Source organism: Zootoca vivipara, chromosome 15 (genome assembly GCF_963506605.1).
Source record: "Zootoca vivipara chromosome 15, rZooViv1.1, whole genome shotgun sequence".
In the NCBI taxonomy this organism is placed as follows: Eukaryota; Metazoa; Chordata; class Lepidosauria; order Squamata; family Lacertidae; genus Zootoca; species Zootoca vivipara.
In genome coordinates this window covers 10,342,214-10,630,571 of record NC_083290.1, presented here as the reverse complement: position 1 = coordinate 10,630,571, position 288,358 = coordinate 10,342,214, and the positions used below count along the sequence as shown (strand labels likewise).

Here is a 288,358-nt window from a genome sequence, read left to right as displayed (position 1 = left end):
GAGAGTAAAAAACCTCCCCACACCTGGTCATGATGAAGCAACATGCCTGCTAAGACTTTGAAAGAGACTATGAATGAAATGAAAATGCTAATATTTTAATTTCCACTCTCCCAAGTGAAGCAATGCAGATTAGATGAGCAACTGTTTGAGTGGCAAGGTTTTCTTTATTGACTTTCCCTCTTTCTTTCTCTTTGCAGTTGACGGATCCCTTCAGACCAATGCTGAGGGTAAGAAGGCCACTAAGTCTTGGTTGACCTCTGTCTGTCTGTCTTTCCCATCATTCTTGACCACTGGTCCTGCTAGCTAGGGGTGATGGGAGTTGTAGTCCAAAACCCTGCCCTAGGTGCTGGGGAGTGACTGTTGCCTTCATATCTTGCTCCTTGGTTTCCAAGAGGCATCCTGTTGGCCACTGTGAAAGGCAATATGTAGGACTATAGATAGGCTTTTGGTCAAATCTGGTAGGACTTGTATTATGTCCAGCTTATAACAGCCTCATAAGGACAGGGGTTGCAAGTGGAAGATGAGAGTGAAACTTGGAATAAAGAGAGCTGCTTGGTTATTATGCCATTTTGAAGGTTGTATATCGAGTTCGAAAGAACTGATGACATACATACATACAAATATGCATACATAATTTTATTTGTATGCCACCTTTCCATTGTTAACACCATGCTCAAGGTGGCTTACAACATGAAAAAATGCATAGGTACAACATAACAAATGTAGTCATAAATAATAAATAAAACATCCAAAAATGCACAGTCAAATTGAACCATTTCCACATAAATCACAATAAGATCTAGAGATTAAAGATGCAAAAAATTAATATCAATATCAGCAACAACCCCCTTCCAACAATACCCCAACCAAAGGGTCTGTTCATCAGACTCAGCTTTTGTAGATGGAGTCAGTCAGGAATCTGCCCTCCCAGGCCAGGTGGGAAAAGGCCTGCAAGTCAGGAGGCAGGTCTTCCAGGACTCATAGCTAAGATTATGAGAACTTGAGCTTGCTTTTCTCAAGGGTACACTGAGTAGAATTGCAATGTCAGGATATGGAACATGAATGTGTCACCTTTCTGGAAAAGGCAGAAATGTGCAGAGGCACCCCATTCACAAAATTCACATTTTTGCCAAGTCCTTATAAAAGTGTGCTTATTGCATCCCCACAACAAAATGTTTAACTACTGTAGACTTGGAGTGTGTGCATTCAAACAACATTTGCCACATTGATACAGTAAAGTTGTCTCACTGGGACTTCGACTTGAGTGTATGTGCAACACTGTTTAGGATAGGGTTCCCTCCTATAAAACAAACATGAGGTGAATGCAGCCATAGAAGCACCAATCATATGCAGCATTCGGACTCATGAGAAAGTGAATTTTTACTGTGTCGTGTACGGGCATAATATAATCAAACCTGTCCTGGTGTTTCTTGGTTTGGTATGTGAAACATGGACCACTTATAAATTCCATCTCCAACTCCTCGAATGATTCCATCAACGGTGTCTCCGAAAAAATGTACACATCACTTGGGAAGACAGACAAACTAATATCAGTGTACTGGAAGAAGCAAAGATCACCAGTGTTGAAGCAATGATTCTTCAGCATCAACTTCGTTGGACTGGTCATGTTGTGCGGATGCCTGATTATTGCCTTCCAAAGCAACTACTCTATTCCGAACTTAAAAATGGAAAGTGTAATGCTGGTGGTCAACAAAAGAGGTTTAAAGAGTCGAATCTTTAAAAATGTACAGTAGTATAAACACTGACAACTGGGAAACACTGGCTTGTGAGCGCTCCAGTTGGAGAACAGCCTTTATCAAAGGTGTCATGGGCTTTGAAGACACTCAAACTCAGGACGCAAGGGAGAAACGTGCTAAGAGGAAGGCACGCTTGGAAAACTGTGTTTATGGAAGACAATCTTACTCGGCTATGAGTGATCGGCAAAGAAGAAAAGATAATATAATTAATCTCACTAGGTAGCCAGATTCTACTTTCCCACTTACCAGTAAATCAGTAGGAGCTTTACAGCAGGGATCTACTGTAGACCAGTGGGACTTCAGATGTTGTTGAACTTTGATCCTCATCCTCATTGACTACTGCTAGCTGGACCTAATGAGAGCTGGAATCCCACAACAGCTGGAGGATACAGATTTCTCATTCCTGGTTTGCAGAGTACCACTCTATGCTCACTTCTAATGTCTGAATTGTCTCCTTCACCAGCTCAGTCGGTTTCATTATTTTCTCAGTGCACAGCTTTGAAGGTGTATGACATAGCACCACTGAAGCAAAGCAGGTCATGGTCTGGCTAGGGCTTGGATTGGATGGCAACCATGAGAGCACCCTACATTTTACCATTTTAAGATTCATAATGGAAGAAAGGCAGGGCATTTAATGTAAAAAGTAATGACTGTTAAATGAGAAGAGGCTCAGATCTTACTGTTATGGCTAAGTGGTGTCATTTTTATAGCCTCTTGTGTTTTTGCTTCTTTTACAGAAACCAGGAAAATGGTGCGCTATGCACGTCCATATTGCTTGGCAAATATACCATCATCAACAGAAAGTGAAGGTGAGTCCCTTTGGGCAAGTGGAACCTTCTTAAGGGATTACAAAGGAGCATGTTTAGGGGGAGGGGCCAAAGCTACACAGCCAGAGCATGTGTTTTGTATAGAGAAGGCGCAATGTTCAGTTTGTGGCATATCAACTTAGAAAAATCACATAGCAGATGATGGAGAAGACCATTTGCTTCCCAACAGCCAGTGCTAGTTAGAGCAGAGTTAGGTAGTCTGACTTGGTCTAAGGTAACTCTTTATGTTCCTCTGTATTTTGCTCATTACTGATTTATTTATAAAAAATATTTGTATACTACTATTTAAAAAAATCAAGGCGGTTTACAACAAACATACATACAATAAAAGCCATGTAAAAAATTAAAATCAAAGGTCAACTGTTACCCATCAATATTTTCTTAATTCCACACATAAACCTGGTGGCATAGAAAAGTTTTCAGCAGATGTTTCAAGACTGAAACCAAAGCTATCTGCTTAATCTCTGTTGGCAGATCATTCCACTGGGCTGGGCCAATGTCTTGTTCATGATTGTGGTTTGTTTCCCGTTTGCTTTTCCTATTACAGAAACAGATGCAATCAGATCCCCACAAACTGGATTTTGGCCTGAAACCGGAATTCCTGAGTCGGCCACCAGGTCCTAGTCTCTTTGGGGCCATCCACCACCCCCATGACTTAGCTCGGCCCTCCACTCTCTTCTCTGCAGCCAGTGAGTATGCATATCACTGATCCGTTATTGAAGAACATAGTACAAGCCTGCTGGATCAGGCCAAAGACAATCACAAGAGCCCTCTGCCCTCATACAGTTTCCAGCAACTGGTATTCAGAAGCATTGCTGCCTTTACAGTGGAGGCAGAACATAGCCATCATAGCCTTTGTTAGTCTTGTCCTCCATGAATTTGTCTATTCCTATTTTAAAGCTGTCCAAGTTGGTAGTTGTCACTGCCTCCTTCGGGAGCAAACTCCATATGTGCTGTGTGAAGAAATTAAAGGTAGGAACAGGCAAGTAAAGCCAGTCTTCTCAGAGCAATTCTGAAGGAAAACCAAAAACATGCATAGGAATAATCTGTCCCGGTTATGAGTCCCTGGGGATGCCAGAAGCTGTCTTAGTCAGGAAGGTGGCAGGGAGGGTCAGGCTGGAATTTCAGGACCCTGGATAGCTCCGGACAGGCAAATCTTTCCAGTGATTCACCGCTCCCCTCCACTTCCATTTGGAATCAAGTGTGGGTGGGAGTGGGCCCACACCCTTAGTCACACCCTTTCTGCCTAGCCTCACCACCCTCTACGTGTGGGGAGCTGAAGGTCTGCTGCAAGGAGCCTTCCAGACTTGTGCAGACTCCCCATGCAATTTCAGAACCGTGCATAATCATGGCTTTAAAGCTGGTTGTCCCAGGATCTACAACGTGCAATGCGACTGTAGCATCCCTGGCAGAGGGCAGTCCAGCCTCTGCTTAAATACTTCCAGCAAGGGAGTCTCTCAAAAGCCTCCTGTAGAGAGATATGCTAGAAGTGTCCTAATGATACATCTGCATGGGATCAGGTGAGAAGACCAACACAGCATCTGGGTCACCCAAATTTGGAATGCAATCCTAGTTTTGCCAGCAACACCCATGTATAACGTCCAGTGAAAATAAACACGTTCGTCAGCAATTTTTCATCAGACTGTTTACTGGGCTACAAGGGAAGGTCTTGATATACAGTATACCCCTCAGTTCTAGAAGGTAGGACCTTCTTGCAGCAATGTGATGCGTTGGCGCTGTGTATCTTCTCTGAACCCACTATTCAAGTGTTGTTTTATTTTTGCTTTTGAATTTGTCCTGATAGGTGCTGCCCACCCAGCCGGACCCCCTTTTGGCCCTCACCCCCATCACAGCAACTTCCTCAACCCTGCTGCTCATTTAGGTAAGTAGGCATTACCAACTTGTAATGAGCTGCCAAGCAACTGTGCCAATGGGCCCATAACCCTTGAGAGCATTTTTTACATGATTTAGTGCAGAAGGAGCCAACACGATGCCCTCCGGATGTTGCTGCACATTAGCTATGCCGACTGGGACCAAAGGGAGCCAGAGTGCATCAGGACGCCACAACATGGGCTCCCTCTAAGACCCCACCTGCACTATATATTTGAAGCAGCATCATACCACTTTAAACAGGCATGCATTCCCCCCCCCCAAAGAAACCCGGGAGCTGTAGTTTAAGGGTGCTGAGAGCCGTTAGGAGACGCTTATTCCCTTCACAGAGCTACAACTCCCAAAGTGGTTTATCAATCTGACGCTTCAGGTTACAGACGCTTCAGGTTACAGACTCTGCTAACAAAGTTAAGAACTTTGCTTCAGGATGAGAACAGTAATCGTGTGGCGGCAGTGGGAGGCCCCATTAGCTAATGGGGTGGTACCTGAGGTTAAGAACAGTTTCAGGTTAAGAACGGACCTCCGGAACGAATTAAGTTCTTAACCAGAGGTACCACTGCAGCTCTTATAATTAGGAAATTTGCCTGAGTGTCCAGCTATTTCCCTGCAATCCTAGTCCTGGAAATTCTGCTTTGTCTTCTGCATTTCAGCCCTGCAGGTACACTTCATGGGGGCGGGGGCATCTAGCGACATTCACATATTCAGGAGTGCTATTATATTTATATTATTTTCACATCGTTCTTCAATTCACAGTCATTTGGGCAGCACCTTAAATAAGGGAGTGAAACAAAATGCACTTTAAAAAAAGGCGCCAAAAGAGCGGGGGGAATTACCCAGCGGGAGAAAAGAGGCAGATGGGAGGAAATCATTTTTTTAATAATTTTTTAAAAAATCAAATCTGAAAGGCCAAAGGTTCCCTGTGGGACTACAGTTGCCCTCTTTGGGGAAGAAAAAAATCCTGAGTTTTGCCAGTTGAATCAAAATAAACCTTTGCCTGGTTTAAACGATCCCTGGAATCCCCCCTTCCTCCCCCTGCTCTGTAATAAGGGCTGAAAGAGATTTTTGGGAGCATGTATGTGGAGGAGGAGAGAGAAGAAGGTTCTGTTGTGCAAGAGTAAGTCCTTGTGCTAATGGAATGAGAGCATTGGATACTGCCCCCGGGTTTATTCCTGACTGTAGCTTCTTGTTATGTGTGAACGAGGCCTTTGCTATTTAGTGAGAGTGCACACACATATTCCACTTTTGACATTTCAAAATCTGCAGTTCCTACTGGGAAACAAGCAGAGTGGAGCTCAAGGGATATAAGCATTATGAGACAATATTGGGTGGAAATGGGGAGAAGCCACTTCTTTCTTATATTGGGGGTCATGAGGCAGGACACTGGGATGAAAATTTAGCATCCACCCTAAAGGAATCACCTACCCAAATTATCCGTGGGTGACCCTGGGAAGAATACTGTATCCACCTAAATTTTACTTGGAATAGACCCAATGACATACATGTCAGTGGGTCTATTCTTGAGTCAAGCTAGCATTGGATAGATCAGGCTTCCTCAACCTCGGCCCTTCAGATGTTTTTGGCCTAGAACTCCCATGATCCCTGGCTAGCAGGACCAGTGGTCAGGGATGATGGGAATTGTAGTCTCAAAACATCTGGAGGGCCGAGGTTGAGGAAGCCTGGGTTGTTGTTTTTTTGTAACGCACATCTAGCCATAAATGCTCCATCATAGGTAACGCCCTTCCCATTAGTCTCTTTCCATTTGGTTTCAGAGACATTTAATCGGCCCACGACGTTCACCAGCCTTGCAGCCGTGAGCGGCAATGCCTTCGGGGGACTCGGGAACCCTGCCGTTAGTGAGTAAATTCTCCTAGCTGTGGCTGTGTTTGGTTTGCATTGTCATCAAGGATGCTAAACCATGGCCAATTGGTGTCCCCCCCCCCAAAAAGAGAGGACTGCCTTTGTTTCTCAAAACCCCTTGGGCCTCCTGAAACCCTCTTCTGTGGCCTAGTTCTCACAGGTATGGAGAACCTGAGTCTAGGGCAGGTATGAGGATCTTAATGGCCCTGCAGGCAGCGCTGGACTCCCAACATCCTTGACCAATCTCTTGACCATGCTGGGTGAGCTGGTAGGAGTTGGGAGTCCGAGAAGTTATAGAGGGACACAGGTTCCTCACTCCTGCAGCACTTCAGACTGTATGTGGAGGGCTCAACATGCATGCATGCTCCTGTACACATACGCAAAAAGTCCCCTGCACATAGAAAACCAGCATGTTGTCCTTTCACTTGATATACTAGCCTTCTGTATGCAAGGAGCATTCATTGTTGTGATGCCTTGCCTGCAGTCTGAAGTAGTGAAATCCCAAGTCGTATTGCTTATATAACAACAATAATAATAATAACTGAAACTGGATATACACATGAGAGTCATAAAATTTAAAAGAACTCACCCTGTGCATTGGGGGGAGCCATCATACCATGGAATCCCTTCATCAATAGTGTTGGCAAGCAGTGGTCCCCAATTCACATGGTGAGTTGTACTAAATGTTAACAGGGGTGGGCTGGGTTTGTTTATTTAAAGAAAACTCACCATAAAGAGAATTTTCAGAAGAGACGTTACCCAAGGCAGGCTCTTTTCAGACATTGAAATGCACAGTTGAGTCCAACCAAGGCCTACTCAGAGTTGACTCACTGACTTCAAGGACAGCCCCAAGTAGAGTGCATTGAAGTAGCCCAGGAAAGCTATTCTGATCTAAGATATACACCTCACTCAGTTTTGCATGCCAACCCCAGTCTACCAAAGGGCGATTTTTTCAAAGAAGGGGTAATCCAATTCTGGAGAAGAATTTGTGGACTTTGGATGCTCTTGGATTATTTTTGGTGAGCTGTTATATCTTGTTTTCAGGCCTGATCTAGTCAAATTTCACCTACATCCCCGGTCCCCAAAATATAAAGGTTCAAGTAATATAGCATATATAGCACTCCTGCTTTTATGAATGTTTTGTAAATCGTGGAAAGTTCTGGTACGTTCTCAAGCTACTAAAAGTAAAAAAGTGGTCATATTTAAAAGGGCTTTTATACAACGGGATTTGCTTGCAAATCACACTAACCAACAGAGAAATCCACAACTTTTGAAAAAATGGGCTTTCAAGTTTCTGAAAATTATGAGATGGAGACTGGAGGGTTGTTTCCAGTGTAGGCCTACTCCCTTGAGTTGGAAAACAAATTCTAGCAAGTGGTTGACCACATGGGTCTTGGATACAGTGTGGGCAAAAGAAACAGCTAGCTGAAAGAACCCAAAATCAAGGAATTAAATTAAATTAAATTGGCTCATCTTCAGCTCTGAAGAGACTCTGGATTTGGGTTTATACAAGGCCCCATCTGCACTACACATTTCAAGCAGTATCATACCACTTGAATCAACCATAGTCCCCCCCCCCAAAAAAAAATATCATGGGAACTTTAGTCTGTTAAGCATGCTGAGAGTTGTTAGGAGACTCCTATTCCCCCCACAGAACTGTATTTCCCAGAGTTCCCTAGGAAAGGGGAGTGATTTTCAACCATTCTGGAAATTGTAGCTCTATGAAGGGAATACAGTGGTACCTCATGTTGCATACGGGATCCATTCCAAAGCCCCGTACGCAACATGAGCAGTATGCAACATGAAGTGCCACGTCTCTGCATGTGCACGGCATGATTCGTCGCTTCTGTGCATGATGTCATTCGTCACGTCTGCGCATGCACAAACCGCCGAACCCGGAAGTAACCGTTTCGGTACTTCCGGGTTTGGCGCGTACGTATCCTGTGTCGTACGCAACCCGCAGCATTTGTAACATGAGGTATGACTGTAGAGGTCTCTTAACAGCTATCAGCACCCGTAATAGACTACAATTCCCAGTTTTCCTTGGGGGAAGCCATGTCTGGCCCAATCTTGTTCCTAGTTTTCCACTGCCTTGTTTTGTTTTGTTTTGCTTTGCTTTGCTTTGTTTTGTTGTCCTGATGGGCCTTTGCCTTGTATTACTGTGTTTGTGTCCTTATGACCATTATGCTTGCTTATTTCTTAATGTATTTATTCCTTTGGTTTTCTCTAGTTGTGTCAGCTGCTTGCTGTGAACAGAAAAGCCACAGTATAAGTGGTTTAAAACATAGCAGGGTTCTAGCCAATGTTAATCCAACTCAGAGTAGACCCATTGAAAATACTGAGTATTGCTAACTTGGATCTACTCTGAATGAAACTTAGTTGACTTGGCTGTGTCCACTGCAACTCATACAACAGAGCAGAACCATTGAAATTAACGACTAACCTAGCTCCATTCATTTCAGTGGAGCAGAAGTTAGTTGAGATAGCTCAGCTGGTAGAGCATGAGACTCTTAATCTCAGGGCCATGGGTTCAAGCCCTATGTTGGGTGGGTGAAAGATTCCTGCACTGCAGGAGGTTGGACGAGATGATCTTCATGGTCCCTTCCAACTCTACAATTCTGTGATTCTGAATACACCCCAAATATTCCAACTGTACCAAATTATCAGAGGCCATCTTTGGTTTCCAGTATTTGTGTCACTAGTAATAATAATAATAATAATAATAATAATAATAATAATAATAATAATAATAATAATTTATTATTTATACCCCGCCCATCTGGCCGGGTTCCCCCAGCCACTCTGGGCGGCTTCCAAAAAAACAGAAATTCTAAAATACAGAAATCCATCAAACATTAAAAGCTTCCCTAAACAGGGCTGCCTTGAGATGCCTTCTAAAGGTCTGGTAATTGTTCTCTTTGACCTCTAGTGGGAGGGCATTCCACAGGGTGGGTGCCACTGCCGAGAAGGCCCTCTGCCTGGTTCCCTGTAACTTGGCTTCTCGTAATGAGGGAACCGCCAGAAGGCCCTCGGAGCTGGACCTCAGTGTACGGGCAGAACGATGGGGGTGGAGACGCTCCTTCAGGTATACCGGACCGAGGCCATTTAGGGCTTTAAAGGTCAACACCAACACTTTGAATTGTGCTCGGAAACGTACTGGGAGCCAATGTAGGTCTTTTAGGACCGGTGTTATGTGATCTCGGCGGCCGCTCCCAGTCACCAGTCTAGCTGCCGCATTCTGGATTAGTTGTAGTTTCCGGGTCACCTTCAAAGGTAGCCCCACGTAGAGCGCATTGCAGTAGTCCAAGCGAGAGATAACTAGAGCATGCACCACTCTGGAGAGACAGTCACTGGGCAGGTAAGGACTCAGCCTGCGTACCAGATGGAGCTGATAAACAGCTGCCCTGGACACGGAGTTGACCTGTGCCTCCATGGACAGCTGTGAGTCTAAAATGACTAGTAAGTGAGGATGTCAGAGAATTCCAAGAAGAGCAAAAAATTGCTGGTATTCACTTGTCCAGTCCCAGTGGAATTAATGGACATGACTAGCTTCAAGTCAATTAAGTCCTGTGGGTCTGAGTAGAACTTGATTAGGTACAACCCAGTATGAAATCTGAAGACCGAGACGACCCAACTAGCCAATATGATGGAGTATCATTTCAAATACTGGGCAAATAAGGCATCCAGAATGGATACAGGGCCAATACCCATCTTACCTCCTTCAGGGTTAAAGGTAAAGGTAAAGGGACCCCTGACCATTAGGTCCAGTCATGACCGACTCTGGGGTTGCACGCTCATCTCGCATTATTGGCCGAGGGAGCCGGCGTATAGCTTCCAGGTCATGTGGCCAGCATGACAAAGCCGCTTCTGCCAAACCAGAGCAGCACATGGAAACGCCGTTTACCTTCCCGCTGTAGCGGTTCCTATTTATCTACAGTACTTGCATTTTGACGTGCTTTCAAACTGCTAGGTCGGCAGGAGCTGGGACCAAGCAACGGGAGCTCACCCCGTCACAGGGATTCGAACTGCCGACCTTCTGATCAGCAAGCCCTAGGCTCAGTGGTTTAACCACAGTGCCACCTGGGTCAGGGTATTCCAAAGCTGATGTGCCACCCTCAAAAAGGCAGTCTCTTTCACGGATGCATAATGCACAAATAAGATTGACTGGCTAGTTGCCTTCCGAATGTGAGGATTACCCAATGCTAATGCTTATCTGTTAATCTCCTTTCCTTTTTCCAGCTCCCCAATATATGTATTCATTTTAAACTCTGAGTGCTGTAAAAAAATTAAAAAAGCTTGGGTTTGATTGGTAAGTACCATCGACTGAGCATATCGCTTCTTCTTTTTTCTTTTCTTTCCCCCCTTCACCATTTCAGCGCCCAACACTATGTTCGGCCACAAGGATTGCCCCAGTATGCAGAGCTTTAGCAACCCACACGAGCCCTGGAACCGCCTGCACCGAACTCCTCCTTCGTTCCCGACCCCTCCGCCCTGGCTCAAGCCAGGTGAGCTGGAACGCAGTTCGTCTGCTGCAGCTCATGAGCGGGATAGAGATGTAGATAAAGGAGACTCTTCTCTTAGTAAAGATGACAAAGACAGGTATGAAAGAACACTTTTCTGAGCATCGTTGAGCGCAACGCCGGGGCAAGGAGCCAAGAGGCTTGTCATTCCTACTTATGCAGCTACCAGGTCTTGCCAGAAGTTGTTGGGCTCCCTAATCATCGGCCACGCTGACTGGCTGCAGAGCCCTCTTCAGACATAGAACGGAACTGCAGCCATAGTATTGGCCCCCTTGATTGGCAGGCTCTGCAAGAAAACTCTGGATCAGTAGAGGCTGGTCCAAGAGGGCAAATAGGGCACTGTCCCAACAAGCTCAGTCTGCTCTGAGCCAGCTCCAACCTGCCTGCCCATCTACTTATAACCAGCCCAGGTGGTGATACTGCCATTCTTTCATCATCACCTCTCGCATGGGCATGTTTTATAGAGATGCAGGAGAGGGCCTTCTCAGTGGCTGCTGCTTGTTGTAGATGAAGGCTGTTCCTTTAGGCTTTTTTGAGGCTTTAGAGAACCAACTTCTTTTTTTTAAATTATACTATCTGCTTTTTAATATATTTGATTTGGCATTGTTTTAATTCCATTATAGTTTAATTACTTTTATCTATTATCTCCTGGGGTGGTGGGAAAAGGTAGGAGATGATAGATGATAGAGTTAGTTAGTTAGTAGATAGATAGATGATAGATAGATAGATGATAGATAGATAGATATAGATAGATAGATAGATAGATAGATAGATAGATAGATAGATAGATAGATGATAGATAGATAGGTAGATAGATAGATAGATAGGTAGATAGATAGATAGATAGATAGATAGATAGATAGATAGATAGATAGAGAGATAGAGAGATAGAGAGATAGAGAGATATAGATGATAGATATATGACTACAACTCATTTGTAGAGCATCTGCTTTGCATGTAAAATGTCCCAAGTTCAGTCTCTAGCATCTCCACTGAGAAAGACACCCTATCTGAAAGCCTGGAGAGCTTTTTGCAGTCATTGTGTAGACAATACTGGGATAAATGGACCCACTGTATGGCTCAGTTGAAAGGCAGCTTTCTATGTTCAGTTAGTGTCCCACTGAAAACCTGTTACTGGGAGACATGTCAGATGGTTGACACCTGCCGGTTGAACTTGTGAGAAAGTATCTGGCTGGATACTTTTGAAAACAGGATCCTGGACTAGATAGAAATTTCATCTTACACAATAGGGCCCTTCTTATAGAAAATATTGTTGTTGTCCTGGGACACAACAAAGTGTGTGTTGCCATCCTAACTCACTGTAACTCATTTGAACTTCTGAGTTGTCAACTCTACTGAAATTAAAGAGACTTCAGTGTATAGTAGGTGTGGTGACAATTGATTCTTCAGATGTTGCTGAGCTATAGCTCGCATCAGCCCTAGCAAGCATGGCCAATGGCCATGGATGATGGAAGTTGTAGTTCAGCAATACCTGGAGGGCCAAAGGCTCTCCACACCTGGTGTATGCTTTTGAGCAATGAGTTGCAAGCTTTGGGTTTAGACCTCTACTTTCTGTAGTGTCCTACAACAGATAACTGTTGTGCTTTCCTTCATCTAGGGAGAGTATAGAGAAAAGACACTCCAGCCATCCTTCTCCTGCACCTGTCCATTCTGTGAGCTCCCTTGGACATGGCCGTAGCTCAGCTGAGCAGATAAGGAACCACCTGAACCCAGAGATACGGGAAAAAGAGAAACCCAAAGAGCGCGAGAGGGATCAGTCCGAACCTCGGAAAGATGTTAACGTTGATGAGCACAAGGCAAAGGACAACTATATTTCAGAAAAAGAAGGTCTAACCCATGAGAGCAGACCACTGGAAGAGTCTAAGCAATCATCTCGGGTACCTTCACCCTATACCAGGCCTGCTGTTGTGGAGAACACCAGACCTAACAGCACCTCTAGCCGAGATGCTGAGAAAAAGAGTGAGCCTGCGTATGAGAGTCTGAAGAAATCCAGCGAAGTTAAAGTGAAGGAGGAAAGGAAGGAGGATCATGACATCCCACCTGAAGCACCACAGACACACAGGCCGTCTGAACCACCACCACCACCACCAATGTCCACCTCCAATGTTCATCCAGGCCCTTTGGTGTCAATGCCCATGTCTGTGGGTGTCACCGGCATCCACCCCATGAACACTATCAGCGGTCTGGACAGGACTCGCATGATGACACCTTTTATGGGGATCAGCCCGATTCCAGGCAGCGAACGATTCCCTTACCCTTCCTTCCATTGGGACCCAATGAGGGATCCGTTGAGAGATCCCTACCGAGACTTGGATATCCACCGGAGAGACCCTTTGGGCAGAGAGTTTCTCCTGAGGAATGACCCGTTGCACCGTCTTTCTGCACCGAGGTTATATGACGCAGAGAGGTCGTTCAGGGACAGAGAGCCACATGACTACAGCCACCATCACCACCACCCACTTTCGGTCGACCCTCGCCGTGAGCATGAGAGGGGGGCCCACCTGGACGAGAGGGAGAGGTTGCACATGCTCAGAGAGGACTATGAGCACGTACGGCTCCACTCTGTTCACCATGCAGCTCTGGACGGCCACTTGCCTCACCCTAGCTTAATCACCCCAGGACTTCCAAGCATGCACTATCCCAGGGTCAGCCCCTCCTCAGGACTTCAGAATGGGATCCTCAATAAAAGCCCCCCGACGGCGGCTCTAAGTGCCCCTCCCCCTCTCATTTCTACCCTGGGACCTAGACCTAGCTCCCCACGCAGGACTACCCCTTTGTCGTCAGAAATGCGGGAGAGGCCACCCTCGCACACGCTCAAGGACATAGAAGCACGATAAGGCAAACAGAATCAGACCAGGGGAGGACATTTTGTTAAATGGAATGTCAGTGCAGATCTTCTTACTCAACAAATGTAGACTTTGGTTATGACCCAACTGTATAAAAATATATAGACTCCATTGTGCAAATATATTTGTTGTTTTTTAAAAAAAATGATGATGATGATGATGATGGGTTGTATATTATATGTTTTCAGAAACTTTAGACAAAAACGCTGATGCATTTTCTTTATGCCCCCTAATTCTTTTCTATTGTTTTGAACCCCCACCCCCAGCAGGAGTAAGATGCTGCAAGTCAGTATCTTGGCTCTAAAGGAGCAAAGTGCTCTCTCTTTTTTCTCTCCCCCCCCCCCATGCTAAAATGAAGAAAACTGTAGATCTTTCTTTTCCCTGCGAGATGTTTCCTCCCCCCCCCATATTACTTCATGGGTTGATGGGTCATTTATGCAAAATGGGTAAGATGAAAGCTTTACTTTGTAAATATGTAAATAGAAAGAAAGCTAAGTAACATAATACATTAATACTTCTTAAACTGTGCTCTTTGCAGACTTTTAACGGCGTGCAAGGCCACTGCTGAGTTGCCTGCAGCACTTCTATTGTTATAAGACAGCTAAATCCCTTCAGCTATGCAATGAATTCTAGGGCTTTTTCACAAAAGCCTCTTTTAAACTCAAAGGAGCCTTGTCAACAAACTCAACCACCCACTTAGAAGTCATACTTTCCCTGAACATAACTTTTCTCACCTGCTTGCCACCTTTTTTTTTTTTAATGAAAAAAGTAAGCCATCCAAACTTCAGCAAACAGAACTTTAGTATCCGCTGCTGCTGCTGCTGCTGCTGCTTGTTACCACTTTTGTCTTGTGCTTTTCAGTAAAGTGTTGTACAGTATTTGATCATGTCCGTCCTCCTTGTTGTAGCCCTACCGGGTTACTAGGGCTCACGTTTTGCAAATCAGGAACTTGAGTCTGAGGCAAGGACTTGCTCAAAGCAACTTAATGAAGAATCCTTAGCCAGGCCAGGCCTGAACTCATGTCTCCAAGAGCCAAAACCCAATTTCTGTCCATGTTTTTACATTTTTTTTCTCTTTCGCTAATGCCCCATATCTTGCCTGGGAAGTCTCAAAAATGATGGTGCCTGCTTGTGTAAGGGTGCTACATCATGGCTCAGCTATATGTGCAGTGATCTCTTAATTGAGGCCAGTGGGCAACTCCTCCAGTCCCTGATGTCACCTTCAAATTTTTGGTCCAACTATAGGGTTGCCATAACTCTGGGTCTAACATAACTCCATTCAGCAAATGAGGCATTTGACCTCATAGAGTGGTGCTGAGCAGTCACTACCTGTATATCCCACTGGCTGGTTTCTAATCACCGCCTGCTCTTTCCTGCCTGCCAGATGGATGAAGCCATTTCCCAAAGGTGCTAAATTGCTGAGCAACTCATGAGTTGCTGCGCAAGGGAGGGGGTGTACTTCTTAACCACCCCAGTTGAACTTGAAAGAGCGTTGAGACAGAGGGAATAGGAAATAGATGTCTCAGTTGCCCCAAGATATTGGGCCTTGTCCTGGTGACTCCATCCATTTTCTGATATTAGCCGCACCTAGACTATAGTGATGACAAAGCACACCCACATTGGATCTTGCTCCCCAAAATGTGATGGTTTTAACCAATGCTATTTTTTCTAGAAAAAGAGGTGCCGTAACTCACCATGAACACCTCCCTCATTCTCTTAGAATGGCAGTGGCACCCACTTGAGAGGTGCTGGAACTGAGTTCCTGTGAGTTCCCCCCATAAAAAGCCCTGGTTTTAACAGTGTCCCAGGAACAGGCTGTAAAGAAAATAAACAATGGAACTAATGTGTTCTTGTTTCCTTTTGTTATAGAGATACTTACCTTTACTTCTGGAAGCTCGTGGGCTTATTCTGCAGAGTGGCAGGCCATAAACAGGCATTGATCCAATTTATTTCTAAATGCAGGGTGTTATGAACCTGCCGCTTCTAGGGATATGCACAATATAATTTTTAACGCAGCTCTTCTTGGAAATGTCTGGTTATTCTGGATTTCATTGGTGTTGTGGGGACTGAGGGGGGGCAGCCATTCATGCCTCTTGTTTAGGGTTGGGTGCATATTTCCTCTCTTCCCATTTTCCCTGGTCAGCAGAAATCTGCTTTATTAAACAAGACATTTAGGCTGCAATGATATATATGCTTACATGGGAGTCCACCCCATTGAATTCAATGGGACTCACTTCTGAGTAGGCCTGTATGGATTGCAGTGGCTTTTCAGAAACAATTGCACTGTATGTTGATTCTTCTTTCTTGCACAATCAATTATTGGATTAGTTTACTCATTTCATTTTTTTAATTTTTTAATTTTTTGGTTGTAATTTCTGCCATTAGCTCAGCATGTTCTAACCACAGTGGCAATGGAATCACAAGATAAAAGATAAATATATATATTAATTTTAAAGAATGGAAATTGTTTTAGCCTTTTTGAAAACCTCTGTTTTCATAAGTTTTATTTTTTACGTTGTGTTCTGTTTCGAAATAATTTGGAGAGAATATGACTTTATCAGGAAGCTTACAATATCTTGTCTACTACTGGACTGTAAAAAAAAAAAATATGTATGGAATAAAAAAAAATAGTTCCATTGGTCTTCTAGTGTATTAAAGTGGTATCTCAAGTTGTTTTCCTGTTTGACAAAAAAGAAAAAGAGAAGTCTAATTACAGACAGCTGTTTCTAATGATCAGAATTCTATTTTAGTAGTCAACTAAAAAAGTTTTAGTTGTAAACTTCAGATTTTTGTGAACTCCAGATGTTGTGCAGTGTTTTATAAAGAACAAGACAAAACGGACAAAAAAAAAGACGTAAGAAAATCCTGGGGCGGGGGGATGTACACTGGCACTGTAGTGATAGCTTTCAGTATTGTAAAGAAATTGTTATATACAAATCTTTTTGCTGTTTCTCCTGTATGTAATAAAGTCCTTTCTAGATCCTATGTGAAAAGGAAACAAAAAATACAAAAAAACCCTGAAGCGACATTCAATCCACAGCATGTTCCCTCATGAGCGAAGACTTGTGTAATGTAAATCTGTGCCATGTTATTAAAAAATGTGAACTAAACTGGTAGGCGCTTCTTTGTTTGGAGTGACCCTCAAGAGGAGGCCTAGAAAGGTTGGTGGGAGCCCATAGGATCTACTGACTCCACCCATTCCCAGCTGTGGCTCCGCCCACTCCCAGTAGGCAGCTCCTGCCAAAATGTGACCATCAACAGAAGTGAAGTCTCCCACTCCTGCTAGAATGGGGAATAGTTGTTTTCTAACATTCCTTTCACTCTGCAATACCTGTTGTGTTGTGGAACGGGCTTCTTGACTAATATACCGGCATGTCATGCTTCAATGTCTTTCGCTCCAGTGCGTGTGGCGTGTCAAAACCCTGAACATCGGTAGGCAATGTTGCTACTTGCCCATCCCTTCCACACAGGCATTCCCCAATAAGTCAGCCATGAAAACGGCAGGAAAGAATTGTCTGCTGGCAGAGCACTCCCCTCCACTTCACTCCTGTGATTTCCCAAGTGAATGGGGCTGCCAACGAACTATTTCCAGAATCAACTCGACGTGGAAGCGAGTGCCAAACTTCCAATGTATCGTGCTAGATTTCCGGAAGTAGCTTCAATCGCTGTGTGACAGCCCAAATATAATGTGAAAGCAAACCGTGGAAGAATGGGGAAATGGAACAAATGGCTGCCGTACTCTTGTTTTCATAGCACATGCTTATATTCCGGGTGAGTGGTTTTTTTAATCAATTCTCCATTTTCATCTCAAGCTTTGGTGATGCTGAGGAAACGTCACATTCATCAGAGTAGCCGCCAGTTTGGTAAGTGATTGCTTCATGCATTCCTGCTGTTTCTCTTTGATCTCCGACATAAACAGACCTAGCCAAGGTTGCCGGTTCCTCAATGTTCATAGGGCCCCCGTGTGCTATGTCACGATGTTGAGTGGGCCCTCTCAATCCTCTGGAGAAGGTGGCGCCTCTAGCCCTGACTTTCCTCCAAATAATCTTCAGAAATGTAGTATGTGAAAGGTGCTGGCTTGTTATCCCAGAGCTCCAATTCCCAGAGTTCCCTGGGAAGAGGGAATGCTTGTTAAACCACTCTGAGGAACTGGAGCCATGTGAGGGGACGACAGAGGTCTCCTAACAACCATAGCTGTCAACTTCCCCCCCTTTTTTTAAAGGGAAATTCCCTTATTCTGAATAGGATTCATCACGAGAAACGGGAAAAGTTGACAGCTATGCCTAACAACATTCAGCAGGAAGGGCAGGATATAAATTTCATTAATTTAATCAGTGAATAAATAGTAAAGGAAGGGCATCTCCCAGGTTTCTTTGAGGAAAGCCAAGACTGGTCAACATGTAGAATCAGCGCAAAAACAAAAACAAAACTATGCCGTGATAAATCCCTGAAACGAGATACTGATAAAGTGAATAATACTAAAACTCAGCTAATGCTTCCTCAAAGAAACATAATAGGTTTAAATTTCCCAAAAGAAACTTTGATATAGAAAAGACATGAATTTCTCAAAGTAACGTCTAAATAACGTAAACCTTGAGGAGGTGCCGGCTAAGTGACTCGTTTCACTGGAAAATCTCTTATCTGTTTCCTCAGAAGGAAAATGTTTAGGGGCTGAGGTTTCCTTATAATCAAAAACTAAACAGGAGCTGTAAACTCTGAGGAGTTTAGTTTTCCTTCTGAGGAAACAGATAGAGATTTTCCAGTGAAACGAGTCACTTAGCTGGCACCATACTGCAGCCACTAGGGAACAGACTTTCTAAATTAAAGACATTTTCTGAAAGGGAGCAGTCTTTCTCTAAAATAAGCAAATGCAGTGGTACCTCGGTTTATGAACACAATTGGTTCCAGAAGTCTGTTCATAAACTGAAGTGTTCATAAACTGAAGTGAACTTTCCCATTGAAAGTAATGGAAAGTGAATTAATCCATTCCAGATGGGTCCGCGGCGTTCGTAAACTGAAAATTCGTAAACCGAGGTGTTCATAAACCGAGGTTCCACTGTAAATAAATGGCTTGGAAGGACAGTGAAATCTCAATTGCTAGTGCTCAGAGATACATCCGTGATATTACTAACCACTGCCGTAATTGTCAGCATTGAGCTTCATACTTCAACAAGCCACTGCAGCTGTACATTTGAATGCAGAGTTGACATATCAGGCTCAGATGACGTACCATCTCTCTCGTGTTTCTTCAGTATTCTTCTGACCACATTCTGCTTTCACAGAGTCCCATCAATATGTTGGTTGAAAGAGAAACAATGTGGTGCAGTGGTTAGAGTGTTGAACAAGGACTGGGGAGACCAAGTATCAAAGAAATTTAGCATGGAAAGAGACCTCAAAGGTCCAATACAGGTAGCCAATTGCTGCTCCAGAATCCCTGGCGGTTGGCTTAACAAAGGACAGCCCAGTAACTCCTGAAGTTCAAATCTCAACTCAGTCATGAAGCTCTCTTGGTGACCTTGGGCCAATCACTTAGCAGAATAGCAGCCGTATTCAATGTTCTCTGTTCACTGGTGCAAGAGCCCTTGTACTAGAAAATATAATAATAATAATAATAATAATAATAATAATAATAATAATAATAATAATAGTAGTAGTAGTAGTATTTTTTTATTTATACCCCGCCCTCCCCAGTCAAAACCGGGTTCAGGGCGGCTAACACCAATAAAATTACAATAAGACATAAAAGAAGAAAAGAAAACAATTAATTAAAATACAGATTAAAATACAATTTTAAAATTTAAAATGCAGCCTCATTTTAAGTAGCCCATAAATCAAAACCATGAGGGAGGAAAACATAGGGGTCAGACTGAATCCAACCCAAAGGCCAGGTGGAACAGCTCTGTCTTGCAGGCCTGCGGAAAGATGACAAAACCCGCAGGGCCCTGGTCTCCTGTGAAAGAGCGTTCCACCAAATTGGGGCCAATACTGAAAAGCGCCTGGCCCTAATTGAGGCCAATCTAGCCACCTTATGGCTCAGGATCTCCACAGTATTGTTGTTTGTGGACCTTGAGGTCCTCCGCGGGGCATACCAGGGTTTATAGGATGTGCAACAAAGAAATCTAACACAACTGTTGTGCTAGCAGAAACCTCTTGTACAACAACTGGTTCTTGTTGTGCAATCTGTTGAACAACAATATAGTTTGTGAGTGGAGCTCTATATCTGCAAGAACAGGATCTGCACAAACTTGGCAGCCTAATGAGCTCAGGGACTCACCCCCAGGAGGTCATGCCCTCATAGATTAGCTACTGAGACTAAAGGTCCCTGCCTCCCCACAGCCATCTATGTCTCCTCCTCTCCTGGTCCCCCCCCCCAAGCAAGCAGAGACTGCACCTGTCTTTGCTTCTCCTACTTCATGCCTCTCCTGATTTTGGGAGACAAATGGGGAGGGGAGCTGGCCACAGCAGACGGAGACTCCTATGCCTCTTCACAAGCCTGACCCATCCCTGTCTCTTGCCCTCTCTCCTCTCCTCCTTTGTTTAGATTGAGAGAAGGCATATAGAAAGATCACATCGCAACACTCCTTAATACCCATTGCAAGGGGTTAACTGTCCCTTTAGGAACTCAATGCTCCTTCCCGAAGAGGTGCAGCAAACAGATTTATTATTACATAATTATTATCATCACCATCATTACTATTTATTAATTACCCACCCTTAACCTTAGTATTCCAGGGTGGGGCATGTGTGAGAGAGTGAGAAATCCCTCAATAACCAATAAACTCTTTAACTACCTATATTCAAACGAATTGTTTAAAACAGTCTAAATGTTTACAACTGCCCTAGGACCCATGAAACCAAATTAAAACCCAGCCTCCTCTGACCCACTTATGCATTGAAAAGCATCTCATAGGCAAACACACACAATTAAACTGTTCATAAAGAAATGCCTAAAATAAAATAGGTGTGTTAAAGAATAATGATCTCAAGCTGATTTCTGAGGAGAATATTTAAAAAAGAGTGCCGCCTGTTGGCTTCTAATATCCCACCAAAGATTGCCAGGTGACTTTTAATTTATCACGAGCCACAGACCACCTGAATGTGGGACAACCACTTAAGGAACCTTAGGCAAGAGTTTCAGGTGAGCCAAACATTTAAGTTTTCCCTTGCTCTTCTGCACCCTCCTACAGTCATACCTCAGTTTAAGTATGCCCCGGTTTGAGTATTTTCAGTTTAAGTACTCCGCGGACCCGTCTGGAACAGATTAATCCACTTTCCATTATTTTCAATGGGAAAGTTCACTTCAGGTTAAGTACGCTTAAGTTTAAGTACTCCCCGGACCGTCTGGAACGGATTAATCCACTTTCCATTACTTTCAATGGGAAAGTTCGCTTCAGTTTATGAACGCTTCAGTTTATGAACAGACTTCCGGAACCAATTACACCCATGCTTCGGGTTAAGTACGCTTCAGGTTGAGTACTCCGCGGACCCATCTGGAACGGATTAATCCACTTTCCATTACTTTCAATGGGAAAGTTCGCTTCAGTTTATGAACGCTTCAGTTTATGAACAGACTTCGGGAACCAATTGTGTTCATAAACCGAGGTACCACTGTACTTTCAATGGGAAAGTTCGCTTCAGGTTAAGTACGCTTCAGGTTAAATACAGACTTCCGGAACCAATTGTGTTTGTAAACCGAGGTACCACTGTATTTCAATGCAAAGTTGCCTTCTACCGTCTCAGACCGTTTGTCCATCAGGCTTATCATAAGCTACACTCAGTTCCAGCAGCTCCTCAGGATGGATGGCTGCAACATTTCCCATCACCCATTCCTTCATAACCAGTGGTGGCTCGTGACGGTTAGGACTTGTACAGCAGACTGCAGGGAGTCCATTGGTAGGTGGAATCTGTGCCAGTTAATTCTAGTTTTGTCCCCATCGTCTCCATGGCTGAGTTCTGCAAGGGCAACATGGCAGACAAAGGAGGAGGAGGAAGTTTGCAGTCTGGAACAGTTGCAAGGGGGAAGGCTGGCTTGGGGGCAAACTGAAGTTGGTGGGGCAATTGCCTTAAAGGAGCAGCCTCCGTTACTAATGGCGATACGATACACGTATCTTTCAGCCACCATTTCTAAGGTAAGGGGAAGCACCCATTGTGACAAACTCTTTTATTTCTTTTTACAGATATGAGCTGCTATGCTTTAGTGAAGCCGCTAGATGGTGGTGGAGCAAAGATTTCAAATCCTAGCATGCAAGTTGTTTAATTTGAGAAGGGGGAAAGAGTGGAGTTATCCCCAGTGGGTTCAAGTGCAGTGCTCACTTACGCGAAATTGCAATACAAGTCTGATAGTTTGGGAAACACCGGTTGGAGGGTGAGGGTTCTAGAGTTGCTACCCTTTCTGTTTTAACAGGTGCAAAAGTGCAAGGACAAATATCTGCATCTCCACTTTAGGGAATAATTCTGTCCAGTGCTTTTAATGGTACAGATTTGGAGGCAAAGGCTCTCTCTGGAGCCAGTGTGGTGTACTGGTTAAGAGCGGTAGACTCCTAATCTGGGGAACCGGTTTCGTGTCTCCGCTCCTCCACATGCAGCTGCTGGGTGACCTTGGGCTAGTCACACTTCTCTGAAGTCTCTCAGCCCCACTCACCTCACAGAGTGTTTGTTGTGGGGGAGGAAGGGAAAGGAGAATGTTAGCTGCTTTGAGACTCCTTAGGGTAGTGATAAAGCGGGTTATCAAATCCAAACTCTTCTTCTCTCTTTCTCTCTCTCTCTCTTTCTTTCTCAGGACCGTCTCAAGCATGTCGGGTGCCCTGGCGCTGTGGTGCGGAGATCGCTCCGGCGACCCTGACCTGGTGGGTGGGCGCAGCATGGTTTCCACGCGGCTTTGCCGTGCGGCGGCACCCTGGCCCCCCGCGCCACCCAGCCTACCCCTAGAGCCGGCCCTGTTCTTTCTCTCTCTCTCTCTCCTGTTGATCTGTGCTTTGTGGGTGAGGTGCATTTAACCATCTCATTAATGCAAAAGGGGTTCATTGCATTGACATCAGTCCAGTTATTCTGGTGCACATAGAAACATTTTGATGTACACTCAATGTGGTATACAGTGGTACCTCGGTTTACAAACTTAATCCACTCCAGAAGTCAGTTCTTAAACTGAAACTGTTCTTAAACCAAGGCGCGCTTTCCCTAATGAGGCCTCTCGCCACCAGTGCCCTTCCACCGTTCGGATTCTGTTCTTAGACCGAGGTAAAGTTCACAAACCGGGACACTACTTCCGGTTTTGCAGAGTTTATAAACTGAATAGTTTGAAAACCGGACTGTTCTTCAACCGAGGTACCACTGTACTTTTAATATCCCAGGGCAGCATCTTAAACACATTTATTGTCCCTGTGCCTACAGTGCAAGCTTTAAGAGCAGTCATAGTCATGGCTTCCTCCCAAGAATCCTGGGAACTTTCATTCGCTGAGGGTGCCGAGAGTTCTTAGGTGACCCCTTTTCCTCTCACTGAGTTACAATTCTCAGAGTTGTTTATGAATCAATCTGTCTCACCAGGGAACTTTGGACTTTAGAGTTGAGCAGGATTTAATACTTATGTCGATATTTCGCCTCCTCTATCAGCATTGTGTGTGGGAGTCTTAAATGGGGAGGGAGTGTCTTAAGTGGGGAAGGAGTGGCATTTCATGATGGCTTTTATGCTGATTTATGTGCTGGCATAGTTGTTTGTATTGTGTTAATATGTTACTTTTATTCTAAAATTGTTGAACCACTGCAGTATCCATGCAGACAACAAAAAAAGTGATTTCAATACATGTTCAGAGAGCTGTTTTCAGTGCCTGAAGTGCTCTGTAGCCACTCTAAGGCACTCTGTATAAGTTCAGGGGCCTTGTGCTTCCTTTCTGATTACCTTACAAGAATTGAGAATTGAGCCTTGATGGGAGGTGATGGGGTGGGGAATAGAGGTGAACTCTTGCTTGGAGGGATATTGCTTTACAGAGGCATAGTTGAGGGGGACAGGGGGCCATGGCCCAAGGCACACATTTTTGAGGGGCACAATCCGGCACCCCTATGACAGGTATGGAGCCCTGGCAGCTGAGACATGGCAGCAGGTACATTGGTCTAGTGGGCAGGTGGATGGAGGCAGCTGGCAAGGAGCCTGTTGGAGGCGGGCTCTGTTAACCCTCAATGTGGGCTGTGTGCCCCCCACATGCCCCCACTCCAGCTTCACAATCCACTCGGGGGCATAAAATTTGCCCTACCCCGGGTGCCAGCAACCTACACTATGCCACTGTTACATCATAATGCCAGTGGTATTGGAATTATCACCGAAATCCTATGTGTACTTACTTAAGGCCTACTGAACGACGAGAGGCTATATTCTGTTTTCTGTTTTGAGCCACAATTGATCTGATGTTGGTATGGTTGTACATTTCTCTGTTTTATATTGATTGTTTTTTATAGTGTGTTTTTTAATGCCGTATGATGCTCCAAGAATATTGACATCCCAAAGGTCCCAGGTTCAATCTCTGGCATCTTCAGGTCAGGTAATGTTGGGAACGACCTCTGCCTGAGTCCTGAAAGAGTTGCTGCAAGTCGATGCAGGAAGTCAATGCAGGTCAGACTCAGTGGAGCCTGAGCCATTAGGGTGAATGGGAGATTGACCTATCAACCTCAGCCTGCCCTCAGCCAACAACCGCTTGTGAAAGAAACCCAAACTCTGCCTTTTCAGACTCCCTTTTTTTAAAAAAAAGAATTTGCATCTCTCACATCTATTTTATTGATGGTTAGGTTTGCACAGTGAAATGGTCGCCAGGTGGTGCTAGAGGCATGGAAATGGGTGCAGAGCCTAAGAGTCTTACCATAAGCACTCAATGAGCTTAATTCTGTGAGCTGCGTTGCTGTGAAGTTCCTCCTCTGTAACAGAGGTGAACCCACCACCAATTTATTCCCCAGCATGAATGGAGCAACTTGCCTATAAGAAGAGGTTACAGTATTTGGGGCTGTTTAGAATAGAGATAGGGACCCAGGTAGCACTGTGGTTAAACCACTGAGCTTAGGGCTTGCTGATCAGAAGGTCGGCGGTTCGAATCCCTGTGACGGGGTGAGCTCCCGTTGCTTGGTCCCAGCTCCTGCCAACCTAGCAGTTCGAAAGCACATCAAAATGCAAGTAGATAAATAGGAACCGCTAGAGCGGGAAGGTAAACGGCGTTTCCATGTGCTGCTCTGGTTTGCCAGAAGCGGCTTTGTCATGCTGGCCACATGACCTGGAAGCTATACGCCGGCTCCCTCGGCCAATAATGCGAGATGAGCGCGCAACCCCAGAGTCGGTCACGACTGCACCTAATGGTCAGGGATCCCTTTACCCTTTACCTTTAGTATAGAGATATGGAGAAAGCTAGAGGGTTCCAAAAAAAACCCCGTCTACTTCTGCTTTGTTGACTATGCAAAAGCCTTTGACTGTGTCGACCACAGCAAACTATGGCAAGTTCTTAAAGAAATGGGAGTGCCCGATCACCTCATCTTTCTCCTGAGAAATCTCTATGTGGGACAAGGAGCTACCGTTAGAACTGGATATGGAACAACTGATTGGTTCAAAATTGGGAAAGGAGTACGACAAGGGTTGTATATGGTCTCCCTGCTTATTTAACTTATATGCAGAATTCACCATGCGAAAGGCAGGACTAGATGAATCCCAAGCCGGAATTAAGATTGCTGGAAGAAATATCAACAACCTCAGATATGCAGATGACACAACCTTGATGACAGAAAGTGAGGAGGAATTAAAGAACCTTTTAATGAGGGTGAAAGAGGAGAGCGCAAAATATGGTCTGAAGCTCAACATCAAAAAAACCAAGATCATGGCCACTGGTCCCATCACCTCCTGGCAAATAGAAGGGGAAGAAAGGGAGGCAGTGAGAGATTTTACTTTCTTGGGCTCCTTGATCACTGCAGATGGTGGCAGCAGTCACGAAATTAAAAGACGCCTGCTTCTTGGGAGAAAAGCAATGACAAACCTAGACAGCATCTTAAAAAGCAGAGACATCACCTCGCCGACAAAGGTCTGTATAGTTAAAACTATGGTTTTCCCAGTAGTGATGTATGGAAGTGAGAGCTGGACCATAAAGAAGGCTGATCGCCGAATAATTGATGCTTTTGAATTGTGCTGGAGGAGACTCTTGAGAGTCCCATGGACTGCAAGAAGATCAAACCTATCCATTCTGAAGGAAATCAACCCCGAGTGCTCACTGGAAGGACAGATCGTGAAGCTGAGGCTCCAATACTTTGGCCACCTCATGAGAAGAGAAGACTCCCTGGAAAAGACCCTGATGTTGGGAAAGATGGAGGGCACAAGGAGAAGGGGAAACAGAGGATGAGATGGTTGGACAGTGTTCTCGAATCTACTAACATGAGTTTGACCAAACTGCGGGAGGCAGTGGAAGACAGGCATGCCTGGTGTGCTCTGGTCCATGGGGTCACGAAGAGTCGGACATGACTAAACGACTAAACAACAACAACAAAGTTTAGAGAAAAGGCTAACAAGAGACCTGTATGAAATCATGCATTGTGTCAAGTAATTGGCTACAGATAAGGCTTTCCTCCTTTTCTGTGCTAGAACTTGCAATGAAGTTAAATGTTGGGCGATTCAGGACAAAGGAAATGACTTTTTCACACAGTGCATAGCTTAACTATGAGATTTGCTTCCCCAGGAGGCAGGGGTGGCGCCGACTTGAATGGTTTTAAAAGAGGATTGGATAAATGCATGGAGAAGAAGACTATCCATGCCTACCAGCCATGATGGATAGGTTCTGTCTCCACATTTGGGGGCTGCATTCCAGTTGCTGGAAACTACAGAAGGGGAGACTGCTGTTGTGCTCAGGTGCTGCTTGTGGGCCTCTCACAGGCATCTGGTAAAACCACTGTGAGAACAGGATGATATGGGAGTCGGAAACCAAGGTAGGAGGCACCCTCATCGCTGTGACTCCTCCAAGGGATAAATCCCTTTGGTGTTTAGCCTTGGAATCCTGTCCATGACTACTTAAGTTAAATGTAATGACACTGAAATGCTTACAAAAGAGGACTAAGGCAGAATCTGATGCTTTAAAAGAAAACATTGCTGCGGGGCCAAAGGAATTTTAAAGTGACATCAGTCATTTGCTGTCTTTATGGCCTTCATTACCATCATCTTGAAGCCTCCTTTCAGGCTCTAACTCTTTACTCAAGGTGGGTGTGGCATTTTACCTCTGGGGTTGATTGGTGGGGGAGAGTGAAGAGCCAATGGGAGCTCAGTAGGCAGAGGCAGGGAGGATATGGGGGGGGGAGTCAGAAAGTTGGGGGAGAGAGGGTTAGAATAGAGCTAGAGAGGTGAGCTATTATGCTGAGTCTGAGAGAGAATTAAGAAGGGAATTTCAGAGTCTCAGGAGGACGTTGGGGGAACTAGTAGGAAAGGGTAAGTTTAAGCAAATGTACCTGCGAAACTGTGAAGAATTTATTTGCTTGTGAGATCACCTTAACTAAACTTAATTGATTGGTTTATCTTTCACCTGACTGGGATCCAATATATGTGTACCAGTACAGTTACTGGTTGGTGGCAGCAAATGAGTACAAAGGCGTGGGAGGCTCTGGGTCAATAGACCGTTGAACATCCGGGGGCCCTTTGCCAGTTTATCACGCCACAGTGGGTGTTGCCACAGCCTATCTACCAGGAAGAACCATTTGCAATTATTTGCCTTATAAACTTTGTTGGCTCAAGGCTGATCTGATGTGCACTTTGAGGGCGCAGTTGACGCAATCTGCTTCTGCATACATAGTAAAAAGATATCTGGTAGAAAATGGGAAAAGTTTTATACCAGTTCAGGTCTCATTAATAGTTTATTGTATCCACCAAAGGTCATAACAACTGGGCCCTCACGATACCAATAAAAATTGAATAAAGATACAAATAAAAGACCCACCCATGTGATGCTAACACAGTACTGGTCACAAATGCTATGCAAATGAACAAAGAACATTACCCTCCTATCTCTCTCCCCTCTCTTCCCCTCCAACTGCATGAGATCTTAAATGAAAGCATCTCATACAAAACGTAAACAAACTGAGAAAAAGGCTGTATAAAAAAAATAGACATGATATATGTACTTTTCCCCGTTTGTTTGTTTGTTTGGTAACACAAGGAAATGTCTAATAAAAGCTACTTTAAATATATATTTGTCAAACTGCAAACCATAACTTACACCACACCACAATTACATAATGCAAGGCATCAATGATTTAAAGAAAGGGAGTCAGGATTCATATGTATCATCTGCTAGCTCATCCCAAGCTCAACTGAAGACCTCTGAATCTCCAACACAATTTATTGCAATATTGTCTATCTCTCTCTTCCTAATCTTTCTTTCAGCCAGAGCATAAAGCGCCACTTAATGCGTCACAGACCTGTTACCTTCACACACAAGAAACTGAACCATTTCTACCATAGTAAGCCTGCTTCCAGGAATTATGGTAGCAAAGATTTCTGGAATTGATATATTGGATCACCATATGAAGGGCAGATTATCAAGAAATGCATGAAGTTTTTCACCTGAAGTTGGCACCATATGCAGATTTTATCTTTATATGGAACCTTATTGACACCAGAAGCTTTTTTATCCAAGACACCAGAAGCTTTTTTATTGGGTACTAGCTGATCCGGCCACGCGTTGCTGTGGTTCTTTCCTGTGTTCCCCCACCCCACCCTGTCCCGGTCCATGACGTATCCTGCCCCTCCTCCCTGCACCCCGGCTCATCCCTGTGTTTCGGTAGGATACCCTTCCCTCTGTTGTCCCTGGGGAGTGTTGGCCCCTCCCCCATGTATCTCCATACCTTGGCCCCCACCCTTGGAGAAGGAACTGTTAGGTTCTGGGTTCTATTTCCCAGCATGCACTTTTGTCTGAGCCCTCTGTTGTCCCTGGGGAGTGTTGGCCCCTACCCCTGGTATCTTCCTACATTGGCCCCCACCCATAGCTGCCAAGTCTCCCGTATTCCCCAGGAAACCCCCGTTTTTCCAGCTGTTCCCAGCCAAAAAAAATAGAATTTTTTGTTTCTTCACGGTTTATTGTGGTGCGGTGGCCATTTTTGAACTGGGCAGAGCATGCTCAGAAGCAACTTTTGATGCTGCTTTGCCCAGTTCCAAAATGGCTGCAGCGCGACTTCTGGTGCGGCGGCCATTTTGGAACAGGGCAGAGCAGCATCAAAAGTAGCTTCTGAGCATGCTCTGCCCAGTTCCAAAATGGCGGCAGAGCTACTTCCGGTCCATTCCCTTATTTCTCAGGCCCGAACTTGGCAGCTATGTTTGGAGAAGGAACTGTCAGTTTCTGGGTTCCAATTCCCAGTATTTACTTTTGTGTGAGCCCTCTGCTGTCCCCTCCCCCCTGTATCTCCATACATTGGCCCCTGTGCACGCATCGTGAACATTTCTATATATTTAGATTAAGGATCGGGGGTGATGATGCGCCCTGGGACCCAGAGAACTACTTTTAAAATCCTGACCGGGGTGGGGGGTCAAATAGCGAAGCCCCACAGCCCTGTAGCAACAGACAGGCCCAGACAGAAGGAGGGGGATCATATGGGCCACTTGGCGCGGGCCTCCGAATCCAAAGGGGGCCTCGGTCAGCATATTCACAATCAGTAAAATGAAAAAAGTAACAAAAGGGTTAAAAACAGGGTCACATTATCTACCTGGCCTCGGCCTCTGTCTGGCCCTGCAAGGGCCTGGCAACAGAAGGTGCGTTCTGAAGCAACCGAGTTGTTCAGTTCCATAAAAAACCCAGGAAGTGGCAAGGGGAAGGTAGGGGATTGTAAATCGAGGGGGTTGGAATTGGGCACTGCAAATATCTGAGGACTTAAACTGGTGAGAGAAAGTGCATGGTTGTTGTTTTTATATTTAAAAAAGTCGCAGAGGGTTGCATTCAGTCGTAGTATATGTGAAATGGAGGGTAATAGCCCACCTTCAGATCCCCCTGAGCCTCAGAGTCCCCCTGAGTCGAGGTGAGATAGTGTGGAGAAGGCAGGTTTCATCCCTGTGTCTCCCCCTCACCCTGTTCTGACCCATTACGTATCCCTGCCTTCTATTCATTGGACCTTGTTGCTGGAAAAGGCCTGTTTTCAGTTGAAACAAAATAAAAATATCCCTTCCAGCAGCACCTTAAAGACCAACTAAGGTGCTGCTGGAAGGAATTTTTTTATTTTGTTTTGACTACTTCAGACGTTGTGGCTAATCCCTGTGACTGCCCCCACGTGTCCCGATCCATGATCTATTCTGTTTGTCCTCCCCCCCCCTCCGTGACCAGTGTATCTCATGGCGTTTTGAAGGATGGTATTTATTTTTGTCTTGTGGTTATTTGGTGGGGGATTTGGGGGGGTAGTGGTGCTAAATTGTAAAGTAAAAACCCCTTGCCGTGCCCCCAAGTGTGTTGCTGTGGGTTATCCCCCTCCCCGGGTCTAGTGGAGGCCTGGCAGCCTGTCAGGGGCCTAAAACAAAGGTCTAGATAATGGCTTCCTTGGTATGTTCCAGTTGCTTGGTTGATGATGGTGTCATTCGGTTTGTGGGTGTGGCTTAGATTTCTCAGGAAGGGAGGGGGTGTACTATGGGAGGAATTCCACTTGAGGGCGCTGTTTGACTTGGTGGAAAAGCAGGTCTAAACCTGCCGAGGTGTGTGATTTGAGGTTTTTCTTGTCCCCTACAACCCTCAGGGAGTGGCCTGGATCGTTGTGTCAAAATTTCAGGACGATCGGTCAAGCGGTTACAGAGAACATAGCGGCCGACAATTTCAAGATTTTTACATTTTTTATATATATATAGATAGTGGGTGAAGAGATACCAAGGGAAGATAAAAGACCATTTATGTATGCAACATCTGCAGCAATAATTATTTTAGCCCCAAAATGGAAACAACAAGAAGTACCAATGGAAGAGGAGTGGCAGATGAAGATGATGGACTTGCAGAACTGGTGAAGCTTACAGAAAAAAAGTCCAAAACCAGTATGATCAAGTATTCCAAAAGGACTGGAGTAAATTTATACGATATCCGAAAGACCATTGTAAACAATTAACATCACTAGTAGGGTTATCTGAAGACTCGTAATGAGAAGTTTTCAGCCTTTCTATATTTATTTAAATTTTGAGCTGTTTTGTAATGAATTGGAAAATGTACAAAATGCAATGATATAAAGGTTAACTTTGAGAGCCATGAGGTGGCAGTGAAGGAAAGTCGATAGGCTCTAAAGAGCCAGGGAGGTAAAGTGGATAATAATGATGTGAATGTATATTATTAAATGGAAAATAAATAAAAATTATATATGTAACCACCATCCAAGACCGTTGTGGGCATCACTTGTAATCAGGGCTCCATAAAAGGCATTTTTAAGGCAGCAGGCATGCGTTTGGTGAAATAACTTGCTCTAAAATGCTCCATTTTCAGAAATCCCTTCTAGATTCTATCCAAAAGAGTCAATCCCGAAGTTCTTTCATTCATGGTCTGAGCAGAATTCAGCTCTGAGGAGTAAAAACTATTTATGAGGTTTTGTCGTATGGACGTCCATTGTTGGTTATTACCCCATTCCATATAACACAAAGCAGGAAAACATTCAGTTAGCTGAGTTTGCAATTCATTTTGATATAATTTTGCTGGGCACAGTCAGTCATTGTCTTAGTTCTTGGCCACCCCGATTCTGTATGTAAGAGAGCTCCAGAGATACGAAAAGAGAGGGAATAGAGTTTCTGAAGAAATTTATTCTGCCCTATTTCTGAGGCTTTGGTGGAATTACAATCTGAGCCCCAAATTTCCACAGCACAAAGCATTTGGGTAATCACCTTACTACCAAAAATCTTCAGGGCAGGTTCAGTCAGTAGACCTCCCTTATTATGATAAAATTTCATCAAAGCTCCTATTGTTTTCTGTGCTTTAGATTTCACTGCCTCCATATGCCATTTTCACAAAAAGGTTTCACTAAAGTGAACACGCAAGATATCTAAATGAGTTGGTTTGTTCTGTAACTTGCTGGTCTGGAAACCATTTATGCCTAGGGCTGTGCCAGGGAAAAACCACAATCTGAGTTTCAGAGTGGTTTATGGATAAACTTTCCTATTTGCAAGACATACGAAAGAAAATTTTGAGACTCAGACGGGAGAAGGAAAGAAGCACCAGTTCATCCGCCTACATCAAAATGACTACCTGCCTATCCCTAATCACTGGGAAAGGAGAGTTTGCTGAAGCCAGCTGTGGCTCCGATTCATTAATCTAAATGTTTAAAAGGGTGGGAGCCAATATACATCATAGTTTCACTCCTCTTGAAGCTTTAAAGCCTTCAGTCATACGTCCATTTAGAACAGGCATCCCCAAACTGCGGCCCTCCAGATGTTTTGGCCTACAACTCCCATGATTCTTAGCTAACAGGACCAGTGGTCAGGGATGATGGGAATTGTAGTCCAAAACATCTGGAGGGCCGAAGTCTGGGGATGTCTGATTTAGAACAACTCCAGCCCTCATTTCTGTATTGCTATGTAATTCTTGAATCGATAGCAAAAGTCTGCGGTCTGTGTTGGAAATTGATAATTCCTCCCACTGTTTCAATTCGTAGAGTCAAAAGCAGCAGAAAGATCAAGAAAGGCTGCACAGAGATTATTCTTAAAATTCTTAAGTGGTTTTTTTTAATGTGGTTTATTGTAAAGCATTGATCCATAGTGCTATATCCTCTCCTAGATTTTGCCTGTTCTTTGTTTGCGACCAGTCTAATAATTTTTGTAGAAGATGCTGAGCTTAAAGCTTGGAGGAAACATCTAGGAAGCTAATAGGCTAATAGTTATGAGGGTCGTTCCTGTCCCCCTTCTTAAAAAGGGGGGGAATGGTGCTCCTTTTCCATTTGGGGGGGGCACTTGTCCTGTACTATTTATGGCAGGAAGTAAGAAGGCCAGGATGGATGTCTACCAGTCTACAGAATATATTCATTATTTTGCTCTGAGTGTAGGAGAAACTGGCCAGTGCAAACAGGCACTGAGCAGGCAGAGCAACCACTATTCTCTGGTGGATCATGGATATTTATTGAGACCTAGAATCATAGAATCATAGAGTTGGAAGAGACCACCAGGGCCATCCAGTCCAACCCCCTGCCAAGCAGGAAACACTATCAAAGCATTCCTGACAGGTGGCTGTCAAGCCTCCACTTAAAGACCTCCAAAGAAGGAGACTCCACCACACTCCTTGGCAGCAAATTCCACTGTCAAACAGCTCTTACTGTCAGGAAGTTCTTCCTAATGAAAGTGGCAGGGACCCAGAGGTCCCTGCCATGCACATGTCCCTGTAAGTCCCATTGAACTCAGATGGGTGCATTTCTGGGTAGGCTGGCCTAGGATTTCACCACTACAAAAACACACAAAAGCAGACAAATGGCAGTGGCCAGTCTGTATAGAAAGCAAAGGTGGTCGAAGCCCATCTAAGCATTTTATCCTTGCGACAATCCTGTGGGTAGCATCACAGCCTTCAGGTCCTCTGCAGCTGGGGTGGTTGATATGCTAAATCCCCTCTTCCTCTTCTTGACTGTTCGTGCTGCTCTTTTGGTTTGAGAAATATTCAAATTTTAATGGTTCATTGAGTTGTTCTTGGTTTTTTTTCTGTATTTTGTGTTTTTATTTTGTGATTTTATGTTGTGAACTGCCCTGAGACTTGCGGGTATAGGGTGGTATGCAAATTTGATAAAAAATAAAAATACAATAATAATGTTAGGCTCAGAGACTGTGCCTTGCCCAAGGCTACCCAATAAGCAAAGTTTTGAGCCCTTGGCTCCCGGGTCCTAGTCCAACACTCTAAGCACGACACCACACTGGGTACATTTCTGGGTTTGTATGAGAACGTAGAAAAGGTTGCCTAGCTAGAACATCCATTAGCAGGCATTTAATCAAGTCTCTTATTTAAAAGACTTTGAGAATTTGTCCTAAGGCTTTTTTGGGGGGGAAGGGGGTGCTATTGTTGGCAAAAAACCCGTTTCAAGTTAATGTAATTTATATTGAAGATTGATGCTTTAGCTTTCAAGTGCTATGCAAACACACCTCATTCTGAGGTTGCCCCTGCTGGGATTCAACGTTGCCTCCATCCCAGCTTTCATATTTAATGGATACAGAACTGTAGTGCCAAAATGCTTTTTGATCAGCTGTTTGAACTGCAAATTTGAGGCATTTTTGGACAGAATTTGTGAAAGCGTTCTCGAGAGTAGGGGATGCTTTGGAGAATCTCCCCATCCAATTTCCTCCTTCAATGGATTTAAGGCAGGTTCATTGACCTACTGTATTTGTGAGCTGGTGGGCTCATTTGGAACATCGAGAAAGCGCTGTGGTCTCCAGTCACAAAATGGCTGCTATCATGTGTGTTAGGCCTGGACGATGTATGGATACATTGTCCAGGACTGATTTGAGGGCCAGTGTGTGACGGCACCTTCACCTCTTGGTATATCACAAATGGCGCCTTACCTTGCCTTCTTCAGCTGCCTCCTCCCTTCCTGCACAAATAGCGGCGGCAGTTTGGCTTCATCCTGATGCTTCATGACAAGGCCAATGTGCCTCCCTCCTCCCTCCATGCATTAAAAGGGAAAGGGAAACCTGAGTCCATTAGGTCCAGTCGCGACCGACTCTGGGGTTGCGGCGCTCATCTCGCTCTATTGGCTGAGGGAGCTGGCGTACAGCTTCCAGGTCATGTGGCCAGCATGACAAAGCCGCTTCTGGCGAAGCAGAGCAGTGCACAGAAATGTCATTTACCTTCCCGCTGTAGCGGTTCCTATTTATCTACTTGCACTTTGACGTGCTTTCGAACTGCTAGGTGGGTAGGAGCAGGGACCGAGCAATGGGAGCTCACCCCGTCACGGGGATTCGAACCGCCGACCTTCTGATCAGCAAGCCCTAGGCTCTGTGGTTTAACCCACAGTGCCACCCGCGTCCATTAAACTGTGGTTAATGCTGAACACTGGTTGGTGAAACAAGTCATCCTTATTGAGAGTATATGGGGGGGGGAATTGTAGGAGAGGGTAACAACAGTGGCCTTACTGTGGGAGTCTGCTATGATATCTGTTGGGGCTTAATCTCTGCCAGGAATATGACATCCAACAGATTCCTCAATAGCCTCACTGACAGTTTTGTTTCGCAGAAGGTGGAAGAAGCAACAAGGAGGTCAGCTATCTTTGACCTTATCCTCACCTACAAGGAGGAAGTGATCACCGCCCGCTTTTTTTGTGTGTCAGTGTGTTGTCCCCAAACATTCTGGTCCTCGGTAAGCAATTCTTCTTTATGTAACACGTTTTGGAAAGCAGTTTCCTTAACTTTTGTGTGTGCTCCTTTCCACTAATGTATGTGTTTAAGTTCACATTTTATTCTATTCTAAAAAAGCCAATGCAATTCTGGGCTGCATCAATAGGAGTATAGCATCTAGATCAAGGGAAGTAATAGTACCACTGTATTCTGCTCTGGTCAGACCTCACCTGGAGTACTGTGTCCAGTTCTGGGCACCACAGTTCAAGAAGGATACTGACAAGCTGGAACGTGTCCAGAAGAGGGCAACCAAAATGGTGAAATGCCTGGAAACGATGCCTTATGAGGAACGGCTTAGGGAGCTGGGTATGTTTAGCCTGGAGAAGAGAAGGTTAAGGGGTGATATGATAGCCATGTTCAAATATATAAAAGGAGGTCATATAGAGGAGGGAGAAAGGTTGTTTTCTGCTGCTCCAGAGAAGGAGACACGGAGCAATGGATTCAAGCTACAAGAAAGAAGATTCCACCTAAACATTAGGAAGAACTTCCTGACAGTAAGAGCTGTTCGACAGTGGAATTTACTACCAAGGAGTGTGGTAGATTCTCCTTCTTTGGAGGTCTTTAAGCAGAGGCTTGACAGCCATCTGTCAGGAATGCTTTGATGGTGTTTCCTGCTTGGCAGGGGGTTGGACTGGATGGCCCTTATGGTGTCTTCCAACTCTATGATTTTATGATTCTATTACATCTATTTTTATATAGCGGCGTAGCTAGCCGCCTGGCTGCCTGGGGCGGCAAACCCGAAGGCACCGCGCCGGGGGGTGGGGTGTCCATCGAGCACATGCATCACGCATCACGACACATGCGTCATGATGCACGATGCACACGTTGCGACGCACGATGCATGCATGCACAGGAGGCATACAATGCGGCGCCGCGGCAAACCTGTGGAGCAAGCTGTGGAATGAAGCAGTCTCGCTTGCATCGGTGTTTCTCCTCGATGGCGGTGGCCGCGGTGACCGTCGGAGGTGGTCAGACCCATCCAGCCTGCTGCCCCCCACCCAGCCGCCCCCTACCCTTCCCATTACTACGCCACTGTTTTTATACACACTACTTGACTGGAGAAATTCAGAGATGTGTGAATACTGAAGGATGGCTTTGTCTCAGCTCAAGGATTGTTTCAGGAAGTGTGAATGGGGTCAGTTTGTCTTAAAATTCAAACTGAATTGAATTTCTCCCGAGCCATCCTTCTGAGTGCATATCTAAGTACCTGTTTGCTTTCATGGGTATGCTATTCATCAAAGTTACGCTCCCCACCCACTCATATCGGTTTCACAGTCCACTCTCCTAATGCAATCTTATTCTCTCTTCCTCCCTCCCCAGGATGAAGTCCTATTTACACTTTTGCTCTGTGGTGTCTCTAGGCAACCACCCCACATTTCTCCCTTCCAGATGTCTCAACGTGCTTAACTACTTGAGGTAATTGGGTTGACAGAGCTCCTTACTGCTTGTTGCTGAAATAAACAGTGAAATAAATCTTGGGGCAGGCATATTGAATAGTCCGATCCTTATCATGGAATGAGCATAGAGGCACCTTTGGATGTAGCTGTTTCTCACCCCCCTACACACACACACACACACACACACACACACACACACACACACACACACACAATGTAAAAGATAATAAATCAAACGGGTATTCACGGAAGGCTGTAGGAAAGTAATTTTCTTTTATGACATGCAAATGTGTTCTGCGTTGTGTGAGGAAAGACAAATAATGATCCGGATCAGATGGCTGCCCTTTTTCTTTACCTCTTGTCTCATCCCTTAAATTGGCTTCCTTATTTTATTCATTGATACAGTGTACTAGTGTATTGCAGCCCGTTCAATAACGGGCGCTAGAACATCCTGGGACCTGTCCTTGCTGTCGGCGGCAGGGGGGCAGGAACGGAGGAGGAGAAAGCGCTGCTTTCTCCTCCGTTCCTCTCCCGTAGCCGCCGACAGAAAGGAGACATTCCAGGGTTCGGAGAAGCGCTTGCGCAGCGCTTCTCCGAACCCTGGGACCTGTCCTTGCTGTCGGCGGCAGGAGGACAGGAACGGAGGAGGAGAAAGCGCTGCTTTCTCCTCCTTCCTTCCTCTCCCGCAGCCGCCGACAGGAAGGGCGCGGCGGCGGTTGGAGGAGGCAGAGGGGGGGAGTGTGCGCGCATGCAGTCTCTGCTGTCCAATCCCTGTGTCCCTGGGCCACATGCGCAGTAACCCAGGGACACGCGGGACAACTTGGATGCAGAGACACTTGCATATTATTATATAGGATATGTGCACACACACACACACACACACACTTGTGTTTAGTATTTTAAGCGACTCTGTAGAGCTATGACTTCACAAAGTGGTGTACAATGGGAGAGAAGGGTTTTACAGTCATACCTCGGTTTAAAAACGCCTCGGTTTGAGTACTTTCAGTTTAAGTACTCCGCGGACCTGTCTGGAACGGATTAATCCACTTTCCATTACTTTCAATGGGAAAGTTCGCTTCAGGTTAAGTACGCTTCAGGTTAAGTACAGACTTATGGAACCAATTGTGTTTGTAAACCGAGGTACCACTGCATATGAAAATGAAGAACTGAAGCTCAGTGGCAGAGCATCTGCCTTGGATGTAGAAGGTCCCCAGGTTCAATCCCCAATGGCATCTACGTCCTCTTTGCCTGGAACCCTGGAGAGCCACTGCCAGTCAGTGTAGGAAATACTGAGCTAGATAGACCTAGCGGGTGATGCAGTACAAGGCACTTTGCTGCGTCCTTATGAGAAAAAGCAGACACAGCAGAACACATTGTAGAGATTAAATTGAGAGGCTGCTTTGGAGACACCAAGTATTTGTGGTATTAAAAGCAGCTGGGAAGAGGAAGGCCTCTAAGCCCTGCTTAAATCGTGCCAGAGATGAAGGGGGGAAGTGTAACTTTATTGGAGAGGAATTCCATAGTTCTGGAGCCGCCCACTGTGATGGCTCTGGCTCCTGTACATACTAACTCAGTGTGGAAGGGAAGGATCCCTGAAGGAGATCTCGGTGTATGGACAGAATAGAGTGAGATGGTCCTTCAAATAGCCTGAACCCAGTATCAGGTTTCTGTCCCTAAACACAACAACAGTGGTTCTCACTTGAGAGTATGGACAAGATTCAGGCTCATAACAGCAGAGGCTCAACCGTAAGCTGTAAGCCAAGCTTCCAGGATGCATGAGCAAGGCAAGTGGCTCATAATTGGAGCTATGAAGATGTCCCAAGAAGACAACATTCTTTATCGGTCTAACCCACTTGCCAGAAGAACTCAGAGGCGGCTAAAAATAAACGGAGGATTAAATTGGATTGCTTTATTGTAACTACCTGGACTAATTAAGAGAAGCAGCCTAAATGTGAGATCATCATCAACCCCCCCCCCCGAACCTCAGAGCATGGGAAGCCAACCAAAGACTTATAATTTGGCATAAAATTTGGATCGTTGGATTATTTTTATAATTTGGAATGTTATTGATGTGGTTTTTATTGGATTGTTAAAATGGAAAACCGAATAAATATTATTATAAAAAAGAAGAAGACAACATTCTTACAACTCCACATCTCCCTGGTGTGCTGTCTCCACCTGTACATGAAGGGATAGATTATCCAATTAGAGTTTACAAGTGTACAAATTGTGAGGCATATTTATGTATGCAACAACTGCAGGCAGGGCTGTCTTAAGCTTATCTGGCGCCTTGGCACAAGGACCCCTGCTGCGCCCCACCCCACCCCCATGTTTCTCTCTGGGCGGGCAGCAGAGAGAGAGAGTCCTCTTTTTAAAAAGTGGAAGGGCTGGTGGGGACGGAGAAGCTGGGGGGTGAGACCATTGGGAAAGAGCTGTGGCGCCGTGGTGCTGGGCGGTTCTTAAGCGAGCGGCTTCCCCATCGCGGGCGTGTCGGCTGGGCTTCTGGGGTGCGACGGCTTCTGCTCGCGGACCTCGAAATCGTTTGGGAGTGCATGGAGGAGCAGCACGAGGAGGAACGGCCACGGGCGGCGCCCAGGAGGAGCCTGCGCCATGCTTCCCTTCCTCGGCGCTGCTGCTGCGCTCAGGACAGGTGCAGGCTCCTCGCGGCGAGGAAGAGGTGGCAGCTCCAGTGCTCGCCCTCAGCGGCTGGCCATCTCCTGCCCTTACACGATGCAAGGGTCTGGCAAAGCACACACATCGCAGTGCGCCTTGGTGCTTAACCGTGCCCTGGGGGCCCCTTCGCTGAGGGGCTGACAGGAAAGGTGAGAGGCAGCCCTCCGGGTGGGCAGCGGCTGGAGGCCGGCTCCTCCAGTGGGACTGAGGCTCCGGGCACGGCGCAGCAGGGCAGCAAGCTGATGCGGGGAGGCATCGCGTCCAGCCTCTGTCTCTTCCATGGCACCCTCCAGAACTTGGTGCCGTGGTTCCCCACGCCACTAGCCTCTATGGCTAAGACGTCCCTGACTGCAGCCCAGGTTTCGTTAGCCCCAAAATGGAAAATGAGCAAGGTCCCAACCAAAGAAGAATGGCAACTTAAGTTGAATATGCACAACTTGCACACCCAACACCTAGATCAAGAGAACAAGAAGAACGTATGTCTAAAGAAGATTGGAAAACGTTTGTTGAATATATGGGATAGAATTGTGTACATCTGACAACGCTGACAGCATTAAGATAAATTCAAGTGAGGTTACAGGGAACCAGGCAGAGTAGTGGCGCTTGCCCTGTGGAAAGCCCTCCCAGCAGATATCAAGGCAATAAGCATCTATTTTACTATTAAAAGACAACTGAAGGCAACCCTGTTTAGGGAAGTTTTTAATGTTTGATGCTGTACTGTTATTAATATTCGGTTGGAAGCTGCCAGACAGATGGGCGGGGTATAAATAAATAATAATTATTAATATTATTACAGTGTAAATAAGTTTTGATGGATGCAATAATGGAAAATTGATTGGTATAGCTTTTGTAAAATATGCACAGATTTAAGATATGTAAAATGAACCATGGAAAGAGAAGAAGGGAAGTCATTGATATCTTAAGGATGTAAAATGTATTTGAAATTGCAAAACAAAAATTAATAATGATTTTTTAAAAACCACAAAATTGTGGGGCTGATTCCCTGAGTCAATCAACCACACAGTTGTGCATGCACAGAGATGCCATTTGGATTATTTCCCCCCACATGAACAGGCAGAAGTGTAAGAAGTGGGGACACAGCATACAACATGGGAGGAGGTAAGTTTTGTCTTCACATGTTGGGGTGACTATCTTCTGAAATAGCCCAATATCTCTCACCACCTCATATTTTAATTTCATGTGTAAAAAACCAGTAAATCTCCATGCAACCTGAAGACCACAGAGCATATAATGGTCTAGGCTATTGGCCTAGTCCAGCTTTTCCCAACCTGGTGCCCTCTAAACTTTTTGGATGATGGCTTCCATCACACCTGATCATTGGCCATGCTGGCTGAGGCTGATGGGAGCTGGAGTGCAAAATGAACGGAAGACATCAGGTAGGAGAAAGCTGGGTTAGGCATTTGATTCTCACACAAGCCCTGTTATAGGCTAAGTTCATTGTACATTTTAGGAGTGGGGCCGTAGTTCAACCTGTAGAACACACGTTTTGCTTCAATCTTTTTTTATATAGATAATTTTTTATTCAGTTTTCAATTTTAATATCTATTAAACAATATTTCAGTTACATTTTAAATATACTACATTTTCATTCCCTTCGTTTATGCTTCAACAACAACACAAAGATTTTTTACGTCTCACTCGTATTACACAATTTAAAAAAAATTGACTTCCACCCTACCTTTGCACGCCTTTTTAAGGTCTTATTTTAAACTTATGCAGTTTATCTTTCTTTACGTTTAGAGTCATAAGCCTGCTGTTGTCAATATCTTCACCATTATTCCAAATTTCCATATTCAAGCTTCTGCCATTTCAACTTATATATCCCATGAATTTGTCTACTTGTCTTATTTTGTCATACATTATAACCAATAAAGAAATTTATACTTAATTATGTGGTTGTTTTCATTCTGCCGGTTTGTTTACATTTTAACCACCCTGTCCACATATTTCACAAATTTTCCCAATTCTTTCTCATATGTTTCGTTGTCTTGTTGTCAAATTTTAGATGTTAGTCTAGCTATCTCCATATATTCAACCATCTTCTTACGCCAGTCTGTTATTGTTGGAATTTGATCTTGTTTCCAAACCTGGGCTAGGGTTATTCTTGCACCTGTTGTTGCGTAAAGAAATAGCTCTACGTCATTTTTTTCCACATCCTCCCCCACCATTCCTAACAGGAAGGCCTCTGGCTTTTTCTTTATTGTGTATCTTAGAATCTTTTTTATTTCGTTATATATGCTCTCCCAATAAACCTTCACCTTTTCGCAGTACCACCACATATGAATGAAATCTCCCTCTTTCGTTCCACATTTCCAACATTTTTTATCTCCGGTCCTAAACATTTTTGATAATTTCGTTGGAGTAATGTACCACCTGTACATCATCTTATAGATGTTTGATTTTAGTGATGTACAGGCTGTGAATTTCGTTCTTACATTCCACAATTTAAGCCATTCTGCATAGTCAATGTTATGTCCCAGGTCTATAGCCCATTTGATCATGACAGATTTCGTTTGTTCATCCTTTAATTTCCACTCCAAAAGATAGTCATAGATTTTAGACAGTTTTTTTGTATTGTTCTCTGTTACCAATTTCTCCAATACTGTCTTGGGTTATTCAAATCCTTTTGATCTCTTATCTTTTACAAATGCACTATAGATTTGTTGGTATTCCCACCAACCTTGCAGTTTATCTTTTAGCTCTTCATAAGTCTGCATCTTAAAAACTTTATTTTCCACTATTGTTATGTCCCTATAGGTCAGCCAATTTCCCTTCATGTTAAGTTTCTTTATCGCTAAGGCCTCTTGAGGTGATAAACAACCTGGAGTCTTTCTTTTGAACCATTCTCTATATCTCAGCCAGACTTCCATCAATGGTTTTCTTATAGTGTGTTGTCATACCACAGGTACACGTGCCAACCATATCGATTTTGGAAACCTTCTAGGTATAATAGTTCTATCTTTTCCAATTTTAACCAATCCATTAACCATAGTATACAAGCTGATTCATAGTATAATCCGAGATCAGGAAGGGAGAAGCCTCCTCTTTCTTTTTTATCAGTCAATATTTTAAATTTTATTCTAGGCTTCTTCCCTTGCCATATAAACCGTGAAATTTCCTTTTGCCACTCTTTAAATTGTGATGTGCCTATAATAATTGGTATTGTTTGAAAAAGAAAGAGTAGCTTCGGTAATATAGACATCTTTATGGCTGCCATTTTTCCCCACCAAGATAGTTTTAGCTTACTCCATGTTTCCAAATTAGATTTTACCTCCTTCCATGTTGGTATATAGTTATCTTTATATAGATTTGCATTTTTTGATGATAACCAAACGCCTAGGTATTTCACTTTCTTGGCCACTGTTATTCCTGTTTCTAATTGTAGCTGATCTGTTTGTGCTGTATTTAAATTTTTCACCATCATTTTTGTGTTGTTCTTGTTCAGTTTTAGCCCCGCTAGCGCCCCATACTCCTCAATAATTTCCAAGGCCTCTTTTAATGATGTTTGCGGATTTTGTAGTGTTAAGACTATGTCATCAGCAAAGGCCTTTAGTTTGTATTCTCTTGTGCCAAGACTTATTCCTGTTATGGTCTCTGTATTCCTTATCTTCTGTAGTAAGACTTCAAGTGTTAGTATGAATAACAGGGGCGAGAGCGGGCAACCCTGCCTCGTGCCTTTTGATATTCGGAAGGACTCTCTCAAATCATTATTTATGATGATTTTTGCCTGCTGCTCTCTCTATATTGCATTTACACCATTCATAAAGGTCTTTCCCACTCCCATTACCTCTAAGTTCTTTTTCATGAAATACCAAGAGACGTTGTCAAAAGCCTTCTCGGCGTCAATGAAAACCAGGGCTGCCTTTTTGTTGATCTTAACGTCTAAATAGTCGATTATATTTAAGATGTTTCTCATATTTTCTCTAAGTTGGTGTCCTGGGAGAAAAACTTGCTGGTCTAGATGGATCTGCTGAGACAATATCCCTTTAAGTCTTTGTGCCAAAATATTTGTAAATATTTTGTAGTCTGTGTTTAACAGAGATATTGGTCTATAATTTTTTTACATTTGTCGGATCCGACCCTTCTTTATGAATTAATGTAATGTAAGCGTCTTCCCATGATTTGGGAAGTTGGCCTTCTTTCATTATGTTATTCATCACTTCCTTCATGGGGACTAATATTTGTTGGTTGAGTTTTTTGTAATCTTTTATAGTAAGGCCATCTGGCCCTGGGGCCTTCCCATCCTTACCTTTTTTGATGGTTTCTAAAATTTCCTCTTCCATTATTGGTCTTTCTAATTGAACTGTTAGGTCCTGTGGAATTTTATTTAGTTTATTTTCATCGAGATATGCCACGATCTTTCCCCTATCCAATTTTGATGCTTTATATAGTTCTTTGTAGAAATTTAGAAATGCTTTTATAATCTCCTTCTGACTGCCTATCATTCTGTCCTTTTCAATAATTTTACTGATCATATTTTGTGCCCTTCTTCTTTTTAATTGCCATGCACGCCACTTTCCTGTCTTATTACCAAATTCAAAACTCTTCTGTTTTAGGAGATTGATCTTCCACTCTATTTCCTGGGCAATTAAACCATCCAGTTGTATTTGCAACATTTTATACCCTTGTTTCAGGTCTTGGTCATCTGGTTTTTTCTATCTCTTTAATTTTTGCTAGAATATTTTCCTTGTATCTTTCTTTGTCTCTCTTACAAATGGAATTTTGTTGTATTAAATGCCCTCGTATGACCACCTTACTGGCGTCCCATACAATCTTGGTGTCTGTACCTTAATTTGAGTTCAACTCAAAATATATTTTCAATTCTTCTTTTATCTTTTCTAAAATTTTACCATCATTTAGTAGGCTGTCATTCATTCTCCATCTGATTGTTTTAACTTCTTTTCCATTCTATTAGTGTTGCTCTATGGTCTGATATCATTTTGGGCATTATTACAGATTTAGTTACCTTGGTTGTCAGGTCTTTTGATATCCAGATATGATCTATCCTGCTCCAGCTCTGGAATTGTTGCGAGAAATAGGTGAAATATTTTACTGTCGGATTCTTCCACCTCCATATATCAACCAATTCATTATTTTTTGTTAATACATCAAATGATGCTGGTAATTTCCCCTGTCTAACTTTAGAATTTTTCTTTGCCGATTTGTCCATCTCAATGGAAGTTACACCATTAAAGTCCCCTACCATAATAATTTTATGTTCCATATATTCCATCAAGATTTCTCCTAATTTTTTATAAAACTCCACTTTTGCATCATTTGGAGCGTAAACCCCCACAACTATCAATTTCCCCCCTTCAATTTCTATCTGCACTTCTAAAATTCTACCCTCATTGTCCTTGAATACTTGTTTAGCTTCGTATTTATTCTTCACATATATAACCACCCCCCTCTTTTTCTGGGTGTCGGAAGATATGAATTCTTTCCCTAATTTATTATTTTTTAAAACCCTATTATGTCTTTTGATTACTGTACATGAGTTTCTTGCAGACAAATTATGTCTGCATTCTGTTTCTCCAATATGTGGGTGGTCTTATTTCGTTTAGATTTCTCATTCATGCCATTTATGTTCCAAGAAATTAATTTTAGAGTCATTTTATTTATTTGAATTAAATACCTTTATTATATATACTCCATTTAATCCTCTTCTTGGGTTAACTCCTGTTCCTGTTCTTGAACCTGAGTTTCATCCTCAAAATTTTCCTCCACTCCTGTGATCTTTCCTAGCTCCTTATACTTCCTTCCAAATTTCAGCATTTCTTGTGTAGTTTCAATTGTACATTTCTTTTCCTTATAATAAAAAGTCACTCCCACTGGGTATTCCCATCTAAATCTGATGTTATTTTCTGTCAAATTCCTTGTCAATTCCTTAAGAGCATTTCGTTTACGTAACAGCCGGTTCGGGATGTCTCTAAATACTATTACTGGTTTTCCCTCTATATTCCATTTTTCTCTCTCTACTCTTCCTCATTATTTCGTCTCTGGCCTCTATTGAATTTAAAGTGATCAAACAGTCTCCTGGGTATTTTTTTGACCTTCCTTGAGTTTGTTTAATCTTAATTCTGAAGGCATTAGTTATTAAATAATCTATTTCCTCTTCTTCTTTAGTATCTAGCAATGTAGCTATTTCCTTGGTCAGTTTTTCTCTTAGATTTTCACCTTTAACCTCCGCCATACCTCTTATTTTCAGATTATGTGATTTCTGCGCTAATTCTAACATTGCCAGATGATCCAACAAAGCTTCCTGTTTTTCCTCCATTTGCTCAAACTTAGCCTTCATTTTCTCCTCCTCTCTTTTATTTTCCCTCACCTCCTTTTGAACCCGTTTCATTTGTTCTTCCACTTTGTTGATCTTATTACTCATTTCTTTCATTTGACCTGATATTTCTGATACTATCCCTTCAATATTTCACTCAAACCTGCCATCTTTGAACCTTTGTGAGTCATTTTTAAATTTTGGTTCTGTTTAGGACTCTGTTTCTTTTTATATCCTGCCTCGTAAGCTAAATATATATATATGTATAGTTACAGGTAGGTTGCTCATACCAAAATAAAAACTTAGTTGGTCTTTAAGGTGCTACTGAAGGAATATATATATATATATATATATATATATATATATATGTATAAATGTAGTATCCTTCCTCTGCCGCTAGGTGGCCACACGTGTAAAACACTGGAATGGTTCCCCCCAAGGTCGCTAAGTTGTTTAACAGACTATCTGGTCAAAGTTCTCACCCAAAATTGTCACTTCCCCTTAACTTTATCATCCAGCAAAACTGGGTAGCAGTTCTAAGTTATGCTTCTCTTAAACTTCTCCCAATAGCGCTCTTAGATAGTTATTTTATCTTCTCCTCTTGAGGTGGTCTCCCATCGATCACTAAAAGCAACAGTTCCACTCCTTCAGCAACAGTGCCCCTGCAGCAGATTCTGTTCGATGTCCTAGGCAGCAGATCTGTTCTTATATGGCTCCTAGTAGCGATTTTATTTTATTTTTATATTGTTACTCTATCTTGTCTCCCTTGTCGCAGTCGTAAATCCAAAGTTTAAAGCCACGGATCCGCCCCTGTCCCTCTCCCAGTAGCGTTCTTATGTTGTTAAATTATTTCTAGGGCTCCACTCCTGTCCCTCTCCCAGTAAAGTTCTTATGTTGTTAAATTGTTGTTAAATTGTTACTAGGGCTTATCTTCTTTGTAACCGTCCCGAGCCAAAGTCCTCCTCGCAGTTACTTCCACTTCCCTTGGCAGTCTTAAGTGGAAACCTTGAGGTTAATATCGTCTCTTTGTTACAGTGGGTTCTCTCCCCGTGTCAGTAACGACAACAATAACAGTCTCAGATATGCAAAAAGCCCAGTTAAGTAAAGTTCGATTAGGTTAATAAATTTCCAAAAGCCCGTACCTGTTGTCAGTTCCTCTGTTTAATACGCTAGACTTTAAATTTCACATCTCTCCACAAGCGAAGCGTTGTTTTACACCCCAGCGGCTATCACCGCTGGTGGGATTTCTCAGCAGAATTAGTCCCTCACATTCCAGTTCACTCACACAGCTCCACGTCCTGCGCCATTTTGTCTGGCGGCTTCTGGTAAACTCCCTTAAGGTCGTATATTCAATTCCACCCCGGCGTTCGTTTGCTTCTCTTTTTTCTCTTTTCTATATATTATTTCCTGCAACCCCGAGATGGCCTGAAGTTTCGGGATGCTTGTCCGCTGTTCCATAGAGCTCAGAGGCTGTGCTTTGAGAGGCAGAGTGGATCTTAGCGTTCACGACTTCAATCCCGCTCCCTCCAGACTCTCTTTCCGAGCCTGGTCTCCGAGCTGGAGAGTCGCTTGAACGCTGACAGATCCTTGGACCCCAGGGATTTTATCCCTGATTTACGAGGCTTGCTTAGCCCTAGCAACACCTCCTTTTGCCTCCACAAAACTTGGAGTTTCTCCGGAGAGTTCTCCCCACGCCCCTTCCCGGTCGGCGGACGGAACAGGAAGTCCGATTGTGACCCATCCGTTTTGCTTCAATCTTAAGCATTTTCAGTTAAATGGATCTGGAAGCAGGTGATGTGAAAGAACCTCTGCTGGACAGTCTGGACAGCCAATTACAGTCTGTGTTGATAGTAATGGACTAAATGAGGAAATAGTTTGGCCTAGTTTAAGGCAGCTTCCTATCATGTAGTGCATAGCTGGGGAACAAAATTCCTTGCACATCTTGGCAAGTCTCCCCTATCCTGTGAACTGCCAATCTTTGAGGTTTAAAAGGGGATTGTGGGGAGACTTGCAAAGACTTTAAGGCAGCCCCTGCACTCCCATCTAAGGCTTTTGAACAGACTGAAATGGGAGCGTGGAAGGAGGCTGTCTCAAACCCTTTGCAAAAGCACTCTTTGAAACAGCTCTGCTTCTCCTTTATGCAGGCGGTAGGAGTGGGGTGAGGTGAGGGAGTACGCTGCTCATCTGCCACCATCATAAAGGAGAGGTGCAAGCGGCTTTTCTTTACACTCATCAGATGATGAGCAGGGATTAAATCCTGCTGCCTGGGATGCCTGATCCATGCTGGGAGTAGGGTGCACAGCCAATGTCCTTCCATCCATCAGCTGACATTGATGGTAACAACAGCTGATGGGCAGGTTGGAGTGGTTTGGTGGGTCAAGATTAGCCCCTGGTACAGAGGTTCCCTAACACTAATGTAGAATCATAGAATCATAGAGTTGGAAGAGACCACAAGGGCCATCCAGTCCAACCCCCTGCCAAGCAGGAAACACCACCAAAGCATTCTTGGCATATGGCTGTCAAGCCTCTGCTTAAAGACCTCCAAAGAAGGAGACTCCACAACACTCCTTGGTAGCAAATTCCACTGTCGAACAGCTCTTACTGTCAGGAAGTTCTTCCTAATGTTTAGGTGGAATCTTCTTTCTTGAAGTTTGAATCCATTGCTCCGTGTCCGCTTCTCTGGAGAAGCAGAAACAATCTTTCTCCCTCCTCCATATGACATCCTTTCATATATTTGAACATGGCTATCATATCACCCCTTAACCTTCTCTGTAAGAGAATGTAATGTAGTATTAGAGTTAATATTCTCATCCGAACCTAGAAACTAATTTAACCTTTATTTGATTTTTAAATCAGTCAGAGCAGATAGGAGTTGAAGCCTCGTAGCATTTGTAGGGCACAGGTTCCCCATCCTTGGCTTAGAGGAAAAGTTCGGACAGCATAAAAATAGTCAGCCAGTTCAAGATAAAAACATGAAGTAGATGAATGTCTTTCATTTAGGTGGAGAGGCAGAGAGATGAACAGTATTCCTCCCTAATACAATTAAAGACCATAAGAGCAGGAAGGTATTTTGGACCACAGTGTTGCCATAACTGAAGAATTGAGTACATCTATTTCAAGGGGTGGGGGCAAGTTTGACAGGTGGTGGTGGAGTTAACATCCCTCTCAATCACCTGACAGCACAATAATGTCAGCTGACACTTTTTATTTGCTTGTACATGTTGAAATCAAACAGCACAGGCAAATGCACAGCCCACAAAGTGCTGATGACCCTTCAGAACAGGCTTCCTCAATCTCAGCCTTCCAGAAGTTTTTGGCCTACAACTCCCATGATCCCTAGCTAGCAGGACCAGTGGTCAGAGATGATGGGAATTGTAGTCTCAAAACATCTGGAGGGCCGAGGTTGAGGAAGCCTGCTTCAGAACATATGGAAGGACTTGATAGGTAGCTGATTGCCAGGTCTTGCAGAACACGTTGTAAGGGGCTTTGAAAGACCCGACAATCATAGAATGATAGAGTTTGGAAGGGACCCAAGGCTCACCTAGTGCAACTCCCTGCAACTCAGGAATCTCAGCTAAAGCATCCATGACAGATGCCCATCCATCAACCTGTTTTGGTAACACCATATAAGACCTCAAGTATGGGACAGGTGGGCATGGCTTGGCCAATATGGCTACCCAAGGTCCATTGGTCTGAGGATCCAACAGATTTGATTCCAACTTAAAAAGGTTGCACTTGTGTCCTGTAGAATCAATGATACTTAAGTGAGCCATATACTTTAGGATGGTCTGTGATTTTTGTGGGGTGGGTGGGTGGGGGAGCTTGGATCAAGGGGTCAGTTTATTGAAGGTCCCTACTTTGTGTTTAGGAAGCGGAAGTAGAAGGTATTAGGCTCTCCTCTGACTGTATTACCTACCACAAAAAGACCCTGTCAGACAACTTGAACAGAATGTACAGGTGGAGACTTTTCCTCTCTCCTCCTCCAGTTTTTGAAACATTTCACAAAAGCCTTTGTTGGTGCTCTCCTGTTATTAAAACTTGCCCACACAAGGCAAAATCCAGTCGTGGGTGGGTGGGTGGTGGTGGATCAAAGTAACACGACTGGATTTTGTAGCTCTCTAGGACAAATGCACTGCAAAAAGCCCACATTTCACCCATGTGTGTGCATGTGTGGGTAGCTCTGTGGGCTGAGACTGCACAGAGACTCTCATTATTCCAATCTAGTGTGCAGATGATACAAAAACAGCAGAGAGTGATGGTGCAAAAGAGGCTGTCATAATATGATAGGTTGTTGTTGTTTCCAAACTGAAAACCTGCAAACAAAACCACGAAGAGTGTTACAGCGAAAATAGGAAACTGGAAATGGTATGCTACATACTGCTGGGCTGCTGAGATCCCAGATTCTGCTCAGCTCCCCTCCAATATGTTAATGGAGAGGCATCAGGGACGATAAAAGCTGAAAATATGTTTGTTTTTCCACTTAACAGATTATTTTTTAATATTAAAAAAATATATCTCACCATTTCAGGGAATGTACTTCCCCAAAATACCTTACAGAGCAAACACTGGGGTTTTGAGCCAATGTTTGCCACACTCAGAGTAGACCTATTGGTTAATTGGCATAATTAACTCCTTTCTAGTAATTTCAGTGGGTCTGCTCTGATTAAAATCTCAGTGGCCACAACCCAATGAAACCCAAGATTGCAACGCATTAAAACAATAAAATAAGCCAGCAGCGGCACTGAGTGAATAAAATCACCCCAAAGCAGACTGGAAGGGCCAGTGGCTCAGAATCAGAGCATCTGCCTTGCATGCAGAAGGTCCCAGGTTCAATCCCTGGGTGGGGGGGATTGAACATGGGACCTCAGGCAGAGGTGGGGGGACCTCTGCCTGAAACCCTGGAGAGCCTCTGCCAGCCATTGTGGCAGATAGACCAATGGCCTGATTCAGTAGGAGGCAGCTTTGTACGTTCCTATGGAATACAGAATGTAAGCGGTGGCAATTACAGCCTGAAAAACTCCATCCAAACATGAAAGAGATGCTCTGAGATTAATGAGCATGGCCAACTTAGGTCCACTGCTGGAGACAGTATGGCTCAGAATACCAGTTGCTGGGAATCACAAGTGGGGCTCATTTCTTGCTTGGAGGCTTCCTAGCAGATATCTGAAAATAGAATGCTGGACTAAATGGGCATTTGACTTGAGCCAAAAGGGCTGCTCTTGTGTTCTTATGTATTCACAGGCTTGGAGGAACCTCATCATTTGCCGTATCTCAGGTGGACTGTTTTGGATTTCCCTCTGAAATCTGCTAATTGGCTCTGATGCAAATTGTGGATACAGAAATCTCCTAACTCCACCCCAATGCCTTGTAGGAATGAACTTCACCCACAATCTGCATGGCAAATGATCCATGCTAACATCCTATCAGCTGATGTTTATGTACTTGTTCAAGCTGTAAGACACTCACTACTTTCTGAAGCTCCACTTTCCATTTGACGATTGGCCAGATGGGTAGGACCAATACTCAGCTAATGAGTTTACACAGTGATAGGACTAGCTTCTGTTCCGTTTCTGACAGCAGTGAGACATCCTCCCAGGGCTTTGTTTACCTGGCACATGTGGATCCTGCTCACATTTCCCAGAAACGGCCTCCCTCCGATCTCTGATAGCTCCTTGGCTTTAAATATTTATCAAGGCAGTGAGAGCTGTGTTGGAGTGAGTCAGCTCTGTGTTCCTCTTGTGCCTGCTGAACAGAAGGAATGCCAAGAGTGTAAGCAGCTTGTTATCTCCCCTGGTGTGATTACAAGCTATTTTTGTTGTTGTTGTTGTTGAAAAAGTAGGGTTTCCTTGCAATGTTTGGTGGATCTGTTTTCATATCCCAGTATTCTCTGCATTCAATTAGGGTAAAGAAATAATTCAGAATATGGCTTCCCGCCCTAGGCCTTGTGAAGCAGAAGCTGATATGACATCGTTAGCATTTTGCTTAACCAAGGGCTATTTCCAAATTGAAAACGGGACATGCTTGTGAGAGCAAGTGTAATGCCGTGGTTAGAGTGGTAAAGCTAGGAACTGGGAAACAAGAAATCACCACTTGGCCACACAGGCATGGCATGGGTGGGGCGAGAGGGACAGCTGCCCCAGGCATTTTTTAATTTTCAATTTTTTTAGGGTGCATTTTGCTCCTCACAGTCCTTGCCAACCCCGTGCTGCTTTGTGAGTCTGATCCCACACCCCAGCCTCGCAAAGCAGCGTGGGGCTAGCAGGGCATCAGGAAGATGCAGCAGGCATGTGCCCTTCTAGTCAGCCCCATCTGGGCATTTGGATTGGCATTTGGACCTAAGAAGCTTGTCCAGAAAGAAATGTGGCCCTTGAGCTGAAGAATGTTCCCAACCCCTGGTTTTGACCAAGGATAATTGCACAATGATTTCTTTCTCTCTCTCTCTCTCTCTCTCTCTCTCTCTCTCTCTCTCTCTCTCTCTCTCTCTCTCTCTCTCTCTAGATATGATCTTTATTAAGTTTTTCAAATAAACACTGATACAAATCATTTCATTCATTAATATTTTAAATTTCAGTTATTTCAAATATTATATAATAAATTTCTCAAAAAAAAAGGAAAAAGAGGGGGGGAGGAAGAACTTCCTGACAGTAAGAGCTGTTCGAAGGTGGAACTTGCTGCCAAGGAGTGTGGTGGAGTCTCCTTCTTTGGAGGTCTTTCCCATCATGATTTCACTTTCTCAACATGCTATTGTTTGTTGCTGAAAGCTACAGTAAGCACCATTTTTCTGCATTGCTGCATGGTGGGCACAAGGGTTAGGACCTTTTTCATGATTGACTTGTGGCTGTGGAACATAAGTTCACTCCTTTCCTTGCTAGCATTCATCTGGGCTCTAAATGTTTCCCTTCCCAATTGCTTTTAGCGGGGGCGTTTAAAGGTAAGCTTCTCTATTTTGATTAGGACAGCTGGCTGACAGAATTGGATTAGAAGAAGTGAAGCGTTTTGCTGCTGCTGCTATTATTATTATTATTATTATTACAAGTGTGTTGCATTTATACAGTTTTAAACTTCTTATATGTTGTGTAAGTTCCCATGGGAAGATAATATATTCTGAACAGTGATCTATAGTTGAAATAAATAAAGGAATGAATGAATTTGGTTGCCAGTCTTCCACTGATTGTAAAAACCATCAGTTTGCGTGTTCTTGTTAAAGATTCAAATCGGTCAAGTACGCTCTGGATGCCCCCACTCTAGTGGGCTCCTTGATGAAGGTGGCAGCAGGATGAAATGGATGCCATTTAAAACTTCTTTCTGTCATTTCCCCTGCATCTGGATCCCATCATGCCCCTGAGATGGCTCCATAGTTGGATGAATTACATATCATTCTGCTCATGAGAAAATGTTACATTTCCCCAAGCCTGAGAATTTGGTTTTCCCATCATCTTTCAAGTTTGGGGGTGACTCCCTGGTAGCTTTTCCTCCTCCATAGCCATACAGGTGCTTGTAATTGCCAAATCAGTTATGGGACCATTAAGGGACATTCCAGGGGGTGGAACTACTGAAGATTGGAACCTGCAAACCTTTTAAAGACTTCTTATGATTTTGGTCCTCTGCTGAAGCAACATCTTTACACAGCTCAGCTAGCAGATTGCAGCGGGAGCTATCCATGGTACTGATTGCTGCTAAGACTTAGGCAATAGTGAACTGACTTAGTTTTAACAACAACAAAAAAATCCTTCCAGTAGCACCTTAGAGACCAACTACGTTTGTCATTGGTATGAGCTTTCGTGTGCATGCACACTTCTTCAGATACACTGAAACAGAAGAAGTGTATCTGAAGAAGTGTGTGTGCACACGAAAGCTCATACCAATGACAAACTTAGTTACACATAGGTAGCCGTGTTGGTCTGACGTAGGCAAAACAAAAATAAAAAAAAAATTCTTCCAGTAGCACCTTAGAGACCAACTAAGTTTGTCATAGGTTTGCCTATGACAAACTTAGTTGGTCTCTAAGGTGCTACTGGAAGGATTTTTTTTTTTTGACCACAGCAGACCAACACGACTACCTACCTGTGACTTAGCCTTGTAATACCTAGACTTACCTATGCCTAGACTTAATGAAGCCTGGCTAACTTTTGCCACATCTGCTTAACTGGACCAGAGTTAATCCCACTTGAATCTCCTCTGCTCAGCCTACATCTTTCTTTACAGAGTCCCAACAACATCCCTTGAGGTAGGATCACCAATTTGAGCACGAATTCTCAGACAGGGCCCAGGGACGGCATCGGCTCTATCATGGGCACTGCCAGGGCTCAATGCCCTAACTCACAGATATTTCTGGGCCTCTGATTGCAGAAGGTGAGGGTATTGTTTTTGTTTCATATTACGATATGTATTTTTTGTGTTTTTATATTGTAAATCCATCCTGTGATCTTCAGAATTTTACTACTACTACTACTACTAATTTAGGGAGCTGGGTATGTTTTGCCTGGAGAAGAAAAGGTTAAGGGGTGATATGATAGCCATGTTCAAATATATAAAAGGATGTCATATAGAGGAGGGTGAAAGGTTGTTTTCTGCTGCTCCAGAGAAGCGGACACGGAGCAATGGATTCAAGCTACAAGAAAGAAGATTCCACCTAAACATTAGGAAGAACTTCCTGACATTAAGAGCTGTTCGGCAGTGGAATTTGCTACCAAGGAGTGTGGTGGAGTCTCCTTCTTTGGAGGTCTTTAAGCAGAGGCTTGACAGGCATATGTCAGGAATGCTTTGATGGTGTTTCCTGCTTGGCAGGGGGTTGGACTGGATGGCCCTTGTGGTCTCTTCCAACTCTATGATTCTATGATTCTAATTTAATTCCTTCCCAATCCCTGTTGAACAAACATACTCCAACTTTAGTTTTTTTTAAAATGTGATTTGATGTCATCCTGGTTTTAAAATATGGCTCTTCCAGCATCACATCCAGTTTGGCTCTACCAATGTAACATGTGACGAGGCCCCGGTTTATTTACTGTTCAAGGCCCGTTACAGTTTTATGTGCATATTTCAGGGATAAATGTAAGTGAGAGGAAAGCAGTGCAGACCAAAATACCAATTCAAAAACATGTCAAATCTCATTCCAACATCTTTCCACCCACTTAACGTGGGTTTGCAAATAAATCCCAAACATTTTAGAGCTTTCAAACACTCTACCACCACTAATCAAATTCTGTGCTGCTTTTCATTTCAGCAAGAATAGCTTCTCTGAAGGTGATTGGTCCAGTATTAGTTTTTCACCCACCACTGCAGCAAGCATTTTGCAGTCCTGTGGTGCAATAAAATTTATGAGGAGTTTTACAAGCATTTTTTCCCTTGGGTTGCTGTGGGGGGTCAGTTAAAGACAGAATGCAGCTTCACAATCTTTTCATCTGAGCTTGCTAAGTTGTTTCAAGTGAGGTACTCTTAGCAACTGATGAAGCAAAAGCCAGGAGTTGCATCAGAAGCACCTGTTGTCTGTGGACTTACAGGTACATGTTCACCAGCATTCTGTTATGTCCCAGGGCTGGTCAGGAGACTCATCTCACAGGAAGTCCAGAGAATGCTGCATTGCAAACAAAATTCTTAATTCATTTCCAACACAGCAGTTCTCTTCAACAGGAGAAAATCAGAATTAAACATGGGAACTATGTTCCACAAAGGTGAACTTCTAAAGCAGTAGAAATTGGAGTTCTTGGTAAAGTCCAGAAATAAACAGTAAATTGCAAGAACTCAGGCCAGAAGAGAAATGGATTTCAAATATATCTTCACAAGGTTTTATTTGTGTGATGAAGAGTTCTTGCATGCCTAGGCAAACAGACTTGGTACACTCTGACCTGTGAATCTTTGCTGACGAAGAATTGTGGAAACAGGGCCTTGTCCTGATTTTTACTGGAATTTATTTTTATTTGCCTACTATACTGGGATTGACTCCTATTTGAACTCTTCATCACACAAATAAAACCTTGTGAAGATATATTTGAAATATATCCTGGCCTGAGTTCTTTCAATTTACTGTTTATTTCTGAACTTCTAAAGCAGGCATGGGGGGGCCTCAGACCCTCCCACCCATCTCTGTCTGCCTCTTCCCCAGTCCATGCACCACCACCCCTGAACCACACACCCCTCACTTGCCCCACTTTGCAAGTTTCTTGAATGATTTTGCCTTGCTGAAATTTGTCCTCGAATCCTGATGATTCTTCTTGCATGCCAGGGTGGAGAATAGAGAAGGGAGTGTGGGTGTGAACCAATTAGCCTATTGTAAAAGGGCAACATTCACTTTTATTGTGCCACCCTCTTTTGCCTCTGGCCCCTACCTACAGCCAGCATGTGGCCCTTGGAAGGTTGCCTAGAAAGGAAAGTGGCCTTGGGCTGAAAAATGTTCCTCATCCCTTTCTAAAGTTTAATTCTGCAACTGTTGCATCTGCAGTTAACCACAACTTTCAGTTCATTTGCAGTTCTCTGCTTTTACCTTGACAATGAAGGCAGGGTAGATTGTCAATTCGTGTGGGAGGGAGTTGTCTATGGTTTGATCCATACCTCCATTTGCCCTGCTGCTTCTCCCCTGGGAAACTCAATCTTTAGTGCTGAACTGGAACAAATGGCATGGATTGCTGTTTATTCTGATTTAGCACTAAAGGGTGGGGGAAGTGGCAGAGGCAAAACTACTCAGACCCTTGCTTTCTAGGCAGGAGACAAGCAGAAGTCTGGATGAGCCCTAGGTTGGCAGCATGGGCTACAAAACTCACCAACAGCAGCCAGAATGTGTCATGTTTACTGCTGTTTCCCCCCAAGAATCCTGGGCACTGTAGGCTGTGAAGGGGGCTGGAAATTGTAGCTCTGTGAGGTCCCTGGATTCTTCGAGGAAGCCATCTGATTTAAATGTGCATTGGGTGTGCGTTCAATGTATGTCATGGGTCTGCCGAAAGTGAACCCTGTATTTTCAAAAGGGTTATGTGCTAACAGCCCACGGTCATAATTCAAAGGCTCCATTTAGCGCTCAAGAGAGGAACTTGCTGCAGCAGGATGCAGGTCAGAAATGAATCTCACAATTAATTCCACTACACTTACAAAACTGAGGAGCTGTTGTACAGTAAAACAGTACAGGAATCTCATTGAACTTCTCCATGTTGGCTTATAGGAAAATGATCTCCACAGCACAGAGCAGCATTTAATACAAGCTCTGATGGCAACAGTGATTTTAAAAAGCACAAGGCAACAGCATGTATTGTAAAACCATGCGGGGTGGTGGAGAGGTTTTTTTTTTGGTCCTCAGCAAGGGATGGAGGGTCAGTAATAAATATGGAGGTTGACAGGAATCCTTTGGAACTCTGGATCCAGGGCTCTGTGGAAGATTAGCAGCCAAACCTTTAAATTGCATGTTCTTGCTAGTTAGCATGAGAAGGGGCTAAGGGCTAAGTCCACAGAGATGTATTGCCGATAGGCAGGTTCTCAGACCATAGAAAATACAATTGGTAGAGAGGGCTCTGTGTGATGTCATTTCCCCCTCCTCTCCTGTTCCTGTCTCTCTTGCTGTACTTTGACCAGTGTTGGATGCAGACATGCCTCTGCTTGTTCCAGCTTTAGGTACATGCCTGAAGCTGGTTATACTGTAAATAAACCTCCAGGCTTGACTATTGTAACTCGCTCTACGCAGGGTTGCCCTTAAAGCTGACCCAGAAACTCCAGCGGGTGCAGAATGCCGCGGCGAGGCTCCTTACAGGGTCCCGGCCGCGGGATCACATTCATCCAGTGCTTTACCAGCTGCACTGGCTCCCGGTGGAGTACAGGATCAGGTTTAAGGTGCTGGTTTTGACCTTTAAAGCCCTATGCGACTTGGGACCCTCATACCTACGGGACCGCCTCTCCTGGTATGCCCCGCGGAGGACCTTAAGGTCCACAAATAATAATATTCTGGAGATCCCGAGTCATAAGATGGCTAGATTGGCCTCTACTAGAGCCAGGGCCTTTTCAGTACTGGCCCCAACCTGGTGGAACGCGCTTTCCCAGGAGACCAGGGCCCTGCGGGATTTGTCATCTTTCCGCAGGGCCTGCAAGACAGAGCTGTTCCGCCTGGCCTTTGGGTTAGACTCAGCCTGACCCCTGTGTTTTTCTCCCTCATGGCTTGGATTTATGGCCTACTTGAAATGAGGCTGCACTTTAAATTTTAATACTGTATTTTAATCTGTATTTTAATTAATTGTTTTTATGTTTTATTGTGGTTCTGTTGGTGTCAGCCGCCCTGAGCCCGGTTTTTGACTGGGGAGGGCGGGGTATAAATAAACATTTATTATTATTATTATTATTATTATTATTATTATTATTATTATTATAGCTTTTACTGCTGCCATTGCAGTAAACAGGCCTGGCTCTAGGTATAGTCCCAGTGGCGCGGGGCACCAGGGTGCCGGGCCGGCAGGGGGGGGCGCTGCATGGCAAAGCCGTGCGGAAGCCGTGCTGCGAGGGCGGGGATGCCGGAGCGATCTCCGCCCCTCAGCGCCAGGTCGCCCAACCTGCTTGAGACGGCCCTGGCAGTAAACCAATGCATGATTATAAAGTAAGTAAATATTCTTGTTAAACTTACTTTACAAGTTTTACCTGATTCTTTCTTAAGTGGGGGAAGCCAGCTTCCTTTGCTAGCAGGACTTGCTCAAAACGAAGTTTCATAGTCTAATTCCCATGCTTTTAATATTGCTGCAAACGGGGGGGGGGGGGATTCCACAAAGCAATGGAAGTCAGGTCTGAGGCCTGTCTGACTCCTTGCAAGACCTCAGAACCTGCCTTCTGGTGCCACCAGAAGTCAAGTTCCAAGGTTGCATGACATGTGACTTCATGACGGCATGGTGCATGTGCTGGGCACCCATAACCTGGGGCCCAAGTCAGTGCCCCTATTGTGGCCCCTTCCGGTTTGATGATTCTAACTGGTTATCCGATGCTGGCATATTAACTACAAGCAGCGTACTGTTTGTTTTCGTCTGCGAAGAAACTGCAAATAAATTTCAGAGAGAGGGTTTAAAGATGGTTATAAAAAATTAAAGAAGCCAGCAACACAGCAAAAAACAAACAAAGAAAAAAAATAACATGGCACATTTTGAAGAGAGATAAGTAGGTCAAGGAACAGGAGGGAATGTGTTTATTCTGCATGGAAGAGTTATAGAACACCTGCTTTTGTTTTCTTTGATGCCATCTTCTATGTGGGTGGGCATTTTGGAACATGGGTGATGACCTTGTACCTGGGTTTAATGGTTAATTTTTTGTGCAGTGTGTAAAATGCTGTAATGAACAGCTGACTTTCCCCCTGTCTTCTCCTGTGTAATGAACCACGTTTGGGCCTTGTGTTTGGAGGAGAGTGGGGTGCGACTACTTGAAGTGTAGAATGTTAAAGTGAGTGGGAGCAGTGGGGGCTGGTGGGGAACATCCAGCCTATGGGCCAATTCCCCCCCACAATACCATTTCCCCTGATGCCACTGAATGGACTCTGTTTTTCTAGTGTGTTTCCTATGGGGAAGAAATGGCAAAACAGACCTCTGCAGTCAACAGGATTGAACCCCCTGCCCTTCTGCCGAGGAGAGGGTTCAATCCTGCTTAGTTTGGCTGTGTGCACCTGCTGGGAATGGGCATGTGGAGCCAAACTGCAGTGTGGGGCCCTTTGAAAGCCCCTTTGTAAATAGCCCTGCACTGATCTTTAAACCTAAATAAACTGGAGTTTTAAAGAGCAGTGTGGAGCTCTTTGCAAAAGGGCTTCCAAACAGCCCTGTGCTAGGGCTTCAAAATGCAACATGACATGTTGTCACTATGATGTTAGGGGATGGACAGGTTGGTGGCCTTGCTCACCTGTCAGATTTGGCCCTCCAAGACTGGAGAGAGAAGAATCCGGCCTACTGGACAGAAAGGATCTCCCTCCTCTCTTGCAGAACTGGTAGTGTAGAATACTGGAATGCCAATTAGGGTAAAGTTTCCATAGAATTATACACATTAATGAAAATAACCTACAAAAACCCCCATCATTTTAAAGGAAATTGCTTTGCAAATTAGGAAACATTCTCGCTGAAATGCTGATGAAATTTCATGACAACTTAAATTCAGTTCCAGCATTTTTTTCAACAACAACAACAACAACAACAACATTGGAATAATATGAAACTAGGGTTGCCATGTGTCCTTTTTTTAGAGGTAAAAAAACTGAGACAAATTGCATTTATTTGCTTTGAATGACCGCCATAGCAGTCTCTCTTTTTTGCGCCTCAAAATATGGCAACCCTAACGAAGAGAAACTGAAATTGAGATATTTGCCCACCCCTATTTGTAAGTTCTTTGATTCTGTTCACTGCAGGGTAGAAACAATAATATCTGTGGGAAGCCATTCCTCCTCCTCATCCCATTCCAAATTTAAGGGAAATGTAGAAACCGATCAGAGCAATACCTGGAGAGACAGGTACAAAAAACAATAAGCTCTATCTCTCTCCTGTGGACTCTTAACTGTGCAAGGGCTGTGATTCTCCACAGCCATTGCTCTTCCTAACAAAGAAATGGAGGATTTAAAGAGAAACAGAAGACCGGGAACATCTGCAAGCAGTTGGGATTTGCTAAGGGGATATTTGTTACAAAGGCCCTGCACGGTTTTAAAGCCCAAGGGATGTCTGCTTTTTGTCAGCTCTGATATTTTTAGGAGTCACGGGTGCCTTGGAAAGTCAAAAACGAATCAGACAAAATATGAGCCTTCAGTATTAGACAAAATACAGCTACTTTTGGAAGAGCGTAGAAGACAACCAGGATTGTGAAGTGCCTCTGAATATCAAGTCCTATGAGGAATGGTTGAAAGAGCTGGCTATGCTTAGCTGAGAGAAGAGAAGATTGAGGGAAGGCAGGATAACGGCCTTTGAATATCTGAAGAGCTGTCATTCAAAGGACGGAGCGGGCTTGTTCTCTGTCTCTTTTGGCTCCTTCGACCTTGCAGGCCAAAATCGACAGGTGGGAGGGGACACCCACCTGTCAATCTCCTGATATCACAATAGCATCAAATGCAAGGATTTCAAAGCATCTCGAAAGGGGCTGCTAAAACAAAAGGTATTCTCCTTCCCCCCTCTATTTTAGCAGGGCTTTCAATGCGAATCCAATGGGGTTTGCCTCAGAAGCTTTGCGAAAGACAGGAGGAACAACCTTCATCTTAGCGGGGGGATTGCAACGCAAATCCCTTCCAGAATCAGAGAAGGCTTTGCATGGGATCTGGCTGAACTGAGAAGGACTTAAACCCCCACTGTCTCAGCAGCTAGCAAGCAGGGGTTAAATCCTGCTGCTTTGGCTGTGCGTCCATGTTCCTGCTCAGAACAAATTTGTGCAGCCCCCCTGCAGGGTTTAACCCTGCTCTCTCACCCATCAGATGACATAATGAGAGATGTTAGCAGGTGGGCAGGTGGACTTCATTTGATGAAAATGGCCTCAGGATGGCTTGGCAGTGCAGGGTTGTCCCATGGGCCTGAGGTCCGTAGTCCTCCCAAACACACACACTAGAGGGCAGGATTGGAACCAATGGGTTGAAACTGTGTGGAAGCAAGATTTCAGCTAATTATTAGGTCCTGATGGTAGCTTCCTGGTGGCAAGAGCTTTTCAGCAGTGGAGTAAACAGACTTGGGAGGTGCTGGACTCTTCTTTGCTGTACATATTTTAAGCAGAGGCTGGGCAGTGATCTGGCAGAGGTGCTGTAATTCAGGTGTTGTCAATGTGTCCATCATCAGTATCCCCTATGACAGGCATCCCCAAACTGCGGCCCTCCAGATGTTTTGGGACTACAACTCCCATGATCCCTAGCTAACAGGACCAGTGGTCGGGGAAGATGGGAATTGTAGTCCAAAACATCTGGAGGGCCGAAGTTTGGTGGTGCCTGCCCTATGGCATCCACAAAAGATCTCACTAAATACTTCCTCAAGAATCTACAATGCAAGAGAGACCGTTTTGGTCTTCCTGCTCAGCTCCTATTGGCTCAGGCTCTCCTCTGTTGAACACACCCTCTTAAACATGCCATATGTCACTGGATGCATGGCCATCTTCTCTGGGAGGTGCAAAGAGCTTCTGTCTAGGAGCAAATATGGTCATGGCTTTCCCCCCACACCCAGAATGAAGGTCCAACAGCAGGTATCGGTCAAAAGATTGGTATTTATTAAAATGTAACAAGGAAAGCTTGCACTCATCTGAAAACACAGATGTTGGCAGGCAACCTAAATGGGCAGTTGTTGTTCAGTCGTCTTAGTCGTGTTTGACTCTCCGTGACCCCATGAACCAGAGCATGCCTTGGAAACTCTCACTTTCTTCTCAAAGCTTCTCCTTTTTTTAATGTCCATGGAGTTATTTTGCCAAGAAAACTCCATGGACATAAAAAAAGGAGAAGCTTTGAGAAGAAACTGGAGTGGATTCCCAGTTCCTTCTCCAGGTGGATCACATTTAATCTAAACTCTTGGCTATGACCTTTCCATCTTGGGTGGCCCTACACGGCATAGCTCATAGCTTCTTGGAGTTATTCAAGCCCCTTCGCCATGACAAGGCAAAGGCCAAAGTAGCCTAGACAAACTCCGTCACCCAATTCGTCACCTTTGAGAGGAAGTTATGTGATCCTCCATTGGGGTGGAGCATACCTATCTCCAAATGATTATGTGTGGCTTATTTCTCATTTATGTCAGTGGGTATTGATGGTGGTGTGTCTGCCCTACTTTGTGATCCTTTCTCTCTTTCAGATGTGGCAGCCATTCTGTTACGATGCACAATTATAGCAGCTCTTTTGTGGTTCGCACCCATGGTATTCTCTCCCCCCCCCCCCATATTCTAAATGTGCCCACTGTTGGTGGAACTTGCTGTGGTTGTGTCCTGCACTGAAGATCCTGCGTTGAGCAGGAGCTCGGAATGGATGACCTCCAAGTTCTGTGCCGACTTTTTAAAAATATATATATATATATCAATTTCTAGTAAATTTTTCACTTACAAACCAATCATATCATATCAATTATTCCAAATTATACAAATACATATCTATTAAACCATATATTATACCAAAGCATAACATTTTTGACTTCCCATGCTTCAAAATCTGAGGGTTCTGAGTAACGATACTTGCTGCCATTCTAATCCAAATTCCAAATTCTTTCCAATCATTATAGTCCAATATAATCCCGATCTTTCCCAACAGTTCTTTCTTGTTATTCTCTTCCTCTTGTCACAGCTTCTGAGATATTTTCAAGCGAGATTTAACACAAAGTCACTTTTCCTGTGTGGATTTTCTGTCCAGTCCAGCCTCCCCATAAATCCTTGCATTTCTTTTTCAAACTGGGATGTTTCCCAAGCCGCTCCAACAATCAAAACACAGGCAGTTGCCATCTTGAAGATCTCATAAATCATGTCCTGGCTTCTGCTCAATAAATCCACCGATCCAATTCTAGGATTCTAAGTCAGAGAGGGATTTGGTTCTAGGGAAGAGAGGGAGCTGGAAAACTTCTTCCTGGCAAGGTTCCTCTACTTGTTTTGGTGACAGGTATCATTGTATCCCTGCAAGAAGCAGGTTTTATAGAGGACTTTGTACATTGCGCATTGCACTGCCCGGTGCATATCTTTCTTAGAAAGAAATTGTGCCACAATGGCCAAAAAAGAACAGAGGTTCATCAAATAAGTGTTACTCAGAGTAGACCCAATGAAATTAATGGACCCAAGTTAGTCATGACCATTATCTTCATTGAGTCTAGTCTGAGTAAGACTCGCACTGGATACAACCCATAGTAATTTACTTGCCCGCCAGTGAATATGAGTGCCAATTCTATCAAGCTGCACTGTTTGCAATTGCAGCACAGAAAATATGGGTGAGAATCTTTAACCAAATGCCAGCAGTTTGTAAGCTGAGCGAACCAAATCTATGAGTAACTCCAAAAAGTTTTAAGCTTAATTTTTAACTAATTGCATTTAAACAGTGTGTATATTTATCTGTGTTTTATGTGTGTGCCAATAGGCATTTTACTGCATTTGCAATGGCCCATGCCTACAAACAATCAATAGCTTGAGATTTACCAAGTAGAGCTTTACCTGGTGGATTCCTAACTGTCACAATCTGCTAAATAGGCCAGGAGTCTTGGCTGTGGTTTGTGTGTGTGGAGTTGGCAAATCTAGGACAGTGCAGACGCCATCTGGAAGAATGAGAACTTTTGTTATTACTCATTCCATTTATAGAATGTGTTGTGTCACTTTGGTATAGCTAAAAGGATATATTTGAGGAGACTCGCCGTGAAAAGTATGTGTGCACATGGTGGAGAGTGCCAACCCGTCCGACTTCACCGTCAAAAAGGTGGCAACAGAAATGCTGGATCCATATATGGCAAAGCCATCCAACTTCAACAGGTCTTTTTTTTCCATATGGAAGTTTCAGAGGCTTGCTCTTTTCTATTATCCCCTCTCCCCACCCCAGAAATTCCATGCAGTTAAAAATATGCTAGAGACTCACATTGTCCCCAGTGCTTTGACTGCCACGTGGCTGCTGCTCTTGTGAGATAAACAAGTCTGGATGTGATTAGAACAGTTTTAAGCTCATTTTACTGCAGCAGAATTGAGTTGGGGCTGACAGTTCTGGAAGCCGAAGTCTTTTTTATATATATATCCACATTTCAAGCATTTTTGTTCTAAAAGTAGCTTTGGTATTCTTCCGCCAACATTAACACCCCCAACTCCCCCCCCCAAAAAAAACAAATCAGTGCTCAAATCCCAAAGAATTCTCTTGATTCTTGGTCACTTACCTTTCTTTTAACCCTGTTGGGCAGTGATGGAGAATCTGTAACTCTCCAAATGTTGGAGTCCAGTTTCCATCAGCTGCAGCCAGAATGTTCAGGGATGATGGTGGGGGGATGGCTTTTGACTTCATGTCATCTTTTGGCCAGAGGTGCTATCCTGAATGGGTTATTGATCCACTTTCATGAGAATGATTTGGTCAAAGGGATGGGCCTCATGAAGTTCAGGAGGAGTTGGAGCAGCTATCGTCCTGGGCCCCAAGAGTTTGTAATTGTCTGGTCTGAGATACGACAGATGGGGCACAGGAAATGGCTTGCTGTTGGTTGATAGTGGATCAGGAGTCAGCAAACTTTTTCAGCAGCGGGCCGGTCCACTGTCCCACAGACCTTGTGTGTGTGGGGGGGGGGGGTCAGACTATATTTTGGGAGGAAAATGAACGGATTCCTATGCCCCACAAATAACCCAGAGATGCATTTTAAATAATTGCACACATTCTACTCATGTAAAAACATGCTGATTCCCGGGCCGTCCGCGGGCCGGATTTAGAAGGCAATTGGGCCTGATCCAGTCCCAGGCCTTAGTTTGTCTACCCATGGGTAAAAGTAAAGGACCCCTGACAGTTAAGTCCAGTGGGGTTGTGGCGCTCATCTTGCTTTACTGGCTGAGGGAGCTGACGTTTGTCCACAGAGTTTTTCGGGTTATGTGGCCAGCCTGACTAAGCCACTTCTAGCGAAACCAGAGCAGTGCACAGGAACACCATTTACCTTCCCATCGGAATGGTACCTATTTATCTACCTGCTTTGACGTGCTTTCGAACTGCTAGGTTGGCAGGAGCTGGGACCAAACAACGGGAACTCCTCCCGTCGCGGGGATTCAAACTGCCAACCTTTCGATCGGCAAGCCCAAGGCTCAGTGGTTTACACCACAGCGAATAGTGGATCTTATTTCACACATTATAGAATTTGACTGTCTATTCCAGGCATCCCCAAACTGCGGCCCTCCAGATGTTTTGGCCTACAACTCCCATGATCCCTAGCTAACAGGACCAGTGGTTGGGGATGATGGGAATTGTAGTCCAAAACATCTGGAGGGCTGAAGTTTGAGGATGCCTGGTCTATTCCTCCTTCCCACAGGTGACAATTGTTTGTCTTTTTAGGGAAAGGTGTGATCTCTTTATTACCAATCTAAGGGCTTTTTGATCTTGTAGTCAGCAGGTGAGCAGAGTCACATTTAAGGCACATAGCTTCCCCCAGAGAATCCTGGGAATTTTTGTTGTTAAGGGTGCTGGGGATTGTAGCTCTGTTGGGGAGGGGAATTACAGTTCCAAGGATTCTCTTGGAGGGGGGAGCTGTGTGGTTCAAATGTATGGTATTCAGCCTAACTGAGTTTATGCTGGCTCCTTTGTGGGCAGGGCAGTGGATGGGTTAGGTTGGCTGCCTTGGTGAGCCCTCAAAGGCACAAGCACAGTGAATTCAGACTTCCCATTCATTGCTGCTTGGTTCAAGGAGAAACAGGAGGGGGAGCAGACTAGAGGAGCCAGGAGTTTCAACCCCCCAAACGCTGAGCAATGGGGGGGGGGGAGATGTACTTTGGTAAGTAACCAGGAAGTTCAATGAAAGGCACTGTTTTCTTCTACCGAATGTGTAAGGGCTAGTGAACATTGATTGTGCTCCAATAATCATGACCATTATGCCGACTTGGGTGAAGCCCATTAAAACATGTGTTGTTCATCAGTGCTCAAATTGTTGGAAGAAAGTTTGCAGAGGCCGTAAATTAAATCCATAAACTCTGTCCCTAGACTCCCAGCTAGTTAACCAATTCATACCACTTAAGCTTTCAGAACAGTAGGGAAAGCAGCTCTTCTGCCCCACCCACTTCTGGAATTTGGACTCTCTTTTTTTTAGAGGAAATTGCCTACTGTAGGGAAAGGCCACTTTTAAATGGGTTTGTATTTCAGTCATGTCTTTATTTTATTATGCATATCTACAGTGTCATAAAAATGTATCAACATATTGTACAACATATTAGAATATAATCAGCACGAGCACCACCAAAGGCAAATTATAATAAAATTGAACTATGGTGCTGGAGGAGACTCTTGAGAGTCCCATGGACTGCAAGAAGATCAAACCTATCCATTCTTCAGGAAATCAGCCCTGAGTGCTCACTGGAAGGACAGATCGTGAAGCTGAGGCTCCAATACTTTGGCCACCTCATGAGAAGAGAAGACTCCCTGGAAAAGACCCTGATGTTGGGAAAGATGGAGGGCACAAGGAGAAGGGGACGACAGAGGACGAGATGGTTGGACAGTGTTCTCGAAGCTACGAACATGAGTTTGACCAAACTGCGGGAGGCAGTGCAAGACAGGAGTGCCTGGCGTGCTCCTGTCCATGGGGTCATGAAGAGTCGGACACGACTAAACGACTAAACAACAAATATAATATAATATAATATAATATAATATAATATAATATAATATAATAATGTATCTATATATTATATGGATTTCTGCATCACTTGGGAAGTGTGTGTGTGTGTGTGTGTGTGTGTGTGTGTGTGTGTGTGTGTAATATACAATATATATATATAATACAATAATATATAATCATATAATGTAAGTAGTTTTAAGTTTCTTTTTTAAAAAAGAAACTTTTTCTTCTTTTTTCATGAAAAAGATTAAATATGATGGCAGAGGTCTCTCTTCTCCCATCACTCTGCTCACTTTTGGTGCTTGTGTGGGTGGATATGTGTAAATATGTCTGAATGGGTGTTTATCACAGAGTAAATGACTATCAAGGTCTGCTATCCCTACCAGCTATGCTCTGTCTTACTGCTGGAGGCAGCCTGTGCTTCTACATTCCAGTTACTGCAGGAGCAGAGAGAGCTGTTGTGCTCAGGTGCTGATTGCGGGTTTCCTAGATCTGGTTGACCGCTGTGACAACAGGATGCTGGAGTAGATGGGATCCCATTGGCCTGATCCAGCAGGCTCTTCTTCTGTAAATTACCTCCAGGATCGGAGTCAGGATGCCTACAATAGAAATTGCTGAGGAACCTAAGTGGGGAGGGCATGGCTGCCCTCCTGTCCCGCTTGTGGGCACTGTGAGACTAAATGCTGGACTAAACGCAGAGCCGTCTTTCCCATAGGGCTTAGTTGTGTGTCACGCCAGGGTGCTGGCCTCTCAGGGGCGCCCCAGCGAATGGGGGTGCTGCGCGGCTTTGCCGGCGGCCTCCCCTTTCCCTGCATGCCTGCCAGCTGCACCCGGCCAACCATATGGCTGGCGGACATGCAGCTTGCCTCCCAAGTCTCCACAGGAGGAGAGCGATCCCTGCAGATGCTTAGGCTAGAAGCTGCACCCCGCCAACCATATGGCTGGCGGGCGCACAGCTTCCCTCCCAAGCCTCTGTGGGGATTGCTTCCAGCCCCTCCCCCAATGGCTGGCAGTGCGCAGCTCCCCCCCACTATCCGTGGTAATTTGGGGGCGCTGGGTGGATATTTGCACCCTGGCACTGCTTTTTGCTAAAGACAGCCCTGACTAAATGGACCACTGGCCAGCAGGATCTTCGTATGGCTCCACTCAACTTTGCTTTTTGCTCCATCCTCTTTGTGCCTTGGCAGTACCAACCACTGGTGAGCACCCAGATCCCATGCAGTGGCAGAGCATGCTTTAATGGTGCCCGGGGCTCATGTGTGCTGGGGGTGGGGGTGCAGGGCAGAGGGTGAAAGGAGCCCATTGCATGTCAGCCTAGCCCTTGCCACCAACATCACTGGACCTGAGCTGCTTTGCAAGGCCAGAATGTTCCCAGCTTCACAAAGCACCACCGGGCCCTGCACCACTTTACAAGCTGCACTTTCATTTAAAAATACCACAGCAAGGCAGTATACAGCACAGAACACTGCGATTAAAAGCACCAGTGAAAGATTCAGTAAAAATATTGTTTGCTTTAAAAAGAAATTCGCATTGTGGAGGCCTGTCTGTATCACAAAGTTTTTAGGAGCCGTCTGAAAGGAGGTGTTGAATGATTCCTACCCAAACCTCTACAGTACTGGCAAGGAGTTCCACAGGGCAGATAGCTTGCCACACTAAAAGCTGGGTCCCCTGGCCTAGCAGGAGAGATGGGATCGATCCAAAGCAGCGGGGGGGGGGAGCTTTCGTCACCATCTCAGGGACTTTTTAAAACCTGGGCATTTGCAGATTAAACTGTGCTTAAGAGGAAAGCTGCCCGGGCTGGTTTAAAAGTTGGCAACCCGCAGGGGTGGGCGAATAGAATTAATTTCGGCAAAAACTGGTGTGCGCCTGTGTCGTGGTGTTCAGAGAGCCTAACTCCTAGGTGCGGGTGTGTGTGTTTTAACCTCCCCCATAGAACCCCTCTCTTTCTGCCTGCCTGCAGCAGTTGAGAGCATCATTTCAAGCCCGGCCTCCAATCGCGAACCGGTGGCCAATTCCCCTTCTTTTCCCCAGCCCAGGTTTTCTTTGCAACGCCTCCTTTGAGCCATGCAAGGGGGATTTTGTTCTCCCCCTTTCCTGCGAGCACAGTGAAAGCGGATGGCTCCAACGGCGGCTGCGATGGGAAGCTGCGGCCGGGGAGCGCAACGCAGGACCATCAGCCGCGCAGGCACCGCCACGATCACCACAATCGCTGCTGCTGCTTTCTCCTCCTCCTCTTCCTCCTCCTCGCTCGGGCCCCGGAAGATCCCTCGGAAAAGCTTCGTGGAGGCCACGATGACCTGATTTCCCGGGGTACCGCCCCCCCATCCTCCTCTTCCTCCACATCCTCTTCTCCAGCCTCGCCACCATTTAGATATACATCCTTTGCGCACCGGAGGCGAGCTGCGGGGTGGGGTGGTGGGTAGCTGCAGCACCGAATCCCCCTCGGCGGGAGAGGGAATGCGCGTCTGGCGAGCCGGCGAGGGGCTGCGACCCGGGAGGGGAGAGCGAAGGCGAAGAAAGGCGGCGGAGGGTCCTATTATTAGCAACACCTGCTTCCGCCTCCCCCCCCCCCTTCCCGCGATGTCGCTTTCACATCCAGAGCGCAGGCGATTCCCATTTTAGCTGCGGGCGCTGCGCCCTAAAGACCAATTAAAAACATCTCAGAAGGGGGTCCAAGCAGAATGGGAACGGGCGGTTGCTGCCTTTTGCTTCCATCTTTTGCCTCCTTTTATCCGTATCTTTGTTAAAGTCACTTTCTCTCCTCTTCTGTCTCTCTGCAGTTTCTCCCTCCCCCTTCCTACGAAGTCTTTTGTCATTGTCTGTCTGCACGTTTCCTCCCTCTTCCCCCCCCCTCTCCGCATTTCCTAACAATTAGCTTTTTTGAGCCCTTAATTCCCCCTCTCCAAAGGTTCTTAAAGTATCGGGAAAGAGAAGCAAAGAGACGCGTGTTTGTTTCCTCTTTCTCCTTTCTCCTGTGCGCCCCTGTCTACCCCCCACCCCAGTTGTTGGAGAAGGATACAACCTTTCTTGGGGGAATGTCACCCCTCTCACCACCTGGTCCCCTTCCTAAAGTCTGGAAGCGTCCCAGTAACCCCACTTAGGATTCCTCTCCCTCTCTCCCCCTCTGTGTCTCCCCCTCCCTGTGAAAGTTACACTGTATTCTCTTGCCATTCCTTCCTGTTTCCTAGCTTCTTTTTCCTGCAACCTTTGAGTCCCTGAGCCGATGCTGTATTGGATAAGGTTCTTCCTTGTCCAACTATTGCTTTATTTTAAAGGACCTCAAGGGTCCCACAATCCTGGGGCCTCCTTCCTTGGGACACTTGGATCTTCGGCTGCCAAGTAAGTTTCATTTCAGAGACTACGGGAGGAGTACAAAGCCTCTGCAACGAAGTTGAATTGTTTCCTTCTGCAAGAGTTTTCATGCAAGTCTGAGCTGTTTGCCTTTCTGAAATCCAGTGGCATCAAGAGGCTCTTGCTGGCAAGTGGGGTTGGGGTGGGAGCTGCTGAAGAGGTCTTCCAGTAACTCCTTCCAACAGGGATCGGAAACTCAAAGGACATTTTCAAAACCTCCCTGCTTCACTGGGACCTGCACAGAGCAATGGATGGCTTGCTTTCCAGGAGCAGGTGCACCTATTTCTGGAGTGGCAGAGCTGATCTGAGCTGCCTTTCAAGATTATCTCCACCTGCAAACATTTGTCGCTTCTCCTTGCTGTGAATAGCCCAGCTGTGCAAGCTGAACAAAAAGGAGGGAGGCTTGCCACAAGGACAAGCTGATGGGGAAATGTGTTCTCACCTCCTCCCTCCCTCCTCCTCCTCCTCCTCCTCTTGCTCCTAGTGAAGGTAACCAGAGAGCAGGTCATCCGACTTCTGCTTCCACCCTTCTCCTTTGGTTATTGCCCAAGTAGTCACCTGAGTTGCATCTCCCACTTTGGGCAGTTCTTTGATGGCTTCTCTGAGGCGAGTGAAAGTCCTGCTGGTCTTAAACTTGATTGCAGTCGCTGGGTTCGTCCTCTTCCTGGCCAAGTGCAGGCCCATTGTCGTGAAGAGTGGGGACTCCTTCCACGAAATCCACCCCAGGGCAGAAGTGTCCAACTTGACTGCCCGTGCTGGAAATCCCATCCAGGATGCAGTTTTGAAAAGGCTGTCACTTCTGGAAGACATTGTCTACAGGCAGCTCAATGGTAGGTGTGCAACTCCTTTTTCTCCTCCTAATCTAGAGGAACTTGCTTTCTTTAACATCCTTCTGCTATGGTTAGACCTGCTTTAGGGTGCAGTGCAAAGAAACTGCTGGATGATGGGGGATGAATTGGGAAGATAATGTAACTAAAGGCCAGTGTGCGTGAGATGCATGGATAGGGCTCCAGGTTCCACCCCTGGTACCAGCTGCTTAAAAGATCAGATAGCATGTGATGGGGCAAATTCCTATCTGAGGGCCTGGAGAGCTGCTTCTAGTCAGAGTAAATTATACTGGGGCTATATGGACTAAGAGTCCTAATGGTATAAATGCTTAGGACAACTATAAGGCATCATGGTGCATAGTTAAATTATGGAATTTGCTCCTTCAATAAGCAGTGATGGCCACCAACTTAAATGGCTTTTTAAAAGTATCAGGCAAATTCATATAGGAGAAAGCTATCTCTGATGAGTAGGTTCTACTTTCACAGTCAGAGGCAGAATCATAGAATTGCAGAGCTGGAAGGGACCCTGAGATCGATATAGTCCACCTCCCTCAAATGTAGGAATATGCAGCTGTCCCATATGGGAATCGAGCTTGCAACCTTGGCATTATCAGTGCCACAGTCTAACCAACTGAGCTATCCACTTACAGTATATAACTGTTGTTTGTGGACTTTCCATGGGCATTTGGTTGGGCACTGTGAGAACAGGATGAGGAACTAGGTCAGGCTTCCTCAACTTCAGCCCTCAAGATGTTTTTGGCCTACAACTCCCATGATCCCTAGCTAGCAGGACCAGTGGTCAGGGATGATGGGAATTGTAGTCTCAAAACATCTGGAGGGCCGAGGTTGAGGAAGCCTGAACTAGGTGAACCCCCTTTGACCTGATCTTACAGTTTCATCTTATGTTCTTAACTTCCAGTGTTATGAGAAGAGGCTGCAGCCCAATCATAGAGCACGTGTGTTGCTTGCAAATGTTCCCAGTTTTGCTCTTGGCATATTCAGATTCAGGCTTGTATCTAAATCCCTGGAGAGCCATTGAGAATCGGTGCACATCAAAAGGTGTGGAAGCTGTGGCCTTCCAATGATGCTGGACTGCAAACCCCCAACAAGTAGTCAGAGACGATGGGAGCTATAACCCAACATCTGGAGTCCATTATCTTGTTCACTCCTGATCTAGGTAGGCCCAATGATCTGCCTTGGTAGAAGACAGCATTCTATATATGTTAAATCCTGCACACACTCTCTTTTCCTTTGAAGTCTGAGGAGGTCTCCCAGATGTTAAAAAAGCATTCCAAGCTTGAAATGAGCAGGACATTTTCCACGAGTTGAAGTAAGATGTGTGCTCTGAAGTGTGGTGGCTGCTTTCCTTCTATGTTTTTGTAGATACCTACTGCCTTCACTGTGGGATGCAGGTGGCACTGTGGGTTAAACCACAGAGCCTAGGGCTTGCTGATCAGAAGGTCGGCGGTTTGAATCCCCATGACGGGGTGAGCTCCCGTTGTTCGGTCCCAGCTCCTGCCCACCTAGCAGTTTGAAAGCACGTCAAAGTGCAAGTAGATAAATAGGTACCGCTCTGGCAAGAAGGTAAACGACGTTTCCGTGTGCTGCTCTGGTTCGCCAGAAGCAGCTTTGTCATGCTGGCCACATGGCCTGGAAGCTGTACGCCAGCTCCCTCGACCGATAATGTGAGATGAGCGCCGCAACCCCAAAGTCGGTCACGACTCGACCTAACGGTCAGGGGTCCCTTTACCTTTACTGCCTTCATTACACTCCTCTTCCCCTCCCCCACTTAAAATCATCATTGGGAGGGGGATTATTTGTACACACAGTGGTTTCAACATGTGTTATCTCTGTGCGTGTGTGTGTGTGTGAAAACCCAGCACAATTACCTACTTCTGAAGCACAGAAAGCTTTAGAGAACCTCACTAAGCTTTCAACTGCAGCCATTGTGCGTTTGCTTTTTTGATGCGGACTCCCCACAGGCAAAGTTAATGCTCACTCTTTGTTGCGTCTGTTGGTAGCAAAAGGGGAGGGAGAATCTGCCAGGAGGCAACTATGTTCTATCACTTCAGCAACTTGGCAATAGAAAGGAAGCTACCCTTGAATAAAACAGATTTACCTACCCTGGAGTAATGGCTTCCAGCATGTGTTCCTATCCCCCAGTCCTGATAAGATAATCACTCAGGTGCGATTTATGGAGCACTTTTTTTTGAAATGCCTGGGGCCACAGCCCTATGTGCACCTAAGGAGTGAGGGTAGAAGTTCTGCCTCCACTGTCAAGGCAGTTTGCCTCTGAGTACTACTGTAGTTGCACGGAATTGCAACTGAGGAGACATGGGTGGCGCTGTGGTCTAAACCACTGAGCCTCTTGGGCTTGCCAATCAGAAGGTTGGCGGTTTGAATCCCTGCGACGGGGTGAGCTCCAGTTGCTCTGTCCCAGCTCCTGCCAACCTAGCAGTTTGAAAGCACACCAGTGCAAGTAGGTAAATAGGTACCACTCCAGTGGGAAGGTAAACAGCAATTCCGTGCACTCTGGTTTCTGTCACGGTGTCCCATTGCACCAGAAGCAGTCTAGTCATGCTGGGCACAGGACCTAGAAAGCTGTGGACAAACGCCGGCTCCGGATGAGTGCCACAACCCCATAGTCTCCTTTGACTGGACTTAATCGTCCAGGGGTCCTTTACCTTTTACCTGCTTGTCGGCTTCGTGTGGGGGTGTCTAGTTGACCACTGTGGGAACAGCATGTTGGAGTAGATGGGCCTTTGGTTTGATCCAGCTAATATTTCTCTTAGTTATTTTATGACCTTTAACCATATGCTAAGTATTTCCCCCCCCTGTGTGTATGTGTGAATCCTGGGATAGTTGTGATCCTGTCTTGGCCCCCATCCATTTCTTTTGAAACCCCCAACAAATGTCTCTGTATTAGAAAACTGCAGATGAATAATGAGGCTTTACCGAAGTGGGGGCGGTGGGCGGTCTTGACTTAAGCATGTCACTTTCCCACTTTGTAATACTGTAAATTAGATTGTCCACATTTTCAGACTAAAGTATTAAGTCAGAGATGATGGCGGCACTATTTCTCTGTAGAAAAACACCAGTGGGGTGTCTAGGCAGCTGTACCTCACGAGAGATGGAATTTGGAGAACACGGTCACATCATGAAGTAAATTGTATGTTAACAATCCAGATGGAATCCAGAAAGATAATAATAATAAGTAAATAAATAATTTATAAGCCTCCCATCCGACTGGGTTACCCCAGCCGCTCTGGGTGGCTTCCAGCAAATTAAATGACAATACAAGAAATCCTTATAACATTTTACTGAGGAAACAGAACAAAAACAATGTGTAATTTGAAGAGAAATGAACAGCGGTTTTTACCTATTTAATTCGGGCGTGCTGCATAGCAGGGAGACATTCAAACAAACATACAAGGGAAAGAGGCCCTCAGAACTACATAGCCAATCGGGGAACATGTTACCTCAGCAAGCATCATGCTGGTTACTAAGAAACACCTCCCCCCACCAGCTGACCTACTGAAAACAGAATTAACCATTAAGTTACAAACTGAATGATCTCTGCTGTTCTGCTTCAACAAATTATGTAGGCCTTGTTCATAGCATTTGTCTGCGACTGTATAACATGAAGTTCTGTGGACGGCTTTCAGTAAATAAGTAACAAAATAGTCAAAATGCAAAGTAAGACACAATACAGTTGAAAGGGGGAGGACTATACAACAAAATATGTCGTATTTATTTCCCCCGTGTGCTAGCAGGAAATTGCGTGTGAAAGCTCACCACCTTTTGCATGATGCCTCCTGCTAGCAGGAGGCTGGTGTGTTAGCTCAGACTTCAGTGGTTGCAGTCATGTGATCAGAGTCAATAGTACCTTGACTCAATGGAAGGCCCCTCCAGATGACTTATTTATAGAGCATTCTTTTATTCTCTTGCACAAAGCTTACACAGAGGTTACATTATATCCAGCCTTTAGTCAGCATTTGTTTGTGGGATGGTTATATCACAATGAGCATTCACTTTCAATTTATCCTGATTCACTTGTGGGGTGTTCACATGCCTCCCCAGTATCCATTCATTCTTCCCACACTTTTAAATCCATCTGTCTCCAAAGCACTGAGGGTCAGATTATTATTTATTAAAAGTGGTTTTGTTGTAGTAGGGCAGACATGTCCAACCGGTCGATTGCGATCTGCAGGTAGATCGCTGGGTGTCCCTGATCAATCGCGTGTCGATTGCGTGATCCTGGGCAAGTAATCTTGCATTTCCCCTCCCCTGATGCTAGTTCCGTCTTCCGCCACTGCCTCAGCAGTGTACAGTGGCGTCATTGGCAACCAGAAATAATGTTCGCTTTAGCGCGGCATGCGATATTCTTCGCTGAATAATAATTAAAAAAGCTCAGCAACTCTTGGCAATGACAATGGGTAGATCACTGCCAGTTTTTTATACTTGGAGTAGATCACAGTTGCTATAGAGTTGGACGTGCCTGAGCTAGGGCAACCATACTGTACCAGCCAACTCCTAGGGGCCATGAAGGCTTCAGCCCCTACAATAAAATATTTGAGGGGGCCAGGCACCCATAAAGTTGATGGGCTTTCCCATTCAAATGGTGTGTGGGCACTGCGTCATGTGATGGATTATGTGGGGCAGGGCTTACCTGACCCCCCCCAATAATATTTTATTCAAGTTGGTACCCTTGAGAGCAACAGAGCCCTTCCACCCACTTAAACTCTATACCAAAAGTCCCCACTATGGAAGGACGTGTGGATCCAGAATTGGCCTCCACAGTCAGTTATGGACTCACCGTTAAAAACCGTTAAAAACCATGTTCATGGAAGACAATCTTACTTGGCTACGAGTGATCGCCAAAGAAGAAGTAGAAGACCACCTCACAGGGGGTTGTGGATATTCATTGCAGAGGTGGAGAACCATGTATGCCACCTTGAGCTCCTTGGATATAAATGCAAAAATAAAATCTAAATAATAAACCTGTAGTATTGCAGGCACCCAAGAGGGTTTTGCACAACACCCATTGTGATTACATTCATACCTCGGTTTAAGTACGCGTTGGTTTGAGTATTTTCAGTTTAAGTACTCCACGAACCTGTCTGGAATGGATTAATCCACTTTCCATTACTTTCAATGGGAACGTTCGCTTCAGGTTAAGTTCACTTCAGCTTAAGTACGGACTTCCAGAACCAATTACACTCATACCTTGGGTTAAGTACGCTTCAGGTTGAGTACTCCGCGGACCCTTCTGGAACAGATTAATCCACTTTCCATTACTTTCAATGGGAAAGTTAGTTTCAGGTTAAGTACGCTTCAGGTTAAGTACAGACTTTCGGAACCAATTGTGTTTGTAAACCGAGGTACCACTGTACCTGCTTTTCAGAAGCTGGTAATAGTCCTACTCTCCAAAGTTTCAGGGTCATAGGCAAGATGCGAATCACAAAATTTATTTGGCTAATAATGATGATATTGATGATGCAGCAGGTATGGAGGTTCATATTGATCAGGGCCCTGATGCAGATAGGGATTTTAAACTTCTTATCTGCCTCCTGTCCCATCACCATCTTACCCAGGGCTCTGATCCACACCATGACTCCTGCGTTTGCAATCTCTATTTTAAGGAGCCAACAGCACAACTGATCCTCAGTCAGAGGTGTCCCCCATCACTTGACCCTTTCTGTTTAAGACGCAGAGGGATTTGGGAAGACGACTTGGGGCTTTCTGCAAGCAGCACTCGCTCATACTTTTTCTTTCTTTGTGGTTTCCATTTGACAAGATGCATATACGGCTTCATCGTAGTAAAACCTCTTAGCGGTTCACAAGAAATATTAGCATCAACACTGAAGAGTGTGAAAAACAACGAAGGACATTTGAAGAGAATTAAAATTAAGAAAACAAAAATTGAAATGCATTAACGTTTTATATATATATCTGTGTAGGCTCGCCTAAACAAAGAATGTTTTAGGCAGGTGCAAGAAAAATGTGCAGTGAAGGCAGCTGCCTGCTGTCAATCGGCAGGGAGTTCCAAAGTGTATAGGTTCTGCCACAGTTAATGAGTGACAGCTAAGGAACGAGTGTTACATGGCACCTGTAATAATGTCAGTCCCACAATTCAAAGTGATCAAGTGGGCACATACATGGTAAGGTTCCCCTCTCTTCTGATTTTTCTGGTGCATCTGTGGGGTTTATTTGTGTGTGATTTTAATACTGGGTTCATTTACAGGTTGGTGATATGGGTGTTGTGAGGGACAAGGGATACAGGGAAGTCCCTCCCATCTTAAGTTCCAGCCCATCCCCAAGCGCTGGAGAGAGTAAGGAGAGCTCTGCCTCCAGCGGAGAGTCAGGAAGTGGTGTCCGAGGCTCAGGCAAGGTTGTGGAGCCCATGCCGCAGGTGGGACAGGAAGTTGGACGCACGGGGGGGAGGCCAATCCCCCCAACTCCCGAATTGCGACGCAAACGTAGGGGGAAGAGGTTGGGTCTGCCAAAGCTTTGGTGCTGGAAGAAAACGCGCCAATCGCCATTCGGAGGTTCTGACACCTCACCTTAAGGATGCATTTTTACTGCTCTGAACACTGTAAATAATCAGCACTTAATAAAAGCCTTAAAAGACCATGCTGGAGTCGTTACTCTAGAGTAGCCATATCAGGCCCTCTGACAGCAACCTCCGAATCTTTTTTTGGCTACTTTGGAGTGCAGCGATGAGCGCTCAAGAGGCTGAGCATTGGAGGCTGGAGGCCGAAGCAGCGAAGCAGGAGCTACGGAACCTCACAGCGCAGGCACAGCAGCAATTGCATGCCGCTCAGGAGGAAGCGCGAGGGGCGCAGGAGGAGCTGAACAAGCTGGTGGACCAGGTGAGGACAAAAGAGGAGACTGAAAAACAGCTAAGGGTGATGGTATTGGACCTGCAGAAAAAGTTGGAAGAGGAGAAAGCCGCGAGAGGTGGGGGGGCGCCCCAGCCGCAGCTAGTCCAAGTGAGAAGGGGACAGAGCCTAGTCACCAAGTTTAGCGGCGACCCTAGGGAGTACCTAGGATTCGAGACAGAAATAAATTATGCGCTGGAATTGCATGCAGCAGAATTCCCAGATGACGCGCACAGAGTCTCCTTTATCATAGAGCACTTGACGGGGGCCGCCCGAGAATGGGTAAGACCGCTCATCGCGCAAAAAAATCCTTGCATGAAGAACGCAAAATTATTTCTAGAAGCTTTAAAAATAATGTACGCTAGTGACAGTGAAATGGAGGCCACTAAACAGGAGCTTCATAACTTAACACAAGGAAAATCGACAGTTAGGGACTACTGGGCGAGATTCACCATGCTGGTGCACAAACTGGGGTGGGATCTGCAAAGTGAGCCAGTGAAATCAGCCTTCTACCTGGGTTTGCACGCAGACGTTAAGGATGAGCTGGCAAGAGGTCCTAGACCGCGGACTATGGATGAGTTAAGCAAAGCGGCGCTAGCGGTGGGGGTGAGACAGGAATCCAGATGGTATGACAAACAAGCGACGCGCGCAGCAAAACCTTGGTTCCCACGCTCCCAGGACAGACCACATCACCAAACCCCACCCCAGGGCCCGCCCCCAGACCTGCCCAGACCAAGCCCAGAGCCGGAACCGATGGAGATCGGTGGAGCGCGCGCGCGGGGGCTTTTCAAACCCCGGCGGCGCCAAGACGCAAGGAGGGAAGAGGCGGGAATTGCTTTCTCTGCAACTCCCCCCGGCATCGCGTCAGAGACTGCCCTCATCGCAGAGAGTGGCAAGGAAAGGCGGGAACGGTTGTACCTTCCCCCACTGAAGCAGCACCACAGCAGGGAAACGAGACAGCCTGGCTGCAGGAGACAAGGGGCAGCAGCCAGGCACAGTCAGCAGACAACAGCCCCATCCCGCCCACCCGCACAGAGAGGAGCAGAGCCAGCCCACCCCTCCCAGAGCAGGAGTGGTTCTAGAAGTCACGCTAACGCTCCCAAATGGCTATCCCCTGACAGTCCTCGCCTTAATTGACAGTGGTGCCTCAGCCAACTTCTTCTCGAGAAACTTTGCAGAAGAGCACCAGATCCAGCTTCTGCAGCTGGATTTCCCCCTGCACGTAGCCACCATTGACGGCAGAGAGTTGCTGGGAGGGGCCATCACTCATCAAACCCCCCCCCCCATGAGAATGACGGTGGGAAGGCACTCAGAGACACTGGCATTCAACGTCACAACCATCTCAGACCCCCCCATCGTTTTGGGAATGAGCTGGCTGGCGCGCCACGACCCCTCCATAAGTTGGCACCAGAGATGCATCACGTTTGGGTCGGACTTTTGTCTGGAACATTGCATGCAGCACCAACCGGGGGAGGGGCCTCCAATAGCCACGGTGGCCACCATGCATGTCAAAGGGGGTGAGGCGATACCCAAGCAGTACTGGGACCTGCAGGAGGTCTTCAGCGAAGCGGAGTCCGACCACCTACCCCCACACAGGTCTTTCGACTGCCAGATCAACCTGGTGCCAGGGGCAACGATACCCCCAGCCAAGCTGTACGCCATGTCAGATCAGGAACTCGAGGATTTGCGTGCGTTCATAGACAAGAACCTCAAACGGGGGTTCATCAGAGAAAGCAAGGCAGCAGGGGGCAGCCCGGTCTTCTGGGTGGACAAGAAAGACACGCCACAGCGCCGTCTTGTGGTGGATTTCAGACGGCTCAATTCAGTGACAGAGCCAGTGGCTTTCCCCATGCCCAGAGTGGACGATCTCCTGACAGCGGCACGCAGGGGCAAGATTTTCACCAAGCTAGACCTGAGGGGGGCGTACAACTTGATCAGGATTCGGGAAGGCGATGAGTGGAAAACCACGATGTTCACGCCTCTGGGCTCTTTTGAATATCTGGTGATGCCCTTCGGGTTGCAAGGGGGCTCAGCATGCGTCCAGGCCTTCATGCACCACGTCCTGGGGTCCCTTCTCTTCAAGAACTGCTTAGTCTTCCTGTATGACATCCTTATCTATTCCGCTGACCCAGTGCAACATGTGAAGGATGTCAGGGAGGTATTGCAACGCCTGAAGGAGAACCACCTGTATGTGAAGCTGGAGAAGTGCAGGTTTCACACCAGGGAAGTGGACTTCCTGGGCTACAAACTGTCAGACAAGGGACTGGCGATGGACAAGGACAAGGTGCAGGCCATCCTGGACTGGCACAGCCCCAGGACGCGCAAAGATGCCCAACGCCTCCTAGGATTCGCCAATTTTTACAGGAAATTCATCAAGAACTTCTCGCGGGTTACGGCTCCCATCACGGACTGCCTGAGAGGCAAGCAGAAGTTCAGGTGGACGCCAGAGGCGCAAGCAGCGTTCGAAAGCCTCAAGAGGGTGTTTGCGTCCGACCAGAACCTGTTCCATGTGGTGCAGGATGCGCCCCTACGCGTGGAGACAGACGCTTCAGACCGGGCGTTGGGAGCGATACTGTTGCAACTGAACGCCAACAGAGAGTGGAGACCTTGTGCCTTCTTCTCCAGGAAGCTGACACAGCCTGAACGCAACTACACGGTGTTTGATAGGGAACTTCTTGCGATCCACGCTGCTTTCCAGCACTGGCGACACTTCCTGGTGGGCGCCAAGCACCCCATCCAGGTGTGCACAGACCACAAGAACCTGGAGTTCTGGATAACGGCCAGGGTGCTCAACCAGCGACAGATACGGTGGGCAGAGTTCTTCTCGAACTTCAACTTCTCCATCCACTACATCCCGGGGGAGCAGAATGTCAGGGCGGATGCCCTCTCCCGCAAACCAGAGTACATGGAGCAGGAGTTGCCACCAGCGCCCAGGCACATTTTCCCCCCATCAGCATGGTCCTGCGGAGCAGCAGTGGTGAGCGAGGCAGAACTCACAGCACTGACGGCAGCAGATGAGTTTGCCTCCCGCATCTTCAGAGAGCTGCGAGGGGGGAGGGAGCAGGCTAAAGACTTTGAGGAAAGGAGGGGTTTGCTTTTTTACAGGGGAGCCCTGTACCTGCCCACCAAACAGCTGAGAGGTAAGGTCCTCAAGCAGATGCACGACAACCCAACGGCGGGTCATTTCGGAAGGGACAAAACCACTCACCTAGTCATGAGACACTTCTGGTGGCCAGGGGTGCGGGAGGATGTTCGGGATTATGTAAGGGGATGTGACACCTGCCAGCGAGCAAAGGTGGTCAGAGCGCCACCAGCAGGTTTGCTGGAGCCATTAGCCACACCGCACAGGCCGTGGGAAGTAGTGTCCATGGACTTCATCACAGACCTGCCGTCGTCCAGGGGCAAGACCGCAGTGTTGGTGGTGGTGGACCTCATGTCCAAAATGTGCCACTTTATACCGTGTGCCAGGGCGGTCTCGGCAGAAGAGAGAGCCAAACTGTTTGTTGACCACGTATTCAGACTGCATGGATTGCCTTTAAGAGTTATTTCGGATCGTGGCCGCCAATTTGTTTCCAGGTTCTGGCGGCGGCTAATGAACCTCCTGCAGGTGGAGGTCAGTTTGTCTACGGCTCGGCACCCGCAGACCAATGGACAGTCGGAGCGGGTCAACGCCATTCTGCAGCAGTACCTGAGATGTTACGTCAGCCAGAGGCAAACGGACTGGGTGGATCGCCTGCCACTGGCAGAATTTGCCTACAACAATGCGGTGCACGTCTCCACAGGGGTGTCGCCCTTTAAGGCCAACTACGGGCGCGACCTCAGATCTTTCCCGGAGAGGGAGGGGGAGGAGGAGGAAGAGGGCCCACAGGCAGAGGATTGGGCAGAGGACCTGGAGACGGTGCACCAGCAGCTCAGAGAACACTTGGAGAGGGCCAAGGAAGCGTACAAGAAGGGGGCAGATCGCCACAGGCGACCGGGAGAGGTCATCAGGGTGGGGGACAAGGTTTGGTTATCCTCGGAAGGTCTTCCCACCAGGGGGCGATGCAAGAAGTTAGCACCCAGGAGGCTGGGCCCCTTCACGGTCACGCAACAGGTCAACCCGGTAGCCTTCAGGCTAGCACTGCCTGAGGACATGAGAGTGCACCCAGTGTTTCATAGATCGCTGCTGTCGCCGTACAGAGAAAGTACCAGGTTCAGGGACAGCGATCAGCCTCCAGAGGGAGGGGGGGAGACGGGAGACGCCCGACAGCTCAATGAGGCAACTGAGATTTTAGACTCAAGGAGAGGGGTGAGAGGGCTGGAGTACCTGATAGCATGGGAGGACACTCCGCCGTCCCACAATGAGTGGATACCGGCCACGGAAGTACCTGAGGAATTTTTAGTGGAAGAGTTCCACGCCCTGTTCCCCCACAGGCCCAAGCCCTGGCACATGGAAAGGGAGGGAGAGGGGGAGGGGCGGGAGGAAGGGATCGCAGGCAGCAGCTCTCCATGGAGATGGGAAGCGGAATTTGAGGATACGGAAGAAGAGGTGTGGGTTTCACCGAGGTCGACTACGTCAGAGGCAGGAGAGGACTGGCAGAACATTTTTACTCCCACCAGCTCTGACGCCACTGACTTTTTGGGGTTCCCGTCTTCTCAGGGGGAAGGGGAAAGATCGCAGGATTGGGGGGAAATTTTTACACCCACAGGCTCTGATGCCACAGACTTCTTGGGGTTTCACTCGTCCCCAGCAAGCAGAGAGCCCCTAGGGAGGGGGGGAGAGGAGCCTGGGAGGGGGGTGGATGTGAGGGACAAGGGATACAGGGAAGTCCCTCCCATCTTAAGTTCCAGCCCATCCCCAAGCGCTGGAGAGAGTAAGGAGAGCTCTGCCTCCAGCGGAGAGTCAGGAAGTGGTGTCCGAGGCTCAGGCAAGGTTGTGGAGCCCATGCCGCAGGTGGGACAGGAAGTTGGACGCACGGGGGGGAGGCCAATCCCCCCAACTCCCGAATTGCGACGCAAACGTAGGGGGAAGAGGTTGGGTCTGCCAAAGCTTTGGTGCTGGAAGAAAACGCGCCAATCGCCATTCGGAGGTTCTGACACCTCACCTTAAGGATGCATTTTTACTGCTCTGAACACTGTAAATAATCAGCACTTAATAAAAGCCTTAAAAGACCATGCTGGAGTCGTTACTCTAGAGTAGCCATATCAGGCCCTCTGACAGGTGTTAATGTTTTATGTACGGTGTCTCCAGTCCATGGAGTAGAGCAGCAATTTCTGATTATGTAAATAAAGCGGAAACATCATGATGTTGGGTAGGGTAGAAAAAGATGGGGATTGAAGGGTTGTCAAGTTTCTGAAACGTCACCCCCCCCCCAACTCCGGCCCCACAATGTAGTGATTTGTACCTTTTGGAACAAGTTAAACAATTCCGCAATCCGTATGGGTCACCCCTGACAGCTGCTAATTAAATCCTCAAGCTACATTTCTTTTTATGGCACAGTGGAGATATTTCTATTACAATCTCACAAGGTACAACGCTTTTGAGATGCAGGGAGGGAGCTTTAAAGCTGCTGTGTGGGATGCAGAAACATGGTTGGAACTTGTAAGGAATCCAGGTGAGAGATCTAATTAAAAAGCTGACTCAAAGGCCACCAGCTCCGCCCTCTCTTCTTAAGCATCCCCTACGGATTTGCAAATTGAGGCGTGATCTTGATGCCAAGCACTGTTTTGATAGCTTTGTTTCTTGCAGAGCTTTAAAGCAGTTTGGTGTGTGCACTGGGGAAAAACAACCACCATCACCCACCACCCTTAACTTTCTGTGCTGTGTGCCTGAACTTCTCTCCTTGAGTTTTGAGCATTAAATTAATGCATGGTTGCACAGGGCTGGAATTGGTGTTTTCTTTGCGAATCAGCTTGGCATTTCAGAGGAGAGGCAATCTTCCTGTTGATCCTTGTTTATACGTGCTCATCCACCATTACAATGATCCATCTGTGTTTTACAAAGAAGAGGTAGAATCTAGGGGGGATGAAGTTCACAGGGACCAGCTCACATCAGGCTGCCATTCCGTAAACTGCAGTGGGAATTGGGAATCTTTCGGAAGATGAGAGATTGTTGATTTTAGTGGAGACTACAGGGCCGGTCCTACCATTAGTTAGAGTGAGTCTCCTGCCTCAGCTGGCATATGGTAGGAGGCAGCAGGGCCCCTTGACTATTCCTCCTGAGCTCCCTGACCATACTCTTCTGTTGGAGAAGAGGTCTGTGTGTGCCATACGTCTCTGAGCACAATTCAAAGTTTTGGTGCTGACCTTTAAAGCCCTAAATGGCATCAGTCCAGTATACCTGAAGGAGCGTCTCCACCTCCATCGTTTTCCCCGGACACTGAGGTCCAGCACCGAGGGCCTTCTGGCGGTTCCCTCGTTGCGAGAAGCCAAGTTGCAGGGAACCAGGCAGAGGGCTTTTTCAGTAGTGGCACCTGCCCTGTGGAACACCTTCCCATCAGACATCAAGGAGAAAAACAACTACCAGATTTTTAAAAGACATCTGAAGGCAGCCCTGTTTAGGGAGGCTTTTAATGTTCAATAGATTATTGTATTTTATTTTTCTGTTGGAAGCCGCCCAGAGTGGCTGGGGAAACCCTGTCAGATGGGCAGGGTATAAATATTATTATTATTATTATTATTATTATTATTATTATTATTATTATTTATTTTATACACCTTGCCCTCACCTTTATGAAAACCCTGCGGTTGTCTTTTTTATTGATTTTCAAAAATATAAACATACAAAAAAAAAAACCTGTAGAAAATCCAAATATCAAGATTACTCTGAATCTCATGACTCTCCCTCCCCCCATCCCTTCCATGGGTCCTTCTGATTCTATTTTCAACTGAAGATCAGTACTTCTCCAATTTTTCATCTTCCTAAGTCATCTATATGTTCTGTTACATTACAAGTGTATTTAAAATCCTGCTAATGTTTTGACCTGTTTACAATGATTTTGTAAAGGTAAAGGGTAAAGGGCCTGACCATTAGGTCTAGTTGCGACCGACTCTGGGGTTGCGGCGCTCATCTCGCGTTAATGGCCGAGGGAGCCGGTGTACAGCTTCCAGGTCATGTGGCCAGCATGACTAAGCCGCTTCTGGCAAACCAGAGCAGCACACGGAAACGCCATTTACCTTCCCGCTGGAGCGGTACCTATTTATCTACTTGCACTTCATGCTTTCGAACTGCTAGGTTGGCAGGAGCTGGGACCGAGCAACAGTGCCTCAGGTGCCTCAGGGTGCTTGCCTCCTCTTCCCTTTCCCACCCACGTACCGTCCAAGTGACTAAACCAATTAAACAAATCAACCTAATTAATTGATACCCACCACTAATGACACCTACCCAGCACTACAATGTGGAGTAAAGGAACCCCTGACCATTAGGTCCAGTCGTGACTGACTCTGGGGTTGCGGCGCTCATCTCGCGTTATTGGCCGAGGGAGCCGGCGTACAGCTTCCAGGTCATGTGGCCAGCATGACAAAGCCGCTTCTGGCGAACCAGAGCAGCACACAGAAACGCCGTTTACCTTCCCACTGGAGCGGTACCTATTTATCTACTTGCACTTTGATGTGCTTTCAAACTGCTAGGTTGGCAGGAGCTGGGACCGAGCAACGGGAGCTCACCCCGTCGCGGGGATTCGAACCGCCGACCTTCTGATCGGCAAGCCCTAGGCTCTGTGGTTTAACCCACAGTGCCACCCACACTTTTGTATATACATTAAAAACATTTTCCATTCTTGATTCCTGAGCTTCCCAGTTAGTCATGCCGTTTTGGCATAGTCCATCAACTTGATTTGCCATTCTTCTCCGGTCTGGCCTGTCTCTTCCTTCCATCTAAAAACCCTGCTGTTTTATCACTCAGGGGCAGTTTCGTATGCCCTGTTGCTGGTACTGAAGTAGGATTTGCTACTCTGTGTGGAATGGGAGCAGTGCTGGATTTATGTATAAGCTAAACAAGCTATAGCTTAGGGCCCCACTTTCGGGGGGGGTTAAAGGGGGAAAAACTGGATGTACGTTGATAAAATACATATTTTGTTATGGGCAAATGGCTTTAGATACCTATTAGGTCCATAAATTACCATATAGCATATATTCAACTCCAAAAAACAGTGACAATTTGTTGTTGACCAAGGACAGCTGGGCATATAATGCCCCATTACCTTCAGTAGCTTAAAGGTAAAGGGACCCCTGACCATTAAGTCCAGTCCTGGACGACTCTGGGGTTGCTGCGCTCATCTCGCTTTACTGGCCGAGGGAACCAGCGTTTGTCCGCAGACAGTTTTTCCGGGTCATGTGGCCAGCATGACTAAGCCACTTCTGGTGCAACGGAACAGCGAAACCAGAGCAGCGCACGGAAACGTTGTTTACCTTCCCACTGCAGCAGTACCTATTTATCTACTTGCACTGGTGTGCTTTTGAACTGCTAGGAGCGCCGCTTCACAGCTGATCGCGCTCCTGCAGTGCCGGCCGCATGGAATGACTCTGCGAGTGGAGGTGCCTGTGGGGGTTTGTTTCAGCGGCGTGGAAGTATGACTTATTTTCGGGGTATGTCTTATATTTCTCAAATGCTTAAAAACCCTGCCATGGCTTACTTTATGACTACGTATTTAAAAGGGGGAAACAGGGTAGGTGCTGGAAATTCCTCTGACTACCTTAGGCAAAGGAGCTATAACCCGTTGCAGTAAAGCAGGAGAGCGGGGAGCTGTCCACAGAGATTCTGCCATGGACAGTGCTGAAAACAGGCGTTTTTGCTGCCCTGCATTCAGAAGCCCTGCCCGGTTCTCTTAACCATGCATTGGGTTGACTTTCAGAGAGAGAGACAACCTCTTGCCTGTTGGCTCCTCTGAGCCATGTGCTTGGAGTGATGCATGTCTACAAGAAACGGCAAAGCATGAGCATTTCTACAGAAGAGGAGAGCCCATACTGTTAAGACTGTCTCAAAGGGAGTTAGGATATGGCTCTATCTCACCTTTGCCTATCTGTTTGCGGACTGGTAGTACATTAGCTTCTCTCCAGCTAATTTGTATTCAGGGTAGACCCATTGAAACCAAATGGCCCCAAGTTAGCTTTGTCCATTAGGTTCAATGGGTCTGAGATCTGCCCTGTACAAAAGAACAACATCTATCACATTTATTGAAACTGCCTCTTTTCTAGGGAGCTTTGTGTCAAAACTGCTGCTTGCAATGTTTGCTCTTGCACTGATTGATTGGCAGTCTGGCGTAAAGCTGCTTTTCATTGATACAACTTGTTAGGACAGTGGTTGAAGCTATTGAGTGCTATAGTGAAGCATAAGAGGCTGGCTCAACGAATGGTGGTAGTTCAGCCCATGGAAAATAATGTGAAAATTAGATGACTTAAAAGGGTGATTAGGGGGAAAATGCAAAAGGATTGGACTGTCAGCAAATATTAACTAGAATAGCCCCAATTAATCCATCTATTTTTGACGTGCAGGGTAGTGCGGCACACACTTTAGGGCTAAGAAGATCTAGGTAAAGGTAAAGGACCCCTGACCATTAAGTCCAGTCGTGACCGACTCTGGGGTTGCACACTCATCTCGCATTATTGGCCGAGGGAGCCGGCGTACAGCTTCCAGGTCATATGGCCAGCATGACAAAGCCGCTTCTGGCAAACCAGAGCAGCACATGGAAACGCCGTTTACCTTCCCGCTGTAGCGGTCCCTATTTATCTACTTGCACTTTGACGTGCTTTCGAACTGCTAGGTTGGCAGGAGCTGGGACCAAGCAACGGGAGCTCACCCCGTCACAGGGATTCGAACCGCCGACCTTCTGATCAGCAAGCCCTAGGCTCTGCGGTTTAACCCACAGCGCCACCTGCGTCCCTAAGAAGATCTAGAAATCCTAAATAAATACATGTATCTAAAATGGTTATATATGTAAGCAATGGTGGTTTACAGAAATTAAAACTTCTGTGATGCCTGGAAAGGAACACATCATTTTTTAGCTTTTTATATCAGTATGTCCATGTTGTACCTGGTTAGATGTGTGTGTGTGTGTGTGTGTGTGTGTGTGTGTGTGTGTGTGTGTGTGTGTGGTGTGTGTGTGTGTTGATTCTTCTATTTCCCTTCAAGCTGTTCACTCTTTTTGCAAAAATTCTATTGATAAAAGAGGACTAAAGCATACCTGGAGCCATATAACAGAACAAGCTTGGAATAGATCAAACCCAAGCAAGATAAATGACATACAGAGAGTACAATGGCAATGTGTACAATCTTCAAAATAATAACCATAATTTAATAATTTATTATTTGTACCCCGCCCATCTGGCTGGGTTCCCTAGCCACTCTGGGCGGCTTCCAACAAAGATTAAAATACATTAAAATGTCACACATTAAAAACTTCCCTAAACAGGGCTGCCTTCAGATGTCTTCTAAAAGTCTGTTCTCTTTGACATCTGGTGTGAGGGCGTTCCACAGGGCGGGTGCCACTACCGAGAAGGCCCTCTGCCTGGTTCCCTGTAGCTTTGCTTCTCTTAGTGAGGGAACTGCCAGAAGGCCCTCGGCGCTGGGCCTCAGTGTCCGGGCAGAACGATGGGGGTGGAGACGCTCCTTCAGGTATACTGGGCCAAGGCTCTGTATAATCTCCATTTAACATCACATTTAGATGGAATTTGCCATTCCTGTGTTTGTTTTGCCATATAAGTTGCAAGTAGCCATCGCATGGCTGCAAAGTCCACTGGATCCACATCACCCTGAATAACCCACAGCTGATGACTCGGTTTTTCATATATGGAAATAAACAAGACCTTTTAAAACCACTTTGTCTGTAAAACTAGCAAATGTAAACATACCCTGCCAACACTGAGCTATGACCAAGCAGACAGTGACCAGCGAATGAGTAATCAGAGTTTTACAATGAACATTATTGTTCACACCCACAAACAGAGAATGTAAGCAAAGCTGAGGGTCTAGTAAGAATCTTCAACTGGTAATTAACTACCCCCCCCAACACTGCAGGGAGGGGGGGACATGTATTCAAAACATGATTGAGGCACACTGGAATCATAAGGCACCTGTGAACTTTCTTTAAAGAATTTCCCCTTGCCTATGTAGAATATGTGGTTAGAGCAGGCATCCCCAAACTGCGGCCCTCCAGATGTTTTGGCCTACAACTCTCATGATCACTAGCTAACAGGACCAGTGCTCAGGGATGATGGGAATTGTAGTCCAAAACATCTGGAGGGCCGAAGTTTGGGGATGCCTGGGTTAGAGGACCAAATCTTTGACCAATGTGAGGGGGTAAAATCTGATTCCCATGCTAACCATAGATCATTGAATGGGGAAAATTGTACGTGTGCTCCACCAAGGGTGAAGTCAAACCGCTGGAGAATCACTGTGGCTGCAGAGACCGGTAATTTATAACTGTGTAGTGCAGATCATTAAGACCAAGTTGTTAAAGGAGCTCCAAGATCCCCAAACTAACCTCTTGAAACCCCTAAGGGATGCACACTTTCACTGCTGGGTCTTTGACAGGAGAGGAAATTTGTGCTTCAAAGAGTTCTGTCTACGCCCACAAACTCATCTCACGAGCCCAAATCCCCACTGGATTTCCTTCTCTAACAGTTGGCTGGAGGTAGGGCTGTAGTTTAGTGCTAGAGCATCTGCTTGTATGCAGAGGGTCTCTGGTTCAATCTCCATCATCTCTAGGTAGGGCTGGCAAAGGCCGCCGTCTGAAATCCAGAAGAGCTAATGCCAGTCAGTGGAGACACTATGGAGGAAATGAACCAAAAGTATGACTTGGTGTAAGGCAGGTTAGGAAGAGCCAAGGTGTAGGAAGCTGCAAGGTCTAAGAAGTATGGGAATGGCCATAGTTCAGGGATGGAGCACATGCTTTTTCATGCAAAAGGATCCAGGTAACTCCAGGAAGGGATGCTGCCAGTCAGTGCAGGTGATACTGAGCTAGCTGGACCACCCATCCCATCAGCAGGAAAGGTGGGGTGTAAATAAATATATAGCAATCATTGGCATCAACATCTGACTCAGTATAAGGCAGCTTCCAGTATTCCTAGTTGGATAGTTTATCTCTTACTGCTCCAACTGCTGCTACTTCCGGCGATAAATCACACGGTTATTGACCCACGTTCTAACATGGTGGTAGCAGTTATCTAAAAATAATGCAGTAATGAAGTGGCATGATGACCGGAAGTTGTGCCGAAACCAAGTGCAAACTGGGACAAGGATTTCACATGGCGTGTGGAACAGCTGAACTCCTGATGCCACCTGACAAATTCTGCATTTCTTCTGCAGACCATAAAAGGGATGCTTCAAGGAGGAGGGAGAACTTTTCAAGCCCAGGAGCTTGGCATTAAATTGCTCTGTTGTGCTTCTTTCCCCGCAGTGGACCAGAATATGGAATGCAGGGATGTGTGTCCTATTTTAGAGGACAGTTCTCTATTTGAAGGGATGCCCTGCCCAAGTTTGTTTTTAAGAGAAATTGCCATCATGCCCATATGATGAAGACTTGCGACACCTTAACTGTGGTGTGAACAAATGCTATATTTATTTAAATGTAACAACATAGGGGATCTGCAAAAAAAGCAGAAATAAATAATATTAACTGAATCAACCAAGGACTGGAAGGAATTCTTCCTTGCTATGTGAGGCTTGGGCATGTGAATCTGAGAAGTGCCTTGTGGCCCCACTGATCAGCATAAAAGGCAGCCCTAGAGATCCACAAATCAACACAGTTGTAGGGTTACCAAAGGGTACCCTTAACCCAGTGGTTTTCAACCAGTGTGCTGTAACACCCTGGGGTGCCTTGAATGATAGGGGTGCCATGGGCAACAATGGTCTCTGTCCCTCTTATGTTCCCTCCCTCCCTCTGATGCCTTCTCACATCTCTGCCTCCCAAAGGTTTGTGCGGCTGTTTGTTGCGACAGCCCTGGCTACAAGCTCCCCAGGCGAATGTTCCATTATTACTTTTTTTTACATTAAAATCCATATTATCGTTATTTCAACTTCAGCATTTCTAAACATCCCTGGTGTATTTTAGGATAAAGTGCATTTATAAGTGCATATGTTGAGATGAAATATCTAATAAATGCACATTTTCTTTTTTCTTTTTTTGGGGGGGAAGTAGCAGATTAATGGGTGCATATCTAAAAACATCTTTTATTTTAAAATACGACATCTGGTACTTTTTTCTGAGCAGACGTCAGAGAAGTGAAAAATGGGGAAGATAATTATGTTTCAATTTGCGCATTAGTTCAAGAGCTGTGGATCAGGTCAGTTCGCATTAGTATTCCCAGAATTTAAGCCCCTCAAGCATAACTAATGCATAGGTGCTAGTTAGCTTGTTCTTTTTGTCTGTTTGTTTTGTTTTGTGTGCCTATTTCATTCTCGTCATATACCAATTACCTCATGTTGGCTGTTTTTTCATGGAAAACAGGGTTGCCGTGTTTCTAACAAAACCCCTCATCTTTTAAAGCTACCCCATCCAGTTTCTATTCTCTTTGAAATAACTTCTTTTTTAAAAAATAAATAAATCAGAACATTTAAAAAGTGGGAAATTAGGTGCATCTCTGATTAAAAAGTAATCAGTTTCCTTCACATGTTTGTGGGGTGAATTGAATGTGTTTCTTTCACAGCTCTAGCCTTTCCTCCTCTCTTAAGAGATGATTTCCCAGACTTCCAGCATTAAGTAGATAAGGGAGATTCAGAGCCAAGGCTGCTTTTGAAGAGATTCTGATTTCCATAGCGAAAACAGAGTGACCTACTTAAAGGCAGAAAGAATGATTTTTAAAGACACTCCTTATTTTATTTAACTTTAAAGATCTCTGCTGACAAGTTGCATTTTCTGGCCCTTTTCAGAAGTTTCCCTGGCAGAAACCAAATGAGCATGGAAGCAAATGAATGCATTTTGCCCTCCATGACCTTTCTTGGTTTCTTTAGCTCACACCAACTGTGACAACTCCCTCGAAAAAAGTGCTCTCCACCAAGCAATTAGGCTTGTAAACAGCCTTTCATTGGATGCAGTTTTCAGGACAAAACGGCCAGATTGGAAGGGTTAACACTATCCTCCCCCCCCAAAAAAATGCCTCCCAAAAGGAGCAATTAGGCTTGAAAGCAGTCACACATTTGCTCCAATGAGGGGAGGCCATAGGTCAGATGGAGGGAAACCAACGGGCCGTAAGTTACTTATGGTTATTGTAAGGGAGGAGTGGGAAAACTTTTCTGATCAGTGGCCCAGATGCTTATCTCTCCATCATTGGAGGACCACATTTGAGAGGTGGGTGGGGCTTCCCACCTGGCCATCATCTGATGACATAGTTCGTAAAATAATAGAACCATAGACTTGTAGAGTTGGAAGCGAGTGCAAGGGTCATCTAGTGCAGGAATCTCAGCTAAAGCATACATTACAGATGAGCACCCCAACCTCTGCTTGAAAACCTCCAAGCAAGGAGAGTCCTGGACCAGTGGTGGGTGATAGAAAGAAAGAAAGGCAACCTATTCTCCCCTCACTGGTTCCTTCTTGAGTAACTACCCGTAGATGCTTTTTCCTCTCCAACTTGACTTCCTTCCTGCTGTCGCTTCCGTTTATGCCTTGCCTTTTGTGAACCTCCTGACTCTGTGATGGCCACTTCTAAGCTTGTACTCGGAATGGCTTTGTTTGCCAGGACTTGGGAGTAATAAACCTGAAGTCTCCTTATTCTTTCAACCAGCCATCTTACCAGACTATCTCTGCTCTCCACTGCGTTATATATAAGGCAAACTCCAACAACAGTGACAACGGAGAATGGTTTGTTTTGAAACTCTGGACTGTTGGGTGTGCAGCACACAGTGATTTGAAAGCCCCCCTGTAATGGTCAGTGGCTCTCACTTGCCCCTCCCCAGCCAATCTCCTGACTTGAGCAGCTTGTGGGAAACACACAACTCGGCACTTCTCTTGTGAGCCGTAGTCAAAACAATTTCCCAGTAGTTCGCTACCACCACCCTTTCTCACTTTCTGCACCTGGCCAGAGAGCCTAAAAGGGATAGCTCTCCGCCTTGTTACAAGGTTGCAAGCCTCTGACTACTCTTAATAAAGCAGGCAGAAATTCAACTGGTTTGGTTTCTTTACTCAAACCCAGGCACACTCACTTGTGCAGCCCAACACTCAGTATGCGACCAAATGGTCAAGGGACCGGACTAGTTGCCCCACCCTGAACAATACTCAAGGTCCAAACCAAAATATACCTTTTCAAGGCTTTATTAAAAAGTGTAAAACATACAACTTAAAAATAGCAGTGCACATTTCTTGTGAGGTTACAGAGATTGCAAATAATAAACATAAGCATACAAATTGCTCTAACTAAAGGATACATATGGTTACGCAGATATATCTTGTTGCAAAGCTTTCAGAAGGCGCAGCCCGCAGGCCCCCCTTCTCTTCTCACAGCTTCATACTCGCAGAAGCTCTGGCAAAATTGCAAGTGGCAAAATGCGAAGTTCTAATGCTAGAACTCCCAAGTTATGGGGAAAGGGTCAGGTGGGGTTCCGTTTTCCCACCAATGGAAATGAGGCTCCAATTAGCAGTTTACCAATGATTTCAGGTGTAACCCATTTGTCTTCACCTGTCTTACTTCACACTCTGATCTAATACTAGCAGATAGTAAGACAGTTCTCTCATTCCCTCCCAACTCATCAGGGTCAAGCCGACCCCAGGTGGACAGGATAGAGTGATTAAACCCCCTCCCAGCCGTACCATAAGGAAATAGGGAACACCGGTGTTTCTTCTTCAGCCAAAGGCAATTACCACATTCCTTTGCAGGCAGCTAATTGGAGCTAGCAGAGAGGGACTTGGCAAGTTTTGTTAAAGGCCCAGCCTGCTCTTGCTGTCTCTCCCAGCATCCATTGCTCTTGACCAAGGATTCAGAGTTGTTCATACTATAACTCCCATGCCATATCCATGACACCCCCTTTTCCCCTAGGAGCCCTGTGCTGCCCTTTAAATGCCCAGTTTTCAGAGGTTTAAAGAGCAGCATTGGGCTGTTTTTGAAAGGGCTTTATGAGTTGCTTTGAATCTGCAGTTTTCAATGGCAGCTGGGGTACAGAGGGCTTGGAATTGTGGGTCAATTTAGAGCCCCTGGTGGGGCCAGCAATGGCCTATGGGCCAGATGTTTCCCATCTCCGTTGTAAGGAATCGCCTGGGCTCAATTGCACTCCTTTGGCATTCACACTACCCACCTCTTTTATGTTGTGATGGATCCTGCTCCAAGAATGGCAGCTCCCATGCTGCCCTGTGGAATGAGGTGTCAGGGTGGGGAGGTGGGATGACAGTGCCACACTGAGGAAAATGAAAACGATTCCTTAGAAAGGATATACAGTGGTACCTCGGGTTACAAACACTTCAGGTTACAGACTCTGCTAACCTGGAAGTAGTACCTCGGGTTAAGAACTTTACCTCAGGATGAGAACAGAAATCGCGCGGCAGTGGCAGCGGGAGGCCCCATTAGCTAAAGTGGTACCTCAGGTTAAGAACAGTTTCAGGTTAAGAACGGACCTCAGGAATGAATTAAGTCCTTAGCAGAGGTACCACTGTATTTAGATACAGGTGAAACTCGGAAAATTAGAATATTGTCGAAAAGTGCATTCATTTCAGTAATGCGACTTATTATTTTTTAATTTTACTTTTAATTTTTACAAATGCTTTCTTTTGGAAATTCCACAGTAATAAAACAAATATTTACAGTAATACAGAAATAAACATCACTATTACATTTCATTAATTACATTCCATTTATAATTCACAAATAATTACAATTACAACAAATAAAGGCTTGGCATATCTTGCTTTGCACGTCATGCATCTATCTCATATATTGGTTTCACCTTTTAAGTTGCTTTACTGAAATAAATGCACTTTTCGACGATATTCTAATTTTCCGAGTTTCACCTGTATATCAGAATGACAAAAGCAGCTAGGGAGCTACTTAAACCTTTGGGTTACAAGGGAGTCAAAGGTATACTAAAGAAGGAAAGGGAGATTGCAGATAAGCTGAATGAATTCTTTGCCTTTGTCTTCACAGCCTACGCCTTGAATTAACTTTCACAGGGAGGCTGAGAATCTGATACAAATAGCAGAGAAAGTTATTCTAAGACTAATAATAAAACAAAAACTGACACATTGTTGAATTTGGATGGCACCCACCTCAGGATTCTTGAAGAAGTCAAATGTGAAATGGCTGATCTTCTAACGAAAATGTTCCCCCTTTCCCACTCCAAAAGGAGTCCAGTTGGGAACTCATTTGCAGTGGGACCAGAAGACTAGCAAGAAGCAGCTTCTGGTCTCCTGAAGTTGGCTCATTCCAGCACAGGAGAGGAGTAGATGGGAGGGTATTTAAGGCTTCACCTCCCAGTTTCCTTCTTCCAAAAGCAGCACCCAGACTGCCCCACCAGTATGCAATGTGAGTATAACTGGTTGCCAGTTTGGGGGCCAAGAATCTTCTGCTTCCTTCTGCGATTGGCTAGCAGTAGGATATATTTCTGACTACTCCACATTGTGGGGCACGGGTGGCGCTGTGGGTTAAACCACAGAGCCTAGGGCTTGCCGATCAGAAGGTCGGTGGTTCGAATCCCCACGACGGGGTGAGCTCCCGTTGCTCGGCCCCAGCTCCTGCCAACCTAGCAGTTTGAAAGCACATCAAAGTGCAAGTAGATAAATAGGAAGGTACCAGCGGGAAGGCAAACAGCGTTTCCGTGTGCTGCTCTGGTTCGCCAGAAGCGGCTTTGTCATGCTGGCCACATGACCTGGAAGCTATACGCCGGCTCCCTCGGCCAATAACGTGAGATGAGCGCCACAACCCAAGAGTCAGTCACGACTGGACCTAATGGACTCAGGGGTTCCTTTACTCCACATTGTAGTGCTGGGTAGGTGTCATTAGTGGTGTGTATCAATTAATTAGGTTGATTTGTTTAATTGGTTTAGTCACTTGGAAGGTACGTGGGTGGGAAAGGGAAGAGGAGGCAAGCACCCTGAGGCACCTTCAGGTGACTAATGACTCCAGAGATTTGCACACAGGGCTCTGTGACCTGTGGGGCAGGGTATCAATCACTTTTGGGGGTTAACCTGTGCCACTCACTTGGGGTTGTGTGGCCCCATGGGGCCAAGAATCAGGAAGGTCCTCTTCTCACTTGAAGAGGAATGGCAGGAGAAAGAATCAGATTTTGAGTCAACTTTTACTCCCTGCAGGGTAGAGTCACCTAGTAAGTGGTCTTCAGAACTTGATAGATTTTTGGATGATTTCCCACACAGGATACATTTCCCTCTGTGCAATTGTATAAGACTAAGTGCATCATTTCTTCAGATATAGTTTACTAAAGTGGTCCTACTTTACCCCATGTATACTCTCTGGCCTCTATTACTGGTATCCCAACGCAAAGCTCGGTCTCCATTCCTGAAAACTGGAATGTGGCCAATTTAACACTAATCTTTAAAAAAAGGACTGCAGAAAATGACCGCTCCCCACATCAAATGGGGGGGGGCGCCTTTTGCGTGGTCGTGCACAGCCCCCTGGATCCCAGTGTGACTCCTGGTAGTTTGGGCTGGCCTCATCCTCCCCAGGCTGGATACCTGGAGGTCTCCACCTACCTCAGCCAATCGCCCAATCCCGCCTGGGGAGGCGTTGCTAGGGGATTGGCCAGGCAAGGGGAGGGACCGTCCTGCCCACACAACACAACAGAAGGTGAATCTTACCTGCGAAACAGCCGTCAGCTCCAGCTACCCTCCCCTCCCTCAGTTAGGTCTTCTTTTGCAGATTAACCTATTCTCCACTGCTGCTACATCAGGTGCTGCTACATCAGGATCGCTGCTGAAGGGCCAGAAAGGAATTTTCCTGCATTGGCAGGTTTTGCCTTTCCTGTAGCAAAACACCACAACTTGGGCGGCTTCAGGCCTTGGGTGGAATTCCTTTAGTCTATCTTCCTAAAGGGGTGTGTGTGTTAAGTGGTGACCCACGCCCCCTTGCGGTGGTGATACCAGGGTTCCCCATTAAAGGGGTCTTGAGGGGAGGCATTGGCCATATGCCGAGAGTTTGTCATTGCTCTCCCCTCCAACGGCAGCGAAACGGAGGGCAGGCTCTCTGCTTGAACATATGTTCTCCAGAGCCAGCCCAATCCCCACACATTCTGGATAAACCCAAAGACTCCCAGATCCCCAGCTAGGGACTGGGAAGGATAAATGCCCAAAGCCTGAGCCATGATCTCTCTACAGCTGAAACTTAAAAAAGTTGTGGCCAATTTTAATCCCATAGCAAGTTGTCTCGAGTCATTATTCCACTCAGGGGTCGCCTGGGCTTGGGAGGGCTCCGCCTGTCCACGCAATTACAGGGTAATCACCTTAATGTCTGTTACTTGAAAACCCTTGGAAAGAAAGGATAGAATTACCGACTATATATAAATTATTATATTCATAGCTTGCTAGCCAAATCTCTTTTGACAGTTTCATTGATAAGTTTGCATAAATGAAGGCAAGAAAGAAGTAATTCAAGCCAGTTGCCTCTTTAGAACTAAATGATTCATTAATCATTCTAATAAAGGATTTGTGTTTGCATTGAACAAATATTCGATCTTATCTATTCTTAATTTGAGCAATTGTCAATATTACTTAGAGAGAGAAAATGATGATTTATAATTTCCTGATGTTGTAAGATGTTCTTCCATTGAAGTGGTTTGCCGATCTAGTGAATTGACATTATTCATGGTTATTAATCAGCTTATCATTAAATGTTGCATACTGAACCACGGGGCACCAATGTGATGTCATCTACATATTGTTGGACGACAGCTTCCATTAGCCCTGGCCTTTGATTATGGCCCCATCTGCATTATACATTTAAAGCAGTACCCCACTTCTTGAAGCAGTTGCAGCTTCCCCCAAAGAACCCTGGGAGTTGTAGTTTGTTAACGTTGCTTAGTTTTTAGTAGATACCGTATTCCCCTGGCACAGCTGCAATTCTCAGAGTTCCCCACGAAGAGAGATTGATTGTTAAACCCCTCTGAGAACTGTATCTCTGTGAGAGAATAGGGGTCTCCTGATAACTCTCAACACCCTTAACAAACTACAGCTCCCAGGATTCTTGGGGGGAAGCCATGTTTATGATATGATACTGCTTTGATTTAATTTGAGATACTCCAGATGGGACCTTAGCTGAAATTCAATTTGATTCAGATTTTCATGCAAACATGTCTCATTTGCATTTTCTGCAATAACATGTAAGCTGAAATTCGGCTATCATTCACTATTTGCACTTCTCTACAGTTTTGCACTTCAGTTTTCCAACCAAATAATGTGTACACAAATGCATATGTTAGCAGAAAGTGTGCATAAAATGTATATGGTAGTGAAGATGGTGTAGAAGATGTATTATTGTCCCGTCCCCCCCAAAAATGTGCATTTTAGGAGAAATTAGCACTAAAATGCTGGCTTAATGCAAACTGATTTAAGTTTGGAAAACTGAGACAAATCACAAGCGAAAAGATTTGTCTGGTCCCAGGCTACCTCTGTATCACTTTGGGACAGGGACAGAAATTGCATGCTGCTTTTAATGGAATGAAGGATACACAAGGCAGCATTTCCTGCCCATGTCCTTCTCTAGTGGTAGACCAGGAAGCAACTCCTACTTGAGGTCCTCTGAAACAAAGAAGTGGGATACACAGGCAGCATTTCCTGCCCTTGTCCTTCTCTAGTGGTAGACCAGGAAGCAACTCCTACTGAGGTCCTCTGAAACAAAGAAGTGGGACGGAGCCATTGGATCTTATCTGACCCATTAGGGAAGCAGCCTTTTGTTACTGGCAGTTTGTCGTTTCTAGGCAACAGTTTCCTCTGAGATCCTCCAAGGTTGCCATTTTCCTCACCTTGTCTAGCTCTGTGAGAATCCTTATTGAGATGGGGAAGGATAATTTTCTCTTACGAAGCCCGTGTTTGAGATAATTTCCCTTCTATTTTTCTTGGCCTTGTGGGCTCGTTTCGTTGCTTTAGCTGAATGCACAAAGTGTGAGAAGTTTCAAACTCCACATTTTGTCCGCAGCTTCTCAAAGGTTAATGTGGTGCTGCAGTTGAACTACATTACCCTCATCCGGCATTTGAAATAAATATGGTCAAATTATTGCCATATGTATTTCCCAAGAGCAGGAAGCAAAGCCGGAGGGGGGGGAGATGGGGGGTGTTTGTTTTTGTTGCATTATCTATAGAGAGATATATATCTATAATACACACACACACACACACACACACACACAGTTGATGATAATGTTGCCTGACATTGGAGCTTTAATATTTGTGATCCAGCATGCAGGCCAGAAGGTAGGAAGGCAATTCATCTCTTTTAAAACACATTTTACCTCCCTTCTCTCCAGCTGCTGCTGAGAGACTAACAAGAGACAGAGGGTGGGTGGGTGAAGGTTGTGGCTTTGGGGTAATATAATAACAGGTCACTTCATCTTCTTCTTGTTGTTTTTAGAAAGTCCTATCACAGCTTTCCTGTAAAAATCTCCTCAGAGCTGTCAGGATGTCCATGATTTGAGGACTTGACTCTCGCCAGGGCCAAGACCAGTGCATCGCATAATTGGACAAGTGCTGGTGGCCTTGCCCCCATCTTACAAATGACACTGAGTCCCTCCCCCATAGAGAAGGTGCATGTGTGTTATTCCCCACTTTTCTCCCACAAGCACTTACCCGATCGTCCTGAAATTTGGCCACAACCTCAGAGTCACATGTGAACAGGTAATCATGCAGTTACACTGACCAGCTGACACACCTAACACAGGTAAAAACCTGGATTTGTGGTCAAAAAAATTGCGCCCTCCAGTGGACATTCAACGAACAACGGACAAACATACTCCACCAGGAAGAGGGAGTTGGGGGATTCACAGGGATAAGCGGACGGCGGGGGGGGGACGGGATGGACAAACAGAATAGATTGTGGATCGGGACAAGGTGGGGGCAATCACAGGGATTAGTCACAGCAATGCGTGGCAGGGCCAGCTAGTTTATGTATGTGTATATATATATATATATATATATATATATATATATATGTGTGTGTGTGTGTGTGTGTGTGTGTGTGTGTGTGTGTGTATAGATACATATATATATATATCCTGATGCTGACAGAAGTCATGGCCCCATCCCAAGTGGTTGGATTGGGTGGCATAGCTGTCATTCTAATTTCCTCATGATTAAATATGGTGTGTGTGTGTGTGTGTGTGTGTGTGATTCCATTCACATGTAAACTTGCACTTTCCAGCGCAATATGTAAAGTGAAGCACATCTGCTTTTTGGAATTCGCAAGTTGCTTTCCTTTGCAGCAGCTGAAAGTATTATCCAGTAGGAGAAAATGAGTGGTGTAGTGGTGTATAATTATTGGCAGGGTTGCTGAGGGATGAGTCGAAGGGGTGGGATTTCGGGGAGGGGGGAGGGAGGCCAGCAGGACCTCCAGATGTTTAGCTTTAAAAAGCAAGCCAATTGGGCATTTCTGAATAACATCGGAACACAAAACACAGACATAGCTTCCACACTCTGTAGAGCTAGAACGGACCCCAAAGTTCATCTGTTCCAACTCCCTGCAATGTAGGAATCACAGCTAAAGAATCTCTGACAGATGGCCATCTACCTCTGCTTAAAAATCTCCAGTGAAAGAAAGCTCACAGCCTTCCCAGGTAGTTCCTTCCACTGTTAAACAGCTCTTACCAACATTAGGTTTGGGCCTTACTCTCTGGAGCAGGAGAAAACAAGCTTGCTTCATCGTCCATGTGACAGCCCTTCAAATATCTGAAGGTGGCCTTCATATCACCTCCCAGTCTTCTCTTCTCCAGGCTAAACACACACAACTCCCTCAACCACTCCTCATAAGGCTTGGTTCCCAGACCCTTGAACATCTCAGTCACCCTCCTCTGCACACAATTGTTTTCGTAGGTCAAACACCTGCTCTCCAATAGTGGGTTGCCCAGGGATTCATTATCTATGTAGAATAGAATCACAGAGTTGGAAGAGACCACAAGGGCCATCCAGTCCAACCGCCTGCCAAGCAGGAAACACCATCAAAGCATTCTTGACATATGCCTGTCAAGCCTCTGCTTAAAGACCTCCAAAGAAGGAGACTCCACCACACTCCTTGGTAGCAAATTCCACTGCCGAACAGCTCTTACTGTCAGGAAGTTCTTCCTAATGTTTAGGTGGAATCTTCTTTCTTGTAGCTTGAATCCATTGCTCTGTGTCCGCTTCTCTGGAGCAGCAGAAAACAACCTTTCTCCCTCCTCTGTATGACATCCTTTTATATATTTGAACATGGCTATCATATCACCCCTTCACCTTCTCTTCTCCAGGCTAAATATACCCATGTGGTTGGTGGGAGTGGATGAGAGTGAGCCTTGGGTGTGGAGGATGGATGGGAATCCTGGATTTAGGCCCAGCAAATGGCGATTCTGTCTGGAGTCCTTAATTAGACTTCGAGGGAAATAATAATAATAATAATAATAATAATAATAATAATAATCAAAAAACAAAGCAGGAACTGCTTCATAGGATGCTGCCTCTGTGCTGAGTAGTGTGTGCAGCACATCAGAGCAGTTGTGGTCTTCATGGGTTAATCTCTGGGGAGGTGTGTGGGTTGATGGAAAAGGTTGAACTTGATTGCGTTCTGGTCCCATTTATCTCTGTAATTCTCTCCTCATCATGTATCCATCATCGGAGCGCGGAAATGCCTGAGTTCTGTCTTCTTGTGCTTTGGAAATGTGTGAGGTGGTGTTGACTGCGGAGGAGGTGGCACAGCGTTGTTTAAATTTACCCACGAACAAATATTTTTGCTTCTTTACTCTTGTCTCTCTGTTTTCTTCCCCCCCAATTTCTCCTCTAATTACTGGTAATCGGAAGAAAGCAGAAAGCATTATAAATGACCCTCTAATGGGCTTGGAGTAAATTATCCCTTCCCCACTATCATTTTGCTTTAAATGGGATGTGTTCCGCCTTTCTTCTTCCCTCGTAAATTCTCCTCCACCACCACCACTCCCGTGCTATGTCTGCCCTCAGCCTTCCCTTCCTCCTCTTTCAAACAATTAAAATGATTATATTGTTCAGTGTGTAGGGGAGGGAGAAGATCTACATTTTATGATAAAAGATACCGGCTCTCAAACAAAAGAATGACTAGGTCTGTGCTGTGAATTTGGCTGATTTTTTTTGCGGGTGTGTGTGTGATATTGCTGAGTGGTGTGCGATTGGTGGACTAGGCAGGCATAGGCAAACTCGGCCCTCCAGATGTTTTGGGACTACAACTCCCACGATCCCTAGCTAAGAGGACCAGTGGTCAGGGATGATGGGAATTGTAGTCCCGAAACACAAACAAAGCTGTACTCGATGGATGAAAGGATACATGATTTCTGACATGATTGAGAATCGCATCGCCAGGGACGGAGAACTTTAAAGCGTTAAGATTGGAATGTGGAAAATATGAGGACAAGAAGAAGAACAAGAAATACGAGAACAACAAGAAGAAGGCAGGAATGAAGATATTGGAGATATACTTCAGAGGTCCAGAATATGGGAAGCCCAGAAAAAATAATAATTTGGATTGTAATTTAGTTGTTTTTTATTTTAGTCTTGTTTTTAATTGGATTATGATTATGATTTGATGGATATGTTAATTGGCTGTTCTTATTGGAAAATCAATAAAAATGATTATTATTATCATTATTTTAAAAAAGGCGCGTCTCCACCCCCATCATTCAGCCTGGACACTGAGATCCAGTGCTGAGGGCCTTCTGGTGGTTCCCTCATTGCGAGAAGTGAGGTTACAGGGAACCAGGCAGAGGGCCTTCTCGGTAGTGGCGCCCGCCCTGTGGAATGCCCTCCCATCGGATGACAAGGCAATAAGCAGCTATCCTATTTTTAAAAGACATCTGAAGGCAGCCCTGTTTAGGGAAACTCAGCCAGATGGGCGGGGTATAAATAATAAATATGATGATGATCTAAGTCTAGGGTTTAAAAAAACCCTAATTAAATATTATCCCTCCCCTTGAATTCATTTGGGGTTGTACAGTATCTGGGTCAGGTATCCCCCAGGTTGGCTTGGGGAGAACAGTGTACAACCCTAACAGCTATGAAGTTTTGCTGGATCCCGTCGGACCATAGGAAAAGTCTATCAGTGGCTATCATCTATGACAGTGAAATAGATGTTTAGAGATGGCATATCTCCCAGTGTGAGTCATTGTGGTGAAATTGAAATAAAACATGCATTATATTAGGAGAAATTGCTTGTAGAAATGTGCACACTGGTCAAAACTGCATGGAAATCTGTTTGGATAAATCCACACTAAAATGCTGAATAATTTTCTATGAGGGTTGCTGCAGAAATGTAGGCATTTGAATTTAGGGTTGCAAAAATGAACCCAAACTGACGAGTCCTACCAGCCCTAATTGCAAGACAGACTATGTGACCCTCTCTGCAACTGGCTCTCTTAAATTTATTTTCCAGGCAGGGTAAGAAGTTGGGAGCTAAATAAACCATTTGTTATTGGTGGCACAGGCTTGCCATGACTTTGCGGAGTCACTAGGGATTTCTGGCACCAAAAGCTCTAGGAGGTAGCCTTACTTGGAAATGTGACATGTACGTTTAAGGTGATACAAGGCCAGTGCAGAAATAATTGGTTTGGGCAGAATGGCATGATTTCATTGTAAAAACAACAACACACACACACACATGGAGGAACGTGGCTGGCCTCCATCTAATGTGTTTCTTCACCTTTGAGTTTACTGAACAAGGAAAAGAAAACATTAGGGTAAAGGATACTGGTCCTAGTATTGGCAGTCTGCAATAGTTACTCTGTCATTCATTTCATATATTTTCCAAGGTTATTTGCCATCTGTATCCTGTTTATTAGTGTATGTGCACTACATATGTTTGCATGTGTGTGAGAGAGAAAGTCAATAAGAATTGCGTGTGTGTGTGTGTGTGTGTGTGTGTGTTATTGTGTGTCAGTGTTCAAATTCTGGCTAAGTATTTTCAAGCTGTTTCATGAATGTGCTTTGTTTGTTGCTGAGATGCTTTGTTCATTGTGTGGTATTTAAGCCAATAACACAATGCAACAAGAGTTAGTAACTTGTGACCCTCCTGCTCCACAAATTTATCCATCTCAGAACAGTGGTGGCTCTCAATATTCCGTGGGCTCCTCCTCTGTTGTGCTGCTCCGCCTGCCCCCAGCGCCCAGTGCAGCCAAACCAGTCATGCTACCCTAAAATTGCCTCCACACTGAACACATTGGCCAGGGCAATCCAAAATATCTGGAGACTCACTGGCTCCCCTCATGTGGCTTAATTCATTATTACTTTGTGCTTGTCCACAGTCCTTAGGTGGGACTGGTGAGTGCTCTGCCCCATCTGAAGCACTGCATAGCCCAGTTTTTTTAAAGTATATTTCCAAAATTGTTTAAATTGTGATACTGCGTCTTTCGTTTTAAAATTTAGAAGTCTGGGTTTTGTTTGAACAGGAAGGTGCATGATTTAAATATATCTCATTGGCATCTGATGTCATCTGCCTCCAACAGTTGCACTCTAAATTCCACCTACTTGACCCACTTAACACTGGCAGCCAAATGATTAATGGCAGATCTTTCAAGATCACTTTCCCTTCTTTTTAGCACGTTGAAGTGCTCCTGATAAAAGAATAAACATATTTTAGCGACGGAGAACGTGAGGAAGCTCTTACTTGGTGCAGGTGCTCCTTCATAGCTGCCAAGTTTTCGCTTTTCTCGCGAGGAAGCCTATTCAGCATAAGGGGAAATCCCTGTAAAAAAGGGATAACTTGGCAGCTATGTGCTCCTTAGAAGCAAAAGCTGGTGCTCATTAGAACCAGTGGGGCAGAAGGCTGGGAGCCAATGAGAGGCAGAACAAAGTAATGCCAGTTTAGTCCCCATCCTTCTGCCTGCTGAGTTCTGCTAGGGCAATACTGAGACTAAGAAAGAAGAGGAGCCAATATTGGAGAAAGCCAACTAATTCTGGATTTGTTCCCCAAACTTTCAATGCTGGGATCTGCCCCTGGACTGGTTGTAAGTTAGGAGCGAGCAAGGTGGGCAGGCTGAGCTTAAAGGTAAAGGGACCCCTGACCATTAGGTTCAGTCGTGACCGACTCTGGGGTTGCGCGCTCATCTCGCGTTATTGGCCGAGGGAGCCGGCGTATAGCTTCCAGGTCATGTGGCCAGCATGACTAAGCTGCTTCTGGCGAACCAGAGCAGTGTTTACCTTCCCGTGGTACCTATTTATCTACTTGCACTTTGATGTGCTTTCGAGCTGCTAGGTGGGCAGGAGCTGGGACCGAGCAACAGGATCTCACTCTGTCGTGGGGATTTGAACCGCCGACCTTCTGATCGGCAAGCCCTAGGCTCAGTGGCTTAACCCACAGCACCACCCGCGTCCCTGCTCCACCTGCGCCCCTGTTTAATGGGGCATATTCTATTTGCTGCAGTGGAACTGCCTCCACTGACTACAACAGGGTAAGACAACCCAGGCAAGAATTTCAAAAAGAATGGGGGGAATGCAGAGAATACTTTACCAAACAGTGCCCCAAAATATATATCTGGACTTGTTTCGATTAATTTCTACAGGAGACTTTGCGGTTTTAAAAGTCATAACTAGGAAAAATTGTAGTAATCGCATATAAATTGTAGTAATCACTGTTTGTGGGGGACAGGAGGCGGGCGGGTGTGGAAGACTCCCTGGTCCTGAATGGGGTAACTGTGCCCCTGAAGGACCAGGTGCGCAGCCTGGGAGTCATTTTGGACTCACAGCTGTCCATGGAGGCGCATGTCAATTCTGTGTCCAGGGCAGCTGACTATCAGCTCCATCTGGTATGCAGGCTGAGACCCTACCTGCCCACTGACTGTCTCTCCAGAGTGGTGCATGCTCTAGTTATCTCTCGCTTGGACTACTGCAATGCGCTCTACGTGGGGCTACCTTTGAAGGTGACCCGGAAACTACAACTAATCCAGAATGCGGCAGCTAGACTGGTGACTGGGAGCGGCCGCCGAGACCACATAACACCGGTCCTGAAAGACCTACATTGGCTCCCAGTACGTTTCCGAGCACAATTCAAAGTGTTGGTGTTGACCTTTAAAGCCCTAAACGGCCTCGGTCCAGTATACCTGAAGGAGCGTCTCCACCCCCATCGTTCTGCCCGGACACTGAGGTCCAGCTCCGAGGGCCTTCTGGCGGTTCCCTCACTACGAGAAGCCAAGTTACAGGGAACCAGGCAGAGGGCCTTCTCGGTAGTGGCACCCACCCTGTGGAATGCCCTCCCACTAGAGGTCAAAGAGATCAACAATTACCAGACCTTTAGAAGGCATCTCAAGGCAGCCCTGTTTAGGGAAGCTTTTAATGTTTGATGGATTTCTGTATTTTAATGTTTGATGGATTTCTGTATTTTAGAATTTCTGTTTTGTTGGAAGCCGCCCAGAGTGGGTGGGGGAACCCGGCCAGATGGGCGGGGTATAAATAATAAATTATTATTATATTATTATAAAAGAAACAGTAAACAAGAAGTAAATAAGGAGGCCATTTACAGGATAAAGGACGTCTTTTATTTTTATGTTATGTTTTCTTTATGTAAGGGGATAGGAGTTTAATTTAGATAATGAAATTGTCAATGGTGGTGGGTTTGTTTGTGTGTATGAGTTGTTGTGTACTATGTTGTAAATAAATAATAAAAGAAAGAAGAAAGAAGAAAGGGTAGGAGTATTGTCGCAAAGGGAGAGGGAGTTGTGATGTTGCATGCCACAGCTCTGAACTGGTACTGAGAACCAATACTAGGGTAAAGCATGTATTCAGAGGTGCGTTAGAATCAATGCTCCTTAACTCTCCCAGCTGCAAACAACAACAACCAACAACAACAACAAGTCATAATGCAAATCCATAAGAATTTTGGTTAAAAGGGCCTAGTTAAATATGCAAATGAGGCCATTTCAATCTGGGCCACTTTTGTTCACTCGCATGCCGTACTAATCAGCGGGCGATTTGGAATTTGCAAAGGTATCCAGAAATTAATACACACAAACAAATAGGAACAGGGGAGAGAGAAACCTGGAGAAAATGGTAATTCTAGTTGAAGATAGAAGGCTGAAGCCCAAAGTTGTCGAACTCTTCTGCCTTTTGGTGTGTTTGGTTCTTTTGCTTTGGGAATTGGATTTGGTCCTCATCTGTCATGACCCTGGAGTCAGATTCACTGGCGGAGGAAGGGGGTGGGTGAGGACCTCCCTGGGTGTCATCCCTGAGGGGGTGACATTGCCATGCTCCCCCCGGATGCTTGCCATGGGCAGCACCCCTCTGGGACGCTTGTCCCGCCCCCTGGGTGCACAGCATGTGCACTGCTCTGGGTCATACCTGCCAAGTTCTTCTCTGAAAAATAAGGGACTGGACCGAAAGTAGCATACCGGAAGTAGCGCGGCGGCCATTTTGGAACTGGGTGGAGCATGCTCAGAAGTGACTTTTGATGCTGCTGTGCCCAGTTCCAAAATGGCTGCCGCACCAGAAGTCGTGCTGCAGCCATTTTGGAACTGGGCAGAGCAGCATCAAAAGTCGCTTCTGAGCATGCTCCGCCCAGTTCCAAAATGGCCGCCACGCCAGAATAAACCGGGGGAAAACAAAAAAATCCATTTTTTTTTCCGGCTGGGAACAGCTGGAAAAATGGGGGTTTCCTGGGGAAAATGGGAGACTTGGCAGCTATGCTCTGGGTGCCGGAGCAGCTAGCTCCGCCTCTGGTCAGATTCCTCAGCTTCAGAGGCTGGGGGGGAGAGGACTTTGAAGCAGGAGGAGCTGGGCATGCAGAAGCAGCCTCATAAACACTCTCAGATGAACTCGCTGGGCCAATGACTCCTTTGCCTGAGGATGCAGCACTGCCATCCCCTGACTGGGAGGACTCTCCTGCAGAAGACCTAGAAAGCCCTGAGACTCCTGCTCCATTACAGTTGGAGATTACTGGAGAAGGGTAAATACAGAAGCATCCTGCAGTACTGACAATGAAGCTGCTTTGCAGTCATAGCAGGGCTCCGTTTCAGCTTGTTCCTTGCTGGAGCAACTTCAGAGCTCCACATTCGCCCCAGAGCACTGGTCTTCACAGCTGGGTCATTGTCTGATCCAAGGTGGCTCATAACAGGAGCACTATCACCATGCACATATCTGGCAAAGGTCCAAGAAATGGGTCCCCAAATGCGTGTTTGGGTTAAAAGCGTCTGAAAAAGGATGCAGCAGACTACTGCCCCAGAACCTAGCCTGAAACCTGCCTTACCTTCAGTCAGCCAGAACCTTCTCCCACCTTGCCTCACTTTACCTGCTGGGTGGCCTTGCTGTGGCACATCACAGCATCTGATCTGCACTCCAATTAATTGTTTTAAGGGGAGAAATGAATCAAGAAAGTGGCTTCACTCATTGCCACAATATTCTGCATTCCCTTGACTCATTTTTCACATCAAGAAAATCTCCAGCAGATCTCCTCCTGGTTACGAAGATGGACATCCGATTTCAGCTTGCAGCAAATCTCACTCTTCCAACTTTTCATAAGAAACACTGAATATTATTACTCCTATTTCATGGAAAATGCCAAAAGCGCCCTTCCTTCACAACTTGGCGACGTGTCTCTGTAATGACGCATGACGGCTTGGATCTTTTATGACGTTAATCTCCTTGAGTGGAGAGAGAAATTTGATCCCTCCGTCTCCACCAGCCATGAATTGTTGTATTTCCTTTCACTCAGAGAAGATAAATATTATGAAGCGCTTAACTGCCCCATAGCCTTCGGTCCAGCTCTCTGATGTAGTTAAGGCAGGGTTTTTTGTGCGTGGTGCTTTATATCCTCTTCCTTCCTCTATATCTTTAGGAGATGCTGAACGTGATTATTTTTCAGAGCTCAGTTTTGGACTGCCGCAGCACTTCAATTTCCTAAAATGAAATGGACCAGGCTCTCAGCCATAACAGCAGTGGTGCCATATGACTGAGAAGCTTCTCCCCTCACCTTTTAACATGTGCATGCAAGAGACAGAACAGATGCAGTAGATAATGGTGCTGTGCTGTGTTCATCCTCACTCAGCATCCTGAGGTTCCTCCAGGTGAGAGAGCCCTGGCACCACCCTTCCGGGCTCCCTGCTGACCCCTGGTGTTCCCCTGACATGGACTCTCCTTCACTAGAGGTTTTCATTTTTTTATATTTTTTTATATTTTTATTAAATTTTCTGTTTTACAATTTCAAATAAGATATCAGTGACTCCCCTTCTTCTTTCCATGCTTCATTTTGCATACCTTATATCCCTGAATATTTCAGAAAAACCATACCAATCAGTTTTCCATTATTAAAGGTAAAGGTAAAGGGACCCCTGACCATTAGGTCCAGTCATGACCGACTCTGGGGTTGCGCGCTCATCTCGCATTATTGGCCGAGGGAGCCGGCGTATAGCTTCCAGGTCATGTGGCCAGCATGACAAAGCCACTTCTGGCGAACCAGAGCAGCACATGGAAACACCGTTTACCTTCCCGCTGTAGCGGTTCCTATTTATCTACTTGCACTTTGACGTGCTTTCGAACTGCTAGGTTGGCAGGAGCTGGGACCGAGCAACGGGAGCTCACCCCGTCACAGGTATTCGAACCACCGACCTTCTGATCAGCAAGCCCTAGGCTCAGTGGTTTAACCACAGCACCACCTGGGTCCATTATTACATCCATCAAAACTTATTTACATGGTTGAATTTATCTTAATGCTGCCAGCGTACACTATTATTTTCCATATATTCAATAAATGTTTTCAAATCTTCCTTAAACTTATGTTCTTCTTGTTCTCTTATTCTATATGTTCAGTCTGCAAATTCTGCATATTCTGTCAACTTAAGTTGCCAATCCTCTTTGGTTGGGACCTCGCTCATTTTGCATTTTGGGGATAACAAAACACAGGCTGCAGTTGTTGCATACGTAAATAACCTTTTCTGACACTTGGGAATTTCAGTCTGGATTATCCCCAACAGGAAGGACTGTGGGTTTTTTGGGGGGAAAGTAAAGTCATTGGAGGTTTTCAAGCAGAGGTTGGATGTTCACATTCTTCAGCATTGGCGTCGGTGACTGGCAATGACTCTCCAGCATTTCAGACGAAGGAGTCTTTCCCAGTCCTGCCTGAAGATGCCGTAAGATCAGAAGAGCTCTAGGCACTTACTGTGTCACTTATATGATCTGTACAACATCAGGCACAACATGACTGCTAAATAGTCTAATTAGTAGCAACAGTTTTAGTGGACTTTCTGCAGTGTACAGAAGGAAGCTCTTTAATAAACATTCTTTTTCACATGGAGGAATACTAGGTTGTGTTTTCTTTTCAGTGCTGCTGCAGAGTGCCACCATCACTCAGTCAAACAGAAGTATCATGTATTTTGGATGTAGGAAAAAGGAGAGACAAGTTAAGAGCTCTCTCAATGACAAAAATTGCCGGTGTACAGAAGCTTCTAGATGGAAGGCTTGTATAATAAATCTGAGTGAAAACCTTGAGCATACCCCAGGTCTTTTGTTAATCTGGAGATAGGACGACACAGGAGGGAACTTGGGGTTTCATAAGTGCTCAGATACGCTAAACATCCCTATCTTTGCTTCTTATATTTTTTATTATTTAATATAAGCAACAGCAATCCTTCTGTTTCACTTGTGTTTTGACAACCAGTGGTTGGGTGCATGGCTTGCTCCACCAAGCTTTCGTAAGATTTGCTCAATACTCGGCAACAGACCTGTGCTTTCTGGTTAAGAGCAGCATGGCCTAGAATCTTGGGGAACTCACCAAATCACTTGACACGTTCTATTTCAATCTGCCTCTAGTAAAATTCCAGGGAAGTGCATCATAGCTAAGTAGTCATGGCTCAGTAGCAGAGGACCTGCTTTGCAGCTCAGTATCTGTAGCTCAGTAGCAGATCATCTGGTTTGCATGAAGGATGTCCCAGGTTCAATTCCTGGCACCTCCAGCTTGGGCTGGAGAGACTCTGGAATCCTGCAGAGCCTTTGTTGTATAGTGTTGACAATACTGAGCTTGACGGACCAGTCTAAGGCAGCTTCCTACCTTCTTATGTGCTAGTAAATTCTCAAGTCCGGCACCAATATGTGGCATACTGGGGCAAGGGCCTGGTTGCAGCAGGCCCATGACCAGCAACTGGGCTTCCCATCATTATCGTCACCACTGCTTGCCTAAGCATGATGTTGTTGTTGGTGCTCAATGGAGCCTTGAACCCCACGTTCAACTCTGTGCCAACAGAGACTTAATTATGGTGTTCAATGTCCCGGCTCCCGGCTGGCTGCTCGCTCACTTGCCGAGTGCTGCCGGAAATCGCCTCTGCGCATGCCCGGGTGCCCAGACATGCGGACACGGGCAGCCTGGCACCGGAAGTTGCTTCTGGACATGCGCAGAACCAATTTCCGGTGCCGCTCTGCCCATGTCTGGGCACCGGAAACCGGGCAGAGCCAGCACCGGAAGTCTGGACATGTGCAGAAGCAATTTCTGGTGCCGCGCCGCTGCTGATCCTTTATTTTCAATTCTGAAAGTTGACAGCTATGCAACAGTCCTTCACCTCTCACTGCAGGACTGGAGCAGGGGACCGGTGGCAGCGCACACCAGAGTTTGAGGCCACCTGTACATGAATTTCCTGGTATCGCTGATTTAATTCTTTCCTGGTGTGGGTGTCATTCCAAGATGGAGAACTCTGAGGCCTTAAGTGTGTTACAAACATGTGTACCGACTGTTAATACTGCTGGTTTATGTTTTTAAAATTCTATCTGTATTATAAAGGGTTTTATTGTAAACTGCCTTGAGGTGGTTTAATAAAAGATAGCATTTAAGTCAATACAAGTTCACTTCTTACTTGAGGTGGGCTTTCATGAGCCCTTGAAGAACATGTCTGAGCCTGAGCTTAGAGAACTTCACTTTAACTTCTTTTCTTTTGATTAATGTTTTAATTTGGACCAAAAAAGAGATATTCTTTATAAACCCTAATAAAAAACAAACACCTTTTTATCAGAGAACACTGGCATTCCTAGTTGAATGATTGAGGGACTGAGCCCTTGTGTCTGGGACGAAGTGAATTTCTCAGTGGCCCAACAGAACAGGGACTCTTAGTATCTCACGACACCAGAACTTTGGGTCACCCAAGGAAGCTGAATGTTGGAAGATTCAAGAGAGACAAAAGAAAGTACTTTATCACACATTGAACTATAGAATTTCCTCCCACAAGAGTCACGGATGGGTACCAACTGTCAGAGGCACTATGTCCCAGTTGTTGGGAACTGCAGGTGAATGGAGTGCTGTTGTGCTCACATTCTGCTTGTGGACCTCCTATGTGGATCTGGTTGGTTACTGTGAATATTGGACTGGATGGGCCATTGGTCTGATCCAGCAGGCTCTGTTTATTTCCTTATATGTTGTTCTTATGACGGAGGAACTGGTTTTGTAGTAGGGTTAGAATGTAGTAGCCCAGAGTGGCTGGGACAACCCTGCCAGATGGATGGCATCTAAATATATATATATATATATATATTTATTTATTAGCCAATTTCAGCATTGTCAGTCCCCATTGTTGCTACTGACTCCTCTCTGTTTGAAACAGCAAGAGTCTTCCTTTTTTTGTTGTTGTTTACTGGTGGGGAGTGTGGTGGAGGAAAGAGCCTGAAATAAAACCCTTTATGTTTTTCTCATTTTCCTTGCAAATCCTTGAGAGGTGCCTTGAGCGTTCGAGCTTTTTCAAGCATCCCATTTGCAGAAGCTCCCTAGTTTTCAAGGTGAGCTGGCTCTCTGGGAGGGGTTGAAGTACCAATCAACCACCATATACTCACATGAATCAAAGTATTTTCCTTAAGGCAAGCCTTAGGATTGATTCCTCCTTTTCCAAGGCCAGGTATTTCTAAGACAACTTTTCAATCACTGAGGAGTCACATTGTCTTTTTCCAATCTTGACGCCGGGCACTTAATGTATTCCTCCCACCAAGAGCACCTGTCTACGTTTTGCAGATCTGCCATTGCATACACTTTAAAACAAAGTGACACTTTGACTGCCTTAGTGAATCTCTTCTGACAGGCTGATCTGGCAATGGGGAGCGTGGTGAGTGGGATGACGTGCAGGGCTGGGGCAGAATGGGAATGCACATATCCAAATTGTTGCATCTCACCTGAGAACACTTAAATTTTTGTGACAATGGCTCTGGGTGCCTTTTGAGATGTGGGATGGGGAGGAAATGACCTGGAAAGGAGTGTGGCGCAGTGGAACTTTTCCTGATAGGAGTGGACTGGCTTTATGATGCATTGAATTTATTTCACGGATTCCAGGAGCTGGAATTGCTGTGTAAGGCAGCCAATTGATCCATGACTATGGGAACATGTTACAAGATCTATTAAGGAGCCTCTGGGAGGGGCTGCTGCTAGCTCAGCCGGCAGATGCATGTGGAACAAAGTTTTGAAGATTGGGCCCTAGGTCATCAAATTGCGTGCCGAGGTCACCGGATTCCCCCCCCAATAAATTCACACACACACACACACATGAATTAAGTTTAAGGTTTTTGGCATTATTTTGGCCACAACTTTATTAAAATACAATCAAATGTGAGTGGTTGCTTAGGCATTGGTTAACCCATCTGTCCCCCGCCCTGGGACAGATCCTGCACTGACTTTCTCTAGTCGATTGTGGAAGTCAATAGGTAAACATTCTCAGTGGGAGGACAGAGCCAGGTACCAGGCCCTTCTTGTCCTCCCTCGAATGTTCCCCGAGGCTCAATTTGCTCTGTGTTAGGCCCAATTCCCCTAGCGGGGTACTGACGAGAGCCGTTTGAGCCCCAGGATTCCTTTAACGGAATACCTCTATAAGCAGCAGAAATTTAGCATAATTTTTTCAGCCTTTCCAAACTCCTCTTTCCATACTCCTCTTTCCAGCCAATTTCTTACCAGCCAATTTTAACCAATGTCTAACCGCCAACCGGCTCCCTCGGCCAATAATGCGAGATGAGCGCGCAACCCCAGAGTCGGTCATGACTGGACCTAATGGTCAGGGGTCCCTTTACCTTTACCTTTTTAACCGCCAACCTAACAAGTTGTGACGATTTGCTTATGCAGTAGGCAAAAACCAAATGGCAACAGCCAATCAGCCAGATGGCAAAATTCCTACCAGGCCCCTGCCTCAAAGCAGGCCTCCCCCCCATGACAGGCACAGCAACATCAATACGCAAAGCATCCTCAAAAAAAGGAGGTGGGCGGGTGGGAAATCCGAAGCGCTTGGCAAAAGTGAAACCAATATAGCCCCGTAGGGGGTTTTATAGGCTAGGGGCCGTCCCTTATTTCAAACGGCAACACTCTTTTCGTCCCAGCAACAGCACCAAATGCCCAGACCTGCCAGTGGCCATTTTATCTAATCTACCTAACAACAACAGGGTCATCCTAATTTCCCCTCCCGCAACGCGTGCTCTCCATAATTGGAGAACCCGTTTTACTGAGCTAAACAGTTGGAATAGGTATATTCCAAACCCCCAGAATGCCTGTTTTTGAGCTGAAGGCCTAAATTGGAGGTTTGGGTAAGAAGAATATACTTTAAGATGATTTGGACAGCTTGTTTTTAAGTATGGAAACTGATTGCATTCTAACCATACATAATTGGTGAATATGCAATTCCCTGACATTGCCTCCCCGCCGCCCCCCCCCCATGCACAGTGCCTTGAAGGAAGAGAACACCAGCATTGCAACATTACATTGGGGAGCACATGAATCCAGGTCTCGTGGCATTGCGCTCTTTTGTTTCTTGTTCACCTTCTGTCGAAATAAAGGAACGCCACAAAAGGCCTGCCTGGAGGGGTCGCAGGGTCCCTCAACCGAAGCGATGGGAAAATAAATATCACCACGAAGAATAAAAATCATCCATCAAAGTGCTCAGTAGTGCCTGACAACGAGGGAGGTGTGAATCTCTCCTAAAAATAAATGTAAAAATGTCAGGTGCTGCTGCTCTCTATAATGCACAGTGAAGCATGTCATAAAATATTACTTTGTCTTTCCATCCTTTCTTAATGTGCTTGGCTTTTCTTTCTTTGACACTCGTTCTTGCCCCTTGGCTCTTTCCTTAAAGAGAGTGGAGCAAAAAGCACTTTGTGTTGCAGAATGTCCAAGGTTGTGTATTATGCACGCTGTGTCCTATTTATTTCTTTGAAAGCTTAAATTGGCCATTAGATCTGCATTCATTTTCGCTCAGTGGAATGGACTACCTTGGGAAGGTGGCGAACTCTCCTTTGGAGGTTTTTTTTTTTTAACAGAGGTTGGATGGCCATCTGCCAGAGATTGTATAGCTGTGATTCCTGCATTGCTGGGGATGGGGGCTAGCTAGATAATCCCCCCAAGTCCCTTCCAACTCTGCAATCCTATGATTCATTCACTGAAAAGATAGGTATTTACTCGGCAATTCCTCCCTTTCTCTGAATTAGTCCCTTTTCAGCAAGGCAGTGGGAAGTAGCTAAATCATGATACAGATAGTAGACGGGGGTGGAGTGGAGGAATTGATAAAGGTAAGAACATGGGTAGGCAAACTAAGGCCTGGGGGGGGCGGATCCGGCCCAATCGTCTTCTAAATCCAGCCCGTGGACGGTCCAGAAATCAGTGTGTTTCTACATGAGTAGAATGTGCCCTTTTCTTTAAAATGCACCTCTGGGTTATTTGTGGGGCCTGCCTGGTGTTTTTACATGAGTAGAATGTGTGCTTTTGTTTTAAATGCATCTCTGGGTTATTTGTGGGGCATAGGAATTCGTTCATTTCCCCCCAAAAAACTATAGTCCGGGCCCCCACAAGGTCTGAGGGTTTGCTGACCCCTAGTTTAGGGGGTTTCATTGCTGCTGTTGATACTATTTCCTTTTAATGTTTACTTTTAGATCTTATGATTTATGTGGTAATCTCTCAATTTGGTTGCGTACTTTTAACACATTTTATTTATTGTTCATGACTGCTTTTGCTATGTTTGTAATTAAAAAGATACAAGTTGCAAGCCACTTTGAGCAGAACTTTACCTATGGAAAGGCAGCAGACAAATGACGATGGTAGTGGTAGTGAATCATGTAGGTGTTGCTGGAAGAACTCCAGTGGAACAGAAACGATGTTGTGTGTGACAAATACAAGGTGGAAAAGAAAATGAAACCTTCTTACATCCCTAGAGAGTGTGTGCCATTTTTTCCTCCTTCCTTCTTACAGTTCTTTGTGTTTTTCAAGGCTCAGATTAATTCTGTTGGATATTGCTTTTACCCTAATCACTTGGAAAAGTGAAGCAAATGTGTGTGTGCAAAGACACACACACACACACGATCTGTAACCGGGACAGCTGATCTGGGGAAAGGGACAGAAATTAGCAGGGGAAGGAGTGGGAATCCCAATACACACTCAAAAAAGATGACGTGCTCACAGGCCCAAAAGGTTTAGCAACGCCTGGGTTACATCTTTGATTCTGGGATAAAGAAGCAACGGTTGACTCCCATTTTTGAAAACTGATCCTATTTTTCTCTCTCCAGGTTTGTCCAAATCACTGGGACTCATTGAAGGCTATGGTGGCCGCGGGAAAGGTGGGCTTCCTGCCACACTTTCCCCTGAGGAGGAAGAGAAAGCCAAGGGACCACATGAGAAATACGGCTACAATTCCTACCTCAGTGAGAAAATATCACTGGACCGTACCATACCAGATTATCGACCAACCAAGTAAGTCCCTCATTTCATACTAGGGACTGACGGATCGGTCCATTTTGCTTCTCTCAGTTTCTTATTTTTCTGATCCCTGATCCAGTTCTCCATATTTCTGCTGCAAAATTGTGTGTGTGTGTGTGTGTGTGTGTGTTTGAAAGGGGAAGACGCTGTAGTATTATAAATTGTGAATCATTGTTGGTAAAAAGTATAAGCTAAGGGGAGAAATAATAGCAAGATTAGATATTGGAAATTTTTTAGAGATATGAATTAAATGTTTGAATGTTAATAATATAAATTGGTATTTATAGATGGGTATTGAGTTGAAAGGTATAGAGAGAATTGCAATAAGAGGTTTAAAATATTGTGAAAACTGCTTAAAGGTTAATTTTAATAGGGACCCAATGAGGGGAGATCTGAGGAAGTCCACAATGTGATGAAAAAGTTATGAGTAATATTTTTCTTTCTTTCTTCTTTTGTCTTTTTTGTATTTTTGCTATTGTTGTTTGTTTTTGTGCTTTTTTTAAAATGTGTTGGTGAACTATTTTGTATGGGAGGATTATTAATGTGAATTGATTGTTTTTGTTCCTTTTATAAAATTAATAAATATATTTATATATAAAAAAGAAAGAAATCCTCATGAAACAATTATCAGCACAACATTTTGGTGTGAATTTCTCCTATTCAACAACATATAAAAATACAATAAAGCATTTAACATTAAAAATCTTCCCTATACAGGGCTGCCTTCAGATGTGTTCTAAAGGTCTTATTGTTATTTATCTCCTGGGCTCAGGCGTCACATAACTCCATACCCTCCAACATTTCTTTGATGAAAATAGGGACATCCTAAGAGAAAGCAGGACATTCCCAGAAGGGAGGTAAAGGGACCCCTGACCATTAGGTCCAGTCGTGACCGACTCTGGGGTTGCGGCGCTCATCTCGCATTATTGGCCGAGGGAGCTGGCGTACAGCTTCCGGGTCATGTGGCCAGCATGACTAAGCCACTTCTGGTGAACCAGAGCAGTGCATGGAAACGCTGTTTACCTTCCTGCTGGAGCGGTGCCTATTTATCTACTTGCACTTTGACGTGCTTTCGAACTGCTAGGTGGGCAGGAGCTGGGACCGAGCAACGGGAGCTCACCCCGTTGCAGGGATTCGAACCGCCAACCTTCTGATCGGCCAGCCCTAGGTTCTGTGGTTTAACCCACAGCGCCACCCACGTCTTTCCCAGAAGGGAAGCACCCCTCAAATCCCCATGGATTCCCTGTATAGGGAAGTTTTTAATGTTTAATGTTTTTTTATGTTCTTGTGTATGCTGGGAACTGCCCAGAGTGTCTGGGGGAACCCAGTCAATTGGGTGGGGTACAAATAATAAAATAATGATCGTGATTGAAGATTTATACAAACTCGCAGCGTATGAACAACTTGCATATACAGTGGTACCTTGGTTTATGAACACAATTGGTTCCGGAAGTCTGTTCATAAACTGAAGCGTTCATAAACTGAAGCGAACTTTCCCATTGAAAGTAATGGAAAGTGAATTAATCCGTTCCAGATGGGTCCGCGGCGTTCGTAAACCGAAAATTCGTAAACCAAGGTGTTCATAAACCGAGGTTCCACTGTAAATGCAGACTTGCCACGGACAAATTCAATGATATTTGGAATCCATTCTTACAAATACTGTAATAGGTTTAGATATGGTGGAGTACAATAAATTGGGCCCTCCCTGCAATAGAGGGCATGTGTTGTTGTGGGTCCCGGCAATCAGGCCTAGGTGTTGGGGCGGGGACTATTGGAGCAGCCACAACACCCTATTGGTGGTCTCTCAGACGGGGTGCAATTGGGCTGAGGGCATGCCAGTCTACAGAGTCTGAGAGACCACTATTTAAGCGCTGCACGTGACCTTAGAGATCCTTCTTCTCTGGCACAGTGCATCGAAACACCCGCCCACCTCTCCCTTATTTTAGGGCTTGCGCTTGACCTTGCTATGCCGTCGTGTGTCGCCAACCGTTGGGGTTGGGGCATGGCAGGAATTTTCCCCACTTGGCTGATTGGCTGTTGCCACTTGGGTTTCGCCTGCCGCAAAGCAAATCGTCACAACTTGTAAGGTTGGTGGATAGACTCTGGTTCATGCTGATAGGGGTGGCAGAACCCTAGCCAACCCTTTCCATGGGTATTCATTTAAGTGGAATCCTGGGACATCTGGTTGGTCTTCCCCGGTCGGGGTTGTGCCCCCTCCAGAGTTCGGGGCACATCTGGGGGAACCATGGGCCAGGCTGTCCCAGATGTTCACCTATCCTATGCTGACTGATGGTGTGCCCTGAGTCAGCGCTACTGTAGGTAGCTTTGGAACCAGAGCCTATGCAACAACTCACTTGATTTGTAATCAATAATGTTGTGGTCTAAATTCTGCCCAAAACCAAACCAAAAATATGAGTCCAGTCTGAATTTATTTCTAGGCTGGGTTAAAGGGTCTCCACACACAACAACCTTGTAAAATATACGGTTTTGGGTTCCCTCCCGCCCCCTTTATTTTCCCTTCTCTTTCTCTTTCTCTTTTCCCCTCTTTTATTTATGTTTCACAATGTTTAGTGCACATATGTACTTTTTGAACTTTCAATAGAGATGTTTAAAATCTAAAAATAATAATGATGGCGATGGCGATTCCATGGCTCCCCAGCCAAGAACTTGGGAGTAAATTCACCCTCCCTGTGCTGTGTGAGCTTTGGGTACATGAATCCAACGCAGGCCTTGCTGTCCAGCATTCACCAAGGTGAGCAAGGCAGGCCAAAGAACACACACCCCCACACACAAATACACCCCCAATTCCCTTTCCTTTCCAAACTGAATGCCAAACAGACCAAAGACACAGGTAACGCATAAGCCAGGAGAACCCTACAGTGTGAAGTCAGCAAAAATGGGGAGTTGGGTTCACTGCACTCAAGAAAAATCACTAGATAGCCCCCAGCAATGGTGGCTTGCAGAGAGAGAGAGAGAGAGAGAGAGAGAGAGAGAGAGAGAGAGAGAGAGAACCACTGTAGAATTATGGGGTGTGTAGAAGCTCAATGAAGAGGAGGGGACGGAATAGGCATAAATAGCTGCTCAGCCACCTGCCTGCCCATGTGGTTCCCCATCCCCTCCCCTTGGGAGAGACCAGCCCTCGGCTTCTCACAAAGGGGTTGTGTGTGTAACAATTTCTTTCCTGCCAAAGAGTGGGGGCAACAGAAACACAGCATTTGAGGCTTTCAGGCAAAACAATGTAGAGCAGGTGGTGCCAGGGTGTTTTTGGCCAGGGATGGAGAAATGGGAAAGCTTGGTCAGGATCTGGGGTTGTAGCGAAACCTGGAGGAAAGGTTTGTATCTTGGCGGTAGAGCTCACTGCATTGCAGGAAGAAGGTCCCAGAGCCAATCCCCGATATCTCCAGGCATTGCTGTGAAAGACTCCCCCCCCCCTTGAAATCCTGGAAAGACCACTGCCGCTCACTGGTGAGCAGCGGTTGGAAGCCGGTGGCCCTCACATCAGCCCTAGTCATAATGGTCAGTGACTTGGAGTCTGAGCACACCTGGATGGTCACATGTTCCCAGCTCGGGCATCAAGAATACATGAGCTAGGTTGGCCAATGGTGCAAGGCAGCTTCCTGGCATCTTCTCACATCACAATTGGTCATTTTTAGTTCTGTTAACCTAACAGCTTGCATGCACTTGGCAGAAGTGAATTTTGGCATGCCTTGAATTTTTCAACTGTGCAGATGTTCTTTTGTAACTGCTCTTCTATCCCTCCCACCCACCTTTGGAACTCTAAATGTTGGGTCTGGCTTCACTTTGAAGAAAGAAAAAAGAAAGCCCTGAACTACTTACAAAAACCGTTTCAAGGCTTTGGGCTGTAAAACCATCTTACTTTTGCTCACGGAAATTAATGGGCATGACTAGCATAGGACCATTAATTTCAGTGGGTTTCCTCTGAGTAGAAATTGGATACAGCCTAACTTCCTTCCTCTTGAAGGAGTGAATGCCTCTCCCAAGATGAATGTTATATTGTACACTTCCCTCACCTGAATGTCATTTAAAGAAAAAAGAAAAAGTACATTTCGCCCTTGTCTGCAAGGTATGCTGTTTAGTTGAGTAAAACTCACATGATTAATCAACTAAGATTTATTTCTTATGCATGATTATATGCCTCTCTCACCACTCAGAAGTACTGTTTCATGTCCTTACCTTCTGATCTGCTTCCAAGGTCTGGCCCCCTTTAACAGATTTCAACAATAAGCCTCTCCCAGAAAGATAGTTGTGTTAGTCTGTTGCATTAAAAAAAGCAAGGTTTCATGGACCAGAATCCACTTTATTAGATGTATGGTGGGAGGGATAAAAAAGAGAGAGAGAAATGTTAGCCATAGGGAAGGGCTATGGGGATGTTGGGTGCAGCGCTGGAGGAAGGGGTGGGTGGTGGGTGCGGTCCGCCCTGGGTGTCAGCACTGAGGGGGGTGACAAAATGCTGGGCGGCACTCACCGTGGGGCCTGCAGTGCATCCAAGCCACGCGTCTCTCCTGGGAGTGACACGGTGGCTTGGGCACACGCAGGCTCCAAGCTGCCAAACGGTCCTCCCGCTGTCTCTCCCCCAGCTGTAGGGTAGCTGAATGGGAGGAGGCAGGCAGACTCCGGAGGCCCCTGGCCCTCATGCCTCTGCTAGGGGGTGGCTATTAACAAATTAGAGTTTGGTTCAGACCAGTGGTGGTTGCCCTGGGTGGAAAATTGTTAGGGGGGCAGGGCGGGAATTTCAACACCTAGTGCTGCTTCAATACAGCTGCACGCTTCGATCGCTGGGCTCTGTTGAAAATGGCTTCTCCATGCGAACCAGGAAGTGACCTCTCCAGACAATGGAACAACTTTTCATTTCTTGTCTCTGCGACTGCTCCTCCTGGAGCTACAATTCTTACATGAAGAGGATTTGGTTGTTAAACCACTCTGAAAATTGTAGCTCTGTGATATTGTTTTAAACGTACAGCGCAAATGGGGGTCTAAGATGGAGGAAAGTTTTGGGGAATGAAAGAGATACACTCCCCGGCTGAAGATACAAACACGCTACCTGCCCACGGCAATTAGACTTGAAAAAAAAGGCTACTATTGGGTATGTGGCCTCACCTCTGCTAGAATTCAGCATAATTGCTGACGGCAGGGAGGAATAAGTGTGGTCAGGGAATGTGTGTTTTTTGCATATGCCTGGCTGTATATGGTACCCACAACAGTTTCTCAGGTTCTGAAATGTGCTTGCTGCCACCCAAAGCCTTTGTGTTCAGTGCCCTCGATATGCTGATGGCACCTAGCTCTGCCACGTTCTCCAGCTTGCCTTATTTACCAGGGGCAGTTCCCTGTGTTCTGGGGACTTGGCAAATCTCTGTCCCTATTTTGTCCTTGTTAGAGAGCCACCCTGTCTCTCGTAACACACGTATATCTAAATGCAGGCAAGCAGACTCTCTGAACAGCACACAGCCTGGTATTTCACCCCCCTGCTGGTGCAGAATTTATATATCAAAAAGTTAACCTATTTTAGGACAGTCATGCTTTTCTCTTTGACAAGAACAAACATGTTGTTGTTTTTTAAATTAGAAAGCAAGCGGTTGCCAAGATAGTGAGTATAGCAAGCAACTTCAATAGCATTAAATGGTGCAGTAGGTGCCTTGGGCAGTGATTGTCAGTACCTGTTCTGATACCCTCACCCCCCCCCCCAATACACACTACTCCCCACAATAGCCAAGCACCCAGAGTGCTTTTTGGCAAAGGAGTCACAAAGCTAAAATAGAGTGGTGGGGCATTTCTAATTTCCCCCGCCCGCACCTGCACTTTCATATCCGTTTCTCCCGCAGGCCGGTTTCAGATAATATGTAGCATGTGTGAACTTAAAGTGGGGAGAGGTTTGCACACAGGTACATATCCTTCCATGCTGACCTTCTCTCCTGACCATCCTTGGAGTTGGGAATCCTAGACAATCCGGGTTCTTGACTGCAGATGGGAATCCACAACAATTGGGGTTCTTGACTGTGTGGCTTGAACACAGTGTCTCCCTGAAGACTCCTTCAAAGAGCAGTGGCAGCGCATAGGGGTTTTGGTTGTGCACCCAAGCAGTTTCAGACCTTTTGTATTGATCTTTTGTCTGAAGAGGACTTGCATGTGCCTATGTGGGACAACTTGCAGGTCGTTCTTTCATTCATGCTCTATCACACACTCTTCTTAATTCTGTATAAAAATGTGCCACAGTATTGCTAGACACGGCTTTTCCTGTTTTCTCCCTCCCTTTCAGAAAGCAAGTTACATGTGTGTGTGTGTGTGTGGGGGTGAGTCTTTTGTAGAAGTTAAAAGCAAATGAGGGGTGGGGAGCCCAAATGCTTAACTCATCTTCGCATCTGATTAAAATATACACAAGTCTAAGGAATTTAGCTCAAATGGGTTTCAAATTGCTCTATTAGCAGGGGAAACTGGCTAAGCCCCCCTCTGGCTTATTTGAAACTGTGTATTAATCTAATCATAGCTCTGGAAGCATGTATAGGCACATAGAAACCACTAGGCAATTTACAAAACCAACAGATTCAAGGAGGCTGGCAGCCTCCCTTCCTGTTTTGTGATCTGCCATTTTCTTGAATAATAATAACAAACAAACAAAAAACCACCTTGCGTTTTTTTCTTTTCAGCAAAAGTAGCTTTGGCCTTTTCTTCAGCTTAAGGAATTTCAGAAGTGCAAAGTAACCTTGGAAGGAAACGTTACTTGATATTAGCCCCAGAATCCATTTGCTTCTGGTGCAATACACCTTGTGTTTCATCACCGTGGATTGGATGATAAATACTGTCAGGAGCTGCGGGGATGAGAATCAAGAAAACCAAGGCACGTTGTAGTGAGCCATGAAGGCTAGAGGTTGAGTAGTGTAATCACGCCACCTCCCTGGGCTTAAAGTTGGCTCACCTCTACAGATCTACAAAATCTTTCCAGTTCAGGTTGAGAATTTACCTGGGCAAGGGTCGTTGTTCCTTACTGAGACATTCAAAATTAAGAGCATAAAATGCCTAATGGACCAGGCCAGTGGCCCATCTAATCTGGCATCCTGTTCTCACAGGGGCAAACGAGATGCCCACAAGCAGGATCAAAGCACAGGAGCCCTTTCCCCTCCTGCAATTTCCAGCAACTATTGTTCAGAAGCATTGCTGTCTCCAACTGAGGAATCCAACACCAAAAGAACCTAGGTCACGTACAGTTCAAGCATGAACCACAAAAAACGCAACCTGCTGAGAAAATTACATACAATGTTTAATTTATCTCCACATAGGGGTAAACAATGTAGTAAATAGTAGTGGCACTCAACCGCTCTGTCATGTAAGTCCAAATAAAGTATTACAACAAATGTTCAAACAGGACCCAATATATGTGGATCCTATGAAGTGTGAAGTCCATAAGTAAATGCAAGCAGAGCAAGGTTTTCCGGAATAAAAACAACCTGTTTTGCCTTTTGGCTTCTTCAGCCGCTTGAGGCCTAAGTGGTGTAAAAAGATGTGAATGAAAATCTATTCTTATACATTCATATAACAAAATGATCTATTCAATATTATAAATGTTGTTGTTGCTGTTGTTGTTTAGTCGTTTAGTCATGTCCGACTCCTCGTGACCCTATGGACCATAGCACGCCAGGCACTCCTGTCTTCCACTGCCTGGTCAAACCCTTTTCGTAGCTTCGAGAACACTGTCCAGCCATCTCATCCTCTGTCGTCCCCTTCTCCTTGTGCCCTCAATCTTTCCCAACATCAGGGTCTTTTCCAGGGAGTCTTCTCTTCTCATGAGGTGGCCAAAGTATTGGAGCCTCAGCTTCACGATCTGTCCTTCCAGTGAGCACTCAGGGCTGATTTCCTTCAGAATGGATAGGTTTGATCTTCTTGCAGTTCATGGGACTCTCAAGAGTCTCCTCCAGCACCATAATTCAAAAAGCATCAATTCTTCGGCGATCAGCCTTCTTTATGGTCCAGCTCTCACTTCCATACATCACTACCGGGAAAACCATAGCTTTAACTATACGGACCTTTGTAGGCAAGGTGATGTCTCTGCTTTTTAAGATGCTGTCTAGGTTTGTCATTGCTTTTCTCCCAATAAGCATGTGTCTTTTAATTTCGTGGCTGCTGTCACCATCAATATTATAAATACATACCAACATAAGATTATAACCAGGAATACCACAAGTATTTCTAAGGTTTTAAATCCCTTCACAATTTGGTAAGGAACATCCTTTCTTCAATGTAACATTTGGTGAGGAACTTCCTTTCTCCAACTGAGTAGACAGAGCATGGACACCAGGGCCAGTGGCCAAATTGTTCTTTGGCTCGACCTTCTGCTTTTGATTATGAGCAATTTCCCCTACATCAATGCATGCTTGTGTATTGTTTACACTCATATGTGCATTTATACACAGATTGTATAATATGGTTGGAGAACTGCATAGCAAAAGCCAGAAATACAGATTTAGAAGCTTCACATGTTGCTTCAGAAATTGTGGATTAAGTAGATTTGCATTTAAATGCAAATGGAATGAAACATCTCCTCATCCCTGCTTTTCCAGGTCCCAGATCAACACCTCCCTGCCAGGCTCTGCTCATTCCTTGAGGAGCAGAAGGCTCAGAAATTAGCACTCCTTCTCTACTCTGACAAGTCCCTCTCAGCGCATGGTTTGTGCTGCCAGACTGACATTGTATCCCTCGCTTTCAGTGGCTAGTGGGTAGGGCTGGGCAATATATTGACATATTGACCAAAACCAGTTTAAAGTCCTTACCAGTGCCGAGGGCCTTCTGGCAGATCCCTCGCTGTCTGAAGCCAAGTTGCAGGGAACCAGGCAGAGAGCCTTCTCGGTAGTGGCACCCGCCCTGTGGAACAACCTCCCACCAGATGTCAAAGAGAAAAACAACTACCAGACTTTTAGAGGACGTCTGAAGGCAGCCCTGTTTAGGGAAGCTTTTAATGTTTAAGAAATTATTGTATTTAATACTTCTGTTGGAAGCCGCCCAGAGTGGCTGGGGAAACCCAGCCCGATGGATGGGGTATAAATTATAATAATTATTATTAATAATAATTACCATGAAATCGGTTTCAAAATTTTTGACCAGGCAATATATGATGGTGGTGGTGTGGTGGTGGTGTGTGTGTGTGTTTGTGTGCTATCACAGTGTGGGAAAAACCGTGAAGCCAGCCAGAGCTTCTCTCGATTCCTGCAGTTCCTGTTATCTCTGCCGGCTTAGCCCTCCCCTGGCTCCTTCAGGGGGCAGCGAATCACAAGAGCAGGCCCCTGCAAAAATCACAATGTGGGAAGAACCGTGAAGCCAGCCCAGTGCCTCTACGTAGCTCCATCCTTATTTCAGACATTGTGCTATATTGGTATATTGCCATCTTTAGCTGGTGATATATCACAATGTTGAAACCCAGATATCGCCAGTGGTACATCAGAGGGGTGCTGTTTCTGTAGATAATGGGCACCAGAGATTTTATTTGGGGATCTTGGGCTCAGGAACTGCTGAGCTGCTGGCCTTGGCCTGCGTTAGTCCTGTGTTGACCTCTGGTGGTGATGGATCTGGCTGCTCCTTCCTCCTTGGATCCTGGGCTCCTGTTCTTGATTGGGATCCTGCTAGCTGCCACTTGAAGGGCAATTTATGGCTTTGCTCAGATGCAGCTCCAAGTTGCTTTCCTATGGTTAGTGGAAAGGGGTGTGTGTGTGTGTGTGTGTGTGTGTGTTACGAACAAAATGTGGTAATCGGGGGTAAAAATTAGCAGTTGAAAAAAATGGGGGTGGAATTAATCATGTTGGTTATATGTGCTTTGTTGTTGTTTAGTCGTTTAGTATGTTCGACTCTTCGTGACCCCATGGACCATAGCACGCCAGGCACTCCTTTCTTCCACTGCCTCCCGCAGTTTGGTCAAACTCATGTTCGTGGCTTCGAGAACACTGTCCAACCATCTCATCCTCTGTCGTCCCCTTCTCCTAGTACCCTCAATCTTTCCCAACATCAGGGTCTTTTCCAGGGAGTCTTCTCTTCCCATGAGGTGGCCAAAGTATTCTCGGTCCACATACTGTATGTGCTTTATTAAGCACTTAAATGACAGGCAATAACAATGATAGCATGTTCAGAATTTATTATATAAGAATAGATTTCACTCAGCTTCCATACTTAACACAAGCAGCACAAACACCTTCTGTTTTGAGTGAACCTCCTCTTCTTCACCATTCTTTTCATTGCATGCCCTTAAAGCACTCCCTTTTGTGTGCAGACTCATAAATGTGTGCAGACTCATAAATGAATTTTGGCTGTGTAGTAGATTACTGACTCCTCTCCTAAGGAGAAGCCACCATTTACAAGGAGGAAAGCGTATGTTGTGTGTGTTCAACTTTTTCTCCTTTTTCCTTTTTGCAGGGGGTGTCTGATGGAGAAATTGGACAGTTGGAAAATATGCTTAAACTCCCCCTCCCCCGCATGATTGGGTGCAAATAAATACCTATCCCCTGCACACTTTGTTGTGTTGTCTTGCCCCTTCTGGCGTTGGAGGCAAGAATATAGCTTTATGAGTTTGATTACTCAGATTCAACAAGAATGCAGAATTTTGGAAGCAATAGACTCTCTCACTGCTGATTCTCTCCCACTCCTTCCTGCCAATACAATACTTCTTTGTTTGGGTATCTTCCTTTGAACTTTGGCATAGAGTTTTCTTAATGGATCTGAAGGTTGATTGTGAATTCTTCCCGCGTGTGGGAGGTAACAATGAGAGCGTGTTAAGGTATGAATAGAAAACATGGTACTGCAAACCCCACGCTGCAAAAGAAAATTTTAAAAAAGGAATGTGCTATAAAAGAAGAGTTTCAACCAAGCAAAAAAATCTAACCTGTCCCCTTGACAACATACCAAATAGTTTTCCATACAAAAGGAGAGAGAAAGAGAAAGTTCTTGATTCCTTCCATTCTTTTTCCATGAATCTCCCACCCCATATTTAGGGCTCAATGGTTATATCATTTAAGTAATCCTTTAGCAAAATATTGCACTCATGGCCAGAGTACTCATTTTCTCCTCCCAGGTTTGCATCCCCTCTTCTCACATCAACTTGGCATTTACTGGCCACCGAGCATGCTCAGTCCTCATTAGACTCTCACCTCCCTAAAATATTTTTAATACTGCAAACTCTAGGGTTACCCTGAACCTTCTGGTCCATAAGAACATGATAACAGTCTTCGTAGATCAGGTCAAAGCTCTGTCTACTACAACACAAGAAGAGTCAAGAGTTCCTACCTCTTGTGTGTGGTGTTGAGCATGCACTGGGATGTTAGTGGCGGGGCTTGCCAATTTCCACCCACCCACCCATGTTGGGGCTTCATGCATTTGCCCTGAATGCATGAATTGGCCTGAAGAGAGCCTACAAAATATGTGCAGATACCTGTAGGCCAGGCATCCCCAAACTTCGGCCCTCCAGATGTTTTGGACTACAATTCCCATCTTCCCTGACCACTGGTCCTCTTAGCTATGGATCATGGGAGTTGTAGGCCAAAACATCTGGAGGGCCACAGTTTGGGGATGCCTGCTGTAGGCAGCTTAGACTGAGAGTCAAAATGGCACAGGGAAAACCCCGCCCTGAATGGGAAAGTCTTTTCTTCCTACTCAGGGGGAGCCAATATTTGCACTTCCCTGAATTTTACGATGCAGTTCTCCAACCAGCTGATCTGCACACACAAAATAATGTATTCGGTGTGCAAAAAAGTGTGTACCTTGATGAGAATAGAATGAAAAAAGCGTAAGGAAAGTTATTTGCAAAAATATGTATGTTAGTCCAAACTGTGTACAAAAATGGGTATGTTTAGAAAAAAATCCCTGCTAGAATGCTGATGAATTTTCATGAGGAGTGTTTTTGGGCAGGGAGGGAATTGTAAGTTGCTGCGAAACTGGAGCACTGAATTTAAGATTGAGAAAAGGAGGAGCCGAGAGTATCTGAAACGGCCAGATTCATCTGTCCTTACATGTAACGTAACTCTGGCGCTGCTTCTGTTGCTGCCAACTCTGTCAAAGGATTTCATCATCAAGTCTTTGGGGAGAGGAGCGTCTTTGTTCAGAGGAAAGATTTCTTACCTGGTGCTTCATAAATTACACATAAACTGACTTCCTATGGATGTCTTCCTTTTGAAAGGTGGCAGGCGTAAAGGAACGAGCAAAGCACAAAGGAAAATAAGCATCTAAATCAAAGCATGTCGTTCAGCTTAGGGAAGCTGGGAAAGGGACGTCTCATAAATATAACTCTGAAGTTTCTCTCTCTTAACGTCTTCTCAGACGCTCCACGTAATTATGCACAGCTCAGTTAATTTTCTGGTTGATCTCGGTGTTTGTGTGGAAGGAAATTAATCAAGCATCCTTCAACTCGGCTGCTTTAATCGAAGCAATAACTAACACTCTGGGTATGAATGGATATTTGAAAGAGGGTTGTTTTCATCTGAGAATCAAAAGCAACCCGGCAAATAGCTCTTTATTATGAAGAGTAAGTGGTGGTGGACAAAAGCTGTATTGCATTTCTGGGTGATTTGAGGTTATTTTGGGCTTGCCTCTCCACCGCTAACACCTTGTGGCAATTGGTGGTGCGCATTGTTGTTTTTATTTACTAGAAATCTTTCCAATTTACAAATGCCTTGCTTCATAAACGGGAGACCTTTGCTATCCAACATATGCTTTGGCAGAGCTGTGGCCAGAGGTGCCAAGCTGTGCCCAAGAATGACCAGCCCATTGCGTGCCGAGGTACCAAGACATCCCCCCAATAACTCACACCTCACACAATATTTTAAGCTTAAGGTTTTTGGCATTGATTTGGCCACAACTTTATTTAAATACAACTGAATGTGAGTGGTTGCTTAGGCATTGGTTCTTGCTGTCTGTCCCCCCCCCCCCCGGACAGATCTGACTCCCTCTAGCCTAGTAGGGGAGCCAGTAGGTAAGCACCCTCTGGGAGAGATTGGGGCAGGGGCCCAAGCCCTTGACCTCATCCCTCAGATGCTCCCCGAGGCTCATGCGCGGCCCTGGCCCCTAACAGGGATAAATGGACTAACATGTAGAGCCCCAGGATTCCTTTAAGGGAATACCCCTAAAGGCAGCAGCAACCATGAGGAGCAGGCCCAACCAAATCCGTACCCCTCAACCATCCAATATGAACCAATGCCTAACCGCCAACCTTACAAGCGTAGTAGGCAAAAACCACCTGGCACCAGCCAGTCAGCCAAGTGGCAAAATTCCTACCAGGCCCCTGATCCAAAACAGGCGACCCCATGACAGGCGCAGCAAGGTCAATGCAAAGACACCTAAAATTAGAGAAGGGCGGGCGGGAGATTCGTTGCGAGCAGCAAAAGTGGAACTGAAGCTGCTCTCCAGGCATATATAGGGTAAGGCTGTCAATCAATCACTCGCTACAAGCCAATTTCCCCAGCAACAGCACACCCACCAATCACACATGTGGCCATCCAAACTGACCCACCTCTCCCACCCCTGGGATGCCTTGTTAACCCTTCCGCAACCCATGCTCTCCTTTATGGGAGAACCTGCTTTGTGCACTGTGCGCATGTGATGTCATGCACATGACATCACATCGTTGGGAGGAGGCTGAGTGTGGAGCCCAGTGCGGTGAGTCTTCAGTGGCTAGTGGCTCCTCCTTTCATGCGCTCAGGAGGAGCTGGCCACTGAAGCCACACTGTGCTTGGCTCTGCTTTCAGCCTCCTTCCGTCTCAGTTCACAAGACAGAAAGAGAGCATGCACTCTTTCCCAAGGGATCTGGGTAAAAATCAGAGCCAGTAAAGTGAATCTGCGCCTTGGAGACCACCAAGATGAAAGAGGAAGTGGGAAAGAGCGTTTATTCTTCTAAGTTCCTCCTTCAGCTCTCTGTACTTTTCCAGAGAGAGAAAGGAAGCTATCCTCTACATCTCATGAGCAAGGGGAAGGTGAGTGGGGGGCTCAGTGGATTCGTGGGGAAGACCTCAAAGGGGCCATTGCACCCCCTGTTATAGAAGCACCCCCATGCTGATTGGAATGGGTTCTCCAGATCTGCATGTGAAGATTTAATCCACATTACACCAGGCTTTCAATGTTCTGGTGCTCTGATGTCATTAAGCCAACTATATAGGAAGCATCCCTGACCACTTGAATATGGGAATTTTCTGCCACACCAATTTGCTTGCAAACGAGGGTGGTAGTACGCCTCTCTGTTAAAATGGCAAACACTTAAAAGAATTCTTAACGTGAGCTCTGAAGCTATTCCAGGCAAAACACTCTCGTCCTTCTGTCTCCTTTATTCTAATACGGTACCAGAAATCTCTGTGGGATGCAAAGTGGAGGCATTAAGGAAATTTATTAACTTGCTAAAACTGAGCTGCCTTTGCTGCTGCTAGTAGCTAGGCCTGCTCCATGAAAGTTTGGCATAGTTCAGGCGACTTTCCATCAATATAACAGTATTCAAAGGAGGCTCCAATTTAGGCATGCTGTTTATCTCTATAACCAGGAAGGCCATTTGCCTGCTTAGGTCTTTAATCCCACAAGTCATAAGAGGCACATAGAACTGTTGGGGAGAATCCCCAGAGGTGCTTTGCTTCAGAAAGCCACAGCAACGCTTGCCGTAATTCAAAAGCCAAATGTTGAAATATGTTTATGGGCACCTAGTTTAGTGCATAAGTGGAAAAAGTGGAGGTGCCTGAGAGATGCATTGCTGCAATGGTGTTACATATGATAAAACCTACCAGGTACCCCCCTCAACGTTCTCCTTAGTCCCCATTTTTGCCATTAGAGGTTAATAGTTACACCCTAGTGGGTATCGTAGAGTTGGAAGGGACACCAAGGGTCATCTAATCCAACCCCCTGCAATGCAGGAATCTCAGCTACAGCATCCATGGGCGTAGGCAGGGGGGCAGGAGGGGGCAATTGCCCCCCCCTAGAAGCAGGGCCGCTGGCCAGCCTGCCCCGCTGCCCGCCCGGTGCCGTCTCTCTTCTCCCTGGCTGGCTGTGGGGCGGGCGGAGGGAAAGCCAGGCAACCGCTTTGCGCGGCTCTGGGGCTTTCCCTCCACACGCCCCGGCGATCGCAGAGGGGGAGGAGGGGATCGGAGCAGCCCGATTTCGGGCTGATCCTGGCGCCCCCTCGCCTCTGCTGTTTGAGGAGGGGGAGGAGGGAGTCGGAGCAGCCCGAAATCGGGCTACTCCGATCCCCTCCTCCCCCTCTGCGATCGCCGGGGCGGGTGGAGGGAAAGCTGGCAAGGGAGAAGGGAGCTTTCCTTGCCCCGCTGTGGCCAGCCTGCCCCGCTGCCCGCCCGGTGCCGTCTCTCTTCTCCCTGGCTGGCTGTGGGGCGGGCGGAGGGAAAGCCAGGCAACCGCTTTGCGCGGCTCTGGGGCTTTCCCTCCACACGCCCCGGCGATCGCAGAGGGGGAGGAGGGGATCGGAGCAGCCCGATTTCGGGCTGATCCTGGCGCCCCCTCGCCTCTGCTGTTTGAGGAGGGGGAGGAGGGAGTCGGAGCAGCCCGAAATCGGGCTACTCCGATCCCCTCCTCCCCCTCTGCGATCGCCGGGGCGGGTGGAGGGAAAGCTGGCAAGGGAGAAGGGAGCTTTCCTTGCCCCGCTGTGGCCCCCCCGCCCCTTGGCCCCACCCCTTGCCCCCCAAATTTTCATCCTGGCTACGCCCCTGACAGCATCCATGACAGGTGGCCATCCATCCTCTGCTTAAAAACCTCCACGGAAGGAGAGCCCACCACCTCCCGAGGGAGTCTGTTCCACTGTCAAACAGCTCTTACCCGTCATGTAGGATTCTACATCTATACAGTTTGCAGCATGAAGTATCTACGCATTCCATCTGCTGCTACTTAACAGGGTCCGTTCCTGTTCCGTGGTATCTATCTGTGAGTTGCTAGAGTTGCCCTACTTCAGAGTTCGGTCAAAGTTAAATCACAGGGTGAGAAGTGAACTCATTGAACTGCTTTTAAATGTCATGCTAAACCAGGCATCCCCAAACTTTGGCCCTCCAGATGTTTTGGACTACAATTCCCATCTCCCCCGACCACTGGTCCTGTTAGCTAGGGATCATGGGAGTTGTAGGCCAAAACATCTGGAGGGCCGCAGTTTGAGGATGCCTGTGCTAAACCATAGTTTAGTGGTAGGAGAATGAGCAGCATTGAAGCTCATGTACTCTCCTTTCATCCACTGCAGCCCTGAGGAGATGGAAGGTTTCTGCTTCTCTTTTATGCTTGATGTACTTTAGCATGTTATAGGAACTTAAATGATGGTTCATTATCCCTATGGTTAGTGGAAACAAGCCAGCTTCGTCAACAGCGTTGTCTCTCCCCAAGTCTTCTACATCTGGTTCATCTCCCAGACATCTTCCACCAGCAAGCCCTGCTTGACTGGTGGACCTGATCCTGTAACCATGCAGGAGGGAAGCCCAGGAGGTCATTCCCAGGATGCTTGAGGAATTAGATTTCAGCAATGATTTCAGACAGGAACTGACTTGATTTGTATCTCTCAGACTAATGTGCAGATTCAAATCCAGTTTCTCCTCCGGCTTTTGCCCTTCCCAAATGTTCTGATGCAGTTTCCCTGCTCAAATGTGTAATTTGCAAGAAAATAGGTTTGGAAAATATGTATTTAAATGCAAATTTCTATGTAGATTAAAAAACCAACAACAGATTAGCTCAAAATTGGAACAGACTTGTGGGGGGGGGGACACAGGCAAAAGTGACATGGAAACAAATTGGCCGATCTGTTCACCCCTGGTTCAATGCAATAACAGTTCTTGTGGATGTTCTGCTTCTGGTGGTTGTAGAAAGTATTCTAAGGGTTGATCTACACACAGGGGAAAAAACGCTATAAATAAGTAAGAAATGAAATTGTTATAACAACATAAAAAAAGGTTGTGGATAATCACCTAGATATTTTTTTGCTCCCCAGCGCCATCTGGCGTTGCATGTTTATAACGCATTCAGAACGCTGTTTTTTGACTAGTGTAGCTGAGTCCTAAGTCTTTGGCTAACTTTGCTTCGCTCCTTCTCTGCCTTACAGGTGTAAAGAGCTGAAATACCCCAAGGATCTCCCGCAGATTTCTATTATTTTTATCTTCGTGAACGAGGCCTTGTCGGTCATCCTGCGTTCAGTGCACAGTGCGGTGAATCACACACCTGCTCACCTGCTGAAGGAGATAATTCTCGTAGATGACAACAGTGACGAAGGTGAGTGAGCTAATACCTTTGGAGGACAACACATGCAGGCCATTCTCAAATTAGTCACCCTTTGCCCTAATGGACCAGCCTCCACTGGATGCTCACTTGGACTCCAGAGCATAGCTGCCAAGTCTCCCGTATTGCCCGGGAAACCCCCGTTTTTCCAGCCGTTCCCAGCTGGAAAAACAGATTTTTTTGTTTTTCCCCCAGTTTACTTGCCGGTCTGGGGAGGCTCCTTCTGTGCATGTCTGGAGTCTCTGGACATGCGCAGAAGCGATTTCTGGTGCGGCGGCCATTTTGGAACTGGGCGGAGCATGCTCAGAAGCGACGTCCGATGCTGCTCTGCCCACTTCCAAAATGGCCGCAGCGCGACTTCCGGTCTGCCAATCCCTTATTTTTCCGGCAGGAACTTGGCAGGTATGCTCCAGAGCTACCTGCAAGTTACGCAACTGTCCGCTGCCTTTCATAGCATCCTGGCACTCCCTTGTGTTCAAACCACACTTCTTTATTTTGCCCCCTTATCTCCTTGCCTCATGAATCATACACGCTTGGCCATCCAGAAATCCACTAGGAAGCACCAGGTGTTGAGGGAAGGGGCATCCTTCCTAGCAGTAGCTCATTTTGGGACGAGAAGGGTAAATTTGATATATACTTCCTTATGTATATATCTGCCCTCCTCCCCATGCCTGGTGCCACAGATGCTATCAATAAAATGTAGACTATCTGTGGATCATTCAGTTGCATGGGAAATTCTAGATAGGGCATCTTGTGTTAAGGCATTTGAACTGAAAACCCTCAGCCGAACTTGTTCAGCTTGAAAGGGTGACTTTGGTGGGTTGGGTGTGGGAATTTCATACCCAGCAGTGGTGGCTGGGGTCCATTGGGAGGCAGGGAGTTCAAACAGTGCATGGAACCAGAGTGACGGACAAATAGAGCCAACCAAGGCCCCATCTGCACTATACATTTAAAGCAGTCTCACACCACTTTAAACAGTCCTAGCTTCTATGCTGAAATGGCGAAAATGGCCGGAAGAGTCAGAAATCATGAAGACCAAAATTTTAATAAGGAACGGGGAGAATTTATATCTTAAAGACCACTGTCAACAGCTAAAATCGTTAGTAGGATTGGAATATCACTTGTAGTTTAAGGTTGAATTATGGACGTAATGGAAGAGGTAAAGGATTTGGATCATCATAAAAGATGTGGGAGGAACTGATTAATAATAGGACCCACAAAGGGGAGGGTGGAAGCCCAGGAGATTCCTTGGAATCCTGTTTCTGTGATTTATATTTGATATATCTCTGTAAAATTTTAATTTGAAAAACCAAATAAATACATTTTCAAAAAATTTAAGAAAGCAGTCCGAGCTTTCCCCAAAGATTCCTGGGAACTGTAGTTTGGGCTCTCTATTGTTCGTTTACATTACATTCATCAGCCTCTTAATGAGTGTAACCTCAATAGATGCAATGTAGCACCAATTCTCTGAGTAAAGCCAGGCAAATATATATCGTCTCATTGTTGAAAGCTTTAAACAGTTGTGGCTCCCCCCCTCCAAAAAAAAAAAGGATCATGGGAACTATAGTTTAAGGGTGCTGAGATTTGTTAGGAGACCCTTATTCCCGTCACAGAGCTACAGTTTCTAGACCCTTATTCCCATCACAGAGCTACAGTTTCTAGACAATCTATCCATCTACATGTGGAATCTCAGAATTGTAACTCTGTGAGGGGAATAGGGTGCCACCTAACAACTTTCAGCCCCTTCACTAACTACAGTTCCCATAATTCAGTGTTTCTCAACCAGTGTGCCTCCAGATGTTTTGGGACTACAATTCCCATCATTCCTGACCACTGGTCTTGCTAGCTAGGGATGATGGGAGTTGTAGTCCCAAAACATCTGGAGACACACTGGTTGAGAAACACTGCCATAATTCTTTGGGAGGGGGAGCCATGATGGTGTGAAGTGGTTTAATGATGCTTAAATGTATAGCACAGATGGAGCCAGGCTGTCAGGGGACACTCCAGTCTTTCAGACTGTTCTTTCCCATTCCTACCTGGAGGTGCCAGGAATTCAACCCACTGCGCTGCAAACTCCCACTTATCTTGCTTGCATTCTACTTTCAGCTGCCTCCTGTTCCTTCATGAACAACTTAAACCTTGTTTTTTTGCAGCTTCAGTGGTGCTGAGCCTGCGCCATAAGCCTGCACTTTGAAATATTAATGGCATTGCCTTATGTCAAAACAATGCTATGAAGAAACCCAACACCAGCCTTATGGGACTTAGAGACAATTTATAATCTCTGCCTCTTTGAATTTTCTCAGAAGGGAAGTGACTTCCGTTTAGAGGAGCAGAGTGGGAATCTGCCACGCAGCTGCTTTGACGTCCCCCTTTTGTTCCTGCATCTTCACTTTGGCATAAAAGGCAGAGCAATAAACGGGGGGCAATGGCTGTGTGGCGTGGGGGGGGGGGACTGTGTCCTGCAAATACAGCTTTATTTGCACACACAAGAAGTCTGCGCATTCAAAGTGCAAGCCATGAACCCATTTCATTTGACGCCATCTCAGCCTGAGCCCATGAGGTTTCACTCTGCTGTTTACCACTCCTTTTATTTCTTATTCCTACATTCTCTTGAAGTAGCAGGCTGCTTTGCCACTTATCTCCAAAGCATGTTGACCTTGCAAATGTCTTTACCAGCAGTAGACTCTGAGAAAGAGAAACTGGAATAATTCCTGAAGTTCTGCAGTGAGATTCCTGCCCCACACCAGTATTTGTAGAAGAAAGTGGGGTATGCAGGAGCTAAAGAGCCAATTTCCCACCCATATGAACCATTTCATATATATTTTTATAATAATTTTTATTAGTTTTACAAAAATAGAACAAAACAGACAAATCAAATTCATCCACCTTTTCCCGCCCTCCCCCCACAGCCCCCCCTGCCACGAGAGAGCCCTATGCAGAGAGAACAGTCGAAGGTGGTCTATTTTGTGGCTGGGTTTATCCCCTCCCCCCTCCTCTCCCTCTGAGCCCACCTCTGCCACCAGTGGGCCCTAGGGTGATGAGAGAGGGCAGAGAAGGATGTCCACCCAGCCCTCCATCCATACATGTCCTTAAAAAAGAAAAAGAAAAAAGAAAAAAGAGAAAAAGAAAAGATATAGAAAAAAGAAAAAGAAAAATGAAAAAAATCTCATATAACATAGCCGTCATGGCTAATAGCATCCGTGAATTTGACTAATCTTCATGAAGCCATCCAAATTGGTGGTCATCGCTTGCTTCTTGTGGGAGTGGATTCCATAGTTTAATTGTTCTGTCTGCAATCTCCTAACATTTAGCTTCACTGAATGCCTCTTGAGTTGCAGTGGGAGAGGGGTGTCTTGCCCAAGGCAAGGGTTTGTTTGTTTTTTAAAATGAGATTCAGAAGCATTGCAAAATACACAAGTGAGTGAGAAGATTAAAAATTTTATTCTCAAACAGCAAGCAATGTATACATACCAAGCAAGCACTCCCACCTGCCACTTGGAAGCCCTCAAGAAGCGGCGAAGCGACTCCCCCAGGTAGCCTCAGTTTGCATGGCTGATCAGTCCATGCACGAGCTTCAAAGAAACTATGCCCAAACCATCTGATTTTATAGATAGCCTGTGTGGCTTGCCAGACGTGCAGATCATCCATTAGCCACCCCCACCCAATGCCTCACTTTCTCAAAACAATGTCCAACATCAAAGAAGGTACCCGGCATTATCCTCCACCACTGATTAAGGAAGCTGGGGTTTCACCTCCTCCCTACGTTCTCAGGATATTGAAGACTGTTCTCAAACCATCAAAAACCTTAACAAGAGCGAGGGAGGGAGAAGGAACAGAGGCAGGAAGGGTAACCATGTCAGATCACTAACTCCTTGATACATTTTTGTCTTCCGGGTGCATTTCCCATACAGAGGGAATCAAACTTTTCCCTATTTGCTTTCTCCATGCTACTTTTACAGCCTTGGTAGCAACTGGCTTCCTACATGGGCGAGTTTCTAAATCAGGCATCCCCATCCTCCAGATGTTTTGGCCTACAACTCCCATGATCCCTAGCTAACAGGACCAGTGGTTGGGGATGATGGGAATTGTAGTCCAAAGCATCTGGAGGGCCAAAGTTTGGGGATGCCTGTTCTAAATCACCTCCCTCATTTCACCTCTGAAGATCTAAGGCTTCCCTCTCGCTGTGTGTGCCTCCCTCTCTCTCTTACAGTTTTAGTTAAAAAATGAAAATGGGGAATTGGATTTCCCCAATGTTGAGCATCAAATACAAACTATTTTCTATGCTGCTCTTCCTAATGGAAATGGTGAGTGTTTAGGGCTGGAGCAGAAGAATGCTTAAAATATATTTCCCAGCCTTAACTGCAGCGAAGTACTTTGTGTGAGGAACAAAAATAACTTTTAAGTGCACCGAACGAAAAAAACTCTTTTGATTTAGTGCTTCTCTCAAATTAGCCCCGTCTTATCTAATTATTGAATGAAAATCATGCCTCAGTCAATTTGCCATCTTCAACTGCAATGAAGTAGTTTGCTGTGGTGCAGCAGTGATTTATAATTGAATTAAGCCTCAGTTTGCATGTTCCCTTGGTTTTTGTAGTGACACTTCAGTGCTTTTAACAGCTTCACATCAGACAGAAATTAGATGGGTGGGGTTTTCCCCTATGTATATTATTTGATGTGGAGTGCTGAACCTGTTGAATAGTAGCCTGCCATGGCTGGTTTGGGGAATGTCAAAGAGAGACTGGGCAGATGAAAAGTGTAGGAGAACATCTCAGCTTCTGCTTTGACTCCCAAAGTCTCTGCGTCACTCCAGTTCTTTGGGTTTCTCTTTCTCATTCTAGAGGAGTTGAAGGCTCCCCTGGAAGAGTATGTCAACAAGCGATACCCTGGCCTGGTGAAGGTGGTCCGCAATCAGAAAAGGGAAGGCCTCATCCGAGCTCGCATCGAAGGCTGGAAGGTCGCCTTGGGCCAGATCACTGGCTTCTTCGACGCACACGTGGAGTTCACAGCAGGCTGGTACGTGAAGCGCTTAAGGCTCCAGGGCTAACTCATTAGCAGAACAATGTGTTGGTCATCCTGCAAAGGGAGGTGGCTTTCAGGATAGTGTGACCACTGCAGTCTCTCTAGCCGTCACACTGCAGGGGGTGCCAGAACAATACTGCCCAGTGTACCTGAAGGAGCTTCTCCACCCCCATTGTTCACTGAGGTCCAGCTCCGAGGGCCTTCTGGCGGTTCCCTCACTGTGAGAAGCGAAGTCACAGGGAACCAGGCAGAGGGCCTTCTTGGTAGTGGCACCCGCTCTGTGGAACGCCCTCCCACCAGATGTCAAGGAAATAAACAACCATCTGACTTTTAGAAGACATCTGAAGACAGCCCTGTTTAGGGAAGTTTTTTAATGTTTGATATTTTATCGCATTATTATTATTATTATTATTATTATTATTATTATTATTATTATTCTGTTGGGACCTGCCCAGAGTGGCTGGGGAAACCCAGCCAGATGGGCGGGTTTTAAATAAACTATTATTATTATTATTATTATTAGCAGGATGGGGCGCCAAATTTAGCATCACACAGGCCGCTGCTGAAATTTGAGAGCCACTGTTTGGCAACCAGGATGTCTGTTTCCATTTAAGGCTGCATTTGTAAATGCATTTGAATAATATATGTATTTGGGCAAGCAATTCTCCCTAATACAATACATTTTATATATATATATATATATATATATATATATATATATATATATATTCACTCATACATGAATTTTTGGGTGCATTTCTGTATAATATGTACATTTGTTGTTGTTGTTGGAGAACCGTATCACAGAATTCAGAGAAGTGAAAATTAGGTTGGCTTGTATGAAGATGTAAAAATAAGAACACATTCTCCCTCCATCTCTACCCCTCATTGCCTCAAATTCAGCCTCATGATCTCACACCAGGAACATGCTGGATGGGGTTCACCTAATGTACCCCACCTGTGAGAGCCCTTTGCAAGGACCTCTGCTTAAGCAACTGGGCTTTCCGTCCATTTTCTTTCAGTGCACCCCATGTACCCTAAGATTGGCTTGGGGTGCGTGGGAGAACCTCCAGAACCCGGGGAAGGGGGGCAGAGAGGGAAGATAATACCACCTGTCAAGCTGCAATGTTTGCATGGATGGAACATTTGTGGTAGTGGAACAATGGATCCTGCCCTTTAAGTCAGTAATAGTTACATTAGCCTAAGTCTCCCACACTAAGAATAAGTGGGAGGCAGCAAAAAGCCATTTAAAATGCTTCTCCTGGGGCTTCTCCAGACATCAATGTGCCTTCATGATCATTTGTGCTCGTGATGGCATTGGGATAGTTATGCAAGGCCATGCTTTCAACGCTGTTTGTATCTGCTAAAGTTTTGGAGAAGACATTTGGCTTAATTTCTAATGGAGCTCCCGTTGCTCGGTCCCAGCCCTGCCCACCTAGCGGTTTGAAAGCATGTCAAAGTGCATGTAGATAAATAGGTACCAGTCTGGCAGGAAGGGAAACAGTGTTTCCGTGTGCTGTTCTGGTTTCACCAGAAGCGGCTTAGTCATGCTGGCCACATAACCCGTAAAAACTGTCTGCGGACAAACGCTGGCTCCCTCAGCCAGTAAAGAGAGATGAGTGCCGCAACCCCAGAGTCGTTTGTGACTGGACTTAACTGTCAGGGGTCCTTTACCTTTACCTTTTACCTGTCACATTCTGCTGCAATCCTGCCAATTTTCATAACGCAGATCATAGAATCATAGAGTTGGAAGAGACCACAAGGGCCATCCAGTCCAACCCCCTGCCAAGCAGGAAACACCATCAAAGCATTCTTGATGTTCCAGGTGTTGTTGTTTTTCCGTCCCACTATTGTTGTGCTATAGTACAAGAGTGCCCTGCCAGAGAGTGATAAGGTAGTATTATCATTCAGGAATCCCCACAAAAGAACGAGCCACAGTGGCTATGTTCTGCCTCCACTGCCAGAGGTACTATGTACATCCCAGATGGCTCAGATGGTTAGCACGTGGTGCTCATAATGCCAAGGTTGCAGGTTCGATCCCCATTTAGGACAGCTGGTCAGGGATGATGGGAGTTGTAGTCCCTAAACATCTGGAGGGCCGAGTTTGCCTATGCCTAGACTACATGGTCCTCAGGGTCCCTTCCAACTCTACAATTCTATGATTCTATGACGCAGTGAGGACTTTTGAATACCAGTTTCTGGGAATCACAGAGGGGGAGAATTCTCGTACCCTCAGGCCCCACTTGCAGTCTTCTGGTGGACATTTGCTTGGCCCCTGTGAGAATAGGGTGCTGGGTTAGTTGGGGCATTGGCCTGATTCAACAGGGCTCTACTTAAATAAATGTTCAATATGCAGCCTTGCACATGTTCAATATGCAGCCTTGCATATGCACACCGCGCCAAACCCGGAAGTGACCCGGAAACATCACAAAAAGGGGTGGAACGGGGTATTTGCAGGCTTTTCTCAGAGGTGTTTCAAATAGATAAGACTTCACAGATGCGTGTGGTGCCCTGGAACGTAACCCCCACGTAAAGGGGTGTGTGTAAGTGCGTGCGTGCGTGCACATTGCCTATACTTATGGATTGTCACCAGCTAAGTTCTACTCAGAGTAAAGCCATTAAAAGTAATGAGTCTAAGTTAGTGGCACCTATTCACTTGAATGGGTCTAGCAGTGGATAAAACTCTTTTAAGTTCTTAATAAGGAGAAATGCACAATATAATAATTTAATAATAATTTATTATTTCTACCCCCCCCCCCATCTTATGGGAGGGTATTTCACAGAGCGGGGGCGCTACTGTATAGACAGTCTAGGATAAATTCACTACCAATTTGTGTCAATGACATGTTGCAAAATGCTTCCGCAACACACACACACACACACACACACCCCAGCCTAGAGGGGCACTTGCGGAGATTGTTTGCTTCTGGAGTGTCAAGGCTATATGAAAGGGCTTTGTGCTGAAAGGGAAGTGCTGCCTCTCTCTCTCTCTCCCCCCCCCCTTCCTCTTCCTATGTTTTTACAACAAAACAGGTTATGTTTCTTTTTTAAAAAGAAAAAAAAGAAAATACCATCTCCCTTGTTCTTCTTGAAAAATGTGTGACACGTGAGCCTATAATGCATGTTTCATTGTGTGCCTTGAAAAAGAATGCAGAAAGCACCCAGGAGTAAAATAGTGGCATATCTACACAACAAGCAAGGTGGAGGAGAGACAGATTTTGAGTGGAGTCACCAGAGCCTCCCTTTGAACAATAAAGCTGAAGGATGTATTCAGAAGGCTTATTTTCAATGCTTGCACCTGTACGCCGAGCTAAGCTAAATGCTATTATTGCTCGTCACTTGCTCTTCAGAACTGGGTTTTTTACTCGGGAAGAGCAAGGAGGACACTATAATTGACTGAGCTCCTATGTTTTGAAAGGGCTTCTTTGATGTATGGAGCATTGAATTTCCCCTTGTGTTTTACTACACAGAGAGCAGGACTTTGCTTTGGATTATGTTGCTGTTTTTATTATTATTCATTTCATTTCGATACTGCTTTATATTTTTAAGTTGGGGGGGGGAATCTAAAAGCTGTTTACAACCTACATCAAATAAAACAATCCAAAATAGAACATCACAGAAGGAAGTCAAATATAAAACGTGCATTTAGAACAGCATAATTAGCAAGGGAATAAATAGCTCAGTTGGTTAGAACATGGTGCGGACAGCTCCACGGTTGCAGGTTCGATCCCTGTAAGGGATTCTAAATTCCAATGTAAGAGGTTTGGACTGGAGGTGCTTTCTAACTCTATGATTCTGTGTGATGAAATGTCACCATAAGCATAGAACATATCTGCTGCTGTTGTTGCTGATCCTGAAAATGGTGGTTCATGGCGGGCAGCATGGAAGCTCAACCTCGATGCCCTGGGTCTGCAGCCTCACCTTTCGTAGATGGAATCAGTCAGGTGGGAAAAGGCTTGCAAGGCAAGGAGCAGGTCTTCTGAGTCTCACAGCCAAGATGGTTATGGGGGTGGAGAATATGAGTCTAAATGGGGGAATCCATTGTTTTATTCAAAGCCATAAGATATAGAAGGGACCTCCAAAGATCATTGACCCCTTCAAAATCCCAATGTATGTGTGCAAGGTAGATGTTCAGAACCAAATGGAAGCTATGAAGGTGTCCCCAAATTTAAACACACACCTTCTACCAAAATTTTTAAAAAATTCAGTAGCACCTTAAAGACCAACTAAGCCTTTATTTTGGTATGAGCTTTCGTGTGCATGCACACTTCTCCAGATACACTTGAAACAGAAGAGTCAGACCCTTATATATATATATATACAGAGGGTGGTAGGGGTGGGTAGGAATGGGTGATGGGCTGATAGGAGTGGTAAACCTGTTGATGGCTGTCAACAGGTTTACCACTCCTATCAGCCCATCACCCATTCCCACCCACCCTCTGTATATATATAAGGGTCTGACTCTTCTGTTTCAAGTGTATCTGAAGAAGTGTGCATGCACACGAAAGCTCATACCAAAATAAAAACTTAGTTGGTCTTTAAGGTGCTACTGAAGGATTTTTTATTATTATTTTGCTTCGACTCAGACCAACACGGCTACCTACCTGTAACCTTCTACCAAGATTTTGAAGTTGGGGTCGGGGTAGAATTATAGAATCATATGCATACTACTTTAATAGTCAATACTTCTCACAAAGAATTCTGGGAACTGTAGTTTAAGGGAGGAAGGGGGCTATTGATTTGTTCTTATTATGCATTTTGTGTTTTTTATCTTGTAGTTTTATGTTGTGAACCGCCCTGAGGTATACAAATGAAGGAGCGTCTCTACCCCCATCCATAGCTGCCAAGTTTTCCCTTTTCTCGCGAGGAAGCCTATTCAGCATAAGGGAAAATCCCTTTAAAAAAGGGATAACTTGGCAGCTATGCCCCCATCATTCTGCCCGGACACTGAGGTCCAGTGCTGAGGGCCTTCTGACGGTTCCTTCGTTGCGAGAAGCCAAGTTACAGGGAACCAGGCAGAGGGCCTTCTCGGTAGTGGTGCCCCCTCTATGGAACGCCCTCCCATCAGATGTCAAACAGAAAAACAGCTACCAGATTTTTAGAAGACATCTGAAGGCAGCCCTGTTTAGGGAGGTTTTTAATCTTTAATAGATTATTTTATTCTTCTGTTGGAAGCCGCCCAGAGTGGCTGGGGAAACCCAGCCAGATGGGCAGAGTATAAATAATAAATTACTACTACTACTACTACTACTACTACTACTACTGGGTACTACAACAATGGTTCCCAAGTTATTAGAAGACTCTGTTCCCCTTACCGAGCTACAATTCCTAGAATGGTTTGCAATCAATCCCTTTCCCCAGGGAACTCTGGAAAGTGTAGCTCTGTGAGGCAAATTGGGGTCTCCACATAACTTTCAACTAACCTAACAACTCTCAGCACCCTTAACAAACTATAGCTCCCCGATTCTGTAACTGTTAATGTGGTATAATAGTCCTTTAAAAATGTAATGCAAATGTGGCCTTCCTTAAGTTACCCCCACCCCCAGTGTTCACAGTCGCAATAAGAATTGGCTTAAACAAAAGCATTATTGTTGTTGTTATTATTATTATTATTATTATTATTATTATTATTATTATTATCCTGAGAGCACCATCATAAATGCTTTGTGAAAGCAGCGGGTGATGCTGCTGAAGGGCTTAGCATTTTAGCTACCTACATTTCATGTTATCTCAAGGTGACTCAAGTACACGGTCTCTCATCTTCACAAAAGCAGAGGAAAGCTTTGGGGCACGTTGACTACAGGGGGCTGTTAAGGGCAGGATGTATAAATCAAATCAGGCAAATGAACACCAAATACGGATTTAGGCTGTAATTCTGTACTCTCTTAATGGGGGGGGCTGTCCCACTGAACTCAATGGGGCTTGCTTCTGAGTAGACATAGCAAGTGTAAATACCTTCCCTGAAGCAGTCTGTGTAAAACCCCTGAACACACACAAAAATAAGCCTTGCAGCCATATACCTATGGTTGTGCAGGTTGTCGGAATTTTGATGCATCTCATTACAATTCAAATGCAAATATCATGCATAGATGATTCTATTTATATCCTGTCAGAATCTATTGCCGTACTAGATTTGGAATTTTGTTTTACTCACCGGTCCAAAGTTCTTATGTCATTCAGCGATGAGTGTGACATTCCTAGGGGTCTGTCTGGGGGAAACCCCACGGCACGGCTGCAGTAATCCGCAAGCACCTACCTTTTTGCCCTCGTCGATGTGGGCAGGTAGGCCTTCAGAAGCGAAGGAGCAGCTGTCACTTCTCATCTGTGTGACGTTTTTATGCTGTTTGTTACAGCTTTATCAACCTGACCCATCAAGGGTTAACTCAGACTCCCTGTCGACTGACTGGACATTCCATGAGGGGAGGAGAATGGTTGAATGTTTAAAGAGAAGGGACAGCCATTTGGTCAGTTGAGAGGGTACTGGGGGCGCAGGAGTGTGAGGGTGGTTGTAAAGAAGATCTAGGAGAGTAGGTTTAGGTTAGGTAGTCATTAGGTTATCTAGTACAGTGTTTCTCAACCAGTGTGCCTCCAGATGTTTTGGGACTACAACTCCCATCATTCCTGACCACTGGTCTTGCTAGCTGTTGTAGTCCCAAAACATCTGGAGGCACACTGGTTGAGAAACACTGATCTAGTATATGAGTAACAAGGTTATTACCATTGAAACTAAGCTTGTACAACAGGAATACCTTAAAGCAACCATTACGTTCTTGAGAAATAAAATTTCCAGTGTTAAAGTGCCAATCAGAAAATCGTCTGTGTTATTTTCCAGCCAAGGTACATGAAACTCATTCATGAGGACACCCATTAAAAAGACAACATTTCCTTCAAGAGTGGAACTGTTAGTTTGTATCTTTGGGGTGCACCAAGGGGGCGAGCCAGGCAGACAGACCCAGGGTGTCATAAAGTTACCTCAGGGAAGGGGCAAGCTTTGACAGGAAGGGATTCTTAGAGGCAGAACTCCCTATACTGTGGGCACAAGGGATAGTCTCAGATACAGCCCTGAACTTTAATAGGTACCTGGCCCCGGTTGTGCTGGAAGAGGACTCTCTTTTGTATAGAAGAAGAAGAAAAAGAATAAAACCCTCGAGTGCATGAGGGAATACAGAAAGGCTAAGGGGAGCAATAGGGGGGAGGCTCGGTTTACCCCAGACCATCCATGGTAGTTCTTTTAATAAGTGAGAGGTAGAATAAATAAAACGGAAGCAATTGTCTTTCGTCTCATCTCCCACCCCACTTAGGATTGATATGCCTATGTCCTTCAACACTGTTTTGCTTTCCTTTTCAGGGCTGAGCCCGTTCTTTCACGGATCCAGGAAAACCGGAAAAGAGTCATTCTTCCCTCTATTGACAATATCAAGCAGGACACCTTTGAGGTTCAGCGCTATGAAAATTCAGCCCATGGATACAGTTGGGAACTGTGGTGCATGTACATTAGCCCACCGAAGGACTGGTGGGATGCTGGAGACCCCTCACTACCCATCAGGTTGGTTGCAGAACAGCATGATGTGAAATTGCAGGCCTTCCAGCTAGAATCCGTCAATTCAGATTTACCCACATTAAGATTCTGGTTATAAATTACTCATCACATTGGTGTGTCAGCCAGTCTTATGACTGGAGAATTCGGAAAACATCTCCCAGAAACAAGTGGAGAAATTGGGAAGGGACAGTGGAGCTCCTATTGACCTTTGTCCATTGCAGATCTTCTCTCTTCTGGAAAAGCTGAGTCGGTAGAACATGCAAGTCCTAATCTCAGGGTCATGGGTTCGAGCCCTACATTGGGGAAAAGATTCCTGCATTGCAAGGGTTTGGGCTAGATAACCCTCGGTGTCCCTTCCAACTTTACAATTCTATGATTCTGTGGCTGTTCTCCATAAGAGATGGGAAGGGGGTGGAGCAAGCATTGTGATATGTCAAGGAGAGATACGATGAGGATAAATCACTTTAAAGATGGCAGGTGGCTGAACAATCCTTTCCAGCTTTCCATGCAATCTCTAGTACACAGGCATAGACAACCTTGGCTCTCCAGATGTTTTGGAACTACAACTCCCATAATCCCTGACCACTGGCCCTGTTAGCTAGGGATCATGGGAGTTGTAGTTCCAAAACATCTGGCGAGGCAAGGTTGCCTATGTCTGCTCTAGTAGAACTATCAGATTTTTCAATAGTTTAATTGTGGATACTTTCCACATGAAGTGTGAAAGATGCAGCCCATATCTTATTTTAGATTACTTTGAATGGAATGGAAACATTAGCACTTTGGAGGCCTTGCATAGTCTGCCATTCTTGGAGCTATCTTCCTTCTTGTGTTCTTAAAGTTTTAAAACTCCAAACATGAGTTGAGTGTAGCAGTTAATAGTAAAAGGGTTGGGATGTACTGTGTGATATTTGGCGACTAGCAGGAGTCTTGAAAAAGCTGATCCAACCCAGATACTACAGGCTTGGAGAGCTTTCAACCAACTGAACCAAAATTATGTTGGCTGTACGCAATAGGAAAGGATTACGAGTGAGAGCAATCCTTCATTTATATAGAATTTGCATACTGGCATGCATCTGATGATTTTGTCACATAAACAAGTACTTTAGGTGCATAATGGGCTGTATTGCAGAAGTTCCCAAATTGTGGTCTGTGGCTTGCCAGCATTCTGTTAGCTTAAGTCAGTTGTCTTGTGTCATGTCTGCTTTAAATATACGTTTTGATTTTTAATTGTATTTTTATTGCTTCTTTCAGTTCTTCCATTGCATTTTGCTGTATTGCAATTAGAATTCTATATACCGTGTTTCCCCTTTTTTAAAGACGTAGTCAGAAAGTAAGCCATGGCAGCATTTTTTAGCATTAGTGAGATCTAAGACACCCCCCGAAAATAAGACATACCTCCATGCGAGACCGCCGAGTGCCCCAGCCAGCCAGAGGGGCCTGGAACCGGCTGCTGTTGCTGCAGAGAACGCATGGAGCGCCCTGCAGCGCCTGGCCTCTTCTTTTCTTTTCTTTTTTTTGGGCTGCCCGAGGCCTGCCGCCCCGCCACCGGAACCGGCGGCTGCAGAGCGGAGCGCTCCGAAGCAGCGAGCGCTCGGAGCGCCCTGCAGCGCCTGGCTTCTTCTTTTGCGGGGGGGGGGGGGGAGCTGCCCGAGGCCTGCCGCCCCGCCGCCATAACCGGCGGCTGCAGAGCGGAGCGCTCCGAAGCGCCGAGCGCTCGGAGCGCCCTGCAGCGCCTGGCCTCTTCTTTTTTTGGGGGGGGAGGAGCTGCCCGAGGCCTGCCGCCCCGCCGCCGTAACCGGCGGCTGCAGAGCGGAGCACTCCGAAGTGCCGAGCGCTCGGAGCGCCCTGCAGCGCCTGGCCTCTTCTCTTTTTGTTTGGCTGCCCGAGGCCGGCGGCTGCAGAGCGGAGCGCTCCGAAGCGCCGAGCGCTCGGAGCGCCCTGCAGCGCCTGGCCCCTTCTTTTGGGGGGAGAGCTGCCCGAGGCCTGCCCCCCGCCGCCAGCAGCCTGCCGCCTCGGTGCCGCGCAGAGCGCCCAGCAGCACCCCGAACCAGTGGCCTGGCCCCTCCAAGGAGGCCTTAAGGTACAAGACATCCCCTGAAAATAAGACACCGTGTTCTTTTTTGAGTAAAAAAAGTTATAAGACGGTGTCTTAAAAAAGGGGAAACACGGTAACACAGGTTGTAATGCCATAAAATACATTTTTTTAAAGAACCAGCAATTAAAAATACACTTAAAATCATATATCTTCTAGCACAGCACATTTCAATTGCTACAACAGCCAGACAAATCTTTTAAGCGGTCCATCGAGATCATCAGCAACTTTCAAATGACTCATGGGGAAGAAAAGTGTAAGAGCCACAATGGCCACCTACGGTACTTCATTTGTCTGTTGTGTTCACCCTTTTTCAACTCTGGTTTCCAAAGAGGAATGCCATTGCAAGATTTTGGCAAAACAAATACAATTAAAACAAAGAAGTGTTTGTTGGTTAAAGATATGGGGACAGAATAAGATGAGTCTTCCTCCCTCATCCTCTGATTTTGCCTCTGCAGCGTATTTTGGGAGTCTCATTTCTCTTCACCCCCCTGGCGGGGGGAAGACAAAATCAGAGGGGATGGGTCCTTCACGGGCAGATTGACATTCCTCCTTGTGATCCAACCCCTCTGTACAGTATCTGTCCCCATTCAAATAAATGGAGAAGAGGTGTGCCATTAGACTGCATGACAGTGGGCAGAAAGGGACTCCCACTCCTGAGCCCTGGGCTCAATCTGAGAAGACGCTGGAGAACTTTCCCATTTCTATTAGCACAGCCTGTCCAACTGTGTTGGAAACAAAACAAAACAAAACAAAAGTGAAATTAGAGCATCACATGTGTACAAGAGGACAGATGAACCCCAAAGCTTGGAGTTGGGCAAGATAAGATCATCAGAGTAGAGTTAATGTTTTTTGTAGGCTGAGTCATCGTGGCTGCTGGTGGAAGAACAACTCCCCTGAGAAAGCCTGGTATATTTGAAACACATTTTTCTCGCACACTGTCTGTGCAATGGTTTTCCTTTGATTGAAGAAGCATACAGGATCTCTCTCATGGAGCAAATTGTCTGGAATCAAACAAAATGCTTCATTCGGAAATGAAGAACTTCAGGTGGAGGTTCTAGGAAAGTGCTTGATCACTATGGCAGAAGAGGAAAGCAAAATACTTTCTGTGCAAGTGGTGTCATCAGTAACTTTGTGTTGAAGATCAGAAGGAAGACCAGTTGAGGTTCATCCATTAAGGTGAATGGGGCACCAAAGCTCAGTCTGTCCTCAGCCACCTTCCTGTCCTCTTACAACAGATCCAGAGGTGTCACAGACGTGCATATTTTAGAGGGAAATGTGCATCACAATGAAAGAAATGAGTAAAATAACATACAAAAAAACAATCATTTTAGAAGAAATGTACACTATACATTAGGGGGGGAGGATTTTTACTGAGAGAAATTCGCACTAACATGCTGAATAATGTTCCTGGTGAATTTGTTTTTATATAAAAATAAATAAATTGCTGTAGAAACGTGAGGAACTGAATTGAAGAATGTAGAAATGAGAAGCTATGAGAACCAAAATAGACAGATCCTTCCGTTCCTGTTCCTAGCTATATCCCAGTTTTGAACTGTCTGGAAAAGAAGGTTCACATTTCATGTGTGTATGTATGAGAGAGAGAGAGAAAGCCAGATTCCAATCAATATTACACATCCCCTGGAAGACGTCGAGACGCAGAAAGCAGATGGTTGGCTCAAGTGGATAGCAGACTCAAAAAGATTGTTCCATTCATTCAATTTGCCATTTCTGAACCAACTTTTTTTTTTAAAGAAACCTACACATGAGCAAATCAAGTGGGGAAAAAAAAGATGGCCTGAGAGAACTGTGTACAATTTTAGAATTATGATGGAAGGAGCTGGAGGTTCAACAGTCCTCACCTTACAGGGCGTACCCAATCCAACTTCCATTCATCGTAACAGTGTGCTTGGCAGAATTCTCCTCCACCTCTGTTCCTGGTGATTTTTTTGGCATGAGTTGGGACTGTGTGACAGAGATGTATGAACAAAAGCAGCCCCCCCTTTTTTCCATTTTAGCAGATGAGCTATGTTGAAATGTGCGTCTGCGTATCTGCTTCCTCTCCCTCCCACACCACTGTGCAGATTAGTAGATTAAGGATGTGACATTTCTAGTGCTGCAGATGCTGCAAACTTGAGTTCATTTTAACTGTGTGTGTGTGATGGGGGTGAAGACAGGAACAAAATTCTAATAGCAAAATCCTAGGCATGTTTACCATTTCATAAGAGGACTAGCTGGCCCGGCCATGCATTGCTGTGGCTTATTCCATTATTATTATTATTAAAATTCTTTAATGAAAATCATTTAAAAGTACAACATTGTACAAACACAATATTCAAGGCTATTCTAATACATACTAAAAATTCCTTCAGTAGCACCTTAAAGACCAACTAAGTTTTAATTTTGGTATGAGCTTTCGTGTGCATGCACACTTCATCAGATACACTGAAACAGAAGAAACCAGACCCTTATGTATATTCAGAGGGTGTGGGGGGTGGGGGTGATGGGCTGATAGGAGTGGTAAACCTGTAGATAACTGTTAATGACTGCAATTGGTCTTGCGGGGGGAAAGCAAGGGCTGAGGTGCTAAGGAAAGCTTGATAATGTATAATGAGATAAGAATCCTATCTCTCTGTTCATTCCAGGTGGCTCCATGGTTTTAAGCTTGCTAATGAGTTGCAATTCAGCAACTTCTCTTTCCAGTCTGTTTCTGAAAGGGTCTGGTTTCTTCTGTTTCAGTGTATCTGATGAAGTGTGCATGCACACGAAAGCTCATACTAAAATTAAAACTTAGTTGGTCTTTAAGGTGCTACTGAATGAATTTTTTTATTTTGTTTCGACTCAGACCAACACGGCTACCTACCTGTAACTAATACATACTGTTTACCTACTAATAGAAAAAGAAAAAGTATTAAACACAAGCTAACAAAAATTAAAATATTTCCAAAGTTTCCCTTCCAAGCTTTGAACATAAGATACCGTGTTTCTCCAAAAATAAGACACCATCTTATATTTATTTTTCCTCAAAAAAAACAACAACACAGTGGCTTATTTTCAGGGGATGTCTTTTTTTAATTATTAAGTATGGTACAGTTTAACCTACAAGGTTAAACTGCCTATCACTATGGCTTATTTTCGGGGTGTGGCTTATTTCGGGGTGTGGCTTATTTTCAGAGAAACACGGCACTTCCAACCTAGTTCGTTATACCTAGTTTCTTCCATCCTAGATTTCCACAGGTTTTTATTACCATACCTTCTTTTTTATTTTTTCCATCTTAATTATTTTGTTCATTTTCCTTTACAAATATCATTCCAGTTCTGCCAGCAAGGGGCTGTTGTCATTATAATGATTAAAATATTCTCTAACTATAATCCACTCTCTTGTAACTTTCTGCTTCTCCGCTCCTCGTACCCAACCCGTCAGCTTCGCTATTTGTAAATATTCTATCATTAAAATCTGCCTTTATTATTTATATTGGCCTTGGAACCACTTCTCCACCACATTAGAAAAGAAGAAAAGATAAAGGGCATCAAATTAGGAAAAAACACCTATAAGGTCAGAGCATTTGCAGATGACCTGATCATCACAACACAAGACCCAGAACAAGGAATCCCTGTAGCCTTAGATTTAATTAAACAATATGGAAGAGCTATGGGATTAAAAATAAATTATCATAAGACCAACATGCTGACCAAAAACTTATCTAAGGAAGAAAATAAAAAACTTCAAGAAATAACAGATCTGGAAATAAATAAATAAAGGTAAAATATCTAGGAATCTGGATTTCGAGTAACAACCTAAATTTATATCAAGACAACTATAATAAGATATGGAAAGAAATTAAAAAGAGCATGGAATCATGGAATAAGCTACACCTAGCCCTCTGGGGACGCATCTCGGTAATAAAGATGAATGTCCTGTCTAAGATGATGTTCTTGTTCCAAACAATACCTATATGGGGGGGGGGAACTGTTTTACAGAATGGAAGAGAGACATAACAAGGTTTGTTTGGGATGAGAAGAAACTGAGAATTAAATACCAAATATTAATCAATAAAAGAGAAAGGGGGGGGGTTGCGTTACCGGATCTGGAGATGTATCATGCAGCTGTTGGATTAGTATGGATGAGGGAATGGGTAGTATTGAAAGAAAAAGAAATGTTAGATCTGGAGGGCCACAATATAAGATTTGGTTGGCATACATATTTAATATATGATAAAATAAAAGCACATAGGTGGTTCCTAGACCACGCTATGGCTTATTCCTGTGATTCCCCCCCCACCCTGTCCTGATCCATGACGTACCCTGCCCCCTCCTCCCCCACCCCCACCTCATCCCTGTGATTCCCCCCACCCTGTCCCAATCCATGACGTATCCCGCCCCCTCCTCCCCCCCAAACCCCACCCAGGCGAGTCCCCACTTCCATTCGGCCTAGTCTGTAAAGGCAAGCTGAAGTGCTGTGGAAAGGGAAGTTTTTCTAGCTGCAGTAATAGTGTAGCTGCCACTAGAGGGCGATGTTTTGTAACCTGGTTCTTTTCCCAGCATGCTCGACAGGGTCTCCTGCTGACTTTTTAGGTCCTAAAAATGTGTGACATTTGTATATCCCATGTAGCTAGGAACACTCCCATAGTGGCATGTGATGATGTGTCCAAATTTCATCGCTATCGCTCAAGCGGTTTCAGTGAAAACTGGAAACCCATGGACATGGCCAGTTTACATATAGATAGATAGATAGATAGATAGATAGATAGATAGATAGATAAGAAGAATTCTGGTGGACCAGAACTCATCTAGTTCAGAACTGGAGCCCAACAGCACTCTTCCCACCTGTGATTCCCTGCAAACTGTTATAACACATCCAATAGTGGCGTGTGAACGTAGGTATCCTGTATAGTAGCTGATGATAGCATTATGTTCCATGAATTTGTGTAACTGACTACATTGTAAATGCTATGTTTAGTTCAATCGGACTTGCTCCCAGGTATGTGGGTAAGGCTAGCAGCCCAGAATAGGTTCCCCAGATCTGCGTGTCACTGGGACATCATGAGTATAAAGTAAATATCTGCAGGGAACCACAGGGAAGTCCTTTGCCATGTGAATTAGGTATAGACCACTTCTGAATAGGTGAGCATTCCATGACATCACAGCACCTCAACCAATGGCCATTAAGGCTTGTTTCAACCAGGCTTCAGGCAGACCTGACCTTTTGGGCTCCTGTGAACCCACGGTGATTCAGTATATCATATTGGTCTTGTTAATCCCTTCTAAAACAAACAGGGATGGCTTGCAAATTTATTCCTGGGGGTTTGTTCCCCATTTAGAATAAACCTACACCCAAATGAACACTTAGCACCATGCAGTGTTTTAGAGAGAATAAGATGTTAAGCAGTATGTGACTATTTCCTTTGCTTTCCAGCAGGTGGGTTTTCACGGATACACAAGCATGAGAAAAGTCGTATTTTGAGCTAAAGGGTGATAATTTATTAAAGCTGATCTTGAAAAGATAAAGTACAAAAAAAATTAAAATAAAACTTTTAAAAAATGCATTGCAGTCTCTTCCGCTTGAAGAAAGCTACATGCATAATGCCGCCAATGGGGTTTTAATGGGCAATGTTCTGTTTCGATTTTTGTTGCCTTAAGTTGACTCGACAAGAACATGGCACTAGATGCCAGAACAAAAAGGGCCCACGGTGAGGCAGATCCTAATAGTACTTTTGCTGTTGTTTAGTAGTTTTGTTTCTTCCAGACGCAGATGTGTTCTGTGGGAGTAGTTCACCAGAAACGGTTATGCTTTTGCAATAACCCAGCCAGCCAGCCAGCCAGCCACCCCATCAGTATGTCCACAGATAAAAATAGGTAGAGGCTCATAACTCCCTAATTCTCATTCCAAAACTCACTGGCCACTCCCCCCACCCCACATGATTCTTTTTGTGGTATACTGGTTAAGAGCGGTAGACTCGTAATCTGGGGAACCGGGTTTGCGTCTCCGCTCCTCCACATGCAGCTGCTGGGTGACCTTGGGCTAGTCACGCTTCTCTGAAGTCTCTCAGCCCCGCCCACCTCACAGAGTGTTTGTTGTGGGGGAGGATGGGAAAAGAGAATGTTAGCTGCTTTGAGACTCCTTCGGGTAGTGATAAAGCAGGATATCAAATCCAAACTCCTCCTCCTCCTCCTCCTCCTCCTCCTCTTCTTCTTCTATAAATAGAATTAATCTTTAAAAAAGAAGAAAGAATATTGGGTTCCAAAGGATCGTGCAGCCCATCACAGATCAATTTTGTTTAGTTGCAAATTAATATAATTGAAACTTCTGCCATTTCATAACTGTACCATTAAAATTGCATTATCCTTCTGTCTAATTCCGTCACACACCTTCCAGGCCATGGTAGGTGCATCAAGTCCACCATTCTGTTCCCACAGTGGCCAGACAGATGCCCTCTAGCTTGCCCCCCTCCTGCATTTTCCAGCAACTGGCATTCAGAAGCAGTACAGGCTGCAATGTTTTAGGCGCATCTGATATGTGTGCGACTGTGCCGAAGCCAGAAGTGAACCTGAAAAGTCACAAAAAGGGGCAGTGGGCGGGGGGAATGGGGGAATGGGATGTTTGCAGGCTTTTTCAATGGTGTTTCAATTACAGTGGTACCTCAGATTAAGTACTTAATTGGTTCTGGAAGTCCGTACTTAACCTGAAGCGTACTTAACCTGAAGCGAACTTTCCCATTGAAAGTAATGGAAAGTGGATTAATCCATTCCAGACAATGAAAAACACCCCCTAAAACAGCAATTTAACACGAATTTTACTGTCTAACGAGACCATTGATCCATAAAATGAAGGCAATAATCAATGTACCATACTATAAAATAAATAAGACAGTATTGTAGATTAAAAAAAATAACATTTACAGTAGTACCTCAGGTTAAGTACTTAATTGGTTCCGGGGTGGCATTCGCACCCCAAAAAGTACTTGACCCAAGCGGTGATAGCGTGTGTGCACGAAGCGCTGATAGAGTGCTTCTGCACATGCGAAAAATGCGCAGAACACTTCTGCACATGTGTGCACGGCAGAACCCGGAAGTAAACACTTCCTGGTCCGCGGAGTACTTAACCTGAAAGTACTCAACCTGAAGCGTAGTTAACCTGAGGTATGACTGTATACCAGATTTCATTTAAGCACGCAGTGTCTTGGAACGTAACCTCCGCATAAATTGGTGAGGCTAACCTGTGCTGCCTCTGACTCTGAAGGCAGGACAGAGTAATAGCAGCTAGTAGTCTTCGATAGCGTTATTCTCCATGAATGTGTCCAATCCTCTCTTTTACAGCTGCCCAGGTTGGTGGCCAACATGTTTGCTGTGGGAGTGAGTTCCGCAGTTTACTTACGAACCTCTTTTCTTGCAGTCTGATATTGGTCCTCAAAGCTGTAGTTTACTTTAAAGGACAGATCCCAGAAAATGTATTTACTATAGCCCTAGTAAATTGAGACAGTGGGAGCACCTGTGCACTCAGTCACATGGCACATACTTATACACTGAAATTTGTTCCCACAAAATGTTATGAAGGCCAGCAGTTTGAGTGGCTTTAAAAGAGGATTAGAGCTCTTGCACACCTACCTTTTGCACCATGCTTTTTAAGATGAGGTCCACCCTTCAAAGTACCACATCCAAGCTCTTTTGTTTTGCCTTGATGCTCTCCCCAGGAAAACCTGTTCTTTAAAGCTGAATTGGAACAAAAAGCAATTTGGTTTTTTCTGTGGATTGCCGTTTCCTCTGATTGAGCAGTAAAGAGTAGATTTTCACAAGGAAGGTGTTTGGGCGGGGGGGGGGACTGCTGGGACATGGAGCTTTGTGTGCCAAGGCCTTGCAACCCGCAGTTCCCTGATGGATAATAAACACACGGGCACAAGTATTTTGTTTTATGGGTTCAAATGGGCCACAACTTCATTGGTTACAGACGTGAGCAGTTTGGCTTAGGCACTGGGGTGAAGCCGGGCTATATTACACTCCTGCCCACCTTCAGGGAGTCCATCTAGGGGTAAACCACCAATAGGGTGACCCTTACAGTGGCCAATGGTGCCGCTTGGCTGCCCAGGGTGGCAAACACGGAGGTGCCTCCTGGGGGCGGGGCATCATGACATCACAACACACACATCAGGACAAATGGCGCATGGAGTGCGCACGCGCCGGGATGTTGCACATGCACAGTCAGTACGCGCTGCTCGCACACAGCAGCCTGTAATGGGCTGCCGCTCGCAGGGCAGCTGGCACAGACAGCATATGTCTGTATGGCACGCGCGGGCGGAAGCGAGGGGCAGGGAGGGGTGCCCCTGAGTGGAGTCCCCCGAGTGTAGCCCAGGGCAGCCTGCCCCCATCACCCCCTTGCTACGCGCCTGGAGCCCTATGACTTACATCAAATAGGGGCACCCCGAGGGGTCCCCACTGGGGCCGTGGCATGGCCCTAGCCCACGTTCGGGCATTGGACAAAATCCACACCCCTGGATCCCTTTAACTGGATACCCTTAATGAGGAGGGGCAGATGGAGGCTACAACCTCCCCTCCATCCAAACAAAGGCTTTCCCAATGCCTAAAGCACAATCAGTGCCACAAAACATGGAGTGAAAGAAAGTCTGGATGTGCCCTTAAGACAAAACCATGTTGGCTAAAGGCTATCAAGGGCTACTGATCCTAAGGGTTATGTTCTGACTTCAGTGTGCAGATACACTTCTGACAGCCAGTTGCAGGAGAGCAGAGTGCTGGTGTGGCCAGGTCCTGCTTGCAGGATATCCCATAGATATCCTTTTGGCCACTATGAGAAGAAAATGCTGGCCTGGATGGGCTGCTGGCCTGATGCCGCAGGGCATTTCTTACAATCTTAGCGCCTTATAGCAGGGCAATATGTTGAGATGTGGAGAGAGAGAGAAACTCTGCGGGTGGCTGTATTCTTCGGTTTGACGGCAGGACTGTTCTTCAGTCAGTGACACGCCTGTACTTTTGGATAGCATTCTCTCCGTCACCTGTGCTTCTGCCCCAAAGGTTTGTGCTGTTTGCCAAGCTTTCTCAAAAGGGTACAGCTGGCCCCGCAGAGCACGTAATACACCTAAATGCCATGCATTGGGTTTCCAATGCACATTTCCTTGCTCTGAGCTTGCTGAAGGTATGCACGTCGGAGGTGGGGTGGGGTAATGAGCAAATAGCTGCCAAATTTTGGCAGACAATTGCTGAATAGCCTCAGGAAAGCCTCTCATTGCACAATAGATAGCGTTTGATGTGGGAGCATGGAAGAATTTACAAACTGGAAGACAATGATCTGTGGAATAGGAAAACGTTTTTTTTTTCTCCCTATCTCGTGCGGAAGGCCGATAGAGGTCAGAGACAAATTGGAACAGTTGCAGCTGCTGTATAATGCAAGTGTAATGAGCATTGCTGTATCTGGTAGTATCTGATCTTCCGTTGTTTAGGATGTGTTTCTATTCACACTTACTTTGGTAGTGAGCCTTGTTGAATTCAAGGAACTTTGCTTCCAAATTACTTGTACAAAGCAGCAGGGTGGCCATCACTGTCGGGGGGGGGGGGACGGTCAAGAGAGGCCTAATCTAGTTGCCTAAAATTTGGAGATGCTAATTTCTATGTGTTGATTCAAAGTTAGGAATTATCACACTTTAACTTTAACTGCGGCCACATCCACACTGTACTTTTTAAGCACTATTATACTGCTTGGACAGTCACAGCTTCCACCAAAGAATCATGGGAATTCTATGGTGCTCAGAGTTGTTAGGAGACCCCTATTCCCCCTCTCAAAACTACAATTCCCAGAGTGGTTTAACAATCAGTCTCTCTTTTCAAGGAACTCTGGGAATTGGAGCTCTGTGAGGGGAATAGAGCTGTGGGTGTCGAATACAGGATGGAATGGAAAATGATGCCTTCCTGCATCCATAGGTCTGACTTTATAGGAGACAGCCTCTTATGCCTCCATGGTCCCTGAATTCAGTAAACTTGTGATTTTTGTGCACACTGAGTTCCGGGGCAGAAAAGGAGCTAGCATTATCATGCAATTTACTATTATAGCATAGCAAGTAGGTCTTGCAATAATCTCTCTGTTTCCACAATTTGGTTAAGCTGCCCTTAAAAGTTTTTGCTACCTAACACGGCATGCATAATTCTGCTCTTGGACAAATAACTTGTGGCATTTTGATGTGCAAAATAAGCAGAGGCACAATATGCTTAAATTTATCCACGAAATCTTCTGAGATGTGCTGTGAAATAATATGATGTGTAGCAATCCCCACTCCCTGTTTATATTCCATTTCCCTTTGTCCTTTATGTTGCCTTCTTTTTGCGTTGTGATGCAAACAGCATTGCAGAGCTTCAAATAAATAATTTTAAAAGTTTGAAAATGAGAAAGTGGCTCTCCAGGGTTTGAAAAGGGTTTCTTTTATCCAGCTTTACCTGGAGATATCAGGGATCAAACCTGGGAGCTTCTGCATGCAAAGCAGATGCTTTATTATTTGAGCTGTGGACTTCTCCCAAAAGGCATACCTTCAACCTTCCTGATTTCAGCAGGACATCCTGGAATCACAGAAGCCATCCCGTTGTTGTTTTTTTGGTCCAGCTCATGCCAGAGCTCTGGGCCAATGATGCTCATTGTTTCGTCTCACACTCTTATATGTATCGGCTGATTGGCATGAGAGCTCAAGACCCCCAAAAATGAACATTCCGATTTTGAATAGTGAGATGTTGGAGGGTATGCAACCAAGTAAACATGGAAACTTGATGGCTATCCAAAGATGGGGAATAAGAACCCTCTTGACCAGATGGATACTAGAATCAACAAGGGAAACCCACATGACCTGAAGGTGTTGCTGTGCAATGCTAGGTCAATGATTCATAAGACCACTGCCATCCATGACTTGATCATGGATGGAGGACTTGACCTGGCATGTGTAACAGAGACCTGGTTGGATGAAGCAGATGGGCCTGTCTTAGCTGCTGCTTGTCCACTAGGTTTCTCTTACGCACAGCAACTCAGGCCATCTAGGTGGGGAGGGGAGGTTGCAGTGGTTTTTAGGAAGTCACTAGCTTGCACCAGGCGTCCTACTGGGAAGACCCAGTTCTCTGAGTGCATGTTCTGGAAGTTGGGCAATAGGGGCAGTACAGGATTCCTTCTGGTGTACCGACCTCCCTGCTGCACCAAGGATTCCCTGCCTGAGCTGCTTCAGGTCATGGCAGATGTTCTCCTGGAGACACCTAGTTTGGTTGTCCTAGGGGATTTCAACATCCATGTTGACACGACCTTACAAGGGGCTGCTCGGGACTTTGTGGAAAGCATAACCTCCACAGGTTCCTGAATAAGTTTGGCCCAGCTCATAGTCATGGACATGCCTTACACCTGGTGTTCACCTCTAGTGACGTGGGTGATCTGACACTAAGTAAAAGTGAAACAAAAGAAGTGCCATGGTCAGATCACTTGCTGGTGCAACTGGACTTCTCTGCGACCCTTCCCCTCTGCAGGGAGGTGGGACCAATTCGGATGCTCCGCCCCCACCACTTAATGGATCCAAATGGTTTCCAGAGAGTGGTAGGGGATGCTTTGTCCCATGTTGATGGCCTTTCATCTGATTCCCTGTGGTCCGTTGGAATGCGGAGTTAACCAGGGCTATCGACTGTCTGGCTCTGAAACTCCCTCCGTGGTTTTCTTCGGAGCTGAGGGCAAGGAAACAATCGCTGAGTTGGCTAGCCATACACTTCTAAGCATCTATTCACACTGTCAAAAACAAATAAACAAACAAATAAATATATTTTATAAATGTATAAAAAGAAAGGAAATGACAACCCACATCTCTCAGGATTAATCCTGGTCCTTATAACAATCATGTATGGAATGTGATTGCAGAATACAGTTAAAGTATTGGGGTCACTTAAACACCAGTTAAAGTCAACCAGAAATAAACACCAAAGGTATAAGATTGTGGGTATCTAAATGAGCCCGTAAACATGTTTTGGTTTTTTTTAAAAAAATAAATAAAAATAAAATAATCATGGCGTTAAAACAGTAATTGTAGGAAAAGGAATACACATATACACAGGGACACAACACACTCACAGTAACATTGCTGCATGTTAAAACTTGGTTTTCTGGTATCAACTCCTGAGTTACATTACAAATAAATGTTACATCTCTTGGGCTGACGTATGATGTACTCTTTGCGGAATGGTGATGGCTGGAATGGAGTAATGAATGCAGAGAAGCACAGCCTGTTCTCCATGCATAATGGATGAGGCAGAGTTTTTGCGACCATACTAGGAAAATACTTTTTGTCGCTTCGAAATTAGGTCCCCTGGGTTTTGTCTAGGGAGCTGTGGAGATTGGTTATGGCCTGTATCAAGCTTAGGAAGACCTTGGCTTCTTACCATGCAGGAAATAGATGCTGGCAATTCCATATATTACTTCTGTCATACCTGAGACCATACCCTCCAACATTTCTCCAATGAAAAGAGGGAAGTACTAAGGAAAAGCGGGACATTCTGGGATGAAATCAGAAACTGGAATGGCTTCTGTAAATCCGGGGCAGTCCCTGGAAAATAGGGGCTCTCTCTCTCTGAAACAGACTTACTCTTGTGGTAGTCATGAACACCAGAGCTCAGTCTGAACATACTTTGGGGCTTGGAATTTGCTAAGTTGTGATAGAGGAGAGAAGACTGTTGTGAATAGTGAAGACATTTTGGGTGGTGTTCAGCTAAGTCCTACTGGCAGTAAAGGTAAAGGACCCCTGGACGGTTAAGTCCAATTGAATTCAACCCTGGGGTGCAGTGCTCATCTCTGCTTCCAGGCCGAGGGAGCCAGTGTTGGTCCACAGAAAGCTTTCCAGGTCATGTGGCCAGCATGACTAAACCACTTCTGGCGCACAAAACACCATGACAAGTGTCAGAGCTCATGGAAACACCACTTACCTTCCCGCCACAGCAGTACCTATTGATCTACTCACGCTGGCATGCTTTCAAACTGCTAGGTTGGCAGGAGCTGGGACAGAGCAATGGGGGCTCACCCCATCGTGTGGATTCAAACTGCCAATGATTGGCGAGCCCAAGAGGCTTGGTGGTTTAGACCACAGTGCCACCCACGTCCCTTTCTGCCGGCAGTAGACACACTGAAAATAACAAACCTAAGTTAGCCATGTCTGTTAATGTCAATGGGTCTTCTCTGAGCAAAACCTAGTTGAATACCACCCACACTTACTACAGACTCAGTTCCAAGTGGCAGCCATGTTTGATCTCCTCACATATCGGCCCTCTAGGAAGAAACATAGAAAGCTGCCTTAAACCAGAGAAAGCAAGGAAGCAGTGAGATTGCCCTTGGTAAAGAGAGATGTTTGTATTGCTTTTAATTGACAATAGGGGGTTGCCATATTTGTTCGACTTGAAAGAGGTGAGGCGAAGAAGGAGTGTAGCCTGAGGAAAGGGAGTGGGGAAGATTTTGTGGCCATGGACACCTGGAAACTTGGAAATAACCCTGATTGGAGCACCTGCTGTAGGGCCTTAATCCTGCTAGATTATTATTTATTATTATTTTTTTACCCCCCAAAAAACAATTGAATTTGAGTGTTGGGCAGCCAACAGAAATAGCAAACCTGGATGTATGTTGCAGTAAGTATCCTGTGGGAGACCGCAAACATGTTAAGGATTGCCACATTTCTAGTTTTGTGGAGGCCTTGGCTTTAAACCATATGGAAGATAATTGTGTGGCTTGGCTGAACTGGATTGCATTGACTCAAAATATATGTCATGTTGCTAGGTTGTCAGTTTTGGTTTCTTTCAGTTTCTTAAGTTCAGTTGTCATCTGTTTGAGATTTTTTAAAAAAGTCCTCATGAAGGTTCTTAAGCATTTCAGTGCCAATTTCTCCGAATATACACATTTGTATGCAATTTTGCCTAGCGTACATGGCTTTTTAAAAAAGCAGTTTCCCCTAAAATAATGCAAGTTTGTATGTTAATTTCACTATCATGTGCATTTTTATGGGCAGTTTACCTCAGTAGATGCTTTTTGTACATTTTGTGTTGCTGAAGAAGTGCACTGCGGAATTCAGAGAAGCGCAAATTTTGAAGAAGGATGGTGATCATTTGCTTTCATGAGTCAATTTTTTCACAAGCACAGGATGGCTGTGTTTCAGTTCTCATTGTTTCTAAAAGTGCAGATTGTGTAGGCTCACCTTTAAAGGCAAACTGAATAGAATTCCTCCTCCTTCCTTAGTAGGGATAATGATCCAGAATGATGGGAATTGTAGTTCAACAACATCTGAAGTGTGGGCTTCAGCCCCAATTCAGCTGTGGCCCCTCAGACACCTGCTTTTGCAATAATAATAATAATAATAATAATAATAATAATAATAATAAATAAATAAATAAATAATAATATCTTTATACTCCCGCCCATCTGGCTGGGTTTCCCCAGCCACTCTGGGCAGCTTCCAACAAAACATTAAAAGACAATAATTCATCAGATATTAAAAGCTTCCCTAAACAGGGCTGCCTTCAGATGTCTTCTCAAAATCGGATAGTTGTTAATTTCTTTGACATCTGATTGGAGGGTGTTCCACAGGGCGGGCACCACTACTGAGAAGGTCCTCTGTCTGGTTCCCTGTAACCTCACATCTCGCAGTGAGAGAAGTGCCAGAAGGCCTTTGGAGCTGGATCTCAGTGTTCGGGCTGAACGATGGGGGTGGAGATGCTCCTTCAGGTATACAGGACCGAGGCCTGAACATGTGAGCCACCCCATGGAAATACACCCTCAATGTTTTGCTCAGTTCCCCTTTGTGAAATAAGACCTTGGCAGCATACCTTGGAGGGTTGTTGAGGGAGCAAAATTGTTGCTTATGCCTGGTGTTTGGAGATGTGGCCGCTGGTGTGTTGTGGTTGCTAAAAAGAATGGTGACCCAACAGACATCTCTAGCTCTTTGAAGACCTCAGCAAAATCTACTTGTGGTCCCCACTTTCCATCTCTCTCTGCTTAGCCTGTGCAATCCATTTCACCACTTATATTCTGCAGGAATCTTTTGAAATTTGTTTGCATGAAAGAAACATGTTGCGTTGTAGCTGGGCTAAAGGAAGAGAGTGATTTGGAGAAATGTGGGTGTGTATGTGAAGAGGGGGGAAATGAGAGGAATAAGGTCCCAAATTGTAAATGTCCCGGGTACCCCTACACACATACACACATACAGTCATACCTCGGTTTAAGTATGCCTCGGTTTGAGTATTTTCAGTTTAAGTACTCCACGGACCGTCTGGAACGGATTAATCCACTTTCCATTACTTTCAATGGGAAAGTTCGCTTCAGGTTAAGTATGCTTCAGTTTAAGTACGGACTTCCGGAACCAATTACACTCATACCTCGGGTTAAGTACACTTCAGGTTGAGTACTCCGCGGACCCGTCTGGAACGGATTAATCCACTTTCCATTACTTTCAGTGGGAAAGATTGCTTCAGGTTAAGTACGTTTCAGGTTAAGTACAGACTTCCGGAACCAATTGTGTTTGTAAACCGAGGTACCACTGTACACACATCAACACCGCCCCCCCCCCAATCCTTCATCTGGTTTGTAATTCAACACAGAACTGTGAGATTCCAAAGATAAAAGGGCAACCTTCAGAAGATGGAACAACTTCCCCTTTGACAGCCTTTCAAAGCACCGCACTGTGTGCACAAATGCTGCTCCCACTTGCAGCTTTTTTTGGTGCCTGAGTCCTCGCAAGGCCTGCAGTCTGCTGGAACGTTGGTTGCCAGGGCTGACTGCAAACCCCACCACTTCAGACAGATTGGATGCTGCCTTGAGTTTGAGGTGCAGCAAAGTTAAATGTCTAAACTCTGACCTGCATCACGGTGGGAAACAAAAATATCTGTGACCAGAAATGCAAATGGCAGCATACTCCTGATGCTTTCACAAAGATTTTCCATTGGCTTCCCCCCCCCCTCTACTTTCCCTGAAAAGAAATTAAATATCTATCCACTAATGCCTTTGTTCTCCTCAGGCTTTGTCGTTCTGTATTAAGAATAGATATAGAAAAACCATCGTCAGGAATCAAGATAGGGTTCCATCGCCCCCACTTCAGAACGGCATTAGGCTCTGAGACGGCGGTGTGTGTGTGTTTCAGGGCAGCAATCTTGCACAGCTCCCCAAAATGAGTGTTTTGAGGTGCTGTGCCCCGCCATCACTTTTTGTGGGTGGATCTCACATGGGTCATGTGACTCACACAGGAGTGCAGCCCCGAAAGACAGTGTCCTGCTGTTGGGCCACTTTGTATTGGAAGGTATGAAACTGCCGCTGGAGGAGAGTTCCATGGTCAGGTTATTAACCTGGGGCGAGATGATCTAAGCATATGAAACCCAAACATGTCATAATTGCATTGGCTTCCGATAAATTTCCAGCTTCAATTTGAAGTGTCGGTTTTGGCCTATGAAGCCTAATACAGCTCACGACCCCAGGACCTCAAGGAGGCCGCCTATCTCCACTTGAACCTACTCCGGTCCTGCACTACTTCTCCTCCTCCTCCTCCTCCTCCTCCTCCTCCTCCTCCTCCTCCTCCTCCTCCCCCTCCTCCCCCTCCTCCTCCTCCTCCTCCTCCTCCTCCTCCTCCTTCTTCTTCTTCTTCTTCTTCTTCTTCTTCTTCTTCTTCTTCTTCTTCTTCTTCTTCTTCTTCTTCTTCTTCTTCTTCTTCTTCTTCATTTTTATTAAGTTTCACAATATTTATCCACAGAAAAGCATGATACAATTCCCAAATTCCCCAACCTCCCTCCCCATGACATCCCTCAGCTCCGTCTTCTGGTTCATTACATATTAACTTCTCCTGCTTGTTTTATTATATCTTAATAATGCTTTCTTTGAATTGAATATTATTCTGATCTTATCATTTTTATATTATAATTGTTTCCAAATTGCCTCATGCGCTTTGTTGTTTCCCAATTATTACATCTTAATATCTATATTTGTTTTGTTAATTGTAAGTGTTTAATAATCAAACCCTGCTAGTGAGTCCACTTCTTTACAATATTTCTGTAAATACAGCATAAATGGTTCTCAATCTTTTAAAAAGTCTCTATTGTTCTTATCTCTAAGTTTTCCTGTTAGTTTCGCCATTTCCGCACATTCCATCAGTTTTTCTTGCCATTCTTCTTTAGTTGATATCTTGACTTTCCATTTTGGGACTAGTAATATCTTAGCCACTGTTGTAGCATACATGAATAGTTTCTTCTGCTCCTTGTCCAAGGCCTTCTCACTGTGCCGTCAACAAGAGGATGGAAACACCAGAAGAGACCTTTTCAAAGGTGTCTCTTTGTAAACTGCTTAGAGACTATGATAGTTAAGCCATACTGTATATAAATTGTTTGAATAAATAATACAGTACTTGGTTTCAGAGTGGGTCACTTTTGTAAAAAAGGGGAAAAGGAAAAAGGTGTCCAATAGATGTAAATAATTAGAATCATCATCATCATCATTCTTTATTCGACCGTCTTTCAGCAAAGATACATTTCTCAGTACAAGATTAAAACATCTAAGACATCTAAAAAAAACACTAAAATAAAACATGGGCAGCACTAATAAATGCTATACAGATAAACCCACATCAATGCAGTCGATTTTAATTTTACGACGCTTCAGAGTTAGGATGAGAAATTTGGCCACCAAGGAAGCTGTTTTCCCAGTGGGATTATTCAACAAATATACAGCCTGACTTTCTCTGGATAGAGAGCTGAGCTGAGATAGGCATGGGGCTATGAGATATTTCCTTGAATCTACATAGAAAGGGCAACTCGGGAGGAAATGTTCGGTGGACTCTACCTCTCCCAAGGCAAAATAGCAAGTTCTCTGGTCATATGGAACTTCTCTGTACCTTCCCCATAATACCGCAGATTCGAGGACGTTCAATCTGGCCACAGTGAGGAGTCTACGGTATTCCACATAGTGGATTTCCACTAGATAAGGAGCTGGTGTAACCTGATAGATCTGCTCCCCCAGGAACATCCCTGGTTTCACAGGGACTATGTCCTCTTGTCTAGAAATATTGCCCAATCTCTGGGAGATCACAGCTCTAGCTTGGCTGTATGTCATAGACTCCAAGTAAAGGTGATTAATAATAATCTTTCCCAAGCCATGCCCGGTTCCCCCACACCTGACATTGTACATGGCCTCAGGTGTGGGTACAGGTGGAAGCATGGAATGCAATACCTCAAGGAATGCCTCTGGACCTTGTGATCATCACCTGAGACCCTTCTTTGTGTGTCTCCTCCATAAGAGGTCCAGAGGGCAGCCAACATTAGAGCAAGCATTTTCTGTGGTGGCTCCCCATTTGTGGAATGGCTAGGGAGGCTCGCCTGGCACCTTCGTCACATATCTTTAGGCGCCAAGTGAAAACTTTTTTCTAGGCCTTTTAATGCATTTGGGGGGTATTGGTTTACTTTTGTTTTATTCACAGGTAGGTAGCCGTGTTGGTCTGAGTCAAAGCAAAATAAAAAAATTCATTCAGTAGCACCTTAAAGACCAACTAAGTTTTTATTTTGGTATGAGCTTTCGTGTGTATGCACACTTCGTCAGATACACTGAAACAGAATCCACCAGATCCTTATGTATTTTGTTTTATTGATTTATTTTGTTTTATTGTGTATTTTGATTAGTCGTTTAGTCGTGTCCAACTCTTTGTGATCCCATGGACCAGAGCACGCCAGGCACTCCTGTCTTCCACTGCCTCCCGCAGTTTGGTCAAACTCATGTTCGTAGCTTCATGAACCCTTCATGGATCAATGCCTTGTCGTGGTGAAGGGGCTTGAATAACTCAGAGAAGCTATGAGCTACGCCATGCAGGGCCACCCAAGATGGACAGGTCATAGCCGAGAGTTTTGACTAAATGTGATCTACCTGGAGAGGGAACTGGCAAGCCACTCCAGTATCCCTGCCAAGAAAACTCCATGGACAATGACAACAGGCATATTGTGTATTTAGTGTTCCCATTTTATAGTTTTATGTTGTGAACCACCCTGTGATCTTCAGAGGAAGGGTGGTATACCAACTTTAATAATAATAATAATAATAATAATAATAATAATAATAATAATAATAATGCCAAAGAACAGCGGGGAGTCCCTTGGCAATGTCAAGGGATGCTTGCTGTCAATGCCAATAAGCTGACGGTTGGTGACAGCCGGCCTGCGGTGATGGGCTCTGCTATACAGCTCCCCACTGGGAACTTTGTAGCTCAGCTGATCCCAGCAGGCTTCCTCTGTGTGCCAAAGATTTGACGTTTTTCCAGCATCATTCTCCTGCTACATTGGCCCCTTTCCACTTGTCATATCCAAACTGTTCGCAGCCATCCGAGATTTATGTCTGAAAGGGGACCTGCATATATTCTCCCTCCTAAACTATCTGTTCCTTGAATTTCTCAATGTTCAGTTACTTAAGAAGAGGGAACATATTCCGCCTGTCATCTGCTATATATTTTCCAGCCCTTGAATCATTTCTCCCCATGTATATTAAAATATTCAGTTATTGATCTCTGCTTGCAGTTCCAAAATCTCGTAACACACACAACCTTTCTCAGGCTTCATTATCTGTAGGGAAGTCAGCAAAAAATCACTCTTGAGGGAATGTAGAGGGCTTACAAGGTGGCATAAATGTTTTTGGCACAGGCAGAGCTCATGTCAGCCCCTGGCATCCTTGGGCACCTGTCAAGGCCCCATGACTCTGGCAGGCCCCACTGCTGGAGCCTGTCCAGCCTCTCTTATTTTTGTCATCATTATTTTTTACAGCCTGGCGTTCAGAGTAATGTCAAGCAACTAGAATTAGACAATCCTTTAAATTATAATGCCACTGTCTTGGGCAATGTAGCAAATGTCGTGTGAGTAGACCCATCCACCTGGCTACTTCCTGGAGAACTTCCATTGCAGCTTAGTAGACCAAGCAGTGCCTAGTGTTATTGGAAGAGTTCCACCAAGGGCTGCTTTAGGTCAGTGGAACAACAGCAAGAACAACTTGTATCCCACCCATCAGACTGGGTTGCCCTAGCCACTCTGGTTTCCAACAGAGTATAAAAGAACACATGGGAACGCGGGTGGTGCTGTGGGTTAGACCACTGAGCCTAGGGCAGGCATCCCCAAACTGCAGCCTGTTTTGGCCTACAACTCCCATGATCCCTAGCTAACAGGACCAGTGGTCAGGGATGATGGGAATTATAGTCCAAAACATCTGGATGGCCGAAGTTTGGGGATGCCTGGCCTAGGGCTTGCTGATCAGAAGGTCGGCGGTTCGAATCCCTGCGACGGGATGAGCTCCCATTGCTTGGTCCCAGCTCCTGCCAACCTAGCAGTTCGAAAGCACCTCAAAGTGCAAGTAGATAAATAGGGACCGCTACAGTGGGAAGGTAAATGGCATTTCCGTGCACTGCTCTGGTTTGCCAGAAGTGGCTTTGTCATGCTGGCCACATGACCTGGAAGCTGTTCACCGGCTCCCTTGGCCAATAACGCGAGATGAGCGCCGCAACCCCAGAGTCGGTCACGACTGGACCTAATGGTCAGGGGTCCCTTTGCCTTTACCTTTATAAAAGAACACACAATACATCGGACACTAAAAACTTCCTGATACAGGACTGCCTTCAAATGTCTATGAAAGGTAGCCAAAAAGGTCTACTGGACACAAGCATTTTCTCTAAGTGGCCAGGGCAGTTTTGACCCCCTGCATATATGTTTTTAGGGGGCCAGGCCCCCTCAATATTCAGGGGATGTTGCACTCAGGCCCATCCAATCCTACTGGAGAATTGTCTTACAAGGTGAAGTGCCAACCAACATTTTTAGATGACCCTTGGGATCCCTTCCATTCTACAATTCTATAATTCTGTGACAGTCCCAAAGCCCCACTCTTTCTTGGTCCTCAGACACCCACATCCTCCCATTTTAACTTATGAAGACTGGTTTCTAGAGATATTTCTGTCAATCTCCTGTTCCCTGGCCAATCAGCTCTCTGCACCATTTAGCCAATTTCCAAACTGGAGGGTGTTCCATTTCTGGACTCCTCTTGCACCAATAAATACACCAGCATCATTTTAAAGCAGGTCTGAAAAGCTTTCAGGCCTTCAGCAGCAAGATTAGGCTTCTAAAACCTGTGCTTTATATATATAAAGGCTTGTTAAACTCCTGCAGAATTAAGGGTGGGAGATACACTTAATCTAACAGCTCTTTTATGGGATCTTCTCTGGTGTTTTTAATTTGCTTCTCAGATACCCAAGCTGTTAGTGAGAGTAGGAAGAAAAGTCCATTTGAAACAGATAATTAAGCCAGGTTATTGGTGCACAGCAAGGAGAATTTATGCACCCGGTCTATATTTGCACATTGGGAGACAGTATTCACTAAGGCTGTGCTCCAGAGCCTGCTTCAGCCCTTCTGATTGGCCTCCTAATTCAATTCAGATCTCTGGGAAGGGGTGCTCACCACAGACCCAATATCCAGAGCAATATTTGGAACACCAAACCATCAGTCTTCCCATTGACTTTCATTGGGAAACCAAATGGACCCTAACTCTGTGGCTTGTTTCACACATGTGCACAGAACCTGCTGATATAAAGGTTAAGGTTAAGGTACCCCTGACCGTTAGGTCCAGTCGTGGACGACTCTGGGGTTGCGGTGCTCATCTTGCTCTATAGGCCGAGGGAGCCAGCGTTTGTCCGCAGACAGCTTCCGGGTCATGTGGCCAGCATGACTAAGCCACTTCTGGCAAACCAGAGCAGCGTACAGAAACACTGTTTACCTTCCCGCTGGAGCGGTACCTATTTATCTACTTGCACTTTGATGTGCTTTTGAACTGCTAGGTTGGCAGGAGCTGGGACCAAACAACGGGAGCTCACCCCGTCGTGGGGATTCGAACCACCGGCCTTCTGATTGGCAAGCCCAAGGCTCTGTGGTTTAGACCACAGTGCCACCCGCGTCCCTACCTGCTGATATAGTAGCCCCCAAAGAAGGGATTAACCTTGCCAAATTCCAGATGCGTAGATGCAGGCGGTTCTGGGCTAGCTGCAATGAAAGCTTGTTCCCCAAAAAAAGTAGGTTTGCAATAGTAAACCGTAATTGTCTACTTTATAATAGCCTACTAGGTGGAAATGAAGAAATTAAAACAGCCTGGTCCTAGGACAGATGGTGTTTCTGGATGGCATTCATGCCTCTGAACTGGAACCTGCTTTGTGGATGAAATGATATAAATTGAATGTGAGTGGGGGGAGGATGGTCTCCCCAGCATAGCTTGCCTTCACCGTGCTGGTTCTGCACCCCTGATTCCTCTATCATAAAGATTGTTGGTACTGATAGAGTGGTGGTGTTGTGATAGAGGGGAAGGTTGTGTTTGTGCCCTGCTGGCAGGCTTCCTGGAAAACACGTGGCTGGTGACTAGGAATGCTGGGCTAGGGAGGTCTTTTGTCTGATCCTGTGGGGGCGATTCTGGTTTTGACCATTAGTGCCTACAATGGGGGAGGATCTTTATACCCCGTTGTGGTCTTCCTGGATCACATGATGACTATACTAGATGGTCTGAGCAAGAGGACAGTTCCAATAGTCAGAAATAATGATGCTATTAAGAGTGCATGCGTTTCTGTACATTGAGAGAATGGGAGGCTAAATCTCGTTCAGTAAAATGCTTTCATGGAATTGTAGGGTTGGAAGGGATCCCGAGGGTCTTCAATCCAGCTCTCTGCAATGCAGGCATCTCCACATGACAGATGGCCATCCCACCTCTGCTTAAAAACCTGCAATGAAGGAGAGTCCACCACCTGCCAAGGGAGTCCGTTCTGCTGTCGAACAGCTCTTCGTCTGTCATAATGTTTAGTCAGAATCACCTTTATTTCCACTTGAACCCACTGGTTCAGGTCCTACCTTCCAGAGCAGGAGAAAACAAGCTTGCTCCATCCATGTGATAGTCATTTAGATATTTGAAGATGGCTCTTATTGGGTGCACCAACTCGTAGGGGCAGAGGTTTCCCCCCCGGTTCCCTCAATATCTGCTGGCAGGGGGCCAGGCCCCCTCAATGTGGATGGGGGGCAAGAGGAGACTAAGTGCAGAGCTGAGCGTGGTGCAATTCAGTGGCTGGCTCCTCCTGAGCATGAAAGAGGAAGCTGTGCCGCACTGGGCTTCACCATGCCCGGTCTCCTCCTTACGATGCCATGTGTGCATTGTGCATATGACGTCACACAAACACACGTTGTCATGTGTGTGAAGCGCATGATGCGTACCGGGCCCCCTCAACCTTAGGTGCAAGACAGCACAAAAAGAAGTATGGATGAGCCCTTAGTGGACGCGGGTGGCACTGTGGGTTATACCACAGAGCCTAGGGCTTGCTGATCAAAAGGTCGGCAGTTCGATTCCCTATAACGGGGTGAGCTCCCGTTGCTCAGTCCCTGCTCCTGCCAACCTAGCAGTTCGAAAGCACGTCAAAGTGCAAGTAGATAAATAGGTACCGCTACAGCGGGAAGGTAAATGGCATTTCCGCGTGCTGCTGGTTTGCCAGAAGCGGCTTAGTCATGCTGGCCACATGACCCGGAAGCTGTACGCTGGCTCCCTCGGCCAATAACGCAAGAAGAGCGCTGCAACCGACCGAATGGTTAGGGGTTCCTTTACCTTTACCTATATATGTAAATGGTAATGGATTAATTAATAATAAAGAAGCAAATTTCTTTGGCTTGCACTTGTCAACCAAGAGCTTCATGGCTCAGTGGGAATCTAAACCCTGGTATCCCAGGTCCTAGTCCAGGCATCCCCAAACTGCGGCCCTCTAGATGTTTTGGACTACAACTCCCATGATCCCTAGCTAACAGGACCAGTGGTCAGGGATGAAGGGAATTGTAGTCCAAAACATCTGGAGGGCCGAAGTTTGGGGATGCCTGTCCTAGTCATACACTCTAACCACTATACCACACCTAACAACTCCCTTTTAGCCATACATCTTCCTCCCAAACAGAAAGCCCAGCTTACTTCTGCTTTCTGTTCCCCCACAACCAAGCCCCTTCCAAAGTCTTTGTTAACTTGTTCTCTTCTGGAAGCCAGTGGCTTTCGCCTTTGTCTTAATTCTTGCTCGTAATCAGGAATAATGGAGCTGTTAAGAGTCTGGCACCTCTAATGTTATTATCACTTTGAAAATTAATTGTTTCAGCTTATGGTAGTTATCGTGCTACAACTTAAATCAGTGAAATTGGATTCTTAAATAGCAAGCCACGAAGCACTGCAGTGTGTCTTGAAATCCAGCTTGAGTTGGCCATCCATCTCTGTGAGATTCCAGTCATTTCCATGGTCTTATTAGTGAAATCTGCAGAATAAAATAAATCTTGCTGTCTCTTAGAACAAGGGAAAAATACAAACTAGGAGTGGGGCTGGAGGAGTCAGCTCAGCCTCTCCAATAGAATTGTCCGTGTTGGTGTTTCAGTTTTGTTGGGTGAAAATTAAGGAAAATGCATTTGATTATAACAGATGCTGAATTAAATTTATACAATCACAGTATTATAGAGTTGGGAGGGACTCCAGGGGTCATCTAGTCCCTACACTCCCTCCCTCCAACTCTTTGATTCTATGAGTTGTATGAATCAACTGAACATGTGTTGCGATTGGATCATGAATGGAAAACTATGGTTTAGATTAAATGAACTTGAGTTTTCTAGGATTCCTTCACCAATATAATGAGAAGTTTTGTGTTTCTTTTCCACCTTCTCCCCTAGGACTCCCGCTATGATAGGCTGTTCTTTTGTGGTGAACCGGAAGTTCTTTGGAGAAATCGGACTTCTTGATCCAGGAATGGATGTTTATGGTGGAGAGAACATAGAGCTTGGAATAAAGGTCAGTGAGAAGCTTGCAATTAGATGATGAAAGTTGGGAGCCAGTAAGACTGAAATCCTTCTACTGCTTCCTCTCATGCCACCACTTTAGAAATATGATTTGTGACATATTACATGCCAGTTTTAGGATCTTTATTGCAAAAAAGTCGTAGTACATTTCACTCAATGGTTCTCAATAAGCTTCTCATTTCAGACCTAGGCTAAGTACACACTAACCCAGGCACCCCCAAACTTCGGCCCTCCAGATGTTTTGGACTACAATTCCCATCATCCCTGACCACTGGTCCTGTTAGCTAGGGATCATGGGAGTTGTAGGCCAAAATATCTGGAGGGCCGCAGTTTGGGGATGCCTGCACTAACCCATCTCTCTCTCTCTCTCTCTCTCTCTCTCTCTCTCTCTCTCTCTCTCTCTCTCTCTCTCTGTAAAAACGGCATGTGGGTGGGTGTCCACTTTTCACCAAAACCGCCTGACCGATTGCGCTCAAATTTTGACACAACATCACATGTGAATGTCCGAAGGACCTTAGAAAGACCTAAGACAGATGCCACACCTGCGCCACGTAAAACCCCCAAAACAACATCTTCCAGAACACACAACTCACCCAAAAGTGCATGCTGGGAAAAGAACCAGGTTGCAAACCAGCGCCCTCTAGCGGCGGCTACACTGGTACTACACCTATAGAATCTTCCCTCTCAACAGCACCTCAGCTGCCGTTTACATACTAGGCCGAAGCCTTTAAAGACTAGGCTGAATGGAGGTACTGACTTGCCTGGGTGGGGGTTGGGGGGAGGAGGGGACGGGATAGGTCAGGACACGGTGGGGCCAGTCACAGGGATGACCTTGGGGTGGGGGGAAGAGGGGGTGTGATACGTCATGGGACAGGACAGGTTGGGGGGAATCACAGGGGAAACCCAGGGGGTGGGGTGAGGAGGGGGCGGGATACGTCATGGATCGACACAGGGTAGTGGCAGTCACAGGGATTAGCCATGGCAACGCGTGGCAGGGCCAGCTAGTCTGCAACATAAAAATGTAGTTTTCCCTCAATCTGGAATCATTCATGCTCTTCCTCAACATGCTGCTTCCAATCTACATTGCTTATATATCCTGACCTTCACAAGGATGGGAATGGTGACTTGATACACATTTGAAAACCCTCCTCTTGGTTAGGTTACCCATGTATTTCCCTCCCTGTGCATTCTCCAAGTGAATAAAGAAGGAAGCGGTGATTACAGTCTTGTTCTAAGCCCCCCCCCCTCCACAACAACATTGTCAGGTGTGGATAAGCATACACCCCATTGCGGGGGACCACAAACATTAGTTTTCATCTGTTTTCAAATAGACACATTATGGGACAACGAGGAATCAATCTGCAACGAGCTTTTATTTTTGGAATCGAACCATTTTTTCAGGAAGGGCAAAGAATAAGCCATAGATTGAGATTGTGGGGACTACATAGCAAAATCAAGCCCTGAGTCTCTATTGATTCTAGAATAAAATGTCACATGTTTGCAGCCTACCAAAGCTGAAGAAATTCAGCCTAGGTTGAGAGGTTAGTCAAAGGGACAGAAGTTCAAGTGAAGGAGTTATCAAGGAGCAGGCAACATTAAATCTAGTGGCAATGGGGGCAGATCAGCTCTGACTGGGCTTGAGAGATGAACTATTTCCCCTAAATGTGTGCAGGGAGGGGGGGAGTCATTTTCTTCCAGCTCCAACTATGAGACAAATCAGACCCTCTGTGCACCCACTCATCTTGAGTTGCAGTTGGGAGATTAACATTTGGAAAGTTGCTTATGCAATCCAACAAATGTCTTTTTTTGGGTTAAATTTAGAATTGGCCACATGCAGAAGGCTTAAAACAATCAGCAAAAGTGCTGGAGTCATATCAACATGGAGATGCTAAGAGGAGAATTAATTTGTACCTGATAATTGCCTGAGAAACAAAGGCATATCTCATCTGCACTATATTTTTTAAAAAAAAAATGTCAAAGGATATAAATAGCTGATGAGTCTGCATGTGAATTTTCCATTATATCTGATGCACAAGCAGCCCTTTTGGATCCCACCCACCCACCAGAACAATGAATCTGGCTTATATTATATTCATGTAAAACCTTTTCGCTGGGGGCACTTGTAGTTACAATGATGCCCTGTTATCATTTTTATAATACAATGATGTGTCACTGAATTTATGACTTATGACTGGGTTGTACTTCGAATGGTGTCATGTTCAGAAATAGAAGCCGGGCACTTCTTTCACTCTGTGATGGTATTCAGCCCATCTGAAGCCCATGTGGCCTTACCGGCTTGGAACAGACAGACTCCCCAATTCTCATACCTAGAAACTACTTTATTCTGCTCTGGTCAGACCTCACCTGGAGTACTGTGTCCAGTTCTGGGCACCACAGTTCAAGAAGGATACTGACAAGCTGGAACGTGTCCAGAAGAGGGCAACCAAAATGGTCAAAGGCCTGGAAACAATGCCTTATGAGGAACGGTTTAGGGAGCTGGGTATGTTTAGCCTGGAGAAGAGAAGGTTAAGGGGTGATATGATAGCCATGTTCAAATATATAAAAGGATGTCATATGCAGGAGGGAGAAAGGTTGTTTTCTGCTGCTCCAGAGAAGCGGTACAGAGCAATGGATTCAAACTACAAGAAAGAAGATTCCACCTAAACATTAGGAAGAACTTCCTGACAGTAAGAGCTGTTCGACAGTGGAATTTGCAAAGAAGAGTTTGGATTTGATATCTCGCTTTATCACTACCCGAAGGAGACTCAAAGCGGCTAACATTCTCCTTTCCCTTCCTCCCCCACAACAAACACTCTGTGAGGTGAGTGAGGCTGAGAGACTTAAAAGAAGTGTGACTAGCCCAATGTTACCCAGCATCTGCATGTGGAGCTGCTACCAAGGAGTGTGGTGGAGTCTCCTTCTTTGGAGGTATTTAAGCAGAGGCTTGACAGGCATATGTCAAGAATGCTTTGATGGTGTTTCCTGCTTGGCAGGGGGTTGGACTGGATGGCCCTTGTGGTCTCTTCCAACTCTATGATTCTATTATTCTACTTACCCACACTGTCTCTGTCTTAGCAGGATTCAGGTTTCAGCTTATTGACCCTCATTCATTTCACTGCTGCATCCAGGCAGAGGTTCAACTTACGCACAGCCTCTCTTGACTCAGATTTAATGGAAAAGCACCATCGTGCTGATGACAATGTGCCCCCAAATCTCCTGGTGATTGTTCCCAACAGATTCATATGGAGGTCAAATAGCATTGGGGACAGAATCAGGTCTTACTGCACCCCAAAGCTAAGCTGCCAAGATGTCTCATGTAGTCCCCCAATACCAGTTATTGCAGGTAAGAGTGGAACCACTGTAAAACAGCGCAAAGGCAGTCCAGGGGGATCCCATGGTCAATAGCAGAGAGATCTGACAGCAGCTTAAGAGTTGCAGTCTCTGCCTCGAACACGGTCATTTTCCAGGGTGACCGGGACCAATTCCCTTCTGAACCCAAACTGGAAGGCTCCAGGTACCGTTTCCTCCAATGGTGCCTCCATGCAACTAGAGGGAGCCCTGGTTGATTAAGTGTCTCAGCCCCAGCTGAGAAAGGGTCAAGGTGAGTTAGGCAGATGTGTGAGTTCAGCAGCAGAGTCGCCAGGGCACCCCACTCTGCCCAGCAAAATCCTAAACTTTCAAGAACTAAAACAAAGAAACACGAAGGTAGGAAGCTTGGGGGCTTTCCAGTGTTTTGCATTATCTGCCATATGTATGATAGTCTCCTCATTGGGTATGACTAAAGTGCAGTGAGCTCCTGGCTCTCTGGGGACAAGTTTATTCCCTTGAGGCCAAGGTGGCAGATGTGGAAAAGGTAAGAAAGGTAGAGAGAGTGGTGGATGGTGCTTTTGGGGACATTATAGCTGTGTCCCACTCCCATGATGACATCTCCCCTGCTGATGGGGACAATTAAGGTATCTCAGAAGGAGACCATCACCTCGAGGAAGAGGGAAACATTCCCTTAGAAGGGACCCATTCCTTGAGGGATGAACATCTTTCCTCACATGCGGAGGATAGTACTACAGTGGGTGGGGGACTCCATTGTCACATCAGGGGGGAGGTAGAAAAAGGTAAGACAGGAAAATGCTGACTACTAGGGCTTGAATGTGTGGAGCAACTACTGCAGAATATTTGCCCTTCGTGCTCTGCAAAAGGATTAGAGCCTATATCAACTAAACAAATCTTGAATTGGTTCTAAGCTATTAGCTGTGTAGAGTCACTGGTCAGATTAATTATGTTTTGATAGAGACAATGTTCAAGAGGCAATCAGCATCTATTGGGGAGACCCTTGATGCCTGGAATTAGCATACAGGAATGATTAGAGATCTGAAAGCCTTCTCCGAGCAGACTTCCCTCCCTCCCTCCCTCCCTCTCTCTCTCTCTCTCTCTCTCTCTCTCTCTCTCTCTCTCTCTCTCTCCTTCTCTCCTTTTGTAACAGGACCTTTCCTTTCAAACAACTGCTCTCCATATCAATCCTTGAGCAGGTTAGAAAAGAGAGAATAAAGCGACCTTTATAGCTGACAGTGGAAATCGTACTAGTAATACTAAGAATATTCTGCTTGGAAGTAAAGTTTCAGATCTTCAAGGCAGATGGTGTCTCTTGCAAAGCATTTCTGAATACTGTACATCATTGCAATGTGGGTCAAACCCAAGCCAGGATGTATGTCTGCCAAATGTGGAGGTGTCCTGTGACAGTTTTGCCTTTTGGATTTTTGCACCTTTCAAAATGGGTGCTTAATTCTGACCTATAGAGAGGGATGTGAGAGGGCATCGTTTTCCGCCCTGCCCTGTATTTCTTGCCTGCAACACCTGCTTCTGTTCCACTGCAGTTCCTCTTCTTCCAGAACTACGTTATCTGCCCCATTACCTACCGTGGTGAAGCCATGAATATTGCATTGCTGTTACATAATTCCATGCCATTCATTTCAGCGCAAAGGAGGCAAAATGGAAGCAAAAGTAATCAATTGTGTGTTGTTTGTAGACTGGAAGCAGAAACAACAGCAAACACTGATCATTTGCACTGGGTTTAATTTCTGGTTTGGACGAGGGATGAATAAGCGGCAATTGCCCCTCCCATTTCTGTTTTTATCGGAAATTCTCTGGTATCCCTATCTGTAGTAGATACTTTGCACTCAATTTTATTATCATCTTTTAATTGCTTATCATTCCGTATTTAACAAATATCTGAATTCCAATAAAACCAATCTACTGTGCCCTATTACAGGGCTGCTGTTATGATCAATATATTCTTCAGGTGGCCATCATGACATCCATTTACAATGTATTTATTACTTCATAAAGTGAATCTAATTCATTCCAATATTTTTACTGTAGCAAAAATAAAATAAAATCAAAACATCGTTTTATTTCATTTCATCTGAGGAAATGGAGAATATTTAAATGGCCACTATAGACTGTCCATCTTCCAATTGCACAGAGTTACTAAAGCTTCTGAACAGCCTTTCTGATTCTTCTGTATATTTCAAGTGGTGATGGGCTTCTGCAGTCCCTGTACAAGTAAACCATGAGACTGGATTACTGCAAAGTGCTCTATTGTGCAAAATTAACATTCTCCCTTCCGCTACTGCAAAAATCATAGAACTGAAGAATTGGAAGGGACCCCGGGAGTCATCTAGTCCAATCCCTGCAATGCAGGAATCTCAGCTAAAGCATCCACGACAGATGTGTTTGTGCTGGTGGACACAGAATGTTAGATTCACCCCTCTGTTTGCATTTAGTGCTAGTCTGCTGTTTTGGGGGATAAAAAAAAATGCCAGGTGGATAAAATAAGGAAATATATACCTTATCTTACCAGATGAAATAGATTAATGAGATCCTGTGACCAAGTTGTATATAATATCAGCCATCAGCATGTTTCCTTTACATTCCTCACCACTGGTGTTTTGGTGTTTGAAAAGCTGCCTGTTTTGTCACAAAAATAACCAACACAACACTAGTACTCTATGTTTAAAGGTAAAGGTAAAGTACCCCTGACCATTAAGAACAGTTGCGAATGACTTTGGGGTTGCGACGCTCATCTCGCTTTACAGGCCAAGGGAGCCGGGGTTTGTCCGCAGACAGCTTCCGGGTCATGTGGCCAGCAATGACGAAGCCACTTCTGGCAAAACCAGAGCAGTGCACAGCAACGCCGTTTCCCTTCCCGCCGGAGCGGTACCTATTTATCTACTTGTACTTGACATGCTTTTTAACTGCTAGGTTGGCAGGAGCTGGGACAGAGCAACGGGAACTCACTCCATCATGGGAATTCGAACCCCCGACCTTCCGATTGGCAAGCCCTAGGCTCAGTGGTTTAGATCTCAGTGTCACCTGCGTCCTTTTGCCCTACAACCACCCTCCAAATTAAAAAGTTGCATCATCCTTGCCCAAAGTTTGCATTCTTGCAAAACCAAAAACCAGAACAGCAACAACCCACACTTCTTTAAAGGTTCTTCTTCTTCAAGAACAAGTCACTCTTGGCACGGCAGCATAATATAAATATTCCATATGAAGTGCTGGAATAGAAAAGTTAATCCCCCTCCCCACAACAAAATAATTGAAACCATTCCTCGCCCCAGATCTTGGCTGCTTTCTGACATAGTTCTCCTCCCTGGCAATTCTTCAAAGTTCCATGAACTTTAGTTGATTTCCAAGAGACTTCAGTTTCTGCCAGCTGACAGACACATTTTATGCTCAGAGCTGTTATCCCATCAATTCCTGACATTTAGGCATGAGATCCATTGCTTCTTTAGCAAAACAGCACCACAGTCAAATCTTCTGTGGTAAGGGGAGATAAAGCAGTGAAGACTTAGTGCAAAGCACTGATTGATACTGGCAGGCTAATGCATTGAAAGCTGTTTGATTTATTGAATTTTACTTGAATAAAAATTAGGGTTTTGTAAAATGTAACATTAAGGGCTTACTGCTTGTCAGTGATCCTGTCTTTGCGATTGGCCTGAAGTTTGGAAAGGGGCATTGCTTTTCTTCTTAGAGGAGTCCTCTGATAGTAAGGACTTGTCCATACTTTTGCTTCTTCCAGGCCTAGAAAGAAGGGGGGTCTGAGCAGTTTTCTCCTTGTCCTGGACTTTCCAGGCACAGGTTCAAGCAGTTGTACGTTTCCCCCTCCACTTTTACCTCTAAGTCAGAACTATCGGCAATCCGTGAAAAACCTGATTACAGCTTGCTCCAATTTGGCACTAAAGCATTGGTTTCCCCCAGGAAAAAGCAGCAGGGCAAATAGAAGTGGATGAGTGTTGAAGGTGAAGATTTACTGGGATTCCTCAGTTGTTGTTCCACACACCTACGTACAAGGAGTGTGATCTCATAGTAGCTCAGTGGTTGGCTGCACTGATTGTCAGTGGCTCTATGGAGATCCAGGCAAAGTTCACCCCAACTTGACCTACAGGTAGGGATGCAAGAAGGCATCGTTTTCCATTCTTCCCTGGATTAGTCACATGCACCGCTATTTCCACTCTGATGCAGTTCATCTGCTTGTGCGTGCTTTGGCGGGGGGGGGGTTCCCTGAGAGTCCCCTCCCCACCCAAATAGCTTTCTGAACTTCTGAAAACCTTGGGAATAACCCTGAGTCTGCTGATTTCTCTCCTGGGAAGACTTGGTGTCACTATAGCTGCATAAGCAGCAACACTGATAGCCTGGATAACAGAAAGACAGGAGCATGGGAAACTGTCTTATACTGGGTCAGACCCCTGGTCCATCTGGCTCAGTATTACCCACACTGTCTGGCAGTGGGTCTCCAGGGGATTGAACCTGGGACCTTTGTCATGCAAGACAGATGCTCTACCGCTGAGCTACAGCTCTTCCCTTCATTTCTGTATGGAAAGAAGAAGAAGAAGAAGAAGAAGAAGAAGAAGAAGAAGAAGAAGAAGAAGAAGAAGAAGAAGAAGAAGAAGAAGAAGAAGAAGAAGAAGAAGAAGAAGAAGAAGAAGAAGAAGAAACAACCCAGGGAAGGAAGTTAGCAAGGGCACAGGGCATAGGCCAAAGTTTGTGGTCTGGTAATTGTCTATTGCAGGGTGAACTCAGAACCCACTATCTCCAATGCACTAGAAACCTATATACAATAAACGGGTTCTGCTGAGAATTCATTTGCAAGAATAGGCCACAATCCAGTTTAGAGGTTTCCTATTGAGTATAGTAAGTGTTGCATGGAGAGCTGGTGGATGCATGACTTTGTATCTTACAGTAGGGGTTCTGAACTTTTTTCAGGCCAAGGACTGTATTAACCATCTAGGCAAAGGGGTGGGGCCAGAGGCAATGTCATTTTCTGGTCCAGTCCTGGAACCTGCAGGGAATGCAGCCAGGTTGCTTGAAGGTTGCTGGACCATGGACAGCTCCAAGTGAGAAGCTTTCTCCTGCAAAGGTTGGGGGTAGATTGAAGCCTTCTAGGTATCTGTCTCCAGCCTATCTCCTCCAGGATCCAAACCCTTGAGGGGACTTCAGTGCCTTAAAGGGCCAACCATTATTTGCTCCATAGGCTCCCTTCTGGTGCTGCTAACCTTCTGATTCATGGTGAGAGGCACCTGGTTCTTCATGTTCAGGGAAAGATGTTCATGAGGACCCAGTTCTTGTCTAGTCACCTCAGGTCCATGGTCTCCTTCTCTTCCACTATCAGCTCTGAGCCCTGAACATGCCCTGGCTCCCCATTTGGTGCTCCTGTAGTCTCCATCTCTGTTTCCAGTTCAGTGCTGGACACTGAGGCCATGAAAGGCAAAAGCAGACAAAGCAACAGGTGTAAGTTTTGCCTTTGAACAGTTGGCTAGTTTTTACATACATTCAGCAGGAAATAAATAGATTTTAGAACCAGTCTTGTAACACAAAAAAACATCCAAAAATGACATAACTGATAGCAAGGTGTGTGTGTAGGTGTGTGTGTGTGTGTGTGTGTGTGTGTGTGTGTGTGTGTGTGTAAGAAAACAGATCCAGCACAGTACAGAGAGAACTCCCGCCCTAGGTAATTCTGCTCACTGTAACCTCCTGTTATTTCAGTCATGTCTTGCTCGCAATTCCCTGTCCTTTTAATCATTTTTTTTCATCATGCTCAGCTTTAAATACCGCATTCACTCTCTCATCATCAGAGCTGATAGACTGACTAATAGATTGACACTGCCCTTTCTCTTGAAGCAGTAGGTGAACATGGGGTCTATAGAAAATTAGATTGGCTTTCAGGATCCTGGGATTTAAGGCTCCTTCTTTCCACTCGGTTAAGTGTGAGCAGAAATTGAGGTGCCATCTGCATTCGGGTGAACAGAAAAACCCAATTCCAACCCTCTAATTGAATTCTTACTTGTTAAGAGTACTTTCATTCAGCTGGAAATCATAGCTCTGCTTCCACTGCATGTTAAGGGCCTCTGGCCAGAGCTGGATAGGAGATTAATAGGTTAGGATAGGAGGTTTCATTTCAAGGTGTGAGTCCCTGCCCCTTTTCATTTAACTGCTAGGGATATATGAAGTTGCTTTGTGCAGAGTCCATCTAGCTCAGCATTGTATGCACCAGCTTTCCTCAAGCTGATGCCCTCAAGATGTTTTGAGCTACAACTCCCATGAGCTCCTTGCCTTCTGCTTTGGTGACCAAGTAGACCCACCACTGTTCTTACTTTTATTGAGGCTTCAGAGAAGACACAGACTTCTTTGTTCGGGTGGCTATGAGTGAGATTAAAACATAGCTGCATGGGGATTGAGACTTCCCAGTGAACTTTTAAGAAACTTCCCCACATTTTCCACTCTTGCTATTTGCTGGTGGATGGTGGAGCTACGTAGAGCTACGTTTCCCAAACTTGGGTCTCCCAGCTGTTTTCATACTGCAGTTCTCATCACACCTGACCACTGGCCTTGCTAACTAGGCATAGTGGAGACCCAAACAGCTGGAGACCCAAACAGTTAGAGACCCAAGTTTGGGAAACACTGATCTAGAGTCTCTGAGGAAAACATTCTCACTAGGAATTGCTCCTGTTTAGTAACATAGGATGCAATTCCTATTGGGTAGGCTTTTTACTGTTGACAAGATGCCACAATCGGACAGGTGAGAAAGCATTGCTTTCCATTCAGCCCTGTGGAATGCAGTACTGTTTCTGTCCCTTGGCAATCCATCTTCTTGCAAAAAAGTATATTATTCATCTCATTCTCTGCTGTGACAAAATTACGTGAATTACACGAATTACTCATGTTTTCTTTATACCGCCCCCTTCATTTAAATCAGTGTTTCTCAGTGGGTCTCCAGCTGTTGTTGATCTGCAGGTTCTGCTAGTTAGGGATGCTGGGAGTTGTAGTCCAACAACAGCTGGAGACCCAAGTTTGAGAAACATGTATTTAAATGCAATGCAAATGGGGTGTGCGTGTAATCAATTACATATTTCTTGCAGACCTAAAGCACCAAAAACAAATACTGAATGTATTTCAATGTCTGCTCACATTTCTGTTTTCATTAAGAGTTCTCTGATGTTCTTAGCCACACACAACATTACAAGTGGAAGCGAATTTGCCCAACACCAGCTGCCTCCTGGAAAGAAGACTCAGAATGGTTTTTCCCAGGGGAGGAGCTGGGGAAGGTTCACCTGGGTCCTTGGGCCAATTGGGATGTAGAGGGAGCTGGCTTCTCCTATTGGGCAACCTGAGTTCACCAGCACTCTGCCCACTTGGAATTGCCAGCCACTAGTATAAGAAGGTTGGTGGTTCGAATCCCCGCGACGGAGTGAGCTCCCGTTGCTCGGTCCCAGCTCCTGCCAACCTAGCAGTTTAAAAGCACGCCAAAAGGTGCAAGTAGATAAATAGGTACCACTCCGACGGGAAGGTAAACACCGTTTCTGTGCGCTGCTTTGGTTCCAGTGTTCCATTGCGCGGCTCAGTCATGCTGGCCACATGACCTAGAAAAACTGTCTGTGGACAAACGCTGGCTCCCTCGGCCTGTAAAGCGAGATGAGCGCCGCAACCCCAGAGTCGTCTGCGACTGGACTTAACTGTCAGGGGTCCTTTACCTTTTTAGTATCCATAGGAATCTTTCTACTGGTATGAGTTGTTTGGCAGTGGAAGAGATTGTCTCTGGAAGTAGGGTGCTTTTCCTCATGAGAGGTTTGTCAGCAATGCGTGGATGACTCCCTTTCAAGGATGCTGTAGTGAAACCCTGCACCGAGCAGGGTTTGGCACGCTGGTCTTTTCCAGCTGTGTAATTAAATGAAGTAAGTTTTTTCCATATCCACCCCCCCCCCCCCAAAAGAAAAATGACTGTAAAAGTGTTCTTACATCCCCATTGCTGTTATCAACTATAATGGCATATAATTAGCTCCTAGTGCTCTGGTGATTCAGACCGGGGGCTGGCTGTTTATTAGGATAAGGAATGGCCTGGGTGAACAGATACTTTTCTTCTGTGTTTTGGGCTGAATCTGCACTACATATGTAAAGCACCATGATACCTACACCCCACACAGAGCTACAATTCTTGGAGTGGCTTACCCATAAATCCTCCTTCTCGAGGAACACTTTAATTTTATCAATGCTTTATATCAGGCATGTCCAACAGGTAGACCCTGATCTACTAATAGATCACTGGACGTCCGTGGTAGATCACTGGCCTCCCCCCAAAGAAGCTCAGCAACTTTGGCTCCCCTAAAAAAAGCTCTACATCTTTGCCCTGAAGCCCCCAAAACAGGGCTTTCCTTCCTTAAAAAAAGCTCAACTTTGACCTGAACCTCCTAAAACATGGATGGCTTTCCTTCCTAAAAAAAGCTCAACAACCTCGACCTGAACCCCCCAAAAGGGGGTAGATCACTGCCAGTTTTTAACTCTGTGAGTGGATCGCAGTCTCTTGGAAGTTGGCCACCCCTGCTTTATATTATTTTTTAAATGATTGTTTATTTCCCCTATGTTTTTAGCAATTCTTGTTTTTATCTGTAAGTTGCCCTGTGCCCCATCAAGGGGGGAAATGGAGTATAGATGATGATGATGATGATGATGATGATGATGATTATTACAGTGGTACCTCAGGTTACAAACGCTTCAGGTTACAAACGCTTCAGGTTACAAACTCCGCTAACCCAGAAATACTACCTCGGGTTAAGAACTTTGCTTCAGGATGAGAACAGAAATCGTGCTCTGGCGGCGCAGTGGCAGCGGGAGGCCCCATTAGCTAAAGTGGTGTTTCAGGTTAAGAACGGACCTCCAGAACGAATTAAGTTCTTAACCCGAGGTACCACTGTATTTTTTAATATTATTACACTGGCAATTGGAGGTCTGTGAGGGGAATTGGGGGAGGGGATCCTCCTGACAACTCTCAGCACCCTTAGCAAACTATGGTTCCCAGAATTATTTGGGGGAAGCCGTGACCATTAAATGTATAGAAGCTATAAATGTATAGTGTAGATGGGGACTCGATGTAGACCCACCAAAATGATGATGATGATTGTAAGGGAAGGGTCGTGCAGGGACCGACCACACCCCTTACATTCCAGCTCCAGTAATGAGGCAGACAGCAGCGAAGGAGGAGGAGAAAGGGAAGAGTTCAGAGGCATGGAGGAACAGGGCTCTGACAACGTCCAGGAGCCATCCCTCTAGCCCTTGTTGTCAGGAAGGGAGGGGGAGGAAAACTCAGGAGCCTCGAGTGGAGAAACATCAAAGGGGCGCCCTTTTAAGTCCTTGCTGGAACTGAGGAAGTCCTCCTCTCGCAGACGCTGTTATGTTGGCAATGTTCCCGGCGGGGGGCATTGGGAGAATCTGAAGGAAGCAGCTAGACGTGTTTTCTTGAAGCTCTCTTTGCACTGTACATAGAATGCACAATAAAAGCCTTAAAGACACGGAGGCTTGGAGTGTCTTTACTCTGGAGTAGCCTACAACACCTCTGACAACGATTATTTATTATTCCACCTTTCTTCCAAGGGATTCAAATGGCAGACATACTTCACATTTGGATCTAAGTCAAATCAGCCAAAGGCCTGATGGAGAGGAATGTTTTCTCCTGGTCCCTAAAGATATCTAATGAAGGCGCGAGGTGAACATAAGATACGATCCTCTTGTGAAGCAGCTGGTCATAGATGTTGCCTTGCTTTCTCTGGCTTCCACATTCTCCTTGTCTGTCTCCCATTTTCTCTCCCTCTCCCTCTCTAGGTATGGCTCTGCGGTGGCAGCATGGAAGTCCTGCCCTGCTCTCGAGTTGCCCACATTGAGCGCAAGAAGAAACCTTACAACAATAACATTGGCTTTTACACAAAGAGGAATGCGTTGCGGGTGGCCGAGGTGTGGATGGATGACTACAAGTCCCATGTGTACATTGCATGGAACCTGCCACTGGAGGTACAGTTACAGAGCTTCACTCATGGGGATCTCCGTGGGGGTTGCCTGTTTTGCACAAACACCCCAACTGTGTGACCAGAGCAATGGTCCCCCGTCACCCACCACTCATACCTGTGAAGTCTCCCGCAGACGGGATCAGCAGCAGCAGCGGCACCGGAAGTTGTCCAGCGGCCATCTTAGGGGAGGCCATGTGGCCACCTCCAAGATGGCCGTCGCCATGTGGCCACCCCTAAGATGGCCGCCGGGCATGCATAGAAGCTATTTCCGGCGCCAGCAGCGGCCATTTTCTGGTGCCCATAGATGGGCAAACTGGCACCAGAAAAATGGCTGCCGGCAGGAGCGGATTTAAGGGAGATTTACGGGAGAGGAGCTCAAACGGGAGACCGCCGGGAAATGGTAAGGAAAAATGGGGGTTTCTCGGGGAATACGGGGTACTTGGCAGCTATGCTACCACTATGCCACTGGGTCCCCAATCTAGGGATAACCGCTAAAAAGGCTCCTGTTCCATGCTCCTGTCAGATGCACCAAGTAGATACTAATTCATTGCATAGCTCCTTCCATAGTTTTATATGGGAGGAGTTTATATTTTAGATAACCTGGTCCTAAACCCTTTTTGTATAGGGCTAATTCGGCATCAGTAGGTTGGGAGTTCATATCACCTGATCCTCCTTACTATTACTTATTAAATTTAAATAGCTGCCCATCAATAAACATTCCCGGATAGCTTGCAACAAAAAATAAAAAGGCAAAATATGTAATCATAATTAAAAACGAACTATTAATGACAAAGGACAGGATACTGGCAGCATTAAATACTTTATAACTCAGATTTAAAGCATTTTAAAAATGAATGACTGCCATGCTTGCAAATTTCAAGCACTTATGCAAACAACAACAACCCAGACTGTTCCATTAAAAATGTGTCCCTCTCAGAATGTTTCGTTATTGCAGGTGCCTAGCACAAAACTCTGCACACCTATTTTTCTTGAATTTAGTAAGTGTTGCTCATTCAGGAGCTGTTACTATGACTTCAGATTTCACCAAGTCATGACAAATGTTACGAGAGACATTGCACATATTTCTGTAAATCAAGAAAATATTTAATAATAATAATAATAATAAGACAAAAAGACATGGGGCGGCATGAAGCTTTGATTTTCCTAAATTAGAGTTCAAATTAGTTCCCAGTGTGAATCAGACAGCCACTGAAATTCTATTCCAAAATGCCATACTGGGGGGCCCCACACCAATCTTTTAAGGACCAATAATGTATTTCTTTCAGAATCCTGGAATTGATATCGGAGATGTTTCAGAGCGGAAAGCACTCAGGAAAAGTTTGAAGTGCAAGAACTTCCAATGGTACTTAGACCACGTCTACCCAGAAATGAGAAGATACAACAACACCATTGCGTATGGAGAGGTAATTAGGAGAGGAAAGCATGGCACTGATCATGCAGGCCCATTCTAGGGACTCAGGTTGAATACATGTTTCTGTTTGTTTCCAATACTTTTAATGAGATCTATGGGGGATTTCTGAAGGTACCCAACTCTCTTAAGACCATTCTTAGAATCATCTTGGCTGGTCACGGTAATCTTTTGCCATATTCCTTCCTTTCAGATTGGAGGGGATCAGGTGGGTTGTGGGCATCACTCGATCTAATTGCATTCACCCCACATTTCAGTTACAGTGAATTTAATTGTACCTCAAATAAACCCTCTGTTACACCTGGGAAATGGCTAGGGAAAGCCATCCTTTAGAAGTGTTTGAACCACTAGTGTTGTTAGCTCAGGAAGACTGTGATGCTCTCATTTTAAAGGAAAGAGACAAAACTAACTCAAGCCATAAATCATTTCCTATTGACAGTGCGTTCCAATTGCAAACCATCACTTAGGATTATTTTTTTTGTCCAAATAGCACAATGTGTTTTTTGTGAAAATTCATATCCTCTTGGTTACCATTTCAAATGGGGCTGGAGGGGGAAATTTTCCATAGCTCCCAAGTTCTCCCTTTTTTTAAGGGAAATTCCCTTATGCTGAATAGGCTTCCTCGCGAGAAAAGGGAAAACTTGGCAGCTATGCGGGGAAATCGTTATATTAAGATCCACAATAGGGGAAGGGAGTCAAAGGGGATGATATATCTATGTATGTAATTTGCTTATTTATGTAAAACAGAAAGTGCAAAAATGAAATTTATATTAAAAAAGAAGGTGTTGGAGAGAGACAGGAAAGTAGGAAAGACAACAGGGATGTGAGAGTGCAGGGAGGTACTATCCCATTTCCTGCCTATGCTTCACCTCCAGAAACATGTAGCATGCTATGCGCTCCCTCCAATCTGGTTTCTGCATCCGGTTCTGCTCTCCCAATACCCTAAAGAGAGATCTAGGCACCTTCTCTACCTGTTGTCTCTTACTTAGAAGCATGATTTACATGGGTACCATTGTTGGTACCTGTCAGGGGGTTGTTGCGGCTACTCTCGAGTAAAGATGCTCCAGTCCGCGCTGTCTTTAAGAGTTTTATTGTGCATACTATTTACAGTGCAGAGATAGCAGAAAACATGACCACCTAGTCACTTTCAGAGTCCGACAATGGCTTCCGTCTGCTTCGAGGCCAGCATAAAAGCCTGGGCACCCCGAAACGCTGCCCCTTAGCCCTACATGTGGGTGCGTGCCTCAATTCAGGCGCCAGAAGGAGAGGTCTCCCCTCTTGCTGTCTGGGGCAGTGCCTGGGCTCTGACGTCTCACTGAGCCCCTCATCCGCTGTCCCATGACCAGAGCGGTGCTAAGGCTCTGACACATCTCTGAGCCCTTCCTACCCGCTCTGTTCTCCAGAGCGTTGCAAGGGCTCGGACGACTCACTGAGCCCTCCCTCCATTCCGCTCCATTCCTTGTTCCCTCCTCCTGACTCGCTGCTTGTGCTATCGCTGGGCAAAGTGCTGGTCAGGATGACGGGGGGGGGGCTCCCTGTAGGGAGTCCCCCTGACAGTACCCATGTCAATGATCCCAAGGCAACTAAGGCTGTTGTCCTAGCCACACCTACCTATGAGTAAGACCACTTAATTCAGTAGGACTTCTGAGTGGACATGGTTAGGATTGCAACCAAATTTGTGTCAACTAATGTTTTAACGGCGTGTTTGTGTGGGGGGGAGGAAAATCTTGATCATTCTTTTAACTATGCTGCAATTGGAATTCATTGTTGGTGCTTGTAAACATTATTCCAAGACAATTTAAAAAAATATGAAATCATCAATGTCCTGTAAGATAAAGGGGAAGCCACAGCCAAGATGCTTGGCAGGCATATGAGAAAGATCTAACCAGATTAGGAGCTGGATTTTCAGTGAATTCCAACAAAAACTGCAATTGCCAATGTTCACATATTTGTTCCAAGGCTACAGTGGAAATAAATTCATTGTTGTTGCTTTCAGTCCACAAATGATAAGTAATTGATTGCATTTTCACCCCCATTTTGCATTGACTGAATGTTGTTGTTGTTTAGTTGTTTAGTCGTGTCCGACTCTTCGTAACCCCATGGACCATAGCACGCCAGGCACTCCTGTCTTCCACTGCCTCCCGCAGTTTGGTCAAACTCGTGTTCGTAGCTTCGAGAACACTGTCCAACCATCTCGTCCTCTGTCGTTATTGACTGAATGGGATGGAATAATGCAACGACACTGTAATTTACCTAATTGATTGCGGACAGCAAGACAATAAGTGTAGCCTTGAGTGGAAGATGAACTGCAGCAGAATGGAGACTGTACTGCTTGTGTCAAATGCTGAGTGGAATGGAAAATAATTCATTCTTGCATCCCTAATAAAGAGGAACAAGCAGAAGCCCCTTGGTACACAGCTCTCTGAACTGGGACCCCCATAGGCAGCACATCTTGAACCAGAATTCCCTAAAGGGCCTCCAGGTCCCCATTGCCTTCCTGCAAAAACAGAAGTCAGGAACTGCTCAGAGGTGACTGAGTACTAGACTGCTGGTGCATTATTCATGTACTAGTAATACACGTAACAAAAATCTAGGGGTCTTAGTGGACCACAAGCTAAGCATGTCAACAGTGTGATGCAGCTGCAAAAAAAAACCCACCACCCTAATGCTATTACAGGCTGAATCAACAGAAGTGTAGTTTCCAGATCAAGGGAAGCAATAGTTCTGCACTATTCTGAGTTGGACAGAACACACCTGGAATACTGTGTCCAGTTCTGGGCACCACAATTTAAGGAGGATGTTGACAAGCTGGAACATGTGAAGAGGAGGGTAACCAAGATGATCAAGGGTCTGGAAACCAAGTTTTATGAGGAATGTTGAGGGAGCTGAGGGTGTTTATCCTGGAAAAGAGGAGATGTGATAGCCGTCTTCAAATATCTTAAGGGCTGTCACATGGAAGATGGAGCAGACTGGTTTTCTCCTGCTCTGGAAGATAGGACTTGAACCAATAGCTTCAAGTTACAAGAAAGGAGATTCCAACTAAACATCAGGAAGAACTTTCTGACAGGGGGAAATGTTTGACAGTGGAATGGACTCCCTCAGGAGGTTGTGGACTCTCCTTCATTGGAGATTTTTAAGAGGGGTTGCATGACCATCTGTCAGGGCTGCTTTAGTGGAGATTCCTGCATTGCAGGGGGTCAGGCTACATAACCTTGGAGTTCCCTCCAGCTCTATGTTACTATAATTCTATGATTCTATTCCTTTAAGGATCTCCACTGTTTTGGAAGCAGTTGGAGCTTCAGAGCAATAGTCTGTACCAGGCTTTATTGGACCATATGATCTGCAACCCCTGGGAGGGGTGGCTAATACCCCAGAGGACAGGATCACACTTCAAAATGACCTTAACAGATTAGACAACTGGGCCAAAGCAAACAAGCTGAATTTTAACAAGGAGAAATGTAAAGTACTACACTTTGTGTGTGGGGGGGTGAAAGGCACAAATACAGGATGGGTGACACCTGGCTTGAGAGCAGTACATGTGAAAAGGATCTAGGAGTCTTGGTATGGTTGACATGAGTCAACAGTGTGATGCAGCAGCTTAAAAAGCCAATGTAATTCTGGGCTGCATCAATAGGAGTATAGCATCTAGATCAAGGGAAGTAATAGTACCACTGTATTCTGCTCTGGTCAGACCTCACCTGGAGTACTGTGTCCAGTTCTGGGCACCACAGTTCAAGAAGGATACTGACAAGCTGGAACGTGTCCAGAGGAGGGCAACCAAAATTATCAAAGGCCTGGAAATGATGCCTTATGAGGAACGGCTTAGGGAGCTGGGTATGTTTAGCCTGGAGAGGAGAAGGTTAAGGGGTTAATATGATAGCCATGTTCAAATATATAAAAGGATGTCATATAGAGGAGGGAGAAAGGTTGTTTTCTGCTGCTCCAGAGAAGCGGACACGGAGCAATAGATTCAAACTGTAGGCTGCCAGCCTGAGTCCAGTTCAGCATGGCCACCGTAGAGGAGGAAAGGAGTCAAACGACACCGGGTTTTTTCAGAGAAAAGAGCTTTTTATTTTTGCAATGCAAGCAGAGCAAAAAGGTGGTGCGTGATCATTCACAGCAGCACACTGTGCAGAATTTGTAGCTACATTATATACCCTTGTTCCTGTGGGGTGGGGCAGCTAAACTCCTCCGTTTTGGACTGCCACGTTGAAATATTCCAGCCTTGGACTGCCACGTTGGAACATTCCAGCCTTGGCTGCATTGGGCAAGCGAGGGGGTCTTGCAAGTTCCCATTAAGCAAGATGATGGGGCAAAGTATTTCCTTATTATATTATTTTACAAGCTCATATATTGGAGTCTTCTCTAAGCAGAGGCTTAACAGCCACGTCAAGAATGCTCTGATGGTGTTTCCTGCTTGGCAGGTTTAATTAGATGCCCCCCCCCATGGTCTCCTCCAACCCAACTCCTTTCTTTAATATGAGAGAATATTTTGCCAATAATTTGAACTTGATGAAGTGGGGAGAAATAAGATTCAGTTCTTGCTTAAGACAAACTTAGCATACACGTATACTTTATGAAGATTCTCTGATTCTCTGATTTTATGTTATCAGCTCATGTCTGGGGCTCTGTGTAACTGCTTACTTTGTTAGGAATGTTGTCCCTGCAAGGATGACTATGCTTTGCCCACTGTCGCTGCCAGGACCTGTTTGGCAGCTGCTCTTGCGAGGGTAGGTTACTGATGATCTTATCTATAGCCGAAGGCTATCTACTTCCTTCAAAACTACAAGAAAGAAGATTCCACCTAAACATTAGGAAGAACTTCCTGACAGTAAGAGCTGTTCGGTTGTGGAATTTGCTACCAAGGAGTGTGGTGGAGTCTCCTTCTTTGGAGGTCTTTAAGCAGAGGCTTGACAGCCATCTGTCAGGAATGCTTTGATGGTGTTACCTGCTTGGCATGGGGTTGGACTGGATGGCCCTCGTGGTCTCTTCCAACTCTATGATTCTATGATTCTAACCCTGATCCACTATCCATTTGCATTGGTTTTGGCTCACTCACCACACACTCAGACAGGACAAGCCCAAATTCTGAGATACTTACCAAAGTCCCAAAGCAGTTTTATGTGTTTGCCTTTGTGCATCTCTGTACACCGCATTATGTGTGATTATTCTTCAAATGATCTATGCAGTGATTAGTCTTTTTGCCTTCATTACAGCTGCGCAACAACAAGGTGAAAGATGTCTGTCTTGATCAAGGACCACAGGAGAACCACACAGCCATCCTGTATCCGTGCCATGGTTGGGGGCCACAGGTTAGAATACACGCAAGCTAACTGTTATGTGATACCAGCAGCTCTCTGAATTCAGGGGAATTCACAATATGCCTCTGCCCCATGTGGCCAAATCTGAAACCAAGAAAAATGAATTCCCAGAATTCTTTGTAGCTTAGCAAGAGGTGTGGCTCCCTCTTCCTTGGCAGTCATCCAATACCTATCCTAATAAAAAGAAAAGACTAAAAGCTTGAGGGAGGGGGGTGAATAAAGAGACTTTGTGGGGGCCTATCCTATGTAGGACCCCATCCTACCTGTAGTCACTTTTCCCAAGGTAAGGTGAGGTTTTCTTTTTTGGCGGAAAAACAGGTGGGGAGGACCACACAATTTGTACCCTTCCCTCAATGTTAAAGTGTGAATTTGGTCTAGCTCAAAGTGAGTCAGACCCATCTGGAAATGGACCAAGACCATTGGGGGAGGGGGCTGGGGAGTTTCCACATTTTTGAGCTTCCCCAGTCCACATCACTCCAAGGACAAGAATTACAGGGGTAGAGATGAAAAAAAAAACAACCCACCAGTTTCTTTGATCAAGTGGTTCTTTTTTATATTTCCTTGTTAGGACAAGGGTGGGAAAGCACAGACTTTGTGGGACTTGTGACACTCTCCAGACCCCTCTGTCTAGCTCCCAGAATTCTCCCTGGGCCCCAACACTCACTGACCCTGATTTGTGTCTCAAGTATTTTTGACTGACGGCAGGGGTGCCAGGTTGCCCCCAAGATGGAGGGGGCCTGGCATGTGCCATTTGTGTGTGACATCACACGAATCTCTCAATACTGCGTAGGCCAGTGCTAGTCTCCGCAGTGTCTCCCAATGCTGTGCAGGACAGTGCGACCTTGCACCAGGCCACGCCGGTCCCCACAACGCCTCCCGACATTGCACAGGCTGGTGAGCAATGTTGTGTCCTCTAGAGGAGGCCGAGCCCTCTGGTGTAGCCGGGTGCTGAAGCTGTGGTGCGTGACATCATGCACATGTAATGCACAAGAGGCCCAATATGGCCTGACTGGAATGTGTCCTTGAGCCATGATAACGTCTCCTGCTTGCCTGGATGGAGGCTAGAAAGAGCTGTGGATGGCAGTGGCCACTAGCTTTCTGAACAAGGGCCAATATTACATTCATTGTTCTGCCTGCTTTTGCCTCTGGTCCCTCCCACCACAGACATCTGGCTGTGAGAAGCTTTCCCAGACAGGAATGTGGCCCCTTCTCTGAAAAATGTTTCCAACTCCTGCCCTAGAGAGAGGATAAAGCAGACCCCCTTCCCTCTGGCTGCCAATCCTTTCTCTTTTTCCCCAGTATGGTGTTATGTCCTGACTAGGCTGCAGTACTGGGTTCAAATTCCCCCTCAAAGGGCTCTCTGTCTCTCCCCTGAACTTGCTTCACAGGGCTGTTGTGAGCGTAGGAAATAATAATAATAATAATAATAATAATAATAATAATAATAATAATAATAATAATTTATTATTTATACCCCGCCCATCTGGCCGGGTTCCCCCAGCCACTCTGGGCGGCTTCCAAAAAAACAGAAATTCTAAAATACAGAAATCCATCAAACATTAAAAGCTTCCCTAAACAGGGCTGCCTTGAGATGCCTTCTAAAGGTCTGGTAATTGTTCTCTTTGACCTCTAGTGGGAGGGCATTCCACAGGGTGGGTGCCACTACCGAGAAGGCCCTCTGCCTGGTTCCCTGTGTGAGCTTCCTTGAGAAACCGGGGGTTAAGACATACTGGGGCTGAAGTAGACAAGATTCACAATTCTAACCCGGCCTCTTTTCCCTCCCCACCTATTCCCATCCAGCTTGCCCGCTACACCAAAGAAGGGTATCTTCACTTGGGTGCTCTTGGGACCACAACACTTCTGCCTGATACCCGCTGCTTGGTGGATAATATGAAAAACCGATTCCCACAACTCCTGGACTGTGAAAAAGTCAAGAGCAGTCTCCATAAGCGCTGGAGTTTCATACAGGTTCGTGACTTCCATCATTTCGCAGAGAGTGTCACAAGGCATCATGCTAAGACGATGGCTCCATCAGCATGCCTGATGAAATAACCTCTCCTCTCCTCCCCTGTGTGCTCTTCTGAGGGTTCTCCTGAACCCCGTCAAGCCAGTTTGGGGTGTGGGGGACATGGGGACATACAGCCAAGTGGAAGAAATTTATTTGCTTGTCCTCCAGTTGGGATTCTGAGACCACTGAATGTGCCCAGTCCTCACTGGGTCTCCCAATGAGGGGTGGTAAAAGGTAAGTAGGTAAATGACCCATGGATGGTTGAGTCCAGTCAAAGGTGACTGTGGGGTGTGGTGCTCATCTCGCTTCAGGCCGAGGCAGCTGGCGTTTGTCCACAGACAGCTTTCCGGGTCATGTGGCCAGCATGACTAAACCACTTCTGGTGCAATGGGACACTGTGGCAAGTGCCAGAGTGCACAGAAATGCCATTTACCTTCCCGCCACAGTGGTACCTATTTATCTACTTTCACTGGTGTGCTTTCGAACAGCTAGGTTGGCAGGAGCTGGGACAGAGCAACGGGAGCTCACCCCGCCACGGGGATTCAAATCGCCAGCCTTCCAATTGGCAAGCCCAAGAAGCCCACGGTGCCACCTGCGTCACATATGGGATGTGTGTTTTAAGTTAGACTGATGGCTAATGGACATCCTTTTCCATTCTGCCCTATATTTGTTACATGCAGCTCTGTTTCTGTTCTGTTGCAGTTCATCTCCTGTGAAAAAAACTACATTATTCATCTCATGGTGAAATAACATGAGACTTGCATTATTCCTCCTCATTCATTTCCATGCAAAGGAAGTGCAGTGCAAATGGATGGTTAATCCATCATGTGTTGTTTGCAAACTGAACGCAACAACAAACAGTGTGTACCACTGGATTGCTTACTATTCCAGAAATAGGATAAGTCAACACTTACAATTCAAATCTCTGTTTGTTTTTTGTTTTGTTTTGTTTTGTTTTGTTGTGATTCTCTAATATCCCTACTGATGGTTGCATACATTGATTTCTTTCCCCTTTCTATTTCAGAACGGTGCAATTCTAAACAAAGGGACAGGCCGCTGTTTGGAAGTTGAGAATAAAGGCATGTCAGGTATGGATCTTATTCTTCGAAGCTGCACAGGACAAAGGTGGACAATTAAGAATTTCATCAAGTAGAAGGCCCTTTCTCCTTTGCTCAAGAACCGATGGAATTCAGATCTTTCACAAGGGTAGACATCCTTCCATCTCCTCTGCTCTGTTCACAATATCAGGGAAAACTCTTAAGGGAAGAGAATATTTTCTTTCTTTTTCAAAAAAATAATTATTATTTATTGAACTTTGATTATCTCTCTGCTGACTTCAACCAACTGGAAGAAAACATTCTAGGTCTGCAGTTGTCATTACGTGAGCACTCAACTGGCATTTCTGCTGAAGAACTGTAATAAATGCTTTAAACATTTTCCAGAGCAATATTACTTTCCCCAAATGGGCCCGCAGAAGATGCAGGAGAATCAAAGAATGAGCAATTCGCAAGTGATAATATATTAACCGTGAAGGCCACGATTGCTGTAGGATCCCTAGAAATATTCCTTCAATCCTCCTTCAAGCTGGTTTTGAGACACTTTGCGGAGAATCCTGGACTACTAAAGGCACATTTCATAAGCTTATTGCAGAACCTTTTCCTCCATACTAAGCACAACTTGCTGCTGTTGTTTTTGTGAAGCCTGATGTATGTGTGAGGGGGACATCCTGAATGCCGACCGTGCATTGCTGCAATCAGCAGAATTTACAAAAAAGGCCCCTTTTGGCATCGGCACTTCATCCTTCACCCAGTCATTAAGAGAAGTGTGCTATTTTCCACTAACATGCCAAGAGGGAAGGGAAGGAATAATTTCGTGACAAATCCCCACCCAAAGCAACAATGATTAATTGGGTGTTTGAGTGGTTTTTAAATGTGCAATAATCAGATTAACTTTGCTTCTCCTAGTTTAATTTTGTGCAATTGTGCTTTAGAGACCAGAAATGTTCTCCTATGCCACGTCTGTGGCCCCGGAGGACAATTTTCTTCCTTAACCAGGAGCTAGTGATAAAGGAGGGATTTGAGAACACTCCCTCAAAAAAGGAGGGGTTAGGTCACTGATGGTTAGAGAACATTTTCTCCATTTCTCCATTTCCTAAGCCATCTTAAAAAAGCTGATGGCCAGTAAATTCAGATTAGACCACATGTTGGGAACATTTTGTCCTCCAGGTGTTACTGAACAACAACTACCACCTCTGGCCATTCTTGCTAGGGCTGGTGGGAGTTGTAGCTGAGCAACATCTGGAAGGCCAAAGGTTCCCACTGCTGGCTTAGACTAAAGAAGCTACTTCTTATCATTGTGTGGGAACAGGGCAGCTGTGCCCCTCCAGATGTTGGTAGACTACACACCCATCATTCCTGACCATTGGCCATGCTGATCGGGGTATGGGGTCACCTAAAAACCTGGTGAATCCTACATAGTGACATACAATAAAATTAACTTCTGGAAACTGCTGCCAGACAATACAGTGAAGTAGGATTTCCGACATGGACTGCCATACATCAGGAATTTCCTGGACATTAAAGTGATTTCCGCCCAGATGCTTGTTTACAAGGGCCGAATACCGGCTATGTCCGGGAAATTCTGGACATATGGCAACCTTAAGTGAAGGCAACCAACTTACATAGCTTTGGAAGGGAGTTATGTAAACTCAAGAATCTGGGGGCTTCAGTAAAATTTCAGGTGTTTGTGAAGGGACAGTTCAATATGAAAGTCCAGTTGCTTTCCAGATGCATCCAGTTGACCACTGGGAAGACAGAACTTCCGTCTGAAAGGAGAGCTCTTCTTATCTTCAGATGCAAGGCCAGCTCTAAGGGCGCCGGGCCACAGGGGGGCGCTGCGCTGCTTGCTGCACCCACCAGACAGCCGTGCTGGGAATCAGGGCGGGGGGGGGGGGCGGGCGCCGGAGGGATCTTTGCACCATGGTGCCAAGGCACCAGATACACTTAAGACGGCCCTGTTCAGATGTCTGGACATTCATTTGAGTTCCAAATCCCTGCTTGTGCATTTTATTTTAAAAGAGCAGGCCTGTTTGGCAATCCCAAAAGTCGCAATGTCATAAGAACATAAAGAGTCAGTTGAAGGGAAATCGTACGAATATCCCCCTCCTTTCAATGTTTGCTCAGCCATAAAGCCTGCCAGGGGGTATTTGGCCAGTCACTCTCTTTTGGCCTAACTCACACAAAAGTTTATTCCATTTCCCTGCTACTTTCTGCAGTCTATTTGAGCTTTCATGCAGCGTAAAAGCCACTTTTGGAACTCTAGTGGAACATAGTGAAAGTTTACATCTGCTACCCAGAAAACCGTGAATGAAATGACAAAATTTGGGGTGGTATACTAGCATACAGTTATTCCCTGCCGTTTTCGTGGGGGGGCTCGTGGGAGAAAACAAAGCATGCACGTGTGGAAAGAGTGAGGGAGTGGAAATGTTGTCCAGCAATGTTCATTTCTGCATCACACAACACAGACTGATGTGTTCAAAATTTAGCACGCCGTGTCAGTGTATTGCTCAGAAAGCAACAGTTCTGTAACACAGCAGGTACTGCAGTATGAAAGGAACCTGAGAAAATGGGAAAGAAGCACTGGCATTGTAATCAGGAAAACTAAAGCAACATTCCCTGTGTCTTCCAAGTGTTTCCCTAAACTGTGACATTTTCAAAGAAAACCAGAGCCTAGCATTTCAGCCCCTGGTGGCGCTCGCTAGAGTTCCAGCAGCTTTGAAAACAAATAAATTCCCAACTGGCTCTAAAAGTTTTGGCCTCATTTTGGTTGGCTTCATGACCGTGCTGCCTGATGATGAGCAAGGAGGGTATGTCTGCTTCCTGCTCTGCTGTGAAGGAGGAAAAACAATAGCAGCTGTCAGCCACGAGATGTCACTGTCACCCACTCCATGAAAAAGTTCAGCTGGCAGGTTGTTCCACAACACCTTTTCCCTTCAATGCCCCCCAATTTCTCCTTAAATGGTTTGTGGAAACTACAACTTTGTCCTAGGGGTATCGCCATGTATGACTGCGCTCCCTAGTTAGGATAAATTGGTATTGGGGATTTTTTATTTTTCTTAAAAAGGGGAAGAATGAAGAACAGACTCTCCTGCTGTGTGTTGCAAATGGCTATTGACAGTCACTTCAGGCTCACAGCTGAGAGACACAGAATCAAAGTTCTCAGTCCTTTGGATCTCTTCTTTCCATGAAAATTGATTTGAATTTTCTGGTCTGGTAGGAGGGTCTATCCTATGCTGGTGATGGGGACTGGTCCTGTGTGGGTGATGCTCCCGAAGCAGCGTTCCTAAAGGAAACCTGCTTGTGGTGCGTCACCCACACCCTTCAGGATTGACCCATCTGTGGAACAGCTGTTAAACATATGGGCCCATCCAGCAGGAAGTTGGGCCTACCTTCAACTAGAAGACACAGCCTGTGATCACAGGTTGGTCTTGTCCTTTTTGCGGGGTTTTTTCCTGCCCTGTTGGCCCAGCCTCTCCTTTCTGCCTCATGACCCATGATGATGATGATGACGGTGATAATTTATTATTTGTACCCTGCCTATCTGGCTGGTTTTCCCCAGCCACTCTGGGCAGCTCCCAACAGAATATTAAAAACAGGATCAAACATTAAAAACTTCCCTAAACAGGGCTGCCTTCAGATGTCTTCTAAAAGTCAGATAGTTGTTTATTTCCTTGACATCTGGTGGGAGGGCATTCCACAGGGTGGGCACCACCACCAAGAAGGCCCTCTGCCTGGTTCCCTGTAACCTCACTTCCCGCATTGAGGGAACTGCCAGAAGGCCCTTGGAGCTGGACCTCAGTGTCCGGGCTGAACAATGTAAGGGGGAAGGCACTCCTTCAGGTATACTGGGCCGAGGCCATGTAGGGCTTTAAAGGTCAGCACCAAGACTTTGAATTGTGCTCGGAAACATCATGGGAGCCAATGTAGGTCTTTCAGGACCGATGTTATATGGTCTCGACGGCCATCTATGGATCCACCTGGGCCATCCAACCCAACTTACAGTGATCTGTGGTTGTCTGAACCCAACTCGTTCAATGCCCAAATCCCTCCAGATAGGCCCGATTTGCCTTCTCTGCCTTTCCCTGAAATGCTCCTTTTCACACAGACTTACATCTCATCTTGCAGAGTCTGAGACTTTTCAATTGAGAAAAAAGGCAAACAAGAGCTGACAATATAAAGATTCATAAAATTACTCATGGCATGGAGAAAGTGAACAGAGCAGAGTTTTTCTCCCTCTCTCATAGCAATATAACTTTGTGCACACCCAATGAAACTGAATGATGGAAGAGTGCAGGGTTCAACTATGGAACTCACTCCCATAGGAGGCAGAGATCCACCAGCTAGGGTGGATTTAAAAGGAGATTGGACAGATTCATGGAGGAGTAGACTATAAATGGCTGATGTTCTCCCTCCACTGTCGGAAGAGTAATGCCTCTAATTTCCACTTACTGGGAATCACAGGTGAGGAGCATCTACGTCCTGTTTGTGGGCTCCCCACAAGCATCTGGCCAGCCACTGTGAGAACAGGATGTTGGACTAGATGGGCCATTGACCTGCTCTAGCAGCCTCATCTTACAGTCATGTCCACAGCCCTCTCTGGAATATTTCATGCAAACGTAACATTATTTGGTCAGTTTAAGAGATAACCCCGGGGTATTTACCAGCAGCCTGCAAGGCAGTGGTAAACCTTAATGCTTGGGCTTTTTATTTTCTGCCCTAGGCCAGTTGAAAGGTTCTGCCCTTTGTAGAGCTGTGAGCCCTAAAATTAACTACTATACTGTTTTCTCATTTCCACATTGTCACATTTCCAACCTGTCAGGCCTTCTGTATCCCTCTGGCAGCTCAACGATATTTTAATTCCATTCTCCAATTCCTACTTTTAGATTTCATTGCTCCAGAGGGTGGCGGGGGTGGGGGGTGGGATGACACTAATCCTTTCACTTGAGATGTAAGAAAAAGAATGTGGGCAGAAGATATTGCCCAATTGCAAAGCCCCCAAAGCGTAGGCAATGGAAGCTTCTGTGAGCCCTGTTTGGAAGTGGTGGATGCCAGGTAGCTGAAGGGCATCATGTCAATTCCCTGCAATGCCTTCAAGCTTTATTTAAATTTTTAAAAACAGTTGAACTGCCTGGTGCTCTCCAGAGAATAGAGCTGGATTATATATATAATTTTTTTTTAAAGAAAAGGGCAGCCATGAGAGACATCAGCAGTGGGCCCTGCCAGTGGCATAGCGTGGTTTGCCCTTGTCCGGGGCACTCACACAAACACCCGGGGAACAGGTGTTTTGGGACTACAATTTCCATCATCCCTGACCACTGGTCCTGTTAGCTAGGGATGATGGGAGTTGTAGACCCAAAACAGCTGGAGGGCCGAGTTTGCCTATGCCTGGTGTAGAGGGTGAATGGATCCCACAATGGCAGCCCAGGACTCGCCGATGACATGACCCCCCCATACTGGAGCCAAGCACCATCTGCCAGCCCATGTATTGAGGAGCTCAGCTGATGTGGCCCTTGCAAAGCAGCTCGGGGCTGGCAGGGTGGTGTGAAAATGATGCAACAGCCACACATCCTTTGATCCCAGCCTCGCTAAGCAAGGGCGAGGCTGGGATCGAAGGACACATGGGTGTTGCATCCTTCTCATGCCACACTGCCAGCCCCGAGCTGCTTTGTGAGTCTGAGATCTGATGTGAAAGATTTACCCAGTGATTCATTCAGATCAAATCCCAGCCTCACAAAGTGACACAGGGCTGGCAGGTTGATGTAAGGAGCCAAATGTGCAGTGGCCCCCAGAAAAATGTGCCCAGAGCCATTGCCCCTGCAACCCCCCCATGCTACTCCCCTAGGCCCTGCCATCCATGGGGCCCTGCCATCCATGTGACCCATAGGTGGTCAAGAGCCCAGTCCTACGTTTCATCCCCGCAGGCAGAGACTTTCTCATGTCAATTGCTTTTGGAGCCTTTTTGCTAAAATGTTCTTTCAAAGCTACTAGGGTAATTGTCCATTGCTGAGGGGTGCTCTTTGCACGCTCGTACATTAAGCTAAACATTTCTTACTTGAAGAGAAAGCAAGGTTAACAGATCAGGCCTAGCTGCGATTCTGAATGCATTCAGCAACATTTAGCCCAATTCAGTAAACACCCAGGATAGGGATGAGGGAGAAATTTGATTCAACTTGCATCTAAAGCACTTTCCACAGCATTATGAAAACTGAAACACAGCCGTCCTTTGAAATTTGCACTTCTCCAAATTTTGCGATGCAGTTCTCCAACCAAACAATGTTGACAATAATGCATGTATTGGGGAAACTGTGCAATAGAAATAAAGATACTAGTGAAAATAACATGCAAAAATGCCTTTTATTGGGAGAAGCTGCTTGCAAAAGGTGCATACAAAAATGTGTTTCTTAGGACTGGACCACTGGTCCTGTTAGCTAGGGATCATGAGAGTTGTAAGCCAAAACATCTCGAGGGCCGCAGTTTGGGGATGCCTGCTCTACGGGATAAGTTCATCAGATATCATGATGAACAATAATATCATTTCTTATAAAGCCTGTAAGAGAATATTTTGCCCAAAAGATCCAAAAATCTAAAAGGCCTTGGAATGGTTGTAAGAACCAGGAAAACCACTTGGTGGGAGGCATTCCATAGATGGGGCAGAACTACCAGAAAAGCCACCTACCTGGAGGTTGGTCCATTAGGGTGATGGGGGTACCACCCTACCAACCTCATGTCTGTCCTCAACCCCACCCCACCTGCTTTCCGTCGAACTTGGATCCAGTCAATGGGGGGAGCATTGGCTGTCAGCTTCCTTCTCCTCACTCTCAGTATTGCCCTTGTAAACCCCAGCAGGGAGGAGAGGATGTTGGGGACTATTCTAGAATGAATTGGCTCTGCCTCTCACTGACTCTGCTTCCACTTCTGGGCCCCTGTCCTTTTTCCATACCAGCACGCATCAGTACCAGACACCACTGTACATTAGGGCCAGGGGGACATGGAGGAGGGCCTCTCAATCATCCGTACTCCAAGCTCAACGTGCCCAAGGCTTTCAACTTTTTCTTCGTAGGACTTGGTCTCCACGCAGAGGCGTAGCAAGCCCAGGTGGTACCCGGTGCGGAATTTTTTTTTTGTCACCCCCACACGCGGCTCTGGCTCTGGTGAAAAGTGAAAAACATGAATTGCAAAAAAAAAAAAACCTAGAGCTTACAGACCAAAACCGACTTCAGATATGAAATCAGCATTGAAAGAACATATAAGAACAGTTGAAACATATAAGAAACAGTGGTTATGTTTCGACTTCTTTGCCTGGGTTGGTCTGTATCTACAGGCATGCACATTAGTCATGGTGGATCTCTTTTCCACCCTTCCCTCTCAAAGGTGTAACTTTTATGGACCCCAAAGGTGAAAATAGGGAGAGGTGGTGGTGGTGGTAGCGGTGGCTGCACACAGTTTAAAGTAAATGTCTGAGCTGTTGGTGGAGATGGAAAGGCACTCAACTCCCATTATGCCTGGCAATTGGCTGGTGGGAGTCGGAAGCACCCAGCACAACAATCAGGCAATGACTCATCCAGCTTTCAGCTGTGAGCAGAAAATGGTATGGCTGAGGTAAACAGTCCTGAAATGTTGGAACTCAAAAGATTTTGCTTTGTTTTGTTGTACTATGGTTGGGGAAGACTCACCTTGCATAAAGATGCACATGGTTGACCTGTTTGCTATGTGCAAGTTGTCTGCATGGCCACTTTTCATTTTAGGAAAAAAAGAGAGAGAGTGACTTAGATTATGCTCTAATGCAGGGGTCCCCAAACTAAGGCTCTGGGACTGGATGCAGCCCAATCGCCTTCTAAATCCGGACCACAGACGGTCCGGCAATCAGCATGTTTTTTTCCATTAGAATGTGTCCTTTTATTTAAAATGCATCTCTGGGTAATTTGTGGGGCATAGGAATTCGTTCATTTTTTTTCCCTTCAAAATATAGTCCGGCCCCCCACAAGGTCTGAGGGACAGTGGACCGGCCCCCTGCCGAAAAAGTTTGCTGACCCCTGCTCTAAAGGTCTTTCTGGCTGATGTTTCCATAAAATGGGTCTTCCTGCCCCCACTTCCCTGTGTTAAAGCAGATGGATTAAATGGGCAATGGCCTGGTTTGACTGACAACAATCAATCAGATTTCTATCCCCTTAAAGTAGGAATATAGTCTTCTTTTTAAAAGTTTCCTTTGTTTCCCATGTTGTCCTGGATTTTTTCAATCTGGTGGTGAGTGTATACGGAAATTGTGGATGCCTTCTGTATTCCTACAAATAAATTTTAGCAAATTGACGAGTCTTGTCTTCTCTCATTCATATGATGTGAATCCTGTTTGTCAAGTTTTTCTGCCTGTCCAGTTATCCACTGCTAATATTGTACCTTTGCACCTGAATCCCAAGTTACACAACTAGAACAGGAGTCATGTTCAAAAGTCACTTTTGACACCCAGGAGAATCAACAAGGTCCAATGTATAAACCCCAATCTGGTTTATACATTGGGGTTACCAAGGCAATTTTCTTTTCTTTTCTTGTCTTTGGAATTTTGATTTTCTACTTAAAGGAGCCATCTTATGCAGCAACTGATGCATATATAATAACTTACCTTTTAACTCCTGAAGCTGATAGTTAAGTTGTCCTAATTTTTACTCTTGTGCCAATAAATAAGTCACAAACACTTCTGCTCTCAGTTTTTAAGACAGGCACCCCCAAACTGCGGCCCTCCAGATGTTTTGGCCTGCAACTCCCATGATCCCTGGCTAAGAGGACCAGTGGTCAGGGATGATGGGAATTGTGGTCCAAAACATCTGGAGGGCCGAAGTTTGGGGATGCCTGATTTAAGAGATTATGTTTACCTTACCTTACCAGCATTACAAATGTGGGTGAAATGGAATAGGTCTGAAAAGAGAGCTACCTGGTGCCCAGCATTTCAGTCTTTGTAACCTCCTTTCCAAGATATCTCTAAGGAATGTACTGCATGCATTTCAGAGGTCAGTTTGGGGCTATAAGTCAAAAGGAATGTCATCCTCTTGTTGACCTCAGCCTTGGTGCATAAATACATTCAGTGCTTTTTTTGTCAGCATCTGAAATAAATATTAAAATGTGGGTAGTCTGTTGGTCTCAACTGAATTTATCTTCCCCCAGCCATGAATCAGAAGTTTTAGAATTTTCGTTGAATAAACGAAAAACTCAAATACAGGAGACGCGTCAAATAGCAGTTTCTAAAACATCATTACCGTGTCTAGGAATGAAAAATCACCAAGGCAGTCTTCATGACAAAACAGGGAAATTAATGGAACCACAGGAGGAAAACAAATATCATTTTAGGATTTGACTATTTCCCCACGATTTGCACCCAATGCGGGGGAATAACATTTTGTTTCTGCTTGGAACATCATTTCCTGAAGGTAAGCTAACGACACTAAATTTTGACATGGTAATTCTTCTATTATTGTTTTTTCTAAATATTCTCAGTATTATAAGTATTCTAGCAAGCAAGGAGTTGGGGGGGGGGGATTTGCCCAAGAGCTCAATATAATTGAACATGGTGCACGTAAACAAAATAATGCACATTATGCAGAAATTAACAAACTACAGTGTATATAATCTATTGCATTTCTGTCGATATGTGTGATAAACATTGATGATGCAATGTGTATAAATTGGAAAAGACAGGAGGGGTTTCACTCCCAAACTGACCATTCACTGTCTCATTCTGCCCTCTGGTGGTTAACTGCTAATTTTAATGAATTTATTGTTTTTGAACAGGTGGCGGAAAGATACCAGAACTCAAAAGAAGAAAGCAACTTTATTACTATTGCATAAGTGATTAAAAGTAGACTTTTTTTTATACAGATAAGATATTTACAGTGCTGTTTGGTTAAATAGGCAGGATATATGGCAGTTTCTTCCCTTTATATATTTTGTACAGTGCAATAATATATAATGTGTGTATATATTAAAATAAGTTCTTTTCTTAAAAAAGGTAGCATGCAAGGGACATTATTTCAAAATTTATTCCTTTGATTTTATCTGTACCAAGGTTTATTTGCCACCATTCCCACCTTCCCTGCACTTTTGCTTGAAATAATGCTTTGTCGACATAGGAGGAAACGAACATTGCTGGAATCGAAGGAATGAAAATGGACGAGAGCCCTTTTCACACGTTCAGTGGGAGAGATGGTCTATATGCTGTCCGAGGTCCAAGTCTTTTTCACGTTCAGGCAAGGACCTGCATATAATTGGAAAACCTGCCTGGGGATCTTCCACGGTAAGACTGTGCACCAGCTTGGGCTGAAGCCCAAACCAAATTGAACTGACTCAGGTGCGGGCTGGTTGCCCAGGGTGATCTGGAGATGTCAGTGGGTTGGGGTGTCAGGCAGGTAGGAGAGGCAAGGTGAGGCGGGAAGAAAGACAAGCTATATTGCAGGGCTCTGTTCTCAAGGGCCTGAAGGAGCCTCTCCTTCCCCTGCAGCTGACTGTATGTTTAGTTAGGATTTTTACAAACCGGAATTAAACATTACACACACCTCTGAATTGATTTGGGGATGGAAGTCTCTGGGTTGCGATGGCTGTGCACAGCCCTATTATACAGAAATACAGCCTGAATTCAGGTCTTTAACTAAATGAGTGTAATTTGAAGGGGCAGCATGATTCTCCCTGACCCCACCATGCATACAATGCAATCTTTAGTTGTGAGAATAGGGCGAAGGCTTTAATGGGGTACCGAACCATTTCCCCCCCCCTCCAGTTCTAATACAAAATCCTTATAATTCTTGGAATAAACTAGAACAACCAGACCCCGCGGCATACTATACTCTAAGAAACTATCTTCTATAATAAATAGAAACACTTACAATGTGCTTAAGATGAAGGGTACAACTGGGCCTGCCCATGTTTCCACTTCTGACAAAAATATCTTTCTAGGGATGTTGTTGAGCATGAGAGAAGCTGGCTAGGATGAGACATTTCTACTCCACCCCCTCCAAAAAAAAACCTCATCAATAGTAACTTAGGGTGCAATTAAGTTTTAAGCAGATGATATGCTGAATGCAAGCTCTTGAAATTGATCTAGACCCTTGGTTGGCCCATCCAGCCATCCACCTTCTGGAGTCTACACAGGCCTGTAACTGTTCAGGTTCTTGAACGTAGATCAGGCATCCCCAAACTTTGGCCCCCCCATCACCCCTGCCCACTGGTCCTGTTAGCTAGGGATCATGGGAGTAGGATTGCCAGACTCAATAGAGGACAGGACTTCTGTCCCTTTAATTGCCCTGCTCTCTTCTGAGTCTGGAAACCTTAAAGAGAAACCAGCAGATCCTTTGTTTAATTTCCAAGCAAAGGGTCTGCTGGTTTCTCTTTAAGGTTTCCAGACTCAAAAGAGAGCAGGGCAATTAAAAGGCACAGAAGTCCTGTCCTCTATTGAGTCTGGCACCCCTACATGGGGGTTGTAGGCCAAAACATCTGGAGGGCCGCAGTTTGGGGATGCCTGACATAGATCCTTCCTAGCTCTGCTCACCTATATATGCAAATGGTATTGCCTACCATTGAACTACAACTTCTCCCAATTAGCACTGTGATACTTCTGCAGCAGTAAGGCTCAAGTCTGGACTAGTTAGGCCAAGCAAGAATTAATTGGTTTTGCAACCTTCTCAACACCTGTGCAGGATCAGGGTTTGAGCAATGATAATGGGATTCAACCACATAATGGAACAGCTGGGGCAGGGAAAGTGTATGAATGTCTTCGTTTCATTTTAGGTTTTATAAATATACTATCACATTGGCGTTGGACTGTGTTTTGACATCAAACTGGGCTGTTGTTGTTTAGGGGAGGAGGTGTAAAATTACTAAACCCCATGCAAAAATTGTGTTATGATCAAATCTGATCATAATGCACACATAATGTAATGAGACAGGTTTTCTAATATTCCCAGTGAGGACAAAACTATGGCCAATGTGGAGGAGGGTCATTCACACACATTTCTCTCTATTTTTGTTAATAATTTTGCTCCTTAAAACCCTTCCCATTTGCTACTACAATTGAATAATACCAATGTGTGTGGGTATGTTTTAGCTATTTATATCATGCCTTGTAAACCAATGGTTTTGCAGTGAGGCTTCTATTCAGAGTAACAAAGTCTTGGATAGTTCCTGTTTCAATCTATGCACCTGAGTAGGGTTGCCATACGTCCAGAATTTTCTGGACATAGCCGGGATTCGGTTGTTGGAAACACTGCCTTAAATAGCTTAAATGTTTGGGGAAATCCGGATGTATGGCAACCCTACACAGGTTCATTAAAAAACAAAACAAAACAAAAAAAACTTCATTTTTCTTTGTTGAGATTGTGTAAGAAAGGCTCAAAAACTTTGCCCCCCCCCAAAAAAAACCCACCTTTTGTGTCCGGATTTTCACTTCTGGAAATATAGTGACCCTACTCCTGAGCTGCCATTAACAGTATTTGAAGCCCCATCTGCACTAAGTAATACCACTTTAAACGGTTGTTTGTTAAGGATGCTGAGAACTGTTAGGCAACCCCTCTTTCCCATCACAGAGTGGTTTAGCAATTACCGTATATACTCGAGTATAAGCTGACCCGAATATAAGCCGAGGCACCTAATTTTAGCACAAAAACTAGGAAAACTTATTAACTCGAGTATAAGCCTAGGGTGGGAAATGCAGCAGCCACTGGTAAATTTCAAAAATTAAAATAGATACCAATAATCATCTTTTTAAATGTGCCTGTCCTTGCGAGAGGCGGGTGGCGGCAGCAGAACCAGTGTTGAGAAAGGGCTCCTTTCTTGCCGCTCGTCCCTCCGCCGCTGCCCACCTCACTCGAGGGGGGCTTTTTCAGCACCAAAAATGTCCTGAAAAACTAGGCTTATACTCAAGTATATATGGTAGTTCCTCTTCCCAGTGAACTCTATAATTGTAGCTCTATGAGGGAAATAGGGAATTCCCTAAAATTCTTTGAGGGAAGTCACAACTCTTTAAAGTGGCATCACAGTGCTTTAAATTTATGGAATGAATGTGGCCATTATCTGCTAATACAAGGTAAAAAAGGTAAGGTAAAGGACCCCTGGACGGTTAGGTCCAGTCAAAGGCGATTATGGGGTTGCAGCACTCATCTCACTTTCAGGCCGAGGGAGCCGCCGTTTGTCCACAGACAGCTTTCCTGATTACATGGCCAGCATGACTAAACCGCTTCTGGCGCAACAGACAACCGTGACGGAAGCCAGAGCGCATGGAAACATTGTTTACCTTCCTGCCACAGCAGTACCTATTTATCTACTTGCACTGGTGTGCATTTGAACTGCTAGGTTGGCAGGAGCTGGGACAGAGGTGTCGCGGGGATTCGAACTGCTGACCTTCCTATCGGCAAGCCCAAGAGGCTCAGTGGTTTAGACCACAGCACCACCAGAGTTCCTATCTGGTAATGCAGACAAAGGCGGGTTCTCGAACTGTCTTAAATAAATATTAATGGCTAAAGGATGACATTTGGATATTTCTTTTTCATCCCCATAGTTTGCAAACCACTTTGAGTAAAGTAGTAACGAAAGGAGGATTGCAAGTTTTCTTTTCTTCTTTTTTTTTGGGGGGGGAGGGGGGCTTTTGCAGCCCTGCCTCTACAGATATTGTGATGAACTCTCTCCCTTCAATCCTTATTTTCAAAGAACTCTGGGAATCATAGCTGTCTGAGGGGGGATCAGTGGCGGAGATCAGGCAGGGGCGGGGCTGGTGCACATCCTGGGGGCGTGGCACATGTTCTGGGGGCATGGTGCACCGCCCGCAGGGGCGTGGTGCACGTTCTGGGGTGGGGACCACCGCCTGTGGGGGTGGGCCGCCCAGCGCGAGCAGGGGAGCAGCCGCAATGGCACCCTACCGTGATTGTGCTGCCTGGGGCGGCGCACTCCCATCGCCCATCTCTTCCTATGCCCCTAGGGGGATACAGTTCTCCTAACAGCTCTCAGCACCCTTAAACTACACTTCCCAGGATTCTTTGCGGAAAGCCCTGACTCTTTAAATGCTGTGATGCTGCTTTGAATCCATAGTGCAGATGGACTCATAATTGCCATGCCTCTTCCACCACCACCAAAAAGTTTGTTCAAACCTAATTAGCCCCAACAGATCTGCATTTTTTGAAGGTCCACTAGATCAAAAGCTTTCCATGGTTGGAAAGAACTCTTTTCATACATGGACGGCTATCTGGCTTGGTGACCAGATTGGAATAATTGACCAAAGAAAAAAGAAAAAAAGTGTGTATGTACATTTTAATTAAATGGCTACATTTGCACAGGTGCATTTACTGCCTGAAAAGGAGGCATGTTGTCAATATAAGTATAATTAATTGTATAATATCCATATGTTTACATTTATATATATATAATGGTTTGTATGTTTTTATTGGGGATGCTGAGGGAAAAAAAGAGACTGAAATCTTTCAGTCAGGTTTACTCCCAGTAAACCTGGTACTGTATATGATTACAGCTTTAAGTTGGAAAAAAAGAGACTGAAATCTTTCAGTCAGGTTTACTCCCAGTAAACCTGGTACTGTATATGATTACAGCTTTAAGTTGGAAACTCCTCAACAGACACCTAGGTATCAGAAGTTGTTTGAAACTCAACCTTGGTCACCGCTTTTGAGCAATACCTGTTCTGCAGAAATAAAAGTTGCTCCTGTCAATGGGTTCATTCAGCTCCTGGCATGGTTCAGAAGAACATAAGAAAACTTTGCTGGATCAGGCCCACAGTCCATCCAGCCTGTCATCATGCTCTCACAGTGTCCTACCAGATGCCTGTGAGAATCCCTCAGGTAGGAACCAAGCACAAGAGCACTCTTCCTTCTTGTGGTTTCCAACAACTGATATTCAGAGCCATAGTTTCCCCGACGGTGGAGGCAGGGCGCAGCCATCATGGCTGGTGGCCATCTCTAGGCCTCTCCCTCCATGGATTTTGGAAACCAGTTAGACTTACTCCCTGGTCAATGGGTTTAAGACTACTGAACTGAACAGCTGGGCAAAACTCTTGGGCTACGATTGCAGCTTCTCAAAAGGAAATGTACGTCTACAATGGCCTTAATTTCCCAGATGTACAAAACAGTTTAATCCTATTGAGTGGACATTTCGTCTCCTTATAAAGTTTCCTCAACCAGACTTTGGAACAAAATAAAAAAAATTCCTTCAGTAGCACCTTAAAGACCAACTAAGTTTTTATTTTGGTATGAGCTTTTGTGTGCATGCACATTTCTTCAGATACACTTGAAACAGAAGAGTCAGACCCTTTTACCACTCCCATCAGCCCATCACCCATTCCCACCCCCCCACCCTCTGTATATACATAAGGGTCTGACTCTTCTGTTTCAAGTGTATCTGAAGAAGTGTGCATGCACACGAAAGCTCATACCAAAATAAAAACTTAGTTGGTCTTTAAGGTGCTACTGAAGGAATTTTTTTTTATTTTGCTTCGACTCAGACCAACACGGCTACCTACCTGTAACCAGACTTTGGAAGAAAGCTTTCGACAGCTATTAAACCAGGCTGCCAATGGCTTCTAGCCATGATGCCTATGCCACTGCCATTGAGATTGTGCTTCTGAATACCAGTTGCTCTGAAAACGCAGGTGGACAGAGATGCGTGGCACTCATGTCCTGCTTTCAGTTTTCTCAAAGCATCTGGCCGACCCCTGAGAGAACAGGATGCTGGATTGACACATATCAGGCTACCAGGTTCTGATCAATAAACCCCCTGACAAATCATTATGGGGCTTTAGGCCATCTCCCCTAAAGAGCCTGCTATTGCGCTCCCCAAATCATTTGATCTTCTCTCTCTATATATATATTTTTAAAGATGCATTTCCTCTAGTTATGGATTGGCTTTGTAAAATGGGAGCAAATGGTGACTAGGTTCAGAAACATTTGAAGAAGACGGACTAGAGGAAGGTCAATAGACTGACTGTACATTGAATACGAAGCCATTTATGAAGTAGGTGCCTAGCACAGCACTGTTTCAGAATGTGGTAGGAAGACTGCATTGGCCTTAAATCTCCAGGGTGCTGCATCTGATTGAAAAGAACCCGATGAAAAATGAACAAAATCCTCCGGACTGCATAATTTGTTAATTATGCGTTTGATTGTCCCTGTACAATCCCCCGCAATGCCAGCGGGGTTAAACAGAACCATTGAAGTCAGACGAAAATAAGCAAAAATGGATGGTTTTTTAAGCTTACTATGGTGGTATAGATTTCAATTTCCTGGGAAAGCTGAACCATTAGAAATATATAGATATAGATATAGATATGCTTCAGAGTTTCTGTAAGATAGCTAGCTGCAAAACTGTCCCCAGTTGGTGTCGCATTTTTTGGGTGGCCACAAAATACCGCTGGGTGAATGTGAATCCTCACTCCGATCTCCTGCCACCACGCCAAAAAAAAATATCAAAAATAAAAATAAAAATTCAGGGCTCTTCTGGGTTGTTTTTTATTGCGTTAAGAAACAAAAACCATTAAAGCATTAAGACAGCCCTTTTATGTCCCTGCCAAGGGGTGTAGAGTTGATTTACAGGTACGCTGCTGGCCTGGGGTTCTCTATCGAACCGCCTGTCCTTATCCATCGGCCATTCTGTCTCTGCTCTTGTTTTCCCCATTTGTTTGTAAAGTTGACCAGGGAGAAAGTTCACCGGACAGCATGCGCATGCGTGGATCATTTTGTGTTTCACAGTGTTATATGGCTACTCCATGCCACTTCGGAGGATCTGGTTGGCTGCAATCAACATGACACTGATAATAAAGGCCATAGCAAAAGCGCATATTAAGCTTTTCCGTACACAAGTCTGTCGGTTTTGTTTTTGAGAGTGCACTAGGAGAGAAAGAGAGAGAGAGAGAGAGCATAATGACCTTTTCGTTTTAAAGTTACCATATTTTTCCATTTATAACAGGCATCCCCAAACTGCGGCCCTCCAGATGTTTTGGCCTACAACTCCCATGATCCCTAGTTAACAGGACCAGTGGTCAGGGATGATGGGAATTGTAGTCCAAAACATCTGGAAGGCCAAAGTCTGGGGATGCCTGATTTATAAGATGCCCCCATGTATAAGGACCCCCCCATTTTGGGGGACTCAATTTTAAGGAAATGAAGGGAGATGGCCCAAAGTTGTTGAGCCCCTCCCCCCATGCAGCTGTGTGCAGGAAACACTCCCTAGATCAGGCACCCCCAAACTTCGGCCCTCCAGATGTTTTGGACTACAATTCCCATCATCCCTGACCACTGGTCCTGTTAGCTAGGGATCATGGGAGTTGTAGGCCAAAACATCTGGAGGGCCGCAGTTTGGGGATGCCTGCCCTAGATCATTTCCTGTGCTTTAGCGGCATTGGCGGGTTGGCAGGAAGGCAACTTCCCCTGATGCCGCTGCGTGCAGGAAACGATCCAGGGACTCCTGTCAGCCAGCGCCCCATATCGCTCCCTGCTTGCTGTGGAATCAGGGAAAGCTGTGGGCCACCAGCCAGCTCCCCCAGTTCCCTGGACGCAGTGACATCGGGGGAAGCTGAGTGCTGCCAGCCAGCGTTCCCAGATCGCTCCCTGTGCGCAGCAGCATCAGGAGAAGCTGCGGGCCGCCAGCCAGTGCCCCAGATCACTCCTTGCTCGCTGCGGCATTGGGGGAAGCCACACACCCACCAACCGGGCGCACTGCTTCTCTCACCACCACCCCATGCCACTATCCATGTATTGGACGACCCCAGTTTTTAGACATGATTTTTGAGTCAAAAAACCTCATCCAATACACGGAAAAGTACTGGACTTATCAATTTGCTCATTATTGATACATGTTATGCAGCATGCAGAAAGTAGCCCAGCCATCCATTGTAATTACTTTGATTGGAATTGAGTTGGATACAACCCAGAGTAGGCCCACTGAAATTAATGGACCTATGGTAGCAGTCATGTCCATTAATTTCAATGGGCCCACTCTGTGTATGACTAGGGTTGGGTGTGACCCATAATTACAAAGCCTTTAACCATGTGAGTCCAGGACCTTCACTTCAGAAACAAAGCCTGGAAATTTAGAATCTGAAATCTGGATGCATCTCTATGTACCGCCCAACACGATGTGGCCCAAATCTGGGAAGACGTCTTCTGGGTCAGCACTCCAGCACATGACCCATGTGAGATTGTGCACCCGAAATTCAACTCGGGATTGCAGTGAGTTCTTGGACGGGAAACATGCAAGTCGCCCAAAATGGCTGCCATGCTCTTGTGGGGGGACGGGGGACAGGATGTCCTGGTTTTTCTGGGGCAGTTGATGGGCATGCCCCTATGCAAGAATGCCTTAGACCGCGACACAGTTGCCTTAAGTTGCCTTTGGCATGTGAGGTGAGTGGTCTGAACAAACTATTCTGCCTGAGATATGCAAGAGAATCTCACCTTCAAAATCTGTTTGACAGTTGCCAGTGTTCTCATTTAAGCTCTCTTCCTCAGTGATGATGATGTTTTCAATATCTTTCATTGTTAAGTGGTCTTGGAACGCATGGTACAGTATATGTTTCAGCTCCTCCAGAGTTATCCGCTGCATGTCAAACTGTGGGACGTCAATGAGAACTTAGTTAGAATTGTCATTCACTCACTACATGTTGAGGGACCCAGGTGGCGCTGTGGGTTAAACCACAGAGTCTAGGGCTTGCTGATCAGAAGGTCGGTGGTTTGAATCCCTGCAAAGGGGTGAGCTCCCGTTGCTCGGTCCCAGCTCCTGCCAACCTAGCAGTTCGAAAGCACGTCAAAGTACAAGTAGATAAATAGGTACCACTCCGGTGGGAAGGTAAACGGCGTTTCCGTGCACTGCTCTGGTTCGCCAGAAGCAGCTTTGTCATGCCGGCCACATGACCCAGAAGCTGTCTGCGGACAAACGCTGGCTCCCTCGGCCTATAGAGTAAGATGAGTGCCGCAACCCCAGAGTCGGACACGACTGGACCTGATGGTCAGGGGCCCCTTTACCTTTACACTACATGTTACCTTTCACATTTGAATCAGAAAAACTACGCCCTCCCCCAATAAAAAACCTTTTGCCGAAGTTTGAGGGCCACATTATCTTGTGGCCAGGCTTCCTGGAGTTACGTGCCAATAACAGGCAGGCAACAGGCAAACATTGGTGGCATAAAGGATGTGACACTCAACTTTCTCATGACTGTGAGGAATGAGGACAGGGCTGTCTTTAACCGGGGGTGCAAGGGTTGTGGGGCACCCGGGCGCCAATTTCTGAGGGGTGCCAGACACCCGCCACTGAAACTGCCTAAACTCTTAACTATCTACCTGTTATGAAATAATAAATAATTTTGATCAAGATAGAAAAACAAAATACACCTAGGTATTACCGAAATAAGAGACGTGGGTGGTGCTGTGGATTAAACCACAGAGCCTAGGGCTTGCCAATCAGAAGGTCGGCAGTTCAAATCCCTGCGACAGGGTAAGCTCCCTTTGCTCATTCCCTGCTCCTGCCAACCTAGCAGTTCGAAAGCACGTCAAAGTGCAAGTAGATAAATAGGTACCACTCTGGCGGGAAGGTAAACGGCGTTTCCGTGCGCTGCTCTGGTTCGCCAGAAGCGGCTTTGTCATGCTGGCCACATGACCTGGAAGCTGTACGCCGGCTCCCTTGGTCAATAAAGTGAGATGAGCGCTGCAACCCCAGAGTCGTCTGCAACTGGACCTAATGGTCAGGGGTCCCTTTACCTTTATTACCGAAATGTATACCTACTGTTTCACTAAAGGGATTTCGACTTTGTGCGCTCATTTACTAAAGGTGCACCGCACCAGCGGTGACGCTTGTCATTCACAACGGCAGTGCTTGTCAGAGTAAATGACAGCACTTGTCATTCTGAACGGCGCCATGCACATGAAATGACTCTTACAAAATATTATGCCACGCATTGTGTTGAGCTGCTATGTGGCAGCGGGGTCAGCGGCACCTTTGGCACAACTGATCTCGCGCTGCCTGCCTGCCGGTTGCATGCAACCCACGCGAGATCAGTCATGTAAAAGGTTCCGCTGAGCCCGAGTGAAACCTTGCAAATTGCGTTTTAATTTCATCACTTACAGTTCAAATTCGTTTAGAGAAATCGTTAAAAATTAATGTTTCTTTTCGCTAATTGCCGGCATTTTCTTTGACTAACTACTCAGTACTTAGGGCTCTACTACACATGCATTTCAGCACGCGATTTTAGTTTTCCATTTCCGCAAAAATGCGCCTAGAGCACGCACACACTATGAATTCTGCAAGCTCCATTTTTTCTTCATTTTACAACAAATGCTGAAGTTAATTTGGGGGCTAAACTAAATTTGGGGGCGCTGGGCAGATCTTTGCACCCCGGCGGCGTATATGCTAAACAGACAGCACTGAATGAGGATGTTGCTTTTTCACATACAAATGTAACAGTTGGGGCAACTGTCAGCAGTCCAGGCAGTCCAGATATTTAGAGCTTGTAGTCAGAATGTGGTTGCAATAAGTCAGGCATCCCCAAACTTCGGCCTTCCAGGTGTTTTGGACTACAATTCCCATCATCCCTGACCACTGGTCCTGTTAACTAGGGATCATGGGAGTTGTAGGCCAAAACATCTGGAGGGCCAAAGTTTGGGGATGCCTGTACTAGAGAGAGAGAGGGAGCCATGTTCCGTGCTCCGTGTCTGTTTATGTGTAAATAAACTATCTTAGCCAGAATGCTGAGTTGCTGTGGTCTGTTACGCAACTGTGCAAGTATCTGCAGATGCTAAGAGTGTGTTGATGTACTCCCACATCAATCACTGAAGTCCGGGGGCTGAGGAAGGCTCGGAAGCTCTCGAACGATCGCCCAGGAAACAGGGAACATGCCAGTCAGGCAGGGCCGGTGCTAGGGTTTTTCGCTCCCTAGGCGAGATCACCTTCTGGCGTTCCGCCCCCCATTAATAGAAAATAGAAAAAATAAAAATAGAAAATAGAAAAAAGTAGGAAAAATAAAAATATAAAATAAAATAAAAAACAGCTGAGAGCTGCGGCGAGGTGGCCCCAGGCTCGCGCTCCCCGCGCTTCTCCAGAGCTTCGCATGGGGAGCGCAAGCCTGTCAGCTGTTGCTGAGCAGCTTCAGGCCGCTCTCCGGAGACGCACGCACGCCTCGGGATAGCGGCCTGAAGCCGCTCAACAGTGACAGGCGCAGTGGAGGTTGCCCCAGGCAGCACCGGGGGGCAGCGGACGGTGGCGGGCAGGCTGGCCAGTGCCCCCTCCATTTTGGCACCCTAGGCAGCTGCCTAGTTTGCCTTAATGGACACACCGGCCCTGCAGTCAGGCATGTGTCTCTGCCAGGGGTCTCCTTGTGAGTAGGCCCTTTTCCTGACAGCAGTTTGGGGATGCCTGCAATAAGTAGACAAGTGTTCAGATCCACTCAGATATTGACGGCTTGTGATTAGGATGCTCATAAATGGGACAGTTTGTGGCTGAAAGACAGTTTATTGTAAGCTTCAGCAGATATAGAACTCGCTTACACAGGTTAGTGGTCAGGATGTGGCTCTGTCACTTAAGCCAGTATGTAAATGCATAGAAATAAAGAATCAAATAAGGGAAATGTTGATAGGAATAATTAGGCGGTCGTGATAGAACCTTGCAGTACCCAGCCAATGGGGAGACAAGGAAGGGAACCTGCCACTCCAGGTAAAAGGAGTATAAGCTTATGTTTTGCCAATTTTGGGGTGTGCCTGCTTTGGACATCTGCTCTTGCAAGAATGTTCTGTATTCAATAAATTCTTTGCTGCTTCACCCATTTTGCTCAGATTTTATTTTGAGGGTCTCAAGACCCACTTCTAACATGACTGGAATGTAGGTTACTGCACAAAGGGAAGGAGTTCGTACACATGCTCCTCTCCATCTCCACCCTCCATTTGGGCAAGAGAGAGGCATGACAACGTTTCATGGTCTCATAGGGCTGTGCACAGGATTTGGTCAAATCCTGAATTCAATCAGGGCAATTTGGGATGATTCATGCCCTGTTCAGATCAGGTCAAGCAACTACAGTCATACCTTGTGTTGCGTCCACTGCGGGTTGCATTCTTTTGTGTTGCGAACACGGTGGACCCGGAAATGTTTACTTTCGGGTTCCGCTGCACGAGCATGCGCAAAAGCATTCTGTGCACTTCGCACATGCGCAGAAGCGCTCAATCGCATTTTCGTGCATGTGTGAAAGCTCCGCTGAGGTTGTGGACTTTTCAGGGTTCGAACGGCACCGCGGAACAGATTGGGTCCCCAACCCGAGGTACCACTGTACAAATCACTACAGTGTGGACCAGGTTGTCCCGAATTATTTTGTAGCAATCTACAGCTCAAAACCATTGTTTCAGAAGACCAGGCAGACAGTCTCAAATACGTTGCAATTATTAATTAAAATAACACACAGGTAGAACACAGGGCAGGTATCAAATCTGATCATAATGCACAGGGCTAGGGTAGAATGTTCTCACCTTAACCAAGAACCCCCTAATCAAAGTGCTTGTGGAAGGTGGTGAAATCTTAGAATGAAGAATGGGGCACTGGGGTGCCTTCATCCCCCCCCCAACCTCGACAGCCTACTTAGTGCAGAAAAAGTCTGTTTTAATTGGCAAAATCTCTTGTAGGTTCTCAAGCAGAAACGTTTCCAACTCATCCAACCCAAGCTGGAGATGTCTGGGAATAGACCTGGGACCTTCTTCCTTTTGTATGAATCATCAAATACATTTTTAAAAAATGTGAGCAATGTTTTCATTCATAAGAAGAACCTGCTGGGTCAGGCCAATGGCCCAACTAGTCCAACATCCTGTTCTCACAGTGGCCAACCAGATGCACCTATGGGAAGCCTGCAAGCAGGATCTGAGCACAAGAGCTCTTTTGCCTCCTGCTGTTTTCATGTAATTGGTATAGAGAAGCATTACTGCCTCCAAGAATAGGGTCAGAGCATTGGCATCATGACTAACATCCACAGATAGCCATAAATTTGTCTAATCTACTAATGCCATCTAAATTGGTGACAATACAGCCTCCTATGGGAGGAAGTTCTATAATTTAACTCTGCACTCAACAATGGAACTACAGTCTGGTAGGGTTATATACCGTGTTTCTCCGAAAATAAGACACCGTCTTATATTTATTCTTCCTAAAAACACACACACACTATGGCTTATTTTCAGGGGATGTCTTATATTTTTCCTCCTCCTCCTGCCGCGGCTGGTATTGCTGCTGTGCCTATCACTATGTCTTATTTTTGGGGTATGGCTTATATTCTTTGAATGCTTAAAAATCCTGCTATGGCTTATTTTATGACTACGTCTTAAAATAGGAGAAACAGGGTATAGGCAAATTTTCTCATCAGAATGGCAGTTCCTAGCTGCTTCGTTCACCGGGGGACGGGACAGGGGGACGACATCATCCTGAGCTGAGCAATTATAAGAAAAAGCACACTATACAAGCATAGAATTGTAGAGTTGGAAGATAACGTGATGTTCATTTAGTCCAGGCATCCCCAAACTGTGGCCCTCCAGATGTTTTGGCCTACAACTCCCATGATCCCTAGCTAACAGAACCAATGGTCAGGGATGATGGGAACTGTAGTCCAAAACATCTGGAGGGCCGAAGTTTGGGGATGCCTGATTTAGTCCAACCCCTTGTAATGGAAGAATCACAGTTAAAGATAGCCATCCAACCTCTGTTTAAAAACTTCCAGTGACGGAGAATCCACCACCTTACACTGAGAATTTTCTAGTGGTTTCCCCAAGAGTTTACCTTTTTCTATAAATTTTATTATATAAATATTACAGATCCTCAGTCTGCGGAGGGGAAAAAATCCCACAATCTTAAGCAATGTAGAGGTCAAATCCTGTAACTCTGCAGCTGCTACGTAAAGGCTGCATATTTCAGAGAAAAAAAAATAAGAATGAGCAAGCTGTTCTCGAAATGCCCACAAGAGGATGCCAAACACAGGATTTTTAAAAAACCCACAACACCTCAGTTTTATGAACGGTGGTTGTCATGAGTAACACTGCTTTTATATTCATTCTAGAAGAAAGTGCAATAGAGAAATAGGAAGCTGCAAATTACCTGGCTTACAACTCAACAGGCCAGCCAGGTGAGTGTCACGGAAGACACAGGATTAAAGATGGAACATGCACTGCAACTGTTTGCCGCTATTTTTAGTAGCATCATGCCAGTGAACTGCCTAACAATCAGGGTTGTGGTTTTTTTTGGGGGGGGCAGCAGTGGGGCAGAATCATGCCAACTTGCTTGCTTACAGAAAAAATGCTTTCCCCCACCTTCCTCAATCGGTGATTAGTATTCTGTGGGAAAGCAGCTGATAGGATGGGAATTGGCAGGTCATGAGTAAGAAGAGAAAAACAATATTCCGGTTAGAACTGCAAGCAGCAAAAAGCAATGGCTGCTTTTAAGGTCATCTTGAGAGGGCCCAGGATGTTTTCAATGATGGTACCTTGACTGTAGACTAGACTCCCCCAGAGATGAACATCCTGGCATCCACTCTGCAAGCAGCAATCTATACATTACCTTAAGTGTATAGCTTGCCCTTGAAAGTCTGATACTTCTCCTTTTGAAATAGCAATATAACTGTGGGTTTACACATCTGGGCTGCATCAATAGGAGTATAGCATCTAGATCAAGGGAATTAATAGTACCACTGTACTCTGCTCTGGTCAGACCTCACCTGGAGTACTGTGTCCAGTTCTGGGCACCACAGTTCAAGAAGGATACTGACAAGCTGGAACGTGTCCAGAGGAGGGCAACCAAAATGGTCAAAGGCCTGGAAACAATGCCTTATGAGGAACGGCTTAGGGAGCTGGGTATGTTTAGCCTGGAGAAGAGAAGGTTAAGGGGTGATATGATAGCCATGTTCAAATATATAAAAGGATGTCATATAGAAGAGGGTGAAATGTTGTTTTCTGCTGCTCCAGAGAAGCGGACACAGAGCAATGGATTCAAGCTACAAGAAAGAAGATTCCACCTAAACATTAGGAAGAACTTTCTGACAGTAAGAGCTGTTTGACAGTGGAATTTGCTGCCAAGGAGTGTGGTGGAGTCTCCTTCTTTGGAGGTCTTTAAGTGGAGACTTGACAGCCATCTGTCAGGAATGCTTTGATGGTGTTTCCTCCTTGGCAGGGGGTTGGACTGGATGGCCCTTGTGGTCTCTTCCAACTCTATGATTCTATGATTCTGTGAAACAGGAAGCTGTGGTTAACGCTACCTGTGGTTTATAAACCAACCACAAACCATGGTTAACGAGCAACCAAGTTTATATAGCATAGCTAAAGCTAATAAACCATAGCTATGCTGCTGAGCTGAGTTTATACGTTACGCTAATGTTGGAGTAAAAAATGGGGATGGCTGCATTCGTTTTGCTGGTTGTAATGGCAGCGCTTCCCTCTCATTTAACAATATTCCTTTTACACATGTTGCATTATGGAACTTTTTTTAAATAAAATAAATCAATCAATCAATATACCACCATGTCACACTAAATTTAATTCGTACCAGTGGGTATGGCATGTGACACAACAGTGGATGTCACTAGACGTGTCACCACCCTGTATCCACATGAATGCTTGTGTTCCTCCACAATTTACCCGTAAAAATCATGGGGAATACCTGCATGCCGGAATATGGCCCCAAATTTTATCACATGGCATCTCCCATCCCTAATCTTCAGGTAGGACTGGGAACGTCATAGAAGTATAGGAGCACAGCACTGGAGAGTTGGAAGGGACTCCAAGCGCCATCTAGCCCAATGCAGGAATCTCATCTAAAGCACCCATGACAAATGGCCAATCAAACTCTGCTTAAAAACCCTCAAGGAAGGAGATTCCACAGCCTCTTGAGTGAGTCCGTTCTACTGTCCAACAGCTCTTCCTCTCAGAAAGTTCTTCCTGATGTTTAGTCCAAATCTCCTTTCTTGTAACTTGAAGTCATTGCTTTGGGTCTTACCCTCCAGAGCAGTAGAAAACAAGCTAGTTCCCTCTGCCATGTGACAGCCCTTCAGATATTTGAAGATGGCTATCTTATTTTATTTTATTTTATAAAAAATTAGTTTTTTCCATAACAAACATCATATAAAATAAACATCAATAAAATATCACAATGTGGGATTTTTCCAATCCCTTGACTTCCCTCTACCATCTCCATGGTTCCATTATTTTTGGTTATTTCAAGCATATCCAAGTCATATTTTCCATCTGTATATATCTAATTCTTATCTATCTTCATAATACTGTACTGCAAATGTTTTTAGAATCCTGCTGATGTATCAACTTGTATACAATGCTTTGACATATATGCAATAAAAATTTCCCATTCATTTTAAAATTTGTTATTCTTCTGATTCCTTAGTCTTCGTGTTAATTTTGACATCTCTGCATAACCCACCAACCTAATTTGCCAATCATTCTTTGTGGGAATTTTTCCTCTTTTCAGCATTGGGCTATCAATATTCGTGCGGCTGTGGTTGCATACATAAATAGATTTTTATAATTTGGGAGTATTTCCCTTTCTGTTACTCCTAATAAAAAGGCTTCTGGCTTTTTAACAAAAGTTATTTTAAGCATTTTTTTCCAATTCATTATATATCATTTCCCAAAAATTCTTTATAACTTTGCATTGCCACCACATGTGATGAAATGTACCATCTGCCTCTTTACATTTCCAACAAAGATGCCTATCTTATCTCTTCTCAGTCTCCTCTTTTCCAGGCTAAACAAAGCCAGCTCCTTCAACCATTCCTCATAAGGCTTGGTTTCCAGACCCTTGATCATCTTGGTTGCCCTCTGCACATGTTCAGAGTGTTTGAATCCCTGGAGAAGTGCTGCCATTTAATGTCAAGAATACTGAGCTGGAGTAACGAACTTGGTATATGACAGTTTTCTGTGTATATTGTGATGGTAAAACTGTGCAAGTTAACCAAGACACAGAAATAATAAATGATTGTTACAAGACAAGCAATGCGTTCCTTGGGGTTGAATACTGATCTCCTTTTACTTTGGCCAAGGGGAGAATGGTCTACCCCCTGAATACATAACTGGACTGCCCCTCCCTAGGAAAACACAAAAGGAATCCCTTCTGCCCAGAAGGTCCTAGCACCTGCCTATCTGCAAGAGGTGAAGTTCTGTAACGAGAGCAAACTGTTAGCCATGAAATGCAGAGATGGGTCAAGTCCCTGGTGGTTGACTTGCATAAAGATTCTGCTCTCATATGAACCATCTTCAGTGGTGCATAAGGCAGGCTCGTTTCTCTCTCTCTCCTGGGAGTGACAGATGACATTAAAAAGAAATAATAACCGTCATCTGTTTCTCACTATGGTGGGAGGACACTTCCATGAATCATACAAATGGCTTCGGTGTGGTTGGATGACCGTTTTCTGCTTTCTAGCACTGATAGCTGAGTTTGACCTTTTCATTTGATAGTGGAAATGGGACCTGAGACTCCCAGGGTGGCTCTGGTAGCTTTGCATTTGCTCTGATGTTTTCTAACCTCCTTTCCAAGATGGGGTGAAGGATGCCCAAACTGTTCAGGGAGCCATGCGGGAGTTTGGAATGTACAAATACAGTGGACCCTCGCAAGACGAATGCCCTGCAAGACGATTTTTTCGCAAGACGAATGCATCTTGCGATCTGATGGTGACTCGCAAGACAAATTCATTTTGCGAAAAATTTGTTTTGCGAATCGCGGTTTCCCATAGGAATGCATTGAAATGTAATTAATGTGTTCCTATGGGCAAAAAAAAAAAAAAAGAAATTTCAATGCATTCCTATTGGAAACCGCGATTCGCAAGATGAATTTTTCGCAAAACAAATTGACTCGCGGAACGAATTAAATTTGTCTTGTGAGGCACCACTGTATTGCCACAAGGAGCAAAAGTCTACACCACACACACACACACACACACACACACACACTGTGAAAACATAAAAAACTTTTACATCATAACTTTTACATAAAAACTTTTACATCAATATTAGGATTCAAGTTTGATAAACCCAAATCTTAGGGAGAGGCATTTGCCAGCTCTTGCTACCCAAGATCCTTTTGGTGTGAGATGCCAAGAATTGAAACTTGGACCTTCTGCATTCAAGGCACATGTTCTACAGCTGATATAATGTTCCTTTCTTCAATATAGTTTGGAACTCTATTAATATACAATTTCATAATTAGCACTTTGTCATTTAGTCCCCAGGTAGAGTTACACTGCACCAGGCACCCCCAAACTGCGGCCCTCCAGATGTTTTGGCCTACAACTCCCATGATCCCTAGCTAACAGGACCAGTGGTCGGGGAAGATGGGAATTGTAGTCCAAAACATCTGGAGGGCCGAAGTTTGGGGGTGCCTGCACTACACCAAGGTGTTAGTACTAGCATGTTGTTGTTGTTTTGTTGTTTAGTCGTGTCCGACTCTTCGTGACCCCATGGACCATAGAACGCCAGGCATTCCTGTCTTCCACAGGAGCGGAAGACTCCTAGTTCCACATTACTAGCATACAAACCCCCAAATGGCTTGGGACACAAGGACCTAAAAGAACACGTTCTCTCCAACATCTCATACCCTATGATAGAGAGTTGAGCCCTAGTTGGTGATGCCCAGTTGGCATTGACCCATAACATAGCAGTGCCTTTTCAGTGGCAGTTCCCCATTTGTGAAATGTCACCCCTCCACCCAGTGAGTTGTGCCTGTCTCTTTCACTGAGTTTCAGGAGGAGCTTTCAAACATTCCTGTTTACCCAGGCATTTGATGAATGGCAGACACTGTTCAGAGAACAGCCTGACAAGGTCAGCTCCAAGGTCAGCAGGAATGAACTCTTCACTTATCAGCTGGCAATCCAGCACCCAGCAGGATTAAACTTTGTGCCCGCTCATCAGCTGATATCACCCAGTAATGTCAGCTGACTGACAGGTGGGGTTGGTTTCAGAGAAATGGTCTTGTGGGTCAAACTGGATTCCTTGGCAGACCAAGACTGGCCTGTGGACTGAAAGTTCCCCTGCCCTGGAACAAAGCGTGCCACTTCTGTCTTTTTACAGAGCCAAAGGGCAGCTTGTCATTGTCAGGGGCATACCTTCCAACTCCCAGTTAGAAAAATCTGGGATCAGCAGCGCCGGCACCGGAAGCCGCTTCCAGACATGCGTAGAAGCAACTTCTGGTGCCGGCGCTGCCCAATTTCTGGTGCCCAGACATGGGCAGAGCGGCACCGGAAGTCATTTCTACGCATGTCCAGACATGCTCAGAAGTGACTTCCGATGCCACCCTGCCTGATTTCCGGTGCTCAGACATGGGCAGACCTCCCGAAATTTGTTCTGCGCATGTCCAGACATGCGCAGAAGGAGCCTCCCTGGCAGGTACTGAAATCCGGGGGATTTACGGGATTTTTTTCCAATCTGGGCTGCCAGTGGGAAACAGTTTAAAATACGGGGGTTTCCCGCGAAAAACAGGAGATTTGGCAGCTATGGCCAGGGGAGAAAGAAGGAGGGTGCGGGGGTGCGGTCTGCCCCACATGTCATCCCTGAGGGGGTGACAAAATGGCACACCAGGGGGCACTTACCGCAGGGCCTAGCTTGCAATGCGCCAGAGCCACGCATCTCTCCTGGGAGTTACGTAGTGGATCGGGGCCCCGTGCTGTCTGAAACAGCAGCATGGGGCTTGAGCCCGTCAGGCGGACTCCAAGGGCAGTTCACTGTGCTGTCCCCCTGGGCGGATCGCTGCGGTGCCCCCATGTGCAGATCGCCCCGCCGCCCCCGTGGGTGGATCGCCTTTCCCCGTTGCTCCAGGTGCCAGAGCAGCTAGCTATGCCTCTGGTGATTGTCACACACATTCACCTTTAATTGAAAGACAGAGATCAACTTTATACCTGTAAGGTTACTTTGTAGAAATTAAATACTCCCCTACCCCCAATTCCCTATAGAAACTCTGGATCAAAAAACAAAACTACCCTCCGAAGCATTTTTCCTGCTCTGATAGAAGGGGGGGGGTACATATCAAGGCAGCTTCCCCTCCATCTGCACCCCTAAATTCCACAAGAAGGAAAAGCCATTTCATCTTCTCTGTTCGTTCCCCCCTCCCCCCGCAAATCCTCATCGGAGTACGACTGGCGAACCCTTTCAGACTGCAAAGATTATTCTGCAATCAAAAGCAAAGCAGCCAGCAGACCAAAAATATAATTGTAAATGAACCTTTCCTTCCCAAACACAGGAATGAGATACTGAGCAATTTGCATTGGCAAGCGAAATCCCAATGCCGCAGACCAACAGAACATTTTGTTGCTGGTCTATGTTCAGGGCCATAGGGAGTCCCAGCCAGCGCATACTCCAATGCTCAGACCGACATTAATTGAAGCGATTTAAGGTCGCAGGCCCAGTAGACTGGAATATATATTTTTTTCATCCTCAATTGGCCAACTCACTCAGCTTGGAAATCAATATTAACAAAAGCATAAGTGTTCCAACAACCGAGAGTTTAACGTTGCCCAAGAGAAGCCACTGGCTTTGGGGACATTGCAAATGCACACTATTTATGGTACATGAAGCAAAATATGTACAGACAATTGCTCCTGGAATGTAGAGGAACAATTGCTATAATTCCTGTGGCCCAGTGATGTCCCATTTTGTTCTTGCTGACCAAGTATTTCGCAGGCAATCCAACATTTCTCTGATGAAAATAGGGCATCCGATTCTACATCAAAAAGTCCCCCCCCCCGCATTTGCTTTCATTGCACATCAATTTCATATACAGACACCAGTCACCTCGAGCCAATTGCAACCTCTCTGTTGAACCTACCTCACAAGAGCGTTGTAAAGAAAGATGTGCTAACCCTCCAAGTGTCCTGATTTTCCAGAGACAGTCCCGAAATTACAGAAGCCATCCTGGTTTCTGATTTGATCCTGAAATGTCCCCATTTTCCTTTTTCCTCCCCTCCATGTCTCAGAGAACAATTAAAAGTGTACTCTCTGTGTTCGAGTGTGTGTGTAGGTGCAAAAACAAAGTCCTGCACTAAATGAAGGCACTAAATGAAGAAAATGGTGAAGCTGGCATACGAAGACCTTCTTATAATTTTGGAGGGAAATGTAGCCAATCCTCTTTAAATTCTTTAATTACAATGCTTCTACAGCCAGCCACCCCACCCCCCAGGAAACACGGGGCGTGTTGATTCATTTGTTGTAAATGGAGCATACCTGCCGAGTCTCCCATTTTTCACAGGAAACCCCTGTTTTTAAAGCCGTTTCCCGCTGTTGTCCCGAATGGCGAAATATCCCGTGATTCCCCCAGATTTTCAAAAATCGGGCAGAGCGGCACTGGAAGTCGCTTCTACGCCATAGCTGCCAAGTCTCCCGTATTTCATGGGAAACCCCCATTTTTCCAGCCATTTCCTGCTGGCAGCCCGGATTTTTTTTTAAAAAAACCATAAATTCCCAGGATTCTTACCGGCCCGGAGAGGCTCCTTCTGCGCATGTCTGGAGTCTCTGGACATGCACAGAAGTGATTTCTGGTGCTGCGGCCATTTTGGAAATGGGCAGAGCATGTGTATAAGCGACTTCCGGTGCTGCTCTGCCCAGTTCCAAAATGGCTGCAGCGCGACTTCCGGTGCCAAACCCAGATTTTTCAATCTGGGAGTTAGCACCTATGTTCTACACATGTCCAGACATGCGTAGAAGCAACTTCCGGTGCCGCTCTGCCCATGTCTGGGCACCGGAAGTCGCTTCTATGCATGTCTGGACATGCGTAGAAGCGACGTCCGGAGCTGCGCCGCTGCTGATCCTGGATTTTTCAGTCCGGGAGTTGACAGGTATGAAATGGAGCTGTACAGTGTCTACTCAGAAAGAAGTCCCACTGTATTCAATGGAGCTTACTCTCAGGTACCTTGTTCAAAACTGGGAAGCCTTAAGCCGCAATCCTAAACATTTTTAAACATCTGTCAGGGAAGCTGTAATCTACATCCTGCCTTGCAGATCCTGTACTGAGAGGGACTGAACTACACAACCTTTGAGGTCCTTTCCAAATCTAGATTTCTTTTTATGGAAAAAAGAAAAGAAAAACTCAGACAAAAGTATTAAGCGCTGGTGGTTTTTGCTCACAGAAGGTCCCAAATCCAGTCCCTGGCATCTCCACTTAGGACTGGGAATGTCTCCTGTCTACCAGCCAGTGTGAACAATCCTGAACTAGTTGGAGCAATGGACTGACTCAGTATAAGTCAGCTTCCTGATTTCCAAGATATGGATAGGGAATAATAATAATAATAATAATAATAATAATAATAATAATAATATTAATAATATAATTATACCCCGCCCATCTGTCTGGGTTTCCCGAGTCACTCTTGGCAGCTCCCAACAGAATCAAAAGCACAATAGAACACCAAACATTAAAAACTTCCCTAAACAGGGCTGCCTTCAGATGTCTTCTAAAAGTCAGATAGTTGTTTATTTCCTTGACATCCGATGGCAGGACGTTCCACAGGGCAGGCACCACTACAGAGAAGGCCCTCTGCCTGGTTCCCTGCAACATCACTTCTCGCAGGGATGGAACTGCCAGAAGGCCCTTAGAGCTGGACCTCAGTATCTGGGCTGAACGATGGGGGGTGGAGACGCTCCTTCAGCTATACTGGGGAAGGGAATACCTTGGTTTTGGCTGGGTTTCTTTTGCGGGGGGTGGGGGGGGAGAGACTGCAGCTCAGTGGTAGAGCTTCTGGCTTGCAAGCAGAAGTCCTGGCATCTCCAGCTCCCCCCTAAAGCCCTGGGGAGCCACTGCCAATCAGTAGAGATAATACATGCAGGGCCGCCTTAACCATATCTGGCGCCCTGGTGCCAAGATCCCTCCGGCACCCCCTGTGAGTGAGGTGGGCAGGAGGGGTGCACGAGGAGCTGAGAGACGCGGAGGAGGCAGCCCCAGGCTCGTGCTCCCTGCGCGCCTCCGGAGAGCGGCCTGAATCCGCTCAAAAACTGAGAGGCGTGGAGGAGGCAGGCCCAGGCTCCCGCTCCCAGCGTGCCTGGGGCCGCGTCCTCTGCACCTCTCAGTTTTTGAGCGGCTTCAGGACGCTCTCCGGAGGCGGGCAGGGAGCACAAGCCTGGGGCCGTCGCACCGTGCCTCCCAGCTGTTCAGAGGCGGCGGCTCCAGGCTCCTGCTCCCCGCGTGAAGCTCCGGAGGCACACGGGGAGCGTGAGCCTGGGCCGCCATGCTGTGCCTCTCAGCTGTTCAGACAACCCCAGGTCAGCGTTCCCTGCGCGCCTCTGGAGAGCGGCCTGAAGCCGCTCAACGACAGAGGCGCGCGGAGGCAGACACCAGTGTTCGGCGCCCCTTCTACACCCGATGGCCAGGCGCCCTGGCGCCTTGCGCTACCCAGCCCGGGCCTAGGGACGGCCCTGAATACAGGACTAGGTGTATTAATGGGTCTGGCGTAAGGCAGGTTCCTATTTTTCCTGTGTTCCTAACTAAAGCAATTCCTGCGGTCAACTCATTTCCCACCCACCCCCACCCCCTTTCGCTGTCCTTAAAATAGCCTCATTGAAATAATAATGGAGTGCATATTATTTGTGTGTGAGAGAGAGACTTCACATTGCACTGCAGTGCTCCCATCTCCGAGGCTGTTGCACACATTCCGCGGGAAGCCTTCCAGAAGCTGGAAAGAAGTTCATAAAAATCAGAAGAGCTACACGGCAGAACGAGTCATGCTCATATTTCCATGGTAACCGCCTCATTACTATGCCGGGTGCTGCAGCAGAGAAGGGAGGGCTACCTGAAGCAAGAATGATACAGCCTTAGAAAATACAAGCACCATTTTTTTGGGGGGGGGGGGAATTGACAGCAAAGCATACACTAATGGAGCCCTAATGCAGGTGTGTTTGGCTTGCTTGTTTTTTTTTTTTTAAATAACCATTGCAAGCGAGAGGAGGATTTACAGAGGAGACACAGTGATGGGAAGCAGTGCTACGTATTGCATGCAAACACACTGTTATGAAATTAGGAGAATTCTGATTAATTTTGACGTCGGCAACCTGCACCAGCTGAGTGACATTTCACTCGGGTTGTAAAAGGCACGGCAGAGGACCCCCTGCCATTATTCAAAGGTGGGCAAGACCATATATAAACGCAAAAAAAATCACCGACAGCTGTATTGTTCTCCAGAACTCAATCCCTGATGTCCTGTGACCCTCCAGGAAATCACATACAAAACCAAGAAATGACACTTTTAAGGCTCCTGCTTAGAAGTTCCCTGGAAGTGTTGCTTCAGCCGAATGCTGATTTTTACTCTCCTGCCCCATGTAAGATCAGCAGAAGGCAAGGAGAGGAGGCAAGGTGAAGCTCCTGCCTTGAGCGGCAGGAGTCTTAGGTGTGGAACCTGCCTTTCCTCTTCCATCGGGTTCCAGTCTGACTCCCCTTCTCTCCTTATAAGAACTTGTATGAAAGTGGCCTGCCCAACTTTTCTCAAAGGCTCATATAAGATCAGTACAAACAGTTAGGTCCCCAACCTTAATCTGCGGTTGCCATCTGACTGGATTTCACTTTGATTCCGATTTGATTTTAGGATGTATTTTAATTGACGGCCTGATTTTATGTTAATATGTTATATATTTGATGTTAGCCGCTCTGAGCCCGGTTTTGGCCGGGGAGGGTGGGGTATAAATAAAATTTATTATTGTTATTGTTATTCCACTGCACCCACCTACACTGCCAGTGGAGAAGTGGCCCTGGCAGAGGCCCTGGTTTCCAGAGAGAGGCCATGATATCTTGCCAAAAACTCACAAGAGTGCATGAGATCTCCTGAGATCTGGACAGAAGTTGATGCTCTGCTGAAAATGCACATAAGAGAGGAATGGCACTGGCAGTGGGAGTGTGGGGAAACCCATTCCCATTTCACCTCAAGCAGAAATGCAGCATGCACCAGATGTGTATATCAGGAAGAGGCTGAGTGACTTCAGAAAGCCAGTGGGGTGTAGTGGTTAAGAGCGGTAGACTCGTAATCTGGGGTACCGGGTTCGTGTCTCCGCTCCTCCACATGCAGCTGCTGGGTGACCTTGGGCTAGTCACACTTCTCTCTCAGCCCCACGCACCTCACAGAGTGTTAGTTGTGAGGGAGGAAGGGAAAGGAGAATGTTAGCTGCTTTGAGACTCCTTCAGGTAGTGATAAAGCGGGATATCAAATCCAAACTCTTCTTCTTCCTCAGAGCAGGCTTCTGATATCTTTGGAAGAATCATAGTGACCAGCTGAATATTTATATTTTTCTGTATATAAGAGAATATTTTTTGATTAAAAAAATAGTCAAAAATTGGGGGATGTTTTATACACAGGGGTTCGGGCTTTGGTAACCCTAACTTTGGGTGATCTCTACAAAGAAACTCAACAACTTTGGGTGACCCCCCAAAAAAGTTCAAAGTTGTTCTGTTTGATGTTTAAAATATTGATTTCTTAATTTTGGGTTAAATTTTTTATGTATCTATTTATGGAATTTATATACCACCCTATACCTGGGGGTTTCAGGTCGGTTAACAGAATAAAATCAAGATATAAAACCACAAAATGCATAATAAAAGTGAAAACAACAACCCAATCTTCTAGGGCATCTTCTAGTCCAGTCAAAGGCAATTATGGGGTGCTGTGCTCATCTTCTTTTTCAGGGGTAAAATTTCACCCCGTCGCAGGGATTCGAACCGCTGACCTTTTGATCAGCAAGTCCTAGGCTCTGTGGTTTAACTCACAGCGCCACTGGCAGTAGTAGTCACAAGCCAACTAACCAATATGTTCTGCACCAGCAAAGCACATTGCAGTAATCCAGGCTTGAGGTTGTCAGTGCATGGACAAGTGTAACATTAGCAGCAAACATCTTCCCAATATAGAACGGGTTACTTGGCATTCAACTTTCTGGATTCTAGTAGGAAAATAAGGTTTATTGGACCAGGTTTATAGAAACCCAAGCCCCTTGATGCATGTTATCAAGCCAGTTCTGTAGCAGGATAATGCCCCAGTAGAGAATGGGTTGTATGCTAATCTTATGTCAATTCAATTAACCTCATAGAATTAAACTAAAATAAGGAGAAGAAAATAAGATGAAAAGGAGAAAACAGTTGGGATGACTTAGAAGCTACAGGATCTAAGAATCCTGCATGCATGTCGGTCCCCCTGCCTCCGAATTTCAAATCTCAATGGATGCTGAAAATGGATTTACTCCAAATCAAAGGGAACACATAATCTTGCAAAGTCTTCATTTTCTAGTCCAGACGTGTGAGAAATTCCCAATGGATAAAACTTGCAAGTTTTAATTAGAAATCAACTAAGAAATTATAAAAGGCACCATTTAGCATTCATGGCTTCTCAAAGAACTGGAAATTTCCATGCAAATGTTATTTCAAAAATATGTTTATAGACCTCAAACAGCAATTACTCTCCTAGCATTGTCATTTCTCACATTTATATTCCCACTTTGCTCTACAGAACTCAAGAGAGCATACATGGTTCTTTTCCTCCTATTTTATCCTCAAAACAAGCTTGTGAGGTAGATTAGGTTTAGTGACAGGGACTGGCCCAAGGTCACCTGATGAGGTTCACGGCTGAGGAGGTATTTGAACCCTGGTCTCCCAGGTTCTAGTCCAAGCATTCTAACTACAACACTATTCCGTAGTGGGAAAGCAAACATATTTACTACAATAGTCTTCATTGTCCCAAATCTTTTTTCTGCACTGTACTTCATGTATATGTCAAGCAAAAACCCAACATGATACGCTATTGCCTTCTAAATGGTACAAATAGCACAAATAAAATAACACTCACCACTACCACTTCAGAACTAAGGTTTGCTAGGAGAGTAAACTTCCAGCGGAAGCCATTTCTTGACATCTTTTTAAGGTGGTGAACAGGAAATATCTCACTAAATAGAAGACTGTTTCTAAGCTGAATAAACATGCATGGGGTCATAAGGTAAAAGGTAAAGGAACCCTGGATGATTAAGTCCAGTCAAAGGCGATTATGGGGTGTGGCGCTCATCTCGCTTTCAGGCTGAAGGAGCTGGTGTTTGTCCAAAGACAGGACAGCTTTCCTGGTCAGGTGGCCAGCATGACTAGACCACTTCTGGAGTAACGGGACACCATGACGGAAACCAGAGAGCATGGAAATGCCATTTACCTTCCTGCCACAGCGGTACCTATTTATCTACCTGCACTGATGTGCTTTAGAATTGCTAGGTTGGCAGGAGCTGGAACAGAGCAATGTGAGCTCACCCCATCGTAGGGATTTAAACTGCCAACCAGGGCCGTCTTAAGCATATCTGGCACCCTGGCACCGTGGTGTGAACTATCCGTCCAGCCCCGCCCCCCCGTTTCCGAGTGCGCGGTTGTCTGGCGGGCACAACACGGCTTTAACAGGCACTGCAGCACGGCGCCCCCCTGGCGGCCCGGCACCCTGGCACTGTGCACCACCCAGCCTTGCCTTAGGGCTGGCCCTGCTGCCAACCTTACGAGGTTCAGTGGTTTAGGCCACAGCGACACCCGCATACTGCACATTGCAATACCTAATTGATTTTTCTTAATTTTTAATGTCTCTCTCTCTCTCTCTCTCTCTCTCTCACACACACACACACACACACACACAGAGAGAGAGAGAGAGAGAGAGAGAGAGAGAGAGAGAGAGAGAGAGAGAGAGAGAGAGGAGGGACTCAGAGTAGCCAGCGTCTCCTATGCATGGAGACATGGATCCTTTGTCTTGCAACAAAAAACTGTTGCATTTGATTAAAAAGAGGCGACGGGAAACTTCTCAGAAATTGCAGCAGCAGCAGCAGCAGCAGCAGAAAAATGCCCACTTCGGTTCACTTTCCATTCTGAAGACGGAGATTTATGCAGCTTTGAAATAACATTTAAATCAGCTCAAAAATAAAAATAGCTGAGCAAAGATGCTCCTTTTGTGGGCCAAATGCAACCGAGGGCATATAATTAATGATATTGCTTCTGCTGGCACTTCACATTATTGCTTCCCATATTGTGTTATTTATTTTGCCTCTAGAGACAAGATCGATTCATTTTGATCCACAAACATTTCAGACGGAGAAGGCTATTTAAAAAGTTGAATACAATGGATAATTTCCTTTTGTATTTTGGCTGGGGAAACCGTGTGGGTGGGTGTGCCAGTACACATCAGAAGTGAGGAACTGGATCTGGCCACCTCCACTTGTCCCACCCACTTGTCAATCACCTGCTGCCTTATGAGGAACGGATTAGGGAGCTGGGTATGTTTATCCTGGAGAAGAGAAGGTTAAGGGGTGATATGATAGCCATGTTCAAATATATAAAAGGATGTCATATAGAAGAGGGTGAAAGGTTGTTTTCTGCTGCTCCAGAGAAGTGGACATGGAGCAATGGATTCAAGCTACAAGAAAGAAGATTCCACCTAAACATTAGGAAGAACTTCCTGACAGTAAGAGCTGTTCAGCAGTGGAACGTGCTGCCAAGGAGTGTGGTTGAGTCTCCTTCTTTGGCAGGGGGTTGGACTGGATGGCTCTTGTGGTCTCTTCCAACTCTATTATTCTATGATTCTAAGAAGATAAGAAGAGCCTGCTGGATTAGGCCAATGGCCTGGGCACAAGAGCAATCTCCCCTCCTGCATTTTCCAGAAAGTGGTACCCAGAATCTTTGCTGCCTCTGACTGTGGAGGCAGAGCATAGCCATCATGCCTAGAAGCCCACAGGCTTCTCAGAACTCTCCTCACTAATGGGATTTTCCTTCTCATGCAATTCAGTCTTGTACAGGAAAGCCTAGCTGCTGGGCTTTTGCAATTACATTTTATTTGGTAAGGTGACAAATCTAATTGTAACAGCTACTCAACTGGGCTTTATCCCAAGGTGACAATTACCTGACCAGGGCAGCACTTTATGAGCATTATTTTGCAAATGCAGTCCCCCGCTAATGCAGTTCTGCGCACTAAGAGGCTTCAATTTTACTAATTAAGAGGAGCCAGAGAGAGATGCCTGCCCCCCTCACTCTTCTGCACGGTGCTGATACAGATCTTGGTGATATTGGTAAGATCTAATCATTGATCAAAGCTGGAAACTAAACCATATAAGAAATGATGGAGGGAGCTGGGGATGTTCAGCACGGAGAAGACTGGGGTTTGTGTGTGATTTGATACCCTTCTTCAAATATCTGAAGGGCTGTCACATGGAAGATGGAGCAGACCTGTTTTCTGCTGCTCCAGAGGGGAGGACCTAAACCAATGGATCCATAGAAGCATAGAGTTGGAAGAGACCACAAGGGCCATCCAGTCCAACCCCCTGCCAAGCAGGAAACACCATCAAAGCATTCTTGACATATGCCTGTCAATCCTCTGCTTAAGGACCTCCAAAGAAGGAGACTCCACCACACTCCTTGGTAGCAAATTCCACTGCCGAACAGCTCTTACTGTCAGGAAGTTCTTCCTAATGTTTAGGTGGAATCTTCTTTCTTGTAGTTTGAATCCATTGCTCTGTGTCCGCTTCTCTGGAGCATCAGAAAACAACCTTTCTCCCTCCTCTATATGACATCCTTTTATATATTTGAACATGGCTATCAGATCACCCCTTAACCTTCTCTTCTCCAGGCTAAACATGCCCAGCTCCCTAAGCTGTTCCTCATAAAGCATCGTTTCCATACCTTTGACCATTTTGGTTGCCCTCTTCTGGACACATTCCAGCTTGTCAGTATCCTTCTTGAACTGTGGTGCCCAGAATTGGACACAGTACTGTACTGTTCTCATTCCAGGTGTCTACCATCCGGTATTTGTGCCTTTCATATATATATTTTTTTTGCCCAAGTGTAGTACTTTACATTTCTCCTTGTTAAAATTCATCTTGTTTGCTTTGGGCCCAGTTGTCTAATCTCTTAAGGTCATTTTGAAGTGTGATCCCGTCCTCTGGGGTATTAGCCACCCCTCCCATCATAGAAGGTAAAGGTAAAGGACCCCTGGAGTCCTTTCAAAGTCCAGTCAAAGGCGGGGTTGTGGTGCTCATTTCACTTTCAGGCTGAGGGAGCCGATGTTTTCCCATAGACAGCTTTCCGGGTCATGTGGCCAGCATGACTAAACTGCTTCTGGCGCAACGGGACACCATGACAGAAACCAGAGTGCACAGAAATGTCATTTACCTTCCCACTGCAGTGGTACCTATTTATTTACTTGCACTGGATTGCCTTCGAACTGCTAGGTTGACAGGAGCTGGGACAGAGCAACGGGAGCTCACCCCATCGCAGGGATTCGAACCAGCAACCTTCTGATCAGCAAGCCCAAGAGGCTCAGGGTTTAGACCACAGCGCCACCCACGCCCCTGCTTTAAATATGCTGATGCCAAAAATGGGATGGACTTAGGAGTGAAGTACATGTGAAATTGGCTTGGGCTGGCAAATGATTGACTCTACCCATCCCTCATTTGTTGTTCCTGGCAGCCTTTCCAGCTGCATCGTCCTCTGCTCCCCCCCCCAAGCAATTTGATGCAAGCCCCTGAGGTTTGTTTGCTTTTAATTAACATTTTGCAATCCCCCCCCCAGTATTAATGTGCCACCAGCAATTGGGTCGGGAACATCTACCAAATAAGCATAATGCCCTGTGGACCACTCTCCATTTGCCTACATTTACAGCACAGCATTTATCTACTTGCACTGGCTTGCTTTTGAACTGCTAGGTAGGCAGGAGCTGGGACAGAGCAACGGGAGCTCACTCCATTGTGGGGATTCGAACTGCCACCCTTCCGTTTGGCAAGCTCAAGAGGCTCAGTGGTTTAGACCACAGTGCCACCTGCGTCCCTTAGAATCGTAGAACTGTAGAGTTGGAAGGGACAATGCAGGAATCTCAACACACAGCCCCCCACTCAATTTGAAATCATACCGGGTGGACCCTGCAAATCTGCTAGTGGTTTTATTGCTGAAAAGAAAGGAGATTCCAGTTAAACATTGGGAAGAACTTCATGAAGGTAAGAGCTATTTGACAGTGGCCCAAATAAGAGTAGGCATTTTAGCAGCACTGTCACAGAGCGCTCATGGCTGCAGAAGCTCAACATTTTCTCGTACAGTGGAACCTTGGTTTTTGAGCATCTCGGAAGCTGAATGATTCGGAACCCAAATGCTGAAAACCTAGAAGTGAATATGCCCATTTTCAAACATGCCTTGGAAGTCAAACAGCTTCTGAACTGTGGTTCTCTATTTTCTCAATAGACTTTGCCGACTGCCCATTGTGCCTCTGTTGCCGAACATTTCAGAAGTCAAACAGTCTTCCGGAACGGATTACGTTCGACAACCGAGGTTCCACTGTATGCCGGAAAATAAACGGTTTAGATATACAGCACCACAAGGAAGTTAGCACAGACGAGCCTGAATTTAACTCCACTCAAAATCTTCATTACCCTTTTCATAAAATTCCCCAGTATTTGTTTTAGAGTTCCCTGCTGCGTTCAGCAGCAGCCTACAGCCCCTCACTGCTGAAAAACAGCTCTCACTTTTAAAATCCTTCCACTAGAATGTTCTTCAACGTGTAACAAAAACACATTTTATTTTAATCAATTGCGTTTTATGTTTTATTGTAATTTTATTGGTGTGAGCCGCCCTGAGCCCGGTTTTGACTGGGGAGGGAGGGGTATAAATAAAAATTTATTATTATTATTTATTATGTGGAAATGGGGATCAGGAAAAGAAAGTTAACTTCTCAGAAATGCCAACATCTTCTCACTTTGAGCACAACTTTGCCACCAACCTGCCAGAATATGCTGTCAATTGTATTCCCCAGAAAACCATCCCGTCCTTCTGATGACACCAGTTTTGGTCCAAGGATTGTCATGAATTCGTCAAAATCAACTTGACCATCCCCTGGAAAGAAAGGCAGACAACAACAAAATGCTTTTATTAACATTGCCATGCTAAGAGATTTTATCAATTTCTGGATCAAATTTATAACACATCTTTCTGCAAATTGCAGCCAGGGGAGCTAATATCATACCCACATCATACTTAGAAGCATAGAATTGTAGAGTTGGGAGTGACCACAAGGGTAAACAAAAAACCCTGCAATGATGGAATCCTTTGCCCAACATGGGTTCTCGAACCCACGGCCTTGAGATTAAGTTTCATGCTCTACCAACTGAGCTTTCCCAGCTTGTTCTAAAGCAGATGGCTCCCCACAAAGACTCCTGGGAACTGTATTTGTTTTAAGAGTGTTGGGAATAGTAGCTCTATTGGGACAAACTCACTAGGAGCCAAGATCGTCACAGATACCAGCCCCACATGAGAACATCAGAAGAGACAGCTGGATCAGGCCAATGGCCTATCTAATCCAGCATCCTTTTTTTCAAAGTGGCCAACCAGACATCAGTGGGAAACCAGTAAGCTGGATTCCAACACAAGAAGACTCTCCCCTCCTGTGGTTTCCAGCAACTGGTATTCAGAACACTGTTGCCTCCAACTGTGGGAGTAGAGCATAACCATTTGTGGCTAGTAGCCATGGATAGTCCTCTCATCCATGTATTGGTCTAATTCTTCTTTTAAAAGCATCCAGTGTGGTCAACCATCATTGTCACTTGTGGGAGCAAGTCCTCCAGTTCACCTATGGCCACAACTGGGCCACTCTGGGCAGCTTCCAACATATATAAAAACATTAAACATTATATATATACAGGGCTGCTGTCAGGTGGCTGTAAGCAACCCCCACAGCCAGTTGCCAGGAACGTACAAAGACAAGGGAAAGTTTCTTACCACCTGTTTTTTATTCAATATTTACAGAGCGGGGCTTGGAACCCAGCCTCTTGGATAATGGTGTTGTCCCAAGTGACTCCCCACCCCCTCCTTTCCCCCCACTTCCTCATTCGTCCTTGTCATCACCTCCCCTATGGGTGTTGTTGAGGGCCCTCCATCTCTAAGCTCTTTGCTCTCCTACTTTCAAGGCGCGCTGGGTTCTGGGAGGGGGGGGGTCTGGAATGCTTTCTAAAGACACTGTGTGCTTCAGCTGTCACGCTTCTGGTGCTTTGTCTACCTCATCTCCCATTATTTCCCAGCTTTTCCCCTCATCTACCTCTGATCCGTGACCTCCCTCAACCCCCTGTTGTAATTCTGAACTGCCTTCCTCTTCTCCGGAAGGGCCAGGCTGGGGAGGCGGTCTCCACCATTCCTCTTCTGCTGAGAGCTGCCTTCAAGTTAGCGTATTTTTCAGTGTATAAGACACCCCTATGTTTAAGACGACCCCTAGTTTTTTGGACCCAAAATTAAAGAAATAAATATTTAATAGTTGTTTAGGGGTGTTTTTTTTGGGGGGGGGAGATCACCCTTGAGTTTCTTTTTGGAGGGAGTTTGCCACCACCAATTGCTCACCTGCCCGTCTGTTTGCCACTGCCAATCACCTGAGCACTTGCCACCGCCAATCGCCCAACTGCCCAACCGCCCCCCATCTGCAATTTTTGCATAATTTTTTAAAAGGAAAAAAATACCGTCTTATACATGGAAAAATACGGTATTTATCTCCTTGGCTAGGGGGTCACATACCTCTATACCCTTCACTATTTATCTGATAAAAATAGGGATGCTCTAAGGAAAAGTGGGACATTCCAGGATCAAATCAGAAACCAGGACAGCTTCTGTAAATCCAGGACCTAGAAAATAGGGACACTTGGAGGGTTTGCTGAAGAAGGCCCACTATGTGAGAGGCCAACATTGGATTTCTACAGCTTCTGTTTCCTTAGAGCCCCCCAGATTCAGAAGTGGAGTTAGCATATGGAACACCAGGGGGGGGGGACTCGCAGATGCTTTTGCACCATTTATCACACTCTCATCTATTTTGTTGCATCTGAAATTGAAATATATTGTAAGCTGCTCCAAGAATGTCAGTTTGTAGATACAGTAAATCAATGATAAATCATCATATAAAACGCAAACACAATATATACAAATTAAAAGCAGACAGCAGGTAAAGCTAATCGGGGGGGGGGGAATCAGTAAAGCAATGCAGCAATAAATCAACAGCCAGTTAAAAACGTACCGGTATTTAAAATAAGAAGTGGTGAAAACTCTTCGGACTACTGGGATAGCTTGCTTGGCAGAGCATGAGACTCTTGCTCTCAGGGTCGTTGGTTTGAGCCCCACATTGGGTGAAAGATTTCTGCATTACAGGGGGGGGGTTGGTCTGGATGGCATTAGTGGTCCCTTCCAACTCTACAATTCTATGATTCTATGATTCTAATGCAGTGGAAGGGCCAAAAGCCTACCTGAGGTCACATCCACACCATATGTTTAAAGCACTCTTATACCACCACAATGATCATAGCTTCCTCCAAGCAGTAGATTCCCCCCCCCCCAAGTCCCTTCACAGAGCTACAATTCTCAGATTGGTTTAAAAATTGTAGCTCTTAACAACCCATGGAAGAACACAGAGATAAAAAATTGTGCTCTAAATAATGACAGAGGTTTGAGATGGAGGAACACTGAGGGGGAAACCACATAGGGTTGCCATATGTCCTCTTTTTCCAGGACACGTCCTTTCATTCATGGGTAGTCATAGCAATCCATAGTGAAAAGCAGATGTTGGCAATTGTGTTCTCTTTTTTTGGCTCTTCAAAATATGGCAACCCTACACAGAAGCTAACGCCAAAAAGCTGATATAATAGAACATCTCCCAACTCCCTTCTCCGTATACAAAACTTTGTTTTAAACTGACACCTTCCAGTGTCTGTCCCCCCGCCTGCCCCCCTCAACCCCTGCTTTATTTAAGCTTGTATTAAACTGCAATGTGTGGGAGCAGGAAAATGCAGGAGGTTATAATGGTTTGTTTGCAGAGGGTAATCAAAAAAGAAGGGGAAATCATGGGCCTGGGAGTGAAGGTGAAAAGGGGTTCAAAGGAAGGTTAGAGAAAATTACATCGGAAATGGGATTGGGAAATTCAGTAGTGAGGTTAGTAGTTGCATGGAGTGGGAACAGAAAGGATCAATGCATTAATCCAGGGAACTGATGTGGGTGGGTGGGAACAGCAAGGACTTGACAAACAGAGTGAGGCAGCCCCTGGTCTGCTATAGCTGCAAAACTAACATCAGTTGAGATCAACTGTTTAAATAACCATCTCAATATGTTTCCACAGAGAGAGAAAAGTAGCAATATATACTTGCAAAGGAGTTCATTTTCAACTAATTTTTAGTTTCCGTCTGGAAGGTAAATTAATACAATCAACTAGCAATGCCAACTTTTGCCAGTGCATTCCCCACCCCACCCCACCCGCGAAATGCCGCGAGGAGCAGCAGGACATTAAGGAGTTTGGACCACACACAACCCATAAACCCGTAAGCGATTTAATATGCCACAAAATCGTGTTACAGGCGGCAAAGGTTGCAAATGAGCTCTGCAGCTGTTTGCAGTGTTTCCAGCTACTACATAAAATGTCGTTATGGGGGTTATTGTTGCTGAAGGAAAGCTAAATCACAGTCTTGTCCAAATTAGGTTCCGACAGAAGGATACAATGTGCCACAGGATAGTTGTAGATAATATGTACATAATTGGGATGATTCTAAAATCCAAAGAGGGCATCGGCTTGGACCTGTAACTTAGAGCAGTAGTTTATGCAAGTCACGTGTTTATGACTGATCCGGTGCAAGCTTTATTAGGCCTAGTTCTGTGTTGGTGAATCCTTTTCACTTTACTAGAAGAATTTCAACTTGTTAAAGTGGTCCTCTTTTTGACCTTATTACATTAATATAAGGTAGGGTGACTCACTTTTGAAGACCCAGCGAAAAGAGATTTTTTAAAAAATAAAAATAAAAAATAGGGCCAAACACAACTGCTTAAGAAAATGAAAGTAAATGAAGGGTGGACCCTTGGCTACATCCCATAATAACTGTATCCCACACAGTGGTACCTCGACTTATGAACAACTCGACAACCGAATTTTTTGACTTACGAATGGGGCTAATGGCCGCACAATTACGAATGTCTCGACATCCGAAAGGAAACCGCGGCGGTTTTAGATAGGGGTTTTTCGACTTACGAATTTTTAGATAGGGTTGCTTCGACTTACGAATTTTTCCATTTCCAATGCATTCCTATGGGAAATCGCTTTCCAATGGCGCCTTTCGACTTACGAATTTTCCGACCTACGAAGGTGCCTTTTGAATGGATTAAATTCGTAAGTCGAGGCACCACTGTAATAACCGTCACCCATTACTACATAGTCAGTCACTTTATGTAAGACCAGGGCTGGGGAATTTTTTTGGTGCAGCAACCAAATCCTTATCTGGCCTCCCCACCCCACCCATAGCTGCCAAGTTATCCCTTTTTTAAAGGGATTTTCCCTTATGCTGAATAAGCTTCCTCGCGAGAAAAGGGAAAACTTGGCAGCTATGACCCCACCCCCCAACCCCATGGTCCAACTTGGACAGGTGTGTGTGGAAGAAGCCACCTTTCAAGTTGTCACAGGGTTGACAGGCTGGGGTGGTACCACCCGTTTCCCTTCACTGTTAGATTTTGTTATGCATGACACGAGTTGCACACCCACCAAGTATCCCAGAAAAAGTGGGACACCCCCATTTTTTCCGCCCAAGATGGCAGCAGCCATTTTGGGCGCTGCACTCTCACATGGGCTCATAGCTGCCAAGTCTCCTGTTTTTCGCGGGAAACCCCTGTATTTAAACCCGTTTCCTGCTGTTATCCCGAATAGAAAAAAAATCCCGTAAATCCCCCAATTTCCTACCTGCCAGGGAGGCTCCTTCTGCGCATGTCTGGACATGCACAGAACCGATTTCGGGTGCCGCTCTGCCCATGTCTGGGCACCGGAAATCGCTTCTACGCATGTCTGGACATGCATAGAAGCGACTTCCGGTGCCACGCCGCTGCTGATCCCGGATTTTTCTTACAGGGAGTTGGAGGGTATGCATGGACTCAAGCCGTGCTTTTGTCTGTACCCCCCGCCGCTATTTCAGGGTAAGACTGTGGGTGCAGGCCATGTGACTTGCCCACTGCCGGATTTACATATAAGCTAAACAAGCTATAGTTTAGGGCCCCACTCTCTTGGGGTCCACCAAAATATTTAAAGGGAAAAAACTGGATGTACATTTCCAAAATATAAGATAAAAAACAAATAAAACCTACATACAGCAACAGTGTTTTGTGTTGTGTATGGACCCAATAGGTCCATAAATTACCATATATAGCATATATTCAACAACAAAAAAACAGTGGCAAATTGTTGTTGACAAAGGACAGCTGGACATATAAAGGGCCCCATTACCTTCAGTAGCTTAGGGCCTCATCAAACCAAAATCTGGCCCTGGACCTGCCCAGGGGTACGCCCCAGTTTTGCAACTGAAAAGGTTGGGTGGGCATAGATTCACCAAATGGCTCTGCAGGCCAGGTTCCTCACCCCTGCTTCAGATTCTAGGGGAGGGCTCACATGACTGAAGATTTCTACATGAAAAACAACAACCACAGACAAAGCGGAGGGAGGACACTTTCCAGGGGATGCAGAAATGTTGGCCACCCTTGTTCCAAAAGCTATGCCCTGCCTTTCAAGTATAATGTGTAAAAACTAAGCTCTCGACTCGGTTTCATTTGTGACCTGGTCTGGACAGAGAGGCTGATCTGCAGAAGGGCAGAGCCTCGTATCTTTCAAAGCATCTCTTTCAGAAAGATAGGACGGACTCCTTCCTCCTTTTTGCACAGGGACATCAAGTCAGATTCTATCAGTCACACGACACTTTGGATTACCAGCAACTGTGTGTCATGTAAAGCGACAACGCAGTAAAAGACAATTTACACAGTGGCAGATCACTTGAAAATGCAATGATAAAAAGAGAATGTGAGTGGTATGCCACAAATAAAGTTAAATGAATTAAGGTGGATGCCGACCCACTCCAAATAAATTTGCAACCTGAACAATTACTTCCCGGTTCCTTATTTGCGCATTTGTTTTGGCTTGTGGGGAGGCCCTTATTTTTCAAAGGACCCCTTCCCACCCTCCATGTTTGGGCTAGGGCACTGTTTCCCAAACTTGAGTCTCCAGCTGCTTTTGGACCACAATTCCCATCATCCTTGACCACTGGTCCTGCTAGCTAGGCATGATGGGAGTTGTAGTCCAAAACAGCTGGAGACCCAAGTTTGGGAAATCCTGCCCTAGAGCAAGCATTGGCCCATTTTTTCTGCATCGTGGAAGATAAGGTCACCAACAGCTACTAGCTATGATGGCTATGTTCTCCCTCCACTGTCAGAGGCGATATGCTTCTGAATATTAGTTGCTGGAAACTGCAGGAGAGGAACATGCTGTTGTCTGCTAACACTTCAGAAGTTACATTGATTTTACATTTGTAGAATGTAAACACCCTTCTGAGTAACATCCTTCTTTTTTAGACTATAGAACAGATCCATATGTCTCTGTAATATTATACAATATTATGCAAACATGAGGCACTACGGATTTTCAGTTTAAATTCCTGGTGGACTCAGTGGCCAGCTTTATTCAGCTGCATATCTGCAACATCTGCTTCTCATGCGGTAATTAATGATTAGTCACATTAGAATACAAACTCAAAGTCGTTATAAATTACGTTTCATGCAAGTGGTGTTTTTTCTGTTTTGCCTTGAGAGGAGTATGAGGATTAGGGTGATTTTGTTTTCATTCTTTTTTCTCAAAAATTATTTCCTGTAGCACAAATGGATGAACTTTTGCCTATTAATGACTAAAATGAGGTATATTCCATTGAAATATTAAAAAAAGGTCACGCACAAACCATTTTTAATTTCTTTGTATGCCGTTTTACCATTTCATAAAATTGTATTAACAATTCTATATATATTTCGTATCAAATTTGGACACAACACCACATGTGATGGCTTCCAGTTTGCTGAATGCTGCCTTCTTCAAGGTTACCTGTCTCAAGACATTGCAAGCCTCCAGTTGCTGGGTCAACTGCTATACCTTTTTGCTCAGGCTTTTGATGGTGGAAAATGAAAGGAATATTATTATTATTATTATTATTATTATTATTATTATTATTATTATTATTATTTTTAAAAAATGACCCTCCCCTTGGCAGATCTATTACATCTGATGGTTGCTCAGTTTTTTTAATTTTAATCTGTTATGTTGATTCTGTATGTGCCTGATCCCAGGACTGCATGGAAAAGGGCAGGTAATAAATAAACATGTAAAAGAAAGAAAAGAAAATTATCTTCTTGCAAACCTTCCAGATGGTTGAAGGACGACAGATACACCAATGAACAAGTGAAACCAGCACCTTGATTTGAGCCTGGACGTGGCGGAATAGTCAGTACAGTTAATATAAAATTAGTCCCAGTCATCTAACCCAACCTGAAGGAGAGCCTACCGTGTTTCCCCTTTTTTAAGACGTAGTCATAAAGTAAGCCAGGGCAGCAATTTTAAACATTTGTAAAATGTAAGACATACCCCGAAAATAAGACATACCTCCGTTCCTGCCAGCTCAGGGCCTGGAACTGGTGGCTGCTGCAGCAGCAAGCGTGCGGAGCACCCAAGCCAGCGGCTGGTCCACTGCCGAGCCTGTCCGAGGAGCCTTACACCCCGCCGCCCGGAACCGGCTGCTGCTGCAGCGCCGAGCACGCGACATCGCCGAGCACTTGGAGTGCGCGGCAGTGCCGAGCGGAGCCCCTGAAACAGCGGCCGGGCATCTGCTGAGCCCGGCCGAGGAGCCTTCCACCCCGCCGCCTGCAACCGGCGGCTGCTGCAGTGCCGAGCGCGCGGCATCGCCGAGCACTCAGAGCGCGCGGCATCGCCGAGCGGAGCCCCTGAGCCTGTGGCCAGGCCTCTGCCGAGCCTGGCCGAGGAGCCTTCCACCCCGCCGCCCGGAACTGGCGGCTGCTGCAGAGCCGAGCGCGCGGCAGCGCCGAGCACTCAGAGCGCGCGGCAGCGCCGAGCGGAGCCCCTGAGCCTGTGGCCAGGCCTCTGCTGAGCCTGGCCGAGGAGCCTTCCACCCCGCCGCCCAGAACTGGCGGCTGCTGCAGTGCCGAGCGCGCGGCAGCGCCGAGCGGAGCCCCTGAGCCCCGAGGAGCCTTCCACCCCACCGCCCGGAACCGGCGGCTGCGGCAGCGCTGAGTACTCAGAGCGCGCGGCAGCGCCAAGCGGAGCCCTAGAACCAGCGGCCGGGCCTCTGCCGAGCCCGGCCGAGGAGCCTTCCTCCCTGCTGCCCAGAACCGCCGCTGCTGCATCGCCGAGCGTGCGGCATCGCCGAGCGTGCGGCATCGCCGAGCGCGCAGCAGCGCCAGGCGGAGCGCCAGGCGGAGCGGCCCGCCACCCTGAACCAGCTGCTGGAGCGCACCGAGTGCTCAGCAGCTCGGAGCACCCTTGCCCCTTTCTTCTTCTTCTTCTTCACTCTCTTTTTTTCCCCATACGCCCATCCTGTCAACAGCATATCCTCTGCTTTACCGGTAGGTGATAGAAATAAATGAGAGAAAAGCTACATCAGCAGAAAATAGACAGATTTCTGTCTGATCTTTATTTCCTAGGAAAGTCTTCCCACTGCAAAAGTAGACTGCAGCATTAACTCAGATCTCATGCACATTTAAAGAACTTGCTTTCCCTCAAAGAATTCTGGGCATTATACAGTAGTTTACTCCTCATAAATTTACAGTTCCCAGCCAACCCTTAACAAACTACATTTTTGCATACATTGTATTGTTCTAATACATACAACAGCCTTGTCAGGTAGGACAGAGCCCAGCAGCGCTGTGTGCAGCGCCCTGAGCCAGCGGCCTGGCCCGGCCAAGGAGACCGTAAGGTAATAAAAACCATAATAAAAAAATAAGACATCCCACCAAAAATAAGCCGCTCTGTGTTTTTTTGAGGAAAAAAAGTTATAAGACGGTGTCTTAAAAAAGGGGAAACACGGTATACATCATACTGCAGAACCGAAGGGAGATGAAAGGCAATTCTGTTATGAAACTTCCAATTCCATTACAAAACCTAAAGCACCATAGCTAAGCAGATGTATGAACCTACCAAGCAACACCTGAGGCCAGTGGAAACTGTTTGTCAAAAACGAATGAGTTGTACTTGGAAATGAGCACAGAGTAATCAGCATGGATTGGTACGTTTGTCAGCTACGGCATGCGCCCAACCCTCTGCACTCCCATTAGCTTTTCCGGTTTGCCAAATGGATGGACGCAAATGTTTTGAAATAGAAAATAGCAGCTTTGGTCTGAATTCCTGCTCCTGCCCCCTGCCCTAATTCAGTGGGAAGTAAATGCACCAAAGGCACTCATATATCCTATAATTATAGCATCGAAAGATCCTATAATTACCACTATTTAGAAAAAAAAATAGGTTGAAAAAATGTCTGTAACCCATTGCTTATTCCTACTCAAGAGGTGACCTATTGAAATCAATGGACAAGATTAACTTAGGTCCAGTTATTCCAATGGATCTCCTCAGAGTGTAATTAATTTATTATAACTCATTCCATTGCTCCTTCACCAGCCTAGCTCCCATGATAAACTGAGACTTCCACAGCTACAAAGACTAAGCAAGAAAATGAAAGAAGTGAAATATGTGGCCAGAGATTTCTCAGCCAGTGGAGGCTGGTTCATAAAGGCAAATGGGGAGGTGTCCCACCAACTTCAGTTGTCTTTCTTCCAAGCTCACCTGCCTGCCTTCTTACTTATAACCCATCTTGGGGGGGGGGGGGTCCTGGCTGTCCACTCATTCCTCCTTCGTCTCAGTGCTGCCCCTGGTAGAACTCAACAGGGAGGAGGATGGGGGGGGGAACTAGAATGATTTGGCTCTGCCAATCATTGGTTTTCTCCACCTGTCACTGGTTCCGGTTCTACCTATCGTTGGCTTCTCTGTTTTCTGGGCGCCAGCCACCACTGCTCTCAGCATTTCCTCTACTTTGCTTCTACACGCACACGTGATATTAGGGGAATATTCCATTGTATGCAATGGACTGTTAAAATTTGGGCAGATGGAGTATATGTCCTCTGTGAACATTTATGCAGCTTCATATACTGAACACAGTACAGTGAAACCTCGGTTTATGAACACCTCGGTTTACGAATTTTCGGTTTACGAATGCCCCGGACCCATCTGGAACAGATTAATTCACTTTCCATTACTTTCAATGGGAAAGTTCGCTTCAGTTTATGAACGCTTCAGTTTATGGACAGACTTCCGGAACCAATTACACCCATGGTTCAGGTTAAGTACGCTTCAGGTTGAGTACTCCGTGGACCCGTCTGGAACGGATTAATCCACTTTCCATTACTTTCAAGGGGAAAGTTCGCTTCAGTTTATGAACGCTTCAGTTTCAGTACTCCGCGGACCGTCTGGAACAGATTAATCCACTTTCCATTACTTTCAATGGGAAAGTTCGCTTCAGTTTATGAACGCTTCAGTTTATGAACAGACTTCCGGAACCAATTGTGTTCATAAACCGAGGTACCACTGTATATGCAAAGAGAAACTAGAGGACAAACGTTCTATGTAGAAAGGACACCAGATTAAGTCAACTGGAACCAATAGTTTAATCCTAGATATGAAGAGTTTCATTGTAAGCTTGATAAAAGTTTGAGCAGCTTCAGACATTGTTTCTAGAAGTTTGAACAGACATAGGCATCATGGAGAAGACCATGTTATGGCTAATTCTCATCTCACTTCACTCATGAATTTCCTAACCTTGGTGGTTTCCCCCAAGCCAGTTGCTTCCCTTGCTATCCACCCAAGAATTCCTTCAACCAGATACCCTCTCCACAAATTATGGAGAACTTAGATCAAGCCAGATCTAGCTAGCTCTCCAGGGTTTCAAACAGTGGTCTTTCACCATCTGCACCAGAATGTGGTACCTGGGACTTTCTGCATGGAAATGATGTGAAGAATGCAAAGGAACTGCAGTCATTCCCCCTCCCCCATGACATAAAACCATGATGAAAGCAAAGAGGACTCACCATCCATGTCAAGGCGCTGCATGATAATTGCCAGTTCCACCTCGCTAGGCATGTATCCCAAGGAGCGCATCGCCATCCCCAGCTCTTGTTTGGAAATGAAGCCATTGCCATCGCGATCCAGTACCCGGAAAGCTTCACGGATTTCTGCAGCAAAGGGAGAGAAATATTGTGCACTGAATTCCTTTAGAATTACTTTCTGAATCAAAAATAAGGCAAGGGGGTTCCCAGGGGTGAAGATCAGAAGAGGGGGTCCTCTTTGTTGGTCTACTTCCCTCAGAAGTTCCAGTGGTGTTGGCCAAGAAGACAGCATTTCCTGTGGCAGTCGCTAAGTTCTGAAATAACCTTCCCACAAAGGTGTTTCTGATTTCTTTACTATATAACTTTTGGCAAATGCTCAAGACACACCTCTTTGACACCTGAGATGTGTGGTTTCAGCGACCATCCAATTCATGTGACTGTACTCTGCTTTAACTCTTTTTAATTTTGAATTCTCTTTGCGGTGAGGGGTGGGTAATAATAATTATAACAATACTTTCAAGCCAGCAGCTGGTTACAAATAGTGAACACCAGCAGCCTTCAGGGAGCCAAATGAAGGAAGTTTTTCTAAATGATGAGAGAGTGGGTTGATTGTCCCTGATGACTGGCCATGCTGAGTGACAGTGATGGTAGCTGTAGCCCAAAGCATCCAGAGAACACCAGATTGGGAAATGCTTAAAAGTTGTTCATAAGCACAACAGAAACTCATCTCAAATGCTTGCTACAGATCAGGAAGTCCAAGAGGATGGTAGCATGTTTGGTAAGCAGAGTCAATCTGGAAGTTAACCATGTGCTCAAGGCCATAGAAGGAGGAGGTACACTAAACACATAAGTTGTCAAAATAAATCCCCCATCTTTGATATATAAGACTAATAAAACAGATTGCTTCGTAGTCTCTTTTTTCTCTCTCTCTCTAGGAAAGGAGATTGGCAACTCTGTGGCAGAACACGCAGATGCAATGGAACAACGAGATGCAATTCAACAGAGCCATATTTCCTGTGGGAGTAAAACCCATACGCTCCCTTGGTTAAGTTCTTAGCTCGGAACAGTGGCACTATTCCATCTCTTGAGCGAGTCCTCGAGATCAAGATGGAAAAGGTTTCGCTGGGTGAGAGACACCAAACACATTTAAAGCAAGCTTTCAGTTCCAAGAACTTGACGGTGAATTTAGTACAGCAGGTTGGGATCAAGGCCTGCTCCCCAATTGTCCAAATATTATTGGGTTGAACACACAAATGTGTCCAATGGCTTAATTGTGTATGAATGAACCAAAACAACCTCCCATGCTTTCCCCCAATCTTTTTTTATTACTTTTATTTGTTCAGTTCCTCATTAAACTTCTGAAGACATCATACGAAAAGGAAACCTATCGCCATAATACTCACCCATCCCAGATCCACAAAGAAAGTTAAAAACCCAACCCAGAATAAAACTCAAATAAAAAATGACCAATAGAATAAAGCATCATACTAATCAAATGAGGGGGGGGGACAGCAAGCAAAGACAGGGACCATGGCCACCAAATAAGAAATTAAAACAATCATGCTCTGTAAAGACTGTTGTTGTTTAGTCGTTTAGTCATGTCCGACTCTTCATGACCCCATGGACCAGAGCACGCAGGCTGTCCTGTTGTAATAATAATAATAATAATAATAATAATAATAATAATAATAATAATAATTTATTTATTTATACCCCACCCATCTGTCTGGGTTTCCCCAGCCACTCTGGGTGGCTTCCAACCGAATATTAAAAACAGTACAGCATCAAACATTAAAAACTTTCCTAAACAGGGCCGCCTTCAGTTGTCTTCTAAAAGTAAAATAGTTACTTATTGCCTTGACATCTGCTGGGAGGGCGTTCCACAAGGCGGGTGCCACTACCGAGAAGACCCTCTGTCTGGTTCCCTGTAACCTCACTTCTCGCAATGAGGGAACTGCCAGAAGGCCCTCAGCGCTGGATCTCAGTGTCCGAGCTGAATGGTGGGGGTGGAGACTGTCTTCCACTGCCTCCCGCAGTTTGGTGAAGCTCATGTTAGTAGCTTCAAGAACACTGTCCAACCATCTCGTCCTCTGTTGTCTTCTTCTCCTTGTGCCCTAATTCTTTCTCAACATCAGGGTCTTTCCCAGGGAGTCTTCTCTTCTCATGAGGTGGCCAAAATATTGGAGCCTCAGCTTCAGGATCTGTCCTTCCAGTGAGCACTCAGGGCTGATTTCCTTCAGAATGGATAGGTTTGATCTTCTTGCAGTCCATGGGACTCTCAAGATTCTCCTCCAGCACCATAATTCAAAAGCACCAATTCTTCCGCGATCAGCCTTCTTTAAAGGCACATAGAGACAAATAAGACCTAGCCAGTTGTCATGCAAAAGTCCTTAGAAAGCTATTGCATAGCTGGTATGAGAGCACCACCCAAAGGCCCTGTCTTCTTACATCTTCCCTCCAAACTGCAAACTGAGAAGGGTTTCCCTTGATTGTAATAACATCTCTTCTGGAATTCTTCTTGATGTGAACATACCCTGGATCTTCGGAGACCTTTCCCCAGCCCCCAGCCCATCCACTGAGGGGGGCTTGGAGACAAGACAGAGGGTCTTCTCAGTTGCGGCTCTCCCTCTGTGGAATGCTCTCCCAATGAAGTCCACCTAATACATTCTTTGGTGCCAAGTAAAGACTTATCTCCCTGCTCCCCAGGTTTTCCTCGACTAAGGAGAAGGGTTTAGGAACTACCCACTTCCTCTGGGCTCTGTTAACTGTTCTCCCCTCCTCTTTCCCCTCCTCATCCATTTCTACCTGGCATTCCATGCCTGCACCAGGTGATGCCTTGAGACTCATAACACACATCATAGCCTTGGGCCATCATCATGTTTCAAGGGAAGCCGGTTCCCTCCTCCATTGCTTCCCCAAGCAATGTTGATTGGAAAGCTACCACGCCTTGAAAAAGCAACTGGAGGTTCCTTGAGCATTTTCAAGGGAAGCCAAACAATAAGGAAAAATTCAAATCAGTGGAGTTCTGTCTTCACTCATTAAAACTGCTTATCTTGCAATCTGGTCGTGATTATTGGCTGTGTGTGTCAATGATTTCGCGCTGTTCTGGCTTGTTTGAGAAGGATCTCGGATTTTCAAAATGCCCATACAAAGCTCCCGTTTAGCTCCTGTTTAGCTCCACAGCCTGCAAGGGCTTTCATGATTTCCTACCAGGGCTCAGTATCATGTTTAGAGCAGAGAGTGGGCTTGGGCTGAGTCACGGCTGCAGCTTTTAAAGGAGTCTGGCAGAACATGCTCTGTGTGACAGAATTTAGGCTTCAAAACAGAACCTAGAGACTCGGTCCAATGTTTCTAGTAAGCTAGGGACTCTGCTGGCCCAAACCACAGCATCTCTTTTTCCCCCCTGGTGTGTTAAGGCTGCCAAGTCTCAGGGTATGACCTGAGAGATTTAGCCTCCTTGTGCCACAGGCAAGGGATTTAAATTGTGGGTGCTCTCTGGGGAAGAATCTGGAGCCCAAAGAAGGACAAAGCAAAATCTACACCAACATATAAAAGTATAATAGAGGTGAAAATAAAATACAGCGGTACCTTGGTTCTCAAATGCCTTGGTACTCAAACAACTTGGAACCCAAACACTGCAAACCTGGAAGTAAGTTTGCGAACTTTTATCAGCAGCCAAACATGCTCCGTTTTGTGTGTTAACACTTCCAATTTGAGTGCCACACTTCCGTTTTGAGTGTTAGGCTGAGGTCTGTCTGTTTTTGCTACGGTATTTATTTTGCGTTTTTGTTTTTGTGGCTCTCTTTGTTTTGTTTTTGTGACTGTGTGGAACCCAGTTCAGCTACTGAATGATTGATTGTGTGACTGCAGTACATGGTTTACTGCTTTCATTTGATGGATCAATGGTCTCGTTAGATAGGAAAATTCATGTAAAATTGCTGTTTTAGGGGTTGTTATTAAAAGTCTGCAACGGATTAATCCATTTTTGCATTACTTTCTATGGGAAAGCGCGCCTTGGTTTTGGAACACTTTGGTTTTGGAACAGACTTCCGGAATGGATTAAGTTTGAGAACCAAGGTACCACTGTAAAATAAAATAAGGGGATTCACGAGTGCAGTGATTTACCAGGGATAGGAAATTGCTCTAGGGAAGCAGAGACCATTAGGAAGGGAGGTAGCTCGGTGGCTGAACATCTGTTTGTATGCAGAAGGTCCGAGGTTCAATCCCCAGAATTTTCAGGTAAGGCTGGGAAAGAACCCTTTCTCAAATCTTGGAGAGGCACTACCAGTCAGCATAAACAGTTCAGACAGCAAAGCAGTCCCCATGAAAACATTGCACGCTCTATGTCATTTCCACAGAACATATTTTGTGAGGAGGCAGCAAAAGTATCACTTCACATGACCAGTTTCTCTCCAACAGCTATAACTGTAACTATGGCTGGTGGCAAGGGTGGGGAGAGACATAAAACTGGAAGAAAACACCATGCATTATTTACAATGTTTTTCTGGGTTAGGCAGCGCTGCCCATCTGTCTAACATCTTCCTTGAACTCCTCTCTCAATGCTGAGAAACAGCAGCAAAACCAGGCTCCGAAAACTTAAGGTTGGCACTTACCTGACAGATATTCTCCAAACAATTGAATGAGTCCCGATTCCAAATGAAATTGCTAAGCAAGAATTGCTTTCCTCCACACTGCTAGATCCAAACTGGCTCAATCCACTCCACTCAAACTTGCATACACATTGATTTTAGTGATCTACTCAGTTTTTGCATTTCCAAATTGTTCTGGTGCAGTTCTTGGCTCAAACAAAAGAACAGGGAAATCTGTCCATTGTTGTTTCTCCAAGTTTCTCGCTTTCCAAATCCTAAATTCAGTTCTCAGCATTTCCATCTGAAAATTCACCAGCATGTTACTGTGAATTTCTCCTTACGTGGTTTTTTTTAATGCAATTTTGCCTAATATGTACATTTGTTTTATTTTATTTTTGCAAATCAGTTCCCTAATATAATGCATTTTTTAAATAAAAAATCACTAATTTATGCCTTTCTGTGTTGGAAGCATTGGGATGCAACTCAGCTTACACGGTAGGCTGACCTACCTGCATAGGAGGGAAGATGGAGAGGAACACCCAACCTCCCTAAAATGTCCTTGGGCTGACCTACTGATCTTCTTTCAGTGCTACACTTGCTCTCCGCACTGTTTAACTCATTTCCTACTTTGATATGCTTCATTCCGTACCTTGGAAAAAGAGACATCTTTGTGTGTTCCTCCCAAATGAAATGAAAGGGCAGGTATGGCTCTTTGCATCTCCTTAGTTAGTTAGAACTGGGATCTTAACCATCAAGTATGTGCTTCCTGCAGTACGTTTCCGAGCACCATTCAAAGTGTTGGTGCTGACCTTCAAAGCCCTAAACGGCCTCGGTCCAGTATACCTGAAGGAGCGTCTCCACCTCCATCGTTCTACCCGGACAATGAGGTCCAGTGCCGAGGGCCTTCTGGCGGATCCCTCACTGCGAGAAGCCAAGATACAGGGAACCAGGCAGAGGGCCTTCTCGGTAGTGGCACCCACCCTGTGGAACGCCCTCCCACCAGATGTCAAAGAGAAAAACAACTACCAGACTTTTAGAAGACATCTGAAAGCAGCCCTGCTTAGGGAAGCTTCTAAGGTTTAATAGATTATAGTATTTTAATATCCTTCTGGAAGCTGCCCAGAGTGGCTGGGGAAACGCAGCCAGATGGGTGGGTATAAATAATAAATTATTATTTGTTGCTGTTGTTGTTGTTGCTGTTGTTGTTGTTGTTGTTATGGTTAAGAGCGGTAGACTCATAATCCGGTGAACCGGGTTCGCTTCCCTGCTCCTCCACATGCAGCTGCTGGGTGACCTTGGGCTAATCACACTTTTCTGAAATCTCTCAGCCCCACTCACCTCACAGAGTGTTTGCTGTGGGAGAGGAAGGGAAAGGAGATTGTTAGCCACTTTGAGACCCCTTAAGGGGAGTGAAAGTGGGGGTATCAAGTCCAAACTCTTCGTCTTCTTCGTCTTCTTCGTCTTCTTCTTCTTCTTCTTCGTCTTCTTCTTCTTCTTCTTCTTCTTCTTCTTCTTCTTCTTCTTCTTCTTCTTCTTCTTCTTCTTCTTCTTCTTCTTCTTCTTCTTCTTCTTCTTCCAGATCAGACCATTAAGTCCATCTATCTCAAAATTATGTACATGGACTGGCAGGTTTTCAGGAAGGCATCTCTCTGCCAGCCCTACCTGGAGATGAGAGGGATTGAGCCTGGGACCTTCTGCTTGAAAAAGCAGGTGCTCTGCCGCTGAGCTGCAGCCTTTCTGTGATTTCCCCCGCACCCCTGATAAGAGACATTCCCACTGTTGTACAACAAGGAATGTATAATCACTTGCCTGTCTTATCCTGTTTTAATTAGGAAAATAACATGGTTGAGGACTCCAAGCACAGCACAAATTAAACCACCACCTCCACCTCCAATCCAGGAAGGAAGGAACAGAAACGCTCACACTGATACAGCAGAATGCACCTATATTTGGAAAGGATTATTCTTCCTCCTTCTAGAAACGGGAGATCAGGTAACCTGAGTTCCATTATTTCCAATGCTAAGGCCACTACTTATCACTCTTAAGACAAGAGGAAGGTATAGAATCAGAGTTGGAAGAGACCACAAGGGCCATCCAGTCCAACCCCCTGCCAAGCAGGAAACACTATCAAAGCATTCCTCACAGATAGCTGTCAAGCCTCCGCTTAAAGACCTCCAAAGAAGGAGACTCCACCATACTACTTGGCAGCAAATTCCACTGTCGAACAGCTCTTACTGTCAGGAAGTTCTTCCTAATGTTTAGGTGGAATCTTCTTCCTTGTAGCTTGAATCCATTGCTCCGTGCCTGCTTCTCTGGAGCAGCAGAAAACAACCTTTCACCCTCTTCTATATGACATCCTTTAATATATTTGAACATGGCTATCATATCACCCCTTAACCTTCTCTTCTCCAGGCGAAAGGTAAAGGTAAAGGGGCCCCTGACCATCAGGTCCAGTCGTGTCCGACTCTGGGGTTGCGGCGCTCATCTCGCTCTATAGGCCGAGGGAGCCAGCGTTTGTCCGCAGACAGCTTCCGGGTCATGTGGCCAGCATGACAAAGCTGCTTCTGGCGAACCAGAGCAGCGCACGGAAACGCCGTTTACCTTCCCGCCGGAGCGGTCCCTATTTATCTACTTGCACTTTGATGTGCTTTCGAACTGCTAGGTGGGCAGGAGCTGGGACCGAGCAACGGGAGCTCACCCCGTTGCAGGGATTCGAACTGCTGACCTTCTGATCAGCAAGCCCTAGACTCTGTGGTTTATCCCACAGCGCCACCTGGGTCCTTCTCCAGGCTAAACATGCCCAACTCCCTAAGCCGTTCCTCATAAGGCATCGTTTCCAGGCCTTTGACCATTTTGGTTGCCCTCCTCTGGACACATTCCAGCTTGTCAGTATCCTTCTTGAACTGTGGTGCCCAGAACTGGACACAGTACTCCAGGTGAGGTCTGACCAGAGCAGAATACAGTGGTACTATTACTTCCCTTGATCTAGATGCTATACTCCTATTGATGCAGCCCAGAATTGCATTGGCTTTTTTAGCTGCTGCATCACACTGTTGACTCATGTCAAGCTTTTTTTTTTTTTTTGCCCAAGTGTAGTACTTTACATTTCTCCTTGTTAAAATTCATCTTGTTTGCTTTGGCCCAGTTGCCTAATCTGTTAAGGTCATTTTGAAGTGTGATCCTGTCTTCTGGAGTATTAGCCACCCCTCCCAATTTGGTGTCATCTGCAAACTTGCTCAGGATGCCCTCAAGCCCATCATCCAAGTCATTGATAAAGACAGGCTTGAGAAATCACAATGGCTTGCAGAAGTATGTTTTTTTTTAAAAAAAAAACTTTGGGGAGGAGGTCGGGGAGAGGGGGTCTTTAAAGCAGCCCAATGAGTCTGAGCATGTTCACTGGTTTGGGAACGCTACCGGTAGCTGCTTGTTTGGGAGTAGAAAACCAGGTGGAGATGGAAGGTTGTGTCTAAAATCCTGTACACAGCAACATTTTGTTGCAGCTCCCACTCGTTATCTCTGTCCTGCCCCCAACTATGATTTCTGACGTCGGTCCTGTCTACATCCAATTCACCAAGATAAGCGATCCACTATGCATGAATATGTCCAAATTTGAAGCACTGGTCTCTTAGCAACCGGAGTACCCTTTGTATTAAAACATAGCTGAAGGGAAACAGCTGCCATTTCCTACAGCCTTACACATACCAAACCTGCAAGTACCTATAAAAAGATTGACAGCCCTGCAAACAATGATTAAACACAATTCCACTCCGGACGTCATTTCGTGTTTGACTTACCAGTGCACTGAAACTGGGCACATAAGAGCCCTTTACTCTGTAACAGCTGAAGAGGCAAGCGTGGCAGAGTGTCTGGTGAACACATACAATCACATCAAGGTTGGGTTTGTGCAGTCTTTAACTGATGCTCACATGCGCTCTTGCAGAATGCACTTTGGCAAAATGACACTCGGAAGGAATAGTGATACAATCACACATACGATTGCATCCTGATTGCTTTGTTTCCCTGGCAGTTTCATAATTAGAACATCGGTAAGAGGGAAATGGTGCAAAAAGAAAGAAAGAAAGAAAGAAAGAAAGAAAGAAAGAAAGAAAGAAAGAAAGAAAGAAAGAAAGAAAGAAAGAATTCAAAGTGTTGGTACTGACCCTTAAAGCCCTAAATGGCCTCGGCCCTGTATACCTGAAGGAGCGTCTCCACCCCCATCATTCACCACTGAGATCCAGCACCGAGGGCCTTCTCATTGCAAGAAGTGAGGTTACAAGGAACCAGACAGAGGGCCTTCTCGGTAGTGGCACCCGCTCTGTGGAACGCCCTCCCAGCAGATGTCAAGGCAATAAGCAACTATTTTACTTTTAGAAGACAACTGAAGGTGGCCCTGTTTAGGAAAGTTTTTAATGTTTGGTGCTGTACTGTTTTTAATATTCGGCTGGAAGCTGCCCAGAGTGGCTGGGGAAACCCAGCCAGATGGGCGGGGTATAAATAATAAATTATTATTATTATTATTATTATTATTATTATTATTATTATTATTATTATATAAGGAATTGAAAGGCATAGAAATCTCTACATCAATTTTGGAGTTAATTTTGGAAATTCTTCTAGCTAAACTAGCGTTCAGATTCAGAGGAGTGGAATTGGGGGCAGAATGAACTTGCATGTCAGCTACCTCCTTCTTCAGTCGCCAAGGATCCTCAGAACACCAAGTGGCCTCAGAGATTTCTTCGTGAGACCCTTACTGCCACGGCTTGGAAATCCCCTTCTCATCACAGGACCCCATTTCTATTTTAATTTCCAAGGTGTAGTAGGGCTTTCCTGCATCCACTTGGTATTGAAAAGCCTTAAATGACTCAGGACCATGAAACCTCAAGGACCACCTCTCCCCACATGATCCAACCTGGATCCTGTGATCGGGAGCCTTTTCTGTGGTGGCTCCGCACTTGTGAAATGCTCACCCCAGGGAGGCTGGCTTGGCACTTTCACTGAATATCTTTAGGCATCAAGTGAAAGTGTTCCTCTTCTCCTTTGGCTAATTAAACAATCTATGTCCTTTGAAACTGGGAGAGGGGTATTGTTTTTGTTTGTTACTATACTAGGCATATGTGTTTTTAGATTGTAAACTGCCCTGTGATCCTCGGATGAAGGGTAGTATAGAAATATTATAATAATAATAATAATAATAATAATAATAATAATAATAATAATGGCAGCCTAGTAGTTCCCTTCACCTGACCATGCAATTCAACAATGTTTACTTACTTGAGGGTTACCCCAAAGAATCAATTTATTTTACAGCATGCTGCTGATAATGCCAAGGTTGCAGGTTCAATCCCCATATGGGACAGCTGAATATTCCTACATTGCAAGGGGTTGGACTAGATGATCATTGGGATACCTTCCAACTCTATAATTCTACGATTCTATTTCGCCTCTGGCTGTAAGTGCAGCTGCTCCAGTTTTACTCCATGCTGCTTCTAAGCTCTGTTCTCTTCCACTCATCCGTTTCCTGGGACCTCTCCCCCCTCAAGCTCCCACATCTTGCTTTTTATGTAGCCGCTCTGGGCATTAAACCTAAACAAAGGCAAAAGCATATAATGCTTTGGCAAAGCAGCACAGAAGTGTGCTAAAGGGCTCTGCATGGAGAGCCACTGATACAGCAGGGGTCCCAGTTGCTAACTCCCCCCCCCCATGGTAATTCATAGTCTAAGCATTAGGTGCATCTGCCCACACAGGTGATGAAAGTAATGGTAAAATTATAGGGGAGTCTACCCCCTGGTTCAGTTGCTGATCAGTATAAAAGGTATGCATATGAGTTTCTTCTTCCTCTTCCTCTTCCTCTTCCTCTCCTCCTCGGTAGTGGCCGCCGAGACCACATAACACCGGTCTTGAAAGACCTACATTGGCTCCCAGTACATTTCCGAGCACAATTCAAAGTGTTGGTGCTGACTTTTAAAGCCCTAAACGGCCTCGGTCCAGTATACCTGAAGGAGAGTCTCCACCCCCATCATTCTACCTGGACACTGAGGTCCAGTACCAAGGGTCTTCTGGTGGTTCCCTCGCTGCGAGAAGCCAAGATACAGGGAACCAGGCAGAGGGCCTTCTCGGTGGTGGCACCTGCCCTGTGGAACACCCTCCCACCAGATGTCAAAGAGAAAAACAACTACAAAAGTTTTAGGAGACATCTGAAGGCAGCCCTGTTTAGGGAAGATTTTAATGTTTAATAGATTATTGTATTTTAATGTCTGTTAGAAGCTGCCCAGAAGCTGCCCAGCCAGATGGGCGGGGTATAAATAATAAATTTATTATTATTATTATTATCATCATCTTCTTCTTCTTCTTCTTCTTCTTCTTCTTCTTCTTCTTCTTCTTCTTCTTCTTCTTCTTCTTCTTCTTCTTCTTCTTCTTCTTCCAGGGGCACAGGGTTATGGGTTATTGTTGCTGCCCCCCTTCCTTCTTGCTGATCACTATCTGCCTTGCTTCACATGCTTTGCTCAAGCAGAAGACTACAAGGCTTCCCCAAATTGGCAATTGTGAATTTTGTTGATCTAATATGAAAGGGAACTTAGAACTGTTTTACTGCTAGACGGTCTAGAAGTTGTTAGGAGAAGATTATGCCATTTACTCTGATTGATTACTTTGCCAATGCTATTTATTAGTTCTATTTGCACATTGTATCCAATTGCTTTAAGCTGCTTTAAATTTCATAATATGTAACTTGTTTCCTTTCCTGTGAATTCTATAACTCTTCGTAATTCCATTTCATACTGTTTAATAATGCCATTAGGCTTTGTTTATTAACAAACTGACTGGTTCAGTTCAGTTGCAATGAGCTGTGTGCAGCTTTTGCTGGGTAAGCTTCACTCCTGGTTCCACTGAATTGCTTCTGAGCAACTCTGAACCGCAACTGGAATCCAATGGCTGCATTGGCCAGGATCTGGCAGGACATGTGCTGAAGCTGGTTGGATTTTGAGATTAACAGGCATCAGGAGAACATCTAAAAACAATTCCACTACAGATACAGGCTGGGGAAGTTCTCTACTGTACTTTAAAAGGCTTGTTGGAAGAGGAAGGTCTTCAGGAGGTACCAAAAAAACAACAGAGATGGAACCTGTCTAATATTTAACAGAAATGAATTCAGGCGCCATCACACCTGAAGGAACATCTCCACCCCCATCATTCAGCCCGGACACTGAGATCCAGCACCGAGGGCCTTCTGGCGGTTCCCTCATTGTGAGAAGTGAGGTTACAGGGAACCAGACAGAGGGCCTTCTCGGTAGTGGCACCTGCCCTGTGGAACGCTCTCCCAGCAGATGTCTTTTAAAGGGAAGATGTCTGTTTAGGGAAGTTTTTATTGTTTGATGCTGTGTTGTTTTTAATATTCGGTTGGAAGCTGCCCAGAGTGGCTGGGGAAACCCAGCCAGATGGGCGGGGTATAAGAAATAAATTATTATTATTATTATTATTATTATTATTATTATTATTATTATTAGTCCCATGTTCCTCTGTTGTACAGGATGGACCACCCGATCAAGTGGTATCTGCAGTGATCAATTGGGTATGTAAGGGATGAGGTGATTTCAAGGGCATGAGGGCAACAGTACTGCCCCACTTATGATTACCAAAAACTGGGGAAGGGCCATAGCTCAGTGGTAGAGCATGTGCTGAGCAATGGGGTCTGTGGGGTGGTGAATGCTTCCCTTTGTGAGGAACAGCTGTCTACCAGCTCCATCTGGTAATCCAGCTAAGGTGTTCTGTGTTCTGTATTCACAGTTTGCCGCAGCTTTCAGCTCGTCTCCCCCCACACCCTGAAACAACCTTGAAAGCACAGTGCGAATGACCTTACTGAGATCTGCTCACTTTCAGATGCAACAGCATTGCACTTTGGCAACTGGGTTGAGTCGTTGCCCTACTTCCACGAATCGCAGCCCAAACCCAGCAATTAAGCAGTTAAACAAGCAAAAAAAGTAGCAGTACACAAGCCTTGTAAACAGGCTGTTAAGGGAATAATATTTTTGACTGGTGGCATCTAAAAATATCTTCAGAGAATTCAGGAACAGTACAAATGGGTTCTATTCCAATGAGTGAATCACACCCTCTGCCACACACACAAAAAGTAGGATAGCGCTCCCATCTTCAGCTTAGAGGGGGAAGGATCAACAGTGAACTTAGAAGGTAGCCCCGGTATATGGAGCATGGCTCAAATTGGGGGCAGGGAGGACATTAAAAAAGCCCACAAGACACCCCCCTCACCTTCAGTCAAATAATAGCTTCTAAAACCAGCAGCTACTGGGGATAACTAAAAGTACAGGCTCTTTTCGACCTCCCTCTGATCCTGGGGATCAGAATTGTAGAGTTTGAAAAGACCAGAGGATGAACTCTGCTAAAAACAGGGTGGCACAACAGCATCCTTGAAAGATGATGATGACGACGATGACAACAACAACAACAACAACAACAACAACAACAACAACAATTTATTATGTATTCCCCGCCCATCTGGCTGTGTTTCCCCAGCCACTCTGGGCGGCTTCCAACAGACATTAAAATACAACAATCTATTAAACATTATCAGCTTCCCTAAACAGGGCTGCCTTCAGATGTCTCCTAAAAGTCTGGTAGTTGTTTATCTCTTTGACATCTGGTAGGAGGGTGTTCCACAGGGTGGGTGCCACTGCCGAGAAGGCCCTCTCCCTGGTTCCCTGTAGCTTGGCTTCTTGTAGCGAGAGAACCACCAGAAGGTCCTCAGCACTGGACCTCAGTGTCCAGGCAGATAGTCCAGCACTGGTTTAAAAATCCCTATGAGCCTACTACCTCCAGAGGAAACCTGTTCTGCTGTCAAACTCATGCCAACAGGAACCCTGCTAGAGGTAATATGCATCTGAATACCTGTCACTGGGAATCACTGGGGTGGGGGGGAGCACTACTGTGCTCAGGTCCTGCTTTTGGGCTTCTCGTAGACATCAGGTTGGCTACTATGAGAACAGGAGGATGAGGGAGTCAGGGCTCTTTTCATGTTCTTACAGGGGCTGCCCTATGTCTCCCCTTAAATCAAATCAAATCAAATTTTGTCAGCATGAGGAAACATCCATGTTCTAAGCCTCAGCGACACTGGAATACACGGTACTGCTCTCCTTTCCACTGGCTTCCAGAGAGACCCATCACGGTCTTTCAAGCTTATATTTTCCTGCCTCCCTGAACTGCAGCTGTGCAGAGTGTGGAGTTAACAAACATTAAAATGCAATATTCAAATGAAATGAAACGAATTTGTGCAGATCTGAACAAAAATAAGTGAAACCTGAATGAATTAAAGCCTATAACAGACTTTAAATTCAGAATGCAGTACTCATTTTTCCAGGATTTCCTCGTCCCATCAGTACCTGTAGCCAGTGTTTTTTTGTTTTGTTTTTTCTGGGGGGACGCAGGGGTATGCATACATACCCCTAAACATTTTGTGAATCTAAGTTTGGCCTTATTGAGGGGCAGTATTTCAATATGAGTAGGAAAATGAGAGAACCCCCAAACATTATTATTATTATTATTATTATTATTATTATTATTATTATTGAAAAAAGCACCGACTAGAGCTAAAAAAAGTGCCTCCTTCAGACTTGTGGTTAGACTTCTTTCCATCTTTCCCCAAAATACGTTCCAAGTATTGCTCTCTCAATGCATTTTATAAACGGGGATATATCATGATATGAACCTTCAGCATTAGGTCAATGCATCAACTTATAGTTAAAAGTTTAATTTACACCTCAATCGTAAGGGGAGGGGAGTAGTTCCAAACCTGTGCATAAAATTTGGTTGGTGGATTTACAGCTGTTGCATTTCAGTTCCCATCAGCTCCATCCAGCCAACCTGATCAGTGGTGAGATGCAAGTTGCAAACCAGCAATATTTGGAGGGCTATAGATCCCCAATTGCCATCTTAAAAGAAATCCATCTGAAGAGGCCACAGCAGATTCTTCATCACAGTATTTGTTGTGATGGAGATGTGAAGAACAGGGGGCCAGAGTTCTTGGCCTATGTCTATGGCAGAAGGATGCTAATGCAGCAGTTCAGTTTTCACACTTCGTTTAGAGGCATTATGAAGTTAATTGGGCCACAAAGTTGAGTCTAATTGATATTTGTATTGATTTAGCAATCTCCATGTCTCAATCCTGCTTGCAAGCTACGCTTGGAAATAGAAGCCTGTCATAATTAAGACAGGAGGACAGGTAAATTAATTGATGTCTATGGCCATAACAAAATGCCTTGCTCATCCATCTGAATTAAACCAGTGGCCAGTTCAATGCTGTGTCTGACAAGGGTGAACTTTGGAATGAAATTTATATCTACAGTGGAACCTTGGTTTATGAACACCTCGGTTTATGAATTTTTGGTTTATGAACACCGCGGACCCATCTGGAATGGATTAATTCACTTTCCATTACTTTTAATGGGAAAGTTTGCTTCAGTTTATGAACGCTTCAGTTTATGAACAGACTTCCGGAACCAATTACACCCATGTTTCAGTTTATGAACGCTTCAGTTTAAGTACTTCGCGGACCCGTCTGGAACGGATTAATCCACTTTCCATTACTTTCAATGGAAAAGTTCACTTCAGTTTACGAACGGTTACTCCGCGGACCGTCTGGAACGGATTAATCCACATTCCATTACTTTCAATGGGAAAGTTCGCTTCAGTTTATGAACGCTTCAGTTTATGAACAGACTTCCGGAACCAATTGTGTTCATAAACCGAGGTACCACTGTATATGTGTCTTAGTTAAAATGTACTCAGGTATTAAATATGGCAATAAGCAATTTCCTTACATTTTTTTCTCCTTTGCAACGATGCAGGATCATTTTACTTTGTGACCCTAAATTTAATCACAGTCCCCCAAACACAGCCTAACACACACAGTGTAAAGTAAAACAAATACTTTTCACGATCTGGATTCAGTATTTCTATTAATGTATTAAAAGCCAAAACATACTGCTCAGCCTTTGTTCAACTAAGAAACCTAGATGCCTAGCACAAACTGCAATTCTCAACACCGTTGTTACCTTTCAAGAACACAAGCAAAGCCTTGCTAGATCAGGCCAAAACCCCCTCAGGTCTAGTATTCTGCTCTCATTGTGGCGACCAGATGTTCAAGAAAAACTCACAGACAGGACCAAAAGGGCAATGAACATCTCAGGAACTGGTAATAGAGGCATACAACCTCTGACAGTGAAGGTAGGGAAAAAATAGCTTCCATCAGATCAAGCAAGCCAGACATCAATGCTCATAACAGATATAGATTCAGGTTGACATATTTTAAACAGCAAAAAAGAGGACGCTCTGGTGACTCTCATTTTAAACACCTCTGCTATATGTAGGCTACAGAAGCTGTGATATATTGCTGAGTGGGGCAGGAGAAGAGAGGAGGAAAGCAAGTCTTCAGCCACAAGTTGAATTCCAAGTAACCCGTTCTAAATTGGGAAGATGTTTGCTGCTAATGTTACACTTGTCCATGCACTGACAACCTCAAGGCTGGATTACTGTAATGTGCTTATTTGGTGCAGAACATATTGGTTTTTTTTTTTAAAAAAAAATCGTTTTTGCCTTTAATGTGGCAACACTGCCGTTTTGTTATCTTTTTTTAAAAAAAATTTTTTTATTGGATTTTAAAAAGATGCAGATAGAAAAGAAAAAGAGAACAAAACCACTTTGTCCATCCTTATTCCCCCAAATTCTTCCCATTTCAAAGACAATTAAGAATAATAAAAAAGGCTAAAAAAGAAAATACAACAATAAAAATAAAAATAAAAATACAGTGACATCATTCTAAGACTTCTGAACTTATCCTTTCTGACTTCCTCAATTCCCCCTCTTGAGTTCTTATTATTAAAATAATTCTCGCAGTTCCCAAATCTAACTTCACATTCTTTTTTTCTAAATTTTAACTTCTTCATTGCTATTAACCATACTTTTTATACTTTAACTTCTTTATTACTAACATCCTCTCTCCAAAATTACTATTGTCTAGCTATTAATCTCTATTGGTTAGTTCGCTTGTGACTACTACTGCGGGTGGCGCTGTGGGTTAAACCACCGAGCCTAGGGCTTGCTGATCAGACGGTCGGCAGTTCGAATCCCCGCGATGGGGTGAGCTCCCGTTGCTCTGTCCCAGCTTCTGCCAACCTAGCAGTTCGAAAGCATGTCAAAGTGCAAGTAGATAAATAGGTACCACCACGGCTGGTGCGCTAATATAGGTGAACTAGGACACTGCCTAGGGCGCGAAAATTGAGGGGCGCTTCTCTGTCCAGCCCACCCGCCGCCACCACCCGCCACTGCCTGCAGGGCCGTCTCTAGGCTCAGGCTGGCGGGCGCCAGGGCACCTGGTGAACAGGGGCACTGTGGGGAGGAGGACGCAGGAGGCGATCCTCCTCTGAGGCTGCCGCTGCTGTGCGCGCCTTCTGGAGGCTGGCCTGGGCGGCGGATGCTGTCTCCGTGCTGCTACCGGCGTCGCTTCTTTCCTACTCTCGGCCGCTTCCGGCCGCTTCCTCTCGCTCGGCTCACCTGGACAGAAATTTCACCCCTGAAAAAGAGGATGTGTTCTGGAAAAAGAGGACGTATGGCAACCCTAATTGCAAACTGTATCAGCCAGTGAGGAAGGCATACAATCCTGCCCCAAAATTCATTCATAACAGAAATAAACTTGGCATGAGCTTAACTGCAGCAACTCTCTAACTGTCAGGAGTATGGGCAGGAGTCAGGCTCTGGGGCCTGTAGTGCTTTGCAGGACTGGGGCCTGCCTCAGCTTGTGCTGGAGAAGCAAGGCGTGGCCACACAGGTGAAGTCCTCAGCTTGTGCTGGAGAGGCAAGGAGTAGTCACCCAGGTGAGGCCACTTGAGATCTCACTGCACCTGGTGGCAGGAGCTGAGAGGGATAAAAGCCCAGCATTTCCCTTCAGCTCTTTGCCACAGCAACGCTATCCCTGCCTGGTTGCATCTGGCCTCTTGATCCTTGCTCCGTGGACCCTTGCCTTGCTGACGTCTTGATCCTTGCTCCGTGGACCCTTGCCTTGCCGACACCTTGATTCTTGCTCCGTGGACCCTTGCCTTGCCGACGTCTTAATCCTTGCTCCGTGGACCCTTGCCTTGCCGCCGCCTTGATCCTCGACCCTTGGACCCTCGCCTTGTCAACGCCTTGCTCCTTGACTCCCAGACCTTCGTCTTCGCCTCTGCCTTGCTCCCTGACCCTGTGACTGCCTGCTGCTGGACCTTCAGCCCTGCACCTGTTCCTGCTTCTACACCACCATCTTGCCTCTGGTCCTGACGCCCGCCGACCGGACCGTGACAGTTTGCTGTGGCCTACCCACATCCCGGCCAGGGCGCAAGATGGACAGAGCCCAGCCTATGGACCTCGCCACTGTGCTGCAGCACCTCTGCATGCAGGTAGCTACGCTCCAGGGGGAGGTGTGAGCACTTCGAGCAGCCCCTGCTGCGGCCCCAGCCCAACGGACTCTCCCTGTCCCAGTGCCAGATAAATTAAGGGGGGAGCGTGGGGCTCCTCCAGCCACTACCCCCCCACGCAGGTTGTGGTCAACCCCTTCTATGGACTTACACAATCATCCCTGCACCCCCGCGGCTTTTCTCGTGCCTTCCGCCAATGATCGGGTCTCCCACATCCAGGAGACACAAGCCGACCTGGTACAGCACCTAGAGATGGCCAAAGCGGACTATAAGGTGCAAGTGGAGGGACGGCGGTGGCAAGGGCCTGCGTTCCAGGTTGGGGATAAGGTTCAGCTGTCCCTGGAACGTCAACGCACCGGACGTCGCCCCCTGAACTTGTCGGCCCCTGAACTTGGGGCCCTCCAAGAGTACCACCCACGCAATCCGGCCTGGTACAGCACCTAGAGAGGGCCAAAGCGGACTATAAGACGGTGGTGGCAAGGGCCTGCGTTCCAGGTTGGGGATAAGGTTCGGTTGTCCCTGGAACGTCACTGCACCGGACGTCCCTTGACTAAGGGAGCATTCCCCATCCCGCAGCAGATAAACCCGGTCACCTACAAGCTAGAGCTTCCCCCCTCCCTGAAGATCCACCCCGTGTTCCATGTATCCCTGCTGAAACCTCGCCACTCGGACCATTTTCCAGGTCGCACTACCTCACCACCACCACCGGTCCAGGTCGATGGCCATGAGGAGTTTGAGGTTGCCCAGGTCCTGGACTCGAGGCGGCTCCGTGGGAAGCTCCAATACCTAATTGACTGGGTGGGCTACGGGCCGGAGGAGCGATCTTGGGAACCAGCTGACTTCGTGCACGCGCCCGCCAAGGTTCAGGCCTTCCATCGGAAGTTCCCAGATAAGCCTGGGCCATGACCGGGGGTGGAACCCCGTTTCCCTATGGGGGGGAGTACTGTCAGGAGTATGGGCAGGAGTCAGGCTCTGGGGCCTGTAGTGCTTTGCAGGACTGGGGCCTGCCTCAGCTTGTGCTGGAGAAGCAAGGCGTGGCCACACAGGTGAGGCCACTTGAGATCTCACTGCACCTGGTGGCAGGAGCTGAGAGGGATAAAAGCCCAGCATTTCCCTTCAGCTCTTTGCCACAGCAACGCTATCCCTGCCTGGTTGCATCTGGCCTCTTGATCCTTGCTCCGTGGACCCTTGCCTTGCTGACGTCTTGATCCTTGCTCCGTGGACCCTTGCCTTGTCAACGCCTTGCTCCTTGACTCCCAGACCTTCGTCTTCGCCTCTGCCTTGCTCCCTGACCCTGTGACTGCCTGCTGCTGGACCCTCAGCCCTGCACCTGTTCCTGCTTCTACACCACCATCTTGCCTCTGGTCCTGACGCCCGCCGACCGGACCGTGACACTAACCCTATTAACACTGATTGAAGACCACACAAAACTGATTTTAAAAAAGGAGTGCCAAACTTAGTAGTTATTTAAAATGTGTAATTTGTTTAAGTTAATGCTAATTGAATCAGAAAAAAGGGGGAGGATATGAAAGCCAATTAAGGCATTGCAGTAACTTCAATAATGTCTTGGAAGGACGTGAGGACACTGGACTAGAGGGGCCACCTCTTCCCCCCAAAAACATGGAATATGCATTTCAAGCTCTGCTGAGCCACTGGCCCCCATCTTCCCTTCTTTCATGCAGTTTATTCTGTTTCATTCTGCCCACAGGCCTACAGTTTCATCAGTTTCCCCTCATTGTCATTCTCTTGCACTAGCAGATCTATGTATAGTCAGATACCTCCCCAATATATCTCTCACCATGGTGAGAAAGACTGTGAGCAGTTGAACTATGTGCCTGCTCAGCTTGCTCTCCAGGTGCCACTGATGGGAATTTCAAGCCCTTCCTTCTGAGAGGTCTTTCAGTGGTGGTTGGTGCCCAGTGGGACTAGTAAGGCAAAAGGCAGGGAAAGCAAGGGAGATGAAACCCCAGGACAGGCACAGCCAATTAATTCCCCAAGGGCAACATTGAGACTAAGGAGGAGGAAGCTCACAGTCACTGCTACTTCCTGCATTGGTTGTAAGAAAGAAGGTGGGTAGGTTGGAGCAGTGCCCCATTCACCCTAATGAACCAGCCTCCATTGGATTCTTTGCCTTTAAACCACTCTCTGACCACAGCGCTTTTCAAATGAAAGTAAGATATATTTTAGGTTGCATCCAACTAAGTCAGGATTGCCATATTTCAAAAAGCAAAAATTCAGTTTAATGAAATTCGCCAAGATCTACACTTCCAACGTGGGCTGCCATATGTCTGGATTTTCCTGGACATTTCAGTGATTTCCACCCAGACGCTGCAAACAAGGCTTTGTCAAGGAAATTCCGGACGTATGGCAACCCTAAACTAAGTCTGTGTAGACCCTAAACTACTCTGTGTAGACCCACTGAATTTTCAACAGGTCTGCTCTGATTAGGACTAGCACTGGATGCAACCTATATGCACCCTGTGGGTATCAGGGGAATGCGGGTTCTCCTTCATGGAGAGCACGTGTTGCGGTGGGGGCCTAGCAAACCACCCTGAGTTGCTGGGGTGGGGGCTATGAGTTGGCCACCATTCTGACTGGACCCAGGCTGTTGCTGGGGAGAAAAGCATGTTTCAATTTCAGAGGGACAGCCAGGGGTATATAAGGCAGGCACGTGGTTTATTCCTCCTCTTGGCTGCGTTCTTCGGATCACCCGCCCTCCCTCCCTATGTTTAGGCCTCTGTGTTGACCTTGCTGTGCCTATCATGGGGTCGTCTGCTTGGCAGGGGCCCGGTAGGAATTTTTCCATTTGGCTGATTGGCTGGTGCCATCTGGTTTTTGCCTACTGCATATCAAATAGTCACAACTTGTAAGGTTGGTGGTTAGGCATTGGTTATTTTGGTTGTATGAGGGCTCTTGTTGACTGTGTTGGCCCCTCAAGTTAATGCCTGCGTGTTGGGGAAATTCCGGTCAGGAATACAGGGGCTCGATATGCAGTGTCCGTAACCCCCGGTTGGGGGCCAGGGCTGCGTGAGAGCCCCTGGGAGCCTGAAGGGAGAGGGGAGGGCTAGCACACCTGGCTCTCTGTCTCTCCCTATAGGGTTTCCCCTTGCTGACTTAAGGCTAGTTCTGTCCTTAGGGGACAGTTGGTGAATCAATGCCTACGCAACCACTCACAGATTTTGTATTTTAATAAAGTTGTGGCCAAATTCATGCCAAAACCCCAAAACAAAAATTCTGTCTGTGGTGTGAATTATTTGAGGGGTGGTTTGGGCAGGCCCGTCCTAGCCATAGAAGCTAGTGGCGTGGAGAACCATGGCGCTGGGCGCTGGAGGGGCGCCAAGTGAGCGCAGGGTTCCGGCGATCTGGACAGGACTGTGCTCCACGAGTTGAGAGGCTGCACCGCGTCTCTCTACTTCTCCGAGGACTCCGCGCTGCGCCTCCTTCTCGTTTCCCCAGCACTGGGTTCCGCTCAGTCGAGCTTTGCCACCAGCGCGCGCACAGCGCCCAAGCAGCTCTTGCTGGTCCCGCGGTGCGCGCACTGGTGGCAAAGCTTGACTGAGCGGAACCCAGCGCTGGGGAAACGAGAAGGAGGCGCAGCGCGGAGTCCTCGGAGGTGGCCTCCCGCTGCTGCCGCGGTCTGCTTGTCACTCCCGGGCCCTTGGAGGGGCTCTGGAGGGGGGTGCTGGAGAGACCTTAGAGCTAGGGCGCTGGATGAGCTTAAGACGGCCCTGGGTTTGGGGGACCTCGACACGCAACAAACCCCCCAGGCAGAAAATGTAAACAAGCCAGATCCCCTTCCAGAGCTGCTGCCACACAGTCAATTTTGAGAGCCTCCACCCACAACAGTATTGTGATAAATGGACTGAACGAGATGCATAAAAATAATAATGAAGCCCTACATTAAAATTGCATGAACACTAATAAATGATTTGCATTTTTTTAAACAACAACAACAACAACCCCCAAACTTTCTGGATGACTCAGCATCAAAAACGTACCCTGTGGTTCTGTGCACAAAGTCCTTTTTAGCAATACAGAGGAAAGTGCTGTCAAGTCACACTGAGTTTAATAACACAAGACTATAAAAAGAAAAGAGTTTGCTATGAGAGGTCTGCTATTGAGATCACTGTGGGACATAAAAAACACTTCCTCCTAATTATATAGGACCTTAGTCACAGGTACAGATCATAGCTTTCAGATGCATATTCAATGATGTGCTAAAATGAGAATGGGAATGCATGGTTAAGCGCTCAGATGATCCCGGCTGGGGGAGCGGGGGGGACGGACGGGACACACAGCTTGTAAATAAAACATTTAAAAATGGCTGCATTTTGTTCCCCTCAGTGCATTATTCATTTCTGTAATCACCATTTAAGGAAACGGGGGGGGGGGGGACTCACAAACCTATAAGAACTGCAGAGTTCAGGGCTGTCTTAAGCGCCCCTGGCGCCGTGGAGCGACGGATCCCTCCACGCCCCCCCAGCCCGTTTCCCAGCGTGGTGGGCGCGCGCGCTGCGCTGCGGGCAGCTGCCACAGGCGCTGCTGCGCGGCGGGCAGGCACAGCGCGGTTGCCGGCGCAGCTGCGCGTCAAACCAGCGGACCGGCCAGCCAGCGGGCAGGCGCAGCTCGTGGCGCCCTCCTGGTGGGCCAGCGCCGTGGTGCCACGAGCCGCCGGGGGTCTACCTAGAGCTGGCCCTGGTAGAGTTCCTAGACCACATTCAATGACTTGTATCTAATGCTAGTCTTGTGCAGAGTAGATCCGTTGAAAATGAAGGACATGACTAGGGCTGGGAGATATCTGTTTTTCAACATCATAATATATCACCAGCTAAACGTTGTGATATACCAAAATATCACAATGTCTGAAATAAGGATGGAACTATGTAGAGGTAAACATCAGGGTTAGGCAATATTTGGCTTTCAACATTGCAATATATCACCAGTTAAGCATCACAATATACTGATATGTCATGATGTGTGAAATCAGTATAAAACGATATACTCATATATCATGATGTGTGAAATATGTATGGGTATTGGCTACTTTCACAGTTTTCCCTGCATTGTGATTTTTGCATAGCACACACACACACAAAACACATCATGATTTGTGATATATTGCCAGGTCGAAAATAATGAAACCTATATAACAATATGGACTTCAAACTGGTTTTGGACAATATATTAATATATCACCCAGCTCTTATATCTAGCTGTCTACAAATCATGCAGTTTGTGGGGGAAGGGCTGTAGCATCTGCTTTACTTGCAGAAGGTTCCAGGGTCAAGCCCCAACATCTCCCGTTAGGGCTGAGAGAGAGCCTAGACTGAAACCCCCGAGAGCTGCTTCCAGTCAGTGTGGCCAATACTGTGATGGATGGGCCAATATTTAAACTCAGTATAAGGCACCTTCCTACGTCCCTTATGCAATGTACATAAACCAAGCAGGTTCACACATATAGATTTATAGTTAAACCCAAGAATCCTTCCCAAAATGATTGGTGAAGTAGAGACAGTTTAGCGTTCCCCTGGGTTGGAATTAATAAACACAAGAAAGGGGGTCCAAAGTTGCTTCAAATGCGTCATGCTCCATGTCTCTCCTAGCCAGTCTGCACTGCTGTGTAACTTGCCAGCTGGCGTCAGCAGCCAGACTCTGTCATACCATTCCTTTAGGGACAAACTTCTCATCGACTTTCCAAAAGGGAAAGCTATGTGCAGCTATGAGAAGATAAGAGATTGAATTCTTACAGATTGAATTCCTAGTTTGATCCTAGAACAAAGCACAAAGAGAGGCTCGGATTCACGTACCTGCCTTGCTGCACCACAGTCCCTATAACCATGAACATACTTTTTTTTTTGCAAAAAAAACCCCCACCCTTGAACACTCTCACAAGAGAAGCAGTGGAGGCCCTCATCCCTGACATCTCCTCCCTTCCTGATGCAGAATCATAGAATCATAGGACTGTAGAGTTGGAAGGGACCTCAAAGGTCAATGCAGGAATCACAGCTGAAGAATACCTGGCAGATGGCCATCCAACCTCTCTTTAAAGATCTCCAATGAAAGAGAGTTCACCACCTTCCGAGATAGTCCATTCCACTGTTGAACAGCTCTCACCATCAGGAAGTTCTTCCTAATGTTTTGTTGAAATCTCCTTTCTTGCCATTTGACTCCAGTAGTTCAGACCCTCCTCTCAGCTTGCTCCATCTTCCATGTGACAGTCCTAGAGATATTTGAAGATGACTATCATATCGCCTCTCAGGTAGGTAGCCGTGTTGGTCTGGGTCAAAGCAAAATAAAAAAATTCCTTCAGTAGCACCTTAAGAAGTGTGCATGCACACGAAAGCTCATACCAAAATATAAACTTAGTTGGTCTTTAAGGTGCTACTGAAGGAATTTTTTTATTTTATATCGCCTCTCAATATTTTCTTCTCCAGGATAAACAACGCTCATAAGGGGGGGGGGCTTTGACGAATGGTTGAAGGAGTTGGGAAGAGAAGACTAAGAAGCATCATGATAGCCATCTTCAAATACCTGAAGGACTTTCGCATGGAAGATTGTGCAAGCTTGTTTTCTGCTGCTCCAGAAGTCCCTACACCCAGAATAAGACAGAACAGAGCACATGTTTCCACTGTGCTCTGTGCTCACACTGCCATAGTGAGGAAGACTGTGATCTCAGTTTGCTGTCCACCAATGGTGCCCATTGGGGCTGGTGGGGCAGAAGATAGGCAGACCAACTGTAGGTGGTGGCAGAGCCAATGACAGGCAGAGCCAGCTAATTTTGTCCAATCCTCATTGCTGTTAAGTTCTACAAGGGCTTCAAAGCGTTTGTGCTTGACTGGAAAAGGGGTCACGGCCTTTCTTTCATCGCCTAGAAATAATAGAAATAGAAATACTTTATTGACACTGTGCCACTTGTTTACAGTGAGATTAAACGAGTTTACAGATGATGGCAACAGTGATTGATACCGCTGTGCAAAACTGAACGAGATCCAGAAAGGAGGAGGAAGTGTATAGGCATGACCACATCTGTACTGGTCATAAGTAAGAAAGCAGGTAAGTGGAGGGCTGGCTGGGGATGGACTGAGGTTGATTGGGCAGTGTCCCAATTGTGCTAATGAATCACCCTCCAATGTACACGATTGCAGCCTGCACTCATTTACCTGAGCAAGCCATTTCCCTCTGAGCTTCCACACTTCCTGAGCAAACTATTTGCCTCTGAGCTTCCACACTTCCTGAGCAAGCCATTTGCCTCTGAGCTGCCACACTTCCTGAGCAAGCCATTTCCCTCTGAGCTTCCACACTTCCTGAGCAAACTATTTGCCTCTGAGCTTCCACACTTCCTGAGCAAGCCATTTGCCTCTGAGCTTCCACACTTTCTGAGCAAGCCATTTCTCTCTGAGCTTCCACACTCTGAACTTCCACCTCCCAAGATACAGCTTTGGGACCTGCTTTGTTGCAATGGCAATCCAATTACTTTCACCATTAGCTTGTATAAATACCAATATTGTTTAGCCCTGGCTTTGCCATTCACCCACCCATCCTGGCTCAATGGGCTACATGCATCACTGCAGTTTCCCAACTCGCCCAAAGCCCACCTAGGAATTATGTGATTCCCCCCCCCCAACATATATTTATTATTCTCTCTCCTCCTTCCTTTATCCTTTCCAACAATAGCCCATTATTATAATGCCTCCTGTAGGGGTGACTCAGCAGTGATGATCCCATTCACTGTTAGATATATTTCCAATCTGCGAACAACATTTTTAGCCATTTGCAATATTAAAAGGAGCAAAGGGGGGCATTCAAGACAAAGGAGTTTGCATAAACCTGTCTGAGGCAGTGCAAGAATTGCCAGGCGTTTAAGCTGAAGTGGTGTTCCAGCTGCCTGAATTAATTCGCTCAAACGTAGACATCATTACCCATATGGCACAGTTTTAAATAGAAACCCTTAAAGCATCTCAGAATCCTCCCAAGACACCTGTTATGAATGGCATGTCAGTTTCAACCTGGCAATTTACTCTTGAGTCACACAATTTAATATCAATTAAAAATAGCCTCATTGTGTGTTGATTTTTTAAGAGTTCTCTTTCAAAAGGTACGTGTTTAGGGGAAAGGTAAATAAAAACCCAAATACTTTCACACTACTACAAATAATAAATTCCAAATGCAGTCACACCACAGATTTGTATAATGACATTATGATATTAGCAGCCCCTCCCCCCGTTCCTTTCCTAATGATCCCTGGCATGAAATTTTCCCTTTTCGCAGCTGCCACACATTGGATCTAGGAGTCACCTCCAAAATCTAGCAGCCAGGGTAACAAATGGACAATGAGATGTACCTATGCCAGGAAACAAAACCAATTCACCACTGCAAGCTGGCTACAGGAACTTGCCCAGTCTTGTCAAGGCTTACTTTTGAGTAACCTGCATAGGATTCAGTGCCGGATTTACTTATAAGCTAAACAAGCTATAGCTTAGGGCCCCACTCTCTTGCCCCACCCCCAAAAAATCCACTATTAATATACTTCTTCTTAATTGTATTTCAGTTCAACAATTACAGTGGTACCTCTGGTTAAGAACTTAATTCGTTCCAGAGGTCCGTTCTTAACCTGAAACTGTTCTTAACCTGAAGCACCACTTTAGCCAATGGGGCCTCCCGCTGCTGCCGCACGATTTCTGTTCTCATCCTGAAGCAAAGTTCTTAACCCAAGGTACTATTTCTGGTTTAGCAGAGTCTGTAACCTGAAGCGTTTGTAACCCAAGTGTCAGAGGGCCTGATATGGCTACTCTAGAGTAACGACTCCAGCATGGTCTTTTAAGGCTTTTATTAAGTGCTGATTATTTACAGTGTTCAGAGCAGTAAAAATGCATCCTTAAGGTGAGGTGTCAGAACCTCCGAATGGCGATTGGCGCGTTTTCTTCCAGCACCAAAGCTTTGGCAGACCCAACCTCTTCCCCCTACGTTTGCGTCGCAATTCGGGAGTTGGGGGGATTGGCCTCCCCCCCGTGCGTCCAACTTCCTGTCCCACCTGCGGCATGGGCTCCACAACCTTGCCTGAGCCTCGGACACCACTTCCTGACTCTCCGCTGGAGGCAGAGCTCTCCTTACTCTCTCCAGCGCTTGGGGATGGGCTGGAACTTAAGATGGGAGGGACTTCCCTGTATCCCTTGTCCCTCACATCCACCCCCCTCCCAGGCTCCTCTCCCCCCCTCCCTAGGGGCTCTCTGCTTGCTGGGGACGAGTGAAACCCCAAGAAGTCTGTGGCATCCGAGCCTGTGGGTGTAAAAATTTCCCCCCAATCCTGCGATCTTTCTCCTTCCCCCTGAGAAGACGGGAATCCCAAGAAGTCAGTGGCGTCAGAGCTGGTGGGAGTAAAAATGTTCTGCCAGTCCTCTCCTGCCTCTGACGTAGTCGACCTCGGTGAAACCCACACCTCTTCTTCCGTATCCTCAAATTCCGCTTCCCATCTCCATGGAGAGCTGCTGCCTGCGATCCCTTCCTCCCGCCCCTCCCCCTCTCCCTCCCTTTCCATGTGCCAGGGCTTGGGCCTGTGGGGGAACAAGGTGTGGAACTCTTCCACTAAAAATTCCTCAGGTACTTCCGTGGCCGGTATCCACTCATTGTGGGACGGCGGAGTGTCCTCCCATGCTATCAGGTACTCCAGCCCTCTCACCCCTCTCCTTGAGTCTAAAATCTCAGTTGCCTCATTGAGCTGTCGGGCGTCTCCCGTCTCCCCCCCTCCCTCTGGAGGCTGATCGCTGTCCCTGAACCTGGTACTTTCCCTGTACGGCGACAGCAGCGATCTATGAAACACTGGGTGCACTCTCATGTCCTCAGGCAGTGCTAGCCTGAAGGCTACCGGGTTGACCTGTTGCGTGACCATGAAGGGGCCCAGCCTCCTGGGTGCTAACTTCTTGCATCGCCCCCTGGTGGGAAGACCTTCCGAGGATAACCAAACCTTGTCCCCCACCCTGATGACCTCTCCTGGTCGCCTGTGGCGATCTGCCCCCTTCTTGTACGCTTCCTTGGCCCTCTCCAAGTGTTCTCTGAGCTGCTGGTGCACCGTCTCCAGGTCCTCTGCCCAATCCTCTGCCTGTGGGCCCTCTTCCTCCTCCTCCCCCTCCCTCTCCGGGAAAGTTCTGAGGTCGCGCCCGTAGTTGGCCTTAAAGGGCGACACCCCTGTGGAGACGTGCACCGCATTGTTGTAGGCAAATTCTGCCAGTGGCAGGCGATCCACCCAGTCCGTTTGCCTCTGGCTGACGTAACATCCCAGGTACTGCTGCAGAATGGCGTTGACCCGCTCCGCCTGTCCATTGGTCTGCGGGTGCCGAGCCGTAGACAAACTGACCTCCACCTGCAGGAGGTTCATTAGCCGCCGCCAGAACCTGGAAACAAATTGGCGGCCACGATCCGAAATAACTCTTAAAGGCAATCCATGCAGTCTGAATACGTGGTCAACAAACAGTTTGGCCGTCTCTTCTGCCGAGACCGCCCTGGCACACGGTATAAAGTGGCACATTTTGGACATGAGGTCCACCACCACCAACACTGCGGTCTTGCCCCTGGACGACGGCAGATCTGTGATGAAGTCCATGGACACTACTTCCCATGGCCTGTGCGGTGTGGCTAATGGCTCCAGCAAACCTGCTGGTGGCGCTCTGACCACCTTTGCTCGCTGGCAGGTGTCACATCCCCTTACATAATCCCGAACATCCTCCCGCACCCCTGGCCACCAGAAGTGTCTCATGACTAGGTGAGTGGTTTTGTCCCTTCCGAAATGACCCGCCGTTGGGTTGTCGTGCATCTGCTTGAGGACCTTACCTCTTAGCTGTTTGGTGGGCAGGTACAGGGCTCCCCTGTAAAAAAGCAAACCCCTCCTTTCCTCAAAGTCTTTAGCCTGCTCCCTCCCCCCTCGCAGCTCTCTGAAGATGCGGGAGGCAAACTCATCTGCTGCCGTCAGTGCTGTGAGTTCTGCCTCGCTCACCACTGCTGCTCCGCAGGACCATGCTGATGGGGGGAAAATGTGCCTGGGCGCTGGTGGCAACTCCTGCTCCATGTACTCTGGTTTGCGGGAGAGGGCATCCGCCCTGACATTCTGCTCCCCCGGGATGTAGTGGATGGAGAAGTTGAAGTTCGAGAAGAACTCTGCCCACCGTATCTGTCGCTGGTTGAGCACCCTGGCCGTTCTCCAGAACTCCAGGTTCTTGTGGTCTGTGCACACCTGGATGGGGTGCTTGGCCCCCACCAGGAAGTGTCGCCAGTGCTGGAAAGCAGCGTGGATCGCAAGAAGTTCCCTATCAAACACCGTGTAGTTGCCTTCGGGCTGTGTCAGCTTCCTGGAGAAGAAGGCACAAGGTCTCCACTCTCTGTTGGCGTCCAGTTGCAACAGGATCGCTCCCAACGCCCGGTCTGAAGCGTCTGTCTCCACGCGTAGGGGCGCATCCTGCACCACATGGAACAGGTTCTGGTCGGACGCGAACACCCTCTTGAGGCTTTCGAATGCTGCTTGCGCCTCTGGCATCCACCTGAACTTCTGCTTGCCTCTCAGGCAGTCCGTGATGGGAGCCGTAACCCGCGAGAAGTTCTTGATGAATTTCCTGTAGAAATTGGCGAATCCTAGGAGGCGTTGGGCATCTTTGTGCGTCCTGGGGCTGTGCCAGTCCAGGATGGCCTGCACCTTGTCCTTGTCCATCGCCAGTCCCTTGTCTGACAGTTTGTAGCCCAGGAAGTCCACTTCCCTGGTGTGAAACTTGCACTTCTCCAGCTTCACATACAGGAGGTTCTCCTTCAGGCGTTGCAATACCTCCCTGACATCCTTCACATGTTGCACTGGGTCAGCGGAATAGATAAGGATGTCATCCAGGAAGACTAAGCAGTTCTTGAAGAGAAGGGACCCCAGGACGTGGTGCATGAAGGCCTGGAAGCATGCTGAGCCCCCTTGCAACCCGAAGGGCATCACCAGATATTCAAAAGAGCCCAGAGGCGTGAACATCGTGGTTTTCCACTCATCGCCTTCCCGAATCCTGATCAAGTTGTACGCCCCCCTCAGGTCTAGCTTGGTGAAAATCTTGCCCCTGCGTGCCGCTGTCAGGAGATCGTCCACTCTGGGCATGGGGAAAGCCACTGGCTCTGTCACTGAATTGAGCCGTCTGAAATCCACCACAAGACGGCGCTGTTGCGTGTCTTTCATGTCCACCCAGAAGACCGGGCTGCCCCCTGCTGCCTTGCTTTCTCTGATGAACCCCCGTTTGAGGTTCTTGTCTATGAACGCACGCAAATCCTCGAGTTCCTGATCTGACATGGCGTACAGCTTGGCTGGGGGTATCGTTGCCCCTGGCACCAGGTTGATCTGGCAGTCGAAAGACCTGTGTGGGGGTAGGTGGTCGGACTCCGCTTCGCTGAAGACCTCCTGCAGGTCCCAGTACTGCTTGGGTATCGCCTCACCCCCTTTGACATGCATGGTGGCTACCGTGGCTATTGGAGGCCCCTCCCCTGGTTGGTGCTGCATGCAATGTTCCAGACAAAAGTCCGACCCAAACGTGATGCATCTCTGGTGCCAACTTATGGAGGGGTCGTGGCGCGCCAGCCAGCTCATTCCCAAAACGATGGGGGGGTCTGAGATGGTTGTGACGTTGAAAGCCAGTGTCTCTGAGTGCCTTCCCACCGTCATTCTCATGGGGGGGGGGTTTGATGAGTGATGGCCCCTCCCAGCAACTCTCTGCCGTCAATGGTGGCTACGTGCAGGGGAAAATCCAGCTGCAGAAGCTGGATCTGGTGCTCTTCTGCAAAGTTTCTCGAGAAGAAGTTGGCTGAGGCACCACTGTCAATTAAGGCGAGGACTGTCAGGGGATAGCCATTTGGGAGCGTTAGCGTGACTTCTAGAACCACTCCTGCTCTGGGAGGGGTGGGCTGGCTCTGCTCCTCTCTGTGCGGGTGGGCGGGCTGGGGCTGTTGTCTGCTGACTGTGCCTGGCTGCTGCCCCTTGTCTCCTGCAGCCAGGCTGTCTCGTTTCCCTACTGTGGTGCTGCTTCAGTGGGGGAAGGTACAACCGTTCCCGCCTTTCCTTGCCACTCTCTGCGATGAGGGCAGTCTCTGACGCGATGCCGGGGGGAGTTGCAGAGAAAGCAATTCCCGCCTCTTCCCTCCTTGCGTCTTGGCGCCGCCGGGGTTTGAAAAGCCCCCGCGCGCGCTCCACCGATCTCCATCGGTTCCGGCTCTGGGCTTGGTCTGGGCGGGTCTGGGGGCGGGCCCTGGGGTGGGGTTTGGTGATGTGGTCTGTCCTGGGAGCGTGGGAACCAAGGTTTTGCTGTGCGCGTCGCTTGTTTGTCATACCATCTGGATTCCTGTCTCACCCCCACCGCTAGCGCCGCTTTGCTTAACTCATCCATAGTCCACGGTCTAGGACCTCTTGCCAGCTCATCCTTAACGTCTGCGTGCAAACCCAGGTAGAAGGCTGATTTCACTGGCTCACTTTGCAGATCCCACCCCAGTTTGTGCACCAGCATGGTGAATCTCGCCCAGTAGTCCCTAACTGTCGATTTTCCTTGTGTTAAGTTATGAAGCTCCTGTTTAGTGGCCTCCATTTCACTGTCACTAGCGTACATTATTTTTAAAGCTTCTAGAAATAATTTTGCGTTCTTCATGCAAGGATTTTTTTGCGCGATGAGCGGTCTTACCCATTCCCGGGCGGCCCCCGTCAAATGCTCTATGATAAAGGAGACTCTGTGCGCGTCATCTGGGAATTCTGCTGCATGCAATTCCAGCGCATAATTTATTTCTGTCTCGAATCCTAGGTACTCCCTAGGGTCGCCGCTAAACTTGGTGACTAGGCTCTGTCCCCTTCTCACTTGGACTAGCTGCGGCTGGGGCGCCCCCCCACCTCTAGCGGCTTTCTCCTCTTCCAACTTTTTCTGCAGGTCCAATACCATCACCCTTAGCTGTTTCTCAGTCTCCTCTTTTGTCCTCACCTGGTCCACCAGCTTGTTCAGCTCCTCCTGCGCCCCTCGCGCTTCCTCCTGAGCGGCATGCAATTGCTGCTGTGCCTGCGCTGTGAGGTTCCGTAGCTCCTGCTTCGCTGCTTCGGCCTCCAGCCTCCACTGCTCAGCCTCTTGAGCGCTCATCGCTGCACTCCAAAGTAGCCAAAAAAAGATTCGGAGGTTGCTGTCAGAGGGCCTGATATGGCTACTCTAGAGTAACGACTCCAGCATGGTCTTTTAAGGCTTTTATTAAGTGCTGATTATTTACAGTGTTCCGAGCAGTAAAAATGCATCCTTAAGGTGAGGTGTCAGAACCTCCGAATGGCGATTGGCGCGTTTTCTTCCAGCACCAAAGCTTTGGCAGACCCAACCTCTTCCCCCTACGTTTGCGTCGCAATTCGGGAGTTGGGGGGATTGGCTTCCCCCCCCGTGCGTCCAACTTCCTGTCCCACCTGCGGCATGGGCTCCACAACCTTGCCTGAGCCTCGGACACCACTTCCTGACTCTCCGCTGGAGGCAGAGCTCTCCTTACTCTCTCCAGCGCTTGGGGATGGGCTGGAACTTAAGATGGGAGGGACTTCCCTGTATCCCTTGTCCCTCACACCGAGGTACCACTGTAATTTGATAAAATACGTATTTTGTTATGTGCAAATGGCTTTAGATACTTATTAGGTCCATAAATTAGCAACCTTTCATCTAACCACTGCACCACACTGTTCTATTCCATAAGCCAAGCAATAAGTATTGCACACATCAACCACTAGGTGGTGCCCTCTGCAAACAATTAAGCCCCCCCCCCCAAAAAAACGGCCTCCAGTATCTCATGTCAGAGGTAGTTGGTGCCATAGGATTTAATGGGCAGTAAAAGCTTGAGTAATTTTGAGCACTGCTTGGAACTTCACAAAATGAATTAAGGCTTGCCTTACCTGACAACAATAAATAATGTGCATCAGTAAGCGAGGTATACGAAATGCCCGTTTAAGAAAATGAGTGAAATGGTCAGTGCATCCATTTTCAACATTCTTAAACTTCCTATACTTGTGGCATTTTTTAATCAGAGGCACCTGAAATTTGGCATATCTGCGGATGCCATCAGTCAGATCATGCATGGCAAGTTTCAAGTTACTAGCTCAATGGTTGCCATCTTTTCATAAAATGTATATACTGCTTGACTGTAAAAGCGGTTTACAAAAAAAAGAATAAATCAATAAAATCATAAGTAAAGCAGTTTAAAGCAGCTATTTAACATACTGTACTCAAACAGTAACTAAAACCAGTGATCGGCTAAAAACGGATTTAAAACACAGTAGGCTTGTCTAAATGGACATGTTTTGAGTAGGTGCTAAAAACAGTACAGTGAAGATGCCTGATGTCAAAAAGCAAGGAGTTCCAAAATGTGGGTTCTGCCACAGTAAAATATCAACGTCTTACAAATGCAGAATGAATATTACAGTGGTACCTTGGGTTAAGAACTTAAGAAAGCCACCGGTTTGGGAAGCCTTGACATCAAACTTTGAGGTTTATAATAGCTGAACCTGACCTTGGTTTGGGGTGGGTTCTTTTGAGCCAGTCACCTTAGCTAAAGGGGCAGCTACAGTATGTGCTGTTTAAACACACCCAGCTCACCACAGTGGGCAATTCAATGACCTGGGTGCAGTGTGCTGTATCTTTAAGCCAGCTTTAGAGCAGACAGCTCATCACCTAGTTGACTGACCTTTGTAAACTGGATCGCCTGAGTGCCTAGGCTGGGCTGCAATTTGTTCCCAGGCAAGAGCGATCAGTTCTGCCCTAGTTCACACTCAGCTGGGTCCATTTGTGCCCATGCTATACTTCTTCAGAGCATAAGGAGGGGATCACATGAGTGAATTATTATCTTTGCAAAGCAATCTCCATCACGTAGAACATTGGCACGTCAGGGGGAATGGGTCTCTCTTAGTCTTCTTGCAGATGTGGTAGTTTTACGCGGTAGCTCTACGCGGGGCTGCCCTTGAAGCTGACCCAGAAACTTCAGTGGGTGCAGAATGCCGCAGCGAGGCTCCTCATGGGGTCCTTGCCGCGGGATCACATTCATCCAGTGCTTTAGCAGCTGCACTGGCTCCCGGTGGAGTACAGGGTCAGGTTTAAGGTGCTGGTTTTGACCTTTAAAGCCCTATGCGGCTTAGGACCCTCGTACCTACAAGACCGCCTCTCCTGGTATGCCCCGCGGAGGACTTTAAGGTCCACAAATAACAACATTCTGGAGATTACAAGCCATAAAGTGGTTAGATTGTGCTCAACTAGGGCCAGGGCCTTTTCAGTATTGGCCCTGACTTGGTGGAACGCTCTTTCACAGGAGACCAGGGCCCTGCGGGATTTGTCATCTTTCCGCAGGGCCTGCAAGACAGAGCTGTTCCGCCTGGCCTTTGGGTTGGATTCAGTCTGACCCCTGTGTTTTCCTCCCTCGTGGTTTTGATTTATGGACTACTTAAAATGAGGCTGCATTTTAAATTTTAATATTGTATTTTAATTAATTGTTTTCTTTTCTTTTATGTCTTGGTAATTTTATTGAAACAAACAAACAAAAAATTCCTTCCAGTAGCACCTTAGATACCAACTAAGTTTGTCATAGGTATGAGCTTTCGTGTGCATGCACACTTCTTCAGATACTTCTTAAAGCAATTTCACAATGAGAGAGAGGGGGAGAGAGAGAGAGAGAGAGAGAGAGAGAGCGCAATTTCATATGCAAAATCTTTCAAAACCAAACACAGATACCTGCTAGGATGCAAATCTTCACGTAGGAATCTTGTTGAAAAAAGAAAGCCTTCCACCAGTGGCATTGATAGTCTTACACTCCATGAGCTTAGGGGATGGTGGCTGGTGGGGGTGCTAGGCAGGGACGTAGCGTGGGTTGTGTGAGCCCCGGGCACACAGTTTTTGAGGGGGCACAAAGTAGGTGCTCACACGCGTCCCCGGTACAGCTGGTGTTCCTCTCTGCCCACCAAGGGCCACACCAACTTGCTCCTCCCCCCCCCCCCCGTGTGGGCAGGCAGACAGCTCACCATGGCCCTGCTTTGCTCTGGTATGGGTGGGGTTGCTGTAGCAGTGGCAGCAAGGGCTGGGATAGCACCCACTTGGGAAGTACACATGCTTGTGTGCCCACCCTGGGCACTGGTAACTGACACTACACTGCTGGTACTAGGGAAGGCTGCTGAGAAAGAGTACACCACCCTTTGAACTGGACCCTAAACTAAAGTTTCATTCGGTGAAGTTTGGTTTTGAGACTCAGCACCATTCATAGCTGCCAAGTTACCCCTTTTTTACAGGGATTTTCCCTTATGCTGAATAGGCTTCCTCGTGAGAAAAGCGAAAACTTTGCAGCTATGGCACCATTTGACATGGGAGGAGACACTTAGAGACCCTGCTGAGCCCTTAAGCTTATGGGCTGCTCTGCTAGCAAGAAAGATAACACAGGTAGTTATAAATAGAACAAAACTACTGCTAAAAAGTTCCAGAGAGAGATCATCCTTCCAGCTTTTGTTTTACTTCAGCCAGTATTAAGGGGAACAAGCATTCTACCCATGAATGCTGTTATAGAGATCTTATAGAGAATCCAAGTCATCTTCAACACTGCCTCTCATTTTTAAGTGCCCCTAGGAAGCAAATGTTTTCAGCTTAGCTGAAAGACTGGAACATCACCGGGAAGCTACGATTGCAACAAAAAACTGTGCTAGGGGGGAGAATGCATTGGGAATTCCCATGAGAAACTGATTGTCTAGCAGGTGAAGAAAAACAGACTATTAGCAAAAAGCTCTGGCGACATTATGCAAAAACAAAAAACAAAAAACCCACACGTGCACAGATACTTCATGCAACTCAAGCAGGGGGGTGGGGACAAGGCAGAAACCAATGTGCTGAATTCACACTCACAGTTTTTATAACACAGCTATCAGAGAGAGAGAGCATCCATTATGTCTCTTTCCACTACGGAATCTCATTCAGAAAGACACGTTTCCGTTCATAACAAAGTCTACGAGTCGAGCCCATCTACAAGTTCAGAAGAAAGATGTGCCACTGCGAACAGTGTGTGTGTGTGTGTGTGTGTGTGTGTGTGTGGAACAGGTGACCGTTAAAGAGAACCCATTCCTACCCAAAACTCTCTGTAAGATTAACCAGAATGGAGGAAGTCAGGTCTGAAGCATTGCCTTCACATCTACACACCTGCCCTGTCCGAAAGTAAACATTAAGAAGGGACTGGTCATGCTCAGCTCTCATGTGTGTAGAGCTGAGAGCCAGTGTGGTGTAGTGGTTAAGAGCGGTAGTCAAGGAGTCCTGGCTGTCTCTGATTGTGAAAACAGCATGAAAATATAAGCATGGTCGCTGAAGAATTGATGCTTTTGAATTATGGTCCTGGAGGAGACTCTTGAGAGTCCCATGGACTGCAAGAAGATCCGACCTATCCATTCTGAAGGCTCCAATACTTTGGCCACCTCATGAGAAGAGAAGACTCCCTGGAAAAGACCCTGATGTTGGGAAAGGTGGAGGGCACAAGGAGAAGGGGACAACAGAGGACGAGATGGTTGGACAGTGTTCTCGAAGCTACTAATATGAGTCTGACCAAACTGCGGGGGGCAGTGGAAGACAGGAGTGCCTGGCGTGCTCTGGTCCATGGGGTCACGAAGAGTCGGACACGACTAAACGACTAAACAACAACAACAATCTAAGCATCAAAACCTTTGGAAAGAAACTCTTCCATCAAGTATTTGCCTTTGGGAAACCAGAGAGCAGAACGTGGCACAACAGCATTCTCCCCTCGTGATTTCCAGCAACTGGTATTCAGAAACATTTCTGTCTCCAACTGTGGGGAACCGTTGAGAGCCTTCTCCTCCATGAATCTGTCCAACCCTCTTTTAAAACCATCCAAGTTGCTGGCCATTACTGACTCCTGCAGGAGCGAGTCTCATAGTTTAAATATGTCTACATGACATACATTTCATTTATCTGTCCTAAACCTTCCAACATTCAGCTTCAATGGATGTCCCCGAGTTCTAGTGTTATGAGAGGGACAAAAACCTTTCTCTGTCCAATTTCTTCATGCCATGCACAAGTTCCTAAACTTCTATCATGTTGCCTCTTACTCGCCTTTTCTCAAATCCTGCAACATTTCTCTGTAAGGGAGTTGCTCCATCCCCTTGATCATTTTTGTGGCCCTTTTCTGAACCTTTTCCAACTCTACAATATCCTTTTTGAGGCGAGGCAACCAGAACTGTCCACAAGTTCTCCAAATATGGTTGATTCTGTCAGTTTGTATTTCTTAGTATTGATCTGATGTGTAGAGATCTTTCCTATTCCAATTAATTCAAGAGGGTTTGGGAAGCTTCTCTGTGTGAAAGAAACAAGCAGAAGATTCATAATATTTGGGTTATTGCTTCAGAGAAGCTGAGTACAACTGGTTTAAATTGCTTCTCTTATCTCTTTCTGTCAAGGTCATGCTGACTATAAAACTAGGGCCAGAGGGAGCCTGGGTTTCACTTTCTCTTTCTATCTCTCTTCATTCTGGTGTGGTGTTCTCTGCATATTATGCTTAGTGTTAAGGTTTAGGCTTATTATAAGTTATTGTAAGTCTAAGTTACCGTAACTCTGCTGCAACTCGATTTCTTATGGACAGTGCCAATCCTGAATGTATTGGATTTGTGACCATTGTGCTCGTTTGCCTTCAGTAAAGCTCTGCTGGATGAAATACAATTGCCTCTGGTCTATTTTTGGGAATCCTGCAATGTGTTTTAAGTTTTTTTATTCTGCTACCGGTAGCTAAAGTGCATATATATGAGTGCATATATGAAATTAAGAGGGTTGGGGTTTGTTTGTTTTTGTTCTAACATGTATCTTCTTGCAGCTTCCCAGTTTGCTATCTGAGAAAGAGAGGAGTTATCTTATGCCATCTTCAATTCGACTTCAACAGATGCATGGGAAGATGGAATCAAGTCCCTGTGATCAGCGATCTCACATTTTTTAAAATTCTTTTTAAGTGAATATTTTAAATTTGCAGACGCACTACCAAAGTAACCATTTCCTGGCCCATCCCATGCATATCTTTCAACTCACAACTTGCAAGGTCATAAAGATTTAATTTTTTTAAATGGAGTGCCGTGATTCTCCAACTTGTTGGTGAATCATCCTTACCGTCCAACTCTTCCACTGAGATGTTGGCCAACTGCTCACTGTCACTGCCAGCTGAGAGTGACCGGTTCAGATAGTTCCCCTTGTACAACAGCCCAGCCGTGACATGGTGGAATGGCATCTTCTCCCTAATGGGAGAGAGAAGAAACTGTATGTGAGATCTCCTTTGAATAGCAGTCCAGGCTTCTTCAGGAAACAAAACAACAGCTCATTCTGGAATGAGTAATAAAACAAAGGGTGAATTAATTTGACTGAATAATAGAGACCTTTGAAGAGTTAAGGTGGTTGAACACCACTGTAATGTTTTTTATTTATGTTCTGAAATATTGTGTCCTCTCTTTCCCAAGGGGACCTCTAAGACAGCTTACGGAAATGTGAACACCAAATACTAAATATGTGACAAACAGCATCAAAGATCTCCACTGCATCCGCATCAGAAATGCTGCTTTACATGTGGATAACTTCAAGCCATATCCTTCAACATCCCAGGCTTAACTTATCCCCAAAATCTTTCCTATAGAACCAAATATGTATTGCTTGTCAAATGGTGAGCAGCATTTGATGCAAGTGGGCTTTTGTCAGGGACTGGGCAGAGGAGGAAGGAGGAAGAGGAAGACAGTGTAGATTTGCAACAGGAGTTTGAGGGAGGTAGCAGCCGAGAAGCAGATGAGGGGGAAAGTTGGAAAATCATGGGAGAGCCAGAGCAACACCTTGCTGGCTCATTGTCATTAGAAAGCATTCCAGATCCTCCATCTCGCAGAACCTGGCGAGCCTTAAAAGTAGGAGAGCAAAGAGCTCAAAGACAGAGGACATGTAGCAGCAGATGATGAGAATGACGAATAAGGAAGTGGGAGAGAAGGGGGTGGAGATTCCCTTGGGATAACACCACTATCCAAGAGGTGGGGTTCTATAGCCTCTCTCTGTAAAGATTGAAATAAAAAAGGACTGTAAGAAACTTTTTCTGTCTTTATACTTTCCTGGGGAACCAGCCGGGAGCCACTGACAGCTTTACTTGGGAGGGTGTTCC

At 45.7% G+C, this 288,358-nt stretch overlaps 3 protein-coding genes across 3 annotated transcripts in view; 2 read left to right on the top strand and 1 right to left on the bottom strand.

Annotated features, from left to right (window-relative positions):
* Positions 1 to 17,487, top strand: part of AUTS2 (activator of transcription and developmental regulator AUTS2) — a 700,397-nt gene extending 682,910 nt beyond the window's left edge. Inside the window, exons 13-19 of the mRNA XM_060283030.1 lie at positions 198 to 227; positions 2,495 to 2,566; positions 3,132 to 3,273; positions 4,389 to 4,466; positions 6,244 to 6,327; positions 10,708 to 10,930; positions 12,470 to 17,487. Of these exons, the coding sequence (XP_060139013.1) occupies positions 198 to 227; positions 2,495 to 2,566; positions 3,132 to 3,273; positions 4,389 to 4,466; positions 6,244 to 6,327; positions 10,708 to 10,930; positions 12,470 to 13,709 (1,869 nt within the window). The 3' untranslated portion in view covers positions 13,710 to 17,487. The remainder of the gene's footprint in view (positions 1 to 197; positions 228 to 2,494; positions 2,567 to 3,131; positions 3,274 to 4,388; positions 4,467 to 6,243; positions 6,328 to 10,707; positions 10,931 to 12,469) is intronic.
* A 51,713-nt stretch (positions 17,488 to 69,200) lies between these two features.
* GALNT17 (polypeptide N-acetylgalactosaminyltransferase 17) lies at positions 69,201 to 198,044 on the top strand. Its single transcript, XM_035139012.2, has 11 exons — positions 69,201 to 70,773; positions 116,186 to 116,369; positions 133,426 to 133,592; positions 138,437 to 138,611; positions 145,966 to 146,163; positions 172,967 to 173,084; positions 186,239 to 186,424; positions 187,707 to 187,844; positions 193,066 to 193,161; positions 194,971 to 195,138; positions 196,203 to 198,044. Exons 1-11 carry the CDS (start codon positions 70,536 to 70,538, stop codon positions 196,329 to 196,331), a joined length of 1,797 nt encoding a protein of 598 aa, XP_034994903.1. The 5' UTR covers positions 69,201 to 70,535; the 3' UTR covers positions 196,332 to 198,044.
* Positions 198,045 to 212,802: 14,758 nt separating this feature from the next.
* Positions 212,803 to 287,452, bottom strand: CALN1 (calneuron 1). The gene is made up of 5 exons (XM_035139846.2): positions 287,335 to 287,452; positions 249,136 to 249,279; positions 237,956 to 238,068; positions 214,662 to 214,815; positions 212,803 to 213,098 (listed from the first exon to the last, which is right to left on the bottom strand). The coding sequence occupies exons 1-5, from the start codon at positions 287,450 to 287,452 to the stop codon at positions 212,971 to 212,973; spliced, it is 657 nt and encodes a 218-aa protein (XP_034995737.1). The 3' UTR covers positions 212,803 to 212,970.
* Between the last annotated feature and the right edge of the window lie 906 nt (positions 287,453 to 288,358).

What these genes read in the sequence shown, in the direction of transcription:
- GALNT17 (XM_035139012.2), top strand. Translation starts at nt 70,536, where the DNA reads ATGGCTTCTCTGAGGCGAGTGAAAGTCCTGCTGGTCTTAAACTTGATT. An exon ending in TGTCTACAGGCAGCTCAATG is followed by an intron (nt 70,774 to 116,185) that starts GTAGGTGTGCAA and finishes TTCTCTCTCCAG; the next exon opens with GTTTGTCCAAATCACTGGGA. An exon ending in ACATAGAGCTTGGAATAAAG is followed by an intron (nt 173,085 to 186,238) that starts GTCAGTGAGAAG and finishes CTCCCTCTCTAG; the next exon opens with GTATGGCTCTGCGGTGGCAG.
- CALN1 (XM_035139846.2), bottom strand. Translation starts at nt 287,452, where the DNA reads ATGCCATTCCACCATGTCACGGCTGGGCTGTTGTACAAGGGGAACTAT. An exon ending in CTCAGTGGAAGAGTTGGACG is followed by an intron (nt 249,280 to 287,334) that starts GTAAGGATGATT and finishes CCTTTGCTGCAG; the next exon opens with AAATCCGTGAAGCTTTCCGG. An exon ending in GCAGCGCCTTGACATGGATG is followed by an intron (nt 238,069 to 249,135) that starts GTGAGTCCTCTT and finishes CTTTCTTTCCAG; the next exon opens with GGGATGGTCAAGTTGATTTT.